Source organism: Oreochromis niloticus, linkage group LG19, assembly GCF_001858045.2.
Source record: "Oreochromis niloticus isolate F11D_XX linkage group LG19, O_niloticus_UMD_NMBU, whole genome shotgun sequence".
NCBI classification, from domain to species: Eukaryota; Metazoa; Chordata; class Actinopteri; order Cichliformes; family Cichlidae; genus Oreochromis; species Oreochromis niloticus.
In genome coordinates, this window is record NC_031983.2 from 23207275 (window position 1) to 23495632 (window position 288358).

The 288358-nt window shown below is 39.7% G+C and overlaps 6 protein-coding genes and 4 long non-coding RNA genes across 28 annotated transcripts; 4 read left to right on the forward strand and 6 right to left on the reverse strand.

Annotated features, from left to right (window-relative positions):
* Positions 1–16115: 16115 nt before the first annotated feature.
* Positions 16116–128009, reverse strand: babam2 (BRISC and BRCA1 A complex member 2). Of its 2 annotated transcripts, none has more exons than XM_025900746.1 (12): positions 127867–127981; positions 126207–126383; positions 123218–123294; positions 112348–112442; positions 92630–92824; positions 89241–89315; positions 51383–51492; positions 29747–29846; positions 20083–20153; positions 19912–19994; positions 19614–19767; positions 16116–16827 (listed from the first exon to the last, which is right to left on the reverse strand). In XM_025900746.1, the coding sequence occupies exons 2-12, from the start codon at positions 126341–126343 to the stop codon at positions 16764–16766; spliced, it is 1161 nt and encodes a 386-aa protein (XP_025756531.1). In that variant the 5' UTR covers positions 126344–126383; positions 127867–127981; the 3' UTR covers positions 16116–16763. The 2 variants fall into 2 exon arrangements, with proteins under 2 accessions (XP_025756531.1, XP_003445495.1); XM_003445447.5 differs by having other exon boundaries at positions 16238–16827; positions 126207–126362; positions 127867–128009.
* A 135-nt stretch (positions 128010–128144) lies between these two features.
* On the forward strand, positions 128145–179819 carry rbks (ribokinase). Of its 4 annotated transcripts, none has more exons than XM_003445516.4 (10): positions 128186–128254; positions 133318–133338; positions 134457–134518; positions 147995–148127; positions 149132–149195; positions 149508–149570; positions 152936–153100; positions 159318–159409; positions 168182–168370; positions 179244–179819. In XM_003445516.4, exons 2-10 carry the CDS (start codon positions 133318–133320, stop codon positions 179421–179423), a joined length of 969 nt encoding a protein of 322 aa, XP_003445564.1. In that variant the 5' UTR covers positions 128186–128254; the 3' UTR covers positions 179424–179819. The 4 variants fall into 4 exon arrangements, with proteins under 4 accessions (XP_005477583.1, XP_003445564.1, XP_005477582.1 ...); XM_005477525.4 differs by having other exon boundaries at positions 128194–128254; positions 133315–133338; XM_005477526.4 differs by lacking the exon at positions 133318–133338 and having other exon boundaries at positions 128145–128254.
* LOC112843051 (uncharacterized) lies at positions 133352–147988 on the reverse strand. Its single transcript, XR_003215160.1, has 3 exons — positions 147214–147988; positions 138036–138102; positions 133352–134015 (listed from the first exon to the last, which is right to left on the reverse strand). It is a non-coding gene; the product is annotated as an uncharacterized LOC112843051 (long non-coding RNA).
* Positions 179539–183015, reverse strand: mrpl33 (mitochondrial ribosomal protein L33). 3 transcript variants are annotated; one of them, XM_005477524.4, is made up of 4 exons: positions 182773–182853; positions 182332–182350; positions 180653–180759; positions 179539–179912 (listed from the first exon to the last, which is right to left on the reverse strand). In XM_005477524.4, exons 1-4 carry the CDS (start codon positions 182780–182782, stop codon positions 179863–179865), a joined length of 186 nt encoding a protein of 61 aa, XP_005477581.1. In that variant the 5' UTR covers positions 182783–182853; the 3' UTR covers positions 179539–179862. The 3 variants fall into 3 exon arrangements, with proteins under 3 accessions (XP_005477581.1, XP_019204456.1, XP_003445494.1); XM_003445446.4 differs by lacking the exon at positions 182773–182853 and adding an exon at positions 182873–183015 and having other exon boundaries at positions 179543–179912; XM_019348911.2 differs by lacking the exons at positions 182332–182350; positions 182773–182853 and adding an exon at positions 181401–181546.
* Positions 180714–208950, forward strand: LOC102079983 (uncharacterized). Of its 11 annotated transcripts, XR_003215155.1 has the most exons (6): positions 180714–180785; positions 181808–181822; positions 181922–182042; positions 185408–185660; positions 186282–186369; positions 186482–187182. It is a non-coding gene; the product is annotated as an uncharacterized LOC102079983 (long non-coding RNA). The 11 variants fall into 11 exon arrangements; XR_003215154.1 differs by lacking the exon at positions 180714–180785 and having other exon boundaries at positions 181681–181822; XR_003215152.1 differs by lacking the exons at positions 180714–180785; positions 181808–181822; positions 186482–187182 and adding exons at positions 203264–203926; positions 208727–208950 and having other exon boundaries at positions 185408–185499.
* Positions 208951–210341: 1391 nt separating this feature from the next.
* LOC102080570 (uncharacterized) lies at positions 210342–216354 on the reverse strand. The gene is made up of 4 exons (XR_270152.3): positions 216296–216354; positions 216146–216182; positions 210850–210975; positions 210342–210732 (listed from the first exon to the last, which is right to left on the reverse strand). It is a non-coding gene; the product is annotated as an uncharacterized LOC102080570 (long non-coding RNA).
* A 5786-nt stretch (positions 216355–222140) lies between these two features.
* Positions 222141–252922, forward strand: si:dkey-16j16.4 (uncharacterized). Its single transcript, XM_005477528.3, has 5 exons — positions 222141–222619; positions 234795–234876; positions 236015–236529; positions 243490–243543; positions 251764–252922. Exons 1-5 carry the CDS (start codon positions 222551–222553, stop codon positions 251887–251889), a joined length of 846 nt encoding a protein of 281 aa, XP_005477585.1. The 5' UTR covers positions 222141–222550; the 3' UTR covers positions 251890–252922.
* Positions 252923–255405: 2483 nt separating this feature from the next.
* Positions 255406–265441, reverse strand: slc4a1ap (solute carrier family 4 member 1 adaptor protein). Its single transcript, XM_005477530.4, has 14 exons — positions 264665–265441; positions 262814–263012; positions 262552–262680; positions 262131–262191; positions 261886–262025; positions 261644–261804; positions 260098–260167; positions 259835–260024; positions 259654–259741; positions 258232–258490; positions 257809–257907; positions 257091–257170; positions 256928–256997; positions 255406–256407 (listed from the first exon to the last, which is right to left on the reverse strand). Exons 1-14 carry the CDS (start codon positions 265415–265417, stop codon positions 256358–256360), a joined length of 2349 nt encoding a protein of 782 aa, XP_005477587.2. The 5' UTR covers positions 265418–265441; the 3' UTR covers positions 255406–256357.
* A 148-nt stretch (positions 265442–265589) lies between these two features.
* Positions 265590–269821, forward strand: supt7l (SPT7 like, STAGA complex subunit gamma). Of its 2 annotated transcripts, XR_001224420.2 has the most exons (6): positions 265646–265718; positions 267178–267648; positions 267879–268203; positions 268421–268658; positions 268762–268956; positions 269338–269478. XR_001224420.2 is itself a non-coding variant. In XM_013271499.3 (5 exons), the coding sequence occupies exons 2-5, from the start codon at positions 267212–267214 to the stop codon at positions 269637–269639; spliced, it is 1302 nt and encodes a 433-aa protein (XP_013126953.1). In that variant the 5' UTR covers positions 265590–265718; positions 267178–267211; the 3' UTR covers positions 269640–269821. The 2 variants fall into 2 exon arrangements, 1 of the variants encoding a protein (XP_013126953.1); XM_013271499.3 differs by lacking the exon at positions 268762–268956 and having other exon boundaries at positions 265590–265718; positions 269338–269821.
* Positions 267995–271686, reverse strand: LOC112843059 (uncharacterized). Of its 2 annotated transcripts, none has more exons than XR_003215175.1 (2): positions 271440–271686; positions 267995–268209 (listed from the first exon to the last, which is right to left on the reverse strand). It is a non-coding gene; the product is annotated as an uncharacterized LOC112843059 (long non-coding RNA). The 2 variants fall into 2 exon arrangements; XR_003215174.1 differs by having other exon boundaries at positions 271400–271686.
* Between the last annotated feature and the right edge of the window lie 16672 nt (positions 271687–288358).

A 288358-nucleotide genomic window follows, 5' to 3' on the forward strand; every position in this document is an offset into this window, starting at 1 on the left:
GCTCTAAAATAAAGTGGTGTTTTTACGTTGTAAAAATTTTTGCAGTTCTGTTCTGTATAGAAATCTTTGCAGCAAGTTTGCTGTGTGATTTTCATTGTACTGCTGTTTGAGTGTTCCTGCTGTCAGTGCCACAAACAATTTATTACCCTAAAATAAGATACACCCTGGAGTCAGTTTCTTGTTGTTCTTCAACCATGACAAGTACTGAATGCTTTGATTTTCCAATTTCCCACACCCAGGGACATTTCCAAGATATCCAAGAAGAAGAAACATTTTTGGGGGGTCACATAGAACCAGAAGTTAGAACATCTGATTATAAATAAATACTGAGGGTGTAAAAAACATTTCATTTGGTATAATTTTCTGGCTCATTTGCAGTCCCCCTCATAGAGATGTATTGCATGATAAGTGGCTGCACCACAGTTTATATACTGTTTTTTATTTATTTGATTTATTGTTGAGTTTTTTTAAATAGGAATAGTATTCATACAGTATCATAATGTGTATATCATTATTGTGTATATTTTTATGGTACAGATAGAGATTATTTTAATGGCTTGAATACTGCTGAAAGCTTGGTCTATAGGCTTTATGTATAGTAATACATCATACATGAATATATTTTAGTCACAGAAATATAGTATATATCCCAAGAACGAGGGTCTCATGCAGGGGCTTGTCCTTCCATGATGGTTCCTTCTCTTGCTCCCTTTCTTGGGTTTCCGCTGCCCGAGGTAGTCACTGAGCACGCGGCCATCTTTCTGATGTACTCGTGGATGTTTGTTGTCACATCCTGGATTGTGGTACTGACACTCACTAGGAACAGCACAGTCCTAGGAACAGCAAAGATACTGCGCAGGACCCTCAAGCTCCCAGGCCTCTCTCTGCTGGAGGACCTGAGCTTGAAAGATAGACTGCATTAATGTATGTGTATATATTTATACATTAATTATATATATATATACTATATATATGAGATAGATAGATAGATGGATATATATATATATATATATATATATATATATATATATATATATATATATAGATACATATATATATATACACACACACACACACACACACACACACACACACACACACACGTCCTTCTGTTTGTAAAATGACCAATTTATGGTAAGAAACATTTCTCCACTTCATAAATTCATAACAGGACGTGTAAAAATATACAACTGGGTGACTTGAAGGTTAAATGACATACAAACCTCCTGAAAAGTGCATTTACAGTCACACTGAGTCACTTCATTGCTACATAATTCTCTGGAAAACAGCTGAGTGTTCTAGAGAGGAGGAGACTGTTCAGAATTCACTACATATTTCCTTCACTTTTTTTTTTTTTTTGCCCTTGCATCACTTTGTTTTCCTTTTCCTTTGCCGTCAGTCGCCTGTCATGTTGTCATGTTGTAATACCTTAACCTGGATAATAGCTCAACATGATCAGTGTGGCTAATCTCACAGCTCAGGTGCAGCCAGTAGGACACACGTAGGTAACAAAGTGCTGACTGTGAGCACAGAGAGTGAGTTAAAGAACAATCAGAGTGACCGACAGTGGGACTGTGCTAGTGGCCTGTTAACACACTTCACATGCTGTTTGATTACGCAACAACAGCAACACCGAGTTCATTGCATTTTTAGAGTTAGCCGAGCAAAATCTAGCAGGGAGCCGATACCCTCCTTGCGCATGCACTGACAATGCTGTGGCAAACATGTGCTCCCTTTGTCACAGTGTTTTGTGCAAGTTGGAGGTTTTCAATGGAAATCTAATCAGCGGTTTCATCAGGAAGCCCAGTGTGCAGGAACATGGCTTTAAAAAGAGGAGGCTGGATGCCAGACGGGCAGACAGCTCCTGTGAATTGAAGCAAGCATCCTTCAGTGATTTCATTTACTGGTTGCTGTGGTGACTCATGTAAAGCAGTCAAACACAGCAGCGCAGAGGGATAATTTGAACGTTCTTGACCTCCGGAGTGTGGGATTGCAGAGAGAAGAAGATGAATTCATTGGCCACATACTCTCCAATAAGGCCACTCACATCATTCAGGTATGCAAAAAGCTCAGCAGCTGCTCGACAACATCTTCACCCTAGCCACATCCATATGGACTGAATTCTAATCCACTCAGACAACTGGCCTGCTTTGGTGTAGTTTCAGCCTTAATGCCAGATCCCATTTAGCAAAACAATTAATTAAATACTTATGACAATCATTCAGGAACACCTGAGACTGACTTTGATGGACTGCATTGGACAGACATGGCTCAAAACACTGCACAGAGAATCTCAAAAAGAGCTACTTATTTTACACAAGATTGGAGCTTTACTCACAATCTGAGGATGTGGTTTTGTCAGTTCTGATATCAAAATAAAGCAGCAAACCCTTCATTATAAACTAGGAGAAAAGTGACAGCCTGTGTTTTAGGAGGTTGACATATTGAGTTAAATATAAGAGATTGTGTTCACAATAAATTTGAACACTTTTAAATATTATTATTACTAAATTTAGCTTCCCAAAACAACTAAAGGCATTAACAGAAACTGTTTTCTGTAGCAAAATCTAAATTTAGTTTAAAAATCCTTTCACTATCACTCGGTATTTAAACACATTGATTTTATCTTGAATGAAAGCTTTCACATTTTGGGAAAGAACCTCATTTGCTTTCTTGCTAAGTGCGAAGTGTTAAATGAGAAGATTGATATCACTTTTGGCTTACATGCAAATATGGTCGACAGTAGTTCATTTACACATGGAAGTAACTAAACGTTTGGTACACGATGTGCTAATTTTCAACCCCTGCATTAAAAATGTAACACAAAACACCTGAAATACAAAAAGGAGGAAAAGTAATAAAGAAATTATCTTTAAAAGAAGACAAGGACCTTAGGTTGCTATAAGGATTAAAATCAGAGTAGGTGAAGTATGATTTAAATTATAATTAGGATTATAGGAGGTACAGTTGTCGTGCAATGGAAACTACAAAGACTGTCATTTACTTTGATTACTGAGTAACGTTAATCATCATGACCAGAAAAATGGCGAGAAACAGCAAAAGAAGCCATGGTTTTATCCTGACAAATCAAGAAAGATATAATTGTTAATTAGTGAGCTTTATTTGTTTGCTTTTGGATTTTTTTTCTCCTGTGGACAGAATTGGGCTAGCTAGCTTTGTTTCCCTGTTCCCAGGGAATATAGCTAGCTAGATTACAAGCTGTAAGGCAACAATAATTAGAATAACCATTTGTTACAACCAAGGTATGCAGAAGAGCATCTTTGAATGTACAACACTTTGAACCATGCAGTAGATGGGCTACTGCAACAGAAGACCACACCTCTCAGCTACAATTTACACGGGCTTACCAAAACTGGACAACAACAAATTGGAAAAATGTTTCCTGTTGTCTATTTCTACTGCAACATTCAGATGGTAGCGCCAGAATTTGGAACATGAAAACATTTTCTCAGAAAAGTTTGGAGCCGTTAGTGCCAACTGAGCTTGGTTTAAGTTCCACAGTCTGAGTATTAATGGTTTAAAATGTAAAAGTCACGAGATCTAAATCCAGTAAAGCATGTTTGGGATGACGTGGAACAGGAGATTCACACCTTGGAAGTGATGTGATGTTGATGCATTGACTGTGTGATGCTATAATGTCAATTTGAATCAAAATCTCAGAGGAATGTTTCCACCACCTTGTTGAATCAACCCTCTACTACCAAGGTGTCCCTAATAAAGTGGTGAGTATCTATTATTACAGTGACCATCTATCTGTCCATTCTTTTTCGCTGATCCTTGACAGGGTCGAGGAGGGGGCGGGGTTAGTGCCTATCCCAGCTACCATAGGGCAAGACGTGGTGTACACCCTGGATATTACAATATCTGCTGTTTATATTAAATGTGGCAAATAGTAAGCAAAGAGATACAAAAATAAATCCCATGTTAATTGTACTTTTGTAATTTGGCGATATTAACTGCGGCCCTTCCTCAGCTTTTATAAACTGGCCAATCAGTCTTTTGCTCTCATATATATATGTATATACATACATATACACACATATATGAGTCATGTAAAGCAAATGTAGTGAAGCCCAAGAATAAAATATACAGCTGAAAATGAGAAGTAATTGGTCCCCTCTAAGTGATGGCTTGTACAGATGAAGACAGAGGCGATGTCTGAATTCTTTTTTTATAGTAATTGTTAAGCTTGATGTGAAATGTGCAGTCTCGAGGATTATTGATTATGTTAAGAGGCTCTTCTTCTATAAATATCAGTAGTTAAAAGAAAAGGTGCCAGGTGGGAGAAGCGCTTCCTGCAGGGCTGAAGTGTGGTTACAGTGCTGCAACCTGAAACCTGCCTACACATCACCGCTGCTGGATGTGGAGCTGACTCTCTTACTTTACAGTAAACAAATGCATGTGAACCATTTGAATTTCTGTCATAACTTCCAGAAGGCAAACAAATCCTTTTCCATGACTGTTTGTCAACTCAAATGAAGAGAAGAGCCCCAGTTTCTGGATTGAAATGCGACATATCAAAATATAAAAAGGAATCTGTTTAAGGGGACACAGCACTCGTTTTAAACAAGATTGTGAAAAGTTCTGAGAAAATACTCCTTATGATATCTTAAAGGGTTATTGTAAAAATTAAAGCACAAATCTTTGGGCCATTTCCCTCATGGGAGCTGAAGTTTTGAGATATTTAATTTGTGAGGATTTATTTGTCTGAAACAGATAAAATATAGTTTATCTGATCTCCTGCCAAGATTTAGATGAGAGGATGGACATGAGAGGTGTATGCATTATCTTACATTATCACTTCTGCTGGAAGCTGACTCTCTCTCTTTACAGTAAACAAATGCATTTCAGCATTTGCCATTTCTGTCATAACTTCCAGAGAACAAACCAAACAGCAAACCTTTTCCATAACAGTCATGTGCTTCAACTCTGACTGAAAGAAGAGCGAGAGCCTTCATGCTTGTTTGCTGCTGCGGTAGAGAAACAAACCAAATGACATCATCTAAACCGACTTCAGCCACCACTTGTTTTCATGTCACTGTGCGCGTTCACAGGCTGGGAAATCTAACATACATTTTGTTGCAGGAAATTGCAGACCAGCAAGAGGCTTTATTCTGTAATTTACCCAACAGCCCCATTTAATGGAGCGACCGCAGGCAAGGAGCCACGACAAGACACCCGTAATCACCCGTGCCTTCACAGATACATGCCCGAACGCACACTTGCTTCACAAGCATTAAGGTATCAGTTCCTGATACAATGGAAGGAAGTGCGTCACAGACACGCTGCACTTCGACACAAAGAAGAATGGAACGCTGCCCAGGCACAAACAGAGTGAGAGACAGAGAGAGAAGGGGAAATGTTGGAGCATGTGGTGGAAGAAGTGAACAAATAACGGCGTCCGAGAGGAGAAAAGAACACGAGTGGTCGGGGGACTTCAGAGCAGGTCAACACAGCCACCTGCGATTTCGCAAATAAACACGACCCCGCCATTCCTTCCACTTTTACTGGACTGCTTATTCTCAGTGGAAGAAAACAACAGTCCGCCCCTCACCACCCCACCTCATCTCGCCCAGTTCTAGAAAGAGAGGAAAGGAAAAATGCTGGGCGCCTGAGAAAAACAAGTTTTACGTGTTGTTTTGTTTTGTTCCTCCTGCGACTTGTTTTCCTCGTCCTGAGCCCAAAACAGTCCAATGAAATGGCATTTGTGGGCGACGCTTCTCACAATGGGCGAGTTTATCTCCCTCCGTCAACAAGGTTATCAGTGTAATTTATGAGGATGCTAGTCTGAGGTCCGCGCAGCCTGGAATGTTAATGGGTTTTGGTTGAATTGTACTCTTGCTGCTGTTGCTTGACCTCAGTTGACTGAGCATCACACTACCTTCTGCTCTCGTTGAACATAAATGTCTCAGTCTTTAAGTTTAAAATGCTGCTTTATTGTCTCCACTCGACTTCCCAGAAATCTCCTGTTAAACAACAAGTGTGGGCGGGACGGTGACATCATTTTACCTTTGGATTTTCACTTGCTGATGTTTGAGTTTCAGGGCTTTTGATCTGTTTTAGCTAACTCTCTGTTTCTTCTGGAAGTCTGGAAACACTAACACATCACTTCCTGTCCACTCGAACAATTTTCCCAGGAGGCGGTAAAAATGAGGTTGAATCAGTTACTGTAAAAGCAGCAGATTCACCTCTCTGGAACAAAAAACGGGGGATTTCAATTGAGCAGAACTGCATGTCTTGTCACAGCTTAAGGGAAGATCATTGCTGGCGTGTCTTTAGAGGCAATCTTGCGTTTCTCTGTGTAAACATAAAGTCTGCTTTGTTTTCATCGCTGTGTGTACCAGTAACTCGCTCGCTATTACTCCACTCTGAGGCTTATCTTCACTGCAGAATAATCCTCATTGTTGTGGCTCCGTGAATCCAGGTCCTCAGAGGAAAATCTGTTGTGGAATAAGATGAAGAGATATACAGTATCAGTGATCCGCTTTTAGATCTCTCCCGCTGCCGCTTCTTTGATATCTTACTACGTGTCATAGAGTAAGTTTGATGTTTTAATTACAGTTTTGAGCTGAACACACTGATGGCAAAGCAGCAACCTTGAACACAGTTTTAACCATTTTGTTTTCATTTTATTTTATTTTGTTTTCATACAGAACAAAAGAAATTTTCTTTATACTTAGCTTCCAACGAACTAGAATTTCTGCCTTTGTTTTAAAGGGGTCTTAAGCAAAAGTTCTTTAGGCTTTCTGAAAGTCTTTCAAATTATTTTTTTGGACACCAGCTGCTTTCACCTGAACATTTTTAAAGGAATGATTTTTGCTTCTGTGTTAAGTCACTTAACACTGAACAGTGCATCATTCGGGTATAAAACAGGCGCATAACCCAATCAGGGTTGTGGTTACACATAACCAACAACAATGAGCCAAGTTAAAATTAATTTTTTAGGCACTTTATTCCTAGCAGCCTGTCATAAAAAGACAATTTGTTAATGTTTCTTTAGTTTAAAATGTAAAATGTCAATGATAACATACTTTGACAGACACAAAATAGTATTTTTGCACCAACAAGGTGATTCCCAAATATCTATTAGCTGGAAACTTATATATCAGCATAGTGTGCAGTGTGCTGTTAAAAGATTTGAGGAAACTGGACAAGTGGAGGACAAAAGAAGTAGCAGGACTAAAAACCTGAATGAACAGTCTCTGAAAGTCATGTGTTTAAGAAATAGGAAACAATTCCAGCAAAGCCCTGAAAAATGCACAATTCAACACCAACAGTCATGGATTGGCCTCCTCAGTCCCCAGATCGCAACATTATTAAAGCAATGTGGGATCTTTCTTACAGGGAGCCAACATCCAAAGAAGATCTCAAGAACTATTTCTGAATATAAGCCGTTTCTGATTAAACCACATCTGCCTTTTCACATCTCTCGGTGCTACTTCATTTTAACAAAATCCCTGGAAAGACCCTTTAAATTTCCTGCCATGTTATCAGGTATCAAGAAATGGCACAAGTAAAAAACACCCTGCGTTTCATCAAACTTGCCATTTCAGACTTCCATGAACAACAGCCTAATCCCGACTTGACCCTTTCCCTAACTGAAGCTACTTTGCGTGTCATTTAAAGTTGTAAATTGACACACAAAAACAGTTTAAAAGGACAGGCAAAATATGCCTGAGGTGGAGGTCTATTTATACCACGATATCACGTTGATTTGGTTCCCCAGTTGAGGTAAGGACGGATGAATCGTGGACTGATCGTGATACACGGAGACACATGTCAGTCAAGAAAAACCCACTGGGGAAAGAAAAGGGAGCTCTTTAGGTTTTAATGTGTTCTTAATGAAACGAATAATATCCTCAGTTGGAACTTACACACCTTGTTTGTGATTGGTCAAACGGAAGCGTGGAACTGCAAAGAGGGAGGGGAAGCAGTGGTGGCGGGTGATCTTCCTGGGGTCGACTCCTCCGGTGCGTCCATTCCTTCCGGCTCGATGGAGGCTTAATGTGAGTGTGGAAAAGTGGAAAATTTAATTAGGCTGCCAAGGGGGGTTTGTGTCACTTGGCACCCCCACCCCCCCTCTTCCACCCACGACCACTTCTACCACCCCCACATCTTTTCTCCCTCAGTTTTTGCTCTTATCACATTTGCTGTAACGGCACGCTTTCTTATTCTTTTACCCAAAATACTTCAGAATGTGATTTTCTTGGCACCTTCTTCTTCACTTCGCCACCTCCTTTTTTTCTGCCATGGCCGGATTCATCTGTTATGCGCTCCTTGAGCGAAGATTTTCTGTTAGGCCCCTCCAACCCCACCCAGAAAATCCCGGTCCTGCAAATATACAACCTGGCCCCAGTGCATTAGTTAGGTTTCGGTAATTTCACTAAACTTTACTCAACAGCCATGTTAGAAAATATAAAGTGCTCAAAACTGGTGCTAACAACACTAAAACCAAGTGACTCACAGTTGAAAGCTGCCTTTCTCAGCACTGGATTGTGTGTAAAATCCTTTTAAAGCTCCTGGATTGTGTCAGACCAGACATTTACTAAGTTGGTTTGCAACATTAAAACTTAATAAATGTGTAATTTGTTAAGATTTATGTAAGGACACATATAAAATCAGTGATGATTAGCTCACAAGAAGCTGTTGCATTTATGCTCTCCATGAAGTAACTAAACGTTTCACGTACCATTTTAAGGCTACTGGGCATGTGCAGCTACATCATTATCAATCCTGTGGCGAACATACACGATGGAGACTCACAACAGCTCCTTGTTGGCTCCAGTTTTGGCTAAGTAATATAAAAAGTTTGCAGATTCAAAACACTAGGGAAAGTGTATTTGTTGTATTTTAGGCATTTACTTACTAAAATGCGTCTATTTCATGTGTTAATATAAATGTTTTTTATTGCCCGGTAAAGCGGTTTTTAAATCCAAGATGATTTTCTCCTATGGAAGACATTAAAGTAACATTAACCTGATGAACCATTTCTTTTTCTACAGGTCTTTTTGGAAGTGGGAATGTTCAAATAGCAACAAAGATGCCCATTTAGAAGCTGAAGGGGTGGTAGAGGCTTAATCCACCCAATCCAACTGTGTCTCACAAATTTGAGTTTTTTCCTTGGACCTGAAATTTTTTGGTGTTACTGTGTTTTGCTTTAGTTCTAGGCACCAAATGCAATTACTAGTTAGAAAGAGTTACAAAAAGATCATGGTTTAGGTTAAAATAAAGAGTGTATTTTGCAAAAGAAATGCCAAATACAGTCGCTTAATGCAGATTTTACATGTACACAACCTTTACATGTCATCTACATCTATCACAATGATCGTAACAGGCTACTAAGCCTTAAAGAAGGTGGAGAAAGGGGCCTTCTGGGTCTGTCTGTGACTGATAACAGTCGATAATGGCCTATTAAATTGCTGATAATATCTGGATCTGGTGTTGGTTTCTAGCACAACTTCAAACTATTCAACTAAACCAAATACAGCTTAAAAAACACTAACAAAAAACATTTAGTGGATATTTTGGGCTTATGATGGTAGGGTGAAGCTGAGGTATTGAACAGTCACGCCTACTGCCCAGCCCAAACACAATTTTTTTGATGAAGTTGTGTAGATATCTACATATGGTTAAATTGGTGATATCAGATTTTATCTGCTAAAAGGATGTTTCCCCGTCAGGAAACAGCTGAAGCTCAGGTCATTCAAAATGAGTCCTCTGTGGACTTGGCTAGATTGCTTGTTTGATGTTTTTCAAAGAAGTCTCTTGCCTGGAACTTGTTTTCTTAATATGGCTGACATTTGTGATATTACAGCTCTTAGTGAAAGCACAAATTGTTCCTGTGGGTCTTTGTACCATCTTACAAGGAATAGCTTGTAAGAGCTCAAAAAGACACGGACATTAAAAAAAAAAGCAGAAAATTCGTACATTTAACAAGCTGGAAGCATAAAATATTGGTATTTACAAGCATCTGAACCCTATTTTCAACAAAGTATTACAGCTTTGGTTGGCCACTCTTGAGGAACATATTCCAGAAATCCTGTTAACATACAGTACAGTGTACAGGGTATTTAAGCATTTTCAGCTAGCAACTGTGTACCAGATGGCTGAGCAAGTGTGTCGAAACAGCTAACAAAGTTATGACCAATCCCAACTGATCACCCTGTCTGATCCAATCTGGGACCAACTATATTAATTTGCCATTGTTTCTCCACCAAAGGAGGTGACCCAATGGGGTGACTGAAATATTTAGCTTTACTTCTAAGGAAATCTGTGGTAATACCCAGGAGTTACTGGAAGTGACCTTTATGTGATAACAAATTCCTTAGTAAGAACTAATTTATGTGATGAAACCAAATGAAAAACAAAAAAGCCAAAGTAGACCTATCAAAAAAAACAAACTGCAGTTCCTCTAATAGCCACTTAAAGCTGGCTCTAAAAGCAAGTTCAATTTTGAAGCGCCTCATTTTAATGGCCACCAGAAGGCGATAACCATGGCTGCAGAAAGAGTCCTTGTTCTATTACATTTAATGTGGAAATAGCTTTCTGTAGGCTCAGTCACTCATTTTGAGTCATACTGAATTATGTGTTAGACATATTGTGTTTCAGAAGGCAGGATTACCCAAAATCAACCACTCGCCAACCAATAGATCAATACAGGCTTTTCCCTAGCAACTGGTGGCTAGCAGGGGCTACTTACCAGTCTCTAGGCTTTTTTAAGGGGGCTTTAGCAAACTGTCAGCAACCTCCAACAGGCGCTTGAGGAGCCACCTAAGGTTGCCAAATCGATGCTGACAGGTCACCAAATCTATGGAAGGTCAGGCTAGCTGATAACCCAGGCTTCAAAATGTCCATAACCATAGCTATGTCAGTCCTTTGAGCTATATAGGTGAAACCTGCAGCAGTTTTGAGAGCTGTAAATCTCTACTTTTTAAAAATTCAAAGCTCTGGTTGAATACTGTCGATGTGGCAACAATATGACTTTGTAACTGGAGAGAAAAATGATGTCAAACACAAGCTGCAAACAAATGGCTCTAACATGAAGTTTAAACCCAACAGAGAATATGGCATTTCTGAGGTCTCAGTGCTATAGAAGTGTGTTATGTTCAGGGGTATCATTGATCTTTATTAACAGATATTAAGAAGATGAAGAAAAATCTTTTACATTTTATGCAAATCCCAAGCAGAAACTGCAGCTGACATGACACCAAACTTCATCACGTGGCTGCATCACATCCGCTCAGGCTCAAAAGAAAACTTTCCCCCAACTCGTCAAGAAACATGCTCATCCCGTGTGCACTCTTCCAACTTATGGATATTTATTTTTCGGAGGGAGGGGAAGTGAAGGGAAGTGGGAGCGGGTGGCGGCTGCGGTTGCGGCGGTGGAGGAGGGATGAAGGAGCGTTGTCACATTACATGTACCTGTCTGTACGCGTCTTCACTCGTGGCTGTCATCTCACCTGACAGGTCTATCAGTGTCCACGGCTGATCAGGACGCGTCCCTCAGCCTGACAGGATGAACAGACAGCGCGGCAATCCAGACTGACAGCTCCTCAGGTAGCTGCTGGAGGAAGGGAGGTTTAAGATAGGAGGGAGATGGAGGAATCTGGGGGGTGAGGGGCAAGAGAAAAGCTGCAGAGCAAGAGGACTAAATAAAGAGTGTAAATAACCCACCAGATAATGTCCACAAGGTCATCCACAGTAAAGCCTAACCCTAGATGGCATCAAAGAGTGTCAGCCTTCTTTCTTTACCTTTGTTTTTTCGCAATCTGATAATGAAGTGATTGAGGCTTTTAAATGAGAGACTGCTGCCAAACGCTACCTTTAAAAACTCCATTAAGCCACAAAAATCCTCTCTCTGGGTGCCAGTTTGAGTATTTTTAAGCAAATTGAGTCTCATCTTTTACGACAATCATGCACGTTGAACCGAAGCCAAACAGCTCGCTGGGTATCGAGAGCTGCCTTCCAGAGAAAAAACACCTGCGGGATGTGCTTTGGTTAACCCATGAAAGCTTTAAATCAAATGCTTGTGATCACACCCAAGGGGAAATAAGGCCCCCCTCCTTTCTCCAGCACACCTCCCACTCTGTGCTTCCCACCCTTCTTGGGAAGAAAAAAAAAAAATCAGTCTTTATCTTGTCAAAAGCCATCGAAAACAAGCCCTTCCAAACGCCCCAACAACACGGGGACGAGACAAAATGGGAAAACCTACAAGCTCCAGAGCGAAGACTCATTTGATCAGCTTAGCCACGCTCTCCTGGCTCCTCATGCACGAGGAGTAATTAGCAATTAACAATCAGGGTTTAACTAGATCCAGTTATTATCTGTAACCAAAAAAAAGGTGGTGGGAAGGGGGGTATCTGCTGCTTTGACACGGGAGTGCATCAGAATTCCCCTGCTCCTCGAGTTTGATTAAAAAAAAAAAAGAAGGAGAAGGAGAAGAAGAGTGAGGGACCCGAACCGTAATTCTCTCATTTTCACGACATCTCTGGGCCATTTTTTTTCCCAAATTCCCAGATCAAACAGGCTGTAACAAAAGGCCCCAAATCCCCCCTCCGCTCTCCTCCTCCTCCTGCTCTCTCTTTCCAAAATTAGTTAAGCCTCTCAGCTCCATCATCCTCAACATGGCTCGCATCAACAACCCTACGCTGCTTTGCAAATGCTGCACAGCCTCTGAAATCCACCCCGCCTCCCCTCTCCCCATTTCCTTCCAAATATGCTGAAGAGTTTTTTTTTGGGGGGGGGGGAGAATTCCCCATATGTCACTCTGAATTTGGACTTACACACAAAACACAAAGTACCCCACAGTCACTACAGTTTTTTTCACTCAGCTAACTATGTGTCTTTTCTGGGGGTAAAATGTTAAGCCTAAAGTCTGCTGTTCAGAAAATAAAGGTGAACAACAAAGACTGAGGCGAGGCTGACAGATTCGGACAGAAGAGGGGGGTAAACAGTCTCTCCTCTCCCGGTCTCTGACACACTCGGGCCTTTTGGACGCTCCTTGTTTCCTTCTGATTACCTCAGCCCCGGCTGTTTACCATCCAGGGAATGATTCAGGGTTTTCAATCACTCTCGCACACTTTCCCTCCTCTTGTCTTATCACACTTTTGTCTGCCTCCGACATACTTTTTCTGCTCTTCAAAAGTTTCTGGCGGCTCGCCCGACTTCTGAGGTGAAGCCGGGTGAGTGACGCCGAGAGCAAAGGATGGGTTGTTGCCCAAGAAGGTGCTCGTTGCTGAGCTTTAAGTGATCCTGTTTCACACACTTGTCAGTTCTCCAGGCTGGCAGGTCCTTAACTGCCTCTGAGCTAGCTGCTTATAGGGCTGCCACCAGTCCTGTTAATGTTAATCTAATGCTAATGTTTGCCAGCTCCCTCGAGCTGAGGACACCTGTTTCTGAACAGACAGGCCGCGCCCCCCTGCTTGATGCTCATTAACTTCCTCGCCACCACCAAGGCTGCAGTGCAGTCGGCGATTTATCTCAGAAAATAGCATAAAAAATGACCGACCTGTCTTCAGTCAACGCCTTAAATCAAAGTTTAGCCCGGCAAAGCTTGAACACAGCCAGACCACAAAAAATAAATAAATAAAATGAAAAGCAGCCTCATCAATTTAATCATCCCCCGTCCAAAGATTTCGAGCTAATTATTCCAGCCTTTAATTATTCCATCCGACTGCCGTTGAGATCTCTTAAAGACGGCTGGATTAGTGGATTTGGAGCATTAGCTCGGAGGGTTGGCAGACCTCTGCACTGTGAATCAGGGGGCTGAGAAACACATCTTCAAAAGGTACGCCGAGCAGCACCTTTACAGGATCATTAACAGCGGATAAATCCACGTTAAGTTGCTTAAAAGCGTGTAAAGGTGAGCCATGTTTGGGCGCAGACACTTTTGAGGGAGGAGGCTAACTAAATGTGACTTAAGCACTGCGACAGTGACACAGTTTAAGCCACTTTGGAAGGAATTGTTTACTAGTTACTTAAAGGGCTTATGTCAGGTTGGGTCAACGTCAGCGGCTGAGGGGAAACTTCAAGAGTTGGGCGAGTTTACCTTTTGCACGGGCACGGTTGGCACTGAGGGGAATGATGTAAGCTGCTAACGATTCACTATTTGTGTTTGAGCTAATGTAAGGCAGCAGGTTATTTGGCAGGGATGGGGTTCAAGCTCAGAGCCAAACCTGCACTGAGATTCAACACTATTGGAAAATCAATCGCTGCCTTTTGAGCTGTGACAGTCAAGTTAAACTAGTCTCCGCTCGTGCTCGTTAAAGATGCTCCCTGTCATGCTACTACTCCCCCTCTGACCTCCCTCCATCTCAAACCCCCACCCCCACCCATCAGCTCTCAGCTCTGCAAAACGAGAGCAGCTCCTCCCGCGGCTGAGATGTTCTGAAAGCAGGTCGGGAAAGGTTAGAGCAAGAAACATGGAGCGGGGCAGTGAAAAAGACAAAAAGAATCTTGCTTTTTAATTATTTTATTAAGAGCCTTGATGCTATTAAATGCCCCAGATACATTCACCCTATAGTTCTCAATTAGACTTGACAGTTGCTGCTTTACCAACAATAAATATAGCAAAGGGCTGCGCCTCAGGCCAGGAAGGACCCCTAACTATGACCCTCGTATTTAATGATGAAAACAAGCGAGCGCACACTCTGCCTCGCTCAGGCACACACACTCTCTCTCTCATCCTCTCTGTGCTGCGGCTCCATATTACACAAGCACACTGAGGGCCTGTAAAAAACAACAGCATCTGTGGGGGTTTGAAATGCACTGCAGATACCGAGGTGTACCACTGAACACAATTGGAGGGCAGAGAGTCATTTTGAACTAAAATAATGAGCAACGTGTTATTCATGGTAGATTTTCTGTGCGCGTATTTGGGTGCTAGGGGAAGAATGATGTCTCCGTGCCAGACCTGGAAATATCGATGATATTGTTGCTATGGGAAAGGCAAACACATGTGATGCATGTGCAACTGCATTTGATTAATTGACTTTGATATGGACAGACACACTAAATCCCCTCCAGATTAGTACTGTGGTGTATATAAATTGTATTTGTGTGAGGCAAAAATAATGGTGAACTATTATTAGAGATAATATTGCTTTACTTGATAATATTAATGTGCATACTCATTTGTTTTGTTCAGTGTTTTTTTTGTATTTGTAACCACTTTTTATGGCATAGTTAAAATATGTAACAAATTTTCTAAGATGAAGACTTTTTCATCTAAAAAAAAGCCTGATCAATGTGATTAAATCCACACACACATACTTTTATATTAACAGTAAATTACTCCATTTAAACTCAATCAAATCTAAATGAATTTCCCACCTGACCCCCTCAGAATCAATAACTTTAGTATATTTAATGAAGCTACGTAAAATTATGCTGGGAAAATCTTCCGAGTTAGAGCCTCTAAAAGGATGGGTTGAAATTTTGTCGTTTTTTAATACACACCTTTTATTCAAGCATCTTTGAGCCCACGTAACTTCTTAAATCGACATGAAAACGCACAAATCCATTTTACACCCACTGACAAAAGACATTTAATGTCTGTGATATAGAGTAACAGAAACAAACATCAGTTAACCTCTGAAAGTTCACTTGAAATGCACTTTAGTCAGGTGGATTATCAGAAATCAGAACATGCAGGCTACCGATTTCTGTTACTGTGCGTCACAGATATTAAACTGGAGCAGTTTTAGTATTAAAACTATCTATCCCATGTTAACAATGCTCAAAGTTGGTTATAGAAAAAAAAATCAAACCAAACAAAAATCAGATTTTGGCTTTAGACGCTGATTGGAGTGTAAAATGTATATGGTTGCAGTTTTTGTGTGTTTTACAGCTCTGAAAATTTCAAGTGAACATCTCTTGTGTGTGTGTGTGTGTGTGTGTGTGTATGCATGTTTCAACCCATGCCTTTGTACACTGAGGGTCTTTAGCTCTTAACAATTTCATAGTATGAAGGTAAAAAATATGAAACAGACAAAAGTTACTGCATAAAAAGGAGCTGGGTTCAGATGAGATGAACATGGAATGACCCTGACACACAATACTGCTGTAATCACGCCGTCTTAATGTCTACAATGCTCTTTAGTCTATTTTTGTTCAATTCTTATGCTTTAAATAAATAAAGTAAAAGGACAATTTCAAAGATGGGTGCTGTGTATAAAAACCACTAATACTTTTCAAATGATAAAGCAATTACACACTGTCAGGAGAAACTTGCTTTATACTGCCAACATGTCAGACAAAGACTTTGTCACAGAAATCAAAAAGCATTTAAACAGTTAAAAGGCAAGTCACAGATCATTTAAACATCAATATTGAGGCCAAATTAGACAAACACGTGGCAAACGATCAGAGGACAAAGATACTCGCGTATACACATGTTCACATCAGGTGCCAGTGGCACAATGCAACAAATAATGTTTACTTAAATGGGTGGAACGGTTTGTACAAGTACGGTACAGCTTGTCAGATTATTTCCAGTCAGTTTGACATTTGTTTTCAAAATAAAGGCCTTTAATTGGACTGAATCATCAGTGCAGCCAGTTTTTGGCCAACTAAACAGGAGATCGGCTACAATAAAAAGCGAAGGTACTGACTGAGAAGAATATTGTCATTATCACTCTGCTGCTGCAGCAAGTCTGTGCATACTACAGGTACACACTCACACACACACACGCACACACACTCCCACGGGCGACTCTCCAGGCATGTCATCAAGCCAGGCAGTGCTAGAGCTTCCCATTGGCAAAGGCTCCCTCCTGGAACTGAGGGATGAAGCTCTTGAAGTACGCCCTGGGAGACAGAGAGAGAAAAGAAATTGTGACAATAATTATGTTTCAACTGCTTCAAAGCATCCGACAAATTCACTGGGTCAGTCCCAGCGTGCAGCAAAGTGCACATAAAAAGGAGAATGTTTTTATTGCCTGCAAACACAATTCAACATGAGATACGACACTGTGCACCTCAACTCTAAAGGGAAACACAGGAGCAGTTTAAGGAACAGGTCTTCTCCTGAATGACTTTCTAAAAGGAAGTCTCTCGACTATCAGCTTGTTCATGCCACTGGGGATTTAAGTTTTAGCTTCATAAGACCAATTCTTTATTTAACGTAAAGGGAACCGAGACATAACTTTTGCTTCATTGGTCACTGGCCAATCAATTTGAAACCCATTGTCAAACCTGACTCTGAGGACAAAGGTCAATTTTTCAGAGATTTCATAGTAGCCAGTGGATGTTAAATCTTCCCGTTGCACCACAGGCTTATTGGTTTCCAGTAATGTTTCTTTTACAGTTAATTTTACAGGAGGAATTGTACCTGCACACAACAATAGCCTGCCCAAACATGACCAGAAGGCTTCTATTGCCAAAAATCTCGTTCCTTGCCAACAGATTCCACATATTCATATGCAGAGATCAGTTTACAGGGGCATAAAAACTGTGGAATCAGCAGTTAAATCTGATTAAAATCGCTTCACATGTTTGCACACACTCCTCTGACCTCCTCCACTGCATCACAATTATTATCACTCACCTTGATTATTGATTTCAGAAAGTGGGCAAAGTCTTGAGACGGCAAACTGGTTAAATATAAGTAAGTGGTGAGTAAAGACAGTGTTCTGCGATTTCATAGCACACCGCTGTGCAGCACAGTTGAGATCGCGTCATATGAATGTCACATCCTAGCATATGCAATCATGGTGCACAACCTTGTAAATGTTGAAACAACAGCGAGCATGCTCCTGCTCCGGCTCCTGATCCGACGAGCTGCCTTCAGGCTCGAAAACTGTGAACTCTTCACCTGAAAACTGCTCAGTTGTAGCCTTGAGACGGAGCTTTCAAAAGAACTTCACATTAATTTGAAAGTGAAGCTGATGCTTGTTGTCTGCACCAGTTTAACATCTGTGGTGAAATCGCATCTCTGAGGGTCACTTTCAGAGAGCAGTGTAAAAATAGCAGCCACGTCAGAAGCTGTCTGGACATGCCCAAGAAGATAATCTTGAACAGGAGATCGACCTAACTTAAATCAGTCAAGGTTTTTGATTCCCATGTCCCTGTTCCAGGAAACTTTTTTGTACGTTTGCCAGTTAAGCTGGCAAATAGCTTTTTGTCGTTGGGGGCGGGACAACAGTCAAGTCTCACACAGATTTTTATTCAGGATTCTTTGAATGCCACGTCTCTCCATGCAGCAGTAATGCTAAAAGGAGATGTAACAGTTCAGCTGTTCAAACAATTTCTGTTTGAAAATGATAACTGGGTTTACTGCTTAGAGTCTGTCTGCTGTATCACTGCAGAGGAGGAGTACACAGAGGCCTTTCCATTAACATGGATCTGAATAACACCCATAACCACTGAAACTATGCACAAAGTGGCATTTAAAACTGCTTAGAGGATGAACTGCAACTGTAATGTCACCAACAAAAAACTACACTAAGACTAAATCAATAGTTTAGCTTTCAAAATCAAAACAAACACCTGCATTTTGGATATACCTGAAGATGTGTGTCTGGAATGTTTACTTAACTCTGTCAGTGACTCTTGTGGAAGGTCAAGCTGTCTGCCACAATGACACCATCATTCAACTGAATATCCAAAGACAAAAAGCCCACAAATATGAGACTAAGGGTCACGTCGAGTACTTTTCCTTTAAAGAACCTTTGCTCAGTCAAGAGATTATGCGTTGCCTTCTGTTTTCAATATTTACAGTAGTTATTAACCTGTACCATACGAAGAGCAAACACTGCATTTACTCAAACAAGGTCAGGGTAGTTTATGTGTACTGAAGGTTGGGTCAAATCTGTTTATCAATAGATGGTCTATATGCTGCACAATCCATATGACAATGCCCTGCCCTACCATAGTTAAAGCTTTAACAACACTTTTGATAAATGACTGAAACAGGATAACAGGGACTTTGAAGATAATGAAATGTAGATAATGACCAGAATGAAAAAAGGCTGGATTTCAGGTAGAATAATAGGAATAAAGGGTCACAGCAAGAAAAAAAACATCTGGAAAGGGGGGTAAAATTCCTTGAACCCCCCCCCCAAACAAAAAAAAAAATCCAGATTCAGGTTCAGATATTCTCTGAGATTGAAGTTGTCAGTTTATATGAAAAAACTCAGGGTAATGTGAAAAAACTGGGATATTTCCAGAGATGACAAGTTATAAATTTCTGGGAACATTTTGAAACACTTTGAAATGAGAAAAAAATACTTTATTTTCTTACTTAATACATAAATTAATAATTAATTAATTTTTACGTCAGGGGACAATGTACCATGTTTAACTTTACAGTGTCAGAATATCCAACTATGTTTTTCTTTCATTTTAAATGTACTGATTTAATTTCCCAGAATATAAATTTTTTTAAGCTATTAGGTTAAATATCTGAGAAAGTGTTCTTTCTTTTTTTTAAGAGTATTACACTCCCTTCCAAAAGTCATTTTTATATGACTTTTTCTGCCTGTAACAGGTCTAACATATTATTGTACGTCCACTGAGTTTCACCCCAACGGTGTATGAAATGTTCAACATATAATTACAATAATGTGTATTTTTACGAGGCAGGTGCTACATACTTTGCCCTCTTTGCCATCTCGTTGCCATCCCAGCGTGGGCTGTAAGGATATGACTTCTGCACCTGAGAGTAGAGCTGACCGCTGTTAGTGAAGTGGTACACAGACTGGAAGGTGAGGGTGGGCTGGTCTCTGGGGAAGTACAGCGGGAGGTCCACTACAAAGTGCAGACACAGAAAAGAATGAATACCTGACGCTCCTCTTCTCTCTTTATTATTATGATGCCTTTACCTTGCAGTATACATCGCCCTGAGACAACTGTTATTGTGAACTGGTGCTATATATAAAAAAATTAAATTACCGTGCACTAAGAAGCAGAAATCTTTCCACATGAGTAGAAGGGTGAGTTTCGTGAATCCCTCAGCATCATACTCCACCACCCCCCTGTAACACATACACACCGATTACATTCACATCTCCAGTAGCAAATTAATGACCGCCGCACACGTGCTGTGATCACTTCATGACTCACGTTCCAAAGTGGCTGAGAAAAGCAGCGATGTACTCTCGCCTCTTGTGATAGCCTTGGATGACATACTGCACCTAGACAGGGCAAAGTGAAGGCTTTAGCACAGGAAAATACAGAAACAGCAAACAGTGTTTGAACATGAGCAGCAACTTATGAAGAGAAATGTTCAGAAGGGATTCAGTGGGCTCAATCAAAGCAGATAACCCTTATCTGACTCATCCTCTGCACAAAAGAAAGAAAAAGAGCCTTTTCAAGCTTCACTTATGACCAGGGATGGCTGGGAAAGACAATCACATAAAGGGAAAGTCATATATACGTTACTGACATGCTTTAATTTAATTAAAAATGCATAATCACACAATTAGGTCCATATAAGGCTTCAACCAGTCAACAACAAGTCAAAAAAACCTTCTACGCCAGCATCATTGGGGCATTTTCACTTTAGACTCCATCTCAATGATGTTTTTTAGCAGATATTAAATGTGCCTTTCCACTCTGAAAATTTTGTGCGGCCATTTCCTCTACTTAAGTTGTTAGAGGGCCCAGGAAAAAATAAGGTGACCCAAAAAGTGCCGAATTTCGGACCCCTTTATGTATTTTGGGCCTGTGTGCTTACAAGCAGGAAAATTATTATTTAAGTTTAATGAACTGTCAATTTACCGAATGATTTTACATTATAGGTTTTCTTTAGGCAGTTTTTTGGTCATTCTTCCTTAGTTAACAGCAGTTCATGACGACAGCAATCAAAATCTGTAATCATTTACATTAGGTTGCAAAACTCCGATCGGGGACCTCCCCAGCTATTTACACGTATACATGGAAAGCTGGAGGTGGAGAGAGGAACACGACCCCAGTATAGAACAAAATAGTCAAGAGGAAAAAAAGATGTGATGCTAATTAAATGAAAAGGGGGAGCTGGGGTGGATGTGGGCTACAAAGCGGTTTGTAGTAGTCAGCACTTGTAAGATGGCAAACAAGGAACTTGAATCGTGTGTCCTTTGTGACATTTCTCAATAACTTAGTAGAATGGTACTAAAAATGAAACCCTGATAATTCTCTGTTACACAGACAGTTGGAGACACAATGGCCAAGTAGTCATTCCAGTTATACTTCTTTAAAGTCTACTTGAATTCTGCAGCAGGTAGTTACACAGCTAGTGCATTGTTATGTAAAGTGTTGGCGGAAGGATCTGCAAATTCACAAAAAATTGGCAGCCACACGGACGTCTGCACAGACTCCTTGTGTTCACAGGCTGAAATTTAGGGAATTTAGATCACTTGGACCCAAGTTGACCCATGGACAATGGAAAATATAATCAAGGCCTGTGTTGATATGGGCCGTCATTGAGATCAGCCGATCTATCGGGAGTGTTGTTGAGCTCGACTTAGTGGTCTGCCCGAATGACCTCTGGGAATGCACCAGGCATGACTGTGCCGCATCCTGTCTGCAGTGGGCCCAATCAAGACAATGAGTACAATTAACCAAACGTGCCGTTCCACATTTCAGAAGTATCCCACAAGCATCTTTGTGCTTTGTGTCACTTAACATGGTTTCTGGTTTATTTTTGACAGGGGCTGTATCAAGTTGCACAAGGCAGGTGAAGACAACAAGAAGCCAGACACTTGGGCAGCATGACCAGAATCTGGTCAGTTTTTGAAATAAAATATCCTGTGCAGGATAAAGTTCTGCTCCGGAAACACTCGTATTATAATTTGAAGCTCTAATCTCTACGCTCAGCCGTAGCAGGATTTTCAAACCTTTCAGGCCGAAGCCTGAAAAAGCTTCAGAGCTGTAAGCGTTAAAGGTTGGGAAAGAGAAAGAGAAAGTTGCTGCCATCAGTAGAAGATCAAAGTGAGATTTCTTTACTTCCTTCTAATCAGAGTTCTTAATCAGAGTGAATAACAGCCTAAATAACCAGTCAGCAGACTAGAAAATGAAGCCCAACAAATCTACATCCGTTTTAGTCACAGTAGCACTAGATGGCCTCTCAATTTTAGCCATCTGGGTAGCTCTGGAGAGCTAAGTGTGCCATGATGGGTGACCTTCTCAAAATAGCAGCGGCAGGTCAAGTTTTATTAACAGATACAGTCTGGTCCTGGCACCAAAACTGCGGGGTGGAAACAGCTCAAAAAATTCTCACATGCCCATATTTACACTGAAAGAAATTTTGTTGTAGTAATCACTCATCCTTTCCATACTGGGTGTGAAGAAATCCCTTCCCAAAGTGGGACAAAATCTACAGACCTCAATCTGTTAAAAATGCAACTGCTTAAGGCAGTTTAAGACAACTTTAAAATAAGTTTTAAATCAATCTCCTAATCTGCTCAGTTTGCTTTCTGTTTGGTATGGACAGGAAGAATGATCATGGGATCATGGGTATGTGACTACTGTTTTGAGATGATGCAAAAACGCATTTTAAGTGCTCCTTGGGATCCCAAAACCAAAAATCATCCAGATTCTTTGATCTCTATGTGGCTGTTCTCCCAGGTGTTATTAGAAGTCAGGTAGGTCAAAACATGGCATACATCGTGGCTCAAGAGTTGGCAGTTCGTCTTGTAATCGGAAAGTTGCCGGTTCGAGCCCCGGCTCCGACAGTCTCGGTTGTTGTGTCCTTGGGCAAGACACTTCACCCGCTGCCTACTGGTGGTGGTCAGAGGGCCCGGTGGCGCCAGTGTCCGGCAGCCTCACCTCTGTCAGTGCACCCCAGGGGCTACAATGTAGCTTACCATCACCAGTGGGTGAATGTGTGTGTGAATGGGTGGATGACTGAATGTAGTGTAAAGCGCTTTGGGGTCCATAGGGACTAAGTAAAGTGCTATACAAATACAGGCCATTTACCATAAAGATGATACACCATCCTCTAACTGGAGTTTTTCTTAAAAAATAAACCAAAAAAAAGGTACAGTAATGCTTCAAGTTTGGATGTAAACAAAGTCAAAAAACTACTGTCAGCGATGTCTGGAGGGTTGGTGAAGCTGGACTTCAACAACTATGACCCAAGGCCTATGGTCAGGCCAATATAAAAAAAAGTGTTTCTAATAAAGAAGACAAACAAGAGGATAGCCATTAACATTTGGGTATATGGTTTGGATTGCCCGCTATGAAAAAAAGTCCTGATCTCGAGCTTAACGAACTCACTGATATCTCAGTTGGCCTCATAGTGTTTTGTGAAGCATTATTTGTTTAATCTGTAGCTGGAGGTGCACAGAATGACCAATAGGTTTTGGGGCTCATGTTTATTAAGATGCATAGAAACCAAAATAAGGCTGTTTCATCATCACTTGACTGGTAGATAAACATTCAACCTCAGCCATAACATGTTTTCAATGCTTTCTCCTTACATATTAGCAACATTGTGTTTATTGCTCCTAGTCTTATCACTTGCATTAACTGCATTTGGCATTGGACTTTGATGCCTGAGCTGGAGAGGAAAGGCTTTTCAGAGCAGCCAGAACATAAACAATGCCGTGGCAGAGAGAGACCAACATTAAGAAAAGTGAACGTGTTATTTGCTCTGAGCAAAAAAGTAATATTACATGCAGTCTTTGTATAAGAGTAGTGAAATGTCACAGAAGTCTTCAGCTTACCACTTGAGAGCTAAATAAGCCGTTGTTAACAGCTCTCTGCCATAGAGAGAGTTTGACATAGTCTGTCAAACGTAACAAGAAAAAACCCTCCACAATTTCCTCATTCTAGTTTTATATTCTTTTTATATAATGCTTCTACGTGACGTTCTTTTCCTGACTAAACAGTCTTTTCTGTTTTTCAGAGAAAAAATAAAATGCTGCAGTGCTCACTTTAAGGTTAATTGTGTAACATATTTCAGACTCTCTGTGCTGTGAAACAGTGCTTCTAGATAGTGAATGCTGTTATTTCTTCTGTGTTAACACTGCATTACTGAAAAACGCTTTCAATATTTGTTTTAAATCCATTTCTTAGAACGTCACCTTAATCTCTCAGAAAAGCCCAAACATATTCTGTGAATCGTTTTCAGTTTTGGTTGACTGCTTTTAGTCAATAGAGGGATTGGCAATTTGTTTACTGAACATAAATGGACTCACTTGTACACCACAGGAGTGGTTTAGTTTACCGCATTCTCAAGCCAGTGATCTCAGAACACACACAACATTGTATGCACAAAATGCTGCAACTGTCTGACGTTCACTGAGGGAGTGGTACTGGCAAGCTGGATGCTGGCATGTGTGTCCGAGCTGTTTCTGCAGCCTTGCCCACGACAGCACCATCTCTTATCCGCTTCTGCTTGGTGGAAACCTGACTGCACAGAGGTACTGAGACGAGATGGATGCTCCAACCTGTACTTGCGGCATCACTCCGCCCAGCAGCTGTTTGAGCTTGACAATGCCCACCCCCGCACTGCCAAAGTAGCTCTGGCCTTTCTGGAATCAGGAGCAAATCCAGACACTTCCTTGGCTAGCATTTAGTCCCAAAATGTCTCCTACTGAACATGCCTGGGACATGTTAGGTCGATGTATTCATCAGAGGCAGCCACAATTAATGACCGTGGCACAGCTGCAGGCTGCACTCATCCAGGAATGGAGAGCAATTATTGTGGAGTCCATGCCTAAACAGGTGACAGGTGCTTCCAACATGGCCAGAGGAGGTCATACCTCATATTAAACATCTTGTCTGCACATTTATTGTAGTGTTGGTCTTTAAATTTTGTTTAAACTTAAGTTTCTGTTTTTTTTAGCTAGTGTATTTTTGAAGGGTGAACCAAAACAGAGACTGAGCCTCTTCTCCAGCAGTGCAACTATTACGCGAGGTTATATCGGTGTCAGTACAATGTGACGACTAAAAAAAGTCAACCGATTACTCGTCTCAACCCTAAGCAGTCAAAAGCCTGTAGTAAAAGTGTGTGGTTCCTCCGAGGACAGGATGTATCATGATTAAGCTGGAGATGGTGTTACCCACTGCTACTGAATATTTGTGATTACTCATCAACCTTGTATGAATGACAACGTTTTGTGAAAGTAGTAATCTTTGAAACACACAGTGGTATGTGTGTGATCTCTGCAAGAACTCATAAAGACAGGCACACATTGTGACTCAGCCTCCTGTTCAATTATGTTTACATGAAACGGCGGAGGCGGCAATTTAGCTTTCTCAAAAGCTGCAAGGCCACATACTCAATAAGCTGTTTATGTAGTTACACTCTGTGTGTGTGTGTGTGTGTGTGTGTGTGTGTGTGTGTGTGTGTTTTAAGGGAAGTGTGGATCACTGCACTTTCACACCCATACTGAGAAAGGATTTCCTGCCCCCACTGAATGTACGACTCGCAGCCAAGTCATTCCATTGGCTGCCTGGAGGTTTGAGTGATGCAAGAAAGGTGATCTTGTTTTGCAGGTATTCAAACCTGCCCGCACCCATGACACCCGCACATCCATTTATTGTGTTTGTGCAGGTGTCTGTGGGGAGAGTGATGCAATAACGCCGGAAGTGCTTATTGCAGCATTATTAAGAAATCACTTCTCTGCCTGTCACACATTCACACCACCCCCAGCTTTCTTAAAGTGTGACTGATCTGATATTTGACTGCAAATTGATTTTGAACATCAATGACTTTAGATTCCCCGAGTTCCACAAGTAGATCTAAATTTACACACACAAATACTTATTTACAAACCGCTGTTATTACAGCTAACACAAAACTAGATGTGAAAGCCTGTAAACTACACAGGAAATGCCAATTGGGTGAGCCAAATTTGCCAACATAGCCAGCCTGATAAGGCTTATTTTTAATCTTTGTTTTTACACTGTGAGTCGGGTTTTTGTGGTTGTATTGCATTACATTAGGCTACTGTTCTGAACTTCTTAAGTCTTACCATCTGACAAATATCACCCATGGCCCAATAATAGAAATTAAAACTGAAACAGTTAAAACTAGACTAAATGTAATATTTTTATACAAAAAACTAAATTAAAATGGGCTAAACCACAACAGGAAACTACATGAAACAGGGGAACCCCCCCAGCAACCAACCTACAGCAAAATAGCTTAAAGGTGAATAAATACACAGTTTGATAAAACAATATTCTTATATAATGAAAATGTAACAAAAATATAATGAGCGTAAAAATGAAACACAAAGTTATCCAAAACAGGTTTGGCAAACTGAAAATTGGCAAACCTTTTGTCCTGGGATTCACATGGATGTTACTTTGACTAGATTACCCTCCTACATATTGCTGTAGACCAAGCAATGCTACAAGGCAGTGGTCTCTCTCAGCAAGACTCTCCTCATTGTAAAAACTGCTAAATAAGTCCACGAGAAACATGACAAGTGTTCATCCAGCCTTAAACTATCCACTCAGCATCCACAATTACCACTCCCAAACCATGGCGGCCTACCGCATAACCCCACAGGCCAACAACAACAAAAGGTGCACAAATACACTCATATACATTAATTTCCACTTAGGAATAATTAAGATCTGATTATGATGTGTCAGTGACAGAAATAAGTGTGCACAGTTTATAAAAACATGTCCACATATTAGAAATATCGTGACTCACTCTTGAATTTGCCGTCTACTCAAGCTGCTGGGAAATGTACTCGCACAGCTCATTTCTTTCTTCTTCGTATAAAGTGAAGAAGTCACTGTGTAGATTAATCAGCCTGATGATTCATGCGATGGGCACTCTCTGGGCTAGTGCTACCGCTACTGTTTCGGTGTTAATACAGTTTTATTGGGACTGAAGTGCTGATGTTTACGTTCACATTCATCCTGTCCCTGAAAGTTACGCTTCGCCGATGTCTAAAATGTTAAAGGTTCGTATATGAAACCTTTTCAAGTATTACTTGCACGTTTTAGGACTATCAATCAATAAATGTGATCAAATGGAAATTTGTTTAGGTTTTTTTTTATATATTCATAGTTGACTGAAAGAAATATTGACAGTTGCCGATATTTCCAGAGGGGGACATTCCAGAAAATTCACCTGTTTCATTGTGGAATGCTGAGGAATCAGTAAAAAAACCCAAGAGCTACATATATTACTCATAGAACACATAAGCAAATGCCCACAAACCTAAACCAACCAAAGTGAAATTGTAAAGAACACCAAAATTGAACCTCAACACTATGAGAAACTGATAAAGTCATTAAGGAAACCGTTACTTCAAGTTTTTACTTCTAAAGTTAGTCATACAACCTACTGAACCATGGGGTGTACTTAGTTTTCCCACACAATGCTTCTTTAGCTTTTGTTACATAAATAATGATATAGTGTAACATATCAACATGCTGCTGTTCATCTGAGGTTGTATTTAAATTATTTTAAGACCCGATGAAGCCTAGATTCTTTCTATTATGTCCTGATATGTAAAGCCTTAGAAATGACAGAGGGTGTACTTTTTATTTTTAATTGAAGAACATTCAAGATGACGAAGCACAGGGCATCTATGGTGTGGAGGCTGACAATTATAAAACCTGTGGTTAGCCAGTACATAGCAGCCATTAATGTGTGTTGTAATCATGACCCTGTTAACATATATGTTGAAACAGAATGCAATAGATGTGAACAGGCCCTTTTGCAGAAACACTAGTGCTCTCACAAGAGATGAACAATGATCTTTAACGCGTAAAGAGACACCTGAAAAATGGGGAGTGTAGCTGAAGCAGACACTCGAAACATTTTATTACACTCTTCCCATAATTAGATACTCTGTGTCAGTCTCTCGATCTAATTATCACCATCGTGTCAAAAAATACGAACAGCAACTAAAGATTATCTTATTGAAATTGATTGAGTTAATCACATGTATACATTTCACAGGGCCTATTAGGCTCACAAGTGGATTTTCATGAGCAATATTTTGAGCGATGCAGACATCCAGGTGCTGCCATCAACCAGCGGAATCAGCTGTCACACTCACAGCTGAGGTATGTGACAGTATAGCTCTGTCGATACAATCCTCACATCTGGAATAAGTGGGAGTAAATAAGTGATGTGTTAAAAAGATAAAATGACTGCACAGCTTGCCCTTGAAAAGACTGTGAGAAGCTGAGATGTTAGAACAATGTATTTTTTTCCCTTTACCATGATTGTTGGCTTCAGTTAAAAAAGTGGAAAACATTCACAGACAATATATATAAATTGTGCTTTGTGTCTCTGCTATCATCTTCAGCCTGTTTTGAATAAGAGACAGCTCAGTTTTGTAATCACAACGTGGTTGTCGGAAAAACAATGCTCGTACTGACTGAAGTGTTTTGGAATTGGGTTTTTTTTTCACCTATAACATTTTCTTATCTGTTATGCCTCTTTCCTCCATTGCTCCTGTGTTTTATGGCATCCCCCAGGGATCTATTCTGGGTCTCCCTTTATTTTTTAATCCTTTCATTTCTCTAAAATTATTCACCTGATCCCATCAGAATCAAGTGATATTTAATGAAGCCACATAACATTTTATGTTAGTTTTATTCAGTGTTTGAAGAAAATAACACTTACACACTGCATTTGAACAGATTTAATTGTGTTCAAATAATGAATAAAAAGCGATATCTGTGGAAGCGCTAACAAGTTTCTGCTTTGCTGCAAGGTAACAAACTAATACAACATTAGATATGAACTTATTAAAATTGGAATACAGCCTTCTTGGACAGTCTGTACAGTTAGCTGCATGGAAAGCCATATTATGTGTCAGATAATTCTATTAAAATGTTCCAAAACGCACTGACAGAACGAACAGGGTCAAGGTGTCAGTTCAGTTACTCCAATTAACTGAACTGAAGCCTAGCAGAGAGCTACCATCTACGGCTACCTGTGTCTGCTGCTTTTGTATTGTATAATTATAATATTTTAACATGTGAATAATTTAAATATTCAGTTGTTATGATGGGAAAATTAACTATACACTATACTAAAAGCGCTTTAGTACCAGGCTGTAAACTTGTTTACTGTTGTTCTTTAGTGTATTTTAGAGGAATTGCAGTTTCACACTGGCTTTATTTTTCGGCTTCAGAAGGTGCTGCTTGGGTAAAGTAAAGCAGCAAATGTCTTACCCTAAGCCCTTTTAAACTTGCTTTCTAAAAAAGTGATAATTACATTATGAATAAGACTCCATTTCCAAGCAAAGGCTGTGACCTCTTTCAGGGAAATAGGATGGGCGGCTGTGACTTAAACAACTGAAGACATGGAGGTCATCAAAGGATGTAAACGTTCCAGATAGTATGCTGGTGAGATTCCAGGTGAACAGGAAGAGATAGAGGGTATGCCTGTGTGCATTATTTGTGTGCTTGTCTGAGAGGCTGTGGGGGGATGGGCATTTGCCTTGAGGGAAGTGGCATTACATTGCGTCCACACTGCATATCTACTTGTCAACCTGCGGAGGCCAAGGAGCCTTCAGACAGCCTATGGAGGTTGGCCAGTACGCCCACGCTGGCAGATGCCAGACACACGTGCATGAACACACACACATGCACACACATGTACACACAGCTTGACATCAGTGGATGAATGCTTTGCTGCACTAAGCCTTACAAATATGCAATAAATGAGTCATACACCTGTCACACACCCACACACAGAGTATGGAATTTTGATCTTAAAATACAAAGACATTAAAGGTTACAAATAATGTAAAATAATACATAAGCACAAAGAACGTCTAGCAGCACTAATGGGGTGTGTGGTGAACACTTTTACCTTGTTGGTGAGTAACTGACACACTTGGGGGACGTAATCAATTAAGCATCCTCCACTGGGAAACGCTGGTATATGTAATGCTGAGGAGCCTCCCAGAGCACTGATGGGAAAAGAAAAAAATAACAATCAGTCTGGAAATTCACATTAAAGCTGCACATTATTTATCATGTTACACATTTTTCTTATTATTTTAAACCCCAAAACACATTTCAATTGAAGTTCAAATAAAGTGAAGACTTTGAAACAAGCTACATGTGACCACTTCACGTTACAGAAGGTTAACCAGTATGAAGCACAAAATTATTTGCTCCTATGCACCTGAAATTGTCTCACACACACACAAAAAAGAGCAAATCGAGCCTGTGGCATCCTCTTCATTCTCCTTCACTTGTTCAATCATTATTTTGACGTCCTCCTGATTTAATCCTGCACCACAGCTCCATTAGTGATTAGCTCATGCTTGCTTAATCAGGAAATCTGCTGCTGCAGCTCTCCAGTGACTAACCAACCGGAGTAGTCACTCCCTCAGTTTTTTTTTTCCTGATCTGGGGGAAAACAGAGGGAATACCCTGAGGATGGGTTAAAGGTCTTAAGAATCTGCTTATTGACTTTTAATGCTTGTTTTAAGATACATAGAGGGGGGGATTTGTTGTCTATTTTTAGTTCATCCTTCACTATAGCAGAGCGGTCACGGGACATTTAGAAAGGTCGTTATGTCCTTCTAAAAGTGATGCAGAAGTGGTAGTTTATCAGGTTAAGCGTGACTGATGCAGACATCAACAAGCTGTTATTTCCAGGGCGTAGCATAATGCCATTTTGTCTCGGTTGTACACAAGGTGTCCTTTGGTGGTGGTACACAAGTTTACAGCATTGATAAGACAGGGCTGCTACTCAGAGCTAGTCAGTTCAAATGTAAAGCGTAGCTGGTGTTAAGGGACATTTTTGGGGCATTTTCATCCTTTACCGGACAGTCAGTTGGGAATAGACAAGAAAGCGGGGATAACTAAGAAGTAGCTTTCCTTTCTTACTGACATTACTGTCATCAGCTCACAAATTATACGGCATCTGCTATACCTCACGTTAAAAATGAGATTGTAACGCCGAAAGAAAAAAAAAACCCTGATGTTCTGCAGTGTAAATGTAGCCTATGGTAAATGTCAGTCACATATGCTTACAGAGTCAAAAAATTATGACCACACCAATTCCATCACATCATTCACATCTTCCCGGATGAAAAATATTTTCCACATTCTCTCATTGTTACAAGCTGAACAGCAGTGACAAATACACAAGAATTGCAAAATTGTAAAATTTCCAGATACAACGAAAGGCTGTGGGAGTAGAAAGGAGGAAAGGTGGAGCACCTCATGATGCAGCTAACCTTACTGTCATGACCAAGACCTATAAATTTTTACGATAAAAATGGTCTTAACAGAGGTTAGGAAAAGGCTAAAAATGACTGCACCTCCTGACTCCATACAGTGTTAGACATGCATTTAGATAAACACATTCTCATGACAGCTCATCATATCACATACAGGAGTCACAAGTTTCCAAAAGTGGCTAAAGATAAGAATGACACCCAGCCAGAAAGATTCAAATCTGCTTTATGAAACAGATGCTCAGCTGAATATTAATGAGGTCCTATTCACTGAGCAGCAATGCATGTCATGAAGCCATTTTCATTGTCAAAATCCTTTTCTCAAGAACTCCAAAGCCACCATTTACAGTAGGCTTTGTGCACATAATTAGCATTAGCCTGCGCGTTTCGCCGTGCACCAACAAATGGTCGACTGAAAATGGCTTACAGCAACGAGGAGAGAAGAAGGCTTTGAAAGTGAAAACCTAAATGGTGCCCATCTATCCTCCCACAGATCTAAGAATAGCTCCATATCATTCAGATGGAAATGCGGACAGAGGCACAAAATAGATGGTGGTGTGTTCGTCATTCATCGGAACAAATGAGATGCATTTTGGATTTCAGCGGTTTTACCCCGGGAACAATCATTTGAATGGAAGCTGATTAGAGATTGGTTCTTCCACTAACATTAACAACAAGGTCTTCCAATATGCAAAACTCCAGTATATACAAGAAGCTTGAGGAAAGAGATTTACAAATTATGGACATGTCAGATTTCTACAGAATTAACCTCCACAATTATTACAAATGACTAGTGGTCCCCAGATAGTGTTGGCCCTGTGCTAATAGGGCTATTGACAGAGAAGAACTGAAATTTCATTGTCTGCCCAGCTACCCAATGTTATACTGGACTGCCATACTAAAACCACTAGTCACTCTGAAATGGAGTAAGAACCTTCAAAATATAATTCAGACTATAATTTAGAAATTTCCTTTCATTCAATAGCTTGAAACTTAAAATATACACAGTGAGCTGTTTAGTGGACAAAAGAGAGATTAAAGAAAAATGCTGAAAGGCAGTACAGCAGTGGCTCAGATGGCCATATTATTCATCCCTTTAGAAGGGTCAAACACAAGTCCTCTTAGAAGCAAATCTCACCACTTATCAGCTATTTTGTAATGCATATGCACAGTTTTTTGTGCGGTTACCTTAAAGCTCTTATCTACACGAATAGGTAGAGCCATGATTTTAATTTTAGTGCTCACGAGATCAAAAAAAAAACTGCTTATATAAGATCAGATTTACTTTATTTATCCTAAAAGTTGATAACTTCCTGTGTTAAACCAACCAAAGCAGTATAAACTGAAAACCTAAATAGCTTACATAAAGTGGTGTTGCTCAATGTTGCCTCCGTCACGCAGGCCTAGAAACTATTTGGCGACTCCCTGGAAGTCTCTTTGACTCCTTGGGAAGTGGTTTCTGGCTGTCACAAGGTGAACCCCATCGCAAAGAACGTGCCACATAAAAAGACATTCTTGCCATCATTTTGGTCACTGATGTAACTTCCTCTAGCTTGCATAGAAAATGTTTTGTCTGTAAACAGTAACAACTACTCAAGAGCAGTACTGAAAAGTGCAAAAAGTGTGATGAAAATCAGAAACAAAGACTGTAAAAGTTGCAACAACTAATGTTTGTCAAAAGGTGCAACTTTTACTTTGAAGGCAAGGGTCCCTGTTTCTAGCTTGTGCAGTTTGCTATCAGCTAGCAACAAAAGCAAAAGCAAGGAGGTTTTTAGTGCAGTGCCATAAGCCTCTTTGTGGCCAATGTCACCTAACGTCAGCCTCCATCAACCACTTGCCAACCACTTGGGGAATACAAATTTCTCCCTAGCAGCATGTGTTTACCAGGGGATTGCCAACCAATCACAAGGTTTGTCTTGAGTAACTTGGGGCCTAAAATAGAATATCACAAATCAAAATAGCTCACCAAGGTACCATTAAACAAAAGCTAAAAAGCGGAATCACGTGACAAATCAGGAACACACATGGTCAAAATTAGAAATCTAGAAAATGTGCCCAAAATGTCCAAAAATCCAGACCACACAGATATGCAACTCATTTTACATCGTGGGCCACATGCATCCTACTTACATCTTCAGTGGGCTAAACCAGCAAAACTCTACTTTCTGTCAGTGTAAAGATGTTTAAATACACATTTAATCCTGATTAATATAAGAAAAAGCAATGCAATTTTAACAATATGTCACAGTTTTCTATATTATTATTCTAAATTCTATTCTATATGAAATACTGCTGCAGTAAATGAAAGAAATATGCCAACAAATAAATAAAAGTGCAAAATTACAGAACGGATTCTTTTGTCTCAATGCCTAGATGATCCTGCGATTACAAAAGTTTTTATTAATTTACAGAAAATTTGTATTTATTTATTTATTTTTATTGTGGCCCCATTGTAGAACAAACAAACAGGAACTTCTCTGTCATTTAATTGTTTATCTATTTCTTGATTACTTTGGTCTAATATGAATGGAGGCGGTCTTTACCAGTAGGAAAAATTGTAAAAGTGTTATAAGTGGTAACTGGAAATACAGTCACAAGTTTAAAAGCTACACCCTCCTTCATATATTCCAAAACCATCAAGTTTTTCCTCTGTCAATTCTGGCCGCAGGGCCTTACATTTACCTGGATCTAGTATCTAGAGCATATCCAGACTATAATAGCAACTTTTATTTTGACTTTTCCCACCTGGAACCTTTCAGCTGCCTGACTTTATACCACAAACTTCCTGTTAAAAACTCTAGTTCCCAGGCCCATTTGTAATAACCTTTATGGATCATTTTCACAGACAAGCTTCATGTGAAATAAAGTGTTCACAGGCTGAGAACTCCCCCTGATTAGTGGGCTGACCTTTATGTGTTATGTCAGCGGAGATCCCCTGGTGGGGTGAGAAAACACTGACCAAAGTGATATGATATGAAACTTTTTCAATCTGGGTCACATCTCGAGTAAAACATGGGATAGAAAAATGTTCCCGATATGGTTCTGTCTCTTTAATAACATGTCTGTGCTATCAGGCTTCCAGCTTTAAAGTGCTTTAACATGAGCATGCTGTGGGTGGGCTCAGAATCGAGACATAATGGTGTTTTACTTTCCAAGTGGCACCCTGAAGAGTCCCCGCTTCTGTCTTCACTGGTGACTCCACTCTCAACACTACCCACACATACTGGAGTCATCACGGAGACATGCTGCCTAACACAAACCCTCTAAGCAATGGAACCCACTGTATGACATATTTACAGTAGATTGTGTACATGCAGTCATGTAAACATGCAGTACAGTGACGGGGCTGCCTGTGACTTCATCAACCAGAGAGATTATCTTCTGTGACTCAGGTGGATGGTGACGAAGCTTGGTTTGTTTGTGTGCGTGTGTGTGTTTGTGAGGGAGATGGGGTGTGTATGGCAGTGCAGTGACAGTGTTGGATAAAAGCTCAATTGGAAAGAGGGCAGCTATGATTCATTATCAAAGTGAAAGATGAGGCCAAGAAGAACTCTTTTGAGCTTCAAATGTAGTTTCAAAGCAGTAACATTTCCATTTTGATTGCCTTCTTCATTTCCTAAAGCCTGGGAAGTCATCTGAGGCCCAGAGGAGTCTGCTGCTTGAACTATCCAAGGTCCTACTTTTCCACTGTGACCTGACAAGGCACCTTTGGCCCACAGGAGCCACAGAGGGCAACCATCGTGGCTAAATATTGTCAGATTTAGCATCCATCTGGGTAAAGTCAGATTAAAACAAAGCTTCAGGCACACTCGCTTATATGGGATTAAAAATGAACAGGGCAACAATGTCCCTTCAAGCTGAAGCCATTGGGCATCATTCACTAATATGCGTGCAGATCTGTTCTTCCCCTGTGTACAAAATAGGCACACACACAAATTTGTGTACAACAGCCAATATTGTTTGCATCCCCCATCATATGTTATCAATCATTCTAAGTCATGTGCTCACCATATGCATCTCCCTTTTTAAGAGAAGATTGGGTTGTAGTGGAGAGAGCGTTGAGGTTGTTCTAAAAGAGAAACCTGAAGAAACTGAAACAACAGTGTCTAAGGAGGAATTTAGAGAAGGCAAAACTCTCCAACGCATTTTTCAACATTTTGGGAGTACAAAAACAAGAAAAGAAAAAAAGACTTTGCTGTTTTAATCAGCATACTGGGTTTTGAATCACCTGAGACTTGGACTGTGCCTCAATAAAACCAGAAAAAGAAAACATTTTTTCACAAAGTCAGTGTTAAAAAAGAATAAAAGGAAATGCAGAAGAAGCAGGCAGAGGATGAGGACTTAATCATCTGTCAGCCCAGCAGAGACTGAAAATCATCCATAAAATAGTTCAAATGATGAAATACAGCAATGATGTAAGCCTTTGTTGGATAAATGGTTTTTATATGCAAGTGCTATGCTTTTTTTGCTCGTGAAGTCTCTTTTGGGCTTTTGGGAGCACTGTGTTTGCAGATTTTGATTTTTTCCATGAATAGTTTACTCTGTATTTCTGAGATTGTCTCTATAAATTTAAAAAAAGGACAAATTTGATTTGTCAAGCGAATGTGTGACACTTCCATAAATTGTCAATAAGTCTTTCTTTTTTATCAATTTCTATTTTTGGCTGACATAAAAAAATGTATGGTGGTGTTTGTGGTCTGCCTGCTCTTATATTTTCAGCTAACAGTCTGGCCGCCATGAATTGTGCGTGCATCCGGTCTGAGGCAGTTCTAAATCTGTATGCATAGTATAAACAATTGATCCTCAGATTTGTGCTTTCATAAACATGATTTAAGCACATGCACTGTTTGTGAATGAGGCCCTGTGCAGTGCTCCGGTGAACTCAACTTAGCACACCTGGGGGTTGTAAAGGTGAACTGAGTGCACTTTGACTTTAAACGGACAGCTCTCTTTATAACTGTGCTCTCATTAACTAACGAAAGTTACACAAATGTCACTTTACCACTTCTACTGTAAGAAAAGATTACAAAATTTTTATTTAATCAAGCAGTCTCATTGCGACTAAACTCTCTGATTGTTGTGTCTCCTTAAATGAGGACAATGACACAATAAACAAAGACATTAAAACACTTGAAAGAATCCTATAAAACACAGTGGATATCTAAGATCTCCAAGGGGCGTGTAGGACACTCCTGAGTTTATTTGAACAACGTATGAAACAACATGTACCAAGGCGCGTCTGTAAGATTTCTAAGTATTTCCTGGATCACGAATTGCTGTTACATGATTTAAATGAGAGGAGAGATTAATGATAAAGCTTCAATAGCAGTGCTCTTTGAGTGAAAAGGTGGAATGACTTTAAAACCTCTATAAACCTTTAAATACAGTGAAAATGATGAATATAAAATGTGTCATTGATAAAGTGTAGTGCACTTTGATACAGGGGATTAACTGCTGCAGTGTTGCTCAGGCAGTGTGATAATACACACATAGTATCTCCATAGTCAAGGACAAACAGGAAAGTTGACTGCAGAATAATCTCACGGTTGAACGAAGGCAGAAGAAGCCTTTTTTTTTATTATTAAAAATAATTTAAAAATATAATAATAATTTTTGAATTAATACAATTTTTTTCTTAAATGTTTAACATAAATTTAAGGATTGAATTATTTTGAAATTGCGGATTTTAGAGTCTGCTTTTGTTTCATTTGATGCCTGGTCACGTGGCAAAGAAACAACTCAAAAATGTAAGTATTAAAAAAAGTATAAAATCTAATGGGTTCATAAATGACCTCACTTTGCCATTTCAGTCACTAAACGATATTTTGGCTTCACGTCTGCATGCTGGTCTGATGACAGCTGTGGGAGATTCTTGTTTTTGCCAGGCTAGTGCTAATCAAATGTGACCAAACACCCACACATCCTCAATTTAGCTGATATTTCTGAATTATTTCTACATTTCTTTTTTTACCTGAAGGGGGAAATGAAAAAGAAAGCTTTAAACCTACGTTTTAAATAGTTTTAGGGGATCTGATTGAAGAAACACAAAATTGCAGAGAGACAGAATAATGACAAAAGCACTGCTATCAGTATCTGGTATCTGATAATTCACCGGAGAAAACTCAGTGTATTTGACCGGTCAAAACAATTTATATATATATATATGTCCGTAAATCCCGGACTACAGAGCGCACCTGATTAAAAGCCGCATGCTCTAATTGTAGAAAGAAAATCAATTTTGTACTTGTACAGGCCGCACCGGATTTTAAGCCGTATGCGTTTCACTTGTAATATGAGATATTTACACAGAAATATTACACGTGAGGATTTTTAACGTTTAATTTAATCCATAAGGTAACATAAACATGGTAACATAAACGTTATGGTAACATACAAAAATACATACTGCAAATGCTTTTTTCCCTCGAACAGCGCCTGTAACACGGCTACCTTTAAGTATACGTACGTATCGGTAACACACAAATTATGTTGCTTATGGTTTTTTTACGGAACAGTGCACAAACAACATTACAACGTCTCTTAACAACCGATAAAAATATATACCGTATATATACTACTTATCATTTTGATTGGTCTACTGTTACCAGGCAAAATGTTTTTGGACGCATGAAAAAAAATATGCATTAGCCGCACGTCAGTATAAGCCGCAGTGTTCACAGTGTGGGGGAAAAAGTAGCGGCTTATGACCCGAAAACTACGGTATATCATCTGAAAGTTCTCCCTTTTTCACAACATTTTGATATTTTCTAGCTTCAATTCATTTGTGTTAAAATAATTTTTTACAATAGTGATGTTTTAACATTCACCAAATGTTGGGAAATAAACATGTTAATATTTTTCTGTATGTGATCTTGCTTCATTTTTCTTTCATGCATCTACAAGATTCTGTACATCATTTGTTTCGGGATTTCTTCGTGCAGGCAAACGGCAGAGTTTCCGGTTTGGTGAACTCAAGATAAGCTCTCTGCTGTTTACAGACAATCCAGTTGTTCTAGCTTCAGCAGTTGGTGACCTCCAGATCACACTGAGGTGGTTTGCATCTGATTATGAAGAGGCTGGGTTGAGAATAAATGCTTTCAGTCTGAGGCCGTTTATCTCATTGGAAAAAAGGGCGGAGTTCTCACTCTGCCTCAGGGAGGAGTTACTGCCAAGTGGAAGAGTTCAAGTATCTCAAGGTCTTTTTTAATAAGTGAGGGGAGAGTGGAGACTGACAGAAGGATTGGTGCAGCATTGGCAGTGATGCAGATGCTGTACTGGTCTGTTGTGGTGAAGAGGGAACTGAACGTGAAAGTAAAGTTGTCGATTTTCCCGTCAATCCACATCCCTGCCCTCGCCTATGCCTCGAGGTTAGGTAAGGACTGAAAGAATGAGATCCTGGATACAAGTGGTGGAAATGAACTTAATCCGTAGGGCATCTGGGTTTAGAGATAAGGTGAGGAGTTTGGCCATTTGGGAAGGGCTTCAGAGATGCTACTCCTGCACATCAAAAGGAGATAGGTGAGGTGGTTCAAACACCTGGAGTATTTGATTAAGATGCCTAAAGGAAGGATGATAGACCCAGGATAAGATAGAAAGCCTATATCTCTCAGCTGGCTTGGGACACCTGTGACCTGGACCCAGATATGTGGTAAAAGATGGATAAATTTATGGACGGATGGCATCGACAGCATTTCCTTTACCTATTTATTCAATGTGATTCAGCCCTCTAAAGTGCTTCATCAAAGTTGTATTAATACATGCAGAACTAACAAACAATCGTTAGTACTTGCGTGTTATTTAAATGCATGTGAAGTAGCATCACAAACCTCGCTTTGCACAGACTTATAGAAAAACACAACATCTTCAAGGAGACAAGGAGGGGGAAGAAGTGGCAGTGCTCAGAGCTGCTGAGAGTGAGAGAAGTGTCTGCACTGACATCTTATACTGTCAAGTAGGTTTGCTGGGTTAGTGCTGAATTTATTTTATCAGACTGACAATTTCTGACTGTGACAAGATGTTCACAAAACCTTGAAAAATATCTGATGGAAATGCAAAGATTTTCAAAGACTATAAAACACCTCGACAGACCCAGGAGAAGGGACACACAGACACACACACAAACTGTACACCCACACACATAAACTTACACACATCAGCAGGCAGGAAAGCATGTGCATGCACGCACACGCACACAGTAACACACTCACACACAGGCACCTAAAGGCAAATGCAGATACACAAACATTAGTGCACTGCAGCCTAAAACTGTCTCTCTGTGTTGATTTTCCTGGGCTCCTAAATCTGGTTTGGGGGCAGAGACGGTGCCCACTCGATTCTTTTATGCAATGCAGCAGGTTTTCTGGGGGAAGGAGAGATGTATCCAACTCATCTCATGAGCACAGTACAATCAGGTAAACGAGAAGTAAAAGTGAAAATGAAAAGGGCGATGAATCTGGTTATGGAACAGTTGGAGAAGGAGACATAAAGTGAGAATGAACTGAGAGCCTTCGCAGATGCGTGTCTCTTGATGACGACTCCAGAGCGATATTGAATACTATAATTCTCTAATGCTGGTGCAAACTGCACAACACAATCTCCTTACATACTAAAGTACTACAGTACACCTGAATGAAAATTACAGTTTAATGCACCAAGAAAGACTGCAAAAACTTCTCTGGAATGGGTGGAAAAACATGACAAAGGTGTGAAGCAGACCTCCACTCATACCGAACCCACACCAAGGCCCCAACACTGTAACCAAGAGCTTGTTGAAAAAATCCAGTTACCAGACACCACAGGTCACCAAAAGAGCTTCTGAGCTCATGCTCCAGAAAGTCTGAGGTGTTCTGACAGCCCAAGAAGGATCCATAAAATACTAAGCAGGTGGTTTTAATGTTGTGACTGATTGGAATGTAGTCTTACATTTCTCTGTGTCGTCTTAGTCTCTTTCTGAGCTTTTTTCCCCCCATTCAGTTTATGTTCAGAATTAAATATATTTGAGTTAGTCTGTAGATCAACAACAGACATATCCCCAGAAACAGAGCCTTATTCAACACAGCAAAATGATTGGACCACACAGCTATTTTCCATGTAGTTTCCACTGCCTACATTTTTCAATGAAGAATTTATTAAAAGATGCAAGCAGCACATTTTTTGCATAACCATCCGGGAAGTCCTTCAAGGGAAACTGCTTGGATAAGGGCCAGAAATAATTGGCTGATAATTGGCTGATCACCTAAAGCATGCCAGTAGCCGTGCTCTTATTGGCCAGTAGTTCCTTGTAGGATTCCGACTGTGCTAAACAGACTTTAGTTTGCTTCTAAGTGCACACTTAAACCCTTCTGATAGTGTTTTTGCAAGTCTAGTAGAGTCTGAATCCTGCTGCTTTGGAAGGTGAGGGAGCTTTGGACATAGACAACTTTTTTCTAATTTTGGTTCTGTACATTAAAACAGTGAATTTAAATGAAAAATGAAGTGCAGACTTTCATCTTTAATTCAGTGGGTTGAAGAAAAAGATTGCATAAAAATACGAGGAACTAAAGCATTTTTTAACACAATCCTTTTATTTCAGGGGTTCAAAAGTAATTGGACAAATTAATGTTGTGTTTACATCTAAATCCCCCAAATGCAAGCACCACACTTCAAATCAAGTCCAGGTGTTTTATCTGCATAATTGACAAATTAAATAACAGAAAATAAAATGTTTATTTCTAATACTTGGTTCAAAACCCTTTGCTGGCAATGACAGCCTGAAGTCTTTAACTCATGAACTCATGCTGTGCAAGGCCTTTGCTGCAGTGAGTTTCAGTTGCTATTTGTTTTTGAGCCTTTTTGGCCGAAGTTTAGTCTTCAACAAGAGAAATGCATGCTCAAATGGATTAAGATCAGATGACTGACTCGGCCATTTAAGAATATTCCACTTCTTTGCTTTAATAAACTCCTGGATTGCTTGGCTGTATGTTTTAGGTCATTGTACATTTGTATTATGAAATGCTGCCCAATCATTTAGCTGGATTTGAGCAGACAGTATGTCTCTGAACACATCAGAATTTATTCTGCTGCTTCTGTCGTGTGACTGCATCAATAAACAGTTGGGTCCCAGTGCCACTGGCAGCCATGCACGGCCAAGCTATCACACTGCCCCCGCCGTGTTTTACAGATGATGTGGTATGCTTTGGATCATGAGCTGTTGCGCACCTTTTTTCTTGCCATCAGCATCTACCATTATTTTGATAGTTGTTGATCTTGGTTTCATCTGTCCAAAGACTGTGTTTCCAGATCTGTGCTAGCTGTGTTTAGATGTTTTTTAGCAAAGTCCAATCAAGTCTTTCTATTCTTAAAGCTAATGAGTGGCTTACACCTTGCAGTGAACCCTCTGTATTTATTTTCATGCAGTTTTCTTTTTATGCAAGACTGGGATACGCCTACATCCTGGAGAGAGTGTTGTTCAATTGGTTGGCTGTTGTCACAATGGAAATGATTCTGCGATCATCCACCACAGGTCTTTTTGCGTTGCTGAGTTCACCAGTGGTTTCCTTCTTCCCCAGGATGTACCTAACTGTAGATTCTGCCACCCCTATTATTGTAATATATCATATATTTGGACCTAGCTGTATACCTGTTGGCCAATAAAGACTGTTTTATGTGACAAATTTTCCATGACCCCGACAAGAAATGTTAAAAATCGATATTGTGACTTTTGAAGTCGCATAACTGATATTCAGGGCATGTGGATAACAAAGCCTTCAGTTAAAAGATGAAAAAATGGCAGTTCTCTCTGCGGAAATCATTTTATACCTAATGTGAGACTTATTTTAAGAAACCTTCAAAGAAAACACATTCTGCCTCTGTTTTTTCTTTCATATGTACATTGTTGCAGTGGTGGATACTCACTATATGTAGGGCTCTTCTGCTTGCCAGGACAACAAGTCTAAAATTTCATTCCAGAATAAATTAAATCTGCCTCCCTATAACTTCATGTCACATCTTCACATATAACATTCACTTGTAACACAGACTTTTCAGGGCATGCATGGGTGCGTGAATACAGGTTTGAGCCTGGACTTTTACCCCACTGTGAAAGTAATGTGTGTGGAGCAATACTGAGCCATCATTATAAGATGACAGAAATAAGTATGACTGCTGGACTGAATTTTTAAACCTAGAGTTGTCTCCTCAACTTTTTTGGCTCCGTCTGTGAAAAACTCCACTGTGTGTGGGAATGGCAGGTGAAGAGCAGAGAAGAGACACCTGAGATATTTTACATGCACGCACGCGCACACACATACAAAAGGACTGTACAGTAGAACTGTAGGTCTAAGATAGATAGACAACCATAAAGCTATTTAATGTTTTTTGCACATGGGGTTAGGGTTAGGCATTCTGGAAGGCTGATAACCACCTCTGCTGCCCTGTCAGTGATGCTTCAAGGAGACAACAGCACAACTGACCTATATATAAGCAATCCCTGACAGCTCCAAACATTAACTCTAACAGAGTTTTTTTTCTACTCCTGATCTGTATGATGTCATAGCCCTCGCTATTTTACTCCCTTGTTTGTTTAGGATGTTTAACCTTTATGTTTAGAATCAAAGAGGGGTTGTCCTTAAAGTGGGAGGAGCTAAAACACCTTATTTTAGATGAACTTAACTAAAAGATACATTTTATGTGTGAGTCATGAAAATCTACTCTCACAGAGTCCAAGAACAACAATATGCTGCTGGAAATGAGCATAATAAGTAGAATTTAATTTGACTGTTTATAAAACCAGCATACTCCCACCCGACGCACTTAATCCCAGTGACCATACAACTTCGTTTACTCGTTAATATTCTGTTTCACTGGGATGCTTGAATCTCGCGTTTCTCGGCCTCATCATACCATGACCTCCATTACAACACAAGTCAGTAAAGACGCCTCCAAAGCTTACTTTTTTTTCCCCTTTGCGCTCTCTAAATGTCTACATCTATTTAACACTTAACAGCTACTTTAAACGAGTAGGGAGGAAAAAGCATAAGAGCCACAAAGCGTGACACCATGCCTTTCACAGTATATTTTCTTCTAGGCTTCCCTTAAAACATTATATAACAAATGAAGACTGAATCTTAACCAGGTGCATCTCTGAACCTACAGAATAACCGTGTTTTTACTTCTCATAATCAATAATTTCTACAGAAAAAGAAGCAAAACAGTCCTCATCAGAGACAGGAGCCGATGCAACAGTCTCACACTGTACATTATCGGTAAAAATGTGGGTGTCGGTTGGGGTATTTCAACCTTTTTTTTCTCCCAATGCCGCTCTGTAAGGCAGAGAACATTACACTGATGGACACGGGAAGAAAAGGTAACAGGGAGAGCAAGAAAGAGAGAGGAAGAGGGAATAGTCGACGAGGTATAACACTGTAGCTCAGGGGGCTTACGAGTTTGCGTTCACGGAGCTCAGATCTGAGCCCCTGCTGAAGGAGAGTAAAAGTGAGATATCAAACAACTCAGGAGTGATGTGAGAGAAGAGTAGAGAGATGGAGGAAAGAGAAAATGAGAGAGAGGGAAAAAGCTCTCCGTTTCCCTGTGTTGTGTGTGTGTGTTGTGTTTTTTTTTTTCCTCTTTTCCTCGCTGCGTTTCAGTCGAGCGAGGGACGACCTTGCTGGGTAGAGCACAGCGCTTCTCTCTCTTTTAAGTCCCACTCACTCTCTCGGTTCCCTTTGAGGATCAGCCAGAGGGATCAGCAGAGGAGAGAGAGTGATAGAAAAGCGGAGAAAGATGGAGAGAAAAGAGACAAGCGGCAGACATGTGAAAACCGGGAGGAGGGGTGGGTACAGAGACATACGACGGAGGAGACAAGAGTTAAGAAGTTGAGAAAGTAAATTAAGAAATACATGGACAGGACAGCTATGAAGAGAGTGATAAAATGTTGTAATGCAAGCAGGCAGGTACAGAAAGCTTCAAACGTGTGGACACTGAATGGATGTAATTGCCTGAAATCCAGTGGTACCAGAACCAAAGCTGAGATGAGCTGAAGTTGTCCACAGCTGCTTCGCTTCCCACTTTTTAAGTAACTTTAACATTGATTTAAATTCTATTTGAGGTATTACACATTTGTAGGCGCTCTTAAATCAATTGTTAATTCAGGATTTTAAAGAGTCCGCAATATTTTTATTGCCACATTCTTCGTGACAAATAATGGACTCCAAGATTTCTGCTCTACAGCCTACACCGGGAGCTACAGTTCTGGTTAGAGAGGCCCTGCAGCTTGCAGCTGATACCCAGCGGAAATAGAGTTTTTCCATTTAACAAAGTCACGTTTTTGATACTATTCATAGCCAGCATATTCAGCAGATGTCTTGAAGTGTATTAAATTACTTAATTATCTCTCGTTTTGTCTTTATTGGTAGTGGCAGGGTCCTGCCTTGCCATGCTGGTTTCAGACTCTGAACAACAATGCAGTGTGTAATCCTGTGCATCTCATCTTGTTTGCTTTCTTTGCACCATATCAAAGCTATATGAAGTTGCCACTAATTCAACGGAACATCCTATTGCCACCGCTTTACATTTAAAGCATTCAGCTGGAAAAATAGCTGCTTCATTCTGCTGCCTGTGTCACCAAAAGATGCGCTCAGGCACAGCGTTGCATTTTGGCAGCACTCAAAACCGGATTCAAAATCAATGTAGTAATGCATGAAAAACTGAAGAAAATGGGATTGAAGCATAAGACTATGGGCTGGGCTGCAGGTGCGTGCCTTTAGTGTGTGTAAAACGTGAGCTGTTACACAGCCGGTGTGGACCGATTAAAACACAAAGATATCTGCTGAGCTGCGTAAGAGATGCATGACTGAGAAATAAAACTGAAATGCCTTCCGCGTAGGAGAGTAATGGAACAAGAAGAAGCAGCAGCAGCCACACTGGGCTGTCAGATAAGAAGTTACAAACGACAGCGCGACTACCCGCTTCACCGTGTCCTGCTTTAGTTGAAAACTGCAGGTGCTGTGTGCAAAATGAAGGGAGATCACAGGCTGGGAAGTTTCTTGGCTTACTGTATTCACAATGTAAATTAGCATGGTGAATGGCCAACATTTCAAAACTGCCAAGAGGATCACTTTGCTGCCATCCTGCAACAGTCGCATTCACGGTAAAGAAGTCATTTCTTGAAGATGTTGATAATTCCATTAATTCTAATTAAGGAAAGATTGGACAAGAAAATAAGCATTTAAGATTATATTTAAGGGAATTTATTTAGTTTTACAAATAGTATAGATTATTTTAATATAGACTTGAAAGGTACTCTACTTTTAAACAAAGGGTACAACAAACAAGACAGTAGTTAATACATCTAAATAATTAAATTATTATTATTATTATTTTGGAAACATTTTTTTAAAGAAAAAGCATTAATTATAACAGAGATGGTTTAAAAACAGAACCTCACTGTGAAACAGACTGACCAGTGAACGTCTATCATGTCTATCATATCTGCCTATTACTTTTACTCTATTTCCTTGGATTATTTCTCCAAACACTGAACTGTCTGCTCAGTTCAGCTATCAGCGCTGCACAGCCTCGTTCTCCCCCTCTCTCAACGCGCTCAACATCTGCGACCCCTTCAGCCCTGCAGTAATTATTCCTCTTTTCTAAGTACAGTCCTCTCTAAATGTATCTATCAATCACATCTAGCTAGCTCTGGCTCATGTTAAAGCAGCCTTATGTCAAAATGGGTGTAAACAACACAGGTTGCAACATTAACATTAATTCCTATGGGGTCAAAATGACTCCCCCAGTGGTTTGACGCAACAGTGGCTATATTTGTTTTGGGGGTTTTTTGAGTCCTAGAATTCACTATAAGATAAAATTATGAAATATGATTCTGACAGAATAACATGATTTTTAAAATACCAATGGGTCAAAATTAAAATGACAAAAAAGAATAAAACAAGGTCGCATTTACCTCTAAACTGAGAAATATAATCAGCTCATCCTGGGGTACTGAAATTCCTGCAAAACATTGGAAATCGAGTCCTAGTGACATTTGACCACCAGGTTTTAAACAGTTCTGGAGGATACGTGAAAGTTTAGTTTTAAGACAACCCCTCGAGGTCTCTTCTAGACCTCTGACTTCCTAATTTTCTATAAATCCAAGTGAGTGCGCCAGATTTGAAGAAATTCCCACAAGATGTTCAAAAGCATTTATGAAAAGGTGGTGAATGTGAGGTCTAAGTGACCTTTGAACACCAAATGGATATTTGGGACTGACGTCTCTTCACGACTTAGGGACCAATATGAGATCACGATACCTCTGACTACCAAATCTTAATCAGTTCATCATTGAGTGAATGCCGTCAAATTTAAAGAAATTTTCCTCCAGCTGTTCAAGAGATCTACTGGGTTCAAGAGGATGAGAAAGACTGACAAAGGCACGACCTGATAACAGCATGCCTCCGGCCACAGCTGTCGCCAGCACAGAGACATAAAATTCATGAGATGATTAAAAGATAGAATGACAGAAAGACTGCAGACATAAAGAAGCCTGGAACATTTTGACACTGAATTGATGTAGTTGATATGACACCCTGTACCAACACTGAAGCTGAGCCAGTCTGTGTACTTGTCAGCTGCTACATTCACCGTTTGATAAAATTAGGACTGATTTAAACAATTTCCAAATCGGCTTTGATGTGAATTTTATCTTGGCATTATAAGATATCGCGAACATTTGTGGCAGCTTGGATTAATGCAGAACCTCTTGAACGTTGCTGTCCATCAAACGCTTCCTAGAAAACCACAGAAATGTGCGGGCACAATGATTTTTCCTCTTCACTGGAGCAGATGCAGAGATAATGGGCAGCTACACATGACCAAAGACTAACAAGGGCCAGAGAGGACATGGAGAGAAACTAACAAGGGTAACAGATCTGCATAATAACACGTACAGCAAAAAGGCTGGCTCTCACACATCTGCATGCCAAATTAAGTAGCATTCACGATGAGTGCAACACAAATGCACTGATACACAAACTCGTACACACGTACAGTTGGTTGTCTTCAAACAACGGTGAAGAAGACATTTTCGCCCTGGGTCATGAATTAACACACTCCCACACAGCTGACAAAAAAGGTGCACAAAACCATGTAGCAGAGCATATTCATGGATGGCCTTGATATGCATATGTGCAAATATCTCAAGACAAAGAAGCAGCATTAAGTTGTGGAAGAGGAATGATAAATGAGAGTTTGGCTTTATGCGCTACTGTTAAGCCTCGACATTTTATCTCGCAAGCAGGGTTTGTTTTATAGCATCTTCATCTACCACCCTACTGTTGTGCCGACAACAGCTCCTCTCCATCCCCCCTGTGCCAGAACTCCCCACTTTATGCTTCCCATCCTTCTGCCTTTAGCCACCTCCTGTCTGCTCTCCTCATGCAACTGGCAGAGGAGGAGAGCCTCCAACAGCACTGCAACAGCTTCAGTCTGGTCTGGAGGGAGCGGAAAGGTCAGTTTTTCTCTCACACGCAGAGCTTGATCATAAACAGGCAGACATATGCAACAGAAACGATTTCAACAACACAACAGCACTCTTGATGAAAGCCTCTTCAACCAAGTGGATTTTCTGTGCAGAGGAGTGTCAATCAAAACAAAAATCCTTTTAAAAACAAGGTGATTGAATCTGGTCAGGAACACAGAGGAATTAAAAAGACTTGCGTTTCTGTTCAGTGCTTCATCGACTGTATAAAATCATTAATCAACCACTATGAAAGAGTGCTTCATCAAGGTTAGGGTAGTTCTTTCTTTGCAAAGATGTTGCTCTCTGTCACATATTATTGCTTGCATACAGACTAGTGGTACATTAAAAAATAACCAGAATTCAGAGTAATCACCTTTATCCAGTGATAAAACATTTCTATCCTGATGCCAGTGGTCTTTTCCACAGTGACAATATCTTTTTATGACAAGGAAAATGTTATGTGAATCATATGCTGTGGCCTTCAAAGTCACCAAATCTCAACTTAACTGAACAACTGTGGGAGTTTTAGGGCTAAAGACAGTGTTTTCCATCACCAACATCAAAACAATAAAATGAGGAAACATCTTTGGAACAATGGTGTTCACCGCTCCCGTGGAGTAAAAGATTAGATAATCAATGGCAAAGTGCATTGAAGCCCTTTGTATACGGTGGCCCAACAGTTTATTCAAGTATACATGCAACTTTTCTGCTTTAAAATAAATGCACTATAGGTGCTTTTTGCTATGCCTGCATCTAAATTGGTACAGTTACAATTGAGAATTTTAAAGAAAACATATTTAATCTCTAACAGTTTCAATTTGTCCATAGCCTACAAATCATAAGCCTAAATAGCATTTTTTCAAGTCACACAATTTAACCCTCACATTAACATCAATGTTTAAACGTTAAACCCTGCTGTGGTTGTTAAAATGTACGTGTAAAGTTTTTACTTTATGAATGAGCGATTGTTACATTATAAACACATTTATAAAAATGACTCAAGGTTCAAGAATCCCCATCGATCACGTAGTTTCTGTATACAAATGCACACGTTTTATTTGAAGTAACTAGTCACCATATAGAAATGAATCTTGGTACCCTAGTTAATTTGTAGGAAAGTTTCCTCCAGCTTGAATTAGGGAGGGGTTCAGAAACAAACATACATACACTACAATTATTATCATTAGTATTATTATTATTAGTAGTATTATTATCAATAATAAAATATTGACGTCTTTGATGGCTATAGAGGGCTATAGAGTTACATTTCACGTGCCGAGTTCACTGTATTTGTAATTGTGTGTAGTACCAGAGTCATTGCATGTAATGTGATCAGTAAGTTATGACTATGCGGCCGATATGACAAAAGGGGTACAGCAAAGGACACCTTTGGTTGTGTGGTACTCTTTTCAACATACTGGAAAAGGGAGTGTCAACAAGTATCGTCTTTAGCGACTGAGTTACAAAGTGAAAGAAAAGCAGTCTTCTAGCATGAGAAGCAGAATGTGTAAAAGTGAAATGGAAAGCACTAAAAGCATGTCTGTGTAGGTTCTCAGTCATCCAGTCATGGCATGTGGGGAACACACCCCATCACATCAAAAACTCCACTGACATCACCAACAAGGTCCAGAAACTTAGACTGGGTCTAAATGAAACGATCGTGTCCTTTTATGAGGTTTCATTCTTCGCTTGCATACCTACAACTGAGGCAGTGGAGACTGTCAGGAAACAACTACAGCAAGACAGCTCCTTATTAAACAGAACCAGTCTTACCCTCGATCAGATCTGCACACTGTTCGACCTCTGCTTTACCACCAAAAAATTTAAATACAACAAGGGTTTCTACAGACCCTTGTTGCCAATGTGCCACGGGCTCCCCAGTGTCACCCACTGTAGCCAATCTTTACTTGGAGGAAGTGCAAAGTAAGGCTCTTGGCTCTTTTGAAGGGACACCACCTAGCCACTGGTAAAGATATGTGGATGACACCTGGGTCAAAATCAAAACCCAAGAAGTAGAAGCCTCCACTTTGAAGTTTACCCAAAGCCAACACACACACGCACACACACATATATCTCTTTGACTCTCACCACTCTCTGAAACAAACTTGGAATAGTCGGGAAAGAGGAGTGAAAGAAGCCATCTATGTCCACTGTGAACATGGAATCCTTGAACAGAGGGAGTAGCCTATGACACCGACTGTCTGCCATCTCCAATCCAGTTTTGAGATACCTTCACAGGAGCCTTAACGCCCATTCACATCTCGTGTCAGTTGATCTCAATGGCTCACATGATAGGGTGAGGCAAGGTCTGACAATGGTTTCACCTGAAACCTCTGCTGTTAATGACCCACACCCTTTTTCACACCTTGGCTCATGTGATGAGGCACATGAACAATAATGGGTCAACAGCCCTCTTAAGGGACAACTCCCACTAGGGCTTAAGTACCTGGGACTCTCCACCATTTGGTCTTAGAAGCTTCTCAGATGATGAAATGTCTTCAAGAAACTGACACAAGTCCAGTCGCTTTTCTTTCCAAGCTCCTTAAAGCACTAAAAGGGAAGGTACAATTTAATAATAGCAGATAAAGGAACTAAAGGGCAGAACAAGACAGAGAAGCCACAGATGAGAGTGGAAAAAAGAAACATGTTGAGACAAGAGACCGAGAGACAGAGAGAGAGAGGAAAAGAAAGAAAAGGCAAGAGCGAGAACGGGTGGTGGTGGCGGCGGTGGTGATGGGGGAGGGAGCAGAGGCCTCTTAACCTGGTGCGACGGGGCGTGTGCTTGTAAATAAACATCAGCTTGAGATTATTCTGAGCACGGAAGCCCAGACTGTGGGGCCCTGAGGTCAGAATGGGCCCATACCTGGCTCGCTCTCTCTCTCTCTCTCATTCTCTCTCTCTCTCTCTCTCTCACACACACACACACACACACACACACACACACACACACACACACACACACACACACACACACACAGATCTACATCCACACTTACACAGAGATTGTGTTCTGAGCAAAGCCCGGGCACTCAAATACATGAAAACAGACATATATTTCAGATATGAAGACCCACATGCATGCATGCATGCATCCAAACACACACACACACATGCATCTGCACAAACACACACAGCCAAATAGAAAGTGACAAATGCACACAAACACATACACTGAATAGAGCAAGACAAAAAAAAAAGTTAAACAAAGAAGCCCACTGCAGCGATACCCACACAGTGCCCACAGACTCAGAAAACATTCGAGCTTGCACGCGCACACACACACACACACACACACACACACTCGCACAGTTAACACTCCAGATGTCTACAGACATCCAGTCATCCCTCAGCTCAGACTCCGTGTGTCATCAATCTCATTTTTTTTTAGTTCTTCCCTTATTGTTTTTGAAAAAGCGACTGATGAGTCCAGACACTGGGATGTATGACTATTCACAGTGACATAATAAGTCGCTAGATTCACAGCACACTGACTCGAATCCAGAGATTATCTCCTGCATCTGCAAAATCAAAGTGCAGAGCTGGGCCACATCACCTTTAGTTGTGTGCTGCTTTTAAAAGTTAGTTACCGAAAAACTTTTTACTTTAACCTCTCCACTGGAAGCTGTAGAAGCTGTATTGTTTGTTGAGAAAGTTGACCTTTAGAGTGAAATTAAGGTAAATGTTTTTTAATTTCCCCTCCTGATCTTGCCATCACTATGAACACACACATTATATATGGCCATACATGGTAAGTGTCACTTACTGTTCGATGCTGGGGGACAGATACAGTTTAGGAAAGACTTGGGTTGCCTCAGCGTCCTCAAAGCTCACTGAGAGAAGGGCCACATCTTCTCCAGGGTCCAGCGCTGTGTCCTTAGATAGAAGAAGTCAGGTTGGTTTAGTAAATAAACTAACAATAAATAAATAAATAAAATATGGACTTTGAAGGGATTCAAAGTTATTAAAACACATGAATTAATCAGATCATTAAAGTCAGTCAGAGATTGAATGAAACTTGTGCCATAGTCTCGAATTCAGATGGTAAACTGGTGGAGGTTCTCATCAATCAAAGATGGCTAACCAAATCATTATTCTCCAGTTGCTATGTACTTTTAAAAGAAAAAAGTACAACATCAACAATGTTAAAGAAGAAATTAATTATTTTTTGCAGCGTGGGGAGCAAACAGAAATAAAGAAAACACAAATGAACAAAAACCACCTCGTGTTAGCACAACTTTGGACTTATCCAAATATTCCTTTATGGAGAAAAAACCTTGAGACGTTTGCTTCCCTTAACGTGTTACCTAAATTCATGGTAATGATATCACCTACCCAATCATTGTTTCTGGTCAAGCATAGCCAGCGCTGTTAAATGCATGCCCTGATAGCTAGTCTCCCCGAACAGGACAACGAGCTTCACCATACCACAAGCACTGCTCAAAACTTGAAGAACAAAAATGCTAATGTCAGCATTTAGTTCCAAAGAAACTGAAGCAAAAAGTATCAAAGAAGTTGCCAATGTGACTGATATTTGTTTAAACACTTGTTTAAAAAAGTGGGGGGTAAACCTAAGGATAATTATATTTCTTTTAATATTTGATTTGGCAAGAGTTTATACAACTCTTCTTGTCTTAATGTATACCGTATATATTTCTCTTGTTTTTACTGGCACCTGATAGTATCCAACATGCCACAATCACAATATAACTACCTGGTACCTGCCAACTACCAGGAGTCGGACCGGTAAAACGTGTGTGCAGCAATGAGATGAGATGTCGCTTTAACAATGAGGAGAACCTTGCAAAGCCACAGCTGTCAAAAAGTCTTGAGCGGAATTTGCCACAAATAAATAAAAAGATAAAATAAAAATAAAAATAAAAATGAAGTCCAATGGAAACTTTATCTGGCAAGTTTACCACAACTATGAGGCAGTATATGAGAGCTACCAACGTATATCATTGAAAAATGGCCATAATTTTCCCAATTTTCCTGTTTTTTTTATACATATATAGCACATCCAACAATGGATGAAATGATTTCTTAGGACATGATGGAAATGTTAGCATACTCATTCTTGAAAGTAAGATAGTAAACACACCTATTGAACTATAGGATGTATTTGCTTGTGCTGTTGTGCGTGAGTATAGCCTTGAACACCTGCTAGCATATCTGCAGACTCCTACGCCTTTTCTTTACAGGAAGCTCTCATCAGTCTAACAGCAGACACACTTCCATTTTAATCAGTATACAACTGCCACCGTTCATACGATAACCTTGTACCTTTTGTTGCATCGCATGTACACATACAAGTAGCTAAACAGAAAATAACACTACCTATCTACCTCGAACCACTTGAGTTATTTATAACATGTGCAGTGTCAAATTTCCAAAAGGAAGCAAGTGACGGATTTGATAAGAGGTTCGAAAGAGTTCAGGTTGAGAAGCAAACAGTGCCCTGTTTTGGATGATACATTTCACGACAAGTGCACAAGCCTCAAAAATACCGAAGTAGATGGAAAGGCGAGGAGGGAAGACACCAGAAGAAACATCTGTTTTGCTTCATGCCACATTAACTTCAACAGCTGCACCATGAGGCTGAGCTGATGACTGGGAGCACCAATCAAATCATGTGTGAGATGGATGCAGAGGCCACCCGGAGCTGCTCGCTGCAAACCTCATCCGTCTCTCTGAGGTTCTAATTTCTCATTCTGTGATGTTTTTCCTAGAGCATGGCTACTTCCCGGGCACTGTCATTAGTGCAATTCCACATCAAACACCATTCTCGACTCTCTCTCTCTCTCTCCGTGAAGGCTCAGCAGCGTTAATCAAATGTCTTACAGATGGTTTGAACTCATCCATTTGTTATAATCGCTGCCCGCCGTGGTGAGAGGAAATCTAACCACCATACATGATGGACAGAGGCGCAGTGCAACCAGTTTGCAGCAAAGCAGCCTCTAATGTAATCAGGCTTATTAAATAATCACGCACGCTTTGGTGTGCTAATAACAAAACCAAAAATGACCTCTGGTTTGAGAAAATAAACTCCTTCACTGAACATTTTCTCCTTAAGTGGAGTGGAATTAATTTCTCACCATGTAATCAAATGATTTTTAATCATTTGCTTAATTAAAGAAAAAAAAAACAAATTAATCAAAAACAATAAAATCAATAATAAATAATTACAGCCTCGAGAGTATGAAAAATGTCAGAGGACCAAAAGGCAAAGAAAAGGCAAATAAAATAAAAAGGGCTATTCTTTACTCTACAGTACATTTATATAGTAACACATGTATTTATTGGTCACTACAATGGCTGAAGCTACACTGACTGTCACGCAGAGTGTGTTGTCGCAGCAGATACATTAGGGGGTAAAGACATAAGACGTCGAAAGGAGGCAGAGAAAGACGACAGGGTGTGTGGCATCCAAACGTGTTGCCTGATGGAATCAGCTCACATCAATATAGTGTGCATCAGTAAACAAGAGCTGCTCTCTGTCTCTCAGCAGCGCTCGGGGCTTCTGCCGCTGACAATATGGGACAGATAGGAACAGGCATGGAGATGTGGGGCTGGGGTGGGCGTGGGGTTTGGGAAAAGATTGTTTTGCTCCAGTTTGTAGCTGTCAAGTCCCGTTCTCATCTTTAAAGGTGATTTAATGGATGCTTCCTTCGGACTGGGAGAGAGTAAACAGACGGATGAGAACCAACAGGAAGGTGAGAGGGCTAGGAGGGGAGCATGGGACAGCTCTGCATGGGCTGCAGTGGACCATCCCTCGATTCGGTCAGACCAAGGGCGCCGTTGAAGGGAGAGCCTTTTTGCGGAATGAATCAGACTGATCTCGTCCCAGAAGACAGCGAGGAGCTGTCACAAGTCATATTGCATCAGTGAAACAAACAAACTAAAGGCAGACCCTTTAACTTTTAGCTATTGCCATTCTAAATTAATGTGCTGTGCAAAAGAACTGGACTACACAGATAAAAATAGTTGTTTTGTCTTGTTTAGTTAAGCATAACTGCACATCAGACTTTCACGCGATTATTTTACCGCACTTTTGTTTGTAAAAATGAAAAGTAAGTAGTGTCATCCAAGTCTGATCCAAGTTTAAACTTTTCCTCCAAGACTAAGAGTCTCAAAGCTTCCTAGTAGCTATGTGATGCCGTTTTTAAGTCCAGCTGTTGCTTGACAAAGGCCCGAAATATCACAATCACAAATGCCTCTATCATGTATACAGATTTACTTACTTCCCATTATCATGTAGTGGACAACTGCTTCCAAACCCACTACCAGGTACGTCTGTGAGGGTTTGTTGCGTAGCTGAGAGTTGACCAACTTGCTCTCAACTTCGTGTCATTGTTGCACCAGTAAACAATGACATGAAGTTGAGAGATTGGTGAATCTCATCACCACAGGTTGGTGACCTTTATTGACAAGCCATGTTGTTTTGTTGCCACATTACATCTTACATAGGTTCTCTCCTGGCCAAATACTGGGCTTTGGAGGCTGACAAACAACAGTACGCATGATTAGGATGTATTTGTCCAAGTCCAAGAGTCTTCTAAGTTTTTCTTTCATTTCTAAAAACTTTGAAACATCATTAACTAAATAAGGAAAAAGCATTTTTGTTGAAACACTGGAATGGGGAAGTGGATTTTTTCTTTGTGGTTGGATAAAGCCTCTCTTTTGGGAGTCTCCAAAAGTTTTGGGAGATTAGGAGACAATCTCCCAAAATAGTTATAGATGAAGTGGATAAGATTGATCATCATTGCAGCAGGATACTGTACCCCGCCAAAGCATAAAACATGACTTACAAGGAAGCTGGCTAACATCATAAAGAGCACCAAAGTGTTGACCTAGCAAAACTCCCCAAATCCCAAAATATCAATGGAAGCAATGGAACAAGCTCAAAAACCCGCAAGGGCCTCCTCTGCAACAGACAAGACCAAATGAATCCAAGCCAAGTGAAATCAATCAAGCCAAAGCAAATGTCTTCATGTCATAATCTATACAATCTTAATTTTGTATGGATGCTATCATCATAAGTCATCAAATATTTTTTTCAGTAAGGGAATCCACAAATTCAGTAGACTTCATCTACTCACTGCCTGGCAGTCGGTGAGGGTTAAGAACCAATTGATTAATCATGCAACTTAAACTAAATTGTGGCTGACTGAGAGGTTAAACGTTTGGATAACTTAGAGAAAAAAGATGTCAGACCTTGCTGTCTTTGTGAGTGAATGCTGCTTGTGGCGAAGATGCTATTTTTGACTCTTAGAACTAAGTATTACAAACCGACAAGACAGTGCAACTTCATTTTTTCTTTTTTTTAATCTCCACTTTCATGATCCCTGAAGGCCCATGAGCTGTAGATTCAAGTACCGAGACTCCTGAGTATTAAAAGATATAAAAAAATTTCAAGAGCACTGAGAGAGAGACAAAGATGTTTATCTAAAGCTTGAACTTGAACTCAAATTTCATGATGCAATTTTCTGGAGAAAAAAGTTTCTTCTTAAGTGGGGTGTTTAAAGTAAATTAAAGCGTAGAGAGGCAATACAAATGATTTACTTGACAGCTGGTTTTGGTTATGGAATACACAGAAGGGATGTGCTTGCAGTGCAGTGGTAATTTAAAAACTCCTTTCTTCTCTCAAAACTCTGCAAATTTATCCAGGAAGCTTGTGAAAAGATATCCCAATGAGAACAAAAGTTGACCTTTTAACCTGCTTGCCTTGAAACCATTACTTAAATTAAAACAGAAGAGCATTTCCCTCTGTAATGAAATAAAAGGCCCCAAATGGCCATTAATGTTTCTCCCTTTTAACCAAATACACTTGAGGGCAGCTGCTGCTTGCTTATGTAAAGAGTTAGTTGAGAAGAAACAAAAAAAGCCTTTCCTCCACAGGCCACAGGCAGAACCTTAATGAAGAGGCTTCTTCATCAGTAAGTAATGAGCACTGAAATGGCCTCACTCTGAGGACTGCAAGACAGGGAGGGCATCCTGCAGCAGTGGCAGTTCTACGTTGTGCCCAGTATTTACTACGTGCCCTCAGAGAATATGACTCAAGAGCTCAAGGACTAGTTTTAAGAAAGAGGGTGAAGAGCACGTACGTTTGTGTGGACATCAAGGTTAGAGGGTGCCTCCAAGTCAAGCTCTTTCACGTGGCCACCACTACACATCTTCCATGCTCGTTACTCTTTCAGACAGATAAATGCACACACAAACGCGCTTTTCCTTGTGTCCGTCCTTGTGCTTCCCGATGCCCTGGCCTCTGGCATCTCCTCTGTGTCGCATGTGACAGGTTGGAAATGTGACAGCTGTCCTTATGCCAGACCAAGTCTGACCAAAGTCACACACACAAACACACTCATCCACGAATGCTGCACAGGGGCTCAACTGCAGGGCTCAAACGGAGGAGGTAAGGGCACTTTGTCCATCTTCTTCGCCCAACTTTAAATGTCATGCCCAACGTAATGGGCCGGCTTGACTGACAGCAGGGTTGTTGCGTGAGGACGTGTCCAGCTTCTAGGCTTTGAGTGCCCCTGTAGACGTGCTGGACACAGAGCTTCATCCCTGTACACAATGTTGAGCAGAAGTATTGAACAGCCCCTTATTTATTTATTTATATTTTGCTAGGAGAATGGGAAATAGGTGCAGTGACTTATTGAACTATCTGCAAACATGCATGAAAATACAATATCAAGCAAAAACAGAGTTGGAACAATTTTAAGGAGCTCAAAGAGATTAATATTTGGTATGACTACCCAACTCTCTTAGGCAACCCTTATTGTAATTTCTTTAGGTTTTTTTAAGGAATTGTTCTCCAGGATTCTTGAAGGAGATTCAAAGTTCTTCTTGGGATTGTTGGCTGTCTTTTATTTCACTTTCTGTCAAGATGATGCCAGACTGCTTCAATAATGTTGAATTCCAAGGTTTGGGGAGGCCAGTCCATGAACTACAGTGTTCTATTCTGTGTGGGGTTTTTTTTCCTGTTATCCAGGTATGCTTTTACTGCACTGAGAGTTTGTTTCGGATGATTTTCATGCAAAAAAATGAAGCCACTGCCAATTAGACACTTTCCAGGTGGAATTACACGGTGCATCTAAGTCTGACTGTATTATTCTGCATTCGTAATTCATTAATAATTCCATCAATTTGGACATCAATTTGAAATTCTTTTTCAGATGGCAGTAGCCACTTACTATCGTACCTCTCTTCTGACCTTCTGTTGACAATGGTTTGAACCAATATTTTGTAATTTGGATTCATCATTTCATAATACCCGTTGCCACTGACTTTCAGCATAATTCTTGCGTTATTTGGCATAATGCAGCCTTTGTAAGTTTCCTTTCCTTACAAATCTGTTCTTGAGATCCACACTTCCACTGAGCCCATTTCTGATGAGGCTTCGTTGAACAGTAGATAGATTTTTCTTTGCCCTTTTTAAAGACTTCCAGATAATGTTTATTAACTCCTTATTAATGTCCTCCACTTGTCCAACTTTGTCAAATGGTTCATTGAGATATGGCACATTTTTAGCTATGAGTTTTTAGGAGTTACCTTGTTGGTGCAAAAACTACTATTTTGCTTGACAGACAATTTTGGCATTTTCATAGATTCCACGAAAGAAATTGGATCAAATTTTATATCTGCTACAGGTAAAAGGTTCTGCATACTGATTGCTTTTGATTTGGTGTTTTTCTGCTTCTTTTTTTTAATGCTAGGGCAGGAAAGAGGTGTGGTAGGTCCCGAGTTCGACTCCACCGTCTGCGTGGAGTTTACAGTCCAAAGACATGCAATTAGTGGGGTAAGGTTAAATGGTTATTCTAAATTGCCCATAGGTGTGAGTGCGAATAGTCTCTCTCTCCCTGTGTTTGTCCAGGGTGTACACTGGACCTCTCGACCTATGGTAGCGGAGATAAGCTCTAGCTACCCTAACCCTGACAAGGATAAGCAGAAGAATATGCATGGATGTATACCTTTACTTTTTACTATTTTAGATAAAAGTGTCATCCAAGTAATAAAGTTTAAGAGGTCTGTTAGAGGCATGTATTCTACAAAAAAAAAAATCCAGAAAGAAAAAAAAAAGTCCATTCTCAATAACAAGACATGAAATATTGCTGTTTTGTTCCAATGATTTCTTTCAGTAACCAGTGTTAATGTTGTGAACATGCATTTTTTTAACCCAAACCTCAGTCTGTTCCTGAAGTGATTTTGGTTGCCCAAACCTAACCAAAAGGTGAATGAAAGCAAAACAAAACAGAAAACGAACACATAGTTCAACTAAATGCAAAGCTCAAAGGAGCAGCAAGTGTTTGAGTCTTGTGATTTACATGTCAATTTTTCAGATACAATAGTTTACTTTCAGCATTCAATATTGCTGCGGTCAGAGCATAAAGACACAGATGCTAAAGGTCAGATCATGCTCATCTTGTAGACACCAGTATCTTTGTACTAAGCAGCAGTACTTCATGCCCCCGGGACGAAAATGGTTTCAGAAAAAGAGTTCACTCTAAATTGGGAGTCACTTCACACTGATTTTCATACAGGAGTGTCATACTGGTTTAGTGTGACTAAATCCAATCTTTGAAGTTGAATATTCAACCTTGGGTATTACTGAATTACCAGAGTGGTTGGTGAGATGTGGAATAATATCATTTTAGATGGAGTGTAAAGTTGTCTTACATTGCTGCCAATCATATCTTAAGATTGGTCATCCAATGCTCCTGAATGCTGCGCTGTAAAGTTTGGGTGTGTGAGAAAAATGCTAGCACTAAATAATGCATCCAAATGAAAAGAAAATCAAGAAAAACAGAGTGTTGGAAAACATCTCCTTATTCGGGAGTTATTATTTCCTTAACTTTGGTGGAAATTGCTTTCATTCTCCAGCAAATACATTTCATTGTGCTCTTTTAAGAAATGCTGAGAGCCATCAATGTCAAGCACTTTCAGCAAAACAGAAACAAAATGCACTGACCAGCATAACATGTTAAATAATAGTTGGAGTCCTTCAGCAGAATGTAATGAATGAATGCCTGACATACTGTGTTATATGTTTGTGTCAGGCTTTTCATAGGTTTGACAGCAACTTACGTCATCACTCCTCGAGGGAGCGAATCACAGGGTCAAGGTGGTAGCTGCCAAAATGTCTCATTGCATGACATGAAATGTTCTGATTGAGAAAGAGAGTTGAGGATATTGTTCCTAATGATGTGGTGCTGCTGTCTGTACTGCAGGCACCATGATGATCCCGCTCCCTCTACCTCAGCAACAGAGCATGCAAGAGAAAGCACTAAAGTGGCATGTCCAAGAAGGCCTAACGTCCTCATGTGGAAAATCTCATCTGTTTTAGGCCATTTTCAAACCTTCCATTTCAAAAAGCACTTGCGTCATCCAGTAACTCAGGCAGGTAGATAATTAACCAGGCAACTTTGTGTCACTGCATAGCTGTACCTCGTGCCAGGGCTTAATTTTGACGTGAGGACAATAGTCGGAAGATTACAGAACACACATGCTCCACCTGGAACCAACTTGGTAGCACAGCACCCAAACACACCTAAACATTTCTCTGTTGCTACAGTCACAAAGGCTCTGTGCACGGGGTGTGTTTGCAACCTGAAGAATATGAGCGTGCCTCTCACTGTGTAGAGACTGTTAGTATGAAGGGTGCGGTCACAAATTGTAATCTGTCCAGTAGTACTTGCCGGTACATTTTATAACAAATCATCGTGTACCAGCAGAAAAAACCCAAAACAATCCTCAAAATGTATTCTGTAAATTTAAGCTGTGTTGATATTAATAAGTTGTCATTGTCAATTATAAACATCAACAGAAAACTTGGACTTTTAAAAACTACATGTTTTATTACAGAAGAGGGCAAGCACTTTCCAAAAAATACTAATTTATTACTATAAGCTGACTAAATGAGTTCAACAATTCGTAGCATACCAAGAGCGTCAAAGTGTAAAAAACTTGCTGCCTTCCTGAGTAGAAAGATGTTGACAGGCAGTCACCCTCGGCAAATTATTAGCAGGTTATTGGTTGAAGCATCCCTCTATCATTTATACACACCGAAAATACAGTGAACTGTGCTACATATAAATATATGGAATTTATAAACAAGGGACAAGCCTTTTAGTACTAGAAACTGCCTGTTTTCCTAAAGTGGCTCGCTTATAGTCCAAGTGATGCGGTTTGCGCAGACTTGATGACAATTCAGTCAGTCAGTCTCATAAACACCATCAAAGTAAAGCATAGGATGACCAAAATGGGCATCTACATTTCTGGGGCATCATGCTGGGTGAGTGTTTAGGGCAAATGCCAGCCAGCCAGTCACTGTATTTCGTTGCCTTGCTGTATTTCCCTGTACTTGTTGTCTGTCTCCACTGCTCATATAAAAGGCCAAATGTGGTTTAGTTTCAGCTATATGGCTGAGATTTTCAGTTACTGTGTTATTCATTCTGGCCTTTCTTTAAGTCACTTTAGTCCTATGACAATAACAAACACAAGCAGCAGGCAGTCACTTTGACAACTACTTGACACGTTACTAGATGAAACATCTATCATCACACCTAAACACCCTCAAATCTATGAACATAATGACTTGTAGTTCACCAAAGGACGGCAATTAGCTGAAACCAGATTATTAAGTGTCTAGAGAGAGAGAGAGCCATGTGATCCAAATGTTGTCAGAAGTAGGTCCCTCATAAGAAACCTGGCTGGATGACCACTTAGTTGCCACTATTTAAAATAAGTCTTAAAAACACAAAAACTTTGTCAAAAGTGCAAAAGGCCAAAACAGTGTTGTGGTTTCAGTTATGGTGGTATTCATCATGACCTTTTATTAAGTCTGTTTAATCCCATAATTATCATAAACGCAGCTGAAAAAACATCACAAGCACATCATGCTACAAAAGAATTAACCAATGATGTCCCCACCCCAAAAGAAAGAAAACACATGGCAGCATCACCTATAACTGACTCATAATTATATGATCAACTTAAGGATGTGCGCGACTACTCGACTAAACCTTACTATACCTTAACTGGCTCCTCGACAGGAGCCAGTTAAGGTATTTCAGCCAGGCGTGTCCGACTGTGAGGAGGCCCAGGGTAGACCCAGGACACGCTGGAGAGATTACATCTATCAACTGGCCTGGGAACGCCTTGGTGTTTCTCTTTCACATGGAGAGGGGTGTGATTTTCTTCTTTGTCAGTTTGGAGGATAACGTGCAATATTCATAATGCACAATGTGAGGAGCTGAATAGTTAAGCGGGATGATTCTTATCAAAGAATATGATTAATGGTTTCAAATACCTTTGTTTAGAGAGTCATTGACATTAAATGGTTCTCAAATTGAACTTGAAATCTTAATGGGTTTCTTAGCTTTAGACTAGTCGGTTCATCTGATCTTTTTTCCTTGTATAGTTGACTAAGAAATTCCATCCCTAGATCAATACTTTCACCAGAGTAGCACGGGTGAAATACAACTTAACAATACAACCAGTATGGTTAACAGTGCAGTCAAGACTCCAAAACATATGTATGATTCTACGTGGCAGCAAGTCCTCTCCTTCTATCTTCTTCTATCTTCTGTACTCATTAAAAATTTTATGGTGGCGATAACTGGCACATGGCCAATAGCTGTGCCACTGAGACACTTGAGCTCTGACACACAAGTCATATGTGTGGCTGTGGCCAAGTGTTACCGATAGCGTGTCACTGATAACATGTCACTGCAATGATCTGGCCTACATTGAAGCGGGGGCTCAAAGCCACAAGGGTGACTCAAGTCACATGTGGACAAACACGCCTGTGTTTCTAGGAATCCGTGAATGCATATAGTATGTTCACAATGACAACACAATACAGAGTGATCTATAGGCCAGCTGCCATCAAGCTACATGGTGATGGTATTATGTGGTATACCAAATTTTTAACAAAAAAGATCATCTACTTGGACCAGAGGACTTAACGCAGTTGGTTATTGTGACATTTTCTTGGGCTGACAATTCTAATTGCATTAATAGTGCTTCACTGACAGTGTTGCTTCACTGCACCATTAATTAATGACTTTATTCAGATTTTTGCAATCATTTGAACCACTGCAGCCCCCCATGCTCATTTAAGACCAATGGGAATTTTGGCCTAAATAACCATTAAGTTATAAAATTGTTAGTTCCTGACAAAATGTTATTTCTTTGTGATAGAAAACACAGCCTTTAATAAACTGCAGTTCATGGCTATTACACTTGTGACACAGCAAAAAAATGCAGAAAGACACAAAAGAAATTGATTTTTCTTTTTGTCTGTAATGCATTATTGTTATTTATTAATTTAAAGTTAGAATTCTTCCGTGTTTTTTTTTAATACTTTGACCCAATGAACCAACCTTACTGTATGTGTTCAGTCTCATTACATCCATATTCAAGCTGGATTAAATAACATAAAAAGAAAAAGGAACACTTCCTACTGCTGCTACTTCATATGAAAAGCACTGAGCTGGTGGAAAGAGTGGTGTAAAAGGGGTTAAAACAACATGCAGGTGACTTCCAGTCATGTGAGTGCAAATGAAATGTCAGACCTTTTCAGAAAGGTGATGGTGTTGTCATGATGGTGTATAAAAGTGGAGGAGAAGCCTGTTGTAGAAAGGAAACACTTGCATTTTAACATGTTAATACTGTGAAGTGCTTCATGCCAACTAAATCCATGATCTTTTTTCTGGTGCATAAACGGAACCACAGAGTGAATGCAAAATAATTCCACCTCTAAATATGGCTTTTGCTGGTCTTTAAAGGTGATGGTGACTCTGAAAGCACTCGTATGTTGTTTCAGCAGTCCTTAGCAATCAACTCACCCCAATGCCATTCCTCTTCTTAGGGTGTCAAATGTTGTCATTCTGTCTGATACTGTGGCACTGCATAGATATGCAAAGTAAAGGGGTTTAGTTTAACCCAAACCACAATCTTTTCTGCTGGCTACTCTCAACTCTGGAAACTATGTCACCACCTCTCCTCTACCAGCTTCCGTTTGAGGCCTTCATACATCTGCAAACGGGGCTGTTACATGTGAAAGGCCAATGTAACTGCAGCCAAAGCATCTGAGCACTGACGCTAAAGGACACCTTGTGAGTAATGTTGAGACGTAGGAGGCATCTGAAAAAGCTCCAATATACAGCACGTCGGGATGAAAACGTGTTGGCCTCTTTACATCATTAACCTTCGTGTTGAAAAATGACACTTTACCAGTTTGTTTAAAAGTAACTCCAAGAGGTCGTTTACAAGCGGCCATATGTAAGAAATTGGCAGCGAGCCCATCTCACCAACCGCTTTGAGCTACCAACAGTATCTCATGGCATAGAGTGAGAACAGGCTGCCTCTGTTCCTCTGTTTAGGTCTGAGAAGTGCTTGATTTATCATGGCAGTTTCATCTTTCTCCAGTCATTATTGACAGAAGTCTCAATTTTTAAAAATGTGGTCGCATTCGATGCCGCTTGTGGTTTTTAAATGAGGATCGCTAACACCAGCTAAATTATACCCAACCTCACATGGACTACAGAAAATACTTTTTGATCAAAGCTGCATGAAAACAACTGTTGACAGTCCCATTCATCTTTACTGCCTGGGTCAATACACAGCTGTAATGCTTGCAAAGTTTGAGCTAAAAGAGACAAAAACATCTGGGATATTCTCACTGTGCCTCACCTTAGGAAGGTTGACATGTGATATTATAGAGCTTATTAGCACATTTATAACAGCCTTGTAAATTGGATTATTGGAAAATAATACACTGAATCTTGGAATTTTGATTTGCAGTCTGTGAATACAGTTATTTGTTTCTGCTTCTCTGAGATTATGATGATTGATTTGTGCTTTGGTGCATTGCTTTAGTGAAATAAAAGGAGAGGAAGGAAGGCAAACCCAGGCAGAGACAGTATTTATTTATTGTGGGTCTTTTTGAAGTCATTGGTAAGTCAAGGGTAAGCCAAAGCCAAGTTTCACAAATGAGCACAGACATGTAACATAGAGGGACAAAATTTCACATCGAAGTCACGAAAGGTACTGAGAAGGCCAAGAATTTGAGACTTAAATAAAAGCTGCCCAACACCAGGATTCATATGAGAGAAACACAAAGGATTAGGAAGAAGAACATCTGGAGGTGTTGCAGAAAAATAACATATAGATTGTGCACAACTTGACGGGGAGCGAGGGTGGAAAGTAGGCCAAATGGAAGTAATTCCATGGAGGCGTGGAGCAGCGGAGCGGGGACGGAGGAGAAAGAGGGGGAGGGTGCTGGAGGTATTCTCCTGAGACTGTAATGTTGGAAACCTCTGATGCTCAGCTGGGGGTACAAGCAGGTGGGTGGGAATACTCGTTTGGAGACGCAGTGTGGGTGGTTATGGGGGAGGAGGAGTCAGGGATTCGCAGAGGGAGACGGGAGGCGGACATGACCTTTGGTATCAAGGAGTGATACTGGGGTCACTGCAGCAGTGGGGAGTGGATGTGAGCTGTGTGCCCTCTCACCACCCCTCCTAAGGCTGTGATGGATGCTGAGGTGCTCGCCTTCATCTCCTTAAATACAATTCTGACATTTGTTTCCACACTTGAGAAAGAGGTTATGAACCAGTGTTACAAGCCTTCTAGAAGGCACGTGAAATTTCATCATTTCCTGATATAGAAGATGAGCACTTATCTATTTATATATACACTCGTAGGGATGTAAAGAATATCAGTAAAGCGGGGGTTGGGTTTATGTTTTCTTCCTTTCTTTAATGCCACGATACTGCATATACTGAATGTTTTCAGCAGAAAAAACCTTTACACTAATTACTAGTGACAATCAAACAAATGGTCTCAAGTGTCATCACCACCAAGATGACACGCACACAGAAAATATGTTCCCTGACTGCATGTCTGCTATGACATCATGATGCCACAGATGACTCAGATGCAGTGAGAAATATGTTTGTTTATCGTGCGCAGACAATTATCAATTCATCAGCGTCAGAGGCATTCTGTGGCATTAGTCACTGCATATGGTCCCACACCTAGTTATGATATGATACGGGAAGACTTAATAGGCCAAATGTGTGTCATCATCAGTGAGATGAGAGAGTGTGCCAAGGTGTTTCCGATGAATTCTCACTTCTGATGAAGAACATGCAGCTTACTTTGGCGCAGAGCCATAAAAGAAAATTAATCTGGGAAATGAAAACGCATGAAGGAAAAAAGATGGGAGGCATTTTAAAACAAAGAAAAAGAAAGAAAAGGTCAAGGAGCTCACATTTTCTGTTGTTGCTAAGCACCTCATCGTGCGGCAAAGCTCTTGTGCCGCTAGTAATGTGTCACAACGAGGAATGATGGAGAACGCCTGACTTCTTCACCTTGGGGCACGACCTTTCTGACAGCGCCGTGTGTAAACGCAGCACCAGGGTTGATGCTCAGAGTGATGGGTCAGTGGAGGAACGTGCAGCACTACATAAAGGAACTGCCACCTGTATTTGGATGAATAACAAAAGCTTCTGACCTTGTCACATTTACACTGTTGGCTTTGTCACACTTCCTGAATAAATAGACACACACAAAGAAACTGACATGTGAAAAAAAAAAATATTTTGGAGGCTCTGCTAAGCAGCTGGTTATTTTAAGTCTACAGTTAAACCTTAAAACTATGGACTAGTAAGTTGATACACAAAACTAAATAAATACACAATAAATAAAAACAAAAGGTGGGATAAAATATAAAGTTACAAATGCCTAAATATCATTACAAGTCCTTCCTCTGCTCCTCATCAAAGCCAACAAAGTCTAAAGCAGCCGGTGAGTAACTATATAAAGTAACTATATGTCTCTGTGGCTGTAAAACGAACCTGTTCCAGAGGCAAATCCCTAAAACAGCAACACACATTTCCACTTTCCCATGTATGACAAAACAGGCAAGTTGCACATATGGACATCAGTGTCAGAATCCAATGTTTAATGGGAGCAGGCAACATATTAACCCAAATCTTGATCTTTCTCTCAACCTACAGTGTTTATCAAATTTATTAGACAACCACTATCATACCAAAATCTTTTTTAATGTTTCTGTAATGGTTAATCCACCAGCATGCACAAGTTCTTTAATAATGATATTTTTAATGCTGCTAATGAATTTACAAATTTACAAAAAAGCAGTTATTTACTTGCTTTACAGAAAAAAATTGTTTTAATGCTTGAATGTTATGCTCGATTAATTTCTGACTTCTCAAAAATGTCCAAGGTGCCAACTCAAATTTGTGTATATTAAAAAAAAGTTCAGCCTGTTATTTGATAAATAAATAGCAATATCATTTTTAGCATACGATATTGACAGAGTTCTAAAATATTAGTGTTTTCTTGTTTTTATGACAGGTGGTCTGATAAATTTCACTGTAACTAAATAACTTTAGTGCTTAATAGCTACTTAAAACTAAACAACTCAAAAAAGAATTAAATGGAAGATAAAACAAAAAATAAACAAAGGCAATAAATTTGGTCCCAAAAAGAAAAACTACCATGACTTATGTTTCCAACAAACCGTCTGCCAGGGTTTGATATAACTAATGGCTCAACACCCTGGCGCCGTGTAGGGCACGTAGACAGGTCAGCCATTTCCACCAATCATAACACACTGACTGAGTGACCCCTTGTTATTAATTATTTTTTGTTTTGGGCAGGTTTTTATTGCACAATAAAAGAGACATATGAGTGAGGCAAAATATAGAAGGTGATGCTGTTCGTCCAGGATAGCATAAATACATATTATTAAACAATTCAGCCGAAGACGGCGCTCTCTTTGTAAGAAAATGGTTGATAAAACAGCAGTGAAGAATATGTTGAGATCAGCAGTGTTATTACTGACAGGGCTGGAGCCTCTCCTCTGACACACACTTAAAAAAATTGAAGGAAACTTTTTAGAGTTGACATCAAAAAGCTGATCAAACCACCTGTTCAAACAGCTTAAACATGAAGAAAATCGACCTTTTTAGTTGCTCCCTTCCACATGGCCAAAGCGCAACATCATAACAATGAAAGCTGTCTTGAACTTGCAATCCAGGTGTCTTTGAATTTGTTGCTTTGAAGACCAGAACAAGGCCTGTGAAAACTCGCAGTCTGTTGCTGCCTTCAAAATGACTTTGGTGCATCGAGATTGAGATAAAATGCCAATAACATTAAGTGTGACTGCTATCAGTTTGCAACTGAATGGAGTTAAGTTCGCAATTACAAGCCAACAATTTGTGATAATATGGATATTAACTGTGATAAACTGGCAAGGTGGCAAACCTGTTGCTGGCTACATCTGTCCATCAGCAAGATTAGAAACAGAAAGACCTCCACAAATATGACATAGTTGCTGCAGAATGACAATTTACCTGCCAAAAACAAGTTTCAGTTGCTATTTCACAGAGACACGTTGCAGATTAGTTGCCGTGAGTGGCACAGACTGACTCAGATTGACTGCACTTGCCTGAAACTGCCTGAATTTATAAATTAGATGGTAATTATTTGCAAACCTTTACCATCTTTATCTGAGAGTGATTGTAGAGTCTGAGTCAAGACAGGTCGCTTCCCACCAGGAAATCTGTGCAATCACTTTACAATCAAAAGGCTTCTGTGCTATTTTTAATTTAGTGTGTCTGAGCCATCAGATTGTTATATTTTTTATATTTATATATTTCTTGGAAAGTTTGCTACAGGATGACAGCAGCCTTCTCCACTCTTTCTACAATACCTACAACACAAGCAGTGAATGCTAAAGGGCTCACGAATTACTGTAGTGCGTTTACTTTAAAACTTTATTATTACCATAAAATTAAATTCTACCAATAAATCAAATTTGCTGATCTAATAATAATTGTAAAGTTATAACCATACTGCCACTGTATAAGTATTTATTATAAAGTGACAGTAAAAATACACAAGGAACTTCCTGAGGTGGTTATTGAAGCAAATATGTGATGGCCCTCTCCTTAATGCTTGCTGAATACTATCATATGTTCTTTTGGTTTAGTGGGAGTTCCGGCTTGCTTATGGCTCCACTGAGGGACAAAGGCTGACCTCTTCAACGTCCCACCAAATATTCTTCATCATTTTAGACATTCTGACTCCAGGGAGCGGGAAAAGCAGAGGTGTAAAAAAATAAAATTCCTCATAGATGTGCCACATCTGCTTACGCCATCAGCCTATTCCAGTAAAAGCTGAAACACGTTTATTTATAAATGATTTTAATCAGTTATTTCAGTGCAGCGTTGCATTTTTGGGTGGGATACACATTCGAGCGCTTCCTGGTTTGTGCGTGTGAGGAATTTTGGGCACCCTTCCAAAGAGGTTTTAAACAGCACTAAAGGTTAAAAAAACAGCAGCCAAATCACATGAATTTAAAATATGAGAATGGTAATGTATATCCTCTCCAAGTGATTTTGATAATTTATCAAACAGAAGGTGGAATTATAGGAAGTTTTTGCCATCCACAGCCAGACTGTAAGTAAACCAATTGCTATTCCTTTGAATGGAGTCATTCTTCAAAGTTCTAAACTGAGTCATGAAAAATAAAACCCTGAACAACAAAGGCTAAAGGGAGCAATTCACACAAACCCTGCTTAGCTGCGTCACTAGAGGTCAAAAGCTCCATTGTATGGGGATAACAATAAAGTTGCACATTTTATAAAAAGGTACATCACTGACTTATGGGAGGCTATTATTAGCTTGTTAGCCAACCTACCTTAGCAGCTTGTGCATGCAGACTGATTAACGACTTATTTTGCTGCTACAGCTGCCCTGCCCTGACGAGTGCAACAAAACAGGAGAGTGAAGAAGATGTGCATCAAGCGCAGCCTCCACATGCCCACACAGTTTTCACACTTCTTGTATACATGGTATACGTGTTATGCTGTTGTGTTTCTTTTCCTGCTTGTTTCTTGGAGTTCTGGCGTAAAATAACTTTAAGCTACCTGAGGGCCAAATGCATTAAAAGGCTCTAAAAACTTAAAGCCAAAATGTTGGTTGGTTAGACTTAGGATTTTTGCATAGCCAACTTCCCAGAAACCGAAAACAAGTTGAGCCAGCAGCAGAGTGCTACTAGTGTTTAACAGTAATGGTTATGTCATAAGTTCAAATATTTACATAGGCTCTCTGGGTGTTTCAGGGTGTGGGCATCACTAACCACAAATTGATATTTACAAGAACACGGACCAAATACTTTCTGGTTTCCATGGGCTTTCTATTTTTAGGATTAAGATGAAGCTTACAAGGTCTTCAGCTGTCGACATGTGCGGTCATATCTATTCCAAGCAATATGCTGAAGTCATAATGTGCAATATTTGAAATGACCTCACACCCTGACTTTTGTACACGCCTGTTAGGTCATTATCATGAATTCATTCACTGAGGTTTGCTGCTGCAACACAGGGTGTGAGTAAAATACCTCTTCATCAAGAAATCTCTCTGAAATTTACCGAAAAAAGTTACAACACAGCTATTGGTAACTAAAAGAAGCCACAAATGAATATTTATAAATCTGGTCTTTTTGATGATGGAGGAATCCCAGCTAGTTCTAAACATAAGGTCGTGCAGGATACCTCAGACTCTACCTCGCTTTGGGTGTTATTAATCTTTTTTACATTTGCCACTTTTTAAAATCTTCACTTGGCTGCTTTTTCAAATCTTCCATTTAAATCTTTACACAAGACCCTTGTTGCTCACAACTTAAGGTCTATGAGTGTTACCAAGACCAAAAATGGGGATCTTAACTCGGAGAGGAGGGGTAGGCAGTCACTCTTCCATCTGCCCATGTCTGAGTCATATTCAGACTGATGTAACAGGCTCATCTGTGCAATGTCGTATGTATGTCGTGCTATAATCTAACACAAATGTTTATGTGCCGCACTACGAACGTTGTGATTCTTTTACATACGCTCTAGTATTGTTTAAAACTTGGAAGGCTTTGGTGAGTCCTTTTCAGAGCTATTTTATTTTTTAGTGTGCCTGAACAAGGAGACAGTGCACCTGTGCTTGGGCTCAATGAAACCGTGTTCTCCTTTTAATTGAAAAATAAAAAAAATCATCTTGCATGCATGTCCTGTTATGTTTTTTCTGAGTGGATATTCAGCTTTGTCCCTTCTTAGACTAAACCAGTGCTCTTAATTTACAGGCTACGCTTAGTCTGCCCCCATCTCCTCCATCCATCTTCTGTCAAAGACTTATTCCTTCCATTTGTCCGTGAATTTTGCACTAAAATGGGAAAAAGGTATTTAAATTTGCAGCTTTGTTTGCATCAATATCAAGTGAACACGAATGAGCTGGATCAAGTAAATATATGTGACCTGGAGATAGTTACTTGAGTTACTCCAGGCTACAGATGTCTGAGATTATTAAGGCTTTCAATGGCATGTGTTACAGCAGCTATTCAGTTTGACCAGAACACATGAGTCCGCTTTTGTGATTACATATCCATATCCTGCCGTATCCTGCTTTCGTGGACCACTTTTGGTGGGTACTAACCACTGCATACCAGGAAGACCCCACAAAATTAGTTACACCTTACCAGTTGCTCACATACTCATCCTCTCTATTTTTCCTACTTCTGACTTCAACAAGTGACTGCTCACTTGTTGCTTAATATATTACAGAGATAATTAATGGGTTTCAATTTACCATTCAGTGATTTTAAAGCAGCTGTTGAGCTTATTAGGTCTAAGCAAGAATAGTGCCCATTTCATTTATAGCACTGGTCATATGAGGACAAAATGAATGACACCAGAACAATAATCATAATATTCATTACCTCTGTCTTCGTAGAATAAAGAATGATATTTTTACCTGACAGAGTTTTTGGGGATGTGGTCGCAAATAATCAACTCAAAAAACTATCAATTTATCTTTGAAATTTCCATGACATTATGCGTAGAAGCCAAAGAATTACCGCTGAAAAGGAACGATTTTAGAAACTCCAAAGTTCAACTCTAGGAATTACTTCGGCAACTTTAAAGGTCACACATCTTTCTTCTATATCACACATTTACAGCTATGATTTGCTTCTTTTCAGGATGCAGTACAATTGCATCTCTGCAAGTATCAAATCCCATAACAGGTGCTTTTTCAGTGATGCATCAGAGATCACTCACATGTACCCATGATTAAAACCATTATTTTTATCTGTGGAAGCTAGGTCTGAACATCGTTTGCTTACACGCTAGTATGCAGGTGTCCTTTGATTTCTGTACTTTGGCCACAGTATGTCTGTGCTATACTTTCTTCGTAGCAGCCTAAAACACGAGTTAGATGAAAGCATGTTATTAAGAAGAGCAGCTTCATCCAGACTCCCTTTAAACTTTCGCATCGTGTGACATTTTCTGGAGTGCCAGATGTTAAAGCACCTGGCAGTAATAACAGCAGGGTTCTCAGAGGTTTGGAACATGAGAAATCACAGACAAAACAATGTTTGTCAATCAGTTACAGATTGTAATAAACAAACTACAGATACTCTGAGTGTCCGTGTTTCTGATCAAGGGTGGTATAAAAAAAAATATAAAAAAACAATAGATCTTTTCAAAAATGTTCCCAACCTTTAATGTGACTCATAGCCTGCACAATTCAATTTAAAAAAGAAATTGCTGGGGAAATACATATATATTTTTTTAAAGGTAAAATGAGCTGGTTGCATAAGTGTACACAGTATGAAACTAATGCTTTGTTAAAGCACCTTATGATTTAATCACAACATTCTGTATCGTTGGGTAGGAGACCATCATTATGGAACAACTTTACTTTTGCCCACTCTTCCTTGCAAAAGAAAACCAAATCTGTCAGATTGTGAGAGCATCTCTTGTGCTCAACTTTAAGTCAATCATTTTCCGCTGGACTTTTTGATTCTTTTGGACTGGTCATAATGCCCTGCACCTTAATAAAGCCAAAGGCAAAGCTGAACTAAAGGAACCCCAAAGCATAATACTTTCACCACCATGCCTCACTGTTTGTGGTTTTAGTTGTTTGGGTGATGCAAAGTGTTGTTTTTGAGCCAAAAACGTACCTTAGAATTAGGGGCAAAACGTTCAAGTCTAATCAGGCCATAAGACATTTTCCCACACCCACATACTTTTGAATAGACTCGATGTACTCTTTTACAAATTATAGCTGGGATTTTAAGGTTTTTCATTTTCAACAAAGGCTTCCATCTTGCAATTATACCCATAGTCTAGAAAAAGGAGAATATGGGAGTCACAACATTGTCACATGTAGTACACAACGAGTAGCTGCCAGAAATTCCTGCAGGTCCTTCAGTGTTGCTATAGGTCTCTTGGCAGCCGTCCGGACCAGTTCCCATCTAGTCTTTTTGTCAATTTGGGGGTGGGGGTATTCACCGTGTTCCATGATATCTCGAATGCTGTGGAATTTTTTATTTTTATTTTTTAAAACACCTTTGTCCTGACTGATACCTTTTAACAATGAGAGTCTTTTGATGCTTTGTAAGCACTCTGCAAACAATAGCTTTTGCTGTAACAGGCAACTGAGTAAACGTCAGGAAAATCCTACTTGGATAGCTGAACTTTATTTGAGGTTAATCAGAGTCTCTTTAATTGATGGTAGGTGTGTACCCAAGAAGAATGCTGTGATTAAACTTAAAAGGTGCTTGATAAAGTATTAGTTTAAGGGTGTGCACACTTATGCAACCAGCTTATTGTATGCTTTTTATATTTTTTCCACAGATTTATTTATTTTTCAATTGAATTGTGCAGGTTATAGGTGAGATTAAAGCTGGGAGAAGCATTCAAATGATTTATTGTGATCTCATTGTTTAACATCACAAAAACCTGCATTTTAACAGGGGTGTGTACACCTTTTATATCCAACGATCATCTGAAATCGCTGCTCAGTTGAGTCCATTTACCACACTAACTCGAAAAATGAAAATGCACTCTCACATTCATGCCACTTTAATTAACAAATGACACTGTATACAAAAGATAAAAGTAGTGATCATGATAGCATCTTCAGGTTTCTGGAATCAGCATTTTGAAGCTTCAACTTTAGTGTTTTGACCCAAGACAATTTGGGTATTTTTTTTTTGGAAAGAGAAATGATCACATTTAGATGTAAGGTTGGAGTGCTAAATTGTCAGCTTACACTTATAAGTTTGGTTAACAAACCTGCAAACCTTTGGCTGTTAAATAAGCAGTGGCTGGCAGTGCTTTCTCAACTACTAGTCAGTGTTGAAAAAATAGTCCCATAAAGTTGTGCCAACATCTGAGACACCACCTGGATATCAGCCTGAGGTACTTCTCGAACCTTTTCTGAATGTCCTTCTTAGACTTTCTAGCAAGAAATAAAAGTATACTGCATGTGTGACTTGAAATCATGACTTCTTCCTCTAGGGATCACTTCTAATTCAAACACTCGCATTACAACATTCAAAATTCTGACATCAGGGGCAGACATATGGTGCTTGGAGACATACTAAGGTCCCCATGCAACAAACAAGCTACAATCAGTCCCATTTATATTTGTTATTTTGTAAGAGATATTCTGGCTAGAATTCTATTTATGTAGAAACAACATCTATCCAGCTATGGCTCCTGTGGTTCAGTATTGACCAGGGTGCTGACTTGTTAGCTGAATCCATAGACTATATGACATACCAAGTAATTAGTTCTAAGTAACAGAGTAAGAAAATACTACAATCACTCATCAAATCTGAAGCACATTTCTTGGTAGGTCTGTACCGCACAGCGAACCAAAATATTGGAAAATTCCACAAAAATGTTCCAAAAGCACCAACAGCACAGAGAGAGAGAGAGTGCTCAAGTTAAGTGTCAGTTAATGGACAGCAGGGTTCTCCGAGTGGAGGTGAAGCCTAGCAGACAGCTAGCAGCTACAGCTCCCCGTGTTGGGACATCTGTCAATCAAAGCGGCCATGCCCCCAACTCCAATGTCCAGATGGATGAGTTAGAGATGTTAAAAGATAAACTATGCACAAAGCCCCAAATTCATTTTTTCTCTTTCTGGCCGGATGTAAACATGTTTATTTCTGGTAGAATTTCAGGCATTTTTAAAATGAGAGTCTACAGGGACTGACTTCAACCTCAAGTGGCCATTACACTGGCTTCTTTTTTAAAGCCCAGATCTTGTCTTTTAGTTGTATTTCTGGTGTTCAAATATGTTTCTTACCATTTAAATACAAAAAGCAATAACAGTATTGTCCTAAATGATATCCCACTGTTGCCAGTTTAAAAGTACTCTGATAAACCTTGCAGGCTGCTTTATAATCATTTTTCCTTTAGTTCAACAATAGTTGTTATTAAACCTGCAATTTTCTATTCCTTGGTTTCCACCAAGCCAAGCAGCCCACTAGGCCCAAAGTTTTAATAACATGCAGCTCTATTCATGTTGTGCCAGCATGACATCACTACATAGGAGTGGGAAGGTATGGAAAGCTAAATGCATTTAAATAAAAAAGTAAAAGCCTGTAACTGTTTAGCTACATAATATTGGAAACTAATGTTTTTGTCAACAGGTGATTCTGAATTTTGCATATTTCTATGAATATATATATGACAGCCAACATTACCAATCATGTGCATCTTTTCACTAGTGAGAGGGAGGCCACGGTCTGCTGATGTAACACTTACACTCAAAAGTAACCCACAACCTACAAGCCCACTGTAACCTCCTCTTTTGCAACAGCATCCAGCTTCTTGCAACAGTGGAGTTTCAGTTTGCTGTGTCAGCACAGTCAGGAGAGCAGTGTGCATTTCCTGGCATCACTTTGGACTCAGACCCATCAAGGAGCAGATTTTACCCTTATTTGCTATTATTTCGTAATATAAACTGTCACTGCTCTTTTTTTCCCCATTAGATGTATATTTCCACTAGGCTGTTTCAAATCAGTTATAAGATGAATATTAACTAATACACTGAGAATAAAAAAAAAAAAAAATCAGTATCTAAACACTTTTTGCACTGCTATTTTACACCTTTTATGCCTGACATTTAAATTCATCTTGGAGCGCATACCAAGCTATAATACATCCTGTCGTTTAAAAGCCACATAATTGTTCATCTGCATGGAAGCATTGGCTGGCCTTTTCAGATTTCAGTCGTACACTACATTAGTGAAGCCCAAACTGGCAATTACTTGACAATGTCTTTTGGGCAACTTGCTTTCCTAGTAAATGCCATGTCTCAGTGCTATACGAATACGCCATCACTCAGCAACAGCGCTTTCAAAAAACATGCTGAAAATAAAATGAATGCATCTGGATATGCTTTGGTTTACCCTCATTTTACTCAAGGCACAGCTGAAAAGTGGCTATGTGATTCCAGAACTGGAATTGATAAATGTGCACTGAAAAAAAAAATCATTAATGAATAAATACACATAGCCTGCTTAGGACAAAGATGATGACAGCACAGATAGCAAACTGTCTTTGGAAAAAGGCATCTTGGCTTCAAGCCTCACCACAAGCAATTACCAGTAAGAGGAGTCCAAACCCGATTTAAATCTTATTGAATGATACAAGTATTCATGTAGCTATTAAAAAACAGTTTGGGTTTTTTTTGCACATGTGTGTGCAACATTTATTTTTTAAGCATTCAAAATAAATATAATAATTTAATATTATTATATCCATCTTCCATCTATTTCACATTATATCTATTTCAGGACAAATATTTTTCTTTGCCCCACTGGGTTATCACTGTAATGAGCACCCAAGAATACAGGTTCAGCAGGAAAGCACTACTTTTTTGTACCACTGGCAGAGGCTGAACAAAAAGAGAGATGAGACTGAAGAGGCAGAGTTGAGACACAAGAGCAGCACTCTCTGAACATTATGGGAGTAACCTGCAATTATTTTATAGCTCTTAAGATTCCTGAGCTCTTAGTCAGTGTTTACTGTGCAAGGGCACGGCAAGGCCACAAATTACAACCACTTGCTTTGGTACCAAATGCTCAACAGTCACGCACAGGCCTTTCTAGATCAGCTGAGACTGGGCAGACAAACGGGTAATGGAGGGGGAAGGCGACCATTAGGTAATATTTTGATGTTGCTGTTTTTGCCTTTTGTCATGTGATGACAAGAAATGGTGTCACTGGAGTCTTTTTTAAGCTGGATAATGGAGAAAAAAGAAAGAAATCTATTCAACGAGTTAAGTGAAAACAACTATTCTGGCCTGATGTGAAACTGTGGTAAAAACCACACAGCAGCACATAAAGGAGATAGAGAGCAAGAGGTAGTGATTTCCGTGCTCAGGTCATGACACAGCAGATGAAACAGTGGCCAGGTGCAGTAAGTATGCTGGTCGTAACTTAATGAATAATATGAATTGTTATCCAATATACCACACATAAACAGTAAAGTTTACTAGCTGTCTAGTCTTCCTCCAAATACAAACAACCTATAGAATAAAGTCAAGGAAAAAAGTATGAATTTATGTAATTATTATATTATTACCACTTATGAACATACAAAAAGGCCAAAAGCTGGCTTTTCATGAGTTTCAAGTTAGATTAGAGTGAGCTTAATTGAATATAATATTCACTGCCAGGAGTGCATATTAAGGGTAAAGCTGTATTATCTATTTTTTAACTATATAATTAGAGCTGTAAGTTAAGAAGTGCAAATATAAGACATCTACAGGCAGATTATGCGCATAGGTCTGCATATAATATAGCTAAGTCTTCAACAGAAATCTCTGTATTTTCCCAGTATTTTTGTCTGTTCGATTTTTTTTAAATATGCTTTGGTAAATTTAAAAAAAGTAATTATTACAACCTCTGTGATTTCGCTTGGGGGGAGGCCAAAACATCTGCAAAAGCGTGTAAGGCAGTTTATAACCACATTCTTTCAGCTGCAACCCCAGTGGTGTTACACGTGTGAGAGTAAGCAACGAGTAAGGCAGGCTGACCCACAAGGTCAAGGCTTAGAAGAATATCTATAATAAGGCTTAACAAACATAAAATTGCTTGAAGCTAACAGGAATAAAGATTCTCCTAAGAATCTGTGTTTCCTCATGATGCTCATCAGGAGAAGAAAGACTTTAGATGCTCTTTCTTACTATCCACACACAAAGATTCAAGGGATCTTCTAGGAATGGTAATGCTTTTTTCCAGAAAACTGATATGTCATATTTTATATATGTTGATATCTTCTCTTCAACGTAACTTGCCTGGAGAAGTTAGGTATGCAGTATAAGTTACAGTGGCGATTTATCCCATTAAGAAGAGAAGCACCGTCATCACACTGAAAAGGTTTAGAGCTGACATTACACTGATAAGCCCCTAACCCTGCTTTACATTACTCAGAGATAAAACTTGTTTTCCTGTAATGAAAGAATAATTTCAAATACAAACTTTATAAGGAAATATCCAAATGTAGACAGAGATAAGTTGTTCACTATCATTAACAACTATCGCATCAAAAAGTGGCATTATGCTGAACCAAAAATCCCAGTTTTTCTGAAATTAAAATGCTTTGTATTCTTTATCCTCCTGATAAAAGAAGGAAGTGTTACCATTCTCTGGTACTCAGTAAAAGCACTAGAGTTTTAAAGAAAAACAATTTTTAGCCGTCCAGCACCACACACACCTCAGCCGGAGGTAAAATAACAGGTGCTTTGTTCACATGTTCACAAGCGCACATGTTGCTGAAAGTGTTGTGTGCATGGGTGTACGCAAGTTGTTTTCCAGGTTTCTGCAAAGAATTGTGAAAGACTCATCATGTGACGCACCGGGCCATCTTCAGCCACGACTTCTCCAAAAGCTCAACTGCCACACGTAGGGGGACGTGACCCGAACACAAAACCGCAACAACGAAAACCTCATGAGGCGTTGGGAAAGGAGTGGCAATTATGTGGCAACTGGGGAGGTAAGGCGGATCTTCACTTTGTCCACCAGGAGAGGAAAAAAAAGAAAAAGTGAGAAACTGGACGGACACAAAAACCAATCATGAATGGTGTTCTGGCATCCTCAAAAGGTGCTCCATGGCCAGTGGTGTTTCAGCAGTGTAGGCGGTCACAGTAAGGGGCTTTGTGTCAGTCTCCAGCTCTGTTAATCTGGGCTTTCTGAGGAGGCGGTGTGGGGTTAAACTGCTTTATTTTTTGTTCCTTTCTCCCCCCTCTGTAATAGTAGTGCAGGAAAAATGCAAAGTTGTTGTTTTTTGTTTGAGCTTCCCACAATTTACTTCCATAACTTACAGCATCATACATTTAGTTATGGCAACTTTACGTTCATGTAAAAATCTGACTGGAAAGCATGTTCAGTTTAAATCCTTAACTGTCCTTTGATATCTATCTGGGAAGACAACACGTCAGAGATCAGGGGAATTGCCCATCATGAGGAGGAGATGACCTTTGACTGACAGTTGTGACACGTGTTGTGAAAGAATAAACCTTCACCGTTTTTGCCCTGTCAAACCTAAAACAATACATAATGGAAAACAATGTGAATACGGTCAAAGAAAAGAGGAATTTTGAACTATTTTTTTTAATACTTCTTTTTACAAAGATATTGATCTGAATGACTTCACTCTGTATCTCATTCTCTGCTGGCCTTCTCTGTTCTGTGTGTTCTCTGATTTAAACTACACTGTTAGCATCAGCACTCCTTATAATTTTACATGCAGGTCTTTCCTGAAGAACAAATTCTGATCAGTGAGACAACCTGTTTAAACAGGGTGGGGAGAGAGTAGCAGGAAAAGGAGCATAAGGGGAAAGAGATGAAGGATGAGGAGGAGAAAAAGAAAGAAAAGAAGAAAGAATGCTTTAAGGGACACGAGCTACAGCAGAGGACAACCTGAGAGGTTGCACCAAAGCTCAGTAAAAAGATAAATAAGGATAACTTTGAACTGTGAAAAAGGAAAGTTGCTTTAGTAGAAATATGGAGATGGAAGAGAAAAGGTCCCTTTTAATGACTATTTGAAAAAAACAATGCTGTGTGTTAACAATACCGTCACACGCACACACTGAGAAGGCGAGAATTACTTTTATTTCTTCTTCACATGACTGATAGTGCTGCACATATTCAACACCGTAAAATAAAACAATAAATTTCAATGCACGAATTCAAGTTCAACCAGTGTGTTTGTGAATCTTGCAGGTAAAAATAAAAATGTTTTTCCATTTGATTTCCACTCATAATTGGCTTTCTGTAAACCGAATAAAAATTAAATGACAAACATCAATCAACGCTTTTGTTCAGCTCTGCCGATAAATGCGCTGATAATGGCTCCATCGTATGATGTAAATGAGTTCATTTCCTGGAAATGACTGACTGCTATTAACATTCTTGATCTATTTTAAAACCACACTTTGTCAATAAAGAAATACAGAGAGGACAAGACGAGTGGGTTGGTAAAAATCAATTGTTTTGAATAAATAACACCCACTTAATCAGCCCCATGAATTAATCAAAAGCTGACCTCGTGCTATCAGTAATGCTTCCGGTTTGATCCCTTCACAACCCATTTAACACCACAGCAGAAGGAAAACTGTTCAGCATCCTATAAGCTATAGGTCATACAGACATTGTTCTGCTTTTGGTTGTGGAGTCAAAACCCAAATTATGCAGAGAAAAAGAGGCAACAGCTTTGAGTGGGGGTTAATGATTCAAATGACATTTAACCCTAGCACTGCTTTATACCTTAGAGCATTTCAGCAATGTAAATAACAAGGGCATTCAAAAAAAAGCTATATTTAATATTTAAAAGAAACACTACAGTTACTCCAGGGTCTCTGTTCAGCTCAGATATATTTCAAAATAAAATACTTGAAGTCACAAGACAATTGCATTTACATAGAACTTTCATCACAGATAACCTTGGATGTTTGATTGTGCTGAAAGGAAACTCTTGCTTACCCCTGTACCAGATTTTCCTTAATGAAATAAAGCAGCTGATCATGCCAAAGTTGGCTGCTGGGAAAAATTTGGATGCATAAATGCTGAACACTAGTGTATATTTAAGGATGTTCCTGGCAGAATTGGCCACGGCAGTTAATTCGATCTTAATTTCAATCTGTTTATGGGTGTCAACAATTAGGAAAACAAGATAATCCGGTTTTAAAACAATTAATTCTTTGCAACAATTTTCACTACAAATCCCTCACTTGTCTTGCATTATAATTGAAGTGCAGCCCCATTTAAATTGCATCTGAAATTTTTGTTCAAAGTCACTCAATGTTTAGCTCAACAGAACGAGATTTTATCTACAGGGAGTACACACTAAAAAGTCTAAAGCACTTGGAAAGAAAGCGACCGGACTTCTTTAAGTTTCGGCTTCTTCAGTTCTAAAGTTTCCTTAGGTGACTATGTGGACGAATCATTAACAGTGTCCTGCAGCTGTCTGTCTCCATTAGCTGAGGGTCTCTTAAATGATCCACTAAGGGGTTGTTGGTTGGTTGTTGGTGGCTTTGGCTCTCTGATGCTACTCCTTTGGCTCCCCGGAGGCAAGCAGGGGCCGGAGATAGTCCCTTGTAAGATGGGTTTAATGATCAGTAACCTCATCTAGTCTGTGCTCAACTCCCAAAGAGATGACCCTGTGACCCTCCACATGCTTTTATTCCATTTACTGTTTTTATGTTAGAAAAGAGAGAGAGAGAGAAAAAGGATGTAAACACACAAAACTGTGGACAATTTGATTGACAAAAATATGAGTATTTAGGAGCCATTCTGCAGCATTGGTAACGTTCCTCAATAATCAAATATTATTTAAATGTCACTTTTCTAACAATCTTTCCCTCCTTTTTTAGTTTGCCCTCATTAGCATCACTTGTGTCATTGTTTCACCAGTGTCGTGTTCCCCTGTGTCTCCTCCTTTCTGCCAGTTGGATCTTGCATTAGCGTGTTTGCCTAATGCCTTTTCCTCATCTAAAGCGTGCACCTTTCATCGATGCAGACTTGGATTTTTGGATTTTCTTTTCTCTCTTGCAAAGAACAACAGACAGATTGTCACATGCTTGCCCCTCACTCCGCTTCGAACCCAAGCAATAGCCTCAATCTGTCCTCGGCTCCATCGCCGTACTCTCACCCTCCTGCTGCTGAGGTGGAAGTCAGCGCCATTGTTAGACAGCCCTCGGGAGCACATTTTAGGAGGACCATTAAACGTGATTTATAGCCTGTGTTGAATCCCTTTAGGTAGTGTTTGACATCGTTGTTTGCTGTTATACTGCACGTCTGCACTGCGCCATCACGAGTCAGACTGAGCTGATCATGCGGGTCTTGGAGCAGATAAATAGTGAACAACGATCACTTTTACTGAAACACAGGAAAGAGAAGCCTGAGACCAGCTATAAAAAGACAAGAAAACGTCTACAATGCAAGAACACTTGCATTAGCACTGAAAGCAAGCTTTTCTTTTCTTTCATGGAGGCATTATCCTTGTGCTAATCAACATTAGCGTTATATTAGTTTGTGTTTGCACCGCACAGACCTTTCACAGTGGTTGCAGCATACATGTAGTAACTATCAGGCTGTGCATTTCTCAAATATTCTGAATTGCATAATATATATATATAAATTTTTTTTTTTAACAGATTAGACTTGATCTATACATTTGGTATTTTCCATGCTTTACTGTAAATACAATATGGTTTTATGAGATTTGCGTTCTGTTTCTATTCACATGTTATGCAGGGTCCCAACTTTTTTGGACTATACCGTGTACAAAATTCTCTGCTGCTTATGCCAGGTGAGGGCTAAATAATGGCAGAGTCCACAAACCAGAGAGAGTAGTTTCCACTCTCATTTAGCCATACGGTGGATTTTGGTCAGTAGATGGTAAATATGTGAAACCTTCACTGCACTGACTACAGAGATATTTAATCAGTCTATGAATTGGCTTCTGATTAAACTTCACACAGAGAAGCTCTCCGGCGTGTTGATTGTTTCCTGTTTCAAGCTGAGAAAAAGTTCATTATTTCACCTTTGTCACAGCATCAAATGTTAATTTTATATAATATCAATATTTAAATCTCTTTGTATTGTGAAGAAAAACAGATTTTGTATGTCAAATAATGACATATTTGAATGATTTGATTCTATGTGGGTTATTAAAATGTGATGTTTGATCAATTTTGACAGTGCTACCCGCCAAGCCAATTCCCCTCTGTGAATTTTTTTTTTTACTTGCTTTGCTTTTTAAAAGCTGACTAACTACAATCAAAATGTAGCTGCAAACCATGACTTGTGTTTTAAGTATGTATTATTTCACAAATCCTGCCTTTGCTGGGCTGATATTTAATACTTCAAAAACAAAAAAACAAAACACATGTTGGGAAATGAAAAGGAATTACAGAAATAATCAAGTCAATGATGCTGGAACAACAAATTAGAAGACAGAACGAGGGCCCACGGCTCTGCTTCACCCTGACCCTCCCCTGTCAGTTGCTGCCTGTGGAGCTTCGAAGGTTAAAGTGTGTGTGTGTGTGTGTGTGTGTGTGTGTGTGTGTGTGTGTGTGTGTGTGGTAGAGAGCAGGAGTGTGAGGATGTAGGACCAAAAATAATTAGAGTACAAATAATTAGATGCAAGCGCTCTTGTTGAAGAGTGCACAGCTTGCACAGACAAAAACGGGGATAGAGGGATGCTCGAGGCTCAATGCAACCCACCCTCTGGTCATTTTGGCTAGAAGCAAAGTGGAGGTGGTGGTGGTGGTGGGGGGACGACGGTTTACATTGGGGAGGATGGGAACGGAGGGAAAAAAAATATTTAAGCCGTATAAATACAAACCTGACAAATCTGGCCTGCAAGAAGGAGTATAACATCCTGCAAAAAATACATTATTGATTAATTTCTAATCACTAATTAGCATGTTTTGTAAAAACAACACAGAGATTTACACATTGTAGCACACTGCTGTAAAAACACAGAGAATTTTGCAATAATAGAAATCTTTTGCACATTTTACATCGAAATATTGTTTTGTTTTTTTCCCAAACACTGAAAAGTCTTATTTTAGAATTGTTATAATACGTATTTTCATTATGCTGGGTTTAGACTGACTGTTGCAGATGTTTATACAGGCAGTATAAGTAAGATGGACGCAGCTGCTTGCTCTTAAAAGTGAAGCTAACGCGGAAGCGTCTTAAATCTGCCTTCTTTTTAATGGCCAGCAGGGGGAGACTCCTCTGGTTGCAGAAAGATTTCTTTTTACATAAAAGTCTATGGACGTTCCTCAGCTTTGTTGCTCTAAGACCCCAGGTAACATCTTCCTGTTGAGTTTATGGGCTCGATCTCTCATGTCAGGTTAAATAAAATATGAACTTCATTTTATAAATTACTGTCATTATTAAATACGAAGGAAGGTGCTGATAGAGTGACTAGGGAACTAAGTAATTTGAGACACAGAGTGAGACTCCATAGCAAATAGTCACGTCTAACCAGGGGTCACCTTTAGAGTGCTTGTTAAAACGCTACAAGCAGAATGCCCGTAACTATAAAATGCAGGGAATGCAGGGCAACTGCAACAAAGCTGAAATCTTGCTCATTACAGTTCAAGACATACAAGAAACTGAATTCGGGGTACACGCAGGACGACACACAGAGCCAGATTTTACAGTAATAAACTGTCTATGGCGATAACAGCTGAAACTATTACATTTTACGTAGCACTGAGCGCTTATATATTTAAAACAGGTACAGTTTAAACTAACATAAAAAAGACAAAGAAAATGGTAAATCTAGCTGATGCTACTTTGTTTTGTCCAACAGGAACATTTCATACATAAAACTGTCTAAAATAAATAAATTCCCAAATATAAAATATTTTTTTAATTCAGGGTGTCTTTAGTTTTTTGTGCATTAATTTTAACACAATCCTGGTTTAAAAAAATACTCAAAATATTTGATAAATGTGGATTAAAGGTTTTATTAACAGTACGTTCTTTCATAATTAGGTCAAACAATTCTTGGAAACTGTATAATGTAGTTTTTTCTGACAACTACTTCAGTTTAAAAAAATTAAAATGTTAACACAAGCAAATAAAATAAATAAATAAAGCTATTACTGAATATAATAAAACTAAAGTAAACTAGACGTACCAAAACTATAATAAGTCATCTGTCCTTGACACTGATTGAAATGGCAGGATTGTGGCTGAGGAGGAGAAATTGCGCAGTGAAGCTTTCATTTTTTAGTGCACACAAAGCTACACAAGAGAGCAGATACCAGTTAGCTCACTAGGTTTGGGTCACCTGAGACAACCTATTAGATCAATGCTAACCAATCATCCAACACGCAGAGCACAGTCAGTTCGGAGCTGATGCGACGGGTCAGTGCTTGTGGGGGAAACAAAACTCAAGTGAAGCGATAATGGCAGGTTCAGTCACGAATGTGGCATCACTCCACACTGATTAGCGTGGATATTTAGAAGCAAGCTGCCCTGCATATAAACAGCGTGGACAGAGGACGGTCGGGCAGCAAAAGGTAGCTCATTTAAAGAAAAACTCAAAGCCTTTAAAGGAAAATATTCACGGTTGAAAAATAAACGTTGACACCACCCATGTTGTGAAACCTAACCAACATGCATAAACGTGCTGTGCAGTTCGAGGTCAGAGGCTAGCGCTAAATGAGAGGGGATGAGTAAAAGCAGCTTCAAATGGGTGACAAGCAAGAGGTCAAGGTACGATCAAAGGATGAGACACTAAAACGGTGCCCAAGAGGACTCCATGGCCTTTAAAGGGGGAGAAAACTGCCAACATCCATCTGTGTGCATTTCACTTCCCTTCATCTCAGCGCTCAGTGTCCTTCCCACTCCTTTCCTTTTGACTATGACGGGCTGCCCCCTTTAAAATAATGAAATAAATAAAGTAGCATTCCTCCCCCCTCCCTGAGGGTGGGCAGCCCATGCAGGAAGGTAAACATGTCCACTGTGGTGAGCTCAGACCACGCGGATGCATTGCTGCAGGTAACAGTCGTCCTCCACAGCTCTGTGCCCACCAGCAACATCTCAGCATCCACTAGCAGTGCACACTAGCCTATGTCTGAACAGATTTCCACTTCACTGCCAAACCGTCTCTCCTCAAGCAAGGACATCCACGGATTTGACGGGGAGGTTGATTCAAATCAGGGTCAACAGTCTTACCTCTACCTACAGCACCTGGCTGATGGCGTGTATTCTGTCTGGAAAGCGTCACCTTTTTGACTTCTGAAGTGCCGACTTTTTTTGTAAAGGCTTTCTATTAGACAGGTTGGAATTCATCTTGAAGGCTTAGTGGGTGTTCAGATGAAAACGGCCCTGCGATAAAATAATGCAAGGGGCTGAGTTGATGAGGAAAGGTTGCTTCAGGTAACGGTGAGACACTGGAGTACAATATCTAGTGAGAAACTGCAGTTTTAGTGGCACATCCACGGCTCTGAATAATAATGAAAGAGCAAAACGCCCCAACGTGGTCATTATTACTACAGTATGACACCGATTTCTGCGGCAATCACCACACCTGAGAACCATCGTGCCAGAAGCTCAAATCAAACAGAGATCTCTAAGTCAATTACAGGCGATCCTGTATAACACATTACGTTAATTTTGTCGAATTTGGTGATTCTATACAAAAAGAAGGGATTATCCAGGATTATTGGCTAACGACTTGTGATTAATACGCTGATAACCAATGACAGCATAATTTCACAGGCTTGTCATATCCAGATCAGCTCGAAGCTTCGTTGGACTTGACCAGCTACTTGGTGACTTCATGGAAGCTACATAAATCCTTTATACTGTCTGTGTCCTCTTTGTGTTTTTAAAGCAAACTCTTAAGGAATTCAGAAGAGCAACACAATCATGACAACTACTCATACAAATGAGAAATGAAAATCCAAAAGATGCAACATTTAGGCCCGCTCCTGAAAGCCTAAACATCGCTCTTCTGTCTGCGTTTATAAACTAGATGGCAATTTTTTTTAAACCCTCAGACTGTGACTGATTGCAGGGTGGTTGCCTGCACACCAGGTGAACTGTGTGATTCAAAAGGATCCAGACTAGATTTATCAACGGGTCACCACAATTACTTGCAATCTCCCTAAAACCCAATGCAATTACCAAGCAACCAAATTTTTCCTAGTTATTTTTACAGTAGGGTGAATGAACCATTAGCAAGTTAATGTTAGTTAGTACTAGCGATAAGAAAGCCTGTTTTACCTAAAGCAGCCATCTTGCCCAGCAGGGAGAAAATACAGTCAACAAAGGCAGGGTCTTTGATTCATGGAAGTATTCAGTGTCTCCGTAACACTAAATTATATCTTGGTTCAAACATTACTGATTTTAACAATCAGTGAATCATGTAATGGCACAAAGCAATAGGTGTATAAATATTAGTAACAGCTAACTTAGGGGAGATCAGCCGGCTCACTGTAATGAAACATGTATCAAGCACTGGTAGCTTTGCCATGTCCACGTCTGCTTTGGTGTCACGATAATGACACTCAGATGTACGATATACCCTGGACTCTCAGATGCTTAACACGAGCTGGAAGTCTGGAAGCTTCACACAAATATGAAAGAAACGCTGACTTCCGCAGAGTTAACTATCACGTTTTTTTCTCTTGAAGTTATTCAGAGCATCTGCACATGTAAACAAATGATTCCATTAAATCACACACAATATAAACTGTTTACTCCAAAATATTCAATCGTGAAAAAAAATGCATGCATGCAATCACAGTCAGCGACCCACAAGCCGAGGATAGCTGGAAATGTTGTGTTGGTGTACTATATTTACACACAGAATGACGTAAATAAAGAGTTATCCAGTGAAAAAAAGAGCATGGGTGAAGTTCAGTTTAACTAATTTGTGATTCCAATGCTTCTTCTTGTGAGGAATACATAGGCCGTGTCTGTCTCCTCTGTAAAAGCACAGAATTACATCAAGTACACGAATGTGCGTTGCACAAAAAGCAATCAACTTGAACTAATCGCACAACAACTGCCAAACTGAAAATTCAGGTCATCTGTTTGGCGTACAGTACACTGATGTTCTTAGAGTCCAGCCTATACGCTGCATAATCCCGCTCCTCTTTTTTAATGCGTAGGTGGACAAGGTGTGGGCTGATGTTCATTACTTTCCTCTCTGCGAGTCGATACTCTTCCTTAGTCTTCAAGTGCTCCCTCGGTGATGCTATGTATACCCTAGCTGCCAAATACAGCATTATACCAAGTGTGTGTGTGTCTGTGTGTGTGTGCTCACATGTAGAGAAGAGAAAATGATAAGATGAGGGTGACAGGAATGCTCATCTACATCCAAGATTTGGTCTATAATAATATATGTAAATATGAAAGAGAGTTCTTCTTTGACAATATTGTTTCTCTGCTACAGAGCTACCACCACCCACTGGTGAAAGGTGTCAGTGTGTGCCCAGCTTCTGTAAATGACAGGAAGCATGTTTGTTAAAAAAATGTCACCAACAGTGCTCTCTCAAGAGCTGAATCTAGAAGCTTTCCCGCCTCAAGACATGCGGGGACCAAAAAAACCCCCAAAACAATCCACCATCACTGGTAATGTGAAATATGACTTTGGATGAGACCAGTCTCAGGGCTTCAGGTCTGACAGACATGGGGGGGGGGGGGACGGACGACGACAAAGGATGATGATGGTTGCTGTTTCCCTTATGTTTACAATCATTTCGCCACACAAACAGAGGCCGGGCTGAAAAAGGCCAGAGAGCCTCAGCCTCCTCAGCCGGCAGGCGGTTCAAAATCAGGGGACAGACTGAAAAGAGAACTAAGATGAGGGAGAGTGAGAGAGGGGTAAAGGCAATCAGAGAGAGAGCGAGAGAGAGCGAGAGAGAGCTAAGCTGCCTGCAGACACCACGCGGCTCAGAGCAGATCGACAGTGACGGCTGGCTGATTAGTCAACTCGCAGCCCCCAAGACTGAAGTCTGCGTGCACGTACACACATGGAGAGCTGCACTGGAGTTCATTTAAATAAATCCAGCTTTTATCAGTACTCAAAACACATGCACACACACCTAAACAAATGGATACTCATGACACCTGAAGGATGCTCATCCAGTAACCTTGAGTCTGTGTATGCAGGGCTTGAATTTCAGTGCAGGATTGTGGGTATTTCATATTTTATGACTGATTCCTGCACACATAAAATTGTCTAGCCTAACATATAAACATAATTATGATGACTGCCCAGAAGGGCTGTAGAGGTAGACCGATATCCGTCCTGGACAACAACACCTTGTGCACTCCCTACAAAGCCTGTAAGGTCCATCTGTTGTTTCTAGGCATCTTGCTACCATCCACAAAAATCTCAAATTTAAGAAGCTGAGACATACTCTGGATGCCATCAACTTTGAGCTGTGGAGTAATATTTAACACAAATATGTTGTTTAATTCACCTGTTAAACAAATTTTAAGACCACCTTCTTTAATCTGTGCATTATCATCAAAATTAGAAATGACAATCCTTATGAAACTGATGTTATTAACCTTCACTCTCAGCATCATCAGGTAAAAGGTGAGGCAACAGTCTAAAGAAGCATTTCAGTCACTCACAGCAATAAAAGGAGCTGCTCAATTGTAAAATATAAGGTGCATACAAAGACCAGGGAAAGAACAGAGAAGACAATGGAGACAAGAGTGAAGAAGCCATTAAACAATATCCTTCAGGATTAATTACCTTAAGGAGATAGATGGGGATGTTGCTGAAGTCCACGGGGAGTTTAAGCAGGAAACGAGCAGAAAACTCTCCTGTCTGGGGGGTGAAAAAAAAGGTAAATTGTAGTTCATGGAGTAGATATTTTATAATGCTTGCTGTTTTATATCAGTACTGAATGGACTAATACTGACGTTTAGTACTCTTGCTATGGTTTAACAGATGTGACATGTGACTTAAATACAAAAAATAAAGTTTTTAGATGAATACAGTCCTGAAAAACTAAGTACACACTAACTGCTTCTATAGGAATTAGAGGGTAAGAAGCAGACAGGTACTGATATGAACTAGATGAACTGATTAAATGAAAGTAAGCATCTGTACAAAAGCAGAGGTTTTATGAGCTTTCTGGTCTTGAGCATTCAGATGTGTGCTAAAGAAATGCCACAGTTTTCCTAAGAGTGGACATCCCAGCAAATTCACCTCAAGGTCTGACTGTAAAATACTCAGGAAAATTGCAAAAGATCCAAGAACTCCAACTCTCGAGACCTCAGTCAGTGAGCTAAATACTAAAAACAAAAAACAATGAACATGAATGGCCATTCGCCACATGTGGTGAAAATCTTACACAGCATGTCAGCAAAAACATCTCATATCAACTCTCAAGCACAGTGCAGAGAGGTGAGAGAGCAGAGGTGTTGATTTGGGATTATTTTGCAGTCCCCCGACCTGTTAATGAATTGACCACATACTCCTTTGTATACTTAAGTATTCTAGAGTCAAATGTAAGCTGCCCTTAGCCTTAGCTTTTAAAGCAACCCTGTCAAAGACGAGAGTGCAACTTGACTAAAGGGCTATGATGGGACTTTAAGATACCTCAACAAAACGAAGCAACATTATGAAGGTGAGTGGGCCAGAATTTCTCTGTAACAATGAGAAAGACTAGAGAAGTCATACAGAAAAAAATCACTTCAAGATATTGCTGCCAATAGTAGTTCAACAAGTTGCTAAATCATGGGGCCTATGTAGTTTTTCCTGGGACTGTAGACCTCTAAGTTGGGAGGTTTTTTTTCTTCCTCATTTGCTCTAATTTGTACATTTTTCCTTCATTACACGGCCTCACAGATGATAAAATTCAGTCCATATTTTCTCTTTTTCCATTTCTTGGAATAAGACATGTTCCCCACACAAAATTAAACCAATGATGTTTGCATCTGTAACGATGTTATAAAAAATAACCTTTTTAAAACACGGGACACTGACGCACTCTTGTTCTTCAAAGTTCCAAACTAATTAAAATATCTTACCTGAATTACCTCATGTCTCGCTGTGACATAGTGACCGCAACAATACAACACTTGTTTGGCTTATTTCTTTCACTGGCTTCATCAAACTACATTTTATTTAAAATAATACCAACACTGTATTTGAAGTGTTATATGTTATATGCAAATTTATGCAGTATGATGTTCCAAGGCCAAACACTGAATCTAAATGTACAACCTGTGGTGTACGCAGATAACTGGTTCATCAGTTATTTTCACTGTACTTTCGGATAATGTCTTCACACAAGAAAACATAAAAATAAGAATGACCTCAAAATCTGTAATAGCACAAAAAGCGCAAATTAAAATTCACACAGTTCTGACTTTTATAAACTGGAGCAGGCAGTCTTATTACCTGATGTTTTTCCTGAGGCTTGCAAACAAACTATGTGTAGTTAGAGATCCAGACACATGAAAAAGTATGAAATTGCAGAAAGTACAAGTGTCTACGTGCTTTCAGATTGTGTTTGCCTGTAATTGTGACCAAGATGATGGTAACAAAAATTGCAAACATTTTCTTGCAGCTGGATGTGTTTCATTGCATGCACGGTGCTTTCATACATGTACAGGCCACCCATATACGCCAATGGTAGCCCAAGTATATTTGTCATTTTCATAGATGATCACCTTGTTCTTATTTGGAAAGCAGAACTGCTGCTAACCAGCTGTACCAAACGAGCCCTTCCTGTCTGGTGTTTACTCATTGACCAACACATTTTAGTTACTTTTTCCACATGTGTTGCCTACAGTCTGAGGCACAAATGAGAATACAATCTTTAATTTCTCGTAACATCCTCATTTGTATTTGCTGTTTGCTAAAGGGCCATCAGTTCCACTAATGGCATGTGCACTTCAGCGGCGTTTGATTATTCAGTATTGTTAAATAAAATCTTGTGTAAGTGTACCGTTGCTGGGAGCGGTCTGTTGGCTGTTGAGGTCATGTGACGTCAAACGAACAAAAGATAGGCCCTGGAATGCAGAACTCTTAAATACAGGAAATGTCGAAATATCTTGTTTGTTTCACTTGACATTTGCATTAGCTATTTGGTTATTTTGTGTTTGATTGTGTAAGTTAAAATAACTATTAAACTAACTATAATTTTTTACCATTTGCTTCCCTAGTGTGTCAAAGTCAGTCTGATCAGGCACTATAAAAGTTTCCCTCTGTTTCTTGTCTGTTGGGTCTGTTTTGATCAGCCTGGTCTGAGTTTATTTTGCTAGAGTGTTATGTTACGCTGGCATTTTAACTTGAGTGTAGTTCTGTTTATTTGACCTTCTTCAAGATCCCAGAGCAATTATCTGACTTTTTCTACGTTTCTTTATAACGAGCTTTTGAGTTCAATAAAATATATTTGCTTTAAGACCTAATTGTACTTGTCGTGCCTAGCCAGCTCAATCCTTCAGCGTGACGGGCAGAATGACGACTACCCTCTCCACTTGCACTCCAAGGTGGAGTCTGAGCCTGTCCACCTAACAAGAGATTTGCTGGACAGGCAGCTGCATATATTGTTTACTTATTTACTTGCAATTAAAATACTTGCTGAGGAGTGCCTAAAAAAAAGGTATAATTTTATAATCCTTTTAAGCATGGGTGTTCCTGCTTTCACACGCACTAACATGTGTACACAAATGCATACTGCCAAAAATATAGTTTAATTCTGTGGAAGGAATGAGTTCACAGAGATATAAGAAAAGGAGTTAGAATATCGCTCCCTTTAAGATTAACAATGATTTAGTTTCTCAGTGCAAGAGTATAATGGCCAAGATGGGCAGCAGTTTAATCAAATACACATAATTTTGTGCGTAGGACACAAAATAAGTTTGGATCAATACACAAGATCAAGATTTTAATGCAAAACATCCAGATTTTAAACTTCAAAATTAAGAATGTGCTAATAAAGTCAGAAAGGGTTAAATGTCACAGATGTCTTAGGCCAAACAGAGAAAATAATAAAGACCATCACCTGCGTCGTAAATAAGAATATACCGGTGGAAACCTTTCCTCTGTGTTTCTTTTTAACTGCTATCATGCAACTCTTGTTTTCTTAAAATGCAAAAACTTCACAAAATCCGTAAACAGGAGCTTACCCAGCTGTTCTTGTGTCCAGCATAAATCTCCATGTTGCGGCCGTAGTTGGGGTCTTCCAGCAGGCTGTCATACTCAAAGAGCAGTCTGGAGCTCTCACGCAGACGCAGGCACTGGTAGTGATGGTACTGCTGGATGAGCTCCTTCACCAGCTGGAGCAGACATTCAGGATTCCCAGCATCCCAGTGGACCAAGTGCTGAAGCAGACACCAGAGATGGTATGTCAGGAAAGATATTAGACACCCCTCCATCAACAAGTCTATGTTCACATGTGAAGTCTGTAGTCTGAATATATGCCATTTTGTTCATTCAAATATTTAAAATGTGTTTCTTTTATGATAAAATTGACTGAAAATGATCGTTAACGGCATTCAATAATTTTAGAAAATCTTTCGTAGATAAAGGAATCAGTACAAGTATCATGATCACAAATAGGACCATTCACTCCTGAATAAAATATAATGGGGTGATAGATGACCCAATTCGACCCATTTAGTTGCTAAAACAACTTGGTTGCTTGAGACCATCAAAGCAACTGACCAAACAGCCATGCCTCATCCTGTGGTGGTGTACAAAGTCCAAATAAAATAATAATAATAATGACTTAGATTTGTATAGCGCCTTTCAAGAAACCCAAATAAAAGTGAGAGTGCAGAGGATGAAAGGATCAAACAAGGGACTTTCATCCATGTTCAACGTGAAACCAAAAGTAAATATGGAGTTATTATTTTTAGACAAAAGCATCTTTCACTTTCAGTTACTTAAAGAAAATATCTGTTGTCAAAGACTGTTTGGTTAGAGTGTTTTTCCCGTGCTGCAAAAACTCCCGGATCACAAAAACTTCCAAACTGTAGAATGTGGTTGTCATTTGAAAAACTAAATCAAACAAAAAAGATGAAACATAAAAAAAAAACAAGACAACAAGAGGTTTTGTCTACAGGTAACCTTACATATTTACCATTACCTTGGGATAACACATAAGAAAACACATAGACTTCTTAGGTAACACAGATATTTTGCCTCTATACTATGTAGACAAATAACGCGTATAGTCACCACTCGAACTCCAATTTTGAGTTAGCGAAAACTCTGACAGGCATAAGAATATAAGTCTTTATCCATCATATTCCATCTGCACACTCCTCAAATATATCAGCAACGTAGTTTTTGGTAATGTGAAAACCTGTTGGAAAATATAGACTAGAGTATAGGTTATTTTGCAAGGAGCAATCATGGAACGCATCAGCTAGTGCATTCAATCTTCTCTCTCTGAAGGCTAACAGGAAGCATTTTGGAGCTCATGGTATTACAAGCATATATAGAGGTGGACATCTAGTTTAATCCCTGTTTGGGGTGAAATATTGCTGTCAGCTAATCTCCAATTTTAGCACCATATTCCAAATTGGTTACAACAGTGTAAAATGTTGGGAAAATAGTTGCACAGAGAAAGAAAATAATACTATTTGTAGCAGTAAAGACAGACCTTAAGAACATGGTAGTGGGGAAAAACTGGTTCATCTTGGAAAAAGGTTAGTTGCCTAATTCTGAACAGCCTACTTCCCATTACAGATTGAGGAGGAAAGGGTTGTGCTAAAGGATGTCCTGTGGCCACATTTAAACTGATATGGAAAAGTACTGAGTCTGAACTGATGTACGTGCCACATTTCTGACCTCTGTTGCCACAATGATTGAAGATTTAGGATAACAAGGCAGCTTGTATTGTCAGGATGCATACAAGAGCCCAACCGCTCAATTTACTTATCTGATTTTACTACAGCGATAAAATATCTGGTGTTTGAATAGATTAGATTTAGTGCACTGTACATGTCTAAATGCTCTGTTGTGAATCTCTCTTTCACCAAACTCAGTTTTAGTAATCACAAGCAGAACTTGACCCTTTGGGACCAATATGCAAATTTACAGGATGCAGCTACAACCATCTGCCACATGTCAGTGAGCAGAACCAACCAAACATGACCGACTGGTCTAATTCTACCAAATAAAATAAAATAAATTGCCCTTTTTCCCCCTCACTCTGAAAGAGAACACAATCATTGATGCGCAAGGAATAAAATAATTAGAATTAATGTGAACAACACTGTGCAAAAAACAAACAGCAGAAAACATGTCAGGTCTAATCAAGTAAAATGGATGGCTGCGCTCTTGACAATGAATGTTGTGAGAGCTTTATAACAGAGATGCAAATCAAGACCAAAGCAAAGAAAAATAAATTACTGATTTAATGAGTCTACCTCATTGTCTGGACTGGAAAAGGCTGTGCGTGTTTAAAGAGATTCAAATGATAATTTAAAATTGCTCTTTGACGAGCGGCCATTTGCCACTTCTAGTTTTTACACAACTGCTGCCTTGTTCACAATCATCCAAGGTGATTAGATACAAGTCATTTTGGAAAAGGTAAGATTAAATCTGCCAGCGGGGAAACTTTTTCTAAATATTTAACATGCAGACGATGAGGAGGGGAAGGAAAGGGGTCGAATGAACATTTTGGTTTAAGGATCATGGCCGTCTCGTGCAGCCCCCTGGTCCTGAAAAGTGAAAGTGAGTCTCCATTCTGAAACTCATTCTCATTCTGAAAGTGAAATACTGCTGGCAGATTCAAATTGTGGATAAGTCAGAACCAAGTAATGCAACTTGATGACATAACCACACTGGCCCAAGTAAATGTGAAACTTCCCCAACCTAAATGATGAGCAAGCTGGAAAAGGATGCCTTTTCAGTGAGCACTGAGTATGTGGAAGGATTAATAGGTGCTGGGAATGCCGTAACCATTAACATGCATTAAATTAAGGCATCAAAATCAGGATCTATTTGACTTGCATTAGCTTGTCTTCTCAACTGTCTATCTCCCTCCTGGCAGTCCAGTGGAGAAGGCTTTCATTGTTTCACAGCAAACCACAGCCTCTTTTTGTCAAGGGAGGAGGAATGGCAAGGGCAGGCTAAACAGAGACGGTGACCTCATCGTCCTGACCCACCAGTGGTTACCAGCAATGCCGGGATTCCCGAAATAAGGGGGAGATGAAAACAAGGATGGGCATTGTCCAAAAGAGGCAGTCAGTGCCTTGGGGTAGGAGGGAGCTGAAACCGAGGAGAGACTGAGGAAGTGCTGTGTCAGGATTGTGACACAGAATATCAGCGAAGCTCCACTGAGGAAGGCGAGAGGGAGGGAGGAGGGATAGGAGGTGAGTGGGTAGGGAGAGAGGAAAAAAGAAGGCTCCAGAGCTCAGGCAAGCAGTCCAAGGCCAAAGAAACTGGACTGAGCTTAGGAATTTATACTCCCCGTGATAGGTAATAATAAACATGTGAAGTAAACTCAGTGAGAGAAAAGTATTTTTTAATCAGTCTTAAAATTAGACAGCTGTGATGGACATACCACAGAACTGCTGTTGAGAAAAAGCAAAGGAATAAGACAGGCTATTTCACAGAAACACTCCCTCAGTAATTACAGTTAAGGTGCCCTCAAGCTTAGTACTTAACCTCTCCTTCAGTGGAGCTATTCATTGGCCAATGACACAAGAGCTGAGCTTCTGTTGGGTGGCTCCCAGGTAAAAGAGACTGCTGCTGAAAAGGTTGACTTTGCCCTGCATAAAACTGCTCTGTGCTCAGGCATTCATTTAGATGGTTTTGTAAGGAACACGCGGAAGTGAAAGTGATCATAGATACTACAAAGCTGCTACAGTTAATATCATGAATATTTGTCCCAGTTTCTACCTGCCTCACCCCAAACGGTCACGGCACATTGCTGTGCCTCCCTGAACCCAGTTCTGTTGGAGGTTTCTTCTTCTTAAAAGGGAGTTTTTCTTTCCCACTGTTGCCAAAGTGCTTGTTCATAATATGATCATATGATTGTTGGGTTTTTCTGTTTTCTTTGTATTATTGTAGGGTCTTTACTTTACAATATAGAGAGCCTACTGGGACCTGTTGTTGTAATTTCTGGGCAAAATTTGGTGCTCATAAAGTCTAAAAATGTTCCAACACATGCACTTTGAACATTTTGAGCGAATCACTTCAGGTTTTTGTTTATAGTTGCCCTTTTGCACACAATCATTTAATGCCCAGTCAGACTGACTCAGATGTTTGTACTCACACAAGCAGCTCCGCCTGGTGTGCATGTTTGAAAATCATAGAAAGTATATAAAAGATGAAAATAGCAAACTGGATGTCACACAATGGTTTGTAAAATCCCAGTATGAAGCTTCAGATTGAGCATTATTGTAGTTGGCATCTCTGTTTTTTTTTAACCCAGGTATCACAAGCGAGGCATCAATGTGACTGAGAAACTGAGGGACTCTGCATTCTGAATTCTAAAGCATACACTGCTCCTTTTTTGACTCCAGTGGGGACCATAATTTGCAAAATGAGCACTTGAAACTGGTGATTGAAGCCAATAACCTCATCAGAAAAGTGTTTACCAAAGTCACAAATCAAGGAAGCAGAGGACTGTTTTCCCATAGATTTCTAAACAACCAGATTTAGTTTTTCCATCCAGAGGATTTATCCTCTGAAGGCCATTGGAAATGAAGTTTTCAGGACGTTATGTCCATCTTCTAACCTTACAAAACACATTGAAAGATGCTAAGATATTTCACTGGTGACCGTGCTGCTTTGTTATACATTTCATTGAAGTAGAATGTCAGAAGATCACCAATTTCAGTGGCAAACCTTTCAGTTGATGCATCATAAAAGCTTTGAGCTGCTGGTGGTGCAAATGAATACTCAGGGGATCTAAACATTATATTCTTATGTTCTGGGGAATAGCTGTAGGATATTTTAATGCATTCAGTCCACTTTTATCAAAATGTTTCACATTCATGGCATTCCAAATCTCACTAAAATATTATCCATGCAGTGAGCATAAATATATTTAACCGAGGTGCTACAGTTGAGATAATTTAGACTGAATCAAAGTGTTAAACTAACTTATGGTCTGACCAACAAAGCATCTAACACTGCTTCTGAACCAGGCTATTAGGGCAGCTAAAAAATGTACAGTTAAAAACAGCGAGTGCACTTGTCTTTGTCTCATATTGTTCGAATGTTCTGACTTTGAGTTAACAAGGCAAAGCTTGAATGCTGCAGAAAAACATTGGTCAAACATAGACGCAAGCAGAATGAAAAGCACTGAGCCAAAAAGCAATGTTCATGTGTTGCAATGTGTGTGTCTGTGTGTGTAGACATGAGAGTCTGTACAGACTCTTCACTGAATTGATTTTGCACGCTCTGCTGAAGGCTGTGTGTGCCAAAAGAAATCTATGTGTATTTTTTTTTCATGAATAGGATAAGCCCTGCGGAAAATGTACAGATTTGATACATGGAAAAAAAAACAACAAAAAACAAAAGATGCAATAGTCACAATCTAGGCTATTTGAAAGCTAAGATTGAACATTTGATGAGATGAAGTGGGGGAAAAAATCCATCTATATGCCCTCTAGATCAGTCTGTATGGAAGTCACACATCTTTCTTAGGGCTTTAACCACAGGGGGTAGCTATCATGGTCTCAACAATAGTCCCCAGTTCAATCTGGACCTTATAATCCAATTATTTTGTCACAACACAGTGGCTAAACCTGTGTCAAAAGATTAAGCCTAACCTTGGCTGATGATAAAACCAGTCACCTTTAATAAATAAAAATTGATACCTTCCATTTTTGAAAAGAGCTCATATCTGTAAGGGAAGCAATTTATAATCGTATTACCTTAAGATATTAGGATTTGATTCAATATCAATGTTAAAAACTGCAGATTAAAAATATATTGGATTAGCATTAGGATTTAGCATTTTGGAGGTATTCATGTGTCAGCGTGTCCAAGTCAATGCTGAAAATACAGTCAAAATAGCTTAGACATAAATATTATAGAACACTACGCCTTTTAAAAGAAAATGCTACTTCTCTCTGCCTATTGATTAATTTACTCAAATTACAGCTTGTTAAATTAAATGGGCAGTGTGTGGCTTTACGCATGAAAAAACATGAAAAGAACATGAAAAGAACAGCTTGTCCTTAAAGTAAATCAAAGAAAACAGTCCATAAAGAGAACTTGCAATCCACTGGTCCTACTTTTAAAATAGTTGCTCCGCAAACGGAGCTCATGTTCTCTGAAATCTAACATCTCAGCAGGAGGACCAGTAACTTGGACCTCTCTAGCAAAGAACAGTAATTTGAGAAAGTTTTAAATATAGTATCAAATACATTTATCAGACTTCCAGAGTTAACAAGCGGCACTTACACAAAAAATAAGATAAAAGTTGACCAATCTCATTTCCTGCAATGTCAACAAGCACTCTAATGTTTCGGTATTGTGGCCTTCATCAGAGGAAGGTTGTAACATCAGCGTGGTTGGACAGTCGTGGCTATGATAAATTCTCACTATAAATCTATTTGTCAACTTTTTGACAGGCTGCCTTGTTAGCTGTGGAACTTGATGATTTGATCTAGTATCTAGGAACTGAGGGCCCAGTGAATCATCTTTTACTTCCAATAACAATCTATCCACAACATTATGGAAACCAACAGGTTTTAAGAGCTGACTGACTGGCCGGGCACCAGGATTACATGATTTCCGGTTTTTGGCTCGAATCAGTGACTGGCCATTCAGTCTCACGTATAACCAACTATTAGCCAGTCCTTCTCATGGATCTACAACATGCGCAGAGCAGCACAGGAAATAGTCACATGCAGACAATGCTTGCTAAATGTTTGTAACAATGAACATAATTATACACTTAAGACACCTTCACCTTGCTGAACATGGACATTTTAGTAAAGGGGGTTGAACTGTAGGGATGGGAATGAATAAGAATTTAGCAATTCTATTATCAATATCACTTATCCATTCGATTCCTTATCTATTCCCTTATCGATTCTCTTTGGTTCATTATCACCATCATCTCTAAGCAGCATATCAAAGACATTACATTCATGCAAAATAATTACAAGCTGTATGGTCACATGCTTGTGAATGTTAGAGGTATTTCCTCTCTTTGTAGAGGTCAGTGTTGGGGTCATTACTCAAACAAAGTGAAGTAAAAAAGTTATTACACATATTACACAGAACACTTTTCTTAAAAGTAACACAGTACGTTTCTTAATTACACCAAGGAGAAAGACATTCGTTATACTACTCGTTATGTTACTTTCATGTTACTCTCTAAAATGATCTGAAACACACAATCTCATAATTACCGTTTAACAATATAAACCTGAAGCTACAGCTCCACACGCCAACACAAATCCCTATCCTAATGAGGACACATATATCCTTCTCTTAGTATTTAGGTATGAACACAAAGCTGACAGCACAAATCAAAGATGAAAACCAGCACATACTCAGCATTTACTCAGCTTTAGCATCATTCTGGGTTCTAGGCTAGCTTAGGGTTCGCATGTTGTCTATGCAGGTGCTTGCAAAGAACTGAAGTTGTGTTAGTGTTATAATGCAGTTGTTTCTGTCCTGCAGCAGTCTCCACGTTACCATCACACTCTCGTCTTTTTGTGCAATAAAAACAAGAGTAATTTTCATATCCAAGCTGTAGTCTGCACCACTATTTGCATCCTCTGACACACAAACTGAAATTAGCTGATCATAGCAAGACTGCAAGAACTGATAAGCGGGATTGACAGGCAGCCAGACTAACGATTCCAAGGAAGTGGACTTCTGGGAACATTCTCAGTTCCCATCCCTAGTGTACTGCAAGCCATTTTCAGTTAATTACCCTTTTCTTGTACCTCCCTCAGCAGGAGAGCTTTTTTTAACGGAAAACATTTTGTAACTTAAAGCAGTTTGGGGGAAACTGAAGTTCACTAATTTCTTTTATTATAAAAATAAAATGAATAAAAAGTTGACTTTTGTTTATGTATCGCAAACAAGAAATTGGATGTGAATGTGGAATAATCAGTTTAAGCAGGTCAAATTTACAAACGAATAAAAAATAAATAATCTGAATCAGCTAATAAAATTGCAACCGGCGCTGCCAACACTAACATCAATTTTCTGCTTTCTGTACAGCCCATAAACTATACTTTAACAACTCCAAGCTTACAAAAAAAAGAGCTTTAAATCATGTTTTCCTGCTTCTATTGACTGTAGACAGATGACTGTACGTTTTACAAAACAGTCAACCAAATGCTTCCCATTCGATCAAGATTAATTTAAGCACACTTTTACTTTCAAGCTCTCATGTTTACTGCTAATTTCCCAATTTTAAAACAAAAAAAATCATCTGATAAAATCTTAATCCACACACAGTACCTGAACTAAAATGAATTCTTTCAGAAATGGGGGCAAAGGAAGCACTGTAGGAATATACAATATTAAAAACTAGTGTGTTTTTTAATATTTAAAGCATGTAAATCAGTTCTGATAGCCCCCCAATAATCTGACCCTTTAAAGGGCCAGTTCACCAAATGTTAAAAAGTTCTCCCTGGTGAGAAAAATGGAAATAATTTGGCTGAAAAGAAGGACTCTAAAACTATAACTCACATGTAATACTTAATGTACTTAATGTAATACTTTTTTTGTAAATGATGTGGCCCGATTAAATTCAGCGTAGGAAGAAAAGTCATTCTGAGCTAGGAAACCCAGTGTTTTCATTTAATTTATCCAGATATTTAAATAAAACTCATGTATAAAACCTCTAGTGTAAGACTCCATCTTATGCAGCACCATACAAGCTGGGTTGTAACATATTACTCAAGAGAAACGACATAGTTCATATAATTACAGCAATCGGAGTATATCTGCCTGTGTAGCACAGTACATATGTTGAGCATAAGGAAAGAACTCAACAAAAAATAAGTGTTTTCCTTTAAGAACAAAATGTGCACCTAAATTGGGCATCTTCACACTGAATAGACCCAAGTTGACAGAATTATGTCTTCCTGTGCCATCCGTCTGTACCATCTTCGATCCAATATTTATCTTAGGCCAATAAGAGAGGGACTGGCATCTGAAAATGCAAGATAATTATATAGGCCAAGAGAAGATATTTGTTTTTACGTCTTAAATGTGATTTTTATAGATGCTGGCAACCTGATCCAATAAATCGCTGTAGACTTGAAAGTGTGAGGCATTAAAAAACTCCCAAGTATTAAATTAATCTCTGTTAGTCGCTAATTCAAGTGTGGGCTCACACCCTGTTTCGCCCCCGGAGAGTGCCAAGTGTAAGATCATGCTAAATTGCTCTTGTCATGTGTTGAAGACACTTGGCATTCTCAGCCCAGTGTATTTTCCTTCACTGTGATCTGTGCGGTTTGTGTCCAACACAGAGCAACTTGTTGACAGAAATAGCACTTTTCAGACTACTTTTAATGTGGTTCACCAATCCACCGTGAGGGCTGAGTGTGCTGTCCCATCTAAATCTTGGCATTTGTTTCATACATCAACTAGTGTTTAGGAATAGCCAGCACCCCTTTCCTTCATCAGTCTCTGCTTGCAAACAATACCCTGCACATGAAAAGCATTCCCAGACCTGTCAGTGAGTGCTGCCGATAATAAACTCCAATAAAAGCTGGAACCCATTATTCCCAAAAGCAGGAAGGAAGCGGGAGCAACAGTTGGTACACTATGCACAGGTTGACATAATGTAGCTTTATGGGCCATCTGAGGTTCTTTGTTAAAACAGTAACAGGGGACGAGTTGGAGCAGCAGATAGGAAGCGCTCATCAATGCTTGGCATGCAGTATTACCAGAGGGTAACAAGACGCTGGGAATGTTTCCTTTTCCTAGATGGGAGAACACTTAAATTGGCTTCACACTCCATTTTTTGTGGGAGTTGTCCTGATACAATGCCTCATTGTGTAAGTCCTCATCTTCTCTCAGGAGTCTTAATTTGTTGGGAAGGTGGCCGGGGGGGGCACACACGTTTGTGTACATGTTTCTTATTGCTACTAAATAAAGTGAAAAGATTAAAACCAAGGCTAATCTCTTCTGCACTTTTCCCTGAGCACAAAAATACGATGCAATCATAAAATTTCCTATTTTTAGGGATGCAATTTTCTGATACAGAGCACTGACCCAATCCCAGCTGGAAAAACACTGGTTACTTTATTTTAAATAAACAAATAATGCATCCATTCAAGCCTTTTGGAGAGTTTTGGTGATATTAACTATAAAATAGAAAGGTAGTAATACAGACTGTCTAAAAAAAAGTTTGCGCTCTAGTTATGGTGACTGAAATTAAGTATTTGGTTAGTCCTGTTAATTAGCAATAATTATCTGGTATCTATAAGTGTAGAGCACTAGCCAGGTTTGCAATCAAAATATGGTCCCTTCAGCCTTCGGAAATCAACATGACAGTGACCAAAATGCTAACAATGAGGCTTCAAAACAAGGAGTACAAAAATCAATTTGTAATGTGGCTACATCCATTTTTTATTTAGAGTCTTTGGGTGGGTTAGTTGTCCACTTTGGTGTTTTCATGATATTTACTGACCAATCAAAAAATATAGAATATTTTAAACACTTGTGCCTTCAGCCTTTCAAGTCCACAACCCCAGATTCTACCCAGGCATTTCTCTTGAATCTGTATAATGCTCGCAGCGTAAACGGTTAAACGTTTGCTCTAAATTAAAAGGGGGGAAAACAACAGTAATACACTGGTGAGTTACCTGTTTTACCAAAAGAGACCAACAGAAATTAGTTTAAGTATGGGTTTGTCAGACAATATGTCTGTCTTTCTTAACCTGCATGAATACAACATGAGGTTTATCAAAAATTAAATATCTTACTCAACTGGGGTAATTGAGAGGCAGCTAGACTTCCATCAGCACTATCATTAGCTGAACTATCATTACAATTGGAGCTAAGGGGACAGATAAATACAGTAAATAGCTATATTTATTTCCTGACATGAAAAGCCAATTTGGTATATTTTTGATATTTTCTCAGTTACAGGTGACACAGACCAGTCCAGTTAGAGGGAACAGAGCCAAACGAGATATCCTTACACTTCAACAGTTCCAAAATATGTGGAATTTCCAGAGTAACAAGAAAGAGCCAACCTTTGAACTGCACAGCAGATCACTGCAAAAAGGTTAAGTGGAAACATGTTGAAGCCGTGTGTAGAGAGGCTATCGCAGCTAACCCACGCTCTCAGGCACATGCAGAATGGGAAAGATTCAGAATGCAGGGGAACTCCCAAAAGTTTAGTACCTGCACGCATCACTGGACAAGTCTAGACCAGAGAAATGATTACACACAAAGAAAGGGGGCAACAGGGGCAAACAAATGGTAGCAGTAGTTGAGTAACAAAGAGAAGAACCATTAGAGATGACTGTTCTTACATGATCCAAGCTCACTCCCCGTATCACAATAGGTTAAAGAAGATAAAGGGTTTTGTGATTTCATCGGCTAATGACACCTTCAGATTTGGTTTTACTGTCTTAAATGCACAGAGTAGGGAAGCCGATTACTCATGTAGCTGAATGGGTTAACAGATGCAGATTCTAACAATACGGTCTGCAGCCATCGGTGGTGAAACACACCAAAACATTTCTGCCCCACAGTGGGTTGTCTTGCTCCATCTGATGTCAGTATGAGTGAACGGGAACATTTTGTGCTGTTTATTCAAATCACTGTCAGTGATCTGAGAAGCACATGATTTATATTTTCTGGGGCCAAAACACAGAAAACCTTTTAAGGCTTCTCATGTTGCAATATTATTATTATAATACCTATAACTCACTCTAGATGTGGGTGTGCATGCTGACTATGTACAACAAATTATGTGAAGGGAATGGGTGGTAAAGAATTCAAGATTACAGAACAGTGCACCACAATCACAGATCAGCCACAAGCAAAATGCACCATCACGACAATCATACCCAGACATGCTCCAGCATGCGCACTGAATACACAACTTCAAACTCTTACCCAATCAGCTTCAACGCTTTTAGTTTTTTTCTATATCTTTTGATTTTTTCGGAAAGGGGGGGGGGGGGGGGGGGGGGGGGCATTCCATACAAACATTTGTACAAACACTGAAGTCCAGTGTGTTGCCATCACTTGGTGAATTAGGGAAGAAAAAATGTATGATGCAACATAACCTACGTAAGGAATTAACATGGTATTGCTCTCCACCTTCCCTCCCTTCCGCCCTCTGTCTTTGTCATTTCCTCCTTTCTGGTCAATTTTCCCAGCAACCCGTGGGCAGACCTGTTCTGCTGTATTCCTGTCACCAAGTTTGGTTAACACGTCTTTCCAAACTCCACTTCTCTGAGCTCTCCACCTCTGCTCTAAACACGATCCACTATCACAGATAAGCCAGAAACTGATCTTCTCTTGAAATCTTGATAAGAAATTTATTTTAAGTGCTTTTATGTTTAATCTTAAGGTGGACATGATCATATCATATCAGCAGGATTTAGATCTTTTTTTACTGGTCTGGGTTTTTTTTAGAACTAGTCTCCGTTCTGATCTCACCGACCTTAGAGAACTGATAATTAGGCACCATTGCCAAGAAGATGGGGTCATTTCAGTCAGAAGAAAATCAGACAAAATCTTTGGGCTGCTTCTGACAATTATTGGTGAACTTTCCATTGTTGTCACTTGTAAAGTTGCTGATGTTAACGACTCCAACTCTAGGCCAGTAAATTAGAGCCCCAAAATTCAGAATGGGCATCTCAAGCAAAAACACTAGGAACTATTCAAGTATTCTCTGAAGATTGCCCCCAGGACTAACCCATTTTCAAGTCACTGCACTCAGTTATGGCACACTTATGACTTTCTGGCTTTTCTATGAGAATTTAGTCTTTGAAGGAATTTCACAAAAGACGTGATGGCTGTAGTTATCTTTGGTTTTGCAAGGTTATTTTCTTTATTCAATAGCATGTTCATTCATGATAAAATCGTAGTAAAGACATGTTGATTTTAATGGAACTTTCTGTTAAGAAAAAATAATTTAAAATAGTTGGGGCACTTGCACTGCATTTGTGGAAAGGCAATAAATGCGCTTCTAAATATAAATAACAGAGCATTCCTTTCCTGTTTTGGTGCAATCTCTTACAAGCGTCAAGCAGTTAACTTTGTCCATCTTTGGTCAGTAAAGGGACTCAAGTATTGTGACTGTAGATGGACTTTTGTGCTAAGTAAACTGATTGATGTACAGCACCAAATCAGGATACACAATGCCAAATTGGTCTCACAACATTGAGATTGCAACATCAACAACGGCAACAACAGCAATAACAATAATAATAGTAATAATTATTATTATTGGGAGAGGGCAGATTATTGGCCAGTCATCTTAAAACATCACAAACGATTACAGGGTAATGCAATGAATCTAATATCTAATATCCAATGAAAAGCCAGAAACCAACAGGGCATTATTTTGTCAGACCATATGTCAAACGAACATACAAAGTACAAAATATCCAAATCTAGTAACAACTACACATATCTCCAATAAAAAAAAAGCCCTTCACCTCTTGATGGAGGTCAAACAACGCATTAGTCCAGACTGTTGGCTGCATTAAATGTTAGTTGTATTCGAGTGTATTCCTTTCGTTTATATCTATATTGTAGTGTATTGAGGCCACCCAAATAAGCCACTTCAGTTAAGGTTATTTTAGGGTGTTTTAGTCAAAGTGGCGTGTTATACAGTCTCGACATGCTCGCCATAGTTTCACTAATCTCCGATAAGCCTCCTTCCCAATTAAATCTTTAGGTTAAACAGTCATGAATGTGTCAGTGTGGTTAAGTGTTGCGGTGGCAATCATAGGCCGACTTAAGATTTATCCATGTTGAAAGGAACAATGGCTCCCTCTGAGCCCAAAATAAACCCATTAGACTGGCAGATGACTTTCCATTGCTTTGACATACAGTAATTAGAGTCATGAAACTAGTATGAGGCTAACATGACTGACCAGTTAAAAAACAACCCACTAAGAGTTTCAAAGCACGCTGAGGCAGGGAGCAGCCCTGGTGGCCAATTAGCAATGGTCTGGATGCTATTTAGCCTACATCTGTACTTTCCAGTCAACCCTTGCACCCTAGCAACAATATAACAGCGAACCTCAATAAATTTGTGACAGACTTTTCTCATATTCCATGGCTCATGGAACTGTTCGGCTATAAATGGTTTATTTGTGGGACATGTGGCCTCTCATCATCCAGCAGGGATATTTAAAGTCTCTTTCATTCATCATCCATTGTGGTTAAAACTCTTGGAAGGGCTTTTCTTAACAATTGCAGAGGTTTGAGGATTACTTTGTTATTGCTGCCTTTGTAGTCCATGTTTGACTTGCTATACCTTCTAAAGGTGGAAAGGCTCCTAGAGTTTCCTCAAGTAAGTACAACAAGTTACTAGCTTCTGCCAGAGGTCTCTTTCTGTTAAAACGGAACTTAAAGTGCTGCTTGCAATGGATTGCTTGCCTATTGGGGATCTAAGTCTAACATTTAAAAGTTTTAGGTTACCTTAAAGCTGTAGATATCAGATCAACTTCCGAATTGACAAGGTTAATAATTTCTGAGTCTCGTCTTTGAAGGAGACTCAGAAATGAGATGAAAACTTGGACAAAAGTTAATGATAACATGCTGTCCATAGCAATAAGTCAGTACTGCCATGTGGATAAAACTGACACGTTTTGGCTAGAAAATCACTTGAGACTTGAGTCGTTTCACCATCGGTTTTTTTGTGAGTACTTGATGTGACTTTTTTGTTGTTTTTAACAGAGTTTAAAGTTAATCCATCCATCTACTTTTGAATGCATGAGGGATCAAAAGCACTGGTGAAAACAGCACAAATTAAAAAGCCCCAAACCTCATGCTTCAAGGGTCTGTAACTTAAGAAGATAAATGTATATTGGTCCAATAGATATGTTATTGTACAAAAAAAATAAAGCATTTCTAAGAAGGTCAGGTAGAAACTTTTCTCAGATTTGACCCTCATTTGTAGGAGAAGTACAACCTGTCAAGAAAAAAGATTGCAAAATTATGTTTTTGGATAAAGTCGCCAAACTTTTCAAATGTTTTTACGAGATTTCACTGGTGATACTATATACATGCAGCTTTTGAAATGGTTGATGCGTTCCATCTATTTACATACAACTTTACTCCTTAGGTTTTTAGATGAACGGTTAAAAGTGAGACCGTTATAAAATGTTCTACAAAATGGGAAAAGCCTTTAATAAGAGTGGAATTTCTTTTCCATAAAAACATCTTTGGTGAGTGGACATTTTGAGACTTGCTAGCATTTCACACTAACCAGAGAGAAGGCAACGATTTAAGCATATATTATCGTCACCTCCAAAAGTAAGTTTTAATGCATGAAGTTGTGGTTGTGGTTATCTTAGACATGCTCTCACAATGATGTGCTCAGGCTAAAACCGTAGTTAAGTAGGAGCCTAATTGTCTAAAAGGAAACATTTTCTCTCAAGATTTTAGAATATGTTATACAGTTTCTAACATGCATATAATATTACCAAACCTTACTGATCATCTACTGTGTAGCACATGCATCATGTTTTAGTCCTCCCTTTTCTTTTGCAACAACAATACATTTCCCTGTCTAAACAGAAACATGGATAATAAACCTACTCAAGACCTGGTGACAGCAGGGAAAAACACAAGCCTAAACAGAGAAGCTAATGATACCCTTGACTGGCTGTAAACAAGAGCAATGTGTTGCTGAGACATCAGGAATTCAACCAGCCACTGACAGAGGACCTAAAATTAGCCTAATGTTTACCCCCTGGATAACAATGGGTAGAAACATAGTCCACTAGAAGTAGAACTCACAAGCACCAAGAGATATTAAGAGACAGTGTCACACAAAAATGTTTTGTTCCTTATTATCAGTGCAAAGTTATTTATTTTCATAAAAACATGTTACTCTAATGATAAGTCACAGTTTTATATATCAAAATAATATTTTTCAGATAACAATCAGTTTTAACAATCTAAATTCCCACGACCAGTACTGACGGTAAATATTCACAAGAGATATGAGGGGGAAATTAATGAACTCCACGGAATCGAGTGTTTTTAACACTGAGAGGGGGATGTACTTACTGAAAATATAGAGGAAAAAGGAGGGAGTGGGGATCTCAGGCAGAGAGACAGACGAAGGGGGATTATGAAAGCATGAAGTGCAAAACGCAGCAAGACTATAAGTGAGAAAATAAACAAGCACTGGGCTGCCAAGCACTGGCTCAGCGGAGGTACTTCCCCTTATGTGCACAGCTGGATTTATGAGACGGTGAGCAATACTCCCCTCACTTCTCCCAGACTCTGACACAAGCAGGGGAATTTAGCAGCTCCATGCTAGTCTGCTTCAAAAATAGCAATGGATAACTACCCAGTAGCAGCTACATAGCTATAGCAGCACAGTACTGAAAAGTTTGCACATTTCCAACTAGCCCTATTGGCATGTCGGTGTTTGGTTTACCATAATCTAATAACCCAACACAGACATGCCAATACAAATTACTTTTAAAGCAATCGTTGTACAAGGTCAATGGTTTGATTAGAAGCAATTACCAAAGGCTGTGGAGATGAAAGAATTACAGTCATATTCATTTATTTCAGAGCACATTTAAAAAAAAATGCATGGGCCTTGTGTAGGTACTGGATCCCTGTTTGGCTTCTTCCTTTTAGGTCCTTCTCTTGGCCTCCTCCGATACCTTTTTTAATGTATTAGGTGTGATTGCGTTGATTGCATCCTATGTTTGGATCACACATTGACTTTGATCACAAAATGAATTCATCGGGTGTGTTTGGGCTAATATTTTGTGCTATCATCAAAAACTGCTGCTGGGTTCTGTAATCATTTTTAATTTAAAAACAATAAAGCAACACAAAAGGCTAATGGGTGCCTTGAAGTTGAGACATGATTACTCAGTTGGTTAAAGATTTTTAAACAGAAAATATGTTTTGAATGTCACATACATAAACTGGGACAGTGATATCTGCTGTTGGGTACAAATTAGATCTTGAATTGTTGAATGCCCCAGAAAGAACAAAGCTACACTACAGTAGAAAGTTTAATGATAAAGTTTTTCTACTAGTGTACTGTAGCCTGCTTTAGCCAGGCAAAAACATGATGACATGCCCTATACAATGTGATTTACTGTCCACGAGGGACCCTAGGGTCAGAATGATGTAAATTTAATCATCAGCGAGTGTATCTGTGGCTGCGTAGATGTAACCGTGCTGTCAAATTTGCTGTGGCCGTTCAGGCACGTTGTCACAATGAGGTACCCTTTTGCCATCTTGCCACAGTGCAAGTCGTTTGGCCTAATATTTTTCTTTGGTTGCCTCAGGAAGTAACAGTAAAACTAGGCTCCAATAGTTTGACCCTGGGGGATAAAATGCACAACCCTGTAAACAAGGAGCATGCCCCTGACTGCGCTCCTGACCCAACAAGCCCTCTTGATTTCAGAGCCGTGGGCTCTGATAACAGTGGCACAGTGGAAAATTAGTACACCTCAACTGACCATGATAATTCACGGCATGTCCTGGCACCTGTGAAGCTCAGCCCACATGTCAAGGCATTTGCTTGTCTCAAACTGCTCTGTAGCTATAGCAGCTGTTTGATAGTAGACATTCATGCTCTACCTGGATAGTTAATAATAATAATACTAATAATAACAAACTTTATTTGTATAGAACTTGTGTAATACACACTTGCAAACATAATAGGTAACCCTCCTGTATACCACCCACCCAACTCCTGTTCAAGTCTTCTATTTGTAAGGGGCAACCAGTCTTTTCAAATCTTGATTGTGTAAGCGTGTGATTTTGCACACTAAAAACTGCATGCGACTTTGTGATTGTAAGATATGCATACAATCATAGATAGATAGATAGATAGATAGATAGATAGATAGATAGATAGATAGATAGATAGATAGATAGATAGATAGATAGATAGATAGATAGATAGATAGATAGATAGATAGATAGATAGATACTTTGTCAAGTTTAACATACATTTTCATTTGTTTGCAACTAAGTTGGCTGTTATAACTTCAAGTCAGAAAAACAAACCTACAGAAAAAAATACTACAGACATTCACTCAAAAGTATGCTAATTATACAGAGTAGACTGTAGAGTGTGCTCTATGGGATATTAGATGCAACGCTTCTGTTTGGAAGGAACAGCCAATGAGAAGAAAGCTGGTTTTAAGTGCAAATGCCATTAAAAAAGCAAGGAACTGGGTTTCAGGCAGAGCACAAATTGAGAAACTGCACCAAGGGCCAGTATAGTATGATGAAATATTATTTTGAACTGTAACTCATGCAAAGCTCCTCAAGTACGGTCCAGTATTAAAAATCTAAAGTTAAAAAGGTTTAAACTTTAAACACTCCCCAAAATTTCATTCTGTTCATCTGCACGTAGCGATTTCAGTGGGAGAAACATTTCATCACTCATCCAAGTGACCTAACAAGTGATGAAATGTTTCTCCCACTGAAAATGCTGACATGCTGAGAGAATCAACTTTTTGGGATTTCCTTACCTGGATGATTGAGCATAGATCAAGACAACTTTAAACACTGCAGCTGCCATATACCATAACTGAGAAAATAGAGCCTTTATAAACATAACTGAGAAAATAGAGCCTTTATAAACATTATCTGGATTTTTGCAGATTAGTCCAGTATAGTGATTCTTTACCATCATTACCCATTCTTTACTCCAAGCCAGCGATTTTTGGGAAGACATAAGCAGCTTCTTTCACTTGTATTTTAGTTTCTGAGAAATCTTTTAATGTTTGGGAGACAGAAATTTCAAACTTTCTGGTTTAATTGTGAAACCTTTTAGAATGCATCTGCTGTAAAGCACTCTTTCTGTAAAGTTACCCCATAACAGTAATTCTGACCAAGTATTCATTTTTATCTCTCAAAATCCATTGGGATTTACTGGAACTTACAGTGATGATGCAATTACCTTTCGTGGTGCAACAGCTTTTATTAATATGCAAAACAAACAACCACACCTAAACCATCTGAAACTACACAATGCTGATGCAATCTGTCCTTGAAAACCAGTTCTCCTGCTAGGCTCAAAACCGTTTGCAGCTGTCCACATACTTCTGTGTTGACATTTTATGGTTAAAAAAGAAATACACTTGGAAAATGACTTCTTGGAACCATTTTTAAAGAGGAAAATTAATGACAATTAAACAAAACATGACTGAACAAATACCAAGAACGTCCAGGTAAATTTCCAGGAAGAAGAGCATTCACATGAACCTAATAAAATTTTAAATTATAATTTGTCCATCTAAAAAGAAGTACTCTCCTTATGAAAAAGGGCACAATATAAACATGGACAGTACATTTTAATTTGTTCAGACTAGCTTTCCAGTGAGTCACAGATTCACAGAGATGATCAGGTTTACAGATAAACAGCAAGTCAAAACAATTAGAAGTTACTGAAGTGTAATCACTACAACAGCTAAGGCTCAACATCCACAGAAAATGCACAGTGTTTGTTTGCTTTTCTAAAATTTAGATATACTATGAATGAAACTTCTCCTGCCCACTTCAGTCAATAAGGTTGTAACCATCCACCATTTGAAGAAAGTGTGTCATATATTTGACATGCACAATTAATTAAAATGAATCCAAAGAGGTGGATTTAGCAAATGCATGTTCTGGTGTGGAGCAGAGCATCATGATAAAGACTGTACTCACTGGAAAATTATAAAAAACTTTCCCTCTATTAATTAAACATTTCACATTCTTCCATTCTACTCACTGGTAGTTCGGAGGGTTCAGGGAGAAACTCAGCATCTTCTCCAAAAATAAAATCTGGAGGCAATTCTGGATAGCATGCATTGAATATGATATCCCCTGGGAGAAAAGAGAAGAACGCGTTATTACTCGTTTCATTAAAACACAAATCTGAAATGTTTGCTTGTACTGCAGTAAGTGTTGTAAACAGCCACAATTTACAAAGGAAGTGACTGAGCTTTGATCACACATAAGATCATTTCCATTTAGTTTTAATCAAAGTTGACTTCTTCTCAACAAATAATTAAAAAACAAAAAAAACAATGCATCAATCTTCTGTATTCTGTCTGCTATTATGAAATGAAAGATTTTTTTGAAGCATTACTGAAACCAGGAAATTGTGGTGGTTGTGTGTGGTTTTACTAGTTGCATTAAGCACACAATGTGCATTTAAGCTCTAGCGTCTTGTAGTTTTAAGTGCCTTAAATAAGAAAACTTCACATTCACCCTTGCAACCATTAAAAACCTTGGCACAGCAGCACATTAGCAAAAGTTTTAAGATTATGCCTTTTCATTGCATATTCAATTTAAATTCCATATTATGTACCCCATATAGTAAACCACACACTAAAAAAACTTCAAGCAATACATCATCTTAAGTTTTTTTTTTAATGATGACCGGCTGAATGACACATCCCATATTAAAAATAGCAATTACTTGTAATAATAACTCTATATTAAACATGTTTTGGTGAGTGATTAGCAACCTGCAACCCTGAGGCTAAAATCTGCAGTTCCCTTAATTCCTATGGGGACTGACTTCGAAAATGAGCCAATCCCTATAAACTCATGTTAAAATGTTTAGTTTTACAGGAACAAAACAGTATTTTGACCTTTACGGTTAGTTTACCTATTTATATGGGGTTTTGCTTAAACTTAGCAGCTCTGATTGACAGGTGTGTCGGTATGGCCAGCTGTAGTGGATAGCTTTGTGTTTGAGCCTTTAAATATTTTTAATGCAACTATCTGAAAGTAGTTTAATATTCTGGCACTTGTAGTAACACATCGTTAATGTAGTTGGTGTTTCAGTTTTGGTGAGTGGCATTCTCCTTCTATATATATTCTTTGGTGATTACCACTCTTAATGAGCAAAGGCAAGGCAACTTTCAAATGTACACTAAGCAGAGAATCACTCTGCACACTCCTGTCCTATTACAATGATTAATCCCAATACCCACTGCACTCATTGTGTCACAGCTTTGCGATTCTAACGTAACGCTACATAAAACACCTACAAGTATGCAATTAATCTTTAGACACATGAACTAAAAAAAATAAAACTTTAAATATTACTTAGGTTAATGTTACTCATATAAACAGTATCAATAAATGTAGGTGCACAAAACATAAATAAATTCTAGATTTAAAAAATGATTATTATTGTTTAAAGTAAAAAGGGAAAAAAACAAAATGTTCCAGTAGAAAAAGTTAACTGTTAGCATTATATTCATCTTCTTTTGCCTGCTCCATTTCTAACTGTCTGTAAATTTGCTCCACCGGAACTGACATCCATCTGACATACAAATCTTGCTCTCTCCTGATAACTCCAAATGAAAATCTAAGCATCTTCAACTCTTCCAGCTCCAGCTTCAGCTTCCTGTCTTTTTGTCAGTGCCACCGACTCCAAACCGTACATCACTACAAGTTTTGCCTCTATCTTGTAAAGCTTCCCTTTCAGTCCTGCAGCTATCCTTCTGTCACCCTTGACACTCTGTCCACTCCACCCTGCCTGTACTCTTTCACCTCTCTCGTGGCCTGACCACTGCTTTGGCTGGTCCCCACATATTTACTGTAAACTACATAACCATATTCAAACTCTTATACACGTATGATACATGTCATTTTGTGTTTAATAAATATATTTAATAAATAAATAAAAATTATTACAAACATATTGAGATAAAATTACAAAAATATAAGCGCACACTGGAAATGGCCCTCACTGGCTCACATAACAAAGCTTGGTTCACAATGTTCTTAAATTACGTTACACAACTCTATTTCTGTGCTGCAAGACGTCCTGTTCTGCTTTTTTTTTCCTTTTTCTTTTTGTTCCACACAGCAAGAAGAGGCAAACACACACATGTGGAAGTATTTTTCCAGTGGAGAAGAGTCAAACGAGGAAACGAGAGGTTGTGTCGTAAACCAGCTCCAAACCACTGGAAGCTTGACAGAAAAACTGCTGGCGTGGTTCCAGAGGGAAATGGAGGTCTTGGAAGAGCAGACTTCACAGGTTATAGAGGCTTTTGTATGATGTTTTCTTCATACATGCTCAGACAGCAAGAAGAAGCTTCACTCAAACGTGACTGCATAATGTACCTTCTCTCCAAATCTTATTCAGACAGACGTTTTATTGAAGTCAGAAGGGTACAATGTGTACAACTACAAAGCAGTACCAGCCATGGCGGTCACGTGGAAGAGGCTGGGTTTATATTGATAGTGATTAGCTGTGTACAGAGTGTGCCATGCCAAGCAGATCCATAGACCAATCTGCAGCTCTGCATCCTTGATTAGACAAACCTCTTTCCTGAGGCCAAAGCACAGGAAAGTATAACAGCTGCGTGCCACGCCAGAATACCCGTGCCAGTTTTCCTTTTCTGTTGCTTTGCTCAGGTTGCTGCTTTCTGTCTCCATTAATTTCTGTTTAACTTTAAATATAATTCAAACGAAAATGAAATATAAATGAACAAAGTAGTGAAGGTATTAGGGAACACGGGGTCATCCATGAGAGAATAAGGTCGACTTAAACTCCTCCAACCTTATTTTTTTAAGTATCTCCAGGTCGTGTTCATGAGCGGAGGAGGAGAGTGAAGCGGGGACTGGATTGGTGTAGTGTCTGCAGTAATGTGAAAGCTTTACTGTCTGCTGAACCATGGCAAATACTGGTCAGTCTACATTCCTGTCATCACCTGTTGCCACCAACTGTGGCTAGTGAAAAAAAGAATACGATGACTGAAGATATAATCAAAGGAAAAAGGAGCTTCCTATAGAAGAGCTCAGTCATCTGGGAAGAGCCGCTGCTCCTCCATACTGAAAGAAGTCAACTGGTGGTTCTGAAATCTGACTAGGATGCCCTCTCGATGCCTCCTAAGTGACATGCGTCAGGCATGTGCATTTCACATCTGCATTTCATGGGGGACTGAAACAGACCAGAGACATAGTGGTGACATAACATCTGTCAGCTGACTTGCAAATGCTTTGCTGTCTGCTCAAAAAAGATATAGTTTTTTCACAAAATAGACATTTCATATTATTGAGTTTCATTTTTACACATTGTTTGAGAAGGTTCAAGAAAGAATTTTGGTTTAAATAAAACCTTTCATACATTTCAAGTCATGCACATAACCACCAGAGGGTTACTTCATCAATCAATCAGTGATTACTCTGTTATGGTGAATTGGGTCCATTGCAGAGCATTTTGGGGGGAATTCTGGTGAAAAAATGTTTTGTGGACTAACGACGCTGACATTAAATAACCTGGGAAGGAAGCCAACAACATGTATGATCTAAACATATCACTACATACCGCTATGAAAACATCATTATGACAGCAAAGTATGGTTCCAGGCTGCTTAGCTGGCTCTGGATATCGTTAACTCCCCACCATCAGCTAGAAAACTAATTCCCAGATATCTGACATTTATGCCAGAAATCATCATTGAAAGGGGACCTCTTCTGCTTATTCCTAGCCCCACAGTTTTATTCCTTACTCCACTAGAGTAGCTTTGCATGAGTCCTAGTTGAAAATAATCATTATTTCATAATGGGCCTTCGCACAGCCACAGCTCCATCTTTATGACATCATACAGAACCGAGTGCGGAGAAAACAGTCTAAACAGTCTGTCTAGAACAGTTTAAACACAGTGTTTAATGCACAGGTTACTTGTATATACTCTGACCTGATTATCTGTAACTTTGGACATGTTTAATTTGAGCAACCAACACTGGAACCGAATAAATATCAGAGAAAATAAGGAAAAGAAAGGGCTCATTTAGTTTTTTTCCACCTGCACTGGGAATGTTTAAAATTTCAAGCCACCGAGTCGGGTTATTTAAGAGCTGAGCTGTATATTTATATGTGCCTTTCTGATAATTGCAAAAAATGTTTTCTGCGAGGAACTTGTCATTCTGCTGCTCCTACAGCTTTTAACTTTTTTTAACCTCTGAAATATATGTATGTTTTTAACTTGTGATTCTCGTTACAACATGTTTTGCAGTGAACCACAGCAAACAGAGCTAGAATAGCAAGCTATATAGCTGCACAAGCCTCGAGGCTAACCCTGACTTTTTTGAATAAAAATGATTAAAAAATCATAATTAATGACATTTCAGCATTTCAGAATATTAGACTATACAAACAAAACAGTCTAGGTATAACAAACACAAACATGGGCATTAAAATAAAGCATACCTGTATAAAATATAAATGACCTCAAGTTATTTCAGTTAATAAAGTAGTGTAATCTATCCATCTGAGGGTTAAAGGGTGTGTTCAATAAAAACACAAATGCATAATTGCCTGGGTGTGTTTGTGTATACTTGGGGCTTAAATGAAGATAACATTTTAAATCACATTTTAAAAATTGAGTAATGCAGAAAACCTTGTCATGCCAAAGGATTCATGTTTAAGGTTCCTCCTATGACTTTATTTAACTTTGAAGAAGTCTATATCTTGTACCACTATGTGCGTTTATTGCTGGCTCGTTGGGGCTGCGGATATGTCATGGTTTTTTTTTAACTTCTGTTTCTCGAGAGACAATCCTTTAACGTCACTAAAATATAAGTTACAGCAACACAATCCATGAGTCTAGCCACAACATCTTTATATAGCTCATAACCATTTCTGCCTGAACAGATTTTTCTTTTTTTGCAGATTATGCAAAATAAGAAAAACCTACTTCCTCTATCTGGAGAAAATGTGGCCTAGCCAGGAGAACAAAAAAGTAACTATGATCAAACTTAAGATGCGCACTGCAGGACTTTTTGTACATTAAATCTTGACAAATTGATAAATACTATATCAGTCTTTCCACAAATGTGGATCACATTTTTTTATTATTAGGAGTTGCACAAGAAGGGGATCCTGCCTTGCTTTGAAAACAACTCTAAAATGTGTAGGCATCCGTTCAAAGAAAATGTTGATAAGTCATCAGCCACAGCTTCACCAATCAAGCTGACATATCTGGCTTGTGTTATGTCTCTATCTTTGAAGTGGGTGAGAATATCAGCTGTAAACCCTGTTGAGAGATTTAGATACATGTGAATGCAAAATATATTCAGGTTATCCTGATAACTATGTTTTTTACAAGATCTGTTACTTCAACACATTTAATTTGTTAGGCTCCCGTAAAACTTTGGAGGCTCCAGTCACACTCAATGCAAGCAATCACCAATAAGTTTTGAATTTACCATTACTATCACACTGACTGATTTTCTCCCTCAGGCTCTGGAGAGAAAGCTTGTGATGTGGCGATTTGATTGAGAAGTGAGCAGCTCTTCCAGTAAAAGCTCAGTGGTACAAACAGCAGCATGTTTTATTGGTGTTATTTCATTACCATCATGAGAAAAATTGCCATCTTGTTTTTGTAGTTAAGAAATTCCTGTGGTTGCCTTTGGTCTTAGTGCCTGCTCAGTAGCCGCAATTACAAAACCCTCCTATGGCATTGTGTATTAAAGTGACAAACAATGTTTACGAGGCATTTTTACTTGCAAGCCCAACCAAAGTGACTAAAAGTCTTCCACATCATTTTAATTTCAATTTGATTTTTGGTTTCATATAATGTCAGTTCACAACAGGGGCTAAATATCACTAAAAGTCAGAACCCCAGTGACTTGATAGTGAGGAGGAAAAACAGTTAGAGACCTCTGGCAGAACCGGACGCAGGGAGAAGCAGCCATCCCGACTCCTTTTCCTCTCATCAGAGGAATGAGAGGAAAAAGAAGGGAAAATTAAGGAGCATAAAGAGACAAACAGCAAACTATGAGAGAGAAGAGAAACTAATGAGTAGGATTTGTAATCTCCCAATGTAATTTCAGGTAATACTAAGTTTACTGGATTATGAAGGTATTTACTTCCTTTTGGGCCAGGATAACTTAGGTACAGACCAGTTTTCTTCTGGAGCGGCTTATATTCAACATAAGAGACCAGGATGTACTAAATCACTACATCAAAATACGCACTTAGTGTTCATGTTGCATCTGTTCAACTGCTCGCCAACTTATATATCTAATGAGCCAATCATGGCAACAACTTGTATGCATAGTTGAGATTGCATTCTGAATTGCAAATAAGCATCAGAATGGCAAAGAAAAATCATTTAGGTGACTTTCAATGCGACAGAGGCTCGTCTGAATATTTCACAAAATGTTACTGAGTTTTTCCCACACAGCCATCACTAGGATTTATATTGGATGGTTCAGAAAAGAGAAAAAGTATCCAGTGAGCAGAAATATTCTGTGCAAAAATACCTTGTTGATGACAGAGTTCAAAGAAGAATGGGCAGACTGCTTTGAGCTGACAGGAAGTAAGTCAAATAACCACTCATTACAACCAAGGTATGCAGAAGAGCACCTCTCAATGCACCGAACCTTGAATCAGATGGTCTACAACAGCAGACGACAACACTCCTGTCAGCTAAAAACAGAAAACTGAGGCAACAATTCATATTGGCTCAACAAAATTGGACAGTAGAAGATTGAAAAAAAAAAAATCTTGCCTGGGCTAATGAATCTTTATTTCTCCTACAACATTGGAACAGCAGGGTCCAAATAATTTGTGTAAACATTACAGTATGGATACATTCTGCCTTAAATCAACAGTTCAGGAAGTGCTGGTTGTGTAATGGTGTGAGGGATAGATTTTGGCACACGTTTGGGCATCTTAGTACCAGGTGAACCTTACTTAAATATCACAGTCTGAGTATTATTGCTCATCTCCTTGTGGCCACAGTGTGCCCATCTTTCTGATGGCTCCTTGCCATTACTGTACTTAAACGGCCTCCACAGTCACCAGAACTCAATCCCATTTTTGGAATGTGGTGGCACAGGAGATTCACACCATGAATTTAGCCATTGTCACTGTCAAAGAATGTGTCCAGCACCTTATTGAATCTATCCCAGAACAAGCGAGGTGTACCTAAAGTAACCAGTAAGTGCAGATGCTTAGGAATAATTTTACTGGTAAAAGCTTTATTCATATGGAAGCAATTCACCACAACAGTCAATTAAATGGGGCTTTACTTCATCAGGCAAATTTGCTGTGCCAGAGTTGCAGCTGAAACCATCTTGCACGCCATTAGAATATATAAGCAACACATTAAATTAATGTAATTACACATTACATTAATTAGCATTCAATTCTCAATGCAAAAAAATGCAATCATAGTCAGGTCTTCCAGTGTTTAGTACTTTAGCACTTAAACTGCACACACATTCCTACAGCATGTTTTATATTAGAATATAGCTTACAAACTGTGCAGCCTTTCCTAACACACAGTCTCACACTGCTGCTTTGAATAGCTGGTGTTATGTGTTTAACCTCTCCAGATTTTTCTAACATTTTTTTCCTTTTGTAAAATTCACTGCTTCTCTCTTTCTTTGTAAAACTTGCTGCTCTGCTGCCAAGAGACTTCTCCGTGTTTTTGATTGGTCATACGCTGCCAATTCTGCCTTTTTCACGCAAACACTGCTCATAACTCGCAGTTACACTGGGAAACCCTGGGCTGACTTGTCGAAGTGATAACCACCCTTGTGTGACTGCTTGCTTGGATTCCTGATCTTCCAACAAGTGAATCCAGATAAGGAAGAGATATCCCGGGTTTTTTGATCTTGCTTTGTACTTACAGTCTAAATTTGAAAAAATGCTCAGTGAATCATGGGACGTCTCCCTGCAGTATAAGCATATAGCAGTTTTACTGTACCTTTATTTAGCTTATGTACATAGATATGGTTACTTTCACTGCTATGGCCTTAAATGATGTTTCACCTTTAAAATGGCTGCCTGTTAGACAAAAGTGCAGCTCTCAACACTAATAACGGTTGAATTACATCTTTTTATTTTAAATAAAACTGTTCCAGTGAAGATGTTCTCTTTCCAAAGTGCAGGCCAATTGCTCTAGACACTGAATATGTTAACCTGCGCACAGATGGTGGCCTGCAAATTGAAATCATGCCAGTGGTTTAGAGTATAAAGAACACTTAAATGGTTTAAGAAATGAAGTAAAAATGGGCTAAATCGTGCAATCAACAAGATTAGACTTTAATCTGCTAAATTTAAGACATTATGAATGCAACTTTCAACCCATTTCACATTCAGTTAATTCTAACTCCATTTTGTACACAAAACAACTCTCACTTTTTATTTAAATTTTTTTCCTTTTGTTTTTAACGTTGATTGCAAGGAACAGACCTGATAATTATAATTATTCCACAAATGACACCCTCTCTTGCAACCACTCGACTGATGAAATGTTTTTTTCGAGTAGTAATTATACAGTCAGTATTTTGCTAAAAGTCTAAATGACTGGTGTATGTGAGATTCAGTGACTGGATTAGTTTTGTAAGGGCCAAAATAGCTCAACAGAAATGCAGAAAAATCGACTTTGTTAATTTGTTTTTGTGCTGGGTTCATTGCTGTAATGGTTTTGAGTGTCACTGTTAAAGCACAGGTCTAGTATTGTCTCAATATAACTGTCATAATGACCGATAGATGTCTTCTTTAGGGATCACATATTATAGCTTTTCAGGGCCAATACCCATAATAAAAAATAAAAAATAAATAAAATTTGCTGTCATTCCTATCCTGCTTCATTCCTATTGATTTCTATATCTTAGTGGTACATAATCTGGATCATTGATCATGTTATTATTGTATTTGTCCTTGAATGTGTGCTTTTGTACACTGCATTTTTATGTGTTCACAAACCGCACTGTTCTTATTCAATTATTTTTCAATGCTATAAGCTCTCATGTGATTTTTTTAAGCCATTATCTACAGATGCTGAATCTGTCACTTTCACATGACAGATCACTATGCATAATAAATAAGGAGCCCTGGCCCTTAATTAAAATCAACAAATAGCAGCAATTAAAGTGACAGCATCAGAGCATCTTGTGACCCTCCTACGTTTATTGAGAGGCAGAACTGCTAGTTTACGCCTGCTAATTTTCTTTGTTTCTTGCCCTGTTACCATTAGCTTGGTCTATTTTCCATATTTGTGCTGATAGTTTGTGTTTCTTCTTCTTACTTTATGGAGGACGGCGGCATCTGCTACAGAGCCTCTGTAAAGCAGACTGCTAGTTTTTCTGTTAGTTTAGACGTTACTACTACTCCAGATAGCTTGACTGCAAGCCAGCTAGCTGTAGCTTTAGCTTAGCTTTAACTGTACGTTACAGCAACAAAGTGACAAATTATTAATTAACAGTTTAGTATAATGGTGAAACTTCGCACGCTAGTCTCTGATGAAATAGAGCACTATTACGGTGCTGTAACTTTAGCAGATGATTGTGAGAATTATTGGAACTTTAACTGTGAATCACAACCTCTACTTTTACATTTTTATTTTTTCAATTTGTGTTTTAATTTAATTGTCTTTTTTTTTTTTTAATCACTGTACAAACATTGACTTGTGAAGGCAACTGACTCATAGTTCCCAGTCTCAAACATCTGCACTAATGCCTCCTCAGGCTGGTTGTGTTGACAAATCTAATCATTATCATCAAAGACTAAAATAAAAAGTAAACACACCAGCCACTTTATTAGGTACACCTGTTTGTTAGCATAAATATCAGCAGCTCAATGCATTTAAGCATGCAGAAATGGTGTAAACGACCTGGTAAAGTTACAAACTTAGAATGAGTTTGAGGATGGCATGGTTCCTGCTACTCAAACTCAATTAACCAGTTGTTCCAACCAAGATATGCACAAGAGCACCTTGTCAACCTTCAACCAGATGGGCTAAAGCAGCAGAAGACCACACCGGGTGACACTTTTGTTGGCTAAGAACAGCAAACTGAGGCTAGAATTCACACAGGCTCACAAAAATAGTATAACAGAAGGTTAGAAATATGTTGCCTGGTCCAATGAGTCTTATTTTCTGCTGCAACATTCAGATGGTAAGGTCAGAATTTAACATAAACACGTTTTAACGTCCATTCTGCATTCAGTTCAGGCATGTAGTGGTGATGTAATGGTATAGGTGTAGTTTTTTGGCAAACCTTAGAACCAATTGAGCAACAATCCAGCTCCAAAGCACACTTGAATATTTTTGATGACTATGTCAACCCTTTGAGTACAGCAATTTCAGCTATTTCAAGTTCTGTTTAATTTACTTGACCATAATAACCTTGCATGCAAACACTAAAGCGTCATTGTCAAGACAGATCTCGTTGAACTTACTCTGACCCATACTGGATGAAAGTAAATGTTTCCCCTCCAATCTCTAATTAATTTTATAACATAGAATCTAAACAAAGCAGTACTGACATAAATGCAGCTTTTTGGAATGTAATGAAACCTTCATAATCTCATTTATTTTTAAGAGCACAGCGGACATCAAAACTTTAAAAAACTTTGTTTGCTTTTAGTTCATCACTTTCACACAGGCCAAAAATTAAGCCAGATTTCAAGCTTCTGAAGAACCTTAGCTGACTCCAAGTTCTTTATCTCACTGCTACTGCTTTATGACTTAATATGGCAAAGCAATGTTTGCTTTCCTAAAATTAATTTATCAAAACCCAACAATAAGAACAACCTATCAGCTTACTGTCAGAAGCAGAGACTGAACTCTTGTGACTAATCTGAAAATGCCAAATATGACTGTGAATCATTTACTTACATTTAAGGGTTTCTCCAGCATAGGGAATATGGAGTTTAAAGCGATCACAACACGGACCAGGCGTCAGAGATGTACATCTGAACATGAGGAAAGATGAAAACACAGACATTCAAATCAAGTAATCAGTTAACATCAGGGATTTTTAAGGATCAGTATAGAGATAAAACAAATATATTGCTGTTTAGGAAGATTTGGGTATTTTTTGACACTTTATCTTTATAAAAACAACATTTTGACAGTCTTATTAATCAAATTATGGAATACATTATTCACATTTTTATACAGTCTTGATCAAAAGTTTAAGACCACTTGAAAAATGGCAAAAATCATATTTTGCATGGTTGGATCTTAACAAAGTTCCAAGTAGAGCTTCAATATGCAACAAGAAGAAAAGGAAGTAAGACAAAACATTTTTTTGAGCATGCAATTTATTGAAAACAACGCTTAAACTGAAACAGGCTGTTTTACAGGCGATCAAAAGTTTAGGACCACATGCCTTTAAAAGGAAAAATCTCCCATTTCTTCCAACTATGCAAAATATGATTTTTGCCATTTTTCAAGTGGTCTTAAACTTTTGATCAAGACTGTATAAATGAATGTTAGAGTGGACACTTCATAGTAAACTATCTTATCTTTTTGTAGGAGAACAGTTGTTGTAATGGCGTAAGGTTGTCTTTCAGGAGTGTCATGGTCCGGGTGAGTGCGGGGTTTTTCCACTCTGCTGGGCTCCACCTTCAGGTGGAGACTCCAATCAGCCTTCTCACCTGATTGCAATCAAGTCACCAGCATATAAGACCAGCGCTCACAACAGACCTCTGCCAGATCTACAGCTAACCCATGTCAGTGCTAGACTGCCAAGCTTTGGTGAGATCCCTGAACATTTCCATTTCTAGTCACTGTGTTTTCTTTGTCATAGTACCCGCCTGGCCATCACGCTTCTCAAGCTGAACTGCACCAATCGCTGTCTGGACGCTGGTTTCCTTTATCTGGCTGTACTCCCTTCATCGTGACACTTCACCTGCCTGCCTCCCTGCAAGGTGTGTCGCTCCAAGTATATTCCGGACCGTCCTTGGACCTCACCTCACCTGGACCTCCTGGACACCCTCGTCGCATGCCACTTTCACCTGCTACGCGTAAGCCATAACCATCATAGTTGAACCCACCGGCTGAGATTCACTAGACTGCCTGTCTCTTTTCGTTATAGTGACCCTGAGTACCTCCACCCAGGCCGCTGCCCCCCCCCCGAAGCCGCTCACGGAATCTAGCATCTAATCATAGCGCACTGTTTGAGCTTCATGTTCCATAGTTTGGCCACATAGCCTTCACAGTACATAGCCTACATTATTTCCTGTTCTGTAATTGAACTAAGCACTGTAAATAAAACTGTATTCACGCCAGCTTTGCCTCCCTCTGTGTCTGCATTTGAGTCCATACTCACAGCCTGGGCCTCTCGGCCGTAACAAAGAGTTCAGCTTGTCCCCTTAGTTCAAGTAAAAGAAACTCTTACGCTTCAGCATACCAAGACATTTTGGACATTTTCATGCTCACAGCTTTGTGGGAACCAGTTTCGAGATGGCCTCTTCCTGTTCTAACATGACTACACACAACCATGTCCATAATGACATGGATGAGCGCGTTTGTTGGGGAAGAACTTGATCGACCTGCCGGTCCTGACTCGAACCTGATAGAATGCCTTTGGCATAAATTAGAGCAGAGACTATGAGCCAGGCGTTCTCATTCAACATCAGTGTCTGACCTTAAATATACTTCTGGAAGAATGGCCAAAAACTCCCATAAACACACTCCTAAACCCTATGGAAAGCCTTCCCAGAAGAGTTGAAGCTGTAAAGGGTGGGCCGAAATCATATTTAAAAACTATGGATTAGGAACGGGATGTCACGCAAGTTCATATGCGTATGAAGGCAGACAAGCAAATACTTTTGCCAATATAGTGTATATGTGCGCATGCAGATCTCAAATTAAAATAAATACAGAACAATTCTGAAATTACATATTATGCCAAGTCTAGTATTAAAAAGTCATTAGTATAAGTTAAGCAGACAATTATTCTGCAGTGAAAACTCCACAAAACACAGTATTTAATACTTTTCTTTTAGTAAAGCAAATCTCTTTGGATTTGGGGCTGTTTGTGACACAAAACAAAGAATTTTAGGCACTTTTTTTGGCTCACCAGGCCTAAAATAGACCCTGTGCATTCCCATGAAATAATCAATGTTCACTTAGTTCTCCAAGCTTTCTGAAGATCTTCCAAAGTTGAACAGTATCTGGTCTCAGTGGAAGGGTGGTTGTAAAGAATAAGTTCAAAAGCAAGGCAAACAGTGAGAAAACGCTGAGGTATGCCAAATTACACAAAAGCTGTACTGAATATCAGTGACAACAGCTCCTATGGTGTAATGTATCAAAATTTGATCCTGGCAATGATATTTAACACACTGCCAAGGCAGGATAAGCACACCTGGATATAAAAATCTACAATGGAAAGCTAAGTCATGGATTGGCAACCCAAGAGCTCAGACCTCAACATTGTTGAAGCAGTGCTGGATCATCTTGACAGAAAACAAAAGGTCGCCAACATCCAGAGAAGAGCTTTGAATGTCTTTCAAGAAGCCCAGAGAACTAGTCTTGGGAACTGCTTACAGAAATTACGAGAAAGCTTGCCCAAGAGATTTCAGAATAGAGCTGGTCACACCAAACATTGACTTTCAAACTCATTAGAACATCACAGACAGTTTTTCTCCTTATATACTGTATTTCCATGTATGCTTGCAGATGCTTTAATAAATCACTGCACCCATTTCCCATTTTATGAGCAACATATTAAAAAAAGTCTTGTGGGGAAAAAAATTTAGCAAAAACCTTGTAGGTTGGTCCAAAACTTTTGCACAGTACTGTAACAATATTTGTAAATTAGCTCCAGTTAACTTTTTGCTTACAGACATCATTTGTGTAACATGTGATTAGTCCTCACCCAGTTTTGAGATCTGTGACACGGAGGCAGTTTGTGGAATCAAGCCCCACACGGCCATTCCTCACCACACTGCACAGCAGGGGACGCAGCTCAGGTGAGATCCGGTGCAGTGCGACTTCAGGGGACATATTGTTCATTTTACCCACTGTAAGCAGTCTGTAGAGACACGATAACAGCCTAAAATTATTTTATTAAAAAGCTAATTAACACAGTAGAAAGATGAAATATTAGTATTTGGTATAGATCTGCTGCCAGTTGTTTTACCCTGTTAGAATTCTAACAAAACATAGGTCAGAATTTGTTTTTCGACGATTGACCTTAGGTCAACAAACCTCATCCAGTCACTTCAACCTGCTCCCTGCTTTTCTTTAGATCCACCGAGACACAGTGAATCTCCTTCTGATCTTCTGCATCTGCGCTTTCTCCCTATAAAGTCATAGCGCTGCTCACTGATTCCCACCTAACAACACTTTCCCATAACTTCATGGTATGAAGCTACAGAGGCATGAAGCTACAGAGGCATTGGCTTTATGCCTCTATAGTTGCTACAGATCTGCACAATACCCTTGTTCTGTACCAGTATACTCAGATGTCTCTCACCTTCCAAGACTGTGTTCAGCCATCTGGTTAACAAGTCTACTGCCCTCTCTCATAGATATAGCCATACCTCCACAGGTATGTCATCTAGACTAGCCACTTTCAACACTTCATTCTTTTCATAGTTAACCTCACTTCCTCCTTATTATTATTTCTCTGCACTTCCTGATTCACTAAGTGTCCTTCATTTGTCCTTCTCTTTCTCTCATTTTCTTCAAGGGAACTAATTTTTGAAAAACGTTAAAGAACAGTTACAGTGGCAACATGCCCTGACTTATCTGGGACATTTTGTAACAAATCGAAAACATCAACAAAGTAAAACTGAGCCTTATAACCAACGAACTAGTATAAAAAAATACAGTTGTTTCATTATTATCAATTTTAAATTACAAACTTTAACTATGATTAAATATGCATTTTTCATAATAATAAAAAACAACTCTGTTTTTCCCCTTTCAATATAAGTCAAAGACATTAAATGCATATATCTAAAGTATTTTTTCACTCCCTATGGCTCTCCAAAAATGCATCATCGCTGGCTTTACTTTTGAGCTATCATTTCCTGGTATTATAGAAATGTTTTCCCCGTCCTGTTTTAAAATTGCTACCTTTCTGTCCAACCTTTTTCTGAAAAATGCAGGTTTTAAGAGAAGAATAAGGCACAGTAACACAATATCCACAAAACATTTCTTAAAAGTCTTAAAAGTCTTTAAAAGTAGTGTTAATATAAAAACATCAGAAGGAAGCAGATTTAGTTGCAACACTGGAAGCTTCCTTTCGCACTATAAGCACACATGGAAAACACATGGAAAACACATACTACATATAATGTTGTAACATTTTAACGTTCTAATTTGGTGATACACTGAATGCGCTAAGGGTAAATTAGTGTTTATGCCACAGTTTGTAATTCAGATGCTCATAGGTTTGGCATCGTTAGCCACTGTTAGCTTAGCTAATACTTATGCGTCAAATTAACACGATTTAAACATATAGCGTTCTCAAAACCTCCCCTGCCCATTTCCGTCCATTTCAATACAGCCTGCGGCGGATGTGTGAGTACCTGAGAGAGATGGAAGTCTTTAAATTTCAGCGTAAAGCCCAATGTTTACTTCATACCCTGATCAATTTCCCCGGTTCATGTTGTTGTTTGGGTCCTTGTGATAGCCCCACAGTTAGGTGCCTCTCATAATGCCTGTGGGTAAATTTACTTTCTTTCTTTTGCAGGAGCCGTATTTCCTCGTGATGCATTACCTATGGCGCGTTTTTGTTTGGCATTATGATACCTTAACACTGTCAAATAAATCTAAACGTTTATTCCTTGATAAAATGACAGTGGTTGATCTGGCAATAGCGATAACGCCAGGGACCTGTCACCGTGCACTTTGACCTGGGACTTCAAGTAGTGGGTATTCAGTTTTACAATCCGCAGGAGATTATTTGAATTCCAGGTAATTTAACACACTTCATTTAACTTTGGAGGTTGTCTAATTAATCCGGGTCACGATCTTTTAGTTTTTTGATCGGTTTATTCCTCAAATACTTGAGGTGTCAGAGTATTTGGCTGCATATGTAATGACATGTACTAAGAGTTTACAGTACACCAATAATACAAGATATTTGGGCTTGTACACGACATTACCGTATGCTAAAATGGATAAAGAGAACAATTAACAAGTGAGTACAGTAAAGTACGTGCAATTCTAATATGTGAGTAAATTACCATAAAAGAAATGATTTTCTGATATTGAGCTTTTAAAAGATTAAGGTTGACTTAATGGTTCTTTTAATTATTTTTCTGAGCTTGAGTTATACTGGATCATTGAATTTGATACCAGTTTTAAACCATTATTCATGATATACTTTGATCAGCTACAACTATTAAAATCACCTACCTAAAAATTATCCTTCCTCTCCACCACCATTACAACTGCCATCATCACCGAGGCCTAGGTATAGGATCTCTGGAGGGCTCCTACAATTTTTGAGATTGAGACTTGGGAACAGATTGCAGGGTTTTCAGGTTGGGGGCTCTGGATCATGGGAGCTGCAAACTTTGTCAAGCCCTTCAGAACTTTTTGTGTTCCTCCAGCAGTTCTTGAGCAGGTTTTGCTAAACTTCTAGGAATGGATTCAACTTGTTCCAGTTCCAGTCCGATGCAGATACTTTGAATTAAGGCACTGATACCAGTGTTAAAATAAAAATGTCTATAAGTTTTGGGGGGGTTTTTATATAGAAAATTTCATTACACATAAACTCAATATATTTACCATAAAAGTTAAAAATTATGTAAGTCTACGATGTCTTGAGGGGATAAAAACAACAAAATAAAACTTTACAAATAAATAAAATACAAGTTAACACACATGTGCGCGTATACACACACAGACACAGCTATCAAGTGTAAGCCTGCAAGAATAAAAAAGTTTTAAGTATGTTTTTTCAGTGTAGACACAGACATAATCGATCTCAGTTTAGCAGGAAGCTAGTTACAAAGAACAGGATTACAGTAACAATAACAATAATCATAATAATAATAATAATTCAGGGAACCGTTAAAAGATGACCTGTGATGTCTAACCAGGTTTTAGACACTATGCAAGTAAGAGATGTTCCACTGAGTAATCATCACTTTGACTGACGCTGGGAATTATCCTTTTTTATATGCAAGTACACACTGATTTCCTAACTTTATAAAATAAAATGTAAGAAATGTACCAAAGATAATAAATTACAGCAGGATAAAAATAAATAAAATATTCACCTCATAATATTTAGTCTCCTATCAGTTCATTGTGAGAACTATTACTTCAGACTGCTATTATTTATTTTCACTGTACTGTAGTTTATCCTTTCCTGGTCTCACAGTTTCACGGAGTCCACCTCCTTCAACTGCTCCTCACACACACATTGGGGTGACAAGAAACATGCGATGTGAAAATATATTAATGGAGCTGGCAACAAAATGTCACCGGTGTTACTGTAAGTGCAGTAAAAGCTTCCAAACAACAACAGAAGATAACAACAGTGACAGCGAGTAAGCTGAGAAAATATTCTTGAAAGTTTTCAGTAATGTCTGCTCTCTTGACCACAGCGTATGGTTAAACTAAAAGCTTTTGCAAATATCAAAATAAAAGATGTTGATGTAGGTAGATAGAGTCAAATGCTTCCAAGCTGCTGAGGCTTTGTTGTCATCTTCCTCCATGCTATGTTAGTCTTCCCACCAGTTACCAGTGCACTGCTTCTGTCAGATGGTGAATTAAACACAGAACAATATAGAACTCGTTTAAATGGATCAGTCATAGTCCAGCTTATTGTCACTGATATACAATTTAAATATTGGATCAGGGCAATGTATAATCAAACACAGTCAAGCTTTTTTAATAGATTTCCAGTAGTGTATTTCACAATCCACTTACAACACCATTGTGCTGATTCTCTGCAACAAACAAGCAGACCTACTCTGAATTACAATCTTTAAAGAAAATTTTTGTTGTGTTGCATATTACTCAAAGCTGACTGCAATACTACTATATATGTGACAGGCTACCATTGGCTGATAATATCAGTCATTTGATTTATTGGTTGATTATTGTCATTGAAGTTGACACTCATCGTGAGCTTGAATGTTATTGTAAAAAATACACTACATACACCCCCACTAATATTTAGCTAAATATGCTTTAGCAAGTTGCACCTCAACCAAATGCTTTTGGTAGCCATCAACAAGCTTCTGGCATAATTTGAAGATAATCCTCCAGGCTTCACTTTTGGTTGGCAGCCTCTAAATTCTGTACAATTTTGTAATCTGCATTTTTTTTTTTTTCTAGAAATGGCTCCAAGAGACCTTTCCAACTCGTGTAAATTTACAATTCTTCTTCTTATATCAGGGGTCCCCAACTCCAGGCCTCGAGGGCCGGTGTTCTGCAGTTTTTAGATGTGTCCTTGATCCAACACAGCTGATTCAAATGGCTAAATTACCTCCTCAACATGTCTTGCAGTTCTCCCAAGGCCTGGTAATGAACTAATCATTTGATTCAGGTGTGTTGACCCAGGGTGAGAGCTAAAACCTGCAGGACACCGGCTCTCGAGGCCTGGAGTTGGAGACCCCTGTTTTAGATCTTCACAGACTTCTGAGATCTTCACAAAGTTACCATGATATCCATGCTCATGAACTTCTGACCACAACTGTATAACCTGGTGTAATTTACTGGGGATGGATTGGAGGAATTTCCAGCCTATCACAATAGGAGCTTGCCGCTCCTGCATTTTTTTTACCCTCCACTTAAAGCAGTGCAATTTTAAATGGTCTGTTTTGCAAACAGCAGTAAAATAAAAATAGAAATTCACTGCAAGCACTCCTGCTGCAGTAGAAATGACACCACATATGGTGGGTCATCCTGGTCCCTTTCCAAATCTGCATTGATCCATGCATGACTATTAATTTACCATCAAGCTCCAACAGTGACTCCAACCAAGTTCTAACTACTGCTAGCTAAATAAAATAAAAATGAAAAGCATTCAGATCAGCAGGTCATTATATTATATAGAAGCCTCAGCAAAAAAAACTACAAATATTAATACTAAGGTTCAAGGTTGGCTAATAAATACCTCTCTTCAAGGGTACAGCCCTTTATTTAACTTTAGTGACAAGCTGTTGTAACACTAAAAGTGCAGTAAAGGTTTTTGGTTTCTGAGAGTGTATTTAGCATGGAGTGAACATGTGAAAGACCTGAAATATGTCATTTCTTGTGCAAACAGAACAACCCTAACTTGCAAAATAAAAATGAAAGGTGAGCACAAAGGCATAGAAATTATATCAGTGCACCGGGCGAGACCGTATGAGGGCAGTTTTGTCTGATTCACCACTGGGAATTTCCACCTTCCTGGGAGTGATTCACAGTCAGTCTCAAAGCATCCAGCTAAAATAGGCCCCCCCCCAAAAATATGTTGAGCCAAAGTATTCTGGTGAAATTCTTTACTAGTTCAACTCTCAGCTTGGAGTTGGTCTAACTTAAGTGGTTAGGAGATTATGATACCGGGAATTAAAATAAAACAAATACAGCTAGCGTTTGCGTGTGGGTAGAGTTGGAAAAAGTGTGTATAATCTGAATTTATCTGAACATTTGTTATACAGATATGGTCGTATCACTGCCATAAAAATATTTTCCAGTTAAGCCAGACACTGGGAAGAATGCAGGCTCACAAGGGTTTTTATAGTTGATCCAAAAGTTTTTTCTTTGGGATTTTGTTTGCAGTTCAATCTAAAACCAGAGTTAACAAAGTACAGACTTTGTGTCATTTTATGCAACCTGACACACAGTTACAAGACAAGAGTGCAATATTATACCTTTAATCATCTATAGGTTCATGTAGTGTGTTAATCATATAGCAAAACAGACAGAACTTTCATTTTCATCTCTTATTTTAGCGTGGATTTCTAAACTATTAACTAGCAAAAAAAATGGAATATTACCCGCAAAACACAAAGCATCGTCCTCCATAGCTGAAAACTGAAGCCAAAACAGAAACACCAAAAGCTGAAGTTTCTTCTAATGGTTACTGGAAGCTGAATTTAAAACTGAGTTAATCCCCATAAACTCACATATGCAATTTTAAAGGAGAAATAACAAATTTATAGCCTACTACAAAAAGCACTTGTTATCTCTATAGCTAATTTCCTTCTTAATGGCAGCTGTACATAGAGTGAATTTTTTTTTATAACTCACCTGTTCAGGTTTTGGTAAGGCTTAAAATTGAGGGTGTGGTCTGTCACTGAGAGGTGGCTGTATTTGCTAAGGCCCCAGTCACACAGGCCTAGACCAGTCAGCAACCACCAGTTTCTAGAGAAAATATGTATTACTCAACTGATTGCCTAGTGGTTCCTGGAGGTTGTTGGCTTATGCCATATAAAATCGGTTACAAAAGGGGAGCACTTGTTGTGATTGCTTTGGTTGCTAGCAGATTGTCTAAGTCACCCATAGTTTGCATGCAAGATGCAGACCTTTCTGCAAATACTGCCATGTACTCTCTGAAGTATACAATATGTGCAGCTTTTATTTTGAAGGTGAACACTGACCATTTTGTGTTATACTTTCCACAGTTTCACTACCATTTGGCAAGTATTTTACAAGAGTTTGCAGACATGTCGGTGTCTGTTATGCAACCTCAAAGTGACCAAAGCAATCGCGAAGATGTTTTTGAATCTACACTTTTTACCTCTTTGCAACCAATTTCACACTAGTGACTACCAGCAAACTCCAGTAACTGGAAATGGAACATGGATTTTTCCCCTGTGTCCCGTTGTTGCTACATTGTTGCTGACTAGCCTCAAGGCCTGTGTGACTGAGACCCAACTGTCTTCTAGGTTGTAACCTTAGCTAATTGTCGCGAACAGTTAGGGATCTCTAGAACATGCTTGGGACTGCTGGTGCCTTTTTGAGTATTTTATTTATAATTATCTGAAAAATAATTACAATAACATGATTTATTGTGTGGCTATTTTTACCAGCAGATGGTCTATTCTCTTGTTTTGGTAAGTGAAGTTCTAGGATTTTATTTTACTTACAACTAATTAGCATTTAGCTAGCATCAGCATATTGCTTAGTATCCCACCTTCTTGTCCACATATGGTCATTCCAAGATGCAATAAACCAACATGGTGGCTGCAAAAATGCTAACACTGCTTCCAGAAAAACAACAATCTGCATCCTTCTTTCAAACACAGTCTGTGCTTAAAACAGCATGCATCATATTATAAACAAAATTTAAAAGTGTTTAATATGTGTGAACCTCAATCACATGCTGGCTACACGCTAAAGTAACACTCATCAAAACTTTAAAAACTGCAGGTCTAAAATTGTATCACATTGTACATGCAACTTTAATTACACTGTTTGTAGTGTTTAACATGCCTTTTCCTTAATGTGCTTTTTTTTAACACATTTTGCAACACCTTTTTATAGCAAACGCTTAATATAAATGAAGTTTCTCACATTGGTCTGCTGAGCATCATAGCTCAGCTCAAGTTTAGCTAGCAAGTGAGAATTTTGAACGGGGATTCCGTGCTAATTCAAGTGGTCAGACAATGCAGTTCTTCACTGTAGTGAAGTTCTTCATGCCTGCAGAGAGAAGACACTATTCTGCAAGATGTGGGAGAGAGAATTGAGCCATCCTACAGCCAGCGGCCAAGCTTTCCAAGTCTTCCACTGCCTAGGAAGAGATTTGAAGAGATTAACACACTAGCATTAGCTCCGATACAAGCAGAGGATTGAATTAATTAAAGACTTTGCTGTGCTGCGGTGCATTCACATGGTGTAGCATTGAAACTGTCGCCACCCCACCCCCAGTAAGATTGGAATTTGTCCAACTCAGCCAGCCATGAATGCTCTATTTTTACCTTCTTCCTTGTTTCACTCAAGCTCATGCTAATGTGAGAGATAAATAAAATCAAGTGATTTTTGTTTGCAGGCTGTTGAGAAACTAGTTTACATATTTTGCCTGAAATGCCCCCATCAAGCTGCAGCTAAAGTCCTTGTTTCTGTTTTTTGAATGTTGTGAAATTCATTGAACAGTTAATTTAAATGGAGAAAGGGCAATTGCTCCTGTTGTAATAATACAACTGTATGTGTTTATGTGGCTTTTAATCATCAGATCATGACTGAAAAGGTCTTTGATGTTGTGGTGGTTGGCTCCTGTATGACTGACTTGGTGAGGTAAGTAGATTTAGTCCATTATTTAACTTTAAATCTGGTAAATTGATGATAGCATGTGAAACAAGTTGTTCCACTGACAATGATTATAAATTGTCTTAAAATTTTATGAGAAGGCTAAATCTGGGTGCAGGAAACGCCTCTGCTTCCTCAGATGGACCCGACAGGAAACAGCACATTACCATGTTGGGAAACAAATTTCAAAAATGTACAGCAGACTTTGTCAAATTTGTGTCAAGTCCCTATGTGGCATTGCTTAATAGTTAGAATTGTGGTCAGAGGTTTACGTAAGTGCATCTCATGGATGAACGTCATTATAATTTTGGTCTTTTGATGATTTCTTTGAACTTTTCCAGGGTGGCATTAATAAAGAGCATACACCTTTAATGACTTAAAAAAAAAAAAACAAGTATAAAAATATATATACAGGCTCACATGGTTAGAATATAATTTATTTTTTTGATCGCTATCAACAAGCTTCTGGTATAATTCTGGCTGGATATCTGACCACTCTTCTTGGCAGAACTGATCATGTAAATCGGTTGGTTTCCTGGCATGGACCCAGCGTTTAGGCACAGTACACAATCTTTAAATATATAGGGCTTTAGGAAGACCATTCCAGAAGCTTAATGTTAGCCTGCTTTATCAACTTTTTCATTGTGGACAGGAATGCTGGTGTTTCAGCAGTTTCCAGTTCATGGCAGGCTTAAGCTGTGGTGCTTTCTGGTTTGTTCATAACCAATTTCCTCTCACCTAAATATGACAATTTAGGTCTTGTTCCAGACTTTGGCAAAGTGGTGACACGTCTGTAACTTGTACTTATGAAACTTGGTTGAACTGATGACCTTGAAATCTGGGGTTGTTTAGAAACAGCTACAAGAGACATTCCCAACTTGTGTAAATCTACAACTTACCTTCTTAAATCTTCAGTTTATTGGACTTTCCCATTGTTGAGTCAGTCAAGTGTGTGCTGTCAACCTAATTCATATGTTCATATTAAACAAGGGCAACAGGTCAAATAATTAGGTAAACAGATGTAAAGGTAATATCATTGTGAAGAGTGAAGCACTTCAGACTTCAGAATGATATGCTAAGGTGAGCTTTGGCTTTATTGCCCATAAGTCTGCTTTGGATGACATAAATTTTGTCATCAGATAATGAGTGTGGACTTTGTGCAGATGTCGGTGTATCAGCTTCACATTTGCCTTCTAGACGGACTTCAAGGTGATTTCGTGACAGCATAACGTAAATAACTTCTGAGGGCAACAGCCAGTATTGGTGGGTCACAGCAATGGTCTCATGTAAAAAGCCAAGACAAAACAAAGACTTTGAAAACAAGACTTCCTGTTTTGCATGCAAGTCTTTTAGTGCAGTCTGATTATGATTGCAGACAAAGTCTAAAAAACTGAGTTATATCAGATTATAGCCAAAGATTTCAAGATTGTGTTTCATCCATTGCATTCTTGTTTTCCCTGGTTAATCTGCCCACAGCCTGTTCAAACGTCAGTGCTACTCAGTCAACAACTGGAAACCAAAACCCAGGTTTCCTACAGATTGTGCATATTTAAATGCAGATAACTGTTTATATAAATTAGTTTTGAAGCTGTAAATCTGCCACCATTATCAGTGTAAACCGTAAAAGCTCAGGCTTAGCAACAGTAACTCAGAGGATGCACCTCAGCAAACAGTCAATTGTCTTTGCTTGTTTCCCTTTATTATTATTAACCACTGCAGCCAGCCTTTTCCTCCAGGGATTTTATTTTGACATGCACGCCTGGTGGAAAATATGGCATAAGGGCTGAGGGGTGTTTTCCATCAGCCTGAAATGGTCTGCAAAGTCTGCCTACACAGGAATAGAGGAAGTGTTCTAAAGTTAGACAATGCTGCTGCATTTTCAGTATTTGTCCTAAAAGCCCCCTGAGTTACAGAGAACATCAGCAGTGTGCGTGTGTTTGGCTCAACGGCTTTCAGGCCATTAGGCAGTAATAAAGGGCAGGCTCCAGGTTCCAATCCGTCTACTAGATTGCAAAACGCCTTCATATTGGACCGAAGAATGCTGCCATCAGCTTTCATGGCATTTTTAAAAACACATGATATTTTTATTTAAGTGAATTAAAATAAAAAATAAACAGCAAAGAACTGAATTAAATGGAAATAACTTAAATTATTGAGCAAAAAGTTGTAGGCTGACGCTTTAGTTTTTTACGCCTACCCTTTCCCAGCACTTTTGTAACTACAATTTTCTAAAAGTAATAAATTAAAAATAAGGAAATAAACAAGATAAAAACAAATGTTCAGTAAACAATGGTTATCATACCTCAGTTTGTTTAGCTCTTGATTTTTAGCTTGTCAGTTGGTACATAAAAAGCTAATCTATTAGTCTAAAATATACAAATGATTAAAGCGCACCTTTTATGTTACTGTTATTCGTAAGTAGATTTTTTTTAAATCTTGGACTTTACAAGTCCAGCTTTGAATGATTCACAGTTTAAAATAATCCTTATTTATTGTATGATGCTGCCTTAGAGGATCCAAAGGCCTTTACTGTCCAAATCTAAGTCATGTAGTATAACCAGTAAGAGACCTGTGATGTATAAAGTCTTATGGAGGCACTAGATTGTGTAAACACAATATTCTTGTAGCATCTCTTGGATTTTCTTCAGCACAGAGGACGGCCTGTTTTCATGAAAAATCAGTTGGAACTTGTCTAATTTAAATGAGACAATGTGTGGCAAGAAGTGTCATTTGTGCTTTTACAGTGATTCGTAATTGATGAATATCTTTCCAGCTTTATCAAAATTAAAAACTCCCTGGCACATCCAAAGAGTCTCACACGAATGCTTTGTCTCATCATTATATATTCTGATGAGTTTTAAAGTCGTTCTCTTTAATTTGTGTTTGCAGTAAAAAATGCTGTAGGGGTGAAGCAACAAGATCAGCTAGAAAAGAGAGCATCTAACTGGGCCCTGTGCTGTGAAGCAGGTTCAGCATACCCAGAATATCTTTTGCTTATCTGGCTTCACTTACTCGAATGCCGGCAATCACCCTAAGCGATCATAAAAAGCTACATTTTACCACCTCAATAAGTGAACATAGGGTCCACCTCACGTTTGCCTCTGATTTTACAACAGAAAGCAAAACTAAAATACTGAAAAATATGACGAGGTTAAACATATTGTACTGAAAGCAACAAAGCTGCTGCAGCCAAAGCAACAGAGTGTGCCGTGTGAGAGAGTGTGAGAAAGGAGAAAAGTATGGAAATAAAAATGCTCTATGAACATGTGAGCACTTGAAGTCTATTTGTGACAAAAGAAAAGTTGGAAAAAATGGCAACTGTGTAAGTTAATGCTAAAGTGAATCTATATTTCCTACTGATGCTCTTTTTGAATGACAAAAACTTGATTTAATCTCTTAATATCCACACACTGAAGTCCGGGTGATCTTCCAGGAGTAGTGACTCTATTTTGCAGTGATCTGAATTATTCAGTAGGCAGTGATTTCATGCTTGTCGATCTTTTACCTCGAACACAATCTGCCCTTGAGCAGGTTAGGTCTGCAGTGTAAGTTACCATGGCGATGTGAACCACCTGCACAACACAGAAAACTCAGGGTTAAAGCCTGAAGTTCCATGGAGAGGCCCAAATCCTGCTGTGTCGTATAGGCCTGCATACACAGATGACAGATTGGTTGAAATGTGTGTAGTAAATAGATTAATAATGTTTATGATGAGTTAGCTTCATACAACATGGATCATAGAGAAGCAGACAGAAATTATGGATGCATGTATTAGGCTGAATTATGCATTACAATCTTGATGGTCACCCAAATTATGAGATCTCACAAATCAAAATCGCCATTTATCCCGTCCTCTAATTGGCATCATTTTACAAACAAATGAAGGCTTTTAGAGCACTCTGAATCCTAAGTTCACATGTACATACAGTATGGTCATGTTTATTAGGAGCATTCATCACTGTAATAACACATATGTGACCAGAAATAAAGAAAATCAGAGTAGGTCCATTGATCTAAAAGGTGGGACCATCTGATGGTAAATTCAAGTCAAACTGTGCAGATGATCTGGTATAATTCCTGCTTGCTAAAATGTCAGCGTTGCATCATCCTCGTACGTGGTGAAATTTGTTGAGCCAAGTAGGATCCATTCCCACAATCATTAGTCATCAACTGCAGCACAATGGGTTAGTTTAAAACAATTTGTCATCCTCCTTTACCAGAACCTTTGCAAGCAAATGACACAATCTCAAAAGACACATAAATCAGCTGTGATGGCAAAAGTCTCAGTGGGCTCCAGCCAACTAAACGTCTTCGTCTCAGCGTGAAGAAGTGTGGAGGTCGCGCAACAGTTTGTGTCATGCTGCGTCTTTTATATTTTTATGTGAAAAACATATATGACTGACAGGTGAGGGGAGCAATAACTGTCATGACTGTCACCTGCATGCCAGCGACTGAAGCTCTGAATAAACAACAAACAAAATATGAGCTGCAGAAAAAGTTTCATAGCAGCTTTGCACAAAGTTGTCGCTTGACTGTCCACACTTATCAGAAACACATGCCTTCTCCTACTGCCAGTTTTTTTTGGGAAAGGAAAGGCACTTTTTGGTTGCTCATTAGCAATTCAAGCAGTGACTTTCTGCTTTGAAGGGCACGAGATGTCAATTAAGGCTCTAATAAGCTAATGGGAAATGGCCTATTTTTGGTGACAGCGAGTGTGTGTGTGTGTGTGAGTGTGTGTGTGGTGGGGCTTTTTTGGATGGAGATCAGAATGCGGATAGGGGAATACATTTGTAGCCCTTCAAAGTGATATGCATGACTTTGAAGTTAGCAATCCAGTTGTCTTGAACAGCCAGTGTTTGGGTGGCAGTACAATTGACTGACAGACAGCAGAGGCGCACACACACACGCTCCTTCTCTTTTTGCTTCTGCTATATAAACACCCAAATGTAAGGCAGATTTCTGCAGTGTTTAGTTCCAAATGTATCCATCAGGCTGTGCATGTTGTTAGGCAGTAAAAGGTTGTGTTTGATTGTCTGCAATCTGCAGCGCACAGAGAAGAGGTGCAGAGCGGTTCAGGTTTTGAACCTGTTGTCAAAGCCATACAGTGCCCCCTACAGCTCACTGAGGTATTGTTATTGTTTTTTATTTTAGCTTCCATCTTTAGGCTATTGAGATCAAATTGCTTTCATAAGGGTGAAGTGGCCAAGGTAGAAACCATACAAATTCAAAACATAGTAAAAGCGTAACAAATACAATGTACAATGCAAGATATACAACATGATGTTCTAAAACCTGCCACAAGAGATACTAGTGGCCTCTTAAGAAAAATACACAATATGCCATCTTCAACACATTTATTATGATTCTTTTAAATTTAACAACACATGTAACCATATTCCAAGGTTCAAATCCAAGCTTAGATTTTTATGAAAAATATTGCATGTGCAAGGTGAGTAATAAGAAAATGCTGTTTTCCCTTATATGTCATAAACTGGAATAAAAAGCATGTTAGACTGCTAACTTATCCAGCATTGCTTTATGGATAGTGATGTATCAGTGCTTTTTCCTGTGAGCAGTCACTAATGCCTGACTGAGTAAGTAACGTTGCAGTTGTAAAGGAAAAAAGGGATTCACAGTAGACTGAATCAACACTCTGTAAAAATGATATCACCAAAAACAATTATCGGCAGGAAAGGAGCTTTTTTTGAGGAGTTTTTTTAAGGAGACAGAAGCTTGAGTATCCCAACATGTTAAATCCAAAATACACCACATGTCTTGTCCTGTCAAAACAAATTATATGGTTTCTTTATTTTTTTTTACAAGGGCTCATGTATTGTTTTGTAAATCTTATACTGAATTTCTTACATTTTTGCCTCGATAAGTAGCATCAATTTATATTATTAAAAAAATGAAAATAAAACCAAAACAGCACCAAAAACTGAATTAAAATACAAATTCAGAATACAACTGTAATAAGTTGGGTTGTCTTTTTTGTTTTTTAAATGACTCATTCAATCAGTTAACTGCCAAATTGGTCTGACAAAAAGTTTTGGTGATCATTGTCTAAGATATGACAGGATACACTTTATCTCAAAAGCTGGGAAATCCCTGTTCACTGCAGCCAAAACAGTAAAACAACAAAAAAAAAACCCTTAATAAAAGTAGGGTAGCACTATAAAATACAATATGAGCAAAAAGTAAAGCAAAACGTGAAAATACTCAAGTTAAAAAAATATAGTAAAGCTGAAAGAACTGAATACACTACAATAAAATAACTAAGAAACATGGAGTGACTTCAAGTAAATGAATAAAAACAGTTTATTAAATGTAGTAGAAACTTAGATGTGTAATGCAATAACTCTGTTGCTTTCTTGATAGTAGGAATTTAAAGAAGATGTCCTACAATAACATGGCTTCATAAAATAAAATAAGTCAATAAAATAACTTAGCAGCTCTGTGATGGTTCACAGACTGTTGTTGGGTTTGATACTGATAGTTGGATAGATAAACATTTACGATATCACTGTTGAAATTCGTATTAAAAATTTTTTCTACATTTGGCTGACATTGAAAAAGGTGTTAAATTTATATGATAAAATAGACACCAAGAAAATAGTCTGACAAATAAGTTGAAGGTGAGTCATCATTATTAGCTGAATCCTTTGAAATCATTACTTTTTGATAGAAAGAAAAATGTTTGGATTTAGAAAATGCAACTTAAAAATTTTGCAAAACATTGAGCAACAATACTTCTTCCTTCATAACCGTATCACATCAACTGTATCTGTTAACTCGGCACGGACACACAGAGCTCATCGTCATTCGTCCTGCCAAAGGCTGACACTCGGACTGAAAGACAACAAACACAACTACAAACCACGCAGATTTGATTTTTGGTTGTTTTATGCCTTTAGCTTTAGATATCATTTTATCATGGTGATCAATTTGGGTATTTTATATACAGTCATATGGAAAAGAATGTACGGCATCTTTTATTTCTCAGGGGTCACCCCATGATTCAGTAGCTTATAGAATCACCTTGAACAGCAATAACTTGAAGTTATCTTTTTATGTAATACTTTATTATTGTTCTCACATCATTTTGGGGGAAGTTTGGCCAACACCTCTAAATGCTACTTTAGTTAAATAAGATGTCTGGGTATTTTTCCATTCACAGCTCCCTTAAGGTCCCATCACAGCACTTTAGTTGGGTTGAGGTCTGCACTTTTAATTGGGCCATGGCAACAACTTGATTCTCTTTTTTCAGCTGTTCTGTTATAGATTTGCTGCTGTCGATTCAATTTCTGCAAGGTACCCAGGTCCTGTGGCTGCAAAACAACCCCAAATCATCACCCCACTACCACTGTGCTTGACAGATAGTATGAGGAGTTTGTGCCTATAAGCTGTGCTATTTGTTTTAGCAAATGTGCCATTGAGCTTTATGGCAAAGCATCTCCATTTTGGTCTTATATGTCCAAAGGACATTATTCCAGAAGTCTTGTGGTTTGTTTAGATGCAACTTTCTAAACTTAAGCTGCCTTGCTGTGTTCTTTTAAAGAGAGGAGGTTTTCTACTGGCAATCCTTTCAAACAAGCCATAATTGTTCAGTCTTTCTATAAATGTACTGTCATAGTCTCATAAACTTTAACATTTAACATGCTAACAGGGGCCTGTAAAGTCTAAGATGTAGCTCTTTAGATTTTTTGTTACTCTGAGCATCCACTCTTGGGAAGATCAGCAGCCTTGTAGCCTTTGCCTTATTTCTTGATGGGCAGCAGCCATTGATTTTTTTAAAGATTGTTGCTGATATCTTCCTCCTTGAAAACACCAGACCTGCAACACTTAATTAATTTCTGTGAAAACAGTAAGAATGTACTTCATTTCTTAGCAGTCTTGGAGTTACTAACAAATAATATATTTTACATTACTTTTTTTGTAAGTAATACTTAATGACTCCCTGAAGAAAGTCATTTGTCACACTTCTCACTGATACCCTACTCAGATGCATTGTTAACAGTTAATAAAATCACAAATCTCTACCTTAATGAACACATGCATACAATCTTTCTTGGAGTGTTTAAGCATTAACAAAAAGGTGTAACACATAGCAAAGTTGAAAGCCCAAAGACGCTTCAAATTGATCGCTCTAGCTTTTAATGGTAGAAATGGATGCTACTTTCCTACAAACCTGAGTGCTTATTGTTGCTTTTGTTACTTGCTGAAGAACAGGCTCCACTGGGCTGGGGGTCAGCAAGCACTCAGCTTTTAACATCACTCATCACTCTGTGCAAAAGGCTTGAGCCAACCTTCATGTCTTTAATTTTGCTTAAAAAATAGAAGAAATTAAAGAGCCGTACTACTTCAGCCATCTCTGCCTGTTTCCCCTCCTTAAGGATGGGTTCTTGATAGTCGTTCTCCACTGAAACCATTTCTTATGAGGCTTCAGTGAACAGTAGATGGATCAACTGAAGGGCCATAGGAATCTCTCAGGTCTGTGTCAGGCCTTGAGGATATTTTTCAATACTGTTCATCTACTGTAGATATTTTTTAGTACTGCAACTTATTATGCCCTCCACTTCTCCACTTCCCTGAATTTTTTAAGAACACATTGCACACCAGGCAAAGATATGCCAAATGTTCAGCTATAGTTCTTTGTAGCTGTAGATACAACTAAAGGAATGGGAACAAAATATATGTTTTTGTGATATTCTGCTAATAACAAATTGCCTAAAGATGCCATTTAAAATGTCAGCATTCAAAGGAAAACAATTGAAAGACCTTCAGAAACCTTGCTTTAAAATAGTGTAGCTTCTTGGAAGCCAAATATAAAGAAATGAGAGACGGGTAAGGCATACACAGGAATAAAAGGATGTAGGTTTAAGGTTTAAGCTAAGAATATAAGATGAGGAAAAACGTATGTATTGCTTAACTTTAGACATTCTAGCACATCATCATAAAGGTTATTACTAACATGATAGTTTTGTTATTTGTATTTCCCGTGTTCTGAAATTGTTGGTTTGCCAAGCCTGATAAGTGGCTCGTTATAGCCCCTGATATAGACCACCGCGTAAAAAATGGCATCACACATGTGACTCCAACAAATGGTGTGACCACACAAATATAAACACCCACGTATACTCACACACTGCACCTCTTGTTAGTGGAGCATTTTGCCATGTCCATGTAAGGTATGCTGTCCTCACTCAGCCTGTTCTTTGTTAAATCTGCTCACCTTGTCCTGATTTACTGGAACGTCAGCTAAAAGGACCTTTGTGGACAAGGAGAATTATATAAGGTGAGCACATAATAGTATCCTCTGAGCCGTGCATGAACTTGGAAAAACAACCACTTGTCTGAGTCATAATAAGAGCTGAAGGTCATTACACTTCAGTTAAAATGTTTATTATGTTTAGTACAACCACCCAATATCCACTGTTCTGTAGTTTAATAAAGTTTCAATTAATAAAAATGAAAGCATGACCTCCCTCATCCTATTTTGCAAGTTCACTTTGGAAGTTGTGTTTGGAACTGGAAAGACATTTCTAACTTTCCCCAGAAAAAACTAAACAAAAACAGCATATCAGCTTGTTTTTGTCCGTGTCTACTTCCCCCCTGTTGCTCACCAGCAGCTGAGAAATGACTTTAATGGAGATGGAGGGAGAGGGAAATGAGGGCCAGCCTGAAAGCAAACACTTCACGTCACTGCACACCTGCTTTTGGCCTCTTGGTTCCGTGGGAGAAAATGCACTAAGGTTGCACTTTAGCACATAACCGCCCTGTTTGTTTGGTGCACTCACCGCAGACAACAATAGCTAAGTGTCTCTCTGGGCTTGAACAGGCGTGGGTGGGTTTATTTAGGAATTTGGAAATCTGTTTATCTTACCTGTCACTCATCCGGCTTCAGGTGGCTGTCGGCCAAATGTGGAATAAGACCGTCATCCACAATAGTTAGGCTCATTACTTATTTATTCATTTTTTTAACAGTTTTTGGAAAGCCAAATTGGCACTTTGTCACTAACATCAGTTTCCTGAATGTTTTGATTAGAAAGGAAATTTGAGCAATGCTCTTCCACACAGCCTTTAAACCTTTCAACACAACAACAAATGTTAGCCGTTTCACTAGCTACACCACAGTAGTAGTCCTCAGTACTATTGCAAAAATAACTGTATGTTATAGATGGCTTTTGCCACTGTTAAGTCATCTATCTGTTTAAGCTTTGACTTTAGCTTTGTAACCATCACCATCTCAACACAACAACACAGGGTCAACACAGAGACATGGATACCTGTTAATTAGTGCTATATAACAGATTAATAAAAACCAAAGATTTCGCCCAACAAAACTGGAAATCTTAGACATCTGTTAGTACAGTTAGAAAGTAATATTATTTGTCAGGCAATTGCATCCAAAATGCACCAACATCACAGTCATGGTATAGCAGACCAGTTCAGTGACTCTAGTTAAGAGGTGAAGCCTTACAGAGTCAGAAGCTGTAAGTAAAAGTAGCTCTAATCCTAAAAATGCAAAGCTTAATAAAATGTAAATGCATGAGTTATTGAACAAAACCATCAATCGTGGACTTTTTATGAAGGAAGAAATTAACTGTAGAGACCAAAACTACTTTTGTAGCAGGCTTTAAACATGTTAAGTTTTAGTCAACAAAATTCAGATATGGTCTGGTATGTTTTATCATTTACTACAATCTGACATTTTTATTTGCCTCTACCATCTTGTGCCATCCCTTTAAATATTATTGTTGTAACTCGATTATAAGACTTGCGCAAAATGCGCTTTAAATGCAGCTATTTCACTATGGAGTTATTACATTTATTTTAAAGTGTTATTTTTTGTGTTGCAGTTTTGCCATGCATACCATACATATCAGTTTTTTGGTAACTTAGAATAATGTAGGTGGTTATTTATCATGGGCAAAGTTTAAGAAATTCCAACTGGTAATACAGCAAAAACAAAACACTGTAAAGGAGGCTGACTCACAGTCATTTAGACATCTCGGTCTCTGTAAATATTTGCATCAAATCTCCATGAGACTGACTGACTAAAACTATGGGGATTTCTGTATTTTTTATGTTACTCTGGTCTTCCACAAATGCCTCTTTGGACACTTTTTATTTATGCTTTCCCCCTTGCTCCAGCTGGCTCCAAAGCCTAGTTCTTTTATGGGTTACATCTGTTAGGAGAAGTTTTCTCTCTCTCCACTGTCACTAGGTGCTGCTCCTACAGTATCACTGAGTTTCAATGACGTTTTAAAGCATCCTATGATGACTCTTGCATTGCTTTGGCACTAGAATAAAGAGTGACCTTTATTTTTGCTCACTTCCAGCTCCTCATTTTTATTCCTGTGTTCTAATTAGAGTAGCTTTGAGTGATTCACACTTTGAAATAATCCTTATTGTTCTGTTACTGGATCTTGCTACAGCCCCTCAGTTCATCCAGTCTGAAAAAAAGCCCTTTTAGATCCTCTCCTTTTGAAGGTCACTCTCCCTTTAAGCCTGATGTCTTCTGATTGGCCCTGGTATGTGCAACATTTGAACAGGAGGTGGGTGGGGCATCTGTGTGCCGGAGATGACCTTATAAGGGCATTCGTTCCCAGTGACAGTATACAGAGCCAGGAGGAAAAAAACTGTGTGAAATTGATGGTGCATGCCTGAATTAGTCTGAAATTCCATGTTCCCAGTTGAAATTTTTTTGTGGAACACCCCCTGAACACAGGTTTTCCACTCAGAAAGTCAGAGCAGACTCACAATGCATCAAGTTAGCATTCCAAGATGGCACCCCTGAATGTAAACAGTAGTAGAACTGTACACTTCTGCATATCCTTGATATCTGTGATACAATATATAAATATGGATATAGGTATATAGATATTGCAAGAGTTTACAAGCAACAAGTTAGCTTGGCTGTCTGACATCAGGAGACAGCTTGCCTGGGCTTAAGGTGTGTTTTGGTTTGGTAATCTGTGCAAAGAAAACAAAGTCTCTGAATGGCACATTGCGGTTCACAGGTGGTTTTCTGTCAAACTGTTTCTGGGATTTTCTTTTGCCACTGTGAGCTGTGAAACCTCGCGGTGAGCCTCTGTGCTACCAAAACAAACTGTCTTAATGGCAGATGACATGACTGCCTCCCTTTTCTTTCTGGCTTCTGTCTTGTAATGCTGACTTTGTGATTTTTTTCTTTCTGCCTTTTTTGCCTTTAGGCAGAAAGAAAAATCACTTTTCAGATTTCTTCTTCTGGGTTTTTGACACTTGATTAAAATGAGTCAGTGTCAGTGCTCTTCTTATTCAAGAGTCGCATGGTGGTGACACAGGTGGGAAACTTCTTAAAAAAGATTTATGTGTGTGTGTGTGTGTGTGTAAATGTGTGTGTTTTATGTGTTAAACCTTTGTTCTGTTTCCTTCTTACCACGTTTTAGCCTCACTGACCTTACATCCTGTTATAGCCTGGGGTATGTCAGTTGTTTTCACACGGTTGTGCAAAAACAGCAGCATTTAGAACAACCTCGAGTGTTTGCCACTGGCTTCTCAGTTACTGGAAATCCTGGGATTGAGTGAACTTACTGTAACAGCACACCTGCCACAAACACGCTGACACACACACACAAAGGCACAAAAAAGAGCAACAACAGGGAGGAAAACAAGTTTATGACAACATTTTGCCACCATACCCTTTGGCCTCAGTCCAGCACTGCCCAGAGCCAAACCGCAGAGTCCTGACATACAACATGAAGCTGTCTGCTGTCTATGCACTGTTACTCATTACCCATTCTGGCTCTGTGATTGGAAGAATTAGGGCACAGACAGCTCCTCCTGAGGGCACCCACCTGTGGCATATCAACCTCGAGGGCAGGGGCTGGACTTGACCAAATCTCATGACTCAGGCATTATGTGCACAGCCAGTGTCAAGTTGAGACATCTGTGGGATTCGATGGTTGCATCATTTGCAAATTTGGAGACACTTGTATTGGCACATCTGGCTGAATGTCTAGGTACAAAAGTACATTTTAAATCTATGAAGCAAGTTTCTTTTTGAAAACAAGACAGGGAAAAAACACTGAAGGAAACAAGTTTCCATTCATTCCCGCAATGTTTGCATTAAGTTGACCTCTCAGTGAAAGACCTTCAAAAGATATAATCCTCAGCAGACTCCACAAAAAACCTTTTGTTTGTGTGGTTTTGCACACTTTGCAGTGATAAATAAATAGCTTAACTAGGGAAGGATTTGGGCCCTGAAGGGTTTTCTTCACATTTTGACACTTGCAGTGCCAAACAAAACATTTTTTTTAACTTTGATGGAAGGTTTTCCAACTGTTATGTGCAGTATGAAGAGATGAAAAAAACCAACCAAAGCATTCCTTCAAGTAGAGGAATCCTTTATTTTTATTTTCCCAATCCCATGAGGGGTTTCTCTTTGTAAATACTGTAGTTACCCACTGTGTTTTCTCTCAGCCAGGCACCAAGGCTACCCAAAGCAGGGGAAACCATCCATGGTCACAAGTTCTTCATCGGTTTTGGAGGAAAGGGGGCCAACCAGTGCATACAGGCTGCCAGACTTGGAGTCAAAACCGCTATGGTCTGCAAGGTATGGCACCCCAGTCAAAGTTTGGAGCTTTGTTGGATTTTAGCATTAATATGTGTTCTCTCTTTTTAAAAAGAACTACTTTTTCTTGTCCACCCTTTGGCTCGTCCACGTCTTACTCAGTGCAGATAATCAGCCATCAGCTACCAAAGCCCACCAACTATTTAACAACTCTTCAAAACCTTTTAGCTTCGTTCACACTTCAGTCATTTCGCTCCATCGACTCTCCATCCTTCATTTTCTCTTGATCAATACCGTACCACATGCATACGCCCACCTACGCTTGCGCGCCTTCAAACAAGCTTATTCCCATATCGTGCAACCCTGAGTCTCCAATCAGTAAGCTCAGCATGGCCTTTCAACCTGAGCACTAAAGCACCAAAGCCCCACCTCTGTCAGAACAAAGAGGCCCGATCGATAACAACCCAGTGCGGGAGGAGCTCTCCGGGCATGGGGAGAACCCAAAAATAGACACCCGGGCTTGTCAAAAACAGCCAAGACGGAAGGCCGCTCTTCAAAGAGAATGGGGCCAAGCAGCCAATACCATCCCAACCCATCATCACAGGCAGTTAGAAGTGCCCGCATTTTGGCACGTTTTTTGGAAAGCGTGGGTTCGAAGTAAGCGCCTCGGGGCAAGGTGGGGACCCCTTCCACAACCCAAAGTAGCTACAGATGTGGACATCCCAGAGCGGATCAGGGGAAGAGGGGCAGGAGGGAAAGAAAACGAAAGCGAGGTGGGCATGAAGAGGCGTGAAGGCGGGGTTATCGTGTCTTCAAGGCTTGGCGCAGCTGGTCGTGTGTTTGCGCGTGTGTGCGTTTGTTGACTTTTGTGTGTTCGTTTTTGCACATTTTCGGCGGCGGCACCATGCCAGTATGCTGGCAGGGCACACGAAAATCCAGCCCAACAGAGATTTGAGTATACCACTTTTCAAAAGTTGCCGCTAACCAAGTCTGACCCAGCTTGACACTCTCTTTGTTGTAATCGTTTTGCCTTCAATCTTTTCTAGGTTGGAAAAGACTTCTTTGGAGACAATTACATCCAGAATTTCAAGGACAACGGCGTCCACACAGGTAAGAAAGAGGGTTTTTCACGTTGTGTGCCAAATTGGTTTCCATTTTCATGGTGCATTACAAGAAGTTCACATTCAGAGCAAACCTTTTTCAGTCTGCATTTTGCCAATTCTTTTCATGGTTTTTGGATACACAGGCAAGTTCTCCCTATTGTTAAATTATTTGGCTTTGTTAATACTGAAGCTACTGAAGTTATGCTCTGAGTTCTGACAGTTAGTAGGGTTTCTATTTTAACATTTTACTTGCCTAAGGTATGTATGGTGAATATTCCATTTTGCAGGAACAGACAAATACTTTCATTCTCTGTTGCAGAATTTGTGAAGCAGAGCTCTGATGCAGCCACAGGAGCTGCCTCCATCACTGTCGACGATGCAGGTAAATTCTGCCGCTAACCTACAGCCTCGCTCGCATGGCCTCCTGCATGTACAACCTAGAGTGCATGCGGGCCTGTGAGTGCACTGTTTTTTTTACTACACACACAGGACAGCTCAGCCCACTGAGTCACTACTGCTATAACACCTGTTTATAGTCATAAAAACACTTGGACGAACAACAGCGTCAAGCCCTCCCGAGTATCCACCAGGAACGCAAAGATGTATCAGCTGTTAACAGATGATATAGGATGCCTTTTACCAATGTTCATGGCCAGTATGTATATTTTGAGAGTTCAAGTATTTTGTAATGAAGAGATGAAAAACTTTATTTAGGGAAGATTTCTTTGTTTCCCTGGCACAAAAAGGGGATTAACTTGAACTAACAAAACAGTTATTTTAAACTGTGGTATCAGTTTTAGCCTTGAATTTCACTTAGTATGCATCTGTGATGTCCACACAATAATTTCATGTGTTTAAATGTGAGCCTTTCCACATGGAGAGCAATTTCTGCTGAAAACGGTGAGGATATTAAAAACATCTATGAGAGGCGAGGTGGTAGGTGAAGCTGAAAGTGGCACTTTAGTGTTAAAATGTCTATTAAATCAATATCATGCGTTTAGCTATTTAAGGAAGTGATGAGTAATAAAATTTTAAAAAACAAAACGAAACAACCGAACATCAGAGATTCAGATCACGTTTGTAACAGGTAACAAAAAAAATTAACTCAAATTATAATGTGTACTTAGAAATGAAGCAAAATTAAATAACAATATCCAGGAAATGGCTTTAGTTTTAATTTAAATGTAATGTTGTCTACATAAAATAAAAATAAAATATTTTATATAAAAATATAAAATAAAATAGTAATACAATAATAATAATAATAATAATAATAATAGAAGCGATTATGTTTCTCGGCTGATGCCGTGGTGTCTGCCTCAGGCATTTCTGCTTAGACCGCTGTCCCCATTACACAGACAAGTGGTAGAAAATAGGTGGATGGATGAATATCATCATGATATCTTTGATCACATAATTCAATCATTTAAAAAAATAAGCTTCAACATAATTTTTAAAGATTGTAGCATACTTTAATATTATCACATGAAATCTTCTAGTTTGTGTTTCATCCTGTGAGATTTAAGTCATCATTGGTGATCTCCCAAACCCTAACCTCACGCTGTCGGAGTATGTATTTTTGTTTTCGTTTTTTTATTTTAAAACATATTTAGAAATTAGATTTTTTTTTAAATTATTGAAAAATATAAAAAAAAATATTATTAATCAAAAGAAAATAAAAACGTACATACAATACAAAACTATTATACAATTAATTATTTATTAAAGGTTATAATTTAAAACAATTTTACCTCCTGAGCATCACATCAAATGTGCTTTTGCATCATATTTTTTGCTTGTTACATGTTTTTTACTGTAGTTTTTTTTTTCAAGGAAATAACAGGTTCAGAATCCCTAAGGAAATTATGTTGACTTCATACTGTTGTTTGTTTCCATTTACACAACAGCCTAAAAGACTCACACTTTTAGGGACTTAATAAGTCCACTGCGAAAAGTGAGAAAATAAGATTATTTTTCCAATTCCTTTGTTGTAGTTAACACCATCCTCTCATTTATTCATGTTCAGTCTTTCTCTACCACCCCTGCTTTCTTACAGTCTTGCTGTTTTAAAATCGAATGTGGATTAACCAAATGACTCACATGGACTGTCTAAAATGCCTCAAACGACCATTTCCTGCACAAAGACAAACAATTTCCCTTTAACTTATCTTAGTTCCTACCATAGAAATCCCATAGAAATACGTAAGTACATGACACATCTCTATTGCTGCCGTCTTGTTCAGGGAAGTGAATATGGGTTTTGCATCATTCTTATATTAAATGACAAACTCTGTTCTGCTTTTGGATCTCCCAATGAAGGGAACACTACAAAAAACAAACAGGGAATAAAATTTCACAATTGAGAAGTTGTTTTACAGTATTTTACAGTTACATGTTACGCTAGGTAATACTTTCTTTGAATATCCTTACACTTTAATATAGAACTGATACTACTGAGATTCATGTTACTTTATTTGTTTCGGTAGATAGATTTGGTTTGCAGAGGTGAGTCATCTGTCCTTACATGCACAATTTTCAAAACACAGACAGAAATATAATACAACACTCTGCCAAAAAATGAAATCATACAAGATGTACAAGCTAAGATTTGTTCCTCTGAATGATGTCTGCTGAAACAAAGTTATTTTTAAACTGTGTTGTTCTACACTAAGACTTAAAGCCTGTCCAGAAGGAAGAAACTGAAACTCGCTATAAAAGGGTGTGAGCTGTCAAGTAAAATTGAACCAGCTAACTGCTGTAACTGTCTGGTATGTGGAGTCCAGCTGTCACTCACCAATCACTATAATTTGACTGAGTGAATTTCAGATTCAATAAAAAAAGTATGATAAAATCATGGACATAACCACTGTGAATTCTCCCACTGGTTTTAAACCTCAACATTAGTCTTTTGGCCTTTGCCATGTTGGTTTCTGAGCCATCTGTGGATGAGACAGTGGACTCCCAAGTTATCAGCTGGTTGGCATGTTTCATCCATGAACTGTGCAGGTGTAACAAACACATACATACCAGCTATTTTGTACATAATAAAATTCTATAATTTCACTTACCAAAACCAAAGCACGATTTTTAATGTTGTAAAGTTTGGCATTTATCATGGTAAACTTTGGGCTTGACACACTTTTATAGACAGCCTCAAGTGGCCGTTAAAGGAACTGAAGTTTTTGGTAACTAACTAGTGTTAACTATCAGCTTTGGAAACTGCTGCTTGAAAGAAAAAATAGGGTCTTCATATGGAAGTCTACTCAAATATGTCAGAAGCCTATTTCTCTTGTTTGCGAATGGCTTCAAAGTTTAGTTTGAACTGTTAAAATAAGTATTTAGATAAAACTTGCATTTTAAATGTAACTGAGTCTTATTTCAGCTGGTTGAAAAGTAGTGAAAAAAATCTGTGAATTATTATCATTTTTAACTATGTAGAGAACAGTGCCTCCAAAGGCATACATGCATTAGGAAGCCCAGATACACCTGAGCAATGTGGTAGATGTTTTGATGCTTATTTCCAACTGAGAGCAGCAACCAGTGCCGTATCTATATTTATATATTTGTGTTTCTGAGGTTCCTGCGGTGGAAAATCATTGCTGCTTAGAAAACAGAAATATTTCCTGTCTTTGTAGGCCAAAGTTTAAAAACTGAAATTTACATTTCATTCTTCTCATGTCATGGTATATTGATGATTTTGAAAATTCCAGTGGAGTCTCACATGTTTCTATGGTCGTTCACGGACAGGTGAGAACGCCATTGTAATTGTGGCCGGTGCCAACATGCTGCTGGGTGCAGAGGAGCTACAGGAAGCTCTCCCAGCCATCAGCCACACAAAAGTCCTGGTATGCCAGCTGGAGATCCGTCCACAGACGTCCCTGCAGGCGATGTGCATGGCTCACGACAACAAAGGTGAGCCAGTATATCCTCCTCAAATGTTTCTGAAGTCAGAAAGTAAATCATTTAGCGAGCACCTTTTGCATGCTGAGATTTCAAAGATTTGGAAATCCTCAGTACATGTTTACTCAGTATGATGTATCCAAACTATTATACAGAACAAAGAGTAAACCTAGTTTAGTAACACAATAGTCATAAAACCTCTGTGCAAAACAAAAAAACAGAGGGTGTGGTTATTGTGGACTCATGTTATTAGAATAGATCCCAGTAGTCCAAAGAAATACCAAAATGTCGGTGGAATCTTCTCAAACTACTTGTGCAATACAATCCACTTCACTGAGGCCATCTGTGTGCTCGCTATGTTCCAAACCTTCATAATTTTGCCAAAAATATGACTATATAACCGCTTCTGTCCTAATCCTCATTCATGACCATGTTGAGCCTCTGGTCATACTTGGCTAAGCTGAGGTTTCACACAAGCCTCGTTTCGTGCATTCACTGAATAAAAAGATTGGAGAAAAAAAAATGAGAAAATTTAGGTAGGTAGTAATAATTAGTTGCTCTCATTGTTTATTATTACAATCTGTTCCAGCTGCTGTGATTTTAAACAGACCGCAACCCAGAGGAAAATTTTCCTGGTTACAAAAGGAAGCTAAGATATTACAGAAATGGGCCCCACACGCATTTGAGTCTCAGAAGTAGCAAGCAGAGGCAGCGATGACATACATCTTCACTTTCTGTTGTTGTGTATAAAAATTAGTTGTAACTGAGAGCTTTCTAGTTACAGCCCTGCAGAGCTTTCAACAGTGTTAACCACTGAGCCACCGTGTCTTTCAGCAGGAAAATGCCAAAACATTATACAGCAGCAGGGCTGCATAGCAAGAGTCCAGTTGCATCCAGACTTTTCAACAACTGAAAGGATTTAGAGCATTATGACCACAAAAACATGACAATTATTAAGCTTGATTTAAAATTACATCAGCTGGTTCCCAAAAATGTAATAGCTGTTAAAGACTAAAAGACTAAAAACTGCTGAATATGAAAGTCTTTGAAAAATTTTTTCAATTTTATGACCGCTGGGATAGGTTCTTAACCCCCCCACCCGTGACACAGAGAAGTTGGAGATATATGAGTGCAGGAATGGATGGATGGAAATATAAGATTTAACTTGGTTGTTCCACAGCGACAGATGTCACTGACTCTACTTAGCATTTATGCTGACTTTATGACAGGTAGTCATTTGTGATAATGCTATATTCCATGACAAAAACATGGAAAAACAAAAATGGACCTCACATCGTGACTCACCGGAAGACGTGTTTGTTATTTCTTCCCATTTCTCTCCCTTTCTGTGTCTGTGCTTTGGCTTGTTGTGGATAGTTAGACACTATCTAAAATCCCCTTCTCCTACACAGTTATGATATCAGAACTGGGGAGGAAAGTATTGCAAGCAAAACCATTTGAATCTTTTCCGCTTGTATTCAGCTCTGTATTTGATGACTTTTTGTCTCATTCTCAAGGGCTTTCTTTCAAAACAGAAACTTTTTTGCCTTCACATGTGGTTGAGAGGTAATAGTTTCAAAGGTTTCCTATTCTTTAAGGGAACTCTAAAGCAACTGATTTATGAAGCTCAAGTAATTACCTCACAGCACAGTTACATAATCTCGTTTTAAATGTGGTTTAATCAATCCTTTATGTACCTTTAGATCATCGCTTTGGCTTGATAATCTGTTGCACAATGTCTTCTTTGTAGGCTAGAAAAACACAGCAGAGACAGCTAAAATCCTTCCAAATCTGTCATGTGACTTTGCTGTTTGTATCCCACAATCTCTCCTTAGAAAGAGGCTTCCCACTGACTTTTATCACTTTAGCAAGTTGAGCATGAGAACTTGACGAAAGCAGTCTTTTCACCAGAGTCGCTGCTGATTCCCCCAATCTACATTCACCATCGCATGCACACACACATTTGTAGAGCAGGTTTCGTGCTGTCCGGCATCGACAAAAGCCCTATTTTAGGCCACCGCCCTCCCTCTCTCCCTTCCTCCCTCCACCTTTCTTTCATAACCAGGTTACCGAGCTAATCATCTTTAACAGCATCCTATTATTAGCAGCGGTCCGCGTCATTCGAGACGTCTGGGGAGCCTCTCGCTCCTGTCATCAGGGCCTGTCGTCCATAATCGCTCGCTGCAGGCTGCCAGAACGAACGAGTCGCAGCCATCGCCGTGTTGCAGATGGGATACCCAGATGGCCTCGCCGAGCGCCACCCTCTCTCCCCGAGCCCCCCTTCCTCGGTGCATGGACCGTACCACGGGATTAGGCTCGGCATGTGGCGCCAGAAGAGAGGCAAGGCGAGTGAAGATGCTTGGCATAGATGCCACCTCGACGTCGCCGTGCCGGAGCATTGCGTAAATGGAGTTCTCTGGAGAGACTGGGTGTTAATGGGTTTGGCGGCGGGGGTGAAGCGCCGTTCAAATTACGCAAATGTCACCATCAAGTGGAGCCACACATACAGTAGATGCCAGCTCTTAGAAACACTTGTTAAGATAACCTCAAAAGAAGATTTTCCTTTTATTTAAGGGGAAAATGTGTGTATTTGTAATTTATTGCCACCTAACATTTAATATTGAGAAGTTAATGGCAATAAATTAGTTCTGAGAAGGGAGGAAATGGTGGGAGTAGTGTAGTTCCACTCGTGCTTTCTTCTTCCGTTTTCACCCGTCTTCCTCCCCCTCTTCCTTATCTGAGCAAGAAGCTGCTATTTTATTTCTCACCAGATGCAATTAGAGCCTCTTAAAGCCCTTTCACACACTTGCTGGTGACTCATTTCTTTTTGTGTGTGTGTTTTTCTGTGTGTGTGTGTTTGTGTGTGTGTGTGTGTGTGTGTGCGTGCATGCATGTCAGAGTGTGTGAGTGATCTCTGTCTAACTATTTTCTCTCTGCTTTTGTTTTCCCGTCCACCTTTCCCACTGTATTCTCAAACTGTCTGAAGCGGCTCCAGCTGCTCTTTCAGCCGCCACATGTGCGACCAGACTTTGAACCTGCCAGGATAAAAACCCCGGAGTCATGACACACACGCACATACGCACACCGTTTTCTGCCAGACGTGACTCAGTCTGCACATATCCCAGTGTCACCACATCTGTCCCAGCAGCTGTGAGCGTGTGTGCGTGTGTGTTTGTGTGGTTTCACTAACACCTGGAGAGCAAAACAAAGCAACCTGAGACACAGACACTGGTTTAAGTGACGTTTAGAGCTCAGCGCATCAGTGAGGCCAATTCCTTCATGCATCAGTGTATTAGAAGTGTCACTCAAGCTGCATATGGGGAAGCTCCTGTGCTTCAAATTGTGTATTGCATGTATACTAAATGAGGCCAAGGAGAAGACTTTGTGCTTTCTAACTGTTCTGGCAACAAATAATAATATGATTACTGACAATAGCCTGAATAAGACAACAGCATGAGTAATCCTGCATGATTCAGTGATACTTTCTCCATTTATCCTGTTTACACGGCATACAGTGCAAGGTTAGCGCTTCACTTCACGTTGTGACTAAAGGCGGGCTGTTAATGCCGCTCAAGTTCTCCACATATGTTGTGACACTCACTCCAATTAACAGGATAATCAAGTTTTACATACCATAATTAGCAAAAGGTTTTGTGTTGCTGTGCCTAATTGCAGTCATGCACTCAGTGTGCATGTGAGCTTCTGGGGAGCACTGAGAAAAAATGTGACAGGAGAAGGAGTGAGTTGTTAAAGAGAGTAGGAGGGATAAGAATTTAATGTGTTAGAATGTAAACAAGTTTAAATATGGAGGCTTTTAAGATCATTTGTACAGTTTTGCAAAGAAAATGAAATTTTTGAGGAACACCTTTTGGGAAAGAGAAGCGGTAGAGTAAAAGGTTTATTTCATTGGTTTAAAAAATGAACACAATTTAAATTAAAACCATATACTGTGTACAAAAGATGTTGGACATTGCCGCCTGTTGTTGTCACCCATTGAGCATTTTCATCACTGCCATCGTGGATTTTTGACACCACACATGGATCTGACCGAAATATCAAGGAATAAAGGATGCTTGTAAATCACAAGAATCTTGTTCGGAGCAGCCAAATTCAACCCTGTTTTGTTATCTTTTTTCCTCTACACTGGATCAAGATTTACAAAATAACAACATGTTGTATTCTGTAAGACATGAAATTATTAATTGAGACCATAAAATCATCTCTATAATGTTTACTAAGATAATAAATCAGGTGGGAATTAGGACCATTCTTTCAAAGACTTTCATACAATTCAGCCTTTTTTGCAGCCACAGGAATCGCCCCCTACTGGCCATTAGAATAAATGCAGATTTAAGGCACATCCACACTGCTTTTCAGACCTAGAAGCTTTTTTTCCCAAAAGCACTGGTCTTGCATGAGTGCTGTGAATTCACACTGACCACTGTGAAGGGAACATTCAGCCCAAATGAGCTAAACTGTGGCTGGACTTTTCAGAGCCACAAGTTATTTCCATCTTGTAAGTAGAATCTATGGTTAAAACAGAAGTTCAAAATAAATTTCATGAATACATTTCTTTATACTGCACCAAAAATTTTGAACAGTGCAAATTTGACCTTTTTACTGCTTTGGAGCATGTGAGGTATGAACAAAAAGCTAGCTGATTTAAAGTGGCTGACCCCCCCATTCAAGATCACCTTCTCTGGCTTGTCCAGGCAGCTTCCAGACAATTGGCCTCTTTTTACCATGGGCACAGAACTCTTGAACTCCTGTTTCAAATTTACCCAAATTTCACTTGTGTGGAAAGCTAGTGGTGGGCTTAAAGAGTCCACAGTTCCCAAGCCTAAAGGCACGACATGAGACGAGGAGAAACAGAACATTTTTCCTGGGCTTGTGCCCTGTGAATTCATCACCAGGGTTGGGACTGTCAACATGTGGTTCTACTGTCACATGAGGTGTCTGAAGAGAGATTTTCAGTTTGTTGTTAGGCATGACTTTAACATAATCCTTATATCAATAATTACCAAAAGAAATCTATTTAAAATTTTTCTGCTGACAGATGACAAGCTGCTTTCTATAACGCAAAATGGAGGTGCAAATCTCGCACTTATCTTGGATCCCAAATTCATGGAAGCTGAGGTGCAATTCAGTTGAAAGAGAGAGAGTGAAAAGAGAGAAGAGTCGCAAAGAGCCCGGTGTCTCTTATCTGTGACATGGCCTTAGCTCACATGGGCATATTTGCAGTACAGTATGAGTGAGTTGAAAAAGAGACGGAGACATTATTTCCACTTTTACTCGCGAGCAGCCCAGCATCCACCTCAAAGCGCCAGGTGGCCAAAGCCCTGAGCAAACCCACGCAGCTGCTCTCTTATGTGCCCACGCAAACACACACAGAAGCAGCAACTAGGCACACACTTTAGCACAACAGACTTTGATGTCACCAACGCTGAACATATATTTCCCTCAGACGCACACGCTTGCATGAGGCTTTATTTTGTACACAGAGATATCGGAATTAATCGCTTCGTCAAGCTGGGCTTATCCTCGCACATACACAGAAATCACGGTATTAGATGCATTAATGCTCCTCGCTCATGAATATGCATCAGACAGTGATGTGCAACACGTACAGAGGATTACTCCTGACAAAAACACTCTCGCTCTCTCCCTCGCTTGCGCTCCTTAGCACACTCAAAGGGTCACAACTCATCTCACCCACACACTGACACACATATGTGGGGTTCAATGTATATCTCGTGCTGAATCCATTTCATACATACATTGCTGGAACTCAGTTAAGGGTGTAACATGAAATGGTACAGGATATAAGGTCTTTTCACTAGGGTTTCTTTTCTTTTTTTTCAGGGAATGCTAATTGTTTAAAAGGTGTCTTTTTATAGAAGCTGATCCACTTGAGCTTTGCTTGCAAGAGCAATCCCCAGCGGTAGCCTGCTAGCCTTTGTTCCCATTGAAAGTTTAATTAAGGCATTGCCAGATCTTGGCAGTGAGGCTCAGAAATGGAAAAGAAACACCACACAATTGTAAAATGTGTCACAGAGGGACTTTATGAAAAACCGTATCCTTCTGAAAGCAGGCTGACAGCTATAACAGGGTCTATTATGGAGAACAATTATATTTTTCTGCCTTGTTAATGATTGCATGTTATCCTGTAGATGTTGACGTTTGACACTGAGGTCAATAACACAGATCGCTGCATGGTTTCTTCTTGCAGTGAAGACAATATTCAACCCAGCGCCGGCCATTCCTGACTTGGATCCAGATTTCTACAGAGTCTCCGACGTGTTTTGCTGTAATGAGTCTGAGGTGATGAATCACACACACACGCACACAAACACACACACACAGCTCACAGTATTTATCACAGCATTTATGCTTCCTCACACAATAATTCTGCCTTCCTCACTCATCCACACACTCACGTCTGCAAGGCCAAGAGGAAGCTGAAACTAGTCATAAACAACAAAACAGAGCATACTGAATTGACCAGCTTTCTTTTCTTCTACTGCACATTTGCATTTGATAGTTTGTTTTTTTTTTCCTGGATTAAAATGAACTTTGGTGGCTGAGTATACATGTGTGTAGCCAAGATTCTAAAGTTTGGACAATTATTTTACTCATCTATAAATGTCTTTGCATTTTTGAATTCTTGATAAATGCAAATTTCTATCATATTTGGCTAAATTCTACACTAATCAACAAAAGCTGTTTTTTAAAAAAGTTGCCTGTTGGAAAAATTGGGGCAGCACAGTACTTAGCATTGTTGCCTCACAGCAAGAAGGTCCTGGGTTTGAATCCACCAGCTGACACGGGTCTTTCTGGGTTGACTTTGAATGTTCTCCCTGTGTCTGCGTGGGTTCTCCCACAGTCCATAGACACGTAGTTGGTTGTGTTAATTGGTTCATCTAAATTCCCCATAGCTGCGAACCACTGTCCGCCTGTCTGTGTTAGCTCTGCGACAGACTTGCCACCTGTCCAGGGTGTACCCCGACTCACGCCCTATGGCAGCTCCAGATACGCTGGATGAACAGAAGAAAATGGATGGATGGATTTTACACAGCAGAAAGAAAAAAAATACTTTTTAGCATCCATTTTGCCCACTGTAACATTGTTAATAGAGTTAGCTAGTTAAGCTCATGACTTCACACTGCTTTTAAGATACAGGAACACTGTAAAAGCATGATAACAATATGCTGCATGCAAGTCTGAAGTTTTATATCCTACTACTTGATTATTTATGAGTTTCAACTATAGACTGTGTATAATGAGGATCTAGTCGATGCGTTCTACATTTTAAAGCTTCGGTGTTAGCGTTTTATCCAAAACCATCTTAATTATTTGGAGCAAAAAGTGACTACGTTTGGTCAAAATGGTGGAGCATAAAGTGATAAATAACGCTAATCCTAACTGGGTTGGTTAACAAATAAACCACTAGAATTTTCCTCAAAAAAACACCAAAACAAACAAACAAACAAAAAAAATACATCACCAACTTCTTGAACAGTCTGTTAGTAGGCTACAATTATCCATACAGCTAAAAGATATACTATTTGTCACATAACTTAAAAAAATGCTTGAAAACGCACCAACAGCACAAATGTAGCTGAGAGGTTGTTGGTAGTTGTTTAAGGGTTTGGGGGATATTTTCTTGACAAACTTACTATCAGCATTGTTTAAATGCCACAGTCTACCTGAGTATTTGACTCCACAAACATCAGATCTCAATCCAATAAAGCACCTTTGAGATGTGAATGAACAAGAGATTCACATCATGGACATGCAGCTGACAGAGCTGCAGAGACTATGTGAAGCTGTCATATAGTGTCAGTATGGACTAAAATCTGCAAAATGTTTCCAGCACCTTGTTGAATCTGTGTCGGGTCTGAAGTAAAAATGGATTTGAGCTCGGTACTTGTACTTGTTCCCTGAAATTTCTGTACATTTAACCTAAATCATGCTAGTTTCTTCTTGACTGAGACCATAATTTATAAAATAAACGTCATGCTTTAAAAGATTTGAAACTAGTAAATGAGACTGTAAACTCATCAGAAAAGAGTTTACTGATGTAGGGTTATTTTCTCATAGACTTTTATACAAACGACACAGACTTCTACTGGAGGTGTTGGACTCTGCTGACTATCAGAAGGAATGTTTTTATACCTGAAGGCTCTGTCCTTAAACTACAGTCTGTAGTTTCAACAAAGCCTCACCTTTACAAGCAGTGAGTCAGCTTATGATTGTCAACAGATGTCCAGTCCAGAAAGGAAAGGATGACAAGTTTGAGATGACGCCTTTCCACAGTGATTTGCCTCCAAGGTCATGTCCCCTGCTGGCACATCAGTAACCTCACTCCAGCCACTGGCTGTACATGAATGCTCTCTGGTATGAAGAAACAGTTGATCTCCACCCTTTTACGGTAAAAACTCTGTCATGGCGGCTTGCGTCTTGAATGCCAGGTGATGACAGATGAGCGACAGGGGGCAGGGATAGATGGGAATGGTAATAAAAACAAGAGGGCAGATGTGCTGTATGACTGAGTCAGTCACCCCCTCAGGGCTGAAGTCTATGTGAGTTTGGCTGGGAGCTGGTATTTGATGTGGTGATGCAAGGCGATGAAGCACTGTACCCAGGTGTGGGAACATGAAAGGGAGAGTTGAGGAAAGAGCTACATGTCTTCTCTCTTTTTTCAGGTCATGGAGGTACGGTCAATTATGTATTATGCAGTATGCAGGGGTGGAAAGAGCACTAAAATGTCCCACTAAGGGATAGAACCAAAGTTCAAAAGCATTCATAAAAATAAACAGCGCTGCTATAACTTGGCCCAAACTGAAGATTACCATTAAGTATTATGTTTTGGGCGGGGTTTAGTGAATATGGGCTCGTTTACATATGGCAGTTAATACCTGTTGGCTAGCTACATATAGATATAGGGGTCGAGGTTAATCCAATGATGAGGATGAAGGAGCAAGACACTGAAAAAAGACCAAACTTTAGCTAAGAGAACATCTGAGATGATCCTGTCTCCAACACATGGTTAGTCATTACTATGTTGCTGTGTGTTTTGGATTACTCGCACTAGAAAAATCCTGAAAGTGAGTCTTTTCTGAAGCATTCAAACTTTGGTGTCCAGGACGTCGTATACACCACGATTTTATATAGCTTAAAGACCTGCAAAACATGAATAGTGCTAATAAAAAGCTGGAAAGCCAAGAATGACAACTGAATAGGATTTTTTTTGTGGGGGGGGGGGGGGGGGGACTTCTGTCTATTCAGCAAAACGAGAGAGAACGTACCGCAGCACGCTAGCAGAATCTCATCTAACACAAGAGCTGCCAGGACCCACAAATAGATTTAATACCAAGTATTTAACAAGAAGATAAAGTTGTGCAACAAAAACAGTAATGAAAAACAAAGCAGCCGCTCCTGATGTGCTAGTAGATATCAGATTCACAAGAAAAGAGACAAGCAACAGTGTTTTGCTTTATAATAAAAACACACTGAAATTTAGTTATCGACTCATCAGTGTTTGGCAGTATTTTTGGTAGTTTACACAACTTAAAATGTATCATTTATCATTGTTTTCATAGTGCTTTAAAAGTTAAAATCACAAGTTCTTGTAACTTGGAGTTAATGAAAGTTGTAATAAGCTCTAGGAAGTAAATGTTGGGAGAGTTGTATTAGATAAATAGTGGTATTAGAACAATGACCCTGTCTGTGTTTAGACTGGTTGCCTTTGAGCCTCATTTTGTTGTTTTACTTTCAATGAAGTAGGCGCAAACCTCAGATGACGCTTCATTCAACAAGGAGATCTCGGTAACTTGAGAAGATTCAAAAGTAACATTTAGTTTGCATTTTTTTCCACAGGATCAGTGCCTACTCATTAGCCCAGTGTAACCAAATGTTTTCAAACAGAAACCCAATGATATTTACATTTGCTGTAGCCGTGACCTGGGGTTGGCATTTAAGTCTTCTAAACTTTTCATTCTTCATGCCATGATTGGGAACTGTCTAAAAGGCTTTCTTTGTACTGACAATGGTATCAAATGGCTTCAACAGTTGTAGACATAAAGGATTCATACTAAATTAAGTTCAGTGAAATTGACAGCATGTAAAATGAAACAAAAATGACAACAAAAAATAGTTAGTTCAGCTTAATACCATAACTTGTTTTTCTTAAGGTTTGTTAACCCAACTAAGCAAACCAAACTGATTAAAAACTCATTTGACCTGTTAAACCCCCCCACATAATTACTTATAATAATATTTATTACTTATAATAAACTCATAATGATAATTTACAATTCTCAGTTCATTTTTGGAGAGTCAAAGGATTTCACAAACAAGAGTTTAGATTTATCTCTATTCTATATAGCCAAAAAAATAAAACAAAACATTTCATAAATCAGATTCTGAACTATATATGACCCATTTATGTATTAAAAAAAACCCAATAAAGCCAAAAAGTAGTGTATGTAACAGACTGCTGAAGTGAAGATTTATTATTAGTTTGTTTAAAATTTATTATTTTGTTTTTTGTGTGTTTAAAGTAAAGAAATGACTGTAATAGTTCCTGAGCTATTAGTTGTTACTTGTTTTGTTTTGTAAAATTTGTAAATATGTGAACAAGGTATTATGTCATTAAACATGCACTGATTTGATCTGATAAATGTTGATGTCCAACACTTATCAGATCAGTGCTAAAAGAACCCCAATATATATTTTGAATATTTTTATTCCACTACTCTCAAACTTAGACCTACTATAGAAGTAAAATGGCCAAAAATCTTTAGTGTTTCTGATTCTTCTGATTTTATAGCATTCTTTCCTACTGTGGTTATAATATGCCGCCAATTTCAAGTTTTTTTTCTTTTTAGAAAAAACTTGAAATTGAACTATACACACTTATTTAAGGAATACTGGTGATAAATATTGCCAGTTTGGAGAAATAGTTTATGCGGTAAAACTGATGCTGTACAGCAAAAAGAAAAATCTAAATATATAAAATTACTCTCGCATATTTTTTTCACCTTTATGCCTGAACATATACTTTCTTGCAAATACACCCACCTTGTCAACAAATTTATCCTGCATATGCTTTAAAGAATAGGTGCTCACCGAGTGCATGTGTGTGTGTGTTGGTGTATATGGTAAGTATGCACACACACACACACACAGTGAGAGAGACGTAATTCAACTTCTCTCATATCCTTGTGCGCAGAGGGAGGTAGATTGATTCCCTGCCCTGGTGTGAAGCTGATGACTAACAAAACGGCTCTTTTTCTCTTTTGGCATCCGACAGCACCGGGGTGGCTGCGGGCTCTAAAAGCACCGATACACTCTGCGGTTTATTTTTGAACTGTCCAAGGTCATTGTTAACTCTGACAGATCACAAAAGCAGTGGGGGCGGGTGGGGAGGTTTGGATCCTCAATCCCCTATTCAAAACCGCTATCAGGGACATCTTGACCCTGCCGTGCAAGGTTAGAGCTGACACACATTCTGTACGGGTGCATGTGCGTGTGTGGTCTCGCTGTAGCACGCTCAGGGGTAGGAGGGGTGAGTGAAAGGAGGCTTAAGGATGACAAAGTGCAGGTACTCTTTGATCCCCAGCCCACATAGTGTGCTGAAGTGCTTTATAGTGAGGGGAATTATCTTTGATGTCCACCTGAGGACCTCGTGAGCCAAATTTTACCTTTCACATCTGACAGGGATCTCACACACGGTTTAATTGGAGCAGTGAACTGGTTTGTTTAGTGCTCAAGCATCACCTCTGTTTGGGAAACATATTGCCCTAAAGCCAACCAGTGCATTTTGACCGCAACAAAAGTTGGAAATCTCAAACTTTAGAGCAAAACTTTTCCATCTAAAACTTTCATTTCTTCTCAGTTTTGCTTGTTTGTTCTCAGGGGTTTAGGGCAGATTCGTTATGCCAGTGTTGCTGTAATTCATCTTTGCCAGCTGAGTGTTCTGGCAGTGGAAAATTTAACATGGAAGTTACAAAAACTGCAGTTCCTCTAATGGCCTTGCTCCAAGAGTGTGTCACATGCAAACATCCCCAACTTTACAGAACAGCCTGATATAAAAACAGATTTGGTCTCCATGAAGGGTTTCCTCTTTTATGACAACTGTAGTGTAGGTGAATTTATTATATAAGTCATCCATTTAGCCACTGATGAGATCTAATTAGCTATAGGCTATTAGTTCAGTATTTAAGTCATTAAACTGAGCTGCTCAACTGTGTTTATGGTGTTGTAGTCTTTGTGGAGTGTTATTACTGTAGCTGTTTCACAAATATTATTGTTTACTGTGTTGTGCAAACCATCCAAGTCTGTGCTCCAGGTTTGCTGCAGTGTACCCGTACAGTCTGTGGATGAAGCTCACTGGTAGCGAGTCATATCCAGCTTCAGCTTTGAGTGTCTGAATGCAGGAGAAAATTACAGGGACATTTCAGCAGTTATAATAGCTTAAGTTTCAATTTGATTACATTTGGTATCCAGAGTGAGTTTAGTTTAGTTTAGTTTTTATTTTTGAAAAATGTTTAATTTTATTGGTTTTATTGGTTAATTGTTGTAATTGTATACATTTATTATGGCAAAGTCATTTTCATTTTAAAAATACAATTATAAAAGTTCTGAATAGGTATTACAATACAAACACCTGTTTTTTATAGACACTTGACTCACACAAATAATAGTATTTTATTTTAAATGATTTTAAACTATTATATACAATATAGTTTCAGTTGTGTTTACATTTTTAAGTAGTTTTATTTTATTTCAGTAAATTGCAGGGGTTTTTTTGTATGGTATTATTTGTTTTTTGTGCCTGTCATACAGCATTAACAGCAAAAAACAAGTAAAGTCATAAATCCAGTAGTAAGACCAGTGTCTTATAACAATAAAGAAAAAAATAATATAAGTTTAAAAAAAAAAGCTGAAATATTAAGAGCATCCAAATAAAGTACCGCACGCTGCACAGACACCAAAAATGGTCAAAAAAATAACAAGAGATAATAATTTTAATAACGTCTTTATTTTTTTAATCTTTCTTCAAAAGACCTCTCATGGTATTTCTTCATATCTCTATGGTCTGTGTTTATAACTGAAGCTGCTCTCAGAGTTGAACACTGAGTATTTTCCTCAGCATCCTCCTCTGCAGAATTTCCACAGAAGACTACAGCTCTGCTCCCAGGACCAGCTTTCTTGATGAGCTTGTTGAGTTTTGTTTGCATTGGCTGCCTTCACACTGCTCCCCCACTAAAATACGATTAGTGTCTAACTAGTGCAGTGCATTCTGTAGCAGACCGAACAAGACAAATGAGCAACAGAAGGGAAATATTTATAAATCAGCGTACAGCGCAAAAAGAAGTAGAAGAGAAAAGTCATGTCAGTTTGATTAAATATAGACAAATATTATAAATTACAAATTCCTTTGGGTGCTTTGCTTGGTGTACAGTAAGGAAGGAGGAAGTAGCCTTAAAGTGAGTAATGTTGGGACAGTGTTAGCTTTTCATTGTCACTGTGTGTGTTTGTGTGTGTATGCAGTACACAGGAGATAAGACTATACTTAGATTCACATGTGTTTTTGACACTAAAGTGACACATATGTTGAGATATACAGATATATATATATATGTATATGTGTGTGTGTGTGTGTGTATATATATATAATATTATTCTCCCATTTTCAGCTATTAGAACAATGACAATCCTTTGTATCCAGTGACTGCCTGAAGGATTGAAGCCATCCTGCTGCTTCTATCAGCAGTCACATGATCAATAAACAGTAATAATCCCACTGGCATCCATATAAGCTCATATAACGCTACCTTCACCGTATTTGACAGATAATGTGAGCTGACCCTCTCTTTCCCCATGCCTTTCTTTTCCCACAAGTTCATATTGGTTTCATCTGTCCAAAGCTGTAGGCTCTTTTAGATCTATTCTGATCTGACCTTACTGTTCTTGAGTGTAACCAGTGGTTTGCACCTTGTTGTAAACCTCGTATATTTGCACTGATGAAGGTGGCTCTTGATTGTAGATGGTGACAATGATCTCTTCAAGCGTGTTTTTCTTAATTCTGTCATTTAGTTGTCATCTGTGGTCGTTCAGGTTGGCCAGTTTACTTTCTTTTTAAGAATGTATCTGATTGTTGATTTGGTTAGCTCTAATTAGCGAGGTGTGCTTGCTTGCTGGTATTGTGGCTTTTGTAACACTGTGTGTTATCTAGTATGCACTGTGTATGTCATGTAAATTGTCCATCAACCTCATATAAACGTACTGTGTATGCGGTATGTATGTAAAGGTGACTTGGACTGTAGTAAGGGCTTGCTAGTTATACATTGTTGTATAACTATGCCATTACTTTAGAGCATGAATGTCATGTTCTTGTATTTTTGTGGAAAAATTGGTTTCCTTCACTGCACAGTGCATATTTTAACCTCAAGAGATAAATGCTGTAACTAATCTTGAAAGAACTGCTGTGGTTATCTGAGTTTCCTTGTTGTTTCTCAAACATCAGCTGTCGAGTCCTGCTCTGTCACTGTTTAGTCATTTTGGAGCCAGATGAAGCAGCATAGTCAGAGCATCTACTCTTTGAAAATGTTTGGCCTGCAGACTGCTGACGGATCCAGCAAATCCTTAACAGACTGAATGTGTTTTATGAGTCTGTCTGACCACAGTGTGTAATTAACTGCTGACTCAACTCCAGAGCTGTTAACACAGAGCAGTTAGCTTTAGCAAGTAAGAATAGACTACTAATTAGAGATCCTTGGACATAAATTGTTGTGATAATTGTGTTCATTAAAGAGACAAAACAAACATTTTCTTTAGAAAAAAAGGCAGAAAATGAAGCTTTGATAACCACACAGTCTGTGGTACTGGGCTTGTGCCACAGGGAATTTCCATAATGCAGTTCCCAGTATCCCACCCCAGTCCTGGTTTTACTCTATCTTTAATTTTAATTCCTAACCTCTGATTAGCTTGGCTCCCTGACAAAGGAAAGAAAAAGGCTGATTTAGAAGAAAACTGTTAAATAAACAGTGTCACCTCATGCTGTTATGCTTTGTTTTCCCCTTTTAGGCAGAGCTGCTCACCGGTACCTCGGTAGCCAGTGTGGAAGAGGCACATCGGGCTGGTCAAGAGCTGCTGAAACGAGGCTGCGGGTCGGTCATTGTCACCTTGGGACCCCAAGGGTGCGTGGTGCTCAAGGGAGGGGAGTCTACATTAAAACATGTTCCAGCTCCTGTGGTCACAGCAGTGGACACAACAGTAAGAATACCATATCCTTTCCAATTGCCTATTTTCTATAAACTATCAAAGCTTAAGAACCTAAAAAACTAACTTTGATGATCCCCTGACCAGAGTTCGGGGATAGGTTCAGATTTTTTGTCAGTCCAGAAACCCAATATATTTGTCCCACTCACCCACCTCACTTGAGTTGGGTGATATTTAAGGTTTTCATCAGTTTACCGCTGGTGATTGCCAGTATAGTCACCCCTGTACCCCGCCACACTCGCTTGTTACCCATTCAGGTTTATCTTTGCTTTTAAATATGACTAAACCAGCAAAAACCAGCAAAAACCAGCAAAGCGGTGAAATGATTCAATCACATCAGTTAGTTCTTACAGCCTAATGAACAATCAGTTGGTTAAGTATGCTAATAAATGATTAGGGTTCAAAAATATCAAAAAGGCTATTAAAACTGAAAAACCCTGCCTTATAGAATGTGTTCAGTAGTTGATACATTTCTTTTTCAGTTTCCCAGGTTTACTCCAGCCTTCCTCTGTTTTTTGTTTTTGTTTGTGTGCGTGTGCGTGTGTGTGTGTGTGTGTGTGTGTGTGTGTCTACTGAAATCACCACTCAGTACTGTAGCTTTTAGTCCAACATGACAGGAGCAAGCAGAGAAGAAAGCAGATATATAGTGCAACTAATACTAACACAAACTACAGCAAAAAGCATTCTACATGATCAACATAAGGTCTTGCTGCTTGTGTACATCATTGACAGATGAAGAATATATGATAGGTGTGTTACCTTCATCAACTCTGTTCTTGAGTGGGATCCAGTGAAACTAACAAGCAAACCGACAGTTTTTCTTTGTGCATGTCTAAATGAAGTTTCCCGACAGCTCATGTTCCACTATATAACAGTATAAAATAATAAAATATAATACAAAATATAAATATAGAATGACACCAAAGAGATGCTGAGACTGGCCAGTTTTCAGTTTGCGCAATATTCAGTGGTTTTAAATTAAAAATTTAAATTAAAAAATAACAAAAATGAAAATTAATTCAAAGTATAAATAAACAAATACAAAATCCTTAACTAAACATATAGTCAAACAGTAAAAGATAGCAAGCTACACTATGAGTAAAAGTTGGAAAACTGTTGGCTGAAAGCGTGGCTAGCTGTCAAAATTATTAGCATAACAGTTTGGATAAATAGTCACAATTATAAGATTAATAAATTGCTAACCAAGTTAAAATAGGAAGCTAAAATAATAAATAAACAATTATAAACAAAAAATAACAATTGATTGAAAGTAGGGATAAAAAAATGGAAATTACAATACATTTTGATTGTTATTTTATTATAATGGATCAATTTCAGCTTACTTAGAAGTCATTTGAAATTTGAAGATACTCTGTCTAAGTCAAAATTTTCAAGATAACTTGAAATTTTAACTTGGATCAACCTGGCAATTTTTTGTGTGTGGCAGAAACAAGCTTCCAAATGGTTAAAATAGCTTGCAAAAATTATGAATAAAATTATGAGGGGAAATAACATCTAAAAGTATGGAAACAAACAAAAATACATAATATTTACTTTTATATGCATGGTATCCTTTAAAATATGCTGTTTACTTTTATGCTGTACTGATCACTATAACCTCAGCTGTGTTTTTCCAGTTCTCGAGAGGCTCTTTCCATATTAACAAGAGAAAATATGTCAAATGGAAAATTATGCAATCAAGCCCACTTCTAACAGTAAGGAATATCACGTAATGTACATCAATAAGAGAGGGAAAAAAACACCCCAGAAATTCCTCACACTTTCTTCTGCACATGCATCATCAGTGAGTGAAGTCCTGGTCCTATAACCTCCATCAAACTTACAGATGCTCTGTTACTCAACCAGAGCAGTTTCAGATAACGGGAGGATGTGGTGACCACTGGCTGTTTCCTCTAACTGATTTGAATCTTTAAAGGATGCCGAGTGCTGCTTGAGTCATTTCACACCGGCCTCTGCGGCTTGTTTTCGTCACATGAGCCTAGGGCTGATGTTTGCATTTCCTGCCGCTGGGGGTTTTGTGGTGAATGTGTTCTACCGACCAAATACGTCATCACTCAGTGGTGTTAATCACCTCTTTGCTTTAATCGAACCTGGAGAGGTTTAATTGTTTGTGTGTAATGGGTTCTCTTACACAACACTTCCCCCCTGGGGACTTTTACTGTGCCACAGTTTCCAACCAGTACAGTTAAAAAAGCTATAACAAGCATGTGATTTGAGCTTTACATGAATGCCAAATCAGATATTGTGAAAGTGAGGATTAAAGGCTGCGAAGAGGCTTCACTTGTCATCCTAGGGTCACTTTTTGGTATTTCACAAACACAGCTCTCGCTTTCATGCGTGCACGGTCTGTGACCTCCCGCTTGTCCCCACATTTTTGGAGTACACAGCTCCCGTTATTCACAACCTTTGCTCTCCCCAATAGCCCTCAGGAGCACTTACACACCAGCCCTCCTCTTCATCCATGACTCACCTCCTGAGCTTGCATCAGTCAGCAGAAAGCTGTGGTCGGGCCTGCTGCACGCCTCCCCCCCCTTCTCACAGGCACACACACACACACCCCTCCTGCTCTTTGATGGGCCCATAAATTGTGTTGTGTTTAACTCTTTTGGACATCATAATCCCTCTTCCAGTAAGACTCTTTCTTGTTTTTACTGGCGAGAGGGAAAAAACAACAGGTTGTTTTTGAGACCATTATTCTTCTGAGCCTCTTCTGGTAACACAGGCCTCTTAGTTATGATTACATCGGCTGTTATTACTGCTTTGATTTTTTTCTCTCTTTCTCCCTTTCTAGCAGTAGTGACAGAGATGTTGTAGAAAGATTGCCTTCCAAGTGTGAAGTTTTGTTGCAGATTGCGAGTTTTCAGCTACGCTACCAACAAACTGAGTCACTTGCGGTTTCTCGCTATTTTAGCTACTGTTCAGCTAGGCGCCGCAGGTGCCGTGACCCGGTACCAAACCGCCATCTTTGTCTTTATTCCAACTTGTCCCAGCTGGATTATGTCAGATTGATTGATTGAGTTTGGTTAACGAAGTGCTAATGCAGCTGCTAAATCGCGTAGCTTGTAAATATTTCATCAGCATCTCCTCGTGCAGCTGTCTGAAGAGCACTACGGGATGAGTCAGGGCCGTGAATCTGGATGAATAACAAAGCAAACACACTCATCTACTGCGGGTCTCCCCCATCCTACTTCTTCATCCTTCATCCATCCGTGCCCCCTTTTGTCTGAAATTGAGTACAGGCTTCCCCTTGCTGAGATCAGAGCCTTGGCTGTTTTGTGTGGACAGTAAGATGAGATTTAATGCACACATATAAACACACACACACACACACACACACACACACACACACACACACACACACACACACAGGCACATCGAGCTCCAGCAGGACTTGGGTGGCCTCAGTTTCCACTGTTCCGGGAGGTCCACTGTGTAGGGTGAGAGGTAGACAGTCCTGTCTAAACCAGACATTACAGCAGTACAGTGGGTCTGGACACTCAAATTATTCCCAGTCTTCTCCGGGAGCAATTGCACGATTCCTTCCTGGAAGGCCGAGGTAAGAGAATACCTCCTCCTCTTCTCTTCGCTGCATTCCTCGACCCTGCAAACTCCCGGTCAGTGTGACACAGCGCAAAAAAACTGCCACATCACCATGTTTTAATGGAGTGCACGTGCTTCACCAGCTGCTGTTTGGCTGCCCAGATGTTAGCCCAGACCTCCGCAAACGCTAAGTCATGTCGATAAGTGTTAAACACACAAAAGGCCGATTGAAGACTAAGACAAAACGCTGCGGATGGATCAAAGATGCAAGGGGGCCCTAACTGCTCCAATTAAGCATGCTTTTGATCTGCGAGTCTTACTGGAAGCTTCCGGGCGTGGAAGCCTCTGTGAGTCATCACTGCCCCTCAGCCAGTCTTAGCTCTCCCCAGGGTGCCTTTCATTGACAAAAGCTGTAGGTTTCAGGAGTTAACTGCAAATAACTCCATCTGTCATAGCAGAGGGCCTCTGGGTGAGAAATACTGTTGCTCGGTGCAGATTCTCGAACAGTCAGTGGGTGCAGTGGACTATAAGACGACAGGCTCTGTAAAATCTGCATTTTCTATAGGCTCTCTTTTTTGTTTTGTGTTTTGGTTTTTTGCATTCACTGCCGCTCTTCACTATACAAAGATCACTTGTCAATCAGAGCGTGTGGGCGCTGCTGTTGTCTTTGGATTTTTCGTTGATGGACACTGTTGTGTTTCTGTATGCTCTCTTTTGTTTGTCTGTGCAGCCGTGGCAGTTAGCAGCTATTCAGCTGTTCTTCTCTGTGTTTTCCTCGAGTACACACACACACGCACCATTTGTACTTCATGCTGCATGAAGCTTCAAAACAAGGTAATTTCTCAGTTTTATCACTGACAGCCAATCAGATAAAAGTACTTTTGCAGGAAACAGAAAGCTTTCAGTGGCTTTACCTCAGATTTGTCATTGTTGGAGGGTAATAGAGCTACTAAAGTTATAAAATAAAGGTAAGTGTAATCTGTTGTAGTTACTAATAAACCATCTAAGCAACTAAATAACAGTTACTAATCAGACAAGAGAGCAGCAAGTCGCACTACAGCCACAACAAAAAAGGTCATTCCTGTTTTCCTTTCTATATAATAGCTTCAGTATATTTAATAAAGCCTAAAAACATTCACCTTCATACTAGGAATATTCTCCCAGTTACAGGCCTTCTTTTTAGATATACACATGAGCTTTTCAGTGCTTTTTAAACATATTTGAGCTCAGTCCAAGTGTCCCAATGTCATGCTTGTGAGCATAACTATTATATACATATACATATATATATAGATAGATAGATAGATAGATAGATAGATAGATTATAGTTTCAATAAACTGCACCAATTTAATTTCTGTGACGTGAAGGAATAGAAACAAGCATGTGTGTCTTGGATAGGTGTCTGGTCCTACCTGCAGTTTGACACTAGGCTAATCTTGCAGTAATAACTCCTTCTGGGTCAAAATCATTTTTGTATTTCTCAGCGCTGAAAATGTAATGTGATTATCCCCTGTATAAAGTCGTGAAGGCTCAAAATTGCTGGAAAAATAACATGAATTGAATAGTGCCGACCGTTGTTTACTGTGAGGTGTCACTGTTTCCGTTTATCTGTGAGTTTATTCTTTTATTTTGAAGATAAGATCCTCACGTAACTTAATTTACTTCCTTTTCCTTTTTCCATTGTCCATTGACCCATTGTAAAGGTATATATTTACATCATGCTGGCTCCCCACAAAAACAACAGTAGAGAAGTTCCACTTTTTTAATTTGGTGAGCTTCTTATAGACGTGTCTGCCACCCTGATTTCTAACTTCAGTGTGAGTATCAGCGGAGAACAGGCAGAGGAGTGGCGTGGAGGTCAAGGCACAGCGGGCAGGGGGCCGAGCAGCAAGAACATCACGGCTCATCCACGGCGAGCCCTTGTGTCACTTGATTGACGGGCCTCCAGATCTAACCTTCACCAAAGTGTGTCGAGGGCAGCAGCAGCGAAGCTGAAGGGGGGAGCGCTTGTCAAACTTGTTGAGCTTCATTCGCCTGATCCAGTAGCGTCACATGCCAGTCTCAGGAACAGAGATGTTAGTAAGACACAGAAAGGTTGGGCAATGGCTTGTACAAGCAAGTGAGCTGACGTTTGGACTGGAACAGTGAAGTCTTATTGCCTTAGTTATTGCTTATCTGGTTTTGAAAGGGCTCAAAGCATCATTTAACTATTCTATTAACTGATTTAATCACCGAATTAAAGCCTACAAATTAAATTTTTTTGTTCAGTCTCTCTACATGCTCAGTTTCCCTTAAAATGCTTCCTTTTATAAATATATTAAGATATCATGCAAGAAAAATGCAATATGCACTACAATTATATTCAGAATTAGTGCATTAAGTTTTTTTCATGCAACCAAATTGAAAATGTGCAGTGGAATCGTGGACTTTATTTAAAGCATGCACAGCTACTTTTTAAAGCCTCAGGCTTAGCATTTTGACCACTGCCATGTCGGTTTCTTTGAGCCGCCTCTTATTTTTAAATAAGAGGCTGGATTGCTCATTTAATTAAGGCTACAAATATGTGCCCTTTTCATTTGTTGCCTTTTTTCAAATAAAATGTAAGCTCTGGATCATTCAGGATGGTGGACCATGATCACTGTCACAGGGGAAAGTTGTGTTTTTCTTTCTAAATTGGAGGGGTACCAGTAATTCTGGCCACGTCGTTATGAATCCCTCCTACTGTTAAACAGCCAGCTTCTCAGTCACAGGTCAGAATGGCTGACTTTACTGTGCAAATAAGTGTTGAGTGCTCTGTGGCAAGGAGCTTGTTAGATTCAAAGTGCAGGATATTGAAAACCAGGCAAGCAACACCTCGGTGTATTTCAATGTGTAGACTAATAAAATACTACGGTACCATACAATTTTACTCACCCAAAATGAAGCAAAAACTTTTTAAGACTGTTTGTACTACACAGGAAGCGATATTAGTCAGATAATTCAAATAAAAATGCTCCAAAAAGGAATTAAATTAGTCCAACGCTCTGTGTCAGTGCCTTCAATTAGTGCTTTCAACCAGCAGACAGGTGTCTGTGTCGACACCTCTGACTTTAAGCCCTAACAAAATTTAAATGGATGGGTTATAAGTAAATTCAGCCCCATATAGCCAACTTCCCGCATAAAAGGAGCTTTATCTACTAAACTAATTTTGTGCACCAGGCTGTAATCATGTTTACTGTTGCTGTAAAGATGAGCGTTTTAACATGGGAGTCTATGGGTTCGACTCGCTTTTAGAGTCAGCCTCAAGTGGCCATTAGCGGAACTGCAGTTTTTGGTGGCAGATGTTATTTCTCTGTTGGAAACCACAGTAGGAGATAAAAAGCCAGTTTTCTACCTTTAAAATGGTAGGATATATATCGGATATGTATGTAACCATGTATGTAGCTTGAACTGCAGATAAATGTTGGAATTTATATGTGACACATTTAATGGGTTTGTCAAACCCTACTCTAAAGCCTGTCAAACAAGCTGCCACACCCCCTGGCTTTAAGCTGCCCTAAAATCTTTTCTTTTTCCCACTTTTTGTACATTTGTTATAATAGGAGACTAAATCAGATTTCATCCCAGGCTGTAAGTATATTATTTCTGATTTTAACATTGGAGTCTTTGGGTCTATTGTCCTTTGTAACACTTCGAACAATCAGGAAAAAAGAAATAGGTCCACTTTACGTCACTTTTGTCTGTCAAGGAATGCATTTAAAGGCTTTTTTTTTTATTCATAAAGAATTTGGCTCATCTAAAACCTGTTCCAGCCGCACCCTGTTGTAGTGTGACAAGACAGAGGTGGCTGTGTTTGCAGGGATTACTGGGACGTCATCATGTGAAGCATCCTGTGGTTAAAAAATAATCATCTATTGTCGTGACTATGAAGACTGAAATCTTCCAGTTTCTATCACATAATCTTTTGGCTGCTACCATCAATCCCCACTCAAAAGTCATCTCAACCCCATCATGTTAACTGGGAGACGGGCCAGAGTCAAACCAGTGGGACCGCTCCACCAAAGCTTCAGTTCCAAACGCAGGCTTCACTGTAACCCAGCCCAGCTACCAGACAGGAGACATAAACACGCCAAGGGTTTAAACATGGAAATCCAGCAGGCCTGTGAAATGTTTCATCTCTGATCTCACTCTTTCCAGCATCTCTGCCGTCCAGGAGTCACACCAGAGGCAAGAGCCTGGAGGGAGAGGTGCAGTAATGGTCAAATCAGAAGTGTTATTTCGGGGGTTGCTGGGGGTTTTTGTTTTTGCGCCATGCCACTGAATCATCACTTTGACAAAAGCGTTACTTTGCAGTTGGAGGATGAGCAGGGGAGGCTCACAGAGGTGCTCAGTAGAGAGTGCAATGAAGTCTTTTGAGTGCCGATGTGATGAGTAATGGAGCGGGCTTGTGTGAACCAGCGTCGGGGGGCCATTTGTGGTTAAACATGAGCATGTCGCCACATACCAGTGTGCTTTTTCCCATCAGTGAGCCCCCCCACACATACACACACACCCCCTCTAGACATCCCGTCCCAGCAAACCACCCCTCCAGGGCGTACACAGCACATTCCTTCTTTATCAATAGATGAGGGTTTGATTTATGTGCTCATGGTAATAACCAAAAACCAAAGCTGCTGGCAGTTAGGTTAGGAGGCAGCCGCATGTTACTCAGCTGACTTTTTAAAACAATTAGTGAAGGCAGGCTTTTCTTTCTGTAGTCATTTGATCAGATGATAAAACACTTAACATCCTTAAAGGATGCTGGGAAAGAGTCACATCACATTTAAGGCGTTTCACGAGTGCCAGATTTATGACTTTGCTGGTTTTACGTGAAACCGATTAAAGCCCTTAATGCTGATGTTTTGTTAGAGTCGACAGACACACTTTCACACAGGGCAAACCAGTAAGTCATTTCAAACTAGTTGCAGGCAGCAGTACAAGTCAAACAGCTGGAAAATGCCACAGCACCCCCTACTGTTGGCAGCTTAGTGAATTTAAACATGAAGCTTCCCCTCGTTTTTTAACTGTGTTTCATGTTCTCTCTCAAAAAATAATAATTAAAAAAACCCCAGAAAGAAGCATTTTAGGAAAACTTGAGGAGAAAAAAATCCAGATATTTTAACTTTTTTGACTTTTCTTCCCCCTCCATCTTGCATGTTTTTAGGAATTGTTGACTGGGACAATAGTCCAGGGCTACTCCAAAAGGTTACTTCAGTAGTAGTTGGGGGACCTTGGAAAGATTAATGCAACTAATATATTTCTTTTAAAATAATAATAATAATAATATTGTGTGCTAAAAACCAGAAGAATAAGCAGTAGAAGTGAAAAACTAAAATGTGTTTGCAAATATTAAAATACTTAGTAGATAATAAAAAGCTATAATTCCCTGTTAAAGTCAGGCTACAATTATAAAAGTTCAGTTAGGCGTAAGTATGGATAAACAGATAAAATATTCCTGTAAAGAATCAGCCGCTGTTTAATGGACTAAAAGTTAAAAGTAGTGAAATATTAAGCTGTCACAAATAAGTGATTAAGACAGTTAATAACTGATAAACTGTCAGCTGGACGTAAGAATATGTTACTGTGCAAAAGTCTTGAGCTAGGCTCATTTCTTTATATTTTGCTTGGAAAAATGGAAATCTGACACTGAGAAACACAATTCCTAAGACTGGTTCCTGCTGATTTTCAGTCCACTGTTTTCTTCCCATTTCACTTCCTTAAGAATATTTCTACTGACAGATCATCTGAAGGTCTTTGCTATATTTTTTTCAAGGATATAGCTTAACTGTTCATCTGTTGTAGATATAATTTTTTATGCATGCTGTGTCCTCCACTTGTCCAGTCCGGACACACCATGCAAATATATGCCATGTTTTCAACTAAGAGCCCAGTTATTTTTATTTTTATTGTTTGACCTTTTGCTGTAGCTTCAACTAAAGACATGGGAACAAATTACGTGTTTTTGTTACAAGTTGTTAGTAACAAAGTGACAAAAGATACAATTTAAAATCTTTTTTTTTTGTTAAATTGTCGGTTGTGCGTAGACACAATAATGATTCATCCCTTGAGTTAGGAGCCTTTTTCCTGTTTGAATGATTCATAGATCTATTAAGTGGCTTTTTAAAAATATATATACCGGTATATGCATTCTTCGGAAAATGACAAGGAATTCACAGAAAATGAGTAAAAGCAGCCAATGTCCAAACAAAAACTTTGAAAGGCCCTCATAAAGTCGGGCTCTTTGGTAACAAACACTCAGATAATTTGGGACAACTTAACACAAAGTGACAGGTAACATGTTTCTTCAATTAAATAATATAATATTTTTCTCTATCTTACACAAGCCAGTGTCAGCATAATTTCATGCCAGAATATTTACTGAATATTGTCAGTTAACATGAATACTGTGAGTGATTATTCCCTTTTTAAGAATTACTTTTTAGACAATGCTGTATTTGTTCAGTAACCAAATGCAAATCTTAAAACTGTAAACCAATGCTGTGATGTAATTTGAACCTTTAAAACCCAGTTAATCGAATTTAAATGTCAATCTATTACATTTTAAGGCCCCTTTTATGGGCCTGTAAATAGCCTGTATGCCAATAGTAGTACTGCTAAAAGTAATTTATAAGGAGGTTAAATTGTTAACAGCGATGGATAAATTGCAGAAAAAGCAGGTAGTGATGATAGGTGGTAAAATCCACAGCTTATACTAATTAAAAAAAAAGTACCTCAGACCAAAAGGGAACCAAAACTGAGTATATACACTTTTATATGAAAAGAGTTCAGATTAATACATTTAGATATGAGGGGTGGTGTTAATGAAGGAGCCCCAGAGTGTACGTGACAAATCTGTGGGAATGAAATCGGATGAAAAACCCAAATTTTTTCCCCAAAAAGAAATTTGGGGAAATCCCTCTGTAGAGGGATTTTATTAATTTTTAAGATTCCTGTTTTTTAATACTGGACTCAATTGTAGTAGCTTTGCATGATTCAGAGTTCAAAATATTCAAATGTAATACTGAGCTACAGTGCGGCTCCTCAGTTCATCCTCTGCATGAAATGACCTGTTTTAGCTCTCTTCCATGCTGCCTTGAGCAGTCTTTCTTCTGATTGGCTGCCCCTCATAAATGTCACAGTGTAAAATATAGAGCCAAGAGAAAAAACTGTCTAAACCTGGCTCCATATACTCTGACCTCATTACTTGAAATTTTGTCAGTATTTAACTGCCACCTGTTTGAAAATAAGGTCCCTTTAACCATGCATTGTTGTTTTATTTCTTCTCAGGGTGCTGGCGATAGCTTCATTGGAGCCCTGGCATTTTACATGGCCAACCACCCACACATGCCTCTGGAGGAGATGGCCCGCAGAGCCAATCTGGTGGCAGGGGTGAGCGTGCAGGACATTGGCACGCAGACGTCTTTTCCGTACAGACGGGACCTCCCAAATGAATACTTCCAGGAGTAGCAGTAGACCCTGATGTTAAGGGACCACATCTGAATGGGGTCAGAGAGACTCAACACTAAATGTTCTTATGAAAATTTGCTGCTGAAGATAGCTTAAAATTGATTACCATTAAAGATAAGTTAATCATTGAGATTATTTTATTTGAATTAACCACAACAAATGTTTCACAAAGTACATTCACCCGATTAAATAAATATTTTGAACCAATGAACAGCTTCAGATCATGGCAGCGGTGGTCCCCTTACATAACATCACTTTTCTGGTTTTAAGTCTGTTTTGTTCAAGCCTGGAGTTCCACTTTTATCCATCCAGGAAGAAATCCTCTGATAAACACGTCAGCCATCCGATTAACCCGCTGTACCATCCCCGGCAATAAAAACGATGCCTTTAAACCTCTGCAAGTTCATTTTGTCCATCTGTGTGTGTCGGTGTGCTGCGGTTAAATCGATCTGATCTTCCTCTTCTCAAAAAACAGGACGTGCTTGTTCACTGCAAAGACAAAAAGCAGAAAGTAGGTGGAAGTCAAGGGTCACTCCAAATGTGGGTTTTGTTTATTTTCCACTGGGCTGAACAGAAGGTGTGACCAACACGTTCTGAAAACAGGTCCACCATAAATTTGAATCCTTAGCTGATTTTAAATTAGACTAATCTATTCAAGGTCATTATTCCAGGTGTTACACTTTGGATCACTCAGCAGAAGTCACATTATATTGTCCCCCTGTACTTTTGTTTGTATCCCCTCCAATGCGTCAAAATTGTGAGCACCAGCTCTCATACCAGTTGCGATCACAGTGAGGTCATGATGAAACTCGCAGTGAAAATGGTCAGAACAAGACAGCCAAGGACATCTCTAAAAATAGCAGCCACGATTGAAGCTTTCTGGATATGCCTGAGAAGATAATCTTGAACTGGAGGTTTGCCAAATTTAGAATCAGGTATGGCTTCTCACTTTGGGAAGAACGTTTTGATCACACCACATGTTTAAATACAAATAGTTTACAAGTTAAAAGAAAAACAATCATACTGTTGTGTGCTCAAAGGTAGATTGGGAAACCCTGGGTTCACTTTGCAAGTAGCGATTTATTAAAGTGACAACACCTTCATGTGACTGCTTATTCAAGCGGCAGCAAGCAGGCTAAGTGAAGCCAGATAAGGAAAAGATATCCTGGGTTACGTGGATTTTGCTTTAATGAGTATTTGTGTCGTAGTTGTCCTCACACGGCTCTTACCAAATGGATCATGTTTGCGCAGCACCAGTTTGTCTCTGAGTCGGTTCCTCTTTGTGTTGAAGAAGTATCCGGTCCCTGCAGCACTCACCATCTGCACCAGGATGGTCCTGACAAGTGAGCAACACACAGAGAGGTGACTGCCATTTCAACACAAAACACTAACAACAGGCCTCATTCACAAGTGCATATGCAGAAATGTTCTTAACCTCTGCACAAAATTAGCGTTTGATTTGTGCACTGAATTATTCTAACCCGTCAGGTTTGTGCACGCTACCTGCAGTCGGCACAACTGAAGTAGAAAGGGTTTGTGTCACAGGAGGAAACCACCGTAATAGTCACACAGTAATAGACTCTTTGCTTCAGAAAAATCAAATCTTTTCCTTAAAATGACAAAACTTACTTCAAGAGAAAAATACTCATCAGTGAGGGTAGCTATAGCCAGTTTGTTCTGACAGGTGGAAACAAAGTCAGCACCTGGAGAGGCAACTTGCCTGAGGTACAGTTATAGCAGCCCTGTGCTCACATCAAACCCTCAATTCCTTACTGTTCGTTATTCAATTCTGAGAAACTTTTTGCTTATCTTATTTTGGGCACCTGTGACTAATGACCAAAATGAAATGAGTAGTAATAACAATAATTCATATTAGTAGTGGTCTTCTTCTTTTGGTTGCTCCCTTTAGGGATTGTCACACTGTATAATACACAAACCAACTGTCACACAAACCCTCTGCATGTCCTCCATCATTACATCTATCAATCTTCTCTGTAGCCGTCCTCTTTTTCTTCCTGCCTGGCAACTCCATACTTTACATCCTTTATCCAGTGTATTTGCCATCTTTCCTCTGCACATTCAAACCATCTCAGGCTTGCTTCTTTAACCTAGTCTTCAAACCACTTAACTTGAGCCGTCCCTCTGATGTACTCATTTCTAATCTTGTCCACCATGGCCACTCCCATCTTAAAGTAATGCCACCTCCTGCTCAGCCTTCAATTTTGTTCGTTAGTGCCACTGTCTCTAAACCATACATCAAAGCTATCATCTTGTAAACCTTCCGGTCCCTGTGGCTAAAAAATGATATATAAAAAATGATCCCTGATACTGCACCCTGCCTGCACTCTCTTCTCCAGCTCTCTTGTGCACTGTCCATTCCTTAGGATGGCTGAGCCCAGGTATTTAAACTCATCCACCTTCACGATCTCTGCTCCTTGTAGTTTCACTCTTACACCTGTGTTCTGTCTTCTACTGACTTTCATTCCTCTTTTCTCCAGAGCATACCTCCACCTCTCCAGACTATCTTCCATCTGCTTTCTACTCTCAGTAAAGATTACAATGCCGTCGACAAACATCACATCCCACGAAACTCCTACCTGACCTCGGCCTGGACAAATGGTTAGTTGCATTAGGAATCGGATCCAACATGCGGATAAGTAATAGTATTAAGTGTAAAGATGTGTGTTTAAATGCTCTAAGACAGCCCGGCTTTCATCACCTGCTCGTTCCCATGGCCTGAAGGAGCCATACATCTGTACTCCAAAGTGCAAATTCGGTCAAGATTATTTTAATGAAACATAAATTTACGCGTAAATCGTCAGTATGCACGGTTTACGCACAGCCTTATGCTTCATGTGTGAATGAGGTCTATTAACTCGACTTTTAAAGAACCAGCCAGTGCACTTACTTGGATTTTGCCTTCGCCACTGTAAAAAAACAAAAACAAAGAAGAAGAAGAATATTATGCATGTGAATCCAACAGATGTAGTTCAGCAGCACTCAGCAAGTTTCAACTAAAATCCCGTTGCTCTAACAGTTAGCCAACACCAGCCCCAGAAAGTCCTTAAAGCTGTTAAGGTTGTGTGCAAGTATCTGCTGAAAACTCAAAGACCCTCCTACACATCTAAATATAAAGAAAAACTACCTTTCGAGTAGCACAGGTGCTTTCTGAGATTTCCACACTTACAAAACCCAGTGAATGCTAACACATACTGCCGTGTGTGCTATCCAGAAGCTAAATCTACCTCTCTAAGACACAAAACCACTGAAACGTGTGAAAAAATGTTATTATAAAGTATTTCACAATTACTGCCCACATGAACAGACGTATATTTTAAGAGCAGCTCACGTTTTAGCATAAGCTAACCCCACAACAGCGTATGGGAGAGCTCTAGGTACGCATGCGTCGTGCTGTTTGAAGACAATATTTAAGAGAATAAAGTACTTACAGTTTACTGTGGTGAGAAACATTTTCTAAGTATTTATCTAATCTCGTCTATTAAAACATAACTGTGTGCGAGTAAAGGCAGGTCACATTGACAAGCTCTATATCCGGTGTAAATAAAAACACTTCCGGGTCACGTTAAAAGCGTATTCAACTAAAAGCGAAATGTAGGCTGGTGCTCTTTTCATGTGTGTCTGTGTTTTTTTTTTTTAATTATTATATATACCAGAGAGAAAACCATCCAAGATCAAAATGTACATTTGAAACAACATTTTTTACTGAGGTTATGCAATGTGTGTTTTCTTAAGAAATTTCAATCCAAGAAACTCAGGATTTCTCTAGATAATGATAGTTTATTCATTTAACATATAATTCTCCTAATCTGCTATCATAAATCTCCCTTAAAAATGTCTGCCACAGGTAATAAACTGATAATAATTCAAAGGATAAAGTTGATACCGATGATCAGAAATGGACAAAAATCGGACCTATCATGTTTAGTCTGGAATAGTGAGTTGTTTAAAATTCGTCTTAACTAATTTAAATCTGATATAAAATTATCTACTTGTGGGTAAATTAAATAAATAAAACAATGTAAAGTGGCATTAATTGTGCATTTATACCTGACCTTTTGCCCTTTGATTTGATTTACAGTGAATATATTAACTTTAACCCCAATATTTCTGAGGGGTTTTTTTTCCAGAATATTTCAAACATGCTGAGCTCAAATGTTCTAATTTAATTAAATTTTTTTGTTTTGCTTTACTTCTATTCATTTTTTAAAATTTAACAAACCTATTATGGCAATAATGCGCTTTCCCATGACTAGAATTTTCCTTTTTACTGTCTTAAAGTCAGAGGTGGGAAAAAACGAAGTACAAATACTCTGTTACTGTACTTAACTACAATTTTCATGCATCTGTACTTGAGTATTGTTTTCTGACTACTTTTTACCTTTACCCACCTACATTTCTAAACAAATATCTGTACTTTTGACTTACATTTTCAAAACAGCCTCGTTACTTTTGCTTTAATGCATTTGGGTCGAGTTATTATTTTATCATTGCGAGCCTTCAAACATCAAACAGATTTGAGCCTAAACAGAAAGACATGACAGGCAGTCCTGTTCTCCCATAAAGAGAGATAACGTGTGCAAAAGTCAGGGGTTAAAAGTGGAATGGTGTTTTGTTTTTTAACCTGGAGGAGCGAGCTTAAAGGGAGTAACATTTTTTTAAGTGGCAGGTCATTTCAAATGCAGCGTTTTATCAGCTCAACAAACATCAGCAAACACACAAACTGTTCCTGTGCAATTTGACACAGCTAAAAGTCCAGCTGCTGTATTTCACAGGGAGAGAAACGAAAGAGAGCTAGCTTTACTCAGAGATGGAGAAAGATAAGAAAGACAGGACAGTAGAGGAAGAAGAGAGGTTAGATTTAAAGGTAAGGACTGCTCAGTGGGATCTGATAGACTGGAAATGTGAAGCTTACATGTAAGTCCTTGTGTTTTTAAATAAGATATTGGGTCTGTACATGTGACGTTGTTTTTTTTTTCATATTGTGAAACATGCTGCTAAATAAACTGAGGTAGACTAACTGTTATTTAAAGGTTGCATGAAAATCCTCTGCAGGTTAGTGGAAGATAAACAGGTTAGTTTGCTGTAGTGTGATGGGTCTAAAGAACAGTGTTTGACTGGTGCACAGTGGCTGTGGTTTCATGTTCAGAGTAAGGTTACATAACGTGAAGCAGAGATTCATTTGAATTTTAGCTGATGATTCTTACTGACCTAATTCCGTCTTCATACCAACTTTATACAGCCTACTATAAAGACCGCATGAACAGTGTACTGTCAGTGTAGAGAACTGAAATCAGCCAGAACTACTGACATGTTGTTCAATTAATTTGTGTACTGTACATCCAAAAAGAGCAACAGGTCAGCTGATCACAGCCTGTACACTAAGAAAACGTACTGGAGCTCTCAATAGAAATTATATGAGTCTTTTCCCAACACCAGGCAAATAAAACGAATTTTAGGGTTCCCCCACCTCGTGAATTCCTGACTGTACACATTTTTGTGTTGGCAATAGAAAATATATCCATTTTTTATTTTGCTTCTCTTTCTTCAGATTCAAGCTGAGTTCAATTAGAATTACAAAACTGTTATACTAAAGTTTCTATTCCCATCTACTGATATTATTTTATTATTATGTTAATATAGCACAAGATTCACGACAATAGAAACGTCCTCCAAAGAGCTACTTTTTACTTTCTTACTTTAAGTACATTTCAGAGCCTGTACTTTTTACTTTTACTTGAGTAAAGAAGTTAGATTGTAACTTCAACTTTTACTGGAGTATTTTTAACAGCAGTATTTCTACTTAAGTACAGAGTGTCTGAACTTTTGCCAACTCTTCTTAAAGTATAAAGTAAATCTCATATTCAAAACAGTGTTTATTTCAATGCTAGAGAATGAGATGAAAAAAAACACTTCCTTTGGGTTTTATTGTGGGTTTGTTTTTTTTCCTTTTCTGCTTCTTTCAGGTGTTGGGGTGTTGCTTGCTTGGATTCCAGTTTCCTGCACTCTGCAAATAACGAGCTCCTTTCACAGACTACATGCAACACTTATTTGCACAGTAAATTCAGCTATTCTGACTGAGAACCTAGCTATTTTCAAAATTAAGTGACTAGAATTAATGGTACCCTTTCCCTTGAAAATGAAAAACAAAATGTTATTTTGTCAGACAAGAGTAATTGGCCTCCACTATTCTGGATCTAACATTATTATTGTGACCAGGTGAATCTCATATTTGTGCACTCACTGGCAGCAATAGTGGGATGGTACTGCTCCAATTCTCTTATGGTTGTTTAAGATGTGCCTTCTTCTTGCAATTACAAACACATTGCCCCACGCAGAATAAACAAGAGCTTCCAGACATCTTTTGAAATGTTTTATTCTTTGTCAAACTATAGAAATGCAAGTATGCATGAGAAAAAACATAATGGTATCTTATCCCAATGCATAATAATGATGTATACTTAGTTCTTCAACTCCCATAGGGCAGCTTTGCGTGACTGAGAATACTGGGACTCGGTGTGGCACCTCAGTTCATCCTCTGTTAAAAAACAAACAAACAAACAAAACTTTGGCTCCTTCTATTTTAAGTTAACCTTATTCTAATTGGCTAACCCCAGAAAACAATTAGATGGGGTTTCTGTGGGGTTTGCAGTTTTGAGGATAGAAAAAGATCATTTCTGACTAAGATTAATCAATCTCAGCTCCAGTTAAAATGTCCAGAACCCAGTAAACTAATTGCAGGATGAATTAAAACTGAGACTTGGTCTTGAAATTGATGCATCGACTAACTTTTTAGCCTCTTGTTGAAAGAGACCTGATGTCTTTCTCTGTGTGTTCCAGGTTTGCAACAACAGGCCAGAATCTGCAGGTTAATTAGCCTGCACATCCTGCTCCAGCACCAAGTGCTTCTTTTCATTGAGCCAATGAGGTCTGTGTTGTTGCTCGGATTATCCTGTTAAGTATAACTGAAAATGTGTGCTTTTAAAAAAAATATTTTGGATTTGCTTTGACCTACCTTTTTACATCCTGTGTCCTTCTAGAATATTGAGTAAAGGTTTTAACCTAAGAGCGGGGCTTGTCCAGGACTGGGATCCGATACCTCTCGCAACTGAATGAATCATTCCACCAGTGATTAAAAAATAAACAAACCTATCTAAATATAAAAATACCCTACATTGTATCAATGATTCAGGCGGGTGGTGGTATAATGGTCTGGGGAATATTTTCCTGGCACAATGTGCCATTTAGTACCAAATGAGCATTATTTATATGCTAGCTATAGGCTGGTCCCAGCAGAACAATATGCCATTTCATTAAATTCTAATCATCTCAAACTGGTTTATTGAACATGACAGAGAGTTCACTGCTCTCAAATTAACTCGACAGGCGCTAGATCTCAATTTAATAGAGCACCTTTGAGATGTGGTGGAACAAGAAAAAAACATCATGAATGTGCAGCAGACAAATCTGCATCAACTGGACCCAAATCTAAGAAATGTTTCCAACATCATTGATGCCACAAATATTTAAGCCAGCTCTATAGGCAAAAAGGGATCCGGCACAATACTAGCAAGGTGTGCATAGCAAAGTATCCAGTGAGCTTATGCTTAGTCCTGGCTTTTTTTTTCCAGAGTCTGTCTTTGCCCTCTGATTTCCCCCATCCCCTTCCTTGCTAATGTCTTAAGCTCCTTTGGAATTTAGTTTTGAAATTGGCTCTTTGCTTTAACAATTGTTGTTTGAACTTTGCATGCAGCCAACAAGCAGGGGACAAACATGCTGTGCAGTCAGTGGAACACCTAGTCTAGCTCCAGAGGACATGTTAATTTTATTTAGCAGACCTGTAACTTGAGCTTCGTTGCTCCAACCCAAGTCATTCAGTTAGCTTTGCTTCATTCCATTTCACCTAAACGTAATTCATGAAAATGTGATTCAAAGAAATCACATAAAAATGAAGGCCATCATGGAACAAGTTGACAAAGATACTTGTTGTTGGTGGTCATAATGTCTCTGACCTCAGGCAGAGGAAGTAGACCAAGGGCTTTTCTGGGATGTCCCAAAATCTTAGACAGAGCTTATCTCTCAAAGGCAGATGAATAGTTCTGATATGTCATGGAAATCCCCTCAAGACCTCAGAAAGTAGTAACTTCACAGCCTTTTCATGTGGCCATGAGAGAACAGCGTGTGGTGAGAATCTAACCTGCTTCTCACTGCGTGACTAACACAACTTGCTGGCTTTATTCTCATGACTCTCATTTCATCTCTCTGTAATGTACGTCATGCACTTTCATGCAAAAAAAGTAGTAAACAGGAAGTGTTGTCACCTGGTGTTATTAAAGGTTGTATGATGGAGTCTGATCAAAAACAAAAGTTGACATTTTTAATTTAAAACTTGTTAAGATATAGAATACTTAGTCAGTATTTTGTTGATTTTATCAGCACTCTTTTTGTTTGTACCCAAAGATCAGTTATTTAGATAGATTTGCCTGAATCTTTTTTTCAGTGCAAGAGTCATCCAGCCTCACATACAAAATAAAAAAAATCCATACCACGTCATGTAAGAAGAAAAGAAAAAATGATTTTTCACACAGTGTTATTCTGCACTTTATCCAGAACAAATTAACTGAAACTGCTAACCACTATACTAGTAATTTAGTACTGTATAGGGACGCTGGAATAACATACAGATCACTGTGGATGGAGCACCAATCTGCCTGCTAATCTTCCAATAATTATGAACAAGATCTCAATAAGATCTCAATATATCTGAAATCCCCCAATCCACATGCAGGCACAGAGCAATCTATCTTTTTCTAAGAGAGAAACGTTTCGCCGTCTCTGCCCTAACGGGCATCACCTCTTGTGTGTGAGGGTGTTTTCTAACTGATCTTCTGTCTTGCATATGTTTGACTAAAGATAGGAATCCTCACACCCTTTAAAAAAAACATACATTCGTCATAGATTCATAGACTGCATGGTCCTGTTTTTGTCACCTGCTCTGACACATCATGTGTACACAGTGATGTAACTCCATACCGTAATGGGCATATTTAGAAACTGAGTGAACAGCAACAACAACGTATAACACGTGTTAAGAATGGCCTGAAAACAAGCTCATAGGAACATCTTTTATGTCATAAAGAAAGCAGTAGAACAAAATTGTTCCAGTACAGAAAACACTCAGGAAAGGTCTCTGAGGTTAAAGTGTCAAGTGATGTGGTTCCCTGGGGGAAAAAAAACATTCTTCTGGGTATCAACATGTAAAAACATCAGTGATGATCTCTTTATATGTTAGACTCCTACACACTGTCCAAGTTTGAAGACTCCTGTGGGTAGACAGTCACTGGTGGAATATTCCACTCTCGCCCCAGGTGGAAGTTTATGACTGAAATTCAGAGTTTTTTCCCTATTCTCTCGTCTTTTAGCTCTGTGATGTATACAACGAAAAGACTTTATTATATATCCAGCTCTCTGATAGACTGGCAACCTGTCCAGTGTGTATCCTGTCGCTGGTCCTATGCTGTGATGAGTGTTGGGGCACATATTACACATATTACACAGAGCGCTTTTCTTAAAAGTAATGTTAATTACTCACAAGAGAAAGTAATTCATTATACTGTTACATTACTTTTGCATTTCTCTGTAAAATGACATGAAACACACCATCTCATGATTACCAGTTAGCAATAGAAACCTATAGGACACATACCAACACAAATCTATCCTTTCTAACTAATGAGGACACACATACGAGCTTAGTGTTAGCATGGTGTCTGTGCATGTGCTCGCAAAGAGCCACAGTTAGAATGTTAGCAATATAATGCAGTTGTTTCTGTTATCAATGCATTTGGGATTTTACCATCACACTCTTGTCCCATTGTGCAAAAAAAAGAAGAAAAGAAATCAATGTCTTCCATGTCCATGCTCAAGACTGCCACTATTTTCCTCCTCTGGCACACAAACTAAAATCAGCTGATTGTAGCAAAAGTGCAAGTGGAACCGATAAGCAGTTTTGAAAGGCAAGGTCGTCCCAGCTGTGGCTTGATATCCTGATATCGACAACTTGGGGCAACCCTGGTGAAGTCCAACACCCACTAAAACATGTTCCAGTGTTGCAGACTCAACTTTCAGTTTAGTAACAACAAATCCAGAACCCCATACTCCCATACTACACCCAAATATTATGCCTAATATAAACAAAACTCTTTAGTATTAACAAAAGATGGGTATGCGTGGTTTCCCATTGCATAATCCTTGTTACTATATCTTCAAGATAAGGAAGTTCAAATTAAATTTAAACTGATTTATTTATTTTATTATTCTTGAGAAAAATCTCCCTTTCATGTCATTCCTCTTCTGCGCCCAGAAAGACTGACCTGAACCTTTCTCCACGTCTGCAAAGCGCACGCAGTCTGGATTTTCAAACACACATGATCCCTTCAAAAGTCTTGCAAAATTTGGTCTACTGTTTCATGGCCAGGGTGGAAGCCACACTACTGCTATGTTTTACTACGTCGTATTTCTAATGGCTAGAATAGTATACTGGCCCATAATGATGAAAAGAGAGCTGAGTGTGAAAGAAAAGCTGTGGATTTACTGGCCTGTCTATTCCCGTGTTCACCTATGGCCAAGAACTCTGGATAGTGACCAAAGAATGAGATTGTGGATACAAGGAGTGGAAGTGAGCTTCATCCAAAGGGTGGCTGGGCTCTCCTTGAGAGACAGGGTGACAATTTGGTGATTTAAGAGGGCTCAGAGTAGGGCTGTTACTCCTAGATGAGGTGTTTTGGGCATGTCCTCTATCAGGAAGAGGTTTTGGAGCAGACCCATATTTTTGGATCACCTTGGATAACTTGCTGGCAGAGTAGGCACTAAAAAGGTACCTGGTACCAGGTACTATGACCTTTTGGAAAACCCTGCGAACCGTGGTGAGCCAACCCGAGTAGGTACTAATGAAAAATAGTCTTTAAATTTCTAGACTGACAGAATGCCTCAGTGTCCCCTCTGACAGAGATGGAGGTGGTGTTTAAGGCAATGGATATATATATATTTTTTTTGAGCTAATTTTTTTTTTTTACATCCATTTTGAATGTTTATTCAATTCAATTCAATTCAATTTTATTTATATAGCGCCAAATCACAACAAAAGTCGCCTCAAGGCGCTTTATATTGTACAGTAGATAGCACAATAATAAATACAGAGAAAACCCAACAATCATATGACCCCCTATGAGCAAGCACTTTGGCGACAGTGGGAAGGAAAAACTCCCTTTTAACAGGAAGAAGCCTCCGGCAGAACCAGGCTCAGGGAGGGGCGGCCATCTGCTGCGACCGGTTGGGGTGAAAGAAGGAAAACAGGATGAAAGACATGCTGTGGAAGAGAGACAGAGATTAATAACAGATATGATTCGATGCAGAGAGGTCTATTAGCACATAGTGAGTGAGAAAGGTGACTGGAAGGGAAAAACTCAATGCATCATGGGAATCCCCGGCAGCCTACGTCTATTGCAGCATAACTAAGGGAGGATTCAGGGTCACCTGGTCCAGCCCTAACTATATGCTTTAGCAAAAAGGAAAGTTTTAAGCCTAATCTTGAAAGTAGAGATAGTGTCTGTCTCCCGAATCCAAACTGGAAGTTGGTTCCACAGAAGAGGGGCCTGAAAACTGAAGGCTCTGCCTCCCATTCTACTTTTAAATACTCTAGGAACAACAAGTAGGCCTGCAGTGCAAGAGCGAAGTGCTCTAATAGGGTGATATGGTACTACAAGGTCATTAAGATAAGATGGGGCCTGATTATTTAAGACCTTGTATGTGAGGAGCAGGATTTTGAATTCAATTCTGGATTTAACAGGAAGCCAATGAAGGGAAGCCAAAACAGGAGAAATATGCTCTCTCTTTCTAGTCCCTGTCAGTACTCTTGCTGCAGCATTTTGGATTAGCTGAAGGCTTTTCAGCGAGTTTTTAGGACATCCTGATAATAGTGAATTACAGTAGTCCAGCCTGGAAGTAATAAATGCATGAACTAGTTTTTCAGCATCACTCTGAGACAGGATATTTCTAATTTTAGAGATGTTGCGCAAATGGAAGAAAGCAGTCTTACATATTTGTTTAATATGTGCGTTGAAGGACATGTCCTGGTCAAAAATGACTCCAAGGTTTCTCACAGTGTTACTGGAGGCCAAGGTAATGCCATCCAGAGTAAGAATCTGCTTAGATACCATATTTCTAAGATTTTCAGGGCCGAGTACAATAACCTCAGTTTTATCTGAATTAAGAAGCAGAAAGTTAGCGGCCATCCAGGTCTTTATGTCTTTAAGACATTCCTGCAGTTTAACTAATTGGTGTGTGTTACCTGGCTTCATGGATAGATAGAGCTGCGTGTCATCTGCATAGCAGTGAAAATTTATGCTATGTCTTCTAATGATGTTGCCTAGGGGAAGCATGTATAATGTAAATAGAATTGGTCCTAGCACTGAACCCTGTGGAACACCATAATTGACCTTAGTGTCTGAAGAGGACTCTCCATTTACATGTACAAATTTATCATTTAAACCATAACTGTTTAATATAAATCAGCCAATACTCTATCATTATAGATTAAAAACTCAAACAGTCAAGCAACTGAAATCTGTTTCCACAGTTTTCCCCTTTTCTTCCAGACTGTGACAAATTTGCTTTCAGTGGTTGTCGCTGGGCTTTATAGCCATTTAATTAAGGGATTCCTCAAATAGGAGTTATGCCATATTGCTACAGTACTTTAATGGTGAAAGAGCCACTATAAAAACAGGGGGTAGCATGTGTCTGCAGTCACAAAAGGGACTTCAGCTACCTCTTGAGCATCCAATGTATTATGGTTTGGCTGTGTGATATAAGTGGCATAAAACTATTAGCCCCTTTTTCTCCACAGCTTACTCGCATTTAAAAAAAGAAGATCCAGTATTTGCACTACAGTATCACAGTCCCACTAGTACAATACATTACATGAAGTTGTAATGAGGCCAAGTGGAGCTGTATTGGTAAAACCGGCAGGGAAAGCCATGCATTAAAGCGGAAATGAACATGAATGTTATTGGACAGGCCGAGGAAAGCTGTAACCAGGCAGGGAGCAGCTGTCAGGATGTGTGTGGAGGAGCTTGCGTCACTGAGGGATAATTCTGAGAAGGAGGCTGAGACCACAAGCTCCAGCTTCAGCTTTCCTCCTCCTCCACCACCCCGCCCACTCAGCACTCTCCACAGCCACTCCGGACGTTTGCTTTCCTTCTCCCACTTCATTGCACTGATAGTCCTCATCTTCCTCTTCCATTCACACACTTATTTTTTCACTGCTTCTTCACTTTTATATTTTAACAAATGAGCTGTGGTCGGTATCTAGAGAAGCTTTTACTTGGTAAACAAGTCTGTCGTCAGTGCCATGCAGGTTTGGACATTTAATAGTGTGTTTTCAAGACGTGAAGGAGCTCAAATCCAATTTTAACTAAAATGAAAAATCTGGAGCTTTGTAACCAAAGAGCACATTTTGAGGAGCTTAATTGAAAATACTATCCACTGTTAAATTAAGCCACGGTTCTTTCCCAAATGCTGTCTACTTATTTGCTAATTTGTCCAACTGTTTGTCCAACAGCTATGGGCCTAATGGTAAAGTATTATTCACTTTCAAAATAAGCCATAGATACTACACACTAGAAATTAACGAGGGAAACATGGCGTAAATGGAAACACCGCAAAAGGGGACGACGTAACAATGATCAGAGGGATACTGAGGACTTAAATGCATACACAGGATAACGAGAGGATGGGCAACAGGTGGGAACACAGGTGGAACAAAACAACAAACAAAAGCAAAGAACGACTACACGGAGCTAACAAAACCTAAACTGGGAAGACTAAACACCATATGAAACCTGTAAACTTGGAACAAGGAACAAGAAACCTGAAAACCTGGAGACTTGGGGGAAATACACCGTGGAGGATACAAAGATGATCCAACAGGAAACAAAGGAAAACACACACACACACTATATATCCAGACGGTAACGAAGGAGTAACCAAAAGGCGACACAGCTGAACACAATCTGATGAGACGGGGAGAATGTAAAGCTGAATACATCACACAAGACAAGATCGTCAAAGTAAAACAGGAAATACAAGACAGACATGCGCTGCAGACTCAACACTGAGAATGACTTACTAGATGAAAAATTGGAAAGGCAAGGTGACAGAAAGGTGAACTGACCATGCTGCCCTCCCGTGGCTGATGTCTTTCAGCAAGCCAGAGGGGCAGGTGGCCACAGGCCTTTAATTTCACTGTGGAGCACAGAGCATAGGCACACCATTCCAACACTTACTCTTTCTTGCCGCTCATGTGCTGCAGCAGGCTGCCTTTATTGTGAGAAGTAAGAAGAGAAGGCTCAGGACCTCACAGCGACAGGCGGCGCAACACAGCTGTCCTGCAGGGTGCTCCTAATGGTGGATGCTGTAGAGTGGAGGGCACAGCAGGAGCAAGACACCAACCTGCTACCAGTCCTGCAGTGACCCCACTGGGGTGAGGTCACTGGGATTTCTATTTCCACCAAGGGACTATGGGCCAAGTTGAGTGCTCTTAGGCTGAAGGAGGATGTTTTGGAAAGTGCTAGGAAAGATCCTGACACAGGGCAGGAGAGGTGACTGGTTGTGGTGCCTCCAGGACTACTACTGGAGTCAGCAGCGGAAGGATGTGGAGGACTTCTGCCACATCTGTGATGCATATTCCTCTCACCAGGAATAAAAGGGGCCACTGGAACAGTCCCATACTCAGTTTTAGCAACAACCAGCAGGAGCACCAATGGAGTAGCTGTGGATGTCAAGGGGCCATTTCCCTGTATAGATAGAGGAAACCGTTATGTCCTTGCTTCTGCCCCTATTTATTGTGGTGTGCCTCAAGGGTCCGTGCTCAGTCCTGCTCTTTTCTCTTTGTACATGTTGCCGTTGGGAATAATCTTTAGAAAATACAACATCTCCTTTCACTGTTATGCTGATGATATCCAGATTTATTCACCTTTGAAATCCGATGTGTCTGCTTCTTTGCAACCTCTGTTCAACTGTTTGCATGAAGTTAAAATTTGGTTATCACATAATTTTCTTACATTGAATGAGAATAAGACTGAAATCATAGTCTTTGGTAGTCACACTCCGCTAGACCAGTTAGCTGATGCCCTAGGCCCTCTCGCTAGCCATCTCTCGCTCACTGTAAGAAACCTTGGAGTGTTCCTGGATGGCTCTTTTAAACTTGAGAAACAGGTCTCCACTGTGGTAAAAAACAGCTTTTGCCAGTTGCGTCAGATATCTAAAGCAAAGCCATTCCTTCCTTTAAAGGACCTTGAAAAGCTTATCCACGCATTTATCACATCCAGATTGGACTACTGTAACTCCCTCTACTCGGGGCTCCAACACTCTTCTCTTTACCGGCTTCAGTTAATTCAAAATGCCGCTGCGCGTCTTTTAACAGGTACGAGAATCTATGAACGCATAACTCCAATTTTAGCCAAATTACATTGGCTCCCTGTTAAATATCGCATAGATTTTAAAATTCTTTTGTTTACTTTTAAAATTCTGAATAATTTAGCGCCCACCTATCTTTCTGATCTACTCCACTTATACAATCCCAACAGAGCACTTAGATCGTCCAATCACAGGCTCCTAGCACAACCTAGGTCTCGAATGAAGTCGAGAGATGACCGGGCCTTTGCAACTGTGGCACCTAGACTGTGGAATAACCTCCCTGTTCATATTCGTACTGCTGAGTCTATCCAGGCTTTTAAATCACGTCTTAAAACTTATCTTTTTACTTTGACTTTTGATTCTAACTAGTTGGCTGTTCTAGCTTGTTGTGTTGTTACCTATTGTTTGTTGTCCTGTTTTATTGTTTGTTTTAATTGTCTCATGCTTTTACTGACTGTGAAGCACTATGGTCAACACTGTTGTTTTAATATGTGCTATATAAATACATTTTCATTTGATTTGATTTGATTTGCTGCCACTGACTATTTTACCAAGTGGTATGAGGCATATGCCATCCCAGACCAGGAGGCAGAGACTGTCGCTGCAATGCTGCCATGTGCAAATGCCTTGGGATTAAGAAGACCCACCCTACTCCAGAGAGGTTTAACAGGACACTGGCCCAGCAGCTAGCTATCCTTACCTCAGAACACAAGCAGGAGTGGAACTACCAGCTTCCCCTCATCCTCAGGGCCTACAGGTCAGCAGTTCAAGACTCCCCCCATCCAGTGCACGTCTGCCCTGCTTGTACTGTCTTTACCACTTCACACTGTCCAGAAGAAGAACTGGCACCAAGATTCAAAAATTTTGTTTCATTAATAATCTGAAGACCATTACTCTTTTTCCACAGGTTTAATATTGTAGAAAGAGTGAAACTGAAATGAAAATATAGCATAATTTCAATTGCAAAGTCTAATCTTTAAATGTTCCACATACACTGTATCTATAGTCTACCTAAACCAACATTAATTAGACTGCTACAGTGATTCTACTGTAGAGGCGTACTGGGGAAATAGAGGCTGCAAGCATGACTACATGACTGGCATTGTTACCTGCTGAAGTTCAGGCTCTGGCTGCTGAGCTGGGGTCTGCATACACTCAGCTTTATCATCTGGATTCTTGGCTAGCTTTACGTTAGCATGGTATCTGTGCAGTTGCTTGCGAATGACAAAAATTCATTTAGCAGTATAATGCAGTTGATTCTGTCCTAGAAACATTTTGCATTCTACCATTGCGCTCTATCCTCCGGTGCAATATAAATAAAAGTAATATCCATATCTCCACAGTAGACTGCTCCAGCATTTTCCTCCTCACAACATATGAAATCAGCTGATATTAGCACAAGTGTGCAGGAAGAAAAACGTTTGTGTGTTTGATACTGATGCAAGTGTAGTCATATCTTCAACTGAGAGCAAAAGTGAAGGAAGGTGAAAAAAGAGAGAATTTTAAAAATGGGGGGCGGCGTTGGTGGCTAAGCTTGTGTCTGTGTTAAAGCCAATTATCAGACTAAAAAAATTCTAAGTAGTCTGTGTTATTCCTGATTAAGAACAAGTCACAAGGTTAAACAAACTGCTTGCACAGCCCTGGAGAGCTTGTGATTATGTCCAGGCAAAGAAACATATACACATGCAACATTAAAGGTTCCCAAGAGCACAGAGATTCCCAGAGATTGCTTCCTGGCCAAGCCAACTAAGAACCTGATGATCTCTTGGTCAAGATCGTTCCTGCAGATACTGTAGGGAAACCTGCCAGACGGACAAACACAAAGTCTGTTTGCACAAATTACCTTAAAAACACTCTCAAATTATAAAACCTGTATTCAACCATTTGGGCTCAAATCTAAGCATTATTTTCACTGCACACCTACCCTTTGCCTTTCCTACAGTGAAGCAAGTTGGCATTAACTTTATACTGTTGGGGTGTTTTTCAGCAGCAGAGACTATAGGGCTGTGAAAAAGGTGAATGGAGATAACTATGGTGATACCATTAATGAAAACCTGCTCAGGGTGGTCAGATCCTCACTAGGCGGATGATTCATCTCCCAGCCTGACAGTGACAGAAAACATAAAGACTTGGAGTGCCTTAAGAACAACTCTTTATGTCCTTGGGTGGCCCAGCCCGAGCCTGGACTTCAAATAAATTAAATAGCTTTATAATACGTATCAGCAATGTTCAAATTCCAGCCTGTGTAAACCCATGTTCCATTTCACCACCAAATATTGTTATACTGTTTTTGCGTAATGCTACTGGAAGACAAAATAAACAGCAGGAAATACTTAACCTTGTTGGCAGTAGCGTGAACTTGTACTATAATTTGTAAGATGTTTGCATATGTGGAAATTAATGTTCAGCCAGCCTGAAAACAACAAGCCAAAAGAGGATAAATGTACAGACATGTTGTTACATAGTAAATTGATCTATTTTTAATATAAAAATATTGGTTAATGCAGGTTTAGGTTAAGAAACACTCCTCCTCTAGTCCTTTTATTTTGAAAAGTGGCAGCATTGGGGTTAGGGTACATCATAGTGGGCTTGATAAGTGAATAAAACGGCTTATTAATTTAATAAGCACAAAGCACAGGCTGTAAAAGATATTGACTCCCTCCACTACTGTCTGATGATTATTAATAACTCAAAGCAGCATGTACCCAGCTCCCAAAACACACATGCACACACACAAACGCACCGACCACCTCCACCAAACAAGCCTCAGCTCGCTTATTATTAGCTGTCACAACAACGGTTTGCTGTTGTTTTGACCTACCAACCTGATCGCAGTAGGTGACACGATGACTCACACACATGAAGAGTCAGAGGCACCAAACACCACACACTGGTTCACAACTCCCCAGCCTGCGTCAGCACTGTGTCCTATTAAGTATTATATAAAAGGAAGGAATGAATAACAAAAGGGTTGTTTTTTTTCACCCCACCATGTGAGGTACAGTCTGTGTCTTTTCAGAGTTGTGTTTAGGGGGTCAGCCATTAAAACAAATGAGGGGAAAAAACTGCCTACGGTTTCACGTCAGAGGAACTTTGATCAGTCATAGAAGGGACAGTAGTCTTTGTGTGTCCACTGGCTCCATCTATTTGGTGATTGTGAGGAATAAAATGAAGCATGTAACATATTTGAACAAACAGAGAGGTCGTTTAAAGATGAATAAGGTGGAATCTCACACTGTTGACAGTTTATTCCTTGATTACTCATGGAAGTCAGTCGTAGGCTATATATATATAGATGATATACAGAAGATGAAGGTTGTCGCTGTCATATACATATGGTTTTGCACATTTAGGTAGCTAGCTCCATGCATAAACTCTACAAAGGTATCAACACATATATTTACTAATCAGTGGTAATTAGTATAAAATCTATGCCCTGTGCAGTTGTTAGGAAAGGGGAAAGTAGCGATTGACACCAAAAGCACTTTTTGTTCCAGGCTGTAAACACAGGGTAACACAGTGGTCGCCTCACAGTACAAAGGTCCTGGGTTCAAATTCTGTCCAGGCCCTTTTTTTGTGTCAAGTTTGCATTATCTTGAGGTGTCTGCGTGGGTTCTCTTTGGGTGCTCCTCTGCAGTCCATAAACATGCACATTAGGTTAATTGGTGACTTTCATTTCGCTGTGGGGTGTGAATGTGAGTGTGAATGGTTGTCTGTCTATGTATTAGCCCTGTGACAGACTGGCCTCACTTTTCACCCAGTGACAACTGGGAAAACATCAGAGTCTGTTGGGAAAGACTCACTTCTGGAGCCTGCCTCAATGGCCATTTGAGGAACTGCAGTTTTTGGCACTTGTATGTGTAGTGTGTTCTTTTTTTGTTTTGTTTGTTTTAGAAATCTTGTTGTGTGGACAGCATTTTTAGTAATAAATGAGTGAAAAATCTAGATGACTTATTTTGTCATCTTAGTCATTTATTTTTATTTTAAACTCAAATTCTGTCAGATGTTCAATTTAAGTCACTAAATTTGAAAAACTGCAAAATAATTTTGGATTAATTGTTTTGCCTCTCAAAAAGTCTAGAGTCAGGAAATAATGTAACTTCAAGGTGCTAAATATTCTTCATTGGCTAAGTCCTCCAGAATTATTCAGAGGATTTATAAATATTTTTTAAACTAGCACAGCGAGTACAAGTATCAATTAATTGACAAGATTTGTGTCTGGCTAACCGTTTATTAGGAGAAAAATAACCAGTTTGAAAGAAATAATAATATAAACTGTTTTGTGGTATCTGTAAATGGATGTGGTAAAAGATGTATTTTTAAAAACTGAGATGTGAAAGCTGCCCAATCTTGAACTGAGGACTGTAATGGAAACTCACAATGATGTAGCAAATGAGCAATTGCATTTTGCTTTGAAAGCTGAAAGCCCACTTGACATTGCTATCCCTCAAAATAGCTCAAATTATAACATTTCCTAGAAGAACTATAAAGGAAACAAGGCAATAACCTACATTAGGATCTGTGAATACCATCTTTTATAATTCATTTTGTCTGTCAGCAGATATTTGATGATTATTGGACTGGAAAGTCCCAGCATCCCTGGTGGTCCAAAGATCAGCACCACGGACAACAATTATGACACAAAATGTTGTAATTGATTAAACTGTTGAGCTCAGTGTAGCTCTGTTGTGACTCAGAAGCCTCCAGACACATTAAGTTGATCCCCTGCTGGAGAACAGAATTGCTGGGTTAAAAAAATGCTGATCTTTTTGCAAGAAACAACTACACTAAAAAAAAGAAAGAAAAGAAAATGAAAATGAACCTTTGGTTTTAAAAAAAATCCTCTTTAGTTGGAGTTACTGAACAAATTATGGATTCTTTTTTTTTTAATTTACTTGAGTCATTTGTGTTATTTCAATGAAAGACTATTTTGGCAGGTTAACTCACTGGTTTTTGCTTGAGGCAGTTCTGGGTTTTAGAGTAAGATACAAACAATTTCTTAGGAGTTATTTAACACAGCTGAGTGGAACCACTTGACACTTGATTTTTTAATAAATCCAAAACCCATGGTAACATTTGTGACAGTGACCTCAGTGGCTGTAGTAATTAAAATGGGAGCAAAGGTGGGGATTTATACGCTGGCTTCATGTTTTCCCCCTTAGCTTCCCGTGTATTCGGATAATTGATTTTAAAATACTCCAAACTGTAACAACTGTCATGTACCTCTGTGACGAGGGAAGGAAGTGCAGGACGCAGGAGACAGGACGTGAAAGCGCTTTAACTTTTATTACTGGTAACTTACAAAGAAGACAAAAAACAAACACAGAGTCAGGTGAGAGCTGAACTAGGAAACATAAAACTAAGGGTTACACAGCAGGCATATGAGGAATCACACAACAAGGAATACAGATAAACAAAGGGAGAAACTGCTGAAATGAATACACTTGATGACACAAGGGAAAGCAAATCGAATGTCATGCACACGGGACAAGAGACTATCACAATAAAACCGGAAACACAGAAAGTACAACAAACAAACTTGACATAGACATCACTCAGGACAAGATACAGAGAGGCAAGGACCGACATGAGAGCACAGGGAGGCAGGAATACAATGTAACACCAACACTGGGCCAATGACCCAGGACCTATGGCAAACAAGAGTTCCAAAATAGAAAGTCCACAACAACAGCACAAACACATTTAAGAGGTGCATTTCAGGGACTTGAGCAGAGGTTTAATAGATAGCTTTATGTGTTAGCCACTTGTCATCCAAAGTAGCCACATCTCTCATAGTGCAAACTTTAACTTCAGTTCAGTTAGTTTATATAGTGCCAATTCTTACCAATAATTGGCACTATATACCCTACAAGATCACAGTCACCTGAGGTCAGGCACATGGCAACAGTGGGGATAAGAACTTTTGTGATAGGAGATAACCTCCAGCAGAACCAAACTCAGGGAGGTGCAGCTGAGTGGGGGGGGAGAAAGACAAGAGAAAAGAGGAGCACAGAGAGACCATTAACAACAGACAGGACAAAACACAAACTTCAGATGAGATGAGAAAAGACAAAAGTTAGAGCAGTCGTTGCATAAAAGTTTAATACCATGAGCAGTTGAGGACAAGTGCTTATTGGATCATGGGAAGTTCCCCAGCAGTTTCAGCTTATAGTAGTTTAACAAAGGGCTGGATAGAGAAATCCAGACAGACATATGTACTGCAGAATACAAAGTATGGTACTATCTAAAAAGATGGTTCAATAATAAGTTTCTGTACCAGATATCTTACCCATAGAATTTACAGATTAATGAACAGATACAATCAAGGAAAAAAAGAAAGTATGTCTTCTTTGATTTCTAAGGTTTTATGTCTCATGACATGATAAAAATTAATCTGGTTGTTAGCATGTCTTAAATGAGGTAAAGATGAGCAAAGCACGATGACATGGTGTTATTATTTATTTAACAAAAAATAAGCCAAACCTAAGTCACCCTTCTTCCTTCCATAGGAAATACCAAAGTAAGTAGCAGCCAGGTGGTGATAATCAAATGTTTAACTGATCATCAGCAAATGTGAGCGCTCTATAAAAGCAGAGATTTTGGCAGTTTGCTCATGTGGAGCATTCAGGTATGTGTTAACACAGTGCCAAGGAGGAAAGACATCAGCAATGATGATAGAGAAGCAACAGCTGCTGCCTATCAATCTGGGAAAGGCTATAAGGTCGTTTCCAAACAACATGAAGTCCAACATTCTGCAAGGACAAAGATTATTTGCAAGTGGAAAACATTAAAGACAGTTGCCAATCTTCCCAGGAGTGGATGTCCCAGCAATTTTAACCCAGGGTCAGAATGTGCAATGATGAAAGAAACTGTCAAAAACCCAAGAGCTTCACATCAGACTCTACAGGCTCAGTTAAATGTTAAAGTTCATTACAATATAATTAGAAACAGACTGAACAAGTATGAACAGTTTGCAAGGGCTGCCAGGAAAAATCCTGTTCTCACTAAAAAGAAAATGGTAGCATAGCTTAGGTTTGCAGTTTCAAGACATTTGGAACAATGTCCTCTGGATAGACAAGACCAGAGCAGAGACGTTTGGCCACAATGCACAGCGCCATGTTTGGCAGAAGCCAAACGCAGCATATCAGCACCAGCCTGAAATACTGTGGGAGGACCCTAAAAGAGCTGTGCATAAACTAATGCCCACAAACTTCAAAGAGCTGAAGCATTTTTGGAAAGAAGACTGGGCCAAATTTCCTTGACGATGATGTGAGAGACTGAGAAAGTCATACAGAAAACGACTGATTCAAGCTACTACTGAAGGTGGCTTAACAAACTACTGATTCCTAGTTTTTGTTTGATAAATGATGACATAGTGCGATATGTCATGTGTTGTTGTTTATCTTTAGTCGCATTTGCCTCATTTTAAGACCTGCTAAGGATTATATTATTTTTATTATGTCCTTGAATTAAAGGAATGTGTACTCTCTTATCATAACTGTATCACTTTATAGGGATAACCATTCATTATGTGATACTGGTTTGGTTTACTTATTCCTCTTGGGTGAGAGTTGTGACTCCTTGGAGCCAATGAGTGCAGTGAAAATTACAGTTCTCATATCTTCCTTCCTATATCAAACACCTTCTGTGCAAGCTGGTATTAGGACGGATTTATTTTTTAAAAACCTGTTACAGAAAGTCATTTAGACACAGCTCAGTACAATTATACATTTCATGCTGAAGCTCATAATTAAATGAGCAGATCACATAATACTGAAATCAAGCTGAACAGCAGATCTACACCTCTGACAATTTGTAGGTGGCTGATTTTGTGGACTTTTAGAATATTTCATTATGCTTTTACACCCACATCTTTTTTTTTTTTACTTGCACTGCAGCTCTAAACCAAAAGACATTCTCGCTTACCCACAAAACCACCCTGGGTACTGTCAGCGTGTCCTCACATTCAGCCTCTAATTCATTACCAGTGAGGCTGTTCCAGAAAATGCTGCATGATCACATCACACACTGGTCTCGGCTCTCTCTGGAGCTTTTGAAGCAACTTGTCTGTGTCTATATATCTAAATCCAGCTGTCCAAAATCATTGGGAAAAAATGTGGGAAACGTATCCCAGGGTGGATTTTTGCTTTCAGTGTGACCCAGATTTGACTGTTCGTGTTCAGCTTTGCAGTGAGAAGATCTAATCTCTTGTTTACCCAAATCTCATTTTTGTTTTGTTCTTGTGTAAATCCAGTAAACAACATTTGCATTTTCTGTATTATTAGTATTCTCTGTGTCATTTATAATTGCAAAATCTCTCTCTCTTCTTTTTAATTGTCATTTTGCAGACGGCATCTTATGCAATGCTGGTTTAAAGTCAGAAGCAGGAACAGGAACAGGCAAAAACAAAAACAGCAGAAGGATCTGAATTGTCTTTCCACTTGCGTAAATGGGAACGATTGTGTCAGTTATGATGTCATGCACTGATGTGCATCAGGTCGCTATGGTTACACCAATCTCTTGATAATGGAGCCATCAGATTGGATTTCCACACAGGCAACAGGTTTTTAAAGGGTGAGTTAATGGCCTGAAAAAGAAAAAAGAAAATCCTGATGCTTGTTTAGATTTATTAAAATAAGATTCTGTATTTATTGAATTGATTTGTTTATGAATAAAAAGTGTTGTACAACATTTCCTTTTCACACCAAACATGTCATTTCCTGCCCCTCTATATTCGGCTTTCTGCTATATATAGGCGTGCTTGATGAGTCTACAATAGCCTGGTACTTTACATAGTCGTACTGATGACCACAGTGTTGTCAGGAGTAATGTTATAAAACAGGCAGCCAGTGTGTCCTCCTCCCATCTGTTCTCTCTCCTCTGTCTCTATTTCTCTGTGTTCCATGACGCAAAGCCTGAGTGGGAGTGGACAAACCTTCTGCTCCCTGAGAGGACTGAGTGGGCCGCCGCCATCCGCTGTGCACGCACCAGAGATGGAGGCAGAGATGGAGGTATATGGTAGAGGCGAGGGGAGGGGAGAGAAGCGAAAGCTTTTGAACAAAAGTGAGTGAAGGCCTGAGAGAAAGTGACGGTGATCGATAGAGAAAAAGTAAATAACAGGGAGGAACAGGAAGGCAGAGAGGGAACGAGTGGTTTTTGGAGGGAGGAATGAGACGTGGATTAGTGAGAAAATGCAGAGATGAGGAGATGAGAGCCTAATAACGGGGCGATAAGGAGAGATGAGCGGAAACAAGCGGAAGACAATGACAATGAGAGAGGACTGGTCGGAAAGAAGAAATCAGGATTTAGGAGGACAGGCCTTATACTGACATGTTGCTGAGAAATCATTGTGAGAACAAGTTATTTTTAAATAAAGTGAATGTCTAAATCATAAAATTTTAGCTGTGGTGTCTGATCAGTTCACACTGTAATGCAATGTAATTGCCAAAACACCTGTGGAGCTCAGAGTGTCTGCAAATAGAAGGTTAAAAAAATGTATATGCATATACCATAGACTTTATGTAAAAGACAGAATGATGTCACCCATTAGTTTTGGACACTGCAGTTTGAAGCCTCAATTTAGCATTTTGGATATTGCCATGTTGTTTTTTAAGAGCCAAAAGTTACAATATTAGGACAAGGTGGTGGATTCCCAAATTGTGTGATAAAGATGGCAAGCTCAGTTAGCAAGGTGGATTCATAAACTGTAAAAGGTACAAAACACAAACACAGATACCTGATGATTTGTGATAAGTACATTAGTAAAATATTAGGAGTCAGTCATGTGTGTTTATTCTTCTATCACTGTGTCAAGCTCGCATGAGTTAGCCATGGTGTCAGTATCAAGCCAAAGTGTCTCCATGTCTCTCTCTCTCTCGTCCCTCGCTCCCTAGCTCTCATCCTTGGTATTTAGTCAGTGTATTGAGTTTCTGTGCGTGTGTTTCTCTGTTTCCTGTTTTAATGTGATAGTCTCTTTTCCTGTGTGTGTGTTATGTTTGGTTCTGCTTCCCTCTTCTCGTCAGTCAGACTATGGTCAGCCGTGTTCCCCAGGTGTTTCCTCTGTGCTCTGGCTCTCACTTGTGTATTTATTGTCTGTATTTCCTTCTGTCCGTTGTCGTGCTCTCCCTCATCCTCCAGCTGTGGAATTCTTGGATGTTTTTTTTAAGCACAATTAAGCGCCTAGCAAGTTCCATTAAAAATACACCAGAAGGCATCGAAGGCACAAAGAATGACAGAGAGTACCCTTTTAATAACAGTAGCAATTATGTGAGACCTGGAAGACATCGTGGGTACACCTTGCAATCCACCTCCCTAAATCCAGCATCCAGATGGATGAATGATAAAAAAAAAAATCCCAAACAGTTCCCGACTGTAAACATTTTTATTTCTGCTGTAAGGTTGGGTCTGTTTACATGAGAGTCTTTGGGGTTTGACCCACTTTTGTAGTCAGCCTCTGTGGTCATTAGAAGAACTGCAGTTTTTGCCACTTTATTTTAGAGCCACTCCTCTCTAACTGACGCTAACTGTGAATCCAAGTAAGTAGCTAGCAGCTAGCTAAACTTAAACTTAAACTTAATGTCCACTCCCAGAAACTACGCCCGCTTTTTATGCTGTCTTTGCCCGGAGGCTGCTGCTTGGTAAGGCGCATCCAGCAGATGCATCTCTGCTGCCACCATCTTGCTCAGGGGTTTTGACTGTGGGCTTTGACTCAGTCCTGAATAAAATACCAACTTTGTGTTGTTTTCAGATGCTGTAATGAAAGAAATGCCAAAACACAGCAACAGCAAATAACACTCCCCTGGTGGGAGGTTGTATTTGCAATAATTTACTGTTACAAATATGTTTAATTTGATATGTCTAAATATTAAGTCAGTTTAAAAGGATTACTGTGACTATTCTGGCACTTAATTTACGAAGAAAGAAAATAAAATACAAAACACTAAATTTACAATATTGAGGGTTAAATAACTGCTAATTTCTGTATATACCCAAGTTGTAGATACAGAAACATGCAGAGCTGAAGTTTTACTAAGATTTACATTGTTGTGTGTAGATTGCTTGAAGTTAAAGTTAAGACTTGTGATTTATGGAGCCAGAGAGACTTATTGACTTGTCTGCAGGTCTTATTTCAAGTCAGACCTTCACCGGACTAGACAGCTCTTTAAAATAACTGAGTAGCCCCTTCACTTTTTAGATTTCACGGCTAGCTTTTAAAGCAGAATGTCGCGGGGCGTGGCTTGCAGTGCCGTGCAGGGAAGGCGGACGCACCTGCACAGCATCCGCAATCATGCCCTGCCGACTTAAATATGGTACTGAGTCCTGCAGTATTGTTGTTCTTGTTGATGTGAGTGTGGCTGGCAGCGGGAGAGCTGCGGCTGTTGTGTGTATACAAGCAACCGTGTTAATAAAACATGCTGAAGAGCACTGGAATGTCACCGGGTCTGCTGTGGGTTTGTTACACAGAACATTGCAAAAAAGCACCTACAGAACTGTAATATTTTAAAATCTGTATTTTTAGCATGACATTATAGAAAGTAACTAAGTATCCCATATTATGAAACCAGTTTTAGCAATTGTAACAAACCGAAACTGGCTGAAAATCCAATGGAAATTCATGGACGCCTCCATAGACACACATGCATTAGAAGGCTTATCCCCCCAGTGATGTATCCACATGTATATATTTGGACTGACACTGTAACAAAAGACTTCTACCTGTCAATTAGCAAAAATACTTTTACTTAATCTCATTTCACTCAAATTAAATTATTAATTAACATAATATTATGTAGCATTACATTACGTAACACTGTGTAATGTTAGTTGATAAGTGTAATACCCATGTGGCTACTGTAGGTGATTGTATGTGTCAATCTTAAAACAGTCATGCAAAAATATATTTAGTTCATGTTGTTTGACATTTCTGCATGCATTAGCCTGGAATAGGTAAAGCAGTCACCAGCTAGCGAAATGCAACTAATATGTCTGTCAATGGGGCTCTTTCCCATAGGAAGTAGCACTGCGCTGACCACTACGTTGAGCAAATGAATGGGTGAATGAGGCATGTTGTATAAAGGCTTTCAGCCCTCAGGCAGAGTAGACAAGCGCTGTATATAAACCAGTCCATTTACCAAAGGGGCCCTGACAAAAAATCTGAGTCTAAAAAATAAAGCCAGTGTGGAAGTCCTGAAAGCTACAGTTGCTCTAACAGCCTGTGCCAGACCTAGGGATGGGAACTGATAAGAATTTACTTATGTCACTTATCAATTCAATTCCTTATCGGTTCTCATTAGGTTCTCACTGGCTCCGCTTTGAGAGTCAATATCATTGCTAAGCACCATATCAAAGACATTATATTCGTGCAAATTAATTGAATGCTGTGGACGAAATGTTTGTGCATGTTGGAGGTAGTAGATCAGTATCCAACACTGATCTTTGTCGTGATCAGTGTTGGAGTTGTTACTAAAAACATGATTCCACATATTACACAAAACACTTTACTTAAAATTAATGTAGTACATTAATTCATTATACTACTCGTTACATTACTTTCATGTTTCTCTGTAAAGTGACCTGAAATCTTACTGTCTCATAAAAACCATTTAACATTATAAACAGTCTACGGCCCCACACACCAACACAAATCCCTATCCTAATAAGGGAACGCATATGATCTTTCTCTTAGTATTTAGGTATGAACACAAAGCCTTCAACAGACTTAAAATTGATCGCCATAGTGATTCTACTTTAGAAACATGAGCAGGTAAAAACAGACGGTGGAGTCTGAGTGTTCATCAGTTTGTTACCCGTTGAAGTTCAGGGTCTGGCTGTGGGGCTGGAGTTGGCATTCATTCAGCTTTAACATCAATCTGGGTTCTTGTCTGTCTTACCGTTAGCACTTTGTCTGCGCAGCTGCCGAAGGTGCTGTAGACTGTGCCACTATTTTCCTCCTCAAGCAAGTGGAACTGATAAGCGGGATTGAAATGCAAGGAAACTAACAATTCTGAGGAATTGAACTACTGGGAACTGGTTACTGGGAACTATGCCTCTGTTTTTGATGTTAGTAAATTATCTGAATGTGGGTTTATGGGCGGTTAAATGCATTAACAACTTGCTAGAATTTAGAGCTTCAGTTCTGTTGAACGAAATTTGGGATTGAATTTTTTACTCTGCAATAACTAGAAGGTGTCTAAACCGTTAACATGCTAATAAAGGTAGCCAATAGTTGGCTACCTTTATTAGCACTTTTCCCCTACTAAATATAGTCATATGTTCCATAAAACTAGTCAAGGTTTAAAAATGGAGTGCCTTTTAGGACTGTTAAATTTAACAATTATAAATTTAAGTTGTTTCACCATTGTCTCAATGTTTAAGATATTGGCAATGTAATTTTATGGCATTTTCAAAAAACATACACTCACATATTAGTCTCTACTTTTACATGTACATGTGTCATGTTTGGGGGTTTTTTTGTTGCTTTTCCCCCCCAAGCTTTCAGTAGTGATAATCATCGATTACAAATACATGAAAGTGTAGTTTTCTCTCATTTTGTACATATGGATTTTACGATTGTCCACTGCCTTCTTTTCAATTAAATGCTGCTTTAAATGTCTCCAGTGCAGCAGTGTAGAGTGATGCATCAGTGGACCTCGCAGTGACCTCTGTCTATTTTCTGATCCTGCTGCCTTCTCCTGCTTATCTTTAGTAACTCCATCCCCCTCATGATCTGTGGATGGCTATTTTACAATTTGGCTAAATCCAGCTCTGAGGTAGCAAGTGACACCTTCTGTTTCCATGCTTCCGGTCGCTAGGCAACCTCAGCAATTTATGCCACTGCCAAGAGAGCGATGGAGGAAGTAGCACCCCGAGGCCCCCCCACCTTTGTTCATCTTGGCCGTGGCCGGCCCGGCGTCATCCATCATCTAAGAGCAGTGCTTCCATACCAGGCCAGTGACGAGGGCCGCTGCAGCACGCTGCGCTTCCTACTGCTCTCATTAAATCAGCTCTGCTTCCTGCACCACAAGGACGCATAAAAGAGGAGCTCAGCGACTGCACCGAAACACTTTGCTGCCCTCTCTTGTTGGTGAACTGAAATATTTTCAGTGTTTTCCACGAATAAAACTACATTCAGCAAAAATAAATGTTAAGAAACATCCAAGCAGAATAAGTAAACACTCCCAGATTAAAAACAATGGTTTAATCAGTTTGTTTAAATTTTGTCCAGTATGTTGTTGCTATTACTGCAAAATTTGATCACACAAGCTTGTCTTTTTAAGTTCAGCAATATGCAGCAGTCTTGTAAATAAACTGGTGAAAGAGTAAAAGGGTGAAAGAGACCATTTTAACTCACATCCACTGTAATTTCCTGGGATATTTTAAGAAGATTTGCACCTCAAAGATGGCTGAACTTGGGGGAAAATGCTAAATGTGCAAATGAGGTTCACAATCTTTTTTTCTTTGGTTTTTTTTTGTAGATATACATACTGTAAGTGTATGTATTGTTTTTCTTTGCCTACTGTAATCATGAAGTGAATTAGCATGGCATTTGTTCTGTGCTCTCATAGCATGAGCGACAGACGGTGATGTCAGCGCTCCAGATTGAGATTGTAAATTAAGCTGTAATGTAGTAAAACTGTACATATGCATAATAGAAGTTTCCGGGTGCACAGCTATCATGAGGCAACTCATAGTCTCCTCCTTAGTCAGGATTGTTTGTGCAACTGCCACCCCCACTACCACCTGACATGGACTTTGTCACTGTTTTCAAAATGAAAATAGAAATGCTTATGTTTGCTCATATGGGTCACTTAATATAGAAAAAAGAAAGCACGCAAACCTCTCGAGGCCAGTTCTTCTGCAGACTGACCTGAGCCAAGGTTAGGTGGCAACAAGAGCAGATGAGCACTGTTGTTACAATAATAAAAAAAGAAAAAGAAAGTAAAATTGATAAATATACTACTGTGCTAAAGTCCTGAGCCACACCTCATTTCCTTATAGTTTGTTTCCAAGGAGCCAGGCTTTCTAGTAATTTTTAAAGTGGTCTTTAACAATAGTTCTCCAGCCTTTTTTCTTGCTGCCCTCTCACTTATTTTACGTCCTTGTAGCTGACATTTAAAGAATGCTTTTGTTTTGGTCATTAAATCATTTAAAACTGGCCTATGAATTCTTAAAGAATATAAAAAATCCAATTAACTCAAAAGATGAACTCATTTCGCTTATCTTCTTTCTTTAGATAAAGATTTTGAAATAAAGAATCAATTTTAAATTCTCTCTTTGGACACTTTGTTATTAGCAACATCTCTCTCTCTCTCTCTCTCTCTCTCTCTCTCTCTCTCTCTCTCTCTCTCTCTCTCACACAGACACACACGCAATTTGTTCCAATTTCTTTAGCTGAATCTATGAAAAATGTCAAAAAACTGTCTAACAGGGATAAAACTGTATTTTTTGCACCAACAAGATGATTCCCACTAGCCACAAACTTGATGGTTTTGGCATGGTGTGCACTGTGTCCTGAACAAAAGTGAGGAAATTGAAGAAAATCATGAGGCCTGAAACATCAGTGAAATGTTTCTGGAACAGTGAAATGTCAGTCACTCTTCTACCAGGTCTCAGTGGAAGGGTGGCTGTGCTTCATAAGGAAGGAAAACAGGGGGAAATGCTGAGATACGCCAAATCACACAAAAACTGGGCTCAAAATCGGTGGCAATGTGTAAGTAGGAAACAAGGGGAGCTGTACAATAGTCGGTGTGTACAGGCATCTATAAAACAAGGTGGAGGCTCTGTCATGGTTTGGGCTTCGGCCAGTGGTGTTGGAGATCTTGTCAAAATTAAAAGGAATTAGGAAATCAGAAAAATAATGTCAGATTTTTATCTGGAAAAGCTTCATTTTCAGTACAATGATCCCAAACAGATTGCCAATGCAGTAAATGCATACCTGGATAGAAGAACATGCAGTTGGCCTCCATAGTACCATAGAGTGCAGACCTCAACATTGCTGAGGCATTGTGGAATCATCTTGGCAGACTATTCCCGAAGACTAATTCAATAAATTACAAGATATCTGCCAAAGAGAGTTTTGCTGTGTTAAATATTACAGATGGTCACACCAAATATTGACTTTTAAGCTTGTTAGAACAGTACAAACTCTATTTGTTGCCTTATGTGTTGTTGTTCCGTGTACATTTGCAGACGTCTCAATATATTTCAGTGTCTAGTTCCCATTTTCCTACCAAAATATATGAAATGAAGAAACTTTTGCACAGAGCTGTAGTTACATTGCAAATCTGCCAGTCACAAAGCGAACAGCCTCTTGCAGCTAATGAGATAATAAAAAGGCTGATTTCATTGACATTCTGTGGAAAATTGCAGCATTTCACAGTACACTCAGCAAATAAATGACTGAATGGGTTTGTTGTTGAATTTGTCACCACAGGTAAAATAATTTGTTCCAATAAATATAATATCCAGCAACAGAGACTCCAACAAGCAAAAATCAAATGTGCCCTTCCAGGCCACCATGACCTGTCGAGTGGAACACACACACAAGTGCACATTCATTTGACTGCTGGAACATAAATAAAGGCTGTGTTCCCAGAAAGCTATTCTGTATTTTCCAGCTTCACTAGAAAAAGAAAAGACGATAATAACTGGAATAAAACTTAAATAGAAGCATGCTGCACAGGGGAATGGTTTTTAAAGGTCAGCATGGTGACCTTTTCTTAGCCAGCACTGTGTGGAAAAGGTTGCACATGTGTGTATAAATCCCCAACCCTCCAGAGACGTTCCTAAGGAGGTCTCACTGTATGCAAACATTTAGTTTCAATGCTTAAATTAAACTGGAACTGAACAATTTAGGGAACTATCATTTTAACATTAACATTAGAGCAAGGGAGGAGAAATGTCTCCTTCCTCACTGATTTCTAACTAGGGTATATTGAAGGGTCTACGGACACATGTATGACTTAAACAGAGAATATGATAATAACATACTGTTGAAATATCTTGTTCAAACTGGGACTAAAGTCAAAATGTAGATGATTTTATTGATAAAAGAAGCAGGATAAACAGATAAAATTAGCAATGATAACATGGAAATCATTAGAGGTATTATTGATGTTGTCAGCTAACGGTATAGAAACAGCAGAAACTGTGTGTTAAAAGAATGCATAAGCAATTTAAACTCGGCTAACATGTATAAGAGAATTCAATAATGAGCTTTGAATCTGACTGAAAAACGTGCATTTAAATTTACATAAATTATATTTTTCTAAAATGTGTGACTTATAGTTGTATTTGTTAGCTGGTAATTAAGGAAATGAAACTGTAACTATAAAAACATCCCAACACATTTACCCCAAGGTCAGACTGTTTAATGCTTAGAGAAGTTTCAAAAACCACAGAGCTTCATCTCAGACTCTAAAGGTTTTTGTTAGCACTTGCTAAAATTCAAAACATACAATTAGAAAAAGACTGAACAAGTTTTGACTCTTGAATACTTTATACATGCTCTGAATTTACTTGGTTGCACAGCTTCGGTTTTCCTGGTTGAATCTGAATAAACTACAAGACTTATGGAATAATGTCATTTGGACAGATGACAGCAAAGTGGAGCTAAACACAATATATCAGCACAGCCATCTCACACCAACTGTCGACACGGTGGTGGAGGGGTGAGGATTTGACTTCATTTTGCAGCCATGGGACCAGTCGGCTATGAACTCCTCTGAGTATCAAAGTATTCTAAAGTCAAATGTGACCTAGATGTAGACCTCAACCTGACTGAAATGCTGTGGTATGACCTTAAGTACATAAACAAGTGCCCTCAGACTTCAATGAAACGAAGCAACATTGCAAAGAGGAATCGGCCAAAATTCCCCCACAATGATGTGAGAGACTGATAAAGTCATACAGAAAACGATTACATCAAATTACTGCTGCTAAAAGTAGTTCTACAATACAAACTATTGAGTCATGGGGCGTACTTACTTTTCCAGTCACCCTTTCACCTTAGTTTTTGTTAAAAAAAAATGTTAAAACTATGTAATATATCATGTATTACTGTTCATTGAAGGCTATGTTTAAATTTTTTTTTTTAATCTTCTAAGGATCAGTTATGTCCGGATACATAAAACCTTAAAATATACTATACTTTACATAAACTTTTAAATAAAAAACTGGAAATTGTTACCTAAAATATGGATAATGGTTCAAATTTTTAAAGAAATGCAAACTTAAATGTTAAACTGTTAGCTAAATGTTCAGTTACCTTCACCCTACAATAATAGAAAGAAACCCCAACAATCAAAATGTTGAAACTGTTAAATAAACGTAATAGATAAAGTCTTGATATAACCGGCAGCCATTAGCAACCATTAAAAAGATCCAAACTAATGACTAAAACTAAGGATAAAAAGTTAAAAATGGAGGCCTAATTGGTCACTAAACAGAAAACTTAAAGCAGCGTAACAGTTTAGTCTAATACGACATAATGTTGATGAATAGGGTGATCAACAGAGCTTTGGGGTGTTTTGATGAAAAAGGTATGGACTCACTGATGGAGGCCACAAGGCTGAGTTGTGGTTAAGAGCAGTTATCTTTAGCTGCAGTGTCAGCATCAGTGGTTTGACCTATGACTGAGATCATGCCCTCTTTTTTCCCCAATAGTCGTCAGAAATCCCAGTAAGTGAGATTACTTCACATTGTCATATGATTACCGTCATGTGCTTTTGTGATTCTTTTTGTCATATTGTGTTGCAGCATGAAGTAACACATGACACTTGGTGGTGTTTTTAATGTACCTCTGACACCATGTCATTATTCCAGATATGTAGGGGATTAGAGCTCAGCTCAGCATACCTCAAGACTGATGGCAGTTTCAAACAATTTATACAGTTGCATAAAAGAATTAATCATGTCTAAATTTTACAGTCATTCTTCCTGTAGAGTGTGCTGCCATGGTCCATGTGCACTGTTGTGTAAACAGGACTTGTGAAGCAATAGGAGAGAGAACCAGTGAGGGAGACAAGTATTGCGTAAGTAAGCCCGTGCTTTGTGTTTAAATTTAAGAAGAAAAAAAAACAGTGAAGAGAAAAATAGCAGCCTGGGAGGCTAAAAGTAGCCTCTCCACCACAGATGGCACCCACGCTTTCCGCCAGTGGGTCAGTGGGTGAGGGAAGAGTGGAGGGGAGTGGAGGCGAAAGAAGAGGCTGTGGCCGTATGCCGCTATCCAGGGGAGAGTGTGGGCGACACGGGCAGCAGGAAAGAGAAAGACAAGGGCTTCTGAGGCCAAGTGGGCCGAGGTTTTTACAGTGCGCGCTGCTAAAAACAGACACAATGACGCTCACAGGTCAGCTGGCCGATGTGTCATCAGCTATTTCAGCAATGTTAAACAAGTGATAATAGAAAAGGAAAAACGTTGACATCACCGTGAATGCTCACATCACTTCTTTCCCCCCACGTTCCTCTGATTGTGTAATCTTGAAGGCAGAAAAACCAGTTTCCTGGATTTAATATCATGCCTTATTTGGTAACCACTTGGCCAAAGTGGCTGACAAAAGGAGTCACACCATCACCTTTGGGTGCCCTCTGTCACTGCCAGTTAGGAATTGCACAAAATCTTTTGCAATCACTGATAAATCATGTGGTGAACCTTATCTTAACATCCTGCAGTGGAATTACTAACACACACACATAATACGGTAAAAGGAGGAAGAGATAAACTTTGAACTCTTCACTTTAACAGTAAATGATTCCTGTGCTGTGTTTGGATGTCACAGAAGAATGAACAAATGTCTTCCATACTCGAGATGAAGAACGTGGCCAGCCTTAACGCATGCATGAAGTATGACTGAGCTGCCAGCAGAGAGCGCTGCTGAAACTGTGGCTGTTTGCAGCTGCAGGCACCGGAGACCACACAGTGAAAATCAACAGAAAATTATAAAGGAAAAAAAGATCCAGGCCCTATAATGCACATCTGGAGTTTAATTTAGAGTAATTAAGTAAATATTCCCATATGATTACCCAGCATGATATAGACTGGACTGAAAGAGCCATAATTCTCAGAGTCAAAATAGTATTTTCAGTAGATCTTTGTGTGGTGCTTTGTGTGCACTACAACATGATTCTCCGTGAGGATTAGTGCCATTATCTCAAACTATCAAAAACACAAGAAAAGTTTAAAAACAAATTACAATTTCTATTAAATTGAATGGACCTCAAAAAACTGCAGAAAAAAAATCTGAAAATAGACAGCCCCCAAAAAGTATAAATTAAGTGATCTAAAAGGTAAAAAAACAAAAAAACAAACCCTAAATTAAAAAAAAAAAAAAAAAAAAAAAAAATTATATCTAAATAATTTACATTGGATAAACAGTTTTTATAAATAAAAATATGAACATAAATTGCTTAAAAAATCATTATGGAAAGTTCTCACTACTTTTTTGTGCCACCTGTAAGCTAAAAATTTTGGTTACTATTTAAAATTTCAACTAGTATTTTTAAATTTTAAGTTACAAGAGTCATAATTCATAATCTATATTTATGTCTTATAATTTTGAGATACTTAGAGAGCTGAAAATTTGAGAAATGGCAAACAAACTTCCTTAAATGCTAGTAGACTAAATTAAGTGATAGTGAACCATAGGCTATGGCAAAGTTAAAATAATTTGTAAAAAAATATGAATAAAATTATAAAAATTAAAATCTAAATATACGCTAATAGCTAGAAGATTCAGTATTAATTAATAAATTAAATTATTAGCAAAACTGCAACTACCTACTATTACAAATAAATAAAAAAGTATTAGCTAAAAATATAGCAATTAAAAATAAAATATATTAAAATAAAAATTATGTGCTAAAAATAGAAATACAGGCCACTGGCTAATTAGCTGGGGAAAAAAACTAGCTTAAATGATCGATGTAAAAAATAGGTAAAAATACAGTTTTATAAAACCCTAAGTATAATCAATTATTTAATTAAAACCAATATAGATAAAAATAGAGTGTATAAGTTAAAATTTAAGTTAGAATATTTCATAAAAGTGTAAACAGAAATGTGGAAGCTTAGTTTAAGTATAGTTAGCAGTTAAAACAATTAACTAATTTAATTAATTTAACCAAGCAGTTGGTGACTGCTCCTTCTAGTCCTCTGGCAGCTTTTATGTGCTTGTGTGTATCCTTTCACACTCATCACCTTGCATGAAGTTGGCCATCAGCCTTAATAAACTGACCTTTTTATTTAGGCTGCAGAACTTAGCAGACCATGGCCTGCAGACAGAAACAAGAGGATAAAACATAAGTATTCAGCTGAATCTTAATTAAAATACCCAATGAAAACCCCCAAGAATGTCAACCACCTAAATCTGAACTACATGGCATACCTGCAGACAGAAACTGAGAGACCCAGTGTTTGGAGTGTGTGTTATAAATAGAGATGTGGAGTGTGGAGGCACACTCAAACACACCTGCCTTCAATTAACTCCCAAGCACAAGTGCTGGCTCTGAGCAAATGTGAAACTCAATCCACAAAAACAAAACCAATCCCAAATTAGTTCCAATCAATGTGAAGGTGAGTTGATTTGAATAAATGACAACAAATTTGTGGGATACAGAATTCAGTTAATTAAATAAAGATAAAAGTAAAGTGAAAAGTCCTGTCGAAGGGAGTGTGTATAGTAGTATTCTCTGAACAGGAGCTTCTTCACTAAACCACTTCCCAGAAGGGGAAACAGGTGTAAATACTTAGATGACCTCAGACAAACTAGCATTTCATAGTTGATAAAAAGAATGATAAAAAGTCAAATATACTTTGAATCACAGTTCATAATTCACGAGTAAAGAGATTAGTGTCAGTAAGAACACATGAATGATAAGACAAGACTGACGTGGATCAAACTCAGACTGAAACATGGTTTCTTGAAGGCCCGCTGGCGGTTTCAGAGACATGCTTGACCTTCTGAACTGCATCTGTGTGGAGAACAGTTCACCCTGCAGCGCAATAATGAAGCCCAAACACGCCTGAAAGGTTTCAAAGAAGTGACGTAAAGACCTCTTGTTACGTTGTAAATTTTTTATTGTGTCTTTTCAAATTGGTACAATAAATCAGTTAAAATCAGCAATCCAAATAATCATCCTATAAAATGTAACAGACCATTTTAAGCACTTCAAACTTAAACCACTCTGAGCACTCACACACATGCTTTTTTTTTTACATTCTGGATATTTTCTTTGACACGAGTCTCTGAGTCTTGTCTTGCATACAAATGCTGCCCTCATGTGGGGAAAAATGTCAAGACAAGAACACCAAAAGTAGCATTAGACTTTCTGTTAAGACATTACAATAACAGTGATGTTCTTTTTCTTTGGTCAAAATTATCTAATTTTTTATACTTGACTAAAAATACAGTAAGTGTGTCACAGAGGTTACTCAGGTTTTGAGTACTGTGTTGTTAACAGCTTGCCTATATTCAGCTGCAAATAGGATTTTCATTGAGCTTGACCCAGAGCCAAGCCACACAGGTTGTTTAGAAAGTTGAACAGGTCATTGACCGGAGGTATTACTCCATAAAAAGAAAGCCTCTATATCTCTCTCTCTTTCTCCCTCACACACACACACACACACACACACACACACACACACACACATGCACACACATGCACATGCACACAAATAAGCAAAGCCTGAAGCCTTTAAAGGTGCAGCAGATACAGCTTGTGCAGAAAAGTGTTGAACAATCAGAAGAAAAGTTATTGTGCACTAATCTATTTTCAATTTAGGAATAACCTCATAAGTAAGTGGACTGGTGTGCCGTGAAAAGTAACTGGTGTCATGGCTGAATGGACAAAAAAGAGAGCTAGACCTGCAGAAACTGCCCAAAAATTCAGATAAATAATCTTCTGAAGTGCAATGCATTAGAAGATTTAGCAATGCTTGCAGTATGCTGCAGAGCAGGACATGTGTGGACTATCTGTGCATGTGCATGTGCAACACGCTTGCAAAGAATGACATCATTGAAACTGGATGCCTCACTTACACCAATTATACCTGCCATGCTCTCCCACTCTGCTGAATTCTCTCTCTGTCTTTATGGGAAAGTTTCATGAAATGGTCGGATACACTGTATTTGTTTGCTTTATATCTGCAGTACCTGCAGCTGTTTCACCTTCATCCTCAAACCTGAATTATCGCTGAAAAGAAGGATTGTATGATTGTATCATGCTGCCCAGGCTTTAAAACAGTCCTCTGTGTTTTGTTGGACCTTAATAAAAAGTAGCCCCAATTAGAAAACATGCACTACTGATTAGTACTATTGTCTATTGTGGGGTACACTTTGATTTGAGTTTTAAAATGACGCATGTTTTAAAATGTTTTCATTCACTTTCGACTGCACACTGTCAGTGAGTTTTTGTGATTATTTTGAGTTTCTGGTTTCTCCAGTGCCTCCCTTTCTCTGTTTTCGATTGTTTCTCGTTTTACTTTGATAGCTGGAATTCTTTTATGTCTTGCTCTGAGCTGTGCTTCCTGTTTTCTGATTGCATTCATCTATGTCTTCTTCACTACCTGTTTTCTAAACCCTACAGTTCAGTCTTCACCTTAGCCTTAGTCAAAATATCTCTTATGTTATGTTCTTTGTGTATACTTCCTGTCTTCTTGTGCTCCTTTTCATTTTCGCCCTTCACCTTTAGCATTACTGTTTGTACCATTTTCTCTTTGTTTTGGATTTTTAACCAGCCACAATAGAGGTCTGCTTTTTGTATAGCATTCATCCTCTGGTCCTACATTTGGGCCATTTTTGCCACTTTATGGTGTATATTTTGTGTGAGATGTGCCACAGAGCTCATGTTCATCTTACACTTTAAATCACAATGTCGCAGTGATTTAATTAAAGTCACATGGTATAATGACATATGGTAAATGGAATGGCTTTTATATAACATTCAAAGCGCTTTACACAACTTGCATATTCACCCAGCACCTTTTTCTAAGTGCTTCCTAACAAACATCCACACATACTCCGATGGGTGCATCAGAGAGCAACATGGGGTTAGTATCTTGCCCAAGGATACTGGGATCAAACCACCAACCTTCCAGTTAGTAGGTGACCTGCTCTACGTCCTGAGCTACAGCCACTCTAAGAATTCAGACCATATTTTGATCACACAGACACAAACGGCGAAGGGCAATTGCACATCTTAAGTAACTGAAACAGCTAATGAGCTGTGTTTCTATGTCTAAAGAGTACTCTTCTTGTCATAGTTTCTACAATTACATATAGAAACTATAGTTTCTTACAATTCTTAGAACATACTGCCACTTCCTTTTCTTTGTAGTAGTTTCATTCATTGTCAACAAAATCTGCAAAGCTTGTTACTCTTTAGCAGTGTTCCCTCTAATTTTTCATGTGTCTGAGCGAACACACAAACTCCCTGAGCGATCCCCTGGACCACTGTGAGCGACATCAGACGTGTGCACTGTGGTCACGCCAGCATCGAATCCATCCAAGTTACATGGTTTATTAAAATAATCAAATTACAGCATTTACATTTATGTTAGACTACTTTTAATTAACTGCTTTAGCCCACTTACAATGAAAATGTAAAAAAAATCTAGTCATTGACCTGTGTAGTGTGTTAACACTATTGGAAGTAAAAATAACTTGAACTTTTTAACTTTTTATATATAGATATATATATATATATAAAGCTCTGACTTGTATTATGAGTATGAGTATGTGGTCTGGTAGCTGCAATGCAGGCCTGACAACAGCAGATGTTTCACTCCTGTAACACCTGTAACATTCAGCAGACGCCTCATTGTTCTGACACACACAACAAAACTATTGACTACACTACACACTAACTACACAAGATTTGCGCTAAACGTCTCAAATCTCTCACATCTCAAAACACCGCTGTCACTCCTAAAACTTCCCCCCCCGTTTCTTAACAACTAGATGCCACGTTGTCATATCATTTTTTGATTGGTCGACATGGTACTTTTTTCGACCAATAGGAAAGGGTGGGGGGTTTTTTGGTTTTGTTTTTGCTCACAGGCGGAGAGCGCTTTCGAGCGTTTTCCTTATAAAACGCCGTTTTTACCGTTTCTTCCCGCAGTAAATATAAACAACGATAGTATTCAGGAAGAAAACCAAACATTGCAGATATTTTTATCATAACTCTGGTTTTACGTGGCCTATCAACACAATTTAAAAACTGGTATAAAGTCCACACTTTTTCTGTCAATTGTTCCGTCTGTCCTGCTCACATCTCCAATGGTTGTACACGTTGTCATTAACGTGGCTTCACTGCACATCAGCCATGCCGCTTTGCTTGCTAAAACACCGGTGTCGGCACATAAGGATGATGTCATAGCCTGTCAAGACGTTGATTAACTGCGTATATACGAATGTGAATCGCATCATTGGCTGGACTATGGGATAAGGTGGCATCGTTCTAATCCCATACGGGAGCAGCCAGTCACTTACTGACTAACACAGCAAAACAGAATTGTTAAAGTATTTCAATTCAGGTTAGATTTTTTTTTTTTGTGCGCAACGCAGATTTTCTGTGCGCAGAGACCGTGCCAGCAGTGCGCAATTGCGCACGTGCGCAGCTTAGAGGGAACATTGCTCTTTAGTGACCTCTAACTTTCTCAGATGACTATGGCATCCTGACTATAATTTTAAAAAAGCCATATACACTGGGTAAAAGCCAGACTAGAAAAGTGCATTTCCTGTAGAACCTGTCAGAATGTGGGGCATCATCTCAAGATGTGGGACAGACAGCCATGGAATGAAAATGCTGTCTGGTCACCATATAGTCTAACACTTGTTTTATACACTGAAGGTAAAAGGATACACTGCATCTCTACTGTAGTTCCTTTTACCAGCCTCCTCTTACCTAAGTTTTCCAAATGCATTTCTGTGAGACATCCTTTAACACTGAGAATACAACACTAATGTTGGTTCCAGGTCACAGGCAAGAGGACACGGAAAAGTACCTAACTGAGAAAAGCCTTATGAATAACTTATGTGCAAGGCCTTATTCTTCCAAATATTTTCTACACTTGTTTTCTTCATTGTATTTATTTTGCTTAGTTAAAATAAGTATTTATTAAGCTATCATGGAAATAGTGTAATAAATAAATATGTAAGTATAATTCCCTTTCTTTGGTTCATTTAAAAGAAAAAAAAGAACTAAATGACCAACTGAAAGGTGCAGGCTGAAGTTCAAGGTTATGTAACACCTATCCCTGATACAACAATCAGAATGGAAGGAAAATTAAATCAACCTCATATGTGCTTGTTATCTCTCATTTTAAACAGCTTCGGGATATGAAGTGAGAATTGGAGAATTCCATTTTTTTTATATTGACTACACTGAAATTAGAGGATAAAGATAAATATAATATGACAAGGACCTTATTATGATTGAATGAATGATCTTTATTGTCATTATCATAGTACAATATAATTCAGTTTGGCTTTCTCTTAGGACTGTCTGTGAAGGTTCTCAGTCATCCAGGTCATCGTAGTCAAAGGAATTTGCAAAGAAAAGCGTCTGGACTTCTTTAAGTTGCCTGAAGACGTTTCACCTCTCATCCGAGAAGCTTCTTCAGTTCTAAGGTCAAATGGCCGAGAGTCCCAGATTTAAACCCAGTGGGAGTATCCCCCCAAAGAGGGACAAAGGACCCCCTGGTGATCCTCTAATCACATGAGCCAAGGTGTGAAAGAACCTAGGATAGAACTTAAAATAACGATAAATATATACAATTAACAAATAAACAGAATGTATAAAATAGGTAAGTACTTAGAGATAAAAAAACAAACTAAAATTAGCAGTAAACGTAAAATATAAAAATAGACTTATTCTAACTCAACTGTTTTTGTGCCTTGTATACAGTCAGTTGTATAGGATAAAAACCATTTTTGAGTCTATATAAATATATAAAAATATTTTTACAATTGTAAATATACATATCATGTTTATCTATAAATGTAAACATAATCTTGTTTCCTGTCCTGGCTTTTCTCTGCTGGCTCACAGTAGATGGGCCTCAAGCTGCCTAATGAAAACCCTGGATACGCCCCTGTTGAGGAAATAAACATAGGAGAACATACGGCTTTAACTCTTAGCCCGCCTCCTCCTAGAGAGAGTAACACGACGTCACCGGGCTCGGCAGCCAATCCGAGAGCGATACGCTCTAGCTAGAGGAGATCTCCTATGTATTGGAGAAGCTGGTGTGCATTCGGCTGTGTGTATGTGTGTGAGTGTGCGTGTGTGAATGCGAACAAGTTGATATTCATTTAAATTTTATTACCCCCCCTCCTCCCTCCTCATAAACATATTTGAGTTAAACTCCGGGAGAGATAAAAGTAGTTAAACATACAGCAAAGGCAGAGTGACTCCGATGAACTCGAAAATAAGTTTGCTGCGCACTGCCTTTGAAAAGAAGCCGCATCTACGCAGTTTGAGGAATCTCGGTGTGTCGGTGTTTTTATCGACACCGGAGAGAGTCAGTGCAGCTGCTTTTTGTTGTGTGCCTTCTTTCAAAGTCGCTGGTGAAGTTGCTGTAACCGTCACGCTATAGGAGGCAGTCAAGCGGGGATAAGCCATACACGAGAAAATAAGACAAAATGCTGAAGACGCTGACGAAGAAGCTGAGAAGACATTCACTCAATGAGATCCATCCTTTCCAAGTGAAGGTAAGTTCATTACACACCGTGAAATGGTTGTCATGAAACTCGCAGCACAAACAGCTGAGAAAGAAAGTGACTCGTGTCTGTGTGTGTGCGTGTGTGAGCGCAGCGTGGCTTTACTTTTGTCTCGTGACTCGCTTATGAACCTTCATTAACACTATTTCTCTTTCACACGCACAGAGCTGCAGTCATTGCCAGCCTTTTACACCCCGAGTGGCCACAAAGCCCTATCAGATGGACTCCTCCATCTGCACCACCTCTGGTGGTCAAACGAGTTCATTTGGACTTATTTAAACTGAATCTGGACCACTTTCAGCTTACTGTTTACTCTTAGTGATTACATTCTGCTTGCCATTTATCAGTTTTGGTTAGTAAATTGTCTCAGCTGTTTACCCATGACTCTTGGACGCTATTTTAACCATTAGTCCATTACTTTTAGTTACAAATTGAATTATAAGTTATTCATTACATCAAGCGGCCTGTTTGAACAATGTATCCTTTATCTTAATGAATAGTTGGTATCTACTATTCATAATTTTGAGGTAAAGTCCTTCTAGGAGCTACTTTGACTTCTTGTTTATTACTGTTTGACCAAATCCTAAATAGCGTTTTCTTTCTGTGGGACAGGATAGAGTCTCATTACTGCTGTGCGTGTTTTTGGAGGTACTCTCAGCCTCATTCATTATCAAGGAATTTACTCTTCATGGCTACTACAGGACTTTCCCTGGTGTTTACAAGTTAAGGTCTTAAAAATCCATCTTGAGCTAAACATGTTCGCCTCTCTGTCATATAAGAAAGGAGAAACACTGAGAAACACTGGCCTCCTGTGTGTAAGAGAAAGGCTGGTGGAAGTAGTTCAGAGTGTGCATGTGTGTGTTTGGGGTGGGTGTGGGGGGTACAAATTGAAGCTCATTTAGGATGTACACAAACAAACATTTCAGTAAAAACGTCATTGCTGCAAGCTGCAGCTGCCCCCACATCTACATCTTTACCCTCCAATTGTCCACCACAGAATCCATGTAAGTGCTCCTCAGTTGTTGCTGCCTGTTCGGCTTGCATAATGCCTCTTTTTGGGGAGTTGAACAGTGAATTGTATCCTGCACGGGTCACTGACTTGCTCCATCCACAACACTATTGTGCGTCAACCAACTGTATAGTCGCATGACAGCCATTTTGTGCCAAAGTGCGCCTGTTCAAAGGCCTGGAGGTGGATATGGGGGAAAGTGTGCCATCCCTATTGTCTGCTATTGTTTGTGTTTGTTGATCTGCTCACTGGTGGAATACGTTCTGCCTGTCGTAGTGATGGGAAAAGTGAGTTGTGGGTTGTGACAAGGCTGGTTGCCTTCATGCTGGACTGACACAGGATCTCTCATGGCCTGTGAAAGCCTCTGCACAGCACTCTTAAACCAGTACAATGGTGATTTATAAAGAATTTCTGCTGGAAGCAATCACTATGACCCCTGCTCCAGGACCTGCACTAATGCAGTGTAATGATTCAAGAAGAGGCAGCCAATGGATCACCTTCGACTGAAGGAATTTTAAAGGATAATCAAGGTTTAGTACAATCTTATTAGAATCTTAGTTAGTGATAGTGAGTGTACTCATGTCAATTATTGAGACACAAAGTCACAAACAGAAAAAAATGATTTGATTGTTTTGTTTTTGTTTGTTTTTTCTTCTGGTCCTTTATATAGATTAAAACAAAGTTAGCTATAAACTGTGCCCTGCTTTTTGTTGGTCACTAAGATGGTATTTAGTATTTTATCAGTCAGTTGGCGGGATGAATCTCGCTGAGGCCTGAGACTGGTTGGGAACCATCTGGCAACCTCGAGTCACAAGGGAAAAATGTTTATTCTGTGATTTGATTGTGAGTAGTTACTGGCAGTTGCTGTGGAAAACAATTTTTAATGTCCTATTGATGCAATCTTAGAGACTAGACTGTAATCACTAGCTTCTTGGGAATTCTTCTACCACTTTGCAAGTGGTTGGTAAAGGTTGCAAGGAGGTATGCAGTGGCAGTACTTCCTTGCAGTTGTTTTGGTCGCTTGCGTGTTGTTACTGTTGCTAGTAGTTTGCATGAAAGACACTAACTGTCTGCACAAACTTGCAAACCAATTGCTAAGTGGTCATTAAATTGAAAAGTATGACACAAACTGAAAATGAAGAACTCTCACCTTCAAAGTAAAAGTACCTTTTACAACTTTTACTTTTGTTGTAAAAGTTGTTAATGTGCTGGTTGGAGTGCTAAGGCCCCACATTTTTTCTGTAGATGAATGTTTCTAGTTCGTGTCACACTTTTTCAAGGGTCAATGGTGAGTGTCCACATCCAAGTCTGTGTCTTCCATGTAAGTTTCTATCTGAAATTCCTATTCATTCTGTCCATTGACGTTCCAGAAAATCCTTGTACAAAGAGTTTTAATCCTCGAACCAAGCCAGCTTTGAAATGAATCATGACCATAAAAAGATTTAATTTGAATTTATAAGGGGTCAGTAGATAGCTGTAATTATATGTTTTAGCAGAATTTTATGTCGGATGCCCTTCCTGACACACCCTTAGTGGGATTTGTGCCTTTTCCCGAGCTCTAAAGGGAATATTTTATTTGTTAAGGGAGTGTGTAAACCACTACACTGTGGAGCCACAGGAACTACTTATCCCACAGTGCATGCACAGCATATCCAAAATCCACAGCAACCTTCAAACCTTTTGAGTATAATCCATGTAATGTTGTATAGTAGTATTTGTGACCGTGGCTCAGGGGGTTGGGAAGCGCACCTGTAACCAGAAGGTCGCCGGTTCGATCCCTGGCCTTTCTGTCCTGGTCGTGGTGTCCTTGGGCAAGACACTTTACCCTACCGCCTACTGGTGTTGGCCAGAGGGGCCGATGGCGCGATATGGCAGCCTCGCCTCTGTCAGTCTGCCCCAGGGCAGCTGTGGCTACAACCGTAGCTTGCCTCCACCAGTGTATGAATGTGTGCGTGAATGAATAATGGCATTGTAAAGCGCTTTGGGTGCCTTGAAAAGCGCTATATAAATCCAATCCATTATTATTATTATTATTATTATAAAGATTTCTGGTTTCTACAAGAGCACTATAGTGTTATAGCTCATCTACTTTGGATAGTAACATCACTGTGACGCATAATCCATAAACCTATATGAAGGACATGAACCTCACTATTGAACTCTGTGTGGTGCTGCTGATATTTTATACCTAGTAAAAGTTGGGAAATTATGGTCCAGAACCTTTGCAGCAGTTTTTTCTTGTACACTTTGACTCCTCCCCTTGCTGTTTTGGCCCTTTAAAGACCCAAAGAAGCTGATGTATTGGCTTCAGGATAGTTTAAAAGAGACTAAAAGGTCTCTCAAGGTCCTGGAGCTTCGACGGATTAAAACCACTTAGAGCTACACTACTGTGAGGAAGATCCACCAGCTGAGTGTGAGCTGAAAACAAGCAAGCATGTCTGTTCCTATGCTGTGTGTCTTTATGAGAGGGGGAATGGAGTGTGACAGTGTCCATGACAGTGTGGAAGGGCAGAGCAAAGCTGATATGTGTGTGAACTGGGTGGTGTGTATTTGTGTGTGCGCACGCTGTGACATTGCCATTGATCCAGCTTAGCAAGCTGCTCAGTGATGCAAGGCACTGACAAGGATTTCATTCAACTGTTCTTGACACACAAACACACAAGTCTTTGTATGTGTTTGCATGCGTACACAATAGCAGTTTTTATGCTTTATTCCTGCAGGCTCATTTTCATTTTTGCTTATTTGTCCAAATGAACTTCAGGCACTCTCTTCTTTCTTTCTTTCTTTTTTTTTTTCTGTCTTTTTATTCAGGACTAATGTAACACTGTAATGTGAATAAAACAAAAGTATGACTTAAACGTTCCCCTAAATATGAGTAAATCATCAGGTGAGGAAACGTATGGGTCAACCAAATCTGAACACAATTCTTACCTGATCGCTTCAGAATCAGCTAATTTGTTTGGTATAATAAGTATACCACATTTAATGAAGCCCTGCAAAATTTTACCTTCTAAATATGAACATTTTCCAAGTTACAGGCCCTCTAAGTACATCAGATTGGGCTGAAATTTGGTAGATTTTAATTTATGTGATTTTTTTTTTTTTTCTTTTTTCTCCCCAGCATGTTTGATCCATTTTTCAGGAACATCAGTATGGTGAAATGTCTATCATAGTTTAAACAGCAACACAGTAGCAGTTTATTGTCTGTGATACTAGCATTGGTACCCCAAATGTTTAATTTGTTTTTCCACAATTCACTGAAAGAAAAAGTGAAAAGTGCAATTTGGGTAAACTTCCAAGGGCCTTAATACTATGTGGGATAAATGGCTAGTCAAAGCAGCATACATTGATTCCAGGCTCATCCTGTAGCCGTGATTCATTGTGTGTCATAATAACTTTGTACGATAGTCACTTCCAACAGTTAAATGAGTTAAATGAAATCATGTTGATTTTGTGGGTAGTTATTCCTGTGTTGCTTCCAAGGAAATGGATAACTTTTAGCTCTCCATGTAGGCTTTCTAAACTCAAACAACATACTGGCCACTGACATCTGTAAATGCCATCTTATTTGCCGTTATGCCAACATGAGTCAACAGGGCGTATATCAGCTGATATATTGGTCCATAAAGGTCACCTTTTCTATTTTAAAGTTCTTTTGTCATACTTCAGCTCTCTAAATGTTTTTAAGTACTATAAAACTTTACTCTTACTGAGCTTTGTAGTTAGTTTGGTGGAGTTATTCTCAGGTGTAGTGCAGACCCATGTAGCTCACAGCAGTCCAAGCCCTCACCTCAAACTTAATTTGAATATTTGTCATGCAAAGTAGCAGCACAGACCTGCGTAGTAGTTGGACCGGAAGATGACAATCACCACCAGTGATTAACATCAAAATGATATTTGAATGCTGTCACTGCAGAGCTACCTCCCAGCAATGTGAGAATGACAGTGGAGGGTCATTAACCTTTTCAAATATTTTTTCACACCTGTTTTCTGATTCAATGCGATTGGGACCTTAAATATTAGTGCAATGCTAATGAGCATGGAAGGGTGTGCCGATTGAACTCCTGATTAGGTTGTGTTTGTGTGGTTTCTTCTTTGCATATAGTTCCCTATATCAGTAAAAGAACACATATAGTTCTTGGCCAGCTTTTCTTGGTGGGCTGAAGGCTGGGTGATAGGTTAAACTTTCCTAACAAGCAGATGTTTCTGGCACAGCTTTCACCTACTCCCAAAGTGAATGAAGGAGATGATAAAGTCATCATAAGACATATGATAACATTTATTAAGACCTCAAGCCCCAAAATAAGTTGCCTTATTTTCTAAAACATTGACATATCCAAACATAACATTGGATTACGTTCTTTTTTTTTTTTTTTGTCTAATTGTGTTTCATTCTTGGCTTTCAATGTGTACTTCAGTCACAACTTAATATATTATCTTTAGATATAGAATAGCTAGGTAAGCTTCTGCTCACTTCTAATGTCAATAAACCTTGTAAATCGTTTTTCTCACAATGTTAAACTTAATCTTAAAACATTAATTTATGGGAGCTGAAAGAATTTTTGAAGAATGTGCTTACAGGTGGGGCACTGCTCCTTTATATGCCATTTTTAGCAAATGTATTAAGATAAACAAAGTCTGTAAATAGCTGGGATTGTTTTGAAACTGATTGTTTGAGACTAGATGAAAACTGGCAGCCTGAAAGAACTAGAAAGTGCCTAAGTTTGCAACTTTTAAATGGTCAAAAAAGTAGAGAAAGGTATTAGTCTGTTACTAGTTCTCAAATATGATTTATAATACAGAGTTTTAGATGTTGATGATAGCTGTTTTATTACTTAACTAATTTGGGAAATAAAATTCTAAAAAAAAACCCCACGCAACTCCAGCAACCAGTTTATATTGACCCACATTTTGAATTGAATTTACAAGAAGGCTGACTATTAAAATTAATTGACGATGTATTAGTGCAAGTAAACCAACTGCTATATATTTTAATATATATATATATATATATATATGTATATATATATATATATATATATATATATATATATATATATATATATATATATATATATATTTTTTTTTTTTACTAGTGCACCTGCAGATACTTATTTTTTGCCGAAATACTGTTTGCAAGGCACCACCCACTTTTCTGTAATCCATACCTGTTCTGGTCTGGTGCTGTGACAAGTCAAACATGTGGCTATTACATATTCTCTAAAGAGTTGCAATTCCTCTAATAGCCACTAGAGGCTGGATCAAAAAATGAGGCAGTTCCCATAGCCTACCATGTTAAAATGTTCAACTTTGCAGCAGAAATAAACATGTTTACTGCCTGCTACAGAAAAACTGCTTTAGTCTATATTGCTCATTTCCATATTTATATTAACTGTATATAGTTTCATTTTTTAATAGAAGCAAACTTTTGTATTTTAATCACATTTAAAACTCATGTTATTAAAACCTGTTTGAGTCAGAGGTCAGACTTGGGCAACTGTAGCTGCTACCTGTCTGCTAGGGTTGCTGTCAGCTGATCAGATTTACTGAACCAGACCTCTGGACTGAGAGCATTTTAATGCAGTTATCTGTATCATAATTTCTGTTTTTTTTCGTAGCATCCAAGAAAGTCTGATAAAAACGATAAGAAAATGCATACATTTCTGTCAAGTTAACCAACTCAGAATCTTTAAATTAATTACATACTTCCAATTGCTCATTTTTAGCCAGGAAAAAAAATCTTATTATCTGTATTTGTTCGTGATTATATTCTATGATACAGTCTTTTTAAGTTGGAGTTATGCAGTCCAGGCTTGACCAGAGCATCATGCATGAACTGAACTCATTATTTTATGCAGACTACTAAGGGAAATACTGCTTATTTTACAGTAGCAAGGGAGCAACCATTAGCACCATATCCTGGAGCTGAACAGCTGGCGCTACAGCACAGTGTGATGGTGAATGTCAGTTAAGCAGAAGCTAGTGTTTGTTGTAGCTAGCTGTGCCAAAGCAGTACCCGTATCAGATGTGGTTCACTGAGAACACATGCAAAGTTTTTCTCTCTTTCATAGTAATACCTGATATCAGATAACTGTCACACGCCAAGTTTTTGCTGTCTAGAAAAACAAAGCGAAACTTATTCAAATACTCATACATGCACCACGGCTTTGCTTCACACTCCCAGAGGAGATTTTGCATAGCTTACTTGTTTTGCATTAAGAGAAATTTATCAGATGCTGTAGTAGCTTGAGTTCATGGGAAGGGGTCTGGTTCTGTTCATGCTTGAGCTGTTGTTGGTCTTTTAGCCCATTCTGGTGAGAGGCTAGAAGCAAAGAACTTGTAAAGTCTCGTAGCTAGATAGTCTAGCCCTATGGAGCCATATTCTCTCCCTCAAAAAACTTTCATGTGATAAAAGTTATTCTTCTGTCAATTTTTACAATTTTTTTTTTTTTTAATTGAAGATGTCTCCTGTTGAAGTCATTTTTGCTTAGGAAGATCTCCAAGTGAGTGAATGATACTACTATATAACTGCTCAATACTTCATTTATTTAGCAAAGGATACTTTGGAGCATCCTTCATGACAGGAAAGTCCCACACTTCATAGCAACCATCAGTTTGTGAAAATAATAAACATAAATAACAAGTTATAGAAATCATATAAATATTAACAGTGCATTTTCCATTTTGTGACCTAACCTGCTGATATGTATGATTCTTTAACACAGTGTTGTTAAACCCAAAAATGAACTCTGAGAAAAGATTTTCTACGATTTAAACAATTAAGATTATGAGCTTTATTAGTGATCAAAGTCATTTTAAAGTTCACTATAATTTAGTTTGCATTAGTTATGTCCATTATTGTATTGCAGTCTTTAGGATTGTCTTGACTTCAGTCCCAGAAAGTCAGAATAAGATCATCTCTCCAGTAGGAAGAGAAAATACGAGTGATAAGCAACTAATCACAATCACTGTGACCTCCATGGGATGAAGTATTTAAGATGTGGATGTCATTTCCGGCTAGTTCCATGTCAACAACATTCACATTGTTAAGTAGTCTTATGTAAGTATAGTCGGATTCCCTGAGCACAGTGGTTCACTTTTCCTAAGTCCTTAGAAATTCTCCTTTACAAATTTCCTTGACATGTTTTCCATTGAGATCAAGGTAAAGTGATTAGGAAAAGGAAGTCATTTTTTTGGTCTGTTTGACCGCAGCCAGGGTCAAGAGAATAGCTGTTGCTCTATTTTCAGATTTTGATTGCATTAAAATATCTTTCTGTAAGTCACAGTCACAGTACCATGAGCCACTGCACAATCTGCCATTTTGATTTGTCTTTTTCCAGACACGAGTCACCTTCAGCCACCAAAACCACATGCTTCTCACACACATGGCGTTTCTGTTGTGGTTTAACCACTTTACTGTCTGTTATCATTTGGAAACGGTTGTCATCGAGGGAGGACTTCCTGCCATATATCCTTAGCCAACCAATTAGCATGCATTAGCAGACTGCTGCTGTTTTTATGGGCAAAATTGTAAGTGTTGGTTTTTTGTTTGTTTTTTAAGCTGACATTTTTTGGAGGGGGCATGGGGGGTCAAGATGCAGACAGAGCATGTTCATGGACATTGGCATGAAAATCTCAAATGTAAACATGCCAGAATTGATCAGAATCATTCATTTTTCCGACTAACAGAGATTTGTCTGTGAAGAAGCTTTCAGAATTCCAAAGAAGCAGAGAAGGAAAAGCTGCTAACTTGATCTCAGTGGTGATCTCACTGCGAGTGAAAACAGATTTAAGTGACTCAGACTAAATTCATGTCTCTTCTAAGTACAATTAAAAAGTTTATAACCTGCAGCTAGTACCAGTTCACTCTTAGTATGCTACGGCAGTAATTTTAACAGGATTTCGACTGCTTTATGGATGCTGCCCAACAATAACTCTCTGTAGTATACAGTGGAGTTGAAGCCCAAGCCAACCACTTGCCAAAACACATTTCCTCCTCACAGTTATTCCTCAACGTCTTTTTCCTATGGAGTTCATGAAGTGAAGCTGTTTAACTCGAGACTCCCTCAGCCAAGGGGTTTTGTCTTGTGAACTGGCTCTGGGTCTGTTCATTGAGTATCCTTCCCACAGCTCATGCACCAGTGAAAAGCATGAAGGCTACACTCTTTTATTACTTGGAATATACCCTTTGTTACACTTTTAGATGACTTTACTGTAGTGGAATTTTATATTTTGTTTCCAAAATGTTCTTCATTAAGATAGGATAGCATCCTCTATATATGTTCTAAAAAATGGTTGGTGATAATTTTTTAAAAATCTTTAGCGGTAACATTGTTAGAACATTTTGCCTTGAGATCCCTGAAGGTGGCATGTTTTTAAAAATGAATGGAGCATGTCCCAGTTTACTTTGAGCAAGTGCAGCTTCTGATTTAGCATTTTCAGCTGTAGCTCATTTTTAGCTCTTTTTAGTATTTGTAGGATATTTATTGCTTCAGTTAATGTTCCTGTAGGGTTTAAAAGTTCTGTTAATTGTTGCCTTTCATTTTTAAGCATGGCCATGTTGTTCCTTAAACTCATTAAACTCTTGTTGTTAGATTGTCAAAAAATGTAGGAATTGCATTCATGGGAAATGGACTGTTTTGTACACTTTTCCATGCTTTTTCCTACATGTGCTTAGTGTCTAACATTCATACTGCAATGGATGCATCAGAGAAAAACTTGGGGAAACATTAGCTGGGCTTCTCTGCTGACTTAGGCTACGTTCACACTGCAGGTCTTAATGCTCAATTCCGATTTTTTTTTATCAAATCCGATTTTTTTTTTTGTCTGCTTGTTCACACTACAAATAAAATGCGACAGCAAATGCGCTCTAGTGTAAACGCTCAAAGCGGCCCGCATGTGCAAAAGAAGACGTCACACACAACGCGAACGTAGCCTTAGCCTCTGGGCGCAAATTTTGAATGCACTACTGATGTAGTCAGCTGATATCTGGGACCAAACTTGGGGTTCGGTATCTTGCTCAAGGATAGATTGGCATCCAGACTGGAGTAGCAAGGGATTGAACCATCAACTTCCTGATTAACAGAGGACCTGTAGCTCCTGAGCTATAGCGACCCCGAATGGCCTTTAGTTGATGAGCCATTTCATTGCTGGTAGTATGCTATAACTCGGGGAATAAGTCATATTAATTTAGCACTTAGCACTTGGTCAAATTGGAAACTTTGGCATGTAGTGCTTACAAGCTACTGCTAGCACTGTCACATCACACCAAGAAGGTTCCTGCTTCAAATCAACTTTGCCTTTCTGTGTGGAGTTTGCATATTCTGTTAAAACCTGCTTGCATTTTCTCTAGATACTCCGGATACACACGTTTACTTAACCAGTGATTCTAAATTGGCAAATGACATGTATGATCATCTGTTTCTCTGTATTAGCCCATATAAAATCTGGAATAGATTAGGGACCTGTCTGTGGAGCACTTCAGCTCTCGGTGAAAGTAAACTGGGACAGGCTACATTCATTTCACAAACCTACCACCAGAAACATTATCTGGGCTTCTCTGCTGACTTAGCCTCTGGGTGCAAATTTTGAATGCACTACAGATGCAGTGAGCTGATATCTGGGACCAAAATTTCTCTTTTGTTCTGCAAATCTTTGTTTAAGGATCTAAATTGATTAAAAAATAATAGAAAGCTAAGCCTTTGAAAATAGGCATTTGGGAAAAAATGTCCGTCTTTTGCACCCAGCTTGGACTGTTTACCTGCATACCTGCTAAAACCTGCTCAGATGTGACTTTTTGGTGTTGTCAGACTTGCTCTTGGAGAGTATAAACGACTGAATCTTTTAAAGGAAGTATGAAATGAAGAGGGACTCCAGTTAAACATTTGTAAATGGCCAATCACAAGGAGGTAAAAACATCTTATTAGATGGTCCCAAAGTTTTTTGGTCTAGTTCTAAAACATCATCTATAAATTAACATTGTTTTCAAGGGTCATTTAGACACCGTCCTACTTTGTGAAAGACAAAAATCATTGAGCTAGCAACAGAAAGTGTGGAAAGAGTATTTGCAGTGTTACATCATCAGACTTGCTTTGGCCTATTCTTTGGTCTGCACTGATGTGACACATTGGACTGCAAGTATGACATGTTTTCAGTCAGTTTAGCCTACATGGGTCTGTAGCAATTTAAGGAAACTACATTTATGATTAACAGGAGTTTTGGCTGACAGAAAGTCGGCCAAAACTCCTGTTACTCATTACTGCTGATATAAGATGTGAATAATGTGATTTCAACGGCCTTGATGTTGTTGCATAACAGCATACTCTGGAACTTCCACTTAATATGAATTGAATACTGTCCTCCCTGTATTTGTCTTTGAAACCCTGGCTCATTTCCCCTGTTTCACTGTATTTTTTTTTTTTTTGAAGGCCTTCAGAAAGAGGAGGAGGAGGTTATGTGTGTGTGTGTGTGTGTGTGTGTGTGTGTTACACACTAGAAGGGAGGACACTGTATGTTTGTGTGGATGTATGTGTGTCATCGTACACACAAGCTCAAGCACAGATGGCAGCTGCTCAGCGAAGCCTCGGAGTGGTAATTACTGAGTGTGAGGCGCATTACTTAACTGTTAGCTTTGCAGTCTGCAGGGTATCTGTATTGTTGTTGCTGCTGTAGAGGAGGAAACGATTTTTAAAGAGACAGTCTGGTTTAGGTTGAATGTTTTTTTCTGTACAGCAACTTGTGTATGTTTACTGAAGCCCTGCAAAATTTTACTGTCATGGTATGAATATTTTCTAACATAAAGGCTCTGGAATTATATAAAAGTGAGTTAAAGTTTGGTGATTTTTAGTTTGCATTATTGCCGTCAAAACCTGTGAACGGAAAGAGATATACACATGAAATATTCAGGGCTAAAAAAACACTTTTAAGCCCTGTTAAAACTGCAAACAAATCAGTTTTACACCCACGCCAAGTGTCACGATCTAAGACCCAAATCTTCCTTTTCTTTGGCTTGAAAGAGAAGGACCCTTATATATCCTTGTATGATACACTTTGTATTTTTTTGTGTATGTAATATTAAGATTCATATCAGCAGCGGATATAAGGGGTTAATTTAGCACTGCATGTTTGACCTACAGTACAAGCTGATGCTTTTTCCAGATTTCCTACCATGGCAGCGGAGAGGGAGGGGAGAGCGATGACTCAGAAGGGGAGAACCAGGAGCTTGCACAGATTGACAGAGGTATGTTCCCACTGCCAGGCAAATCACCTTTAATTGAAAATAGATGATGACTTTCTGTTTTGGGTCAAAAATAAAGATTAGAGGGGAACACTGATTACTGGAGGAGAATTTTGACTCTGGAAATGTCCGTCAAATTATTACAGTGTTTTCTGGGAAACGAAAATAGTTTTAATCACCTAAGAAATGCAGTAAAGGTGAAAAGAGGATGCTGAAAGAGCCATTCATGCTTATACTTCTAGTTGGCGGTAACAGATTGCTTACAGGAAACTTGAAAAGCGCTTCACTTCAATCAACTTCAGCTACTTCAGAAAGCTGCTGACAGAAGATTCATTAGAAAAAGGAAATATGGCCAAATAGCAGCTGCTCTGAGGTCATTTATAACAGCTTCTAGTTTTAGGATTTTAAAAAATTTTATTGGCTCTTTTTAAAGCACCTACCTTAAAAAGTAGATGTATTCATTGCACTTAACTTGGCTGATTGAGATTTTGTTTTTCTTTCTTTTAAATTCTAAATGTGACCTGCTGATACCGAACTATAACTGACAGCGCGTACAAACAATTTCAACTTTTCGTCAATGTAAAATTTGATTTTCATAGTAAAATAGATTGGTAAACTTGACGATTTTGACTTTGTAGTTTGCACAAAGCTACAGGATCTTCTCTCACTTAAACAAAATGAAAAGTGCTATGCTACTGGAAGGAGGTACAAATAATTCAAAAAAATAAGTTGCCCAACGCACTTTTACAGGACACATTTTACCTTACAAAAAAAAGCAGATGCAACAGATTTATGTAACAAATCCAAATAGTTTTTGATGCTTGTCAGCTACAGTGATTGTCTTTGTTCCCTGATTTCCAAGACCTGGGAGAACAATAGAAAATATATATAATTTGATAGCATAGAGTTGGGGTGATCTAGAATGATTACTTAGCCTTCATTAGGATTCCTGGTGACTTTTTTCCTAGTCCTTTAGAGGAGGGAGAGAGAGATAAATCTGACTAGTGGTTAGTTTAAAAGTAGGGAAAAGATGAGAGCAGAGGGGTACCTTGTTTCAGTGTAACTGGTCTGCTTGGTATTAAATTATTATCTAATTAATTAAAAAAAAAATTTTTTACTTATGAGTTTTTAATTCTCCTAGAGAGGCGAAGAAATTGTGCCCTCACCCCTCTGGCCACCAGCCAGCAGCACAACCAGGGTCCCCTCTCTCCTGCCCGGCTGCGACGTCTGCGGCTCCTTTTAGATGCCAATCTGGATCGCCACTCTTCAGAGGAAGAACTCGAGCGAATCAGCTGTGGCGATAACAGGAAGTGGGTGTCTTCACTCTCCCAGCGCCACGGCGATCACCACAGCAGTGCCTCCAGTGATGAGGAGGTGCGGGACCTCTGTGGCTGCAGGTCGCCTGCCGCCTCCGCCAGGTCGCTGGGGGAGCCCGGTGCTTGCCTGGCTGCCTCCCCCAGCCCTGTACTTTTCAGCTCCAGCCCACCACGTAGCCTCAAGCCACCCCCCATGCGATTTCAGCTGCAGGTGGTGCCGCCGGTTGCACGACCCATCATCTTGACCCACTTTGACCAATCAGCACCTTACAGAAAGTTTCGGCACAGCTACGGGGGGGAGCCAGGGAGACCCAGTCTGGACTTGGAGAAAATGCAACAGGTCCGTGAGTTAAATACGAGGAGCATGTATATGCTAGTGCTAAATTATTAAAGCAGGGTTTTTCTTGCAGCTAGTATAATGCACCCTTTTTATTTTCCCCTGAAAGAAGGCAGTATGTAGTTAGTTCATTTTGTTTGTCTGTCTGTTTCTTAGCAGTCTAACATTTACAGTTTTCAAGATGTCATTTTCATATTTTTTGTGATGGTAGATGCAAAAAACCAGCTCAAACAGATTAAATTTGGGTAAAAACTGGGTCAAGGTCACACCAAATGTGAAAAAAAACTTTTGTATTACCCACAATTTTTTTTTTTTTTTTTATGGATCGTCTTCAAACTTCACAACAATATACTAGGCCTCAGGAGACATGAGTACCTAGGTTGGCCAAGCATTTGACTTTGACCTTCATTGAGCCCAAGGTCAAAATTGACCTTAGAAAAAATCTCAAGAATCCACATTGAGTAATACATCCTCTGAAAGGTTGTGGAAAGAACTCTTCAACACACTTTTTATTTTTTCCATCTGATGTCCAATAACCAATAGTTACCAATAACAAGGTGAAGTCATCATATTGTAATAAAAACAAAGTTTTACTGTAGTATAGCTTTTGCCCTTCGGGAGGACTTGTGCCGTCTGAGCAATCTTGTTTGTTATGTTGCCTTAAATGACAAGAAAAGGCCTACATTTTTGTATTTTAAGGTAACACTTGTTGTCTTCATGTAGGCTTATTATGTTATGTTCAGTCAGCCCCAAACAGCCAATTTTGAGTCCATAAAAACCCTGTTAACGATCGTAGTATCAATGGGCCCTGAAAGAAATGGTTTTGTCATCCATATTGGAGAAAATGGCGTGCATTTTTATACTTCCTTGACCATAACAGGGTCATTTTGAGGCAACTTGTGAGGGTCCGGGGCACTTGCCTTTCACATATATCCTGCAGCACCGTGTACCACACTTCACTACACCTCAGTGGAAGCTCATTTTATTAAGTGTCATCAGTGTATAAGGGCATAGATCCAAGCAGTCTATGGAAACCTTTAGTAAAAGTGCATCACAGAAAACTTAGAGTTCACGTCTGACTAGCTCATAGTTTGGCTGTTGGCACTTACAGGTATGTGATATGTGCTGGCAGCCTAGCACCCACACGCAGAGATGGCTACACAGATGGGTAAAGACTTAAAAAATCAGTGACCAGATTCTAACAAAGGTATTGTTAGGAGGTATTGTCATTTAGCATGTAAAGGTCCAATGCAGTGTTTCAAACTCTCTTGCTAACTTATGACACAGATACTGACTCACATCAGGCCATGTTTTCTTCTGTGCAAAACTGAAACTCTAGCAATTACGGCAGCGTATGCAGCACTCACTTCCTCTTCATTTTTTGATGGTAGTTTCCATCATATTCACCAAAATTCTGCAAAGCTTGTGATTTCTATTTTTGTTTTTTGTTTTTTTTGGTGACTTGTAACTTTCCATAATGAGTTTAGCATTAGATAGGCTAGCATTTATAGCCTTCACTGCACATGCACACACTGTAGAAAAAGGGTATGTCCTACAGAGCCAGTTAATATTTGGGACAATATCTCAAGATGTTAGACAAGGGAACATAATATTTTATAACACTAAAATATTCCTAAAATGTCAATGCATATAGATGGGTCAAACTTTTAAATCTTACTTCTAGCCTTTAGCACAGTAAAAATACTAAGTACTTCCAAATTATGCTTCAGTGCAGCACTGTAATCTACATTTACTTAATGGCTCTACGGTTTAGTCCCCAGGGCACTGTATAACTGATTAATAATGATCAATTTTTAATTGCTATCAGTCGTTATTGCTGTAATTGAAACAGATCACTGACAGACCATTTCTCTCTCAGTAGGATGTTTAACTTGGAGCTTGGAATGCCATAATTTTGGATAATCAGTGAGTTTATGTGGGGATGTTGTATTAGGAGCCAGATTTTCTTCCCTCAAATATTTGGATGCATTCAGAGAATGCAGTCTTTTCATGTCCAACAATCCGTTTCACTGTATGCTGAAATAAATTCTCTGTACTTCACCTATTTATGTAATATCATATTTAATTCTGACACTATAGCAGTATGTGTGCCAAATGGCAGATGAACCTCAACCCCCCCTTCTCCACCCCCCTGAGCAAATCAAACAGCGATCTTGGGTCGCACATTTGGTCCAAAAATACAATCGTGAATACTCTTCAAATACACATGCACACACGCAAACAAAGTCCTCCCTTTCCATAGCCGGACGCTCGCCTCCATGGTGGTCTGGCTGGAGAGGGATGAAGGAGAGGGAGCCACGGACGGCAGATGTCCGCCCTCGTTTCTTACAAAGGCTGGCGAGCGAGGGGAAACGATGGAGGGGTGGAGGCAGAAGGAGAGGATTAAATAAACAACAGAAAAACGACAGCCACTAATGAGTCACGGCGAAGCTGGTCCGCTAATCATTAAAATCCAATAGACTTGTTGGCCCACACTGTGGATGGGGAAGGGTGTGTGTGTGTGTGTGTGTGTGTGTGTGTGTGTGTTTGTGTGTGTGTGTGTGTTTTTGCAAAGAGAGAAACTGCAGGTTTCGGGGGTCCATATGTCCGTGGGGTTTTTAGAGGGAAAGAACAGATGATAAGAGACAGCGGGCAACTTCGAGAGGGGTGAAGTGTAAAAAGAGAAGTAGTGCGTGGATGTATATGTGTGTGCATCCATCATCCTGCCTGCCTGTCTGTCTGTGTCTGCATGTGTACATCCTCCTGTCTGTGTCACTGTGTATGTGTGTGTGTGTGTGTGTGTGTGTGTGTGTGTGTGTGTGCACGCTCAGTGAAGTGGAATGGGAGGTGCTGCAGGGAATACAAAAGGGGGCCTACAGAGGTAGCCAGCAGACACATTAACCCTTTAGCTGGACATCTCCCAGTCATGAAATCAGCCTCGACTTCTACACCTCATCCAGGGTCTGATGTACAACAAATAGCACATGTTCACTGGTGTTTTTACAGGAAACGGTTAGCTTATAAGCCTTGAATTTCTTATTACCCCAAAAAGCTATACTAAATGTGCGTTAGAAAGATATATATGGCAAAGCTTCACTTTATGTTTGGTCTGAGCACACCATAAGAATGCCATGGTCAGACATTTAGTGGAGGACCTCGCCCACGCATTTGTAGTACAACCATTTGACAGCCTTTTTCATCCTCTGGTTTTTATTCTGTTCGTAGTTCCAGAAGCAATTTGGTGCAAACAGCGTTTTATATGCAAATGATTAATTAAGGCGCACAAGCCAAGAAGACTGAGCTCTATAAAAGACGACCATGCCAATGCACGGCTTTATAAATCTAATGAAAAGGATGGATTTCTGCCTGTGCTCGTACACGCAGCTTCAGTCATGAGTTTTATGAATCTGCCCCCCAGGGGAGCAAGAAAGGGAAAGAGATGCGGTTCTTGTTAAAAATGTAATTTAAAGGTGTCAAATATGGGGATTCTGTGCCAAAGGTGCAGGGAACACCTGAAACATATTCTTAACATTTTTGGGACTAAATCCTGAAACCATAGAAATGGACATGCAAGCAAAGGAAAAGCATTTTCAGGGCCAGGATCGAGAAGAGTAAGAAATAAGTATATTTGGCCCAAAATATAGCCTCCCAGGCTTATTTTCAGTTAGATTGACTCATAGTCTATTTTTTTTTTTTCATTTTGAAGAGACATCTATAAAAAAATAAGAGCCATAACTCTGTACATGCAGAGTGGGTGGGCTTACACAGCTTCATCTTACAGGAAGATATTTGTACAGCAAATCTGGACATAATAAAAGAAGAACAACAACAAGACTGTTCATTTAGTTCAAAATGAGGCTTGCAGATGCTGCAAACTAAATCCCGGGTTATGTTCAGTAACATCCTCCAATATAAATTCAATTTAGTTAGTGTGGCAGATGCTGGTCATTTGAGGAAAACAAAAAACTGGATGACAGTTTAAAGGAAAAACCCAAACTGTACAGTGACTTGGTCAAAGTTGTTCTAAGTGATCGACTGTATCCTGATGGGAGTGAAAATTGCGAAAGATTGAATTAAATTCACTTCAAGGCACTTTTATATTATAAGGTAAAAAGACGAGAATAGCGAGAAAACCAACCAACAATAAAAAAACAAAAACAAAACCCTGCTATGAGCAAGCACTTGGTGACAGCGGGAAGGAAGAACTCTCTTTTAACAGGGCAGAACCAGGCTTGGGGAGGGACAGCCTCCCTAATGATTAAATGCAGAGTGGTGTATAAACACAGAGTGAAAAGACATGAGTGAAGATAACCCACTGCACCCACAGCAGCATAAGACTATTGCAGCATATCTAAAGGATCATTCAGAGTTACCTGTTCCAGCCCTACTTCCTTTAGGGGGAAGCTAATGTCTACAATCTTATTGTTTTGAGTACTTCTCATAACTGGTGGGCGTAGGTGAGGAAGGAATGTAGATTGAGCAGTAAGTCAGCAGGCTTGCCTTCATGTTCTGATCGCTATTTGGCACAACGGGCTGGTACCAAACTGATCTGTTGGTCTCTGGCTCCACTCAGCTCATCAACAAACCCCAAAATGTTTGAGCAACTCCCCAAACACAGAGTGGGCACTCCACTTTCTTCTAGGTGAAAACAATGGCCTCAGACTACCATCTATTATAAGAGTGCATGAAAAAATATTAATTCTTCAGATTGAAATAGTCCTTAAATGCTGAAGGATATTGAGAGTGCTCTTAGTTTTGACTCAGGTGCTCCCTATCTAAGGCCAGGGGCTAACGTGCAGGTCTATGATTCCCCAGTGTGACCGTAAATAATTAGAGTCAAGTCTTTATTTATGGTTTCTTTCATTTAGTCTCTGATAACTCCTTATGCTTGCTTATCCGTGTCCATTCCCACAAACTGCACAGATGTTGCGCTGATTATCATGGGAAAAAAACAGCTTTTGTGGCAGATGCTGGTCATTTGACAAAGAAAGGAAAACCTGGATGACAGTTTAAAGGAAAACCCCGACTGTATAGTGATTAGGTCACAGTTGTTCTAAGTGATCGACTATATCCCGATGTAAGTGAAAATAGTGTTGACTGCTACATATACTATAATATTCACACCCACCAGGTCTCAGCCCAGTCCGTTATCTATGAGAGATTCTGGTCTGACCTGTTAGCTCTCTGCACCGTCATCCAAACACTAAGTGTTAAACTGAAATGAATAACACCACTGTGAAAGCTAAGTGGAACTAAAAAGCAAAAGATTCAATGAAATTCACTTCAATTCAGTATTATTTATATAGCACTAAATCACAACAATAATTGGCTTAATGCACTTTCTATTGTAAGGTAAAGAGCATAGAATAGAGAGAAAATCCCAATAATAAAGCAGCTCGGATTGAGCAAGCACTTGGTGACAGTGGGAGGGAAAAACGTCCTTCTAACAGGACAGACCCAGGCTTAGGGAGGAGCAGCCTTCTGCTGGGACCAGTTGGGGGTGGTGGGAGGAAGACACACTGTGAAAGAGAGTGAGAGATTAAAAATAACTAATGATTAAATGCAGAGGGGTGTATAGGCATATATCATGAAAAGAGGTCAATGAAGATAACCCACTGCATCCTGGGAAGCACCAAGCCTGTTGCCGTTCAGAGGGAGCGCTCGGAGTTACCTGTTCCATCCGTAACTCCCCTTCGGAGGAAGCTAGTTTCAGCTGCTTCTGTCCACTTATTGTTTTCATCAGTGCTCACAGCTGGTGGGTGTAGGTGAGGAAGGAATGTAGATTGAGCAGTAAATCAACAGGCTTGCCTTCTGGTCTGATCTCTATTCAGCACAACAGGCTGGTACCAAACTCGTCTGTTCGTCTTCGACTTCGCTCTTCCTCAGGTCATGAACAAGACCCCCAAATTTCTTAGCCCAGAGAGGTGCAAACGATGGCCTCAAACTACCATCCATTATAAGAGTGCAGTGTTAAGGTACTTCTGCCCTGGATTCACTTTTCAGAACCTGGAGTCTACATCCATCTTAACTATGCGGTCCATGGATGTAAACAGTGGTTATAGCTCTCACCAAGGATTAGCCTAGATAAGTCGAGGCTATTTTTGTAGCATGTTGCATAGAAGACAAGTTCTGTACCCACGTTTCTACAGCTTGTTGGCAAGCTGTGACCTGTTTAAGGTGATGGTGGTGTGCAGGGGTGGATAAAATTATCACTTTGATTTTTCTCTAAGATGGGTTCTTTGAAAGTTTGCACGAGGCCAGCTCAAACATGTAGCATCTAAAATAAACATTGGTTTTGGTTTGTTTTTAAATTCTTCTTCAAGCAGTTTGCACCCAAATAGACTGTAGAGTCACTGATGGGAAGAAAAAAAAAGAAAGATGAGGGCTGGCAGGAGGTGAGCATGAGGGCAAGTGCACGCTGACTCTCTCCCACATCACAGCAGCAGGAGTCTTGTGGTGCTTCCATTCTCTCCTGTGCTCCCTTCCCCCTTGGAAGCTACCTCCGCGACTCCAGACAATTCGATGATTGTGTGGTCCCTCCACCCCCACTGTGTTTTCTTTCTTTTTTCTTTTTTTCTGAAAACAGTCGAGCTGCGTGGTCATGGAGGGGAGTGGGAGACAGGATGTTGCATAAGCTTCATTGACCAACTGTTTATAGTTGAGTGAGACAGCTGGATTTGCTGACTTCCTCAATCGTCCCGATTTAAACATTAAATGACAACCGGTGCCTACTTTGTTTTCATATGTTGGTGTTTTCCTGTCAAGAGAAGTGTTTTTGATATGGCTGATTATAGAAAAATGCTCGCATGCACCGACACTAGCTTTAACCAGTCATTTTCTCTCATAAAAAGTTCAGTCTACAAGAAAAGGTGTGGAGCTTTTACTCTTCATGTCACAGAGGAGCTGCTGCTGAAGTTTTAATGTCGATAGAAAAGTCACTGTGCTTTCTTCTTGTCTTCACAGAAGATGCTGCTGAAAAAGAACTGCGGAGGGAAAACACGGACCATAAAGATTCGGGTGAGTTCATTTTCATTGCCACACAAATACCCATCTGGCAGGGAACGCTCCCACAACATTTGCAAACATTGGAATAGTATTCCTGTAAGCTTCAAAGCTCAGCTAAGACATAACATTTTGACTGCAACACTCGAGATGTTTTGAGAATATTGTCAAGGTCAAGGTTATGAAATTTACTGCTATCAGCTGTATGAAACATTCCTACAGCTGATAGCAGTAAAAAAAGAAATAAAACAACTTGTCAACACAACTGCTGGTGACGTTTTCAGGCTGTTATGAGGTCTGAAAGGACAAAGCGCTCTTAATGTTCCCCTAATGTCATCTGTAAACCCTTGAAGTGGACAGTATTGTGCAAAACTCTTGAGCCAAGCCTCATTTCCATATATTTTGCTTCCAAGGAGCCAAGACACACAACTCAGTGAGTGTTGTGTCTACACAAAAGAGAAGAAAGCAAAAATCTGTCCCCATGTTTTAATAGGAACACAATCTGATGGGCATATAAAAGTACAGGGTGGGCCATTTATATGGATACACCGTAATAAAATGGGAATGGTTGGTGATATTAAAGTCCTGTTTGTGGCACATTGGTATATGTGAGGGGGCAAACTCCTCAAGATGGGTGGTGACCATGGTGGCCATTTAGAAGTCGGCCATCTTGGATACAACTTTTGTTTTTTCAATAGGAAGAGGGCCATGTGACACATCAAACTTATTGGTAATGTCACAAGAAAAACAATGCTGTGCTTGGTTTCAACGTAACTTTATTTCATGAGTTATTTACAAGAACTAATAGCTGAAAACTTGGCAGGTTGTGCAGTGTGTCCTTAATAAATGTGAGGAAACTGGACAAGTGGAGGACCAAGGATCAAGAAGCTATTCTTTAGAAAGGGAACCAGGTTGAAAGGACTAAGGTACGCCAAATTACACAACTGGCCTGAAGATGAGTGACAACAAGTCTTATGGAGTAATGAATCTAAATTTGAAGTTTTTGGTTGATAGTGTTGTTAATCTGTATGAAGAGCGGTCCAACAGTGAGTACCTGCAGCCATCTTTAAAAACCATCCATGTAAGATAATAAACAGGATCCCATATTTAAATGAGGGCAAAATAAAAGCTTCGTTTTGAACTTTTCTTGCTGGGTAAAAATATTTTTTTTCTGCCCAGGCTGAAGCGTTCCATTTATGGGTTGTAATATCCGTAACAGGGGCATCATCATGATATACAGATACTGTTAACTTGAAGATAAAAATGATATAAAAAACAAACAAACCCCAGTGCTATCAGTTAAAGCCACAGATTCACTTTGCAGTTTATCACGGCTCTCTCACTGCAGACAGCATCTACACACTTAATGCCTAATTAGAGCAATGTGACAACAGCTAACAGAGTTCACTTTCCTCTCGCACACCGAGAGACTCACTCACTAGGCTGAGTTCACTCTTAGTTTAATTGCCTTTTTGTCTTCTCCTTTCTTCTCTCATTTGAGCTAACACTAGCTACACACTGACTCAGAGGTGTGTGCTCAATTTGTTGCTGGCCTTGAGTCACTGCAGTGAGTTGCACTATTTTTACTTCACGAGACTTGAACAAACCGAGTTCCCCGTGCATCACTTTGAACCAGTGTTCATACTGGTTTAGCCTTACCGAGATAACATGACTCAGTAAGAGTCATGTTGTCTTAACAAAATAAATACATCTAAGGATAATTTTCAATGGTGATGAGAGAGAGAGAGAGAGAGAGAGAGAGAGAGAGAGAGAGAGAGAGAGAGAGAGAGAGAGAGAGAGAGAGAGAGAGAGAGAGAGAGAGAGAGAGAGAGAGAGAGAGAGAGAGAGAGAGAGAGAGAGAGAGAGAGAGAGAGAGAGAGAGAGAGACTCTCTATAGATCTATATCTATCTCTATATATCTATATCTATATCTATCTCTATATCTCAAGATCTCGAGATCTATCTCTATATCTCGAGATGTAGATCTATATCTCTAGAGAGATAGATAGAGAGGTGTGTGTGTGTGTGTGTGTGTGTGTGTGTGTATTTATTTATTTAGCTTCTTCAGCTGAAGAACCAGTGAGCTTATCCAATGATGAGACGTCCGTTGTTTGTCCGTTCCTTCACATTTCACACTGTTCTTCCTATTCTTTCCTTGAGTATTGGTCAGATTATAATATAGAATATGTTGATCACTCAAAACGGTGCTGAAGGTCATCCAACTCACGGTTGATAGGAATGTTAACCAACCATGAACTGGTTGATGTTCTAGTTAACTTGAAAATTTAGTTTGAAATTAAGATCCATCCATGCATCCATCCTCCCATCCTCTGCTGCTTATCCGGTGCCGGGTCACGGAGGCAGCAGTCTAAGCAGAGTCCAGACCTCCTTCTACCCAGCCACCTCCTCTACGTCATCCAGGGGGACACTGAGGCGTTACAAGGCCACGCGAGAGATGCAATCTCTGCAGCATGTCCTTGGTCTACCTCCGGTTCTTCATCTGGTAGGACATGCCTGCAATGCCTCACAGAAGAGGTGCCCAGGAGGCAACAACGGTCAGATAGATGTTCAAACTACCTCAACTGTCTCCTTTTGAAGGGGAGGATTAGCAGCTGTACTCCGAGTTCGTCTTCTATGACTGAACTTCTCACCCTAACTCTAAGGGAGAGATCAGCCACCCTTCGAGGAAAGCCCATTTCCGCCACTGAGGAAATGTGTTGGGCAGTGGTCAGGGGCGGAGGCCGTGGTGGTCCTGTATCCAACTGCTGAGGGTGGATATTGGGACAAAAGAATAAGTAATTCTTACAATAAACTAGATATTTGCTTTATTTTAGGACCTATTTTTGATCGTGAACTTGTATCTCGTCAGTAGCAGCTGGCTATCAGGTGGCAGAACTAAAGCTGTTAGTGAATCCACTCCATCTTGCAAATTATCTGGAAAAAAAAAGAAGTAATGAAAACACCAAGAAGGAAATACTACTTAGGCTCATGTCATTATCACAGCTGTAATTATAGTTTTGGGCGAGCCGCAGAAGATTTTCAGATTTCCAAATGGGCCTCAGCAGTCTTTAGAAATGCCTGGTATATGAAAATCTAAAATTGTGACACGTCTAATTCCTGATATAGTCAGCTCTTACAGAGGATGCACCAACAGGCTGCAGTATAAGATAAATAAGAATTATTTTGAACTGTGAATCACACAAAGCTACTCTAACAGAGTCTAAAAATAAAGTGAAGAAAACCGTCATCTCTAGTCAAAGCAGATTATCGTTATCCAGTGTGTCTTACAAGTAAATGAATTTAAATCAATTTAAACACAACTTTGCATGCAGAGCCTTTCCCCTTTAATGCTGGCTGATGGGCAGTCTAGATCAGGGTATCCATTACAGTCGCGATAAGGTTGCGAGGTTGCTTGCTCAGCCCCTGTGAACAGACCGGCCTGCCTTATTGCCAGCACCTTGATCTCCATCCAACTGCATACTGGGACAGCATCTGGCTGCAGCGTTTGTTCCCATGCCCCACTAGCTACTGAGCTACAGAGACTGTGGAAAATCTGATAGCACATTGGATTCCTGTTGCAAACTCAGTTTACTGCAGTGATACCTTAGCCTAAGAATGAAAAAATGCCCTCCTTTTCAGATTTGTTTGATCTCTTGATTTCACTCAACAGCCTTTAATAGCTGTGCTTTCCGCTTGTCCCATTAGTGCACATTTACCAGCCTGAATAGTTCTGTAAATACAACAGGATTTTCCCAAAGAAGTCCAAACGCAACGGCCAACAATTAATCATCAGCGCTGCGACTGTGTACATGGTGATTTTTTTGCTTGGAAGGATGGAGTGCTGGAGCGCTGGAGGCTGGAACAAGCTTTGTCGTCTTGGCACAGAGGAGGGTGCTCCAGAAGGAGGCACAGTGTGGTGAGAAAAGTGACGTTATTATCACGTCGTGTGGGATAGTGTCAGTGGAACCTTATCACACACTTGTTTATGAGCGCACACGTACACACACACTGACTGTAACAGCATTGAGTATACCTCAGTCCTGCATGATGATGAGTGGAAATGTAAAAAACCGAGGTGGCGATGAGAGATGGAGCTGAGGAGGAGGAGGTAGAGTGTGTGCGGTTCCCTTGTGGTGTATTTCCAGGGATGGAGTCATTTTCCATTTATAGCCCGGCCGGCTGCTATCTGTTTAGTTCCACTGATACGTGGAGATATTGCTCATTATCCCGTGTTCTCACTGGTGAAGCTGGTAGTGTTGCTGATGTCCCCGTCAGTGACGTCTGTGGGCACTGCGTTTGTTCCAGTTCAGAGATTTTTGTCTCAAAGTGAGTGCTCAGTGGATTGATGAGCCATTTGGAAGCTTCTGTCCACTCTTTGTGCACTTTTTTCCCCCTTCCATCTCCTTCTGTCGACCCACGGTTTCCTGGCCAAGATCCAGCACAAAGACACTGGATCTCGCCTGGTGGGTGCAGGGGGGGTTGAAACTGGACTCAAGTTTTCAAGCATGGGAGTTGTTACAGGGGTTGAGGAGGTTGATGGTGGCGGCGGTGGGGGTTTTGTGTAAGCAGAATGAAAACACAGCTTTGGACACTGTAGCTGCTGCTGAGGCCTCCCCCTCAGGGCCTGGAGGTGAATAGGAGAGTTTATTGATGAGAGCTTCCCCGGCTGTAGCAGGCGAGAGTGATGGCGTCTGGTTTCAGCCACTGTAAAGAATGGAGGAGGGAAAAAATTGATTGAGATGATGGAAGTGGTGCAGATATGGGCAGAATTGAGGGAGAGCGAGGGAGCTAAATGTAGGGGAAAAAGTGGTGCATGACCCTTTGGTTTCTGGTTGAGGTGAATCCGACTTTCGTATAAAAGCAATTTTGGTCCTACCATGAGAATGCACAGGTTGGGCTCAGCTGTACAGGCATTCAGATTGTTGGTCAGACTGGTGCACAGTAAGACTGAAATGGACTCGAGGTGAGGGCTCAGTGAAGAACTACAGTCCATGCTCACAGCTTTGAGCCATCCACCAGCACCAGTTATGCTCTTGTCCTGATAACATCTCCCCCTGGCATTGCAAATAAATTAACACTCTGAGAAGCTATCACATTTCGCTAGGCGCGAATGTGTTAAATAGGGCGCAATTGCCTACTGCAGACCTCAGTAAATCACGTTTGCATCATTCATTTAAATACAGCAAATGTTGCAACTCTGAAAGGGAGACTCCTAAAATAAATATGCAAAAAACTTTTTCTGTGCTTTGAGGTCACATGATTGGCACAGTAACCTCTTAAGTAAATCCCGTCAGTAGATTTTCGATGCCAGTAGTGACTGTTAAATCTTTAAAGTTTAAGATTCTTTTAGATGGTCTAACTGATCTTTCATGCCATCGTTCCTACTGCAGAGATCTGTACTCGGTCTGACCCTGAATGCTGCAGATGTAAACTCTGTGAGGAGGATTGTTAATGTGGACAGGGAGTTGTCCTGATGTATGACTTTTCTCTGCTGTTGGAGTAGCTCACAGCTACCATATGGAGAACATCTCAGCAGAGTTCACATCTATCAAGTTTACTGTGGCTCGGTCTCAGAGTGAGATTTTCCATGTCTCTCTCCCTCTCTCACTCTTTTTTTTCATCTCTTTATTCAAACATGAGTACACAGAACGGCTCTAAGTGGTGATGGGAATTGTTGCTGAGTTACTGTTGTAGAGCTGAACCTCTGAAGATGTCGGTTGAAGTCATAGCAACACCTGTAGCTTCACATGCACTGATGTTATTGGGTGATTTTTCTAGCCTCGGCGGGTGCTCTCCCTGCATCTCAGGGGATCCACTTAGTTACTCTAATGCATCGGTCTCCCAATTTACAGCTCTCTGTCTAAGCACACGCTCCGGTTTTTCCATGGTATCAGCTCGCTGCAACAAGTCTGTCTCTGAAGAAATGTGCTCCCTCCTTGGCGGGCTCTGAGGGAGAAAGTGCCGCCTCACTGCCAAATCCAACAAAGTCATTTCCTGTTGTTTCCTGTAGGGAGGAGAATGACGAGGGCTAATTTTAGACGGAGGCCTTCTAGAGCCATGAGAAGCTCAGAGAGGGGTCTCTGCAAGTGGAAAATCATTTATGTCACTGAACCTGCAGTGTGCATAAATAAATAAATAAATAATCAGCGTGAAAATGTTCTAATTAGGTGCAGTAACTTTCCAACAGTGCCAGCTGAGTTTTCACTTTGCTCTGATGTGTCCTGAGGATCCAGCATTTCCACACTTCTCCACCGACTGTCAGTTTAACCTGATGTCTGCTGCACTCCGTCGCACGTATCGAGTGCCCAGGTATCAAGTCGTCAAGACTACTTTATGCAAACCAGAAACATCCAGCCTCTAAACCAGGGCTGTCAAACATAAGGCTTGGGGGCCAGAATCAGCCAAGCCCAAGACTCTAATCCGGCCCACTGGATGGCTTTGGAAAAATGTGGAAGGGGACATTAATTTTGGACTTTTACATGCAAGTTTTACAGCTTTTTCTACTAATACAGACTTCCCCCATGACCATTCATACTACACCAAAGTAAATAAGTAATAGATTTGTAATTTTACACATTTACTGCTTACAATTGAGGCCTAGGGCCCACTAGGGTCACTGATTTTTGTCATCAAACAGGGAGACTGATGAGAGTGTGGATGTCTTTGTGCCTGCCAGTTTTTTGTGAGTCCGTGTAGTCATTATAAGGGGACCAGTGTACACTGAATTCGAAGAGCTGTTTTGTGTGAAGACATTTAACTACCCACATCTTTGCAATTCTTCATTAAAACAACACAAGAGACAAAGCAGCTCCTCTTCTTCCTTGTTGCCATTTTGAGTAGGTTCGTAGCGCCTGTGCTTTTTATAGATGCCGAGTGACTGCACATGTGAAAACAAATCCTTTGTGTAGAATTTACATGGACTTGTAATGACTATAATAGGATCACCTGATGTCTCTCTGAGTGACCTCATCTGCAACTACGTATATACTACTACTAATTTACACTACATAACTGTTGAGCTGTCAGGCTGAATCATTCTTTATATTTGAACTACTGGTAGAGTCATCCTTTTCTCCTTCATCATGCTAGAAAATGGAATTCAACCTTCAAGGGAGGGTTATGTTGTGCTTTTTTGCACTTGGGCAACACAAAATGCATCATTGAGGGTGGAAAGCACTACCTCAGTGCCTTAACTCAGTCCAGATAGGATTGAGTTTTGGATTATTGTTTGGGTTATTGTTTGAAATCTAGGAGCAGACAGGAGGAGTTCATTGCTCGCTGAAAGTGAGGAGATCCATTGTGACTGTTGCCAAAAAGGCCACTGTTGACACTCAAGTCATGTGATTAATTGATGCAAGTCCTAATTTTGCTTACAGATTTTGTTTTCAACAAACAAAGGAAATTCTGATTTTATTTTATTTATTATTTGAATTTGTCTGTGTTGTGAACTTCTCATTAGCTCATCCCATTGTGATGAATCCATAATTCACAGGGATCACTCCTCCTTCTACAGCATCAGTCAGTGAATTTTTGGTGCTTTTTTTTGCCCTTGTCAGATGGTACAGTGAAGATGAACAGAAAAGACAAGATGGACAGCGCGGGGCCTCGGGTCACTGCGGCATGTGGTCGCCTCCTAAACCCATGAGCTAAACTAGCAACCTATTGGGTCTTCACCCAAACTGTGCTCAACCTCAGCGTCACATTTGTCGTTTTATGTGCAATGACCTGTGAACTTTGATGGATCGTGAGCCAGCGGTGCATTCACTCTTTAGTTAATCTCAAACCAATATGACTCTAAGAGGCCTTAAAGCCAACAAGATCCATGTAGAGGAATTAAAAGTACTGAAATGTTTCTGTAGGTGAACCTGTGTAAGGATCACTAACAGTTGCCTTTGTCTACGGATCTCCAAGGGTCTCTTACTCAACCTCCTTTTGCGTAACATGAGAATGACTGCTGGCTTGAGGTATTCACATCCCCTGCTGCTTGGGCCTCTTCTTGCTTGTATTTGGAGCAACACATACCCCACAGTGGAGGCAGTGAAGTGGCAGGGGCTGGCGTTTGCCCTTGGGTGGCTTTTTTGGTCAGAAACACCAACTCAGTTTGGGTCTAACTCTACCTGATGACCTTGTATATTTAAAGTTTAACAAAACTACATGTTAAAAATTCTTAAGGTCAGCAGGTAATCGTTACCAAAGGCTGCATTAACCCAACCACATGCTCTCTCTGTCTTTCAGAACCTGACGGGCAGTCGTCCCCCGCCCAGGTACACCTACGACCCCTCCATCTTCGCCTTCCGCTCCCTGAGCACAGTCCCCCCCTGCAGCCCTCTGAGTCCGTCCGAGGATCCTCCCTGCTCATAAGGAAACATCCTCCCACCAGATAATCCTCCCCACCCCTCTCTTCATTCCCAGACGGCTGCTTTTTTTTGTGGTGCCCTTCTTAGACCAACGAGCGGCTGGTATGAAAGCGTTTGTTTGATGGTCGAATTCTTGCACACTCAGGTAATCCCACCCTGTCACTTTGAGCGTTGCTCTCTGCCTGAAATCAGCAGCGGGCCCAGCACAACCCATCTGAGGATGCTTCAGGTTTTAGAAATCCTGTGATTGGAGGAAGAACGCTCCGGAAACGGACACGGCCCACCTGAACTTAAGTTTTCAGCTCAATATTCAAGGGAAATAATGCATGTAAGACAATCAAATGCTTCCAGGGTTTCTTCCTTTGATATGATAGCTTCATAAAAACACAGCGAGGTGAGTCCTCTGACATCAGTGGTCACGTTTGTCTGTTTGAAATTAAGTAAAAAAAAAAAAAAAAAAAAAAGCTTCTCTGGATGTATTATTGAATATGCAGGTCATGTAAGGCTGAGCTATAACAAACATGTATGACTGTAGTTGAATAGTTGACCTCTGACCTTTTGATGATTTACGTTTCTTAATGAATTTGTCACTTGTAGTCCAGGTCAAAGTTCAGTACTTGTATCCTCTTTCCTTGCATGAATTTCACTGCTTTGCAGAAAGAGGTATGTGGGTGAGAATAGTTTGCTGCACATTCGGCGAGTGTACACGGTGCTGTGTTCTGCATAGCCTACTTGTAGTGTGCCATTTCTTTTCTCCAATATTGTACCTCATTACTTTCTAGGTAGAAGAGGACCACTGGTGTAATTAAGATGTCCCAGTGTTTCTGCAGATCTCTTAATGCCTTGAAATGACATTCCTGTTGTGTTGAATGAAACTTGGGGTCGATCTCGGCCCCGAGAACTGAGCTGATGAACTTATTAAATGCGAAATGTCACCACTGTAACTAGGATTTTGCCGAAGTGAATGTAACATTGTGACATGTTTTCGTCCCTTGTTGCACAAAAATTAGTCAATAAATGCCCTGTGGCCTCTTGTTTAGGAGGTGATTTTTTTTAAAAATTTACTTTGTGGTATTATGAGTATTTAAGGTTGGATCGAAAAATTCAAGCTCACCTTCATGGGATTCTCTGCACGGTTTTCCTTGTGTGAAGGATCCTTGCTGGTGATGAGGTCTGGGTCTCTGGCAGCTGCAGGGCACTTTTCAATTGAAGGTCCACTGTCTCCATGCTTGAAGTCAGCACATCAGGTGAGAAGTATGACCAGGAGCATGCTCAGGTAACACTCTAAAGCAGCAGCCCCCTTCATAGTTTAACAATGTCATATTGTCATTTAATAATAATAATAATAATAATAATAGATTGCATTTATATAGCACTTTTCGGGACCCCCACAAAGCGCTTTACAATACCACTATTCTTTCACTCTCATATTCATACACCGGTGAAGGCAAGCTACAGTTGCCCTGGGGCAGACTGACAGAGGCGAGGCTGCCATATCGCGCCATCGGCCCCTCTGGCCAACACCAGTAGGCGGTAGGTGAAGTGTCTTGCCCAAGGACATAACGACTGAGACTGTCCGAGCCGGGGCTCGAACCGGCAACCTTCCGATTACAAGACAAACACCCAAGTCTTGAGCCACGATCGCCCTGTATTTGGGGACCATCAAGAGAGTTTATGGTGTCGTAAATCCTTAAGTGGACGATTGATGCCGTTTGTGGTGCTTTATAGCCTAAAATTTGTGTTCTATATCTTGAGATTAAATCTAAGATTCAAAACGACCTTGGTTTATGACTAAAATATCTTGTTTTCTTTATTTCCCTTAAGGTTATTTTCTGCAATAATTGATTATGAACCTTTTGCTGAACAAAACATGGATGCAAACTTTTAGTTGTAACCAATAGCTTCTTTTGGCAGTTCCCTTGTTCTTGAGGCACTGCTACAGCAGATGGATCTGGATTTCTGATACAAAGTTTTAGCCCCCAAAAAAGAAAAATCCATGCAGCACTTTTTAAAGGTAGATCTGTAGAGAGCTGCGACTCCTCCCATCAATCACGTTGTACAGAAATTGGCTGCAGTTTAGCCTGAGGCACAACAGGGGGCGCTTGCAAAGCAGTTTTCAATGGATAGGTATGCACACAGCTAAACGGCTAAAATAATTATTTACATTTACACCTGCTGATATACAGTATCAAATATGTGTTTGTTTTCACAAATACATAAATGATACCTTATGTCAATTTAAATAAACCCACATACAGCCTTTAAGTTTTCTTACAGTGAAGTCAGTAAACAATTAGAGTTAGCTAATGTTGATGCCATTTGTCAGCTGTGGTTTAACAAAGTCTTCCTTTAGTTGTAGTCAAATCAACCACCACAGCAGCTGCTTCTTATACACAAACGGAAGTTTGTTTTGAAGGTCATTGCTACAAGGCTGCTGCTACAAATTCTCAGCTGTTCCAGGTCAAATGCATGAAATCAAAGTGCACTTAAAGTGGCTTGTGATGCTGTGGTGTGCCTAATACTTAAATGAATAAAAATTATGTTAATATGTATTTTTTTGTATTGACCCCACTCAATGAAGCCAACAGGCGGACACCCACTGCTCACTGGCTACACCTTCCAGTCAAAAAGTTCTAAATGGAACATTGAAAAAACAAAGCTCACAAGTGAATTACATACCAGCTCTCCTCTGTGCAACACCTGGAAAGTAGGGGAAAGAAAATACCAGTAAAATATTTTCTGCTGATGGAAGCCTTTTGGATCAGGTGAAATGTAAAGAGGTAGAGACAAATCCCCACCTTACCTAAAATTACACCCATGACAAGTTGCTCAGCCACATTATTTTTTTCAGTTTGATTTGTGCAAAAGTTAAAAATGGATTTAAGTATTTATCTTCTACCACTTTATGTTCACCCCTCACTGCCTCCTGGCCAGCTGTCAACCCCAAACTACAGTTTACCTCTAAGGAAGGAAGTGCTAACTGGTTCTGAAGGCTGATCTGACAGGTGCTCTCTGGCAGCAAAAACAAAATTCAGGAAGTTGTTGCTTATATAAAACCACTAGCGACCAAAACACCAGGCACTGTATTCAGCTGAAATCCTTGTTGATGATTCTAGGGCAAGTTACTTCTACAACCTAAGATTTTCTCAAAAATGATGGTTTTAGAACTCCAGAGTTTGACAGGACAAAAGAAAATCCAATAACTTATTAATCTAATCTACTTTTTCCTGTTCTTTTGCCTGTGTTCAAGCTTATGTTTCATCATGCTGACTGTGCCTGAGAAGGGTCTCCCTGTGTTTCAGGAATCCATTGCTGATTAGTAGGTCACTGCAAAGACCTACAGCCAAGACCACAAGCCTCTTTGTACTCAACCACGGCCAGAGAAACGCTCTTTGTGTGTGTGAGAGGGAGCTTGAAAGGGAAAAGAAAGTCTGACGTCAAAACCGGCTTCGGTGAGAAGTGGAGCCCCAGAGAGGGAAAGTTTCAGATCATCCTAAAGCAAGAAAACAAACTGAGTAGCTCTGAGGTTATGTACAGACAATTTTATTATACATTTATGTAACAAAATACAGTTTATTAACTTGTGTTTTGAGCAAAGACAACAGGAAAGAGGGTGGAAAGTGTGGCAGGAAACCAAGAGAACAGCAATGAGTGGGATTTTGCAAAGCGAGGAATCCTGCTCCGGGCAAACGCACACCAACCGCTAACTCGCTCATAAAGACAATCTTGTTAAAAAAAAAAAGAGAGAACTTTGAGAAGGTTGGGCTCTGTGTGTGTGTGTCTGTATGGATACAGACACACACACACTCCACTTAGCTTGAGTCATTATCAGCTTGCGTTTCATCCAGTAAGCCATCCAAGTGTCCAGATGGTCAGAAAAGCTGCTTCAATGCTCTCCCTCTTTCTCCCTCCCTGCTACACACACTCCTTTGGAGGAGGAAAAAAAAGGTTATGCCAGCAAGCGACTGAAGCCAAACAGGGGAGGGATACAGATTGGATGTCAGGTGGATTTAACTGCAAGAGGAGCAGCCAAAGACTAGAAAGCTGAATTTGGATCAGTTGCTGCTCTTGCTCTGTCTCCTCATATTTTCTGCTCCGATGATATAGAATTCAATTGAAATTTCCCCCCCTTTCCTTTTAATTTTTTCTTTAAAAATTAAAAAATTCAAGTGCTACCCAACTCCATTATTATGAGTGGGGAAGAGTGCCAGCACGCTGGCTGCCCAGAGTCCGCTCTGCTTGTTTAATGTGAACCGAAATGGTGCGCTGTTTTGAGAATCTCCAAGAGAGAGAAGTAAAAACATGCAGCATTACTGTCTCAGCCCGTCCCGCTCTGTTACAGCCTTCTGTGTTGTTAAGCAGGGGTTGGGTTGGGCTGGAGGGGGTTAATGGTCATGGCAAAGGAGACTGGAGGCTTTGTACTGCAGGTATTATCTGGCGTAGAAACAGAAGAGCTCTGTTACGTTTCCCCCTCAGTAGCCATACTTGTCATTTAGGTGTGTGCGCCCATCTCCAGTCTGACCTACAAGTGAAGGAAAGACACGAGTAAACACAAAAGGTGCATCTTCCTCCTCACGCATATAAAACATAATTCTTTTCAAACTGGGCAGCAGGAGTATCATGTGCGTTTGCATACCTCATCATTAACCTAATCGCAGTAGTGCAGTTAAATCTGACCTAGAATAAAAGCTCAATCTGGCAGCTGTTTATGCAATTCAAGCTTATCGTATCCCTTAATTGTGACTTTGATCTGCATTCCTCAGCAAACAATGAAAATGTTGCAGCTATTTCAGCTGTGCAAATGTACCATGAAAGCCTGTTTGATTCCTTTGGTCAGGAAAATATTTGGGCCTTCCTTCGTTCCAGCAGAGGAAATATGCAACCCGGCCGGTGTCAGTGAGTCAAAAGAACTGCTGTAATTCTATCTCTTAAAACAACAGCAGGGTTAAGCTAACCGCTACTGTTCTTGCTGCTTAACAAGATTGAGTGTGATGCAGGGATGTGATCAGCTGATTGTCAGTCACACAGCTCGGGAGGTTTACCTGCAGGAGGCATCCACACAGAATAATCGGGGTCGTCTTGTGGATACTGTGCTGACAGCTGCACAGGAGGCTGTGGAGACACATGACGAGGAAATTCACTTTATGCATTCATGTGGCAATAAACTGTACAGGTAAACATTTACTGCTGTGTGTTTGGGCCTACCCTGCCGGGGCCCATCACTCTCTTCTTTTTCTTGGGGCTGGCGTCTGTCGCTGGCCCGCCGCCACTTTTGGATTTGGACTCTGGGGACATGCAGGTAATGTAAATTAGTGGTGGAGCACCAAGTACTTGATGCATGCTCATCATCCAGGTAAGTAAATCCCAAAAGATTGATTCTGTTCATCTGGACGTAGCATTTTCAGTGGGAGAATTGTTTTGTCACTCATCCAAGTGACGACTTCAGTCTCCGCTGACTGCAGGTTTCCCCAGTCTTATAAACAGTACATTTGCTCAATGACTGAAAGTGGGCTGGTTTCAGTCATTCTGCAAATGTACTATTTATAAGAACTGAATTAAATAGCATCAATAATACCAACTGGATACTATCATTTTAAGGACAAGCTCAAAACTTCTTCTGTGTTTCATGCACCAGGTCGTCATTGTTTCATGACAATCATCCAGATGTATTTTCTGCGATCTTGCTCCCAAACAGAAAATAAACGCCCTCACTGCACTCCTCCACCTCGACTCTTGCAAAGGTCACCCAGACTTCAAAGTCTTAGCAATAAAGTTCAAAATCAGAAAAGGGGCATTTATGTGTTATAAAGGTTGTGGTAATTTTTTTTTTTGTTTTTTACTGAATGCCAGTGGGGAAAGAAGATTTAACACTACATCTAAGAGAGAGTACAGAGAAATATTTTAAAGCAATAAAACACGACACCTGGACTCAAAAGGGCCGCTGGCTTGTTGCTGCTATGCTCGGGAACCTGCTCCGCTGCTTCAGACTCCCCGCTCCTCCTCTGCTGTTTGTGGCTTTGATCTGACATGAAGGCATGAAAACAGAAATAAAGTGTGTAATAATGAGGACACGCACGATTCAGCACATCCTGTTAAGACTTCAAATATGAGCCACAGGGACAGATATTACTTGACTTTGTACCTAAAGTGCAAAAAATAGAACATGAAAGAAGGAGATCTAAGCATTTCACTGCGACATATTTAATCTGTTTATATGTACGAGGAGGCGTTACAGTATGACAGCGGCATGCATTGCAGATCTACTGCCATCCAGTGGCTTAAAGAAAAATTTCAATTAAAATGCATGAACATAAAAAAGGCATTCTGCATGTTTTTGTGCTTTTACCTTTCAGGTGTTCTGAGACTTTGAGTTGATCTCTTTTATTCTCAGAGGGAGACGATTCTTTAGATGTCGATGCGCCGGACTCAGCAATACCTTTACCAGGTAGTTCATCATTATCCTCACTTTTCTCTGCCGCTGCCTCCTCTTCTTCTTGTGCTTTTTCTTCTTCTTCCTCCTCCTCCTCCTCTTCTTCCCCATCAGGTGGAAGTTCTTTCATGTTGAAGAGCTCAGCAGGCAGGTTAGGCCGCTTAGGAGGCAACTTCTGCAAGAGAAAAGAAAATGCAGTTAGTGCTGGGTGCTATGACCTAAAATTTGCATCACAGTATTTTATTAAGTACAAAAAAATGTAAACCACACAAACAAACAACTGAGCTCTGTTAGTAGAAAGATAAAGGCCACAAATTAAGGGACGGGTGACATACAATACAAGGAAAAGCAATTATCATAATAAAGCAGGAAATGGAAACAAGGAAAGCAGGCAGAGGTGCCTCCTTCTCTCCTTCATCCTCCATCCTACTGCCTGTGACCTGGATGTCGCTCTCACCATGCCATGCTGAAGGATGTATCAGTTCCTAATAGGGATTTGGAGGGCACAGGCAGAAGGAGGCTTGCCAGAGAAGCCATTATCGAAGATGCACTGGAGTTTGTCATTTTCAATTGTGTAACAGTGTTTTTATCTTCAGATATAAAAGAGGTGTAGCAAACTGCTGTACTGTAAAAGCCAAGGTGAGGGGAGGACTCTAAAAGCAAACGGTCCTTTTTATTCATGTTGTATCAGTTATTTAAGATTGTCAGACTTTCTGTCCTTTACTGTCTCTTCCTCACCTCCTGTGCTTGGCTCTCAATCTCAGGGAGAGAATATACAATTTGGGAAATAAAGAGAAGGGCAGTGACCAACCCCCCCCCCCCAAAAACAAGAACTAAATAAGTGAAATCCATTACAAGAACCCTGCACCATTACAGTTACCTTTGCCTCCCCTGGTTTGCTGTTGCTGCATGGACAGAGTTGCTTGAGCCTGGCCCACAGCAAAAGTCCAGTACAGGCGCAACAATGAGCTCCTTGCTTAGCGCTCGATTTTCTTTATCCTCCATCTATTTTTACTACAGCGCAAGGTCTGCTACACCATCTGGCTAGCTATCGAGCCTTTTAGTAATTGTGCAGTTACTATATTAGACATTTTTTATTAACCCAGACTTCTTATGTAGTCACCCAAAAAGAGTCAATTTATGCAGGAAACCCTTGACTTATATTAACTTATAAGAACCTTGAGTACAAAGGATGCACAGTTAATGCAGGTCTTGCATATAATACATTTAAAAGTCACAGCTGGTAGGGGAGTATTTGAAGAATTCATATTATGCATAAAGTTACAACTTAAAAGCACCAACTTCAGTGGAAATACAAGCACGTCAAAAAGCACCTACCCCGATAGTCCCAGTTTTCAGTTTGAATTTGCTCCCTCCCTTCATGGCTCCAAACATCGGCAGGGTCTTTTTCAACTTCTGCTCCGAGCTGTTATCAAATCAACACAGATCAAAATATCAACTTCAATCCGACACGTTTCTAAAGATAACTTTTAGGTTAAAAACTGCTGCTCCGTCTGACCTGGGCAGCAAGGAGGGCATCTGCGCTGGCCTCGTGAGTTCAACCAGTTTGCGGAGCCTCTGAGCATCTTTCCGCAAGTCGGCCATGTGCACGTGAAGCTTCCTGCGCTCCACCGCGTCCATCGCTACATCGCTTTTCACCGCAGTCATGAAGGCCTCCAGCGAGTCCTCAGTCGATGACGTCAAAGACTCTGATAGGAGTGAAAAGTTACACACTGGACCTTTTAAACTCTGTAGAAGTGTGAACAGGTGATCACAGCTCACCTCCTTTTCCAGCACTGAGCTTTTTCTGAGTCTCTGCCAACTCCTTCTCCACCTCTGCCAGTTTGGCCACCTACAGAAAAATAATCAACAGTTACAGACACGTACAGAAAATCGCTTCACTTGCATGTACTGTACCAGTGTACCTGCACATGTGATGTGACAATAAAAGTGATTTGATTTGATTTTTTAGACGTGTTTTAATGGCTGATGATGCTTTAAATGCTCGTGATTTGTTTGTCAGGTATAAAATCTCCTTCTCAGTTTGCAGACAGACAAGTCCTGGATACACTACATGAGTAAACTTCATTAAAAGCGACATTCATATAAAGCTCTTCTAGTCTCACTGACAACATAAGCCACATTTCGCCTGTTCACCTATAGTCGCGTAGCATACTTTCAACACGTTTACCTAATAATCACTTAAGCTGACATACATGTGTTTGGACTGTGGGAGGATGCTAGCGTAAGCAGACCAGGAGATCTGAGCCCAGAATTCCTCTTGTTGTGATTGAACAATAACCTAACAATTGCGCTATACAGATCGTGGAAATGTAGACCAGTATAAATTGTCCACAGCAACACAGGAAGAACACCTGAGTTAACCAAAGTTAGTGAGGATCAGGGATTTTTTTTTTTAAATGAGCCAGTAACCATGGGCAACCTTCTTCCCTTCACAAAATACTGTTAATATTTTTTCTTATATCTCATCTAAGAAAAGCAGAATTGTCATGGTGCCGAACACAACAGAAGCACTGCGTGAGCTGGCACAGTCATGAGCCACATCATGATGATGGAGGACATGACCACATATGTCTACAATGCCCGTCTATCTGATGGCCAAGTATCATTTTCCAGTATATTGTGCACAAAGCAGATTCTGGAAGCTCTTAGGACTTCAATGAATAATTGAAGTTTACAATTAGAGTTGCTAGAAATTTGTGATAATGTACAAAATGACAGTGACGGGTAATTTACAAGTTATTTAGCCACAGCTTCTCTAAAAATGTGGAGATTGAAGTGGGGCGGCAATATTAGCAGTCCCTCAGAGCAGTTATGAATGGATGTCCTTCAACAGGTGACCTAGCTATCCAAGACCAACTGAAGACAAAAGTGTAAAAAATTTTAACAATGTCAAGTGCTGGCCCAGTAATGGCTGTTGATATTAAACATGACTAAATACAGAGTTTTCTCTCATTTTCCTACTCTTGGCTAACAGAATATCCCATTTAGGTATTCTTGGGTATGCAGCTCTGGCTCTACCCACCCGCTGCTTTTCTGTCTGTGAAAGGAAACCAGTCATAAGAAAGATGGTTGAAGAGAGCCAAGGAGCTAAGAAAGTTTGTTTCAGACAGGATGAACCGAGGGCCGGCACCAAGGCCAGGCATATAAATATGGAGCTGGACATTTACAGAATAGGTCCCCTTACAGACAGCGTAGCCCTTAAAACTTTCAGAAAACAGCCTGAAAGACAGTACCCAGTTGATGCTCTCACTGTTGTCTGTTGTTTTTACGCTCCTGTCCTTTATAAAACTATGCAGATGTTTACCAGTGAGTCATAGGTCTCAGGCCGCTCCTCGAGCTTTCCCGCTTTCTTCATTCGTTCCTGCCTTTTCTTCTCCACTGTGCCGGTTCTATCCAGGAAGGTGTCATCATCGCTGTCATAGTAGTCATCGTCTTCCCAGTTCTTCTTCTTACGCTTACGGGACACTGAAAATCAGATGCAGAAATTCTTATTGAATTTTCCATCACAACTTCCAGTCCTCTCAACACTGGACTGAGCACACAAACCTGCTTCCTGGCGCAGCAGCCCTCTGGCTTCCAACATTCGACACGCCTCCAGACAGCACTGGATGGCAGCTTCTTTCTTCTTTCCTGTGTGGGTCACCTCTGCAACCAGCTGACGGCCCATGGCGTCGTCCACCGGCAGCCTGTTAATTAAAAAAAAAAAAAAAAAAATCACAGTCAGCACATACAGCTCGATAAACACTTCACAGTCTGCCAGGAAAAAAAACAAGAGGTTTTATTCCCCTTACTTTATTCTACAAAGCCAGGTGCCGTGGTTCTTGTCTTCATACTCAAACTCCAGCTCCTCCCCTACAGAAGACAAGCAAAGAAGTTCAGTGAAAAAAAAGCAGAATCTGCTGTCTGTGAATTCTAATTAACTGCTAGTTAGTTTATTCTTTAACCCCTACAATAGAGAGTATTTAACCATTTTTTAATCTCATGAGACAGTAAAGGTTTTTTTTTTTGGATTTTCAGCTGTTGGTCATAAAAAACAAAGAATTTGGACCCTTCATTTTGATGTATGTTTTTTAACCATCTTAGCTCAACTTGCCCAAAATAACCCTCAACCTTTTGGAGTAACTGACTTTTTTTTTCCAGCAAATATGTACAGACCTTAATTTCCTTGATTTTAATTTCAGTCTTTTAATGCCCTGCAATACTTCTTCTCACCTTCTCTGTCATAAAAGCCCTGCAAAGCCTTCTTGGGGTCCTTCAGGTAGGCTGCTTCCTGGTCTTCGTGGAACTCTGTTGAAAAGGGGTTTTCCTCGTTCTCGTCTTCCTCTGGAGCTGCTTCTTCGGCTGCAGGGAGGATTTATGCAGAGAGGTGATGTGAAAGGTAAGAGAAAGACACAAAACACTGAAATCATGTATCAAACCAAATGACATGTAACACACTCCAGCTTCATCCAGCAACAGCAGTGATGACACTCACCCATTCCCCATGAACAGCCAGAGTCTTCATTTGACACTCTGCCATCGCCCTTGTTTTCATCCTCCTCCTTTTCTTCTTTTTCCTCATCAGAACCATCTCCCATCATCCTCCTCTCCAGCTCTTCCTTCTGTTTGCGAGCTTTTTCCCTCAACTCTGTCACTGTTAGTTCAGACTCGTCTTCCTCATCAAACTCTGGACCCTGCAAAAAGAAAACGAAGCTGAACACTTAAAAACGTTTACTCTTTTGTTAAATATATCCTTTCACGCTGTTTTAGACACTGAAAATCTTACATGTATAAAACATTTTTCTGGTACATGGAGCAGAAATCAGTTACAGTACTGGATGTTTGTAATTTTGATTGATAGATGATTCTTTTTCTTTGCATAACACACAAGCTTCTCTCCCCCCAGCCAGCTCTCCTTCTCCCAGCTCTTCGAGAAACACAGCATGGCATTTCAAGCTAGTTGAAAGAAATGTTCTCTCTAGCCTGTCCTGAATCTCCTCCCAAATGGACATGCCCAGAAACACCACAGCAAGCACACATACAGGAGCAGCTTTACCACGTCTTTTGGCTCTTTTTGATGTTGAGAAGCACCAGTCTATTCTCTCATCCCATCTCTCCCCAGTGTGGGAAGACCCCAAGATAACTGAACTCATCATACCCAGCACAAGCTGGATTTCACTGCTCGGTAAAGCCAGCAGGCATCATTCACAAAAGGAAAGTTGTGATTCTAAGGCCACCAGCCACCCTCCACCTTCTGGCTGTATTTAAAAATTCTGTCCATAAGAATTATGGAAAGAATCATTGACAAAGTTAGACTCTCATGAGTCTAACTCAGTGCAGTCAATGCTAACCAGGTTTACATGCAGTTGCACAGGGACTGAATAACTCATAATAAAGGGTCATAGCTCCAAAAACATTGACCAAAGGACTGCCCTGAGTTATGCAGTTGAATGCCTTCTCCAAATTCAGGCATCCAAAACATACACGCTGATATAACCTTCAAAAATTAAAGAATGATGCGGCAAAAGATGCTTGCGGTAACTGATGTGTGTGGTACCTGTAGCGTAACATATGGTGGTATGACAAGTGGTGTTTTCACACCACTTACTAAGTATTATTATATATTGTGACAAATAGCAGCCACATCATTCTGCTTTTAACTATCTATCATAACAGTAACTATCATACTGCTGGTACATATGAAGAATATTGCCTCTATATTAAAGCAGACCTGTTGTGTTTTTTGTATTTTCCGTCATATATATCCTGTTTCAGTTGTGGCTTATCATGTTAAACGTGGCCAAAGACTGAAATGCTAGTGTGTAAGTAATTTGTGTAAGCTGAAATCTCTAAACATGGCATTTCTTACAGTTTTCCCCAACACTTTAATCTGTATGATGCCATAGTTATACTTAGACACACAGAAGCTGCACCCATCTGCTGCTCAAATGTTCTGCTTAAATGCCATAGCCAATCACAATACAATTTCCTTAATGAGTGAGAAGCTAAAACTGCATACTGCAAACAGAGGATGAACCAGGGAGCAGCTCAAAGGCCCAGTATGGGAAAAATTAGGAATATTTTGAAGTGTGAACCACGCAAAGTTACACTAGAAGAGTCCAAGAGTAAAGCATAAAAAGTATCATTTAAAGCTGTCTAATCATGCACAGGCATGATTAACTGAATTCGTGTTTATTCTACAGAGAAACAGTTTTTGTGTAGCTGCAAGGAATCCATAAGAGAACTTGATAAGCCCAACCAGGCAAGATTAGCACTGTGTCAAAAAGCTAAAATCAAGGCATTTTAGAAACCCTCCATGTCATCGTTGATCACCACAACACATTACCTGCAGGATAAAAAGCCTCGTGCTTCCTCCAAACTTCAACACGTGCCCCACGCGGACTCTGATGTAGGTTTTCGGTGGGATCTTGTTCTTGTTCACCACAGTGCCGTGCGTGCTGCTCAGGTCGTAGATGTAGAAGCCCTTCTCTTCTCCCATGCAGCCCGCGTCCTCCCCGGCCTCTCCACGGTATTGAATCACTGCGTGGTACCTGGAGATAGAGGGGTGCTCCAGGGACAGATCGCACACAGGTAAACGTCCAACCACAAAGTAGCTCTTGTCCACTAATGGCACCTGATCCACTATGGTGCCGTTTTTTAGGATTTCAAGAGCGTACGGGGTATCCGAAGCGGTGCCACCCCAGGGAGGCTCTGTGTAAGGGAGAGGGGGTAATTTGCCAACTTGGGGGGCTTTAGTAGTGAGCGCTCGAGGTTTAGCTTCTGGTTTGGTTTTGTCCTTTTCGGACTTTTTGTCCTTTTCTTGGCCTTTTTCAGAAGTTTTGCCTTCACCGCCAGCTTTATTTTCTGTGATGGGTTTGGACGGAGCAGTGACGTTGGTGCGTTTTGCGGTGAAGCTAGGCGCCGCAAAAAGAGCCGGTTTCTTGAAAGGCTCCTCCGGTTCTGGTGGTTTAGTTTTACCCGAGTCTTTCTCTCCGGCTTCCTCTCCATTTTCTGGGGCCAAGCGCTCATTAGAGTCCATTACAGAGTTAATTTCGTCGCCTGTGTCCATCACGTCTGCTGCTGGCGGGGAGGCGGCCATGTTTATTTGGTGCAGCTCTCAAACTTGGCCGGGTATTTCAACGTTTAAAAATTTACAACTACATCTGATGAATTATGTAAATCGAAGGAAAGCCGTCGGATATTATAAATTCTTAAACAGTCCCACGTTACATGAATATATTTTTTAATTTGTACAATTCAAAACGAACGTTTTGTTGTGGAACTAAACATTCAACATAGCTATTTACCCGAGTTCTTTTCCTCCAAGGACGAAAACCCTTGGTTTCCTGTTCAGCTTTCTTCAACATTCAGTCAACAGCAGACGTTTCCTCCGTCCCAGGGTAACAGCAGTGTGTTTTTTTGTAACCTCATTTACATTAATATACATGCCCGTGATGTATTAACATGTGTAGTTCGGCGTTGAGTTAAAATAAACGAGTGCATCAGTAACTCAAACCGCAAAGGACCTGGAACCCAGCTTTATACTGCAGCCAGACAACAGACATTTTGTGCGTTTTTCTGTCATTCGGAAAACAACAGTTTTTGTTAATCATAGACCTCAGACTTTAAAGGAACCAATGCAGTTTGATCTTCTTTTCGGCATATAAAAGCATAGCGAATAGACATGTATTCTGCCGCTTTTTCATCAGTTATTATGTTTGGAGATGGTGCTAGCCGCGCTGTCTTGGTTTATCATAAATGTTGCCCTTAAAATATGTCAAATGTACGAAAAGTGATCATGAGACAACAATGTAGTTGTAACAGATCTTTTAAATGTTGTGTTAGCGTTTTCAGCTTTTCACAAAACCAGTATTTCACAACTTCAACTTTGTTTAAAATTGTGCGCCTGTGATCAACATTTGGCGTAATTTGCTCTGAAATTAACCGGAGTCGTATACATTTAACGAATTGGTTTTATTTAGAGACCTTTTGTCAAGAGGCATTCAAGTACAACCCGAAAGCTGGACATTATTGAGGTTGATTGGCCTCGCAGAATATTTAATTTATCTGGTGGTGCAGAGTGGATCAGGAAAATAACGTACATTGAATTGTTCAAGTGTTTTTTTTTTTGTATATAACTAACTTTATTTTTATTTATTTACATTTTACAGTGGGGTTTAAATTACACCTATGTTTGTAAAATTGCCGGAAATAGCAGGAAGCTTCATAGAATTCTGTTAGGTGAGAAATAAAACAGTTTTTGTCCCCCCCTCTAAAGAGTAAGTTAGTTTATTTATTAAGCGCTTTTCATAGACAGGCCGTCACAAAGCGCTGTACACAAAAATTAAAATAAACAGAAAGTTAAGTAACAAAATAGACAATATACACAATATAAAAGGTTAAATGTAAATAAAAAAATGTAAAATTTAAAAAGGGTTCATCAACAGACAAAGCTTTGAAATACGAGAAAACTAAATCACAAGAGTTTTAACAGATTGTAACATATTTTTGTTGTTTTGTACAGCAGGTTTTAATTTACACAAGCCTAAAATACTTAGGTTTACTGTTAATTATGTTTAGAGAGGCTGATTGCCTTAACTAAATGCCTGACCAAAGGGTAGCTTTGATTCAGCAAAGCTCAGTGTGTTCCTTTAGCAGCTGCACACTTTGTTCAGTGAAATAATCACATTTGAATGCATTGTTTAAAGCCAAACCAGACAGTAATGCAGGAAAACAAAGAATAAAATTGCTTGAATTTAAAACAAAATCAGTTTTATACTGAACAAATTAATATGAACAATAGTTGCCTTGATGTTTTCAAAACGTATTCACATTTTCTATACCCCCTTTCTGTTTTAGTCTCAACTGCAGTCTATATTCTCCTTGTGTCATCATGATGCGTTACTGGGGTGAGATCCCGGGGCCTGCGGGGGCTCCTCCCAGTCGCAGTTCCTTTGACTTGCTCCAGCGTGAGTTTCGCTCCGTGGAGATGCAGGACCCTCCCTTGCACCAGCCCTCTGCACAGCGGCCACGGCCCACCACCATGCTTGATATCCCCTCTGAGCCGTGCAGCCTCACCATCCACACAGTGCAGCTGTGCCAGCACGTCCGCCGTCTCCGAGGTCTTCTGGCAGCAGCCCAAGCCCAATCTCAGGGTCAGAGCTCAGCAGCCTCTGAGGGTGGCAGCAAGCTGGACGAGGCTGATACCAACCTGCCGTTACGCCCTCCCACCCCACCTGTTATGCCAGATGACCTGCTACCTGTGGATAGCAAAGCCCCCCGACAGCCCTTTCAGCTCCGCCACAGTGACCCTGAAAGTGACTTTTATAAGTAAGTTTCAGATTGTCATCCTCTTTTCTAAATCAATACCTCTATATCTATAAAAAGTAATTTCATGGGAAATCAATGACCACCTCCCATCACAATCAGCAGATAGGAGAAGGAAGTAATAGAGTTAGACCCTGAAGGAGTCTAAATCCCACATTTCTGTTTATTCCACATTTCTTATGTAAATCTTAGTCTACAATGATTCTTTTTCTCCTTTCTTCTTCCATTTTTAGAGGTAAAGGCGAACAGGTCACAGAACTGAGTTGGCCCTCCTGTAGGCAGCTGCTGTATCAGTCCGTCGCCACCGTCCTGGCCCATGCTGGCTTCGAATCTGCTCAGGAGAGCGTCCTGGAGACGCTCACGGACCTGGTCCACGAGCATTACCTGCGCCTAACCCGCCTGCTGCGGGTGACAGTCGACAGGGAGGCTCGACTGGGAGCCAGTCCCTTCCCAGATGTGGTGGAGCAGGTATTCCATGAGGTGGGAATTGGCAGCGTCCTGGCCTTGCAACGATTCTGGCAAGTGAGGATCAAGGACTATCACAGCTACATGCTGCAGGTAAGGCTGGAAAGAAAAAAGAAATTAAAAATAAATACAATGAGACAACATCAATTTATTATCCTCCAAAGACTTATACTAATCTGTTTCATATTTCTGGCTGTTTAACTGTATGTTTTTTCTACATTGAATTAGAGCTGAAAGACTTCATAGAAAAGCCTTAACAGTTACGTCATCCAAACTCCTACTTTATCGCAGAAATATCTTATTCCTACAGCTCAGTAAGGATCTATCAGAGGAATACGAGCGACTGGTAAATCCAGAGAAAGCTCTTGAGGACTCAAAGTCCCCGAAGATCAAGGTGGAGGCCATCAGCGACATTCCCTTCCCTGTTAGTGAGGAGCCTGAGGCTGACTTGGCCTCCGGGGACCAGGCTTTGCCAATGGGGGTCCTTGGTGCCAATGCTGAGAGGCTGGCTTCAGGGCTGGATGGAGACCATTCTCCTCATACCTCAGGTAAGATCATCCTAATCAAATGTGTTTTCTACCACTTGGACTGATTAGTAGTAATTCCCAAGTTCAGTAGTTTATTGTTTGAAATGCTTCGTGTCGCCAACAGGTCATTACTCATCCCAGTGGTTGCATTACCCTCTGTCAATTACAACTGCAGAGTTGTCTGTAAGCTTTAACTCAGTTCTAAGACTTGACAATATTTGAGGGAGAACCCTAATGAACTGACGAGTCCCTATAAGAAGCACTTGGAGACAGTGGGGAGGAAGAACTCCCTTTTAACTAGAAGACACTTCCAAAAGAAGTAGGCTCACAGAACTGCGTACATCTTCCACTGCTCCATTAGCAACTTTATAGTCGTTTGTAGCAATGTTATTTGTTTGGTAATGGAAATTCTTAAACATAATTAATCTTAATTATCACTTCAAGCACAAAGAGAAGTTATATGTATTACAGAACTGCAACAGCATGGAATTAACCACATTCATATACTATGATGAATGATTGTTCTGTTAGGTCTTAATTTTCATTTACTAAGGTTTTAAAAGCATTGGCTTTAAATTCAAAAGTTATACATGACTGGTTTCTCTCTTGCTCCTTCAGCAACACAAGGTTTCTCACTACTTCGTGGTTTAAAAAATTCCAATTTGCTTCTTAATTCATCTTTGTTTCATACATTTCCAAGGTGGAGGTGTGGCAAACAACTCCCCTCTGTGGCTTCAGGTAAAAGTGGAGCCACAGGACGGCGAGGAAGGCCAAGCTTCGGCTCACCATCATCATCACCACCATCACCACCACCACGGGGTCCTGGGCGGAGATGTGTTTGAGGACGGTGGGCCCATGTCCACCATGAGTGAGTCAGGAGGAGCGATGGGGCCCTCACCCGGAGGGGTGGGATCTGATGGAAGCTATGCCTCACATTCGCCCGACTCCATGATGGTTGACGATTTTGACCAGAGACCCAAGAAACGGACAAAGAAGATGTGAGGCTGTTTTTGCAGAGAAACTGACTCTGAGTCAAAGTGCTGAAACACATCAGCGTTAATCTCACAAGAGTGCTGAACTCATGGTGGAAGGCGGGGTTTTTGTAGTTCTTTGTTTTTACTAAATATATTAATGGAGTTAATCACCAAAAGAATAAACATCTTCTGGGGAACCAGCTGCACTAATTCTGGAGTGTTTTTTACAAAAAAATCTATAAGGAGTTAGTCAACAGTTAGCTTAATGAACAGAGGAAAAGGAAAAACTATGAAGCTCTAATACAAATTGTTTAGTTGAACAACTTCATAATTCAGCTGCAGGGTTTGTTTTCCCGAGCCATTAAGACTCTTGCTCCCCACACACCAATTATTACCATTTCCATTCATTATCATTAAAAGATGCTCTAAAAAGAGAAAATCCTTGTTCTCGTGAGCATGTCTCTGCATACGATTATGATGTGTTCTCAACTTTCCCTGCTTCGGTTCACTTTACGTGTGGCCCGACAGAGTGGAACGATCTGCACAGACCTCACACACCTGTCAACCTGAAGCCGCTCCGCAGAATTAGCATCTGTTTCGGTAATGAGGCCAACCTGTGAATGCAACACCAGAGGCAATTATGGGTTGGTTGTGTGCATCGCGAAGGGCGACATCAATCCAGTCTTAATGGAAAATTAATTAGGCCATGCATAATTTTGCATGTTCAATGAGCAGGCCTGTTTGAATACGTGTGGTTTTCTTTTGTGTGGTCCTCTTTGGGTTTTACAATTAGTCGGGTAATTGTCTGTGCCTCAGGTAGGTCCTGATGGGGGTCATACCTATTGATATTCAATTAGCTGCATCTATTGATTGATGTTTGATTTGTTTTCTGCAGTTGAATGTGTCTGATTGCACAAAACAGTCTTCCAACTTATGAGGGAGCTATTATAATTGTTGTCATTAGGACACGTCACCATGTTTTACTAACGTTATATGGATTAGGTTCTGCTCTGATGTTCTGCTGGTAAGCTTCACAGATCACATCAGGTTACCAGCAAATAAAATACAATTAATCCATTCAAAAAATACAGTTTCCCCAGATACGAGGATCCCAAAAGTAAGGTCTCCTATTGTTTTCGAAATACAAACAACCGTTTATTTTCCATAACATTTACATCATTTTAAAGCTTGAAGACTTTTTGTCTACATAATCGCCATTTCGGCTGATACATTTTTGTAGACGCTGTGGCAGTTTTACAATACCCATGTCAAAAGGAAGTTTTTGGAGAATGCTTGCGCCCTTGCTCAGCATTCCTCTTCTCCGGTTCTGAAATGCGCTCCTGAGTTGAGAGTGAGAAAGTCAATCAACAATACCCCGTTTCGTTCCCCAAACACAGTTGCGCACCGGGTGCAAGCAGTCTCCACAACACCGCGCGTCCACACGTTCCCGTCAAACTGTCGCTCTCCGGCAAAACTTTGGAACTTCATAACCCACGCACCCACCCTACAGTTCGGACTTCGCACCCAGTGACTACCACCTGTTCCCAAAGTTGAAAGAACATTTGTTCGGAAGGTGATTCTGCGGCGGCGGCGAGCGGGTATGACGTGGGCATTGTAAAACTGCCACAGCGTCTACAAAAATACATCGATCGAAATGGCGATTATGTAGACAAATAAGTCTTCAAACTTTAAAATGATGTAAATATGATGGAAAATAAACGGTTGTTTGTAGTTATAAAAAAATAGAAGACCTTACTTTTGGGATTGGCCTCGTACTTAGACACATACATTAAACTGCTCGGCACCGTGCCTTGAAACAGCCCCTCACTTTATTCCGAGAATAGCTGTTTTAGCTCTTTCTGTTGTCCGGGTCCATCAAGGATTGGAACCCCCCCCCAAAAAAACTCCTCTTCAGGATCCAAATTTGGTTGATCATTGTGATATGTCCAGCCTGTTACATAACACGCCAATGTTATTTCTCCATTTCATAGCCGCAAGCTACAGTCATGGTCAAAACCAAATACACCCTATAAATCTTAAGGTTTTACATATTAGGACATAATAAATTATTTAGTTGTTACCAGGTTTTAAGATTTGATAAATGCAACCTGAGAGGAACAGCACCACCACCGTGCAATTGTTCATTTAACCAAAGCTAAGCTAAAATGTGCAGAAGCCATGTGGGAAATACTAAGTACAGCCTGTGACTCAGTAGCATATAAAACCCCTTTTAGCAGCAATACCTTGAAGTAACTTTTTTTCTGTATGAGTTTATCAGTCTCTCACAACGTGAGAGAAACTTTGATCCACTCTTCCTTCCAACTTTGCTGCAGTTCATTGAGTTTTGTGGGCATTTGTTCAAGATCCTGCCAAAGTCATGATACATGCTCGATGATTCAGGTAAGGAAATTTTAGAAAGCTGATTTTACTGATTTGGATTTAGCTACATTTAGATGAACTGAATTAGCTTACTGGGATCCTGCCACAGTATTTTAGTCAGGCTGAGGTCTGGACTTTGACTGCGCCATTGCAGCACTTTAATTCCTTTCTCCTCCAGCGCATTATGTAGATTTGCTGCTGTGTTTGGGATCATTGTCATGCTGCATGGCAATTTTGGCCAAGCTTTAGTTTTTGGACAGATGGCCTCCCATTTGACTCTAGAATACTTCGGCCGTAATGCACAGTACCACATTTGGCTGAAACCAAAAACCAAAAGCAAACATCTCCATGTTGGTCTTCTCTGTCAGGAGGACATTGTTCCAGATGCTTTGTTTTCTTGTGGTTTGCAACTTTGCTGAGCTAAGCTGTGCTGCCATATTCACTTTAGAGAGAAGAGTCTTTTCTGTGAAAATGTTTCCAAACAATCCACTCTTGTTCAGTGTTTGTCTAACTGTACTGTCGTCAACATTTTACATGCTAAATGAGGCTTGAGATGTCGATCTTGAAGATTTTTGGGCAGTTTTTCTGAGCTTTTTTCTGACCTTGGGGTGAATTTGCTGTGGGCCCACTCCTGGAAAGATTGTTTTGAATGCTTCTATTTGTAAATAATTTTCTCACTGGAGAATGATGGACTTAAAATCCTTCTCAAATTGATGAATAGCAATATTTTCTTCTCCAAAATCATGATGTCTTTTCTCCTTGGCATTGTGCTAACGCACATCTGAATGCTGCAGACCAGCAAACCGTTAATAGTTCTGCTTTTACAGAGGCACTCATACTTGCTGATGACCATTTAATCAACTGCATTTTATTGTTAACACCTGGCTGCTACATATGCTCTTAACTCCAATGGAAGCAGTGAGGGTATACTAGGGTTTTCACACAGTCCTGCATTTTGGCTTAATTTTTGTTAAATAAATAATGACATGGTGTACTTTGTGACAAATGAGCAACTTAAGGCAGACCCATTATGCTAATTTCTAGCTCCAGAACTTTTTTTTCCCCCTTAGGCTTCCCTCAGGTGGAAAAAGAAATCAGTATTCTAGACTTATAAGGGAAAACAATACTAGTTGTAAGCCACGTCTGGATTATTTTCTGCTTTGACATGCAGCTGGTAAGCCTCACAGATGGAACATGAAGGAAATTTTTTGCCAGTTGTTGCAGGAAGAGGTGCCAGTACCGTCTCTTAGGAAACTAAAATGCAAATAACCAACATAATTCTGCAATTTTCCCTGATATCTGGACACACACAATTCCTTGAGTTTTAGGAACCCCACCCACCACATTTGTATCTTTTCAACCCACCCCTTTAACCCACCCTTATTTTAAAGCTGACTTTTTTCTTATTGGCTGCCACTCGCAAACCTGAGATTTGAACAGCATGTGGGCGGGGCCTCTGATTATAGCCAGGGTTGTTTGCTTAAGATGATCATCTGCTCTCATTGTGAGCTTATAGGCCTCACTGCCTTTGTTATTTGAACCTTGGGTCATTTTAAAATGAGCACCCACTATTCAAACAGTGTAGAAAATTAGGAAAGAAAATGTGTGCTGAGGATTGAGGTGACGCATGCCCCCTTAGACTCTACTAAATATCTATTTGAACAATGCAGAAACATTATGTTCTAAACTTTTGCTTTTATGATTCACTTTAAAGTGTATTGCTGAAATAACTTCTGTCATGTGTTGTTGACAAGTTGATAAAAAAATGAATTTTTTGCAAACTTAATAAAATTGTGGTGTAATGGTCATTGCTGTGACTGGTGGGATTAAATGCATTAAAGCTCAGTCTTTTTATAAGTGTGCTCTTTCTGTGTGACCCCCCCCCTCCCTTTCCAGTTTGTCAACAGCTGCCGAGCTGCTTTACACTGGGGAAAAAAGGTGTAATTACAAAAATGTCATGATGGTTTTGGAGAAGGGGTCTCTGAGTGGGGCCAGAATGCACTGAGAGCCAAAGAAAGCCCCCAAACAAGTGATTAATTACCTTCCTGTGTGCACCCTCATACTTTTAGCATGAAATTTAATCTCTCCAGCTGAGTTGGGAGTTTGTGAGCAGAATGAAGAATATGTCTAATTTTTACACAGTGAGCTCAGAGAATCCTCCAGGGTACATGTTTGTCTATCAAAGACTCACAAGAAAAGTGGAAATAAGACGCTCCTTATAAAGTAGTGCCATCATCCGATTTCTCAGACTTCTATTTATTGTAATCACATAAGAGATACTTTACATGTGCAGTGGGAACAAATAATATTTTATGAGTCAAGATGATCGTATCAACAGAAAGATGAATTGGCAGACATATGGGATGTGACAGGTACAAAGTGTCCCATGTGGCTCATGCCACTGTTGTAGCCCCAGAGATGAGAGAATTGATTGCATAGCGTCAAGAGTCGCAGCCTGACTCGATCAATGAAAATTTTCTCTTGGGTGATGCGACTAAGAACGTAAAATGAAGCAAGAATTGATCGAATGGCCAGAAACACAATAATGAAAACTGTGCATCAAAAAGTTCAGAGTTGAGTTTAACCCATGTTACAGCCATAAAGTGTATGACAGATGTAGCCAACACGACGTCACTCATTACATACCTGCTAATTAGTGCTAAGCAACAGAAGATAGAATCCTCTATCAGACAAGAGTTTCTCTTCCAAAAGTCCAGCAGCTCTCCTCATTTCCAAAACATTTATGGACTGTGACACACAGCGGTAAACATAGGTCTGTTACAATTCTTATGAGACTGCCATCACATTCAAAATAGGCTAATAATTTTAATGGAATTCTCAAATATCTAAGTTTAAACATTTGATGTGCTTTTTGTGTTCTGTTATCAATAAAATTTGGGTACATGAGATTTTCTTTTTTTCCCATTATGTGTTCTAACATTTTTTGGAAATGGGGTAGTGGTTTATGATTCACCTGAAAACTAAGAAACATGATAAAATACAGTAATACAGTAGCAACTCAAAAAGGGCAGTTACCTGAAGAACAGTGTACTCCATCCTACTTTTTGACTCTAATGGGACGATAATTTATAAAATCACCATCATACCATTATCAGTAAGACTTGAAAGTAGTGGTTGAAACTATAAATGTCATAGGAAAGTGATTATTGAAGGCCACATCAAGCGAGGTGTGGCGTAATTCTATTTTATTTTTTTACATACCAAGATCTTTTTGAAGTTGAGTGAACATTTGAAATTGGTTACACTTTGGAGGTTGGCAAAAATTGAGCAAGTTTAATTATCTCTACCTCCACTAGCTAGTGAGTGAAATTGGCATACCAGCTCAGTATAAACCCCCCCAAATGTGGCATGATTGACATGATTTCCATCAATGATATTTTTGTAAATAAATGCAACACATTTGCAATATTTATAATAAGAATGCATCAGTTTTGCTTGTTCTGGAGTGTTTTTACATATTGCATTGGTATCACATCCAAAATGACTTCACACAGCCTGCAGTCTTAGGTTAACAAGATAGTTTGAGGGTTTGCAATGCAAAGAGCACATATTTCTGTGCCACTCAGTTAAATTCATTATAAGCAAGTCAGGGATATATCCGCTACTCCCAGACATTTGTTTCAGGGATTTACAAATCCAAAAATGTAAGAACATCTGCTCTTGTTTCCTTAGTTGCTCTCTGAGGTACATCTCACCAAAAGCCCCACCATATAATTTTATTTAAAGAGCACATCCTAACCAAAAAATCAAGGCCTTTTGACTACTCTATCTGCCCTCAGTCATGTCTTTCAGGCAGGCCTGCAACCGACCACCGTCACACTGACTGGCAGATACTAACACATATGCACAACCAGATGTCAAAGGCTTTGATTGGTACTAGCTCAGAGGCAATATCCTGTGTGGTCCATTTCCATGTCGCTCTGGGTAATGTGCTTTTATTCTGTGGCTTTCATCTTTATGGAATAAAGTCGACTCTGAAAACGAGCCACTGTGTAGCAAATCCATTTTACTGGAAACAGTGCTGGCCTTTTGAAATGACACATTTCTGTGGAAAAGTTAGTTCTTTTCGCTCTCTTCCACTGGAGGGCAGTCTTGTGCCACAGACATCCTGCAGCCAAACAGTGGACTCCTGCAAATACAGGACTTTGCATTGTCACAGCTAACCACAGAGACCTTGGCACTCCCAATCCTTCTGAGTAAGCCAGGGTTTTATGGCATCACGTCACTCCTGAGACGTTACCAAGTGAATCCTTTTCCTCCACACATGGCAATAATTAGATTGCTGCTGCTAATGCATGCGTGTCTCGGGGTGTTTTGGTTGGATGCATCTAAGAAGCACAAACCAAAACATGAGCGCAGTGCACAGTCGGATTTGCTCCTCATCAAGATATAAAATAATTCTTCAGGCCTGTCACTGTTGAGATAATACCCTCTGTGATGCCTGTTGCGATTTCTATTTTGCATTTCGTTTCACTGGAAGACGCAAAGTAAAAATCAATTTTTCAGTCACTAATTTAATTCACGGAGCTAGTTGTTGAGTTATGTGTTTTTCCTCACATCTGCCTTTGCTGCACAAGGGCCAAGGTGAGCAATTAGGAGACTGTGCCTGCATGCAGCTGACAGCGCACAGAAATAGCACCACCATTTTCTCATTTCATTCTACCACAGCTGATATAACTGTGGGTAATGTATTCACATCAGGGACTGAAAGCACTTTAGATGGTGGTATTGATATGGTAAAGAAGCCTTCAGTCCCTCCCCGCAACATCCACTGTACAGTGTGAGCTCTCAGTGTTCAACCTAAATTTAAACATGCCTGAAATTGCCTGTAAATGAGTTGCAGGGCTGAAATGTGGCTGGGAGCTGTGTATGCTGAGGTTTGTAGTCATCATTATGCAGTGTGTTTTTGGTCTTTATGTTTTTTTTTCATAAATAAGGAGTCTGACACTTTTGGAGCCCAGGCAATTATTTTTTTTTATCTTACTTCAGCTTAGGGGATAATAATGATCTAAGTTATGAAACCTGTAGTTTGGTCTGTATAACAAAAAGGCATACCAAAACTGACAGGTAACTCACTGATTGGACTGTTTTTGGTGATGTCATCTTGCAACACCAGGATTCGCAAGGGAAAAAACAAATTCCGCTACATTATTATGCGCATAATTAGTGGGTTATCACTGCAAATCAGGTGGAGTCAGAGTGAGAATGAGGTGTCTTGTAGAGAAACATTCCTTTCCTGGAGAGCACGAGCAGCAGATGAATTTAATATGGTTTAGCTTTGAATTCACAGAGCTGTTTTCACAAAAATATCATCCCAGGTCTGTTTCTTAAATGGTACAGTTCTTTGGTCAACCGTTCTCATTTTCAGGGCGTCAAATTCTGCATGTTGCTAAAAGCTGCTGCAGTGTCACATTTACACATAAGGTGGTGCATAAACACACTGGATTATGGCATTAGTGTCATAGGCCTGTCGTTTCCAACTCATCCTACATGGATGCTCTTGAACAATATTCATTAGTCACATTAAAATCGCACGAAATAAAGTAATCACATTTAGAGTTATGCCCTTTCTTCTGCAGGGAGTGAAAAAATAGAAGAATGACCTACAACTTTTGAGGAGTGGCGATATAAACGTTATTTTTATTTTTATTGCACAAAAGGACAAGAATGTGATGGTAAAGTGTAATCTGTGTAACATGCAATCGGCTCTTTCCAGGTTTTTGTTAAAGTCTCTTTTCCAAGTTTCTGAAAACACAGCATCCTTACATAAAACTAGCAGCTAAGAAGCCGCAGAGCAGAGCAATGTTGAAGCCGAGTGTGTGCCAATGCTAGCCGGGCAGCCAAAGCATCATTTTCAGTAGGTAAGAAGAGGAGTGATGACCCGTTGCATTTGTGCCATTGTAGCTTCCACTTCTACTTTGTCTCTATTTGTACAGCAGAGTCTCTGCACTTCCAAAACTGTTTTGTGAAATGTTCTTTGGGATGATTTTCAGCGTTGCTTTCAGGTTTGTGTTTGTACTTAAACATTCAAAGAAGGACCTTGTGTGTGTCCTCATTAGGCTAGGAGTTTGTGCCAGAGCATGGGACAGCAGCCTAAGGGTTATATTGTTAACTGATAATTAAGTGACAGTGCAATTCAGGCAATGTTACAGAGTAATGTAGTAATATAACAAGTAGCACAATGAATGGCTTTCTGCAGTGGTAAATAAGTATGTAATGTGTTACTCTTTCAAAAAGTGACAATGTGTAATATATAACTTTTTTTGGAGTAAGAACATTAATAACACTGCTTGTAAATGTCCACTTTGCATGACATGTAAGTCCAAATGTAACCGTGATAGCGTCATTGTTTCGTTTGTAGGGTTACTGTTCCTTCCTTCCATCTGTCTGTCTGTCCGTGTCACAGCGGCTGGAGCCTGAGCAGAGAAGTCCAGACTTCCCTCAACCAGGCAACCTCTTCCTGCTCATCGAGGGGTGCACACAGAGTCATTTCCAGGCCAGCCGAGAGAAATAATCTGTAGCAACTCCTTGGTCTTCTCCGGGGCTTCCTACTGGTAGGGTGAGGGAAGAGACAAAGAGTGATTCAGAAAACCCCTGTGTTGAGAACCCCCCCACCCCAAAGGTCCAGTGTACCCTGCCTGAGACAGCTTTGCTGGAGTCCTACCAGGGGGTCAGGGGTAGAGGCTCGAGGGGAATAATCTAGTGGCCAGGCCTTAGCATGGGGCCAGGTTAGGCTCAGCCCGAAAAAGCTACATGAGTCCTTCCTCCTGTGTGCGCACAACCCACCGGAGGGGTCGGAGGGCTTCGGTGTGGATCAGATTGGGGGCGGTGGTGGAGGTCCTGGCACTGCGATCCTAGGCTTCCAAAACTGACTAAACCAACAGTAGGCCAATTTATGGTTGATTGATGTTATATCATCCTTGATATGTGTGTCAAGCATGTTACTGAATTATTGCTTGGTTATTTGACACAAAATTATACATTTATGTGGTAATGATTTTGAAATACCTAAAAAGCCTCCATGAGCTGTGCGGCCACATTGATAAGCAGGCCAAATCACAACACCAGCATGCATCTATCACTTCCCTCTGACTGCCCCTACCTCGCTTTTCTCCTTCCTCTGTGCCCCAGTTTGCAAACCGCTGCTGCAGGCATGACATTAGCTGTTAGCACAACACAAAACTGGATTCATCAGTGCTTATAAAATGCTAGGTTGTCAGTCTGACAGGCTGGGATGCAGTGGGAGGGGGATTATTACGGGCCATGCACTGTATCTTCAAACCGCAATTGTCCAACAACTGTTCCGGAAAGAACAGGTCACTGGGTCGGTCCACTTTCCTCCTTGCGGCCTGTTCTTGGAAAGCGGCTGTGTTAAAATCTGACACGCTGACATGAGCCTGTGTCATTTTGTCACACCGCGGTTGTGAAGCTGTGACGCTTTGATGAGTCCTGAGTGTCAGCTTGTTGATACCGAATATATGACGCCATCCCGTCCCCGTCTGCTATCCGTCGGCACATTCTCCGGAACTGTCAAAACACTTTGGAGGCTGTGCTAAACTCGAGTGCAAGCAAGCGGTGGCGCCTGACAGGAAGATGCTGCGGCTCGGAATGAAGGCGCTCATCGTTTGATATGTGTGACACCATTCAATCATGATGCTTATTGCTTGTTGGTGTTCCCTCCCAAAACTGCTGGAATTAGATGTGCAGAGGGCCGTCTGGCAGAGAGGAGGTTTATTTACTCGCTTAAGGTGATGCTGAAATGGGGATAAAACGGTAACCTAACCTTTCTGTAAAATCCCATCAGAGCACAATTCGAGGTAAACAGTCTGGTTCAATCCCAATCAAAAAGGCCAAGAAGCCAGATAATGCAGAGAAGAGAGTTTCTACAATCCTTGCAGTGTGTCTCATAATGTGCCAGCTTAACTGCGCAAAGTAACACTCTTCCTCCTCATATTCCTGCTACTTATTATTCAGCTCCCACTCAAACTTAGTCATCAAACTACTTTTCACATTCAAAGCTATAAATTCCAACTTCACAGGTTTTTGGAACATGTTTTATTTTCATCTTCACTACTTTTCATGCTTTCTGAAATGTTTTCTTTCATTGGCAATTACTGTCACAGAAAAGATGTGGAGGAATCAGGCGAGCTCATGCTGAGAAGCCCGGTGCTGTTTCACTCCACTTTGTCAGGTGCAATAAAGTACACGGTAGCACTTTTATGGGCCTCTTTAAAAAAAAAAAAAAATTTAAAGTTGTATTAAAGTCGAATTCTGTCAGAGCCTTTTGTCAGATCTTGTTGATTTTTGTTAGACTGCACAGCAATAAACTGCAACAAAGTTTCCATAGTTTGAATGCTTAACCTTGTTGATTTGTGTCTCCTTGCATTGCTGACTCACACTTCAGAATTTTCAGTTTATTCACTGCTGCCATTGAGATAACCTTGCACATTGTTGACAATGAGCGCTTTCAGGAAGCGCACTGCAGCAGCTCCATGGCATTCAGAAAAATTCAGGTGACAGAGCATATTTCCTACTGGCAAGGATTGTCCCTGAAATGAAAACTCACTGGAAAAATACTGTCTGCTTTGGCTGCTCGCTGCACTGTTGTCAAGCAATGAAACAGCAGGGCAGAGCATGGCTCAGCTGAAAGGATATACAGCAGCTAAAGAAATGGTTTGACATTTTCAGGGATGCACTTATTCGCTTTGCCAACAGACACAAGAAAAGAACGACACCACCCTAGTGCCTTTCTGTTATAAACAGCGATGGACAAAACAGTAATCGTTACTGTTCCTTCTTCAAATTAATAACAGTGCTTGCATGCAGTTTGTGAAAGTGTGGGAGCTTTTCGTTGTGGGTGTCAGGCCTTCAGGGAGTCACTGATAGGCTTGTTCCCATAAGAAGTGCCTCAAAGCGGGTGTAAATGTTGGAAGGTCAGTTTGAGAAAGTTATAGAGAACAGCACAGTTACATCCTATTTAAGGGGACCTATCCAGTCATCTGACATTTGGTTTAGACAGACCATAAATCCACCTTATATCTTTAGTAGAACATGCACTCTCTTGCCAGTGTTATAGCTTCCACGTCCTTTGAATCTGCTTGGGACTAAGGGACAAATGAACGGAACCCTACATACACGCATCATCTCAACAAAGAATTTGCAAAAGATGGACACACCGTTATATCATCTTATGTTTTTTAAGTCTCTGTTTTAGCTTTTGTAGCCACCAACATGTTTTTTGTAATCAAACGTAATGAGGGCAGCATGCAAACTCCATTCATAGGCTGTTTAGGTACAACATATTCCTGCTAATTAATTCTAAGTTTCATACAAATAAAATAGTAGAATTTCACTCATATATTTTTGATATTTCCATTAAAAATCTTGTGAGCAGAACCAGAAACATGGTTGAGAGGTCCAGTTTAGTGACTCAAATTGATGGCAGCAAAGCCCATGTGATAACTTTTAGTAATGGCTGCCTGTGTTTGGTACACCAGTCAAGGCAGCCACATCCTGAACTTTAATACTTCACAAATTGCTGAAGTTCAAACTGAGCATCAGAATGAGGAAGTAAATATGATTTAAGTGAATCTTAATGTCGTGTGGTTGCTGCTTCCAGACAGGCTGGTCTGAATGTTTCAGAAACTGCTGATCTAAAAAATCAAATAACCACTTGGATGCATAGGAACACCAATGGCTGCACAGTATGTCCGACCTTGAAGCACACAAACTAGGTCTCACACTAGATGGCACTCAACAGTACAACAGATCGTCAATGATGTGCAAGGTTATCTCAATGGCAGCAGTGTATAAACTGAACATTCTGGAGTGTGAGTCAGCCATGCAAGGAGACACAAATCTGCAAGGTTAACAGACAACCGGAGATTGGAAAACTGTTGCTCTCTGATGAGTCTCAATCATCAGCTGTGACATAAAAGCATGGGTCAGTCCTGCCTTGTCTCGGATTTCTGTCATGGTTCTGGATCCTTTTGGCCCAGCATTTTGCGTTTTCTTGTATTCTTGTGGTATTTTGTATTATGGGTTATGTTCTGGTTCAGTAGTAGTCTTTAGTTATTCTGTTGTGAGTTCCTTATATTCCCTGTTTAGTTCCTTGATTATTTAGTATTTTCCCCTTGTGTCTTTGCCCTCGGTGTCTCTCTCTCTGTGTCTGTGTTTATATAGGTTGTGTGAGTTCTTGTGTCTTGTTTCCTCCTCATGTTTCATTCTGGTTTCCCCTGCCTGCCATGTTTCTCCATGTTTCTCGAGTCAGTCATGTCTCTGTGTCTGTCTGTGGCTCTGTGTGTGTTCCCGTTACTTCCTGTTTTACTTTGGTAGTCTCCTGTCTGTGTGCGCCATGTTTTGTTTTGCTTCTCTTACTTTGAAGGTACCTTGTCTCATGTGTTATGTTTAGCTTTGCGTCCTCTGTCTTGTCTTGTGTATTTAAGACCGTTGTTTTCTTCTGTCCAGCGTTCTGCTCTCCCTCATCCATGGCTGTGTGTGTGTGTGTGTGTGTGTGTGTGTGTGTGTGTGTGTGTGTGTGTGTGTGTCCCCGTGTGTCCCCTGTGTGCCGCATTGTGTGCTAGCTATAATTCCCCTGTGTAGTTTTGCCATTCAGCAAATGAAGCTGTGTTTCTTTGAGTTTCAGTCTGTGTTTGGGTCCTTTCCTGTCTGCACACAGCTGAAACCATGACATGTTCAGGCTGATGGTGGTGGTTTAATTATGTGGAGGACATTTTCTTTGCACACTTTGGGCTCCTTAGTACCAACTGTGTATTGTTTCAAACACCAAGCCTTACTTAAGAATTGTTACTGATCCTGTTATGGCCACGTGTGTGCCCATGTTCACTGTACTCAGATCCAAGTCTGATAGAGAACCGGTACAGTGGGAGATTCTCGGAAGTGAATCCACTGTGTGATGCTATCATGTTGATATGGAACAAAAATCTGGAATGTTTCCAGCATCTTGTTGAATTGATGTCATGAAGAATTAAGTTCTGACGTGAAAAGGGGGTGGGTGTATAACAGAACAGACCAACATTAAATCTTTTTATAGTGGGTAAAAGATTTGCAGTAAAGGTACTTCTACAGATATTTCAGCAAATATTATTGCATTTAAACTGAAAACTCCCTGTTGTAAAAGTAACAGATTTTTTTCATAGGAAACATTATTTCACTGACAATAAATGTGTCACAGCAGCTCTGGTAGTGCTGGACTCCCCCTGAGCACAGCTACTTGACTCCCAATGATTTCACAGCTGAAACTGTTGCTGTGTCTCAAACCATGTAATATTTTTAGTGCATAAGTGCCTTCACACTACAAAGTGCAGCCACATGAAGTACTCTACACGAACCGGGATACTGTAGTCATTCTGCACTCACAGTCAAGAGTAGAACGCTACATATAAATGTTTTCAGTTAATTTTAGGCAATCCAAAAACAGCTGATTTGATTTATCTAATAAAAGTGGTTGGGGGAAAAAACCCTCAAATTAGCAGATTGCTAACTGGAGATCAGCTCACAGTGGTTGTTGTTGCTAAGCAGTTGTCACAAAGAAACAAACAAATTTACAACAGGCCTAATATTCATTCAATTTTTGCCCACTTATTTCAATCCAATGATATAAATACCAGCAAAAATATACTGACTACAAACTTTCTGTGTGCAGTCTTTTCTGCTCTGTGCTGTCTCGCAGATTTCCATGATTGTATTTGTATCTTTTCCACATCTTTTTTATTCTGTGGGGAAACCAGGAGATAGAGTTATATGCTAAGAGGACTAGTTGAGGCAACAAAGTGAAAACGAAGTGTTCGACGCTACTGTGAATTCACACATTTTCACCTTGTTTACTGTTGTTTGCTTTAAGTTGACAGAAAATGAAAGGTCAAGGAAAAAAATTGTTTTTTGCCAGACTAAAAATCACCATCAAAGTGACTCCTGCAGTCTTTAGGCAGTCATATTGTGTGAAAGTCACATTCATTTACAATGCTGCAGTAATCCAAAGCACTTGAAAAGAACTATGCGACTCCCTTTAATTCATCCAATACATCACAGATTATTGAGGCCGTATATTCTGTAATATTTTCATAAAAGTATCACTTGAATTTGTTGCACACTGAAACTTTAATCTTTTGTTTAAACTTGGTCAACTTAAATGTGATTTCCAAAGAGACACACCATGATCGATATAGCATGACGCTGGGAGTGACAGACTGAAAAAGACAGGGGAACGAAGTTGACATTTATCATCTTCACTTCAGTTCTCTGGAGCACTGGAACCAGAATGACCATGTTTCAAATTTACTGCAGTACTGTTTGGGTACACTTTGGTCCTGACTGCAAACGAGTCTATAACGACTCTGTTTTATTCTGTGATATGATCTAAGATATGCTGTGAGCACCACGATATTCTTTGTGCCAGTGTGGCATCTCGGTCTGGACTACCAGAGTTTAACAGGCAGGATGATACAGTTCTGACCTGGAGCTGCCCTTAAAGTGACGGCTCAAATTCCACTTTTCTCCCGTGTTGCATGTAAACCTGCATTTTCTTTGTAGAAAAAGAAAAGAAAAACAATTACAGCGACTTGCCTCCTGTCAAACCTATAAAAAGGAGCTTTCTGAAACACCTTTTCTGAGAAGTTCCTGCTGTATGCTCTTTGGTTTTAAAAGTATGGCCTTCAAATGTCTTTGCAACACAAATGATTCAATTACTCCTCCTTTTAAATGTGCAAGCAGAGATAGCGTTATGCTGCCAGAGAGGGAGGAGAGAATGAAATTAACCTCTGCTAACTCCCTCTGCCCTCGACCCTTGTATTATGATTTTCTATTAAAACCCTATCTTTCCTATAATGAATTCAGTTCTTCTACAAGAGAAGCGTCTCTGCATTTGCCCAAACTAATTTTTGTTTGTGTTCAGGTGAACTCTCAAATGAAAGACCTCCTGATGGTGTGGCCACAAATGTAATGAAAACCCTATTAAAAATTGGGAGAGTAAAATAGGTTTTTACGCCAATGAGATGGCAATTATCATTAATTTGAAAACTTTCTTTAAATGATAAAAATAACCAACAGATTGTTTACAATATTGTTACTAATCTATGCATTTGGCACATCTAAAATCATTCACTACATGGACCACATGGTAGTGCAGTGGGTATGAATGCACCGGCCAGCTGAAGCCTTTCTGTGTCATGATTTTGCAAAACATGGATTCAAAGAGCAGACAGACTACTGATAAAAGGTACAAAGGATTTATTGACAGAACATTTTGAATTAGCAACTGGAAGGAGATCAACAGAGCAGGAACTAATCAGAACTGGTGATCAGGGACAGTCTGCAGAGGGGGAGGGAGACTGATGGTCAGCAGGGAATGGAGGTTTGCAAAGATAACATATTAAACTCTGGGATCTTTTAAGTTTTTTAGGTGTTGGAAGGATAGGTTGGAATAAGTGTTACTGAGCGAGACACACTAGAACTTTAGCAGAAAATTACTTCCACAGCTGGTCAATGAACTAGCAGAATGATCGCCCAAGCACCAGAGCACTGCAAAATGTTCAGCTGCATGTCGCGGGGTAATCTGCACAGAGAGACAAATTAGTCTAAGACATCAGAAAACAAAGAATAAAAACTAGGTGATGGGCGACAGTATACAGTGCTGATGCATCAATCTAGTGAAAACTGAATGTTTGTTCCAGCCTTAAGTAGCCAGCCCAATCACCGATGAATACTGAGCGAGTCAGTACAGGTGATTCCACAGGAAGGCGGAGAGATGGGAGGAGCCACTGCTGAGGCGAGGTGAGCACAACTGCCACACACACAAACACCAACAGAGTGATAGAAAGGAAAACAACAGAGAGACAAAGAAAGAAAAGGCAGTTTGGGACAGGAGACTTGGGGATCATGACAGTTGCAGGTACTCCACCTTCCTTCCAGGAAGTATGATTGTGTGTATTTGCCATGTGATAGCAGGGAAATGTTCTAGACATACAAAAACTTGAACTGGACTCCTGGAAACAAGGATTTAATTTAGGTTTAATTTAACTCTGCCTTCAAAGCGGGAGATAAGGTGGCGCTTAGTAGAGCTAGGGCCGAACTTTCTCGGGCCATCAGAGAGGCGAAGCGTGCACACGCCCAGAGAATCCACAACCACTTCAAGGACAGCGGCGACACACGGCGCATGTGGCAGGGCTTACAAGCCATCACTAACTACAGGAGGACATCACCTGCCTGTGATGGTGATGGCTCCCTCCCAGATGCGCTGAACAACTTCTACGCTCGGTTCGACAGGCAGAACGACGTGGCGGCGAGGAAGTCCACCCCTCCTCCAAACGACCAGGTGCTGTGTCTCACTACAGCTGAGGTGAGGAAAACTCTACGCAGAGTCAACCCACGTAAAGCTGCTGGACCAGACAACATCCCAGGCAGAGTGCTCAGAGAATGTGCTGAACAGCTGGCAGATATTCTCACCGACATCTTCAACATCTCTCTGAGCAGTGCCGTCGTTCCCACGTGCTTCAAGGCCACCGCCATCGTCCCCGTGCCCAAGAAGTCTTCTGTGTCCTGTCTCAACGACTACCGTCCTGTTGCACTTACACCCACCATCATGAAGTGCTTCGAGTGGCTCGTTATGAAACACATCAAGTCCCTGCTGCCCCCCTCACTGGACCCACTGCAATTTGCATACCGCCATAACCGCTCAACGGACGATGCCATCTCCACTGCACTCCATCTTGCCCTCACACACTTGGACAAGAAGGACACACACGTTCGAATGCTGTACATAGATTTCAGCTCAGCATTCAACACGATCATCCCCCAATAACTGATCGGAAAGCTGAGCCTGTTGGGCCTGAACAACTCCCTCTGCAACTGGATCCTGGACTTTCTGACCGGAAGGCCTCAGTCAGTACGGATCGGGAACTGCACCTCCAGCACCACCACATTGAGCACTGGGGCCCCACAAGGCTGTGTGCTCAGTCCTCTGCTATTCATACTGCTGACTCATGACTGTGTAGCAACACACAGTTCAAATCACATCATTAAGTTCGCTGATGACACGACCGTGGTGGGTCTCATTAGCAAGAACGACGAGTCAGCGTACAGAGAGGAAGTGCAGAGGTTAACGATCTGGTGTAAAGACAACAACCTGTCTCTGAATGTTGACAAGACAAACGAGATGGTTGTTGACTTTAGGAGGACACGAGGCGACCATTCACCATCTGAGCATCAACGGCTCCTCTGTGGAGATCGTCGACAGCACCAAATTCCTGGGCGTCCACCTGGAGAAGGACCTCGGCTGGTCCCTCAACACCAGCTTCCTGCACAAGAAAGCCCAACAGCGTCTCTTCTTTCTGAGAAGACTGAGAAAGGCCCAGCTTCCACCACCGATCCTGACCACCTTCTATAGAGGAACTATCGAGAGCATCCTGAGCGGCTGTATCACTGCCTGGTTTGGGAACTGTGCCATATCGGACCGCAAGACCCTACAGCGGACAGTGGGAACAGCAGAGAAGATCATCGGGGTCTCTCTCCCCTCTATTAAGGACATCTACACCACACGCTGCATTTGCAAAGCCACCAGCATTGTGGCTGATTGGACACACCCCTCTCACACACTCTTCACACTCCTGCCATCTGGAAAAAGGTACTGAAGCATTCGGGCACACACATCCAGACTGTGCAACAGCTTCTTTCCACAAGCCATCCGTCTCCTCAACAAAAAGGGACTGGACTGATAAACATAAACACACACAAACAAACAAACACACACACACACACGTTTACTGTTCCTGCACTACCTATCTAGTTAGATAGTTGGTTTTAGTTAGATAGTTAGTTTTTGTTAATTTATGTTGTAATTTATGTTAGGTCAGTCTGTCCTTTCTCTAGTTAGCTAGTTTAGTGTTTTCTGTTAATTTATGTTGTAAATTTACGTTGCATGTAGCACCTTGGCCCTGGAGGAACGTTGTTTCGCTTCACTGTGTACAAACTGTATATGGTTGAAGTGACAATAAAGCCAACTTGACTTGACTTGACTTGAATATCAGTAGAAATATCTGGAAGATTAAGACCCTGGAAACACCAACTGAGACAAGATTTTTCTATTATTTTTATAGTTATTTTCTACTTTCTTTTAACAAATCGTATGACACCAAAGCTTCAAACTAACACATAGATGTTGAAAGTAGTAAAAAACTGTGTTTAACAAAGAAAAATCAAACTGACACCAGGGGTGATGGTGTCATCGACTCCCACTAGCAACGCTGTGAAAATGATGTTGTGTTTTTTTTTGTTTTTTTTTTTATTTCTCCAGTGCTTTTAAACATCAGGGACTAAGGGACAAGCTAGAGA

Excerpts from the sequence above, each read along its gene's own strand:
- si:dkey-16j16.4 (XM_005477528.3), top strand. The coding sequence starts at position 222,551 with ATGCTGAAGACGCTGACGAAGAAGCTGAGAAGACATTCACTCAATGAG. Across the intron at positions 236,530-243,489 it reads ACTTGGAGAAAATGCAACAG|AAGATGCTGCTGAAAAAGAA; the intron begins GTCCGTGAGTTA and ends TTGTCTTCACAG. Across the intron at positions 243,544-251,763 it reads CACGGACCATAAAGATTCGG|AACCTGACGGGCAGTCGTCC; the intron begins GTGAGTTCATTT and ends TCTGTCTTTCAG.
- supt7l (XM_013271499.3), top strand. The coding sequence starts at position 267,212 with ATGATGCGTTACTGGGGTGAGATCCCGGGGCCTGCGGGGGCTCCTCCC. Across the intron at positions 268,204-268,420 it reads ATCACAGCTACATGCTGCAG|CTCAGTAAGGATCTATCAGA; the intron begins GTAAGGCTGGAA and ends TTATTCCTACAG. Across the intron at positions 268,659-269,337 it reads CCATTCTCCTCATACCTCAG|GTGGAGGTGTGGCAAACAAC; the intron begins GTAAGATCATCC and ends TACATTTCCAAG.
- babam2 (XM_025900746.1), bottom strand. The coding sequence starts at position 126,343 with ATGAACAATATGTCCCCTGAAGTCGCACTGCACCGGATCTCACCTGAG. Across the intron at positions 29,847-51,382 it reads CTGTCCCCCAGCATCGAACA|TGCTCTGGGAGGCTCCTCAG; the intron begins GTAAGTGACACT and ends TTTTCCCATCAG. Across the intron at positions 16,828-19,613 it reads GAGATGGCAAAGAGGGCAAA|GGCGTACTTCAAGAGCTTCA; the intron begins GTATGTAGCACC and ends TCTGTCTCCCAG.
- mrpl33 (XM_003445446.4), bottom strand. The coding sequence starts at position 182,894 with ATGTTTCTCACCACAGTAAACT. Across the intron at positions 179,913-180,652 it reads GCGCAAACATGATCCATTTG|TGAACAAGCACGTCCTGTTT; the intron begins GTAAGAGCCGTG and ends TTGTCTTTGCAG.
- rbks (XM_003445516.4), top strand. The coding sequence starts at position 133,318 with ATGGTCTATTCTCTTGTTTTG. Across the intron at positions 148,128-149,131 it reads AAACCGCTATGGTCTGCAAG|GTTGGAAAAGACTTCTTTGG; the intron begins GTATGGCACCCC and ends AATCTTTTCTAG. Across the intron at positions 159,410-168,181 it reads TTTGCTGTAATGAGTCTGAG|GCAGAGCTGCTCACCGGTAC; the intron begins GTGATGAATCAC and ends TTCCCCTTTTAG.
- slc4a1ap (XM_005477530.4), bottom strand. The coding sequence starts at position 265,417 with ATGGCCGCCTCCCCGCCAGCAGCAGACGTGATGGACACAGGCGACGAA. Across the intron at positions 259,742-259,834 it reads ATGCCCTCCTTGCTGCCCAG|CTCGGAGCAGAAGTTGAAAA; the intron begins GTCAGACGGAGC and ends ATTTGATAACAG. Across the intron at positions 257,908-258,231 it reads AGTCTCAGAACACCTGAAAG|ATCAAAGCCACAAACAGCAG; the intron begins GTAAAAGCACAA and ends CCTTCATGTCAG.